The sequence below is a fragment of the Nelumbo lutea genome, chromosome 1, assembly GCF_056320005.1.
Source record: "Nelumbo lutea isolate HS-2025 chromosome 1, American lotus-T2T, whole genome shotgun sequence".
In the NCBI taxonomy this organism is placed as follows: domain Eukaryota; kingdom Viridiplantae; phylum Streptophyta; class Magnoliopsida; order Proteales; family Nelumbonaceae; genus Nelumbo; species Nelumbo lutea.
This window is the reverse complement of record NC_142684.1, coordinates 147,598,474-147,886,831: the sequence shown is the minus strand read 5'-3', so window position 1 is coordinate 147,886,831 and position 288,358 is coordinate 147,598,474. Positions and strand designations below refer to the sequence as shown.

The window sequence follows — 288,358 nt, the reverse complement described above, 5'->3', positions numbered from 1 at the left end:
TCTTCCTGAACTTATTTTTACCCTATTGACAGCGTTCACCATTTAACCTATTGATCTATCCAGATGATTTGCTTTTTTAAAGGATTGTTCAATGTTTGTGGATGTGATTCCAATGGCGAACTTTGTCAACTGCTGTGCGGTGTGGAGTCTGTGGACTCGGATCATAGTATAGCCTGCAGTAACTGTTGGCAGTTATCTTGGATTTATCCAAGAAAACTAGAGCCAGAGTCCAGAGACGTGAATTTCATTGCATCGTCACTCGTCAGATTATTATTGGATGAGAATCATGAGGCCATCGTTATGGGCCCATTGCCTATTCCTTAGGTGGTCTTACGAATATTTGTGAACCACGGCACGCGACTCAAGAAAATTCGGATGCCGATAAGAGAGAAATTGAATTAAGGTACATATTCTCGGACGGCCGGTCACGGCCTCACGGTTACGAGTAGACGACTCCAGATTCTTCCAGTCTTCTTTTGCGCGAAAGTGGGTCCCATTTTCGGTTCTACACTTCTACTTCAAATGAAAGCCATAGAAGGTGCGTGAAACTCACGTACTAATTATCTTAATCTAATACACTAATTGTCAATCATCGTGCGAAACCACTGGAGTAGATTATTCAATCAGAGCCGTCCAAACATTACGACCAGACTCAAGGAAACCAATTAACCGAAGTACCAACCGCCTCAGCTCTAATTCAACTGCGGGTTAGATTGTCTGGCCATGAGGACACGCTATAAATATGCCTGAACTCAGAGATCTGAAAATTATTCGTTCCATTGGCTGCCTTGCGTTCTCCTTCTGTTTTCTGCATCAGGTATGAACTTTCTCCGTACTCTCTTCCTTCCTTCCGCAGTCTCGTCCCGTTATTGGATTTCTGTTCTTTTTAGGTTTTTGAATTCTATCTTTGAGCTTTGACTTGTTGGCTCGTATGTGTTTGATCTCTGTTGTCGAAAACATATGTTTTATTTCGATTGAAATCTTTCTAAGAGTGTTATTAGGTTGCCTTTTCTCTTGTTGTCATTTGTAAAGATTATGTTTGCGAAGTTCTGATGATTGGTTTTTTTAATCTTTTCTATATGTGGGTTTGGATTTATTGTCTCTATACTCTATTGTTTTGTTGTTGTGATCTTTTTATTTGATGATGATGATGATGATTCCTCCGTTCGTTCTATTTGGTTGCAACTGTTGTACCTTTTCTTTATATTGGTTTTTTGTTCTATTAAATTGTGGACTCGTATGTTTAGTTGATTCTTGTGATTATTATTTTTTTTCTCTTGCAAAAGGGATTATATTCGAGTATTAGACTATTTTCAAGTGTATCCCTACTTCCCATATGTGGAATTTGATCAGGTGAAAGCAGACCGACTTTACGCAAGATTGTTTAATTTGGTGGAGTTATTCTTGTTTTTATCCTTTGCTCTGTTCTTCAATATGGAGGTCGGGGTAGTTGGGGCGTTTACGAGTAATTGTTTCTTGTTTTCTCCTTTTGTGATTTAGAAGGATTTAGATGAAATAAATTTTATGCTTCTGCGACTAAATTCCCAACCTTGCCTGTGCACGCTAAATAGAAATTGCTCAATTAGAGTACTACTATTGAATATTGATCTTTTACTCTTCCATGCATTCCTTCTGTCGAGATGTCATCCATGGTTTTCTCCATATGTTGCAGAAATTATATTCTCGCATATCACTATGATTTTTCCATGAAGGTTTACATGTTTTGTGCTGTTAAGTTTTTTAAGCTATAGATTTATTTTTACCTCTATTATTGCTCTATTTTTGCTGACGGATTCCCTCTTGGTCCTTCCTCAGCTTCTTTGTGTTGTGCGTAATATCAGTGACCAACTACTTTCTACTAATCAATCTTTCATCAGTCAAAGTACATGGTTGAATTAGACATCCAGATTCCTTCTGCTTTTGGTACGTTTCTTAAGCCACAACTTGTCTCTAGGATTACTTTTATTTGTTGTACTCATTTTTTTTATTGGTTTGCTTGTAGTATGCATTGAATTCTGAAAAATTAATGGCATTGAACGAGGAAATATTGCTATTAAATTATGAGACTGATTAATTGTTAGTTGAGGTCTATTAACAAGTTGGTGTCATGCGCATGAATGAAGTATGCTGTTATATACATTGGGCCATCTAGGGTGCTGACTATTGTTGTGGGTGCAGATCCTTTCGCTGAGGCTAAGGACTCAGGAGCCCCTGGGGCGAAGGAGTATGTACACATCCGCATACAGCAGAGAAATGGAAAGAAAAGCCTGACAACAGTGCAAGGGCTGAAGAAAGCGTTCAGCTACGAGAAGATCCTTAAAGACCTCAAAAAGGAATTTTGCTGCAATGGTACAGTTGTGCCAGACGAGGAATTGGGGGGCAAGGTACAATATACGTCAACGTCATGCCATTACAATGCTACTGCTTGAATCCTTGTTCCTTAGCTCAAGTAAAATGCTACACCCAAGGGGAAATGTGTGATTAATATGGTTTTGGTGTTGTTCTGCACAGGTTATTCAACTTCAGGGGGATCAACGAAAGAACGTGTTAAATTTCCTTGTTAAGGCTGGCATTGTGAAGAAGGAGCAGATCAAGATACATGGTTTCTGAGAGCTTTATTGAATACATATATTAGTGCTTGTAGTTGTGGGTATGTCATGGGAGATATTAGGTATATGGGATAACTGCGTTTGATGGTTTGATCCTCGTATGCTCAGAGTCCTAGTTGGGTCTTTTCTTGTGTTCTTTTTGAGTCAGGTTGGGGTGGGGGGTCTGAGGCCTTTTCTCTCCTTACATAAATATATGTTGTAGGCGAGTTACTGGTTACTATGGGATGCAATGAATCATTGATCTCTGTTGTTTTGAATAAACACCATTATTACTTAAAGCACGATCATTTTATTTTTCTGTTTCATCATTTTCTTTCCCAGTACAGAATTGGTTGCCTGTTTAATGACACGTAATTTTTATTTCTGGTTTGATGTCCCTCATCTTTGTCCACAAGGCTGTATTTGGTTTGGCTTTCATACAAAACAAGAGGTTAACTTGTTCACGAACCTCTAGCCTGCAGACCCTTCCATACAGCAGTACTGTTCCTCGTTGCAGAGGAAGTGAATGGCTGGAAGCTATTATTGTTAAAAATTCCTTACGTATGTAAGTTTAGTCATCCTATTTTGCCTGCGTAGCAAAAATTGAAGTTCACACTGTTATAGGCCTTGTTGACCTTTGGTTCCAAAAGCAGCAGCCCATGGCACCTTGTGAAGCTGACTGGGATCAGCCGTCAAACATATGCTTGATTTGTTGTGGGTGCTCCACTGCGTACATCAGATCCGAGCTTGTTTGCAGCTTCTCCTCTATGCTCTATTCAAACCTCAAAGCAGAAGAAGAGTCCACTTTCAAGACATCCAACTTGGAGTCTCATCTAAACCGCTACCAGAATCCACGATAAAGTTCTTAGCTTCTTATTTATTACAAGTTCTGTTTACAATATTATTTTAACTTGAACCAAAGGCTCGCAGAGGTCTAGTATTTCATTTATGGAGGATGAAGCTCTCAGTCTCAGCATACATCTGTTGACCCCAAAGCTTTGTTTGCTGCCTCTGAATCTGATATGGACACCTGCCGGCCCCACATGCAGAGATTTATGCTTGAAGCAGCACGTGATGTTCATGCAGTAGTATCACCGATTGGGTTGCATCCTATCACATTAAAATACAATAAAATATACCTTATTAAATAATTGTATGCGTGAGTTGAGATCGTTGTAACGACCAGTGTCAGCGGACACTATCAAAGGCTTGGCTCACCTCATTATGAACATGAACAGAAATATTCCCTTTTTCAATTGTCTTTCTTCCTCTTGAGCGGTGAACGTTCACCATAGCTCGGGGGCGCAAACCGAACTCTTCTCGCCGTCGGGAAGAGTTTGATATCAATCTGGTATCAGAGCGCCAGATTTTGGACGACGGAATGGACGGACTAGAACAAAGGGTGGTGGGCACTGAACGTCGGCTGGACACTATTGATCGGAGGCTAGAAGAAATTGTTGTTCAGCTGCAACGACTTTCTTCTCAGGAGGGATCCAGTCGACAGGTCCCAGCCAACACACCACCTGTAGATGAGGGCTCCCAAGGGATTGGGCAAGGTAGCTACCAAGGCCGATTAAAGGTGGATATCCCTCGTTTCTCAGGGAGCAACCTCGATGGGTGGCTTCTGTTGGTCCGCCAACATTTCGAGCTGCAAGGGATCCAGGAGGAGCAGTGGGTGCAGGTAGCCAGTGGACATAGGGGTGACCATTCGGTTTATTCGGTTGAAAATCGAATCGAATAAATCGAATTTTTTAAAACCGAAATATTAAAATGAAACTGAAACCGATTTTCAATAAAACCGAAATAACCGAACCAAAATGTTTGGTTTGGTTATTTCGGTTAAAAATCGAATTTAATTATTATATAATATTATATATTATGACCTATAATAATATATTATAAAATTTAATTTCATCATAATATATTAATATATAGATATTAAATTTTAATTAATTCGATTTTTTGTTTCATCGAATTTTAAAATCTGAAAACCTAAACCGAAAACCGGAATTATCAAAAACCGAATTAATCAAACTAAATTTCTCAAAAAAAAAAAAAAAAACAAACCGAACAAACCGAAATTAAAATTTTCGATTCGGTAATTCAGTTTTAACCGAATATACTCACCCTTAGTAGCCAGTATGGGTTTCGAAGACAAGGCGGTGGAATGGTATTGTTGGTGGTACCGTGACTACCAACCCCAGACCACTTGGAGGCAATTTCTAACCTTTCTGGTCGTCTATCGGAACTAACTCAGACCTCATCGGTTCAAGCCTACATTGAAGAATTTCAGAGGTTGTCAACCAGAGTTAAAGGTCTCCCAGAAGAATATTTGGTGGGTTGTTTTGTAGCAGGGCTTAAGCCCGAACTGAGAACTGGGGTGGAGAAATTCGAACCCGTAACCCTCACTCGAGCTATACGTCTAGCTGTTCTTGAAAAGGATGAATGGTTTGCTAGATGGAGAGAAACAGTCAGGTATGATGGATCCAAACCCAGGGCACTGCTTCCCTTTTCTAACAGTTTTCCTCTTGTAATTACCGATAATCAGAAAATACCTGAAATAAAAAAGCTTATGTTGGATTTTGATCTCATAAGACATTAAATCCAATGGGTTTGATTGATTAATTACATGAGAAATTGTACTTACACACTTGATTGAAAAATCAGTTTTCTCTTACAAAACTCAGTTTTGAACTTGTCCCATATTGGAAAATTATAAGTTTGGTTTTCAGTATTTCAATAAGAGTTGATTTACACTTTTTAGAATTAGTAGAGAAAAGTATGGAAATTCGATATTGCGCAATGCGTGCGCATGTGTGTGTGCAGCGCAATGAGGCACTTTAGAGGCGCATTTTGCTCGCGCGCACCCGCGTGGCTCGCGATTGGCGCCTTTGGTTTTGGTGCGTTGCTGACCGTTGATGACGGTCACGATTCGATCAGGTGTGATCAAGAGGCACAATTCAAAGTTAACAGTCACTAACTGTTAACTACTTTTTAAACAGTCACAATGTTTGAAATGGTGACTGTTCAAGGTGCCTTCTTTAAACCAGCACCTACATTTTCCTCATACCTCTTCACAAATTATTTAAAGATCAGACTCCAAATCACACAATTTTCGAAACGAATTTGCTTGTAACCCCAACAGCAAACTCAGTGCAACTGAGTGGGGGTAAATAACGTTCTAAAGACAGTGTCTTCAGATGCGCCTCAGAACTTTTCCAAAGTTATAGTGACCCCTTATTCTCCAACAATTTTAGAACGTTATTCTGCAATGAAGGCGGAAGCAAGCATGACTTCGATCAAGATGATGAACTAAGATCTTATTCGACTAGACCAGTTCGATGGAGCATATTTCAGCCAATGGCAAGACAAGATGATCTTCTTTCTGACCACACGGAAGCTATACTATCTACTGGACCCGAATCTGCAATCACTTCCTGAACCCACTAACAAAGACTCAAAGAAACTAAAGAAGGAAAGAGCAAAACGAGAAGATGACTCACTTCTGTGCCGAGGACACATACTGAATGCTTTATCAGACCGGCTCTACAACTTCTACAAGGAACTTACATCTCCAAAAGAAATCTGGAAGGCCCTGGAATTCAAATACAAGGTGCAAGAAGCAGGTACGAATAAGTATCTTATTGCAGAATACTTTGACTTCACCATGAACGACTATAAACCCATACTGGAGCAAGTTCATGAACTACAAATGATAGCCAATAAAATTCGATCCCTTAACATCATCATTCCTAAATCTTTCCAAGTGGGAGCAATCATTGCCAAACTTCCACCCTCTTGGAAGGACTACAGGAAGAAGCTTCTGCACAAGGCTGAAGAACTTGCCTTGGAGCAAATTCAGCAACACTTTCGTATTGAAGAAGAGTCTTGAATTAGAGACAATAGGGATAAGACACTGACCGGTATGCTGAACTCTAAGGTCAATTTTGTGGAAAACGGATCGAAGAAGACTAACCTTGCATTACAAATAAAGAAGAATGATTTGAACTTCAAGAAGAGCAACAATAAGAAAGGATCCTGCTATGTCTGTGGAAAGAAAGGGCATTATGCTCGAGTCTGTCGACATCGGAAAGGTGGAACCAAGTCTACAAACATGGCAGAAGACAATCTTGTGGCCATGATTACTGAAGTCAACTGGCATAATCGTCTTCTGGATGGTGGTTTGATTCAGGCGCCACAGTCCATGTTTGCAAGGACAAGTCCTTGTTCAAGACATATGAAGAAGTGACTGATGGCCAAGAGGTACAGATGAGAAACCAAACATGTGCCAAAGTTGCTGGAAGTGGCAGCGAAGAGTTGAACTTCACCTCCAGAAAGACACTAACTCTCCTGAATGTTTTCCATGTTCTTGACATTAGAAAGAACTTGATCTCAGTAAATCTTGTTTGTAAGAGGGGATTCAAAGTTGTCTTTGAATCCGACAAACTAATTCTATCCAAGAATGGGATGTTTGTTGGAAAGGGATATGGTTGTAATGGTATATTCAAATTAAGTATTAATGAAGGAAAATTTTCTGTTTATATTGTTTATTCTTTCTCTTTATGGCATGATAGATTAGCACACTTGAATTTTAAATTCATAAAGAACATGAGGAAACTAGGTATAATTACTTACAGTAATGAATCAACTGAAAAATATGAAATATGTGTAAAATTTAAAATGGCTAAGAAACATTTCCCTAGTGTTGAGAGAAATTCTCAACTTCTAGAACTAATCCATTTTGACATCTATGAACTCAATGGTGTATTAACTAGAGGAGGTAAAAGATACTTTGTAACATTTATAGATGACTTTTCTAGGTACACCTATGTCTATCTTATGAGAACTAAGAATGAAGCATTTGACATGTTTAAAATATATAAGACTAAAGTTGAAAATCAACTAGAAAAGAAAATTAAAATCCTTAGAAATGATAGGGGTGCTGAATACTTTAAAAATGAGTTTAATTCTTTCTGTGAAGAATTTGAAATAATACATTAGTGTTCTGCTCCCTATACCCCTCAGCAGAATAGCCTGACTGAAAGGAAAAATAGAACACTTATAGAAATGATAAACTACATGTTGTTAAAAACTAATGCACCCTTAAACCTATGGAGGGAAGCACTCCTAACAGCCCACCATTTACATAACAGAATTGTTTATAGAGTTAATAACAAATGCTCATATGAATTATGGATAGGAAGAAAGCCTAATTTAGCATATCTAAAAGTGTGGGGGTGCTTAGCATATTATAGAGTTCCAGATCCTAAAAGAGCCTAATTAGGACTCAGAGCTAAGAAAAATATGTTTGTTGGATATGCAGAACATAGGAAGGCCTATAGGCTTCTAGACTTAGAGTCCAACATAATAATTGAAAGTAGAGATGTTGAATTCTTTGAAAATAAATTGTGTTCTGAGTCTACAGAAAATGAATCCATAGAAAATGACAGAGAAACTCAGATCTCAATACCTGTTGATAATAATGAGACTGAAAGAAGAAATGACACAGCTGTAACACCTACATTAGGACTTAAAAAAAGTCAAAAACAAAGAATAGAGAAACACTTAGGTTTAGATTTTATCTCTACTCAGTCAATTGTATTTTTGGTTGAGGCTGATCGAGAGAAGATTTTAAATAAGATACCTATTGTCCTAAACATTGAAAATGATCCAAAAACCTATAGTGAGGCCATGACCTCTAGATATGCTGCCTTTTGGAAGAAAGCTATAAATAATGAAATTGATTCAATAATGTCAAATAACACATGGGTACTAGTAGATCTACCTCTAGGATCAAAACCAATAAAATGTAAATGGGTATTTAAAAGAAAATACAACACTGATGGAACTGTACAAACTTTTAAGGCTAGATTGGTAGCCAAAGGATTTAGTCAAAAGGAAGGGATTGATTACTTTGACACTTATGCACTAGTGGCTAGAACAACTTCTATTAGACCACTCGTAGCATTAGCATCCATTTATCACTTATCTGTTCGTTAAATGGATGTTAAAACCGTTTTCTTAAGTGGTGATTTAAATGAAGAGGTTTATATGGAACAACCAGAATGATTCGTTCTTCCTGGAAACGAGAAGAAAGTCTATAAACTGATTAAATCACTATATGGATTACAACAAACACCTAAACAGTGGCATGAAAAATTTGATTCTTGTATCATAGCTTTTGGTTTTAAACATAATAGTGCTGATAGATGTATCTACTCAAAATTCACTGAAATTTATGGAGTAATTGTGTGTCTTTATATTGATGATATGCTTATTGTGGATATAAATATGGTTGGCATAAATGAAACTAAATTCTACTTATCCTCTGTCTTCAAGATGAAAAATTTAGGAGAAGTAGATACTATCTTGGGAATAAAAGTTAAAAAGCATAGTAGGGGCTATGCATTAAGCCAATTGCATTATATTGAAAAAGTGCTTGAGAAATTTAAGCATTTAGGGTTTAAAGAATATAGCACGCCATATGATTCTAGTATAAAGCTAGTAGAAAATATTGGTAGAGCAATTGCACAACTTGAGTATGCCAGTGCAGTAGGGAGCTTGATGTATGCTATGCTTTGTACCAGACTTGATATTGCATTTGTAGTAAGTAAACTCAGTTTGTTTATAAATAATCCTGGTACAGAGCACTGGAAGGCAATTGAGAGAGTTTTTGGGTATCTCAAGAGAATCTTGGAACTTGGCTTGTTTTATTGTGATTATCTGACTGTACTAGAAGGGTACACTGATCCAAGTTGGATTACCGATAATGGAGATAACAAGTTCACACCTGGATGGATTTTTGTCATTGGTGGGGGTGCGATCTCTTGGGCATCCAAGAGACAAACTTGCTCGACCATGGAATCCGAATTCATAGCCTTAGCGGCTGCTGGAAAAGAGGCTGAATGGATTAGGAATTTATTATTGGATATAAAACTTTGGCCTAGTCCTATGCCTCAAATTTCCATTTACTGTGATAGTGAGGCAGCTCTGTCAAGGGCCTATAGTGGTACCTACGATGGTAAGTCCAGACATATAAGTCCGATATATGAATTTGTTAGGCAACTGATTCAAGATGGAGTCATCACTATAACCTATGTGAGGTCAAGTAAAATCTTAGTTGATCCTCTTACCAAGGGTTTAGCCAGAGAATTGGTAAGAACGGCAATCAAAGAGATGAGATTAAAACCCTTTACTTAGTCACCTGTAATGGTAACCCAACCTGAACTGAAAAACCATTGGTATTGGGTTTAATTGGTAACAACAAGTTACAGCAATGTGACTGTTAGCACTGACATTGAGAAATTTCCCATCACAACATAAACAGTGATGTCCGTTATGATGAGATGTTGAGATAAACTCTTAATAAAGTTCTGAAATGTGTCAAATAACGAAGCACATAGTGGAACTTCACCTATGTGAACATAGAAGTGGTGCCGCTTCTCATGAGAGTTTGGGTTTGCTCTTGGGATTGTTCATGAAACCAGGAAAGAAGCACATGGCCATAATAGTGCTGAGCAAAACTTGAAACTCTTGTAGAGACAGGACATTTTTGTGTGTATAGGTGTCTCCAGTCTGTCTTGAAAGTAATTGGTTTAAGGTCTTACCACCAATAACTTTGACAAGGCTCTGAGATAACTATACTAACAAGAGGTTTAAGTTGATAAACACCTTTTGTATGCATAATTGTGTCATAGTAGTTTGGATTGAGAGAGAACTATGTAATTGATCAATCAATGTGAGGGATTGTTCGATTTTGATATCATAAGAGATTAAATCCAATGGGTTTGATTGGTCAATTACATGAGAAATTGCACCTACACACTTGATTGAAAAATCAGTTTTCTCTTACAAAACCCAGTTTTGAACTTGTACCACATTGAAAAATTATAAATTTTATTTTCAGTATTTCAATAGGAGCTCATTTACACTTCTTAGAATTAGTAGAGGAGAGAGTATGGGGATTCGATGCGCTTTAGAGGTGCACTTTGCTTGCGCGCACCCGCATGGCTCACGATGGGCGGCTTTGGTTTTGGTGCGTTGCTGACCGTTGATCACCGTTGATGAGATCAACGGTCACGATTCGATCAGGTGTGATCAAGAGGCACAATTCAAAGTTAACAGTCACTAAGTGTTAACAACTTTTTAAACAGTCACAATGTTTGAAATAGTGACTGTTTAAGGTGCCTTCTCTAAACTAGCACCTACATTTTCCTCATACCTCTTCACAAATTATTTAAGGAGCATGAATCAGACTCCAAATCACACACTTTTCGAAATTCACTCTCTCTCTCTCTCTCAGTCCGGTCTGCTACAGTCTCACAGAAAGTTTATTTGGAGACTCTTCAACTTTGCTGGTTGCAGATTCTCGTCCAAGACTCTATTGTATCCTGGGAATGAATTTGCCTGTAACCCAACAGCAAACTCAGTGCAACTGAATAGGGGCAAATAATGTTCTAAAGACAGTGTCTTCAGACGCGCCTCAGAGCTTCTCCTCCAAAGTTACAGTGACCCCTTATTCTCCAACAACTTACACCATCGGAAGTCAGAGATAGGAGAGCCCGAGGACTTTGCTATAATTGTGATGAGGTGTGGCACTCTCAGCACAAATGCAAAGCTCAAAAACCTTTGTGGATTATGGGACCAGAGGAAGCCGATTCAGAGAAAACCCCCAACACGGAGGATACTGTGGATATTCCTGAAATTTCCTTGCGTACAATTACCGGGGGAAATTCTTCTCAATCCATGCGGCTATCGGGTACGTTGTTGCATCATCCTTTAGGGATTTTAGTAGACAGTGGGTCATCCCAGAATATTTTGGACCCGAAATGTGCTGAGAAGGCTAGACTCTCACCCTCTTCAGACCATTTTTTTTAGGTGATGGTGGCTAGTGGTGAAAAACTTATGGGATCTGGGAAATGTCTTGGGGTTCCCACTCAAGTCCAAGGAGTGAAAATACTGGCTGATTTCTTTCTGTTACCTCTACCGGGGTATGATGCCATACTGGGTATGCAGTGGCTCAAAACCTTGGGCCCAGTCTTATGGGACTTCAATGCTTTATGGCTCCGATTTATGGACCAGGAGGGGACCCATGAACTGAAGGGGTTGAAGTCTCCAAGTCCCAAATTAATAGAATCGGGCCCAGCTTCAAAGGTTATGGTTAAGGCCCATGAGGTATTTCTGGTGCAGTGGGTTTCTCCAGAGCAAGGTGAGCCTGAACCATAGAAGGTGCAGAGGTGTTTAAGGACCCTGTGGGCCTACCTCCTTAAGAGCCCATGATCATGCTATCAAATTGATAGAAGGTGCAAAGCCCGTTAATGTGCGACCATACAAATACCCCCATTACCAGAAAAAAGAAATTGAGGGGGGGTGGGGGGTAGGGGTGGGGTGGAGATTATGTGTTGATTACAGGGGATTAAATGCAATGACCGTTTGGGATCGGTTTCCCATGCCTGTGATCGATGAATTACTAGATGAGTTAATATGGGGCCAAGGTTTTTTTTAAATTGGACCTTAGGTCAGGGTATCACCAAATTAGGATAGACAGCATTCCGCACACACATCAGGGCCACTACGAATTTCTCGTAATGCCCTTTGGGCTCACAAAAACGACCCATCAACTTTTCAGCTTTAATGAATGACATTTTCAAGTAATACTTAAGGCAATTTGTTCTAGTATTGCCTTAAGTATTACTGATTGGCCTCAACCCAAATCCATTAAAGCTTTACGAGGGTTCTCAGAAAATTTATTAGAGGATATGGAATAACAACCCAACCTTTGACCCAACTCTTGAAGGGGGAGTGGAAGTGGAATGAAGAAGCACGCCAGGCATTTGAACAACTTAAGAATGCCATGGTGACAGCCCCAGTACTAGCTCTCCCAAATTTCTCAGAAAAGTTTACAGTGGAAAGTGACGCGAGTGTCTCTGGTATTGGTGCCGTTCTTACCCAACAGAATAGGCCCATAGCCCATTTTAGCAAGGCTTTACAAGGGAAGAATTTGGCCCTATCAATGTATGACAAGGAACTGCTAGCTGTTGTATCTACAGTCCTCAAATGGCGTCATTATCTCATGGGAGCCAAATTTCGAATCCTAACTAACCATCGAAGTTTGGGCTTCATTCTCCAGCAGAGACTGCATACACCAACTCAGCAGAGATTGATATCTAAACTGATGGGGTATCATTATGAAATTTGCACAAGAAAAGGAGAACTACTGGCTATATCTGTTCCAATTCCAAATTGGATAGAGGAAATTAAGAAAGGGACGGAGATTGACTTGTACTTACAGTCAATTATTGTGGGTTTGCAACCAGGAACTCCGACCCATTACCAATTTAAACAAAGATTACTGTGGAAGGATGGCAGAATAGTTTTGAGCCCAAACTCCCTTATCGGGCAAAAGATATTTGGAGAAGCTCACGCGTCTCCTGGAGGTCATTCTGGATTTCAAAACACGATGCACAGATTGAAACGGTTATGCTATTGGAAGGGCTATCGGAGAGATGTCAAGAAGTGGGTGCAACAATGTGACACTTGCCAACGGAATAAATCTGAGAATGTGAAAACTCCTGGGTTGCTGCAACCACTCCCAATACCCAACCGAATCTGGTCTGATATTCCCATGGACTTCATCAAGGGTCTACCACTATCCCTCAAGAAATCTGTTATTTTTGTGGTGGTCGACAGATTGTCCAAGTATGGAAATTTCTTCTCCATAGCTCATCCATATACAACACAAGACATTGCCAAGGTGATTTTTAAACTTCATGGCATGCCAACCTCGATAGTAAGTGATCGGGATGTAGTTTTCACCAGCCAGTTTTGGAAGGAGATTTGGAACTTACAAGGTACTCAACTTTGCATGAGCTCAGCATACCACCCCACAAACAGATGGCCGATCTGAGATAATAGAACCTTAGAAACTTATTTGCGTTGCTTTGCTAGGTCCTATCCACATAGCTGGGTCAAGTGGTTAGCCTTAGCTAAGTGGTGGTACAACACCACCCACCACTCGGCAGCCGGGTTTACCCCCTTCCAAATTGTTTACGGCATTCCCCCACCCACACCAGTTTCTTATATACCGGGAACTGCTAGAGTGCAAGCCTTTGAGGATGAACTTTTGGAACGAGATAAGATCTTCGCCCAACTTAAGGACAACCTGGCCCACGCTCAGAATAGAATGAAGGTAATGACAGATAAAAGGCGCTCAGAGAGGGTGTTTGAAGATGGAGATTGGGTTTATCTACGGCTACAGCCATACAGGCAGAGCAGCTTGGCTCTGCGCAAATCTCAAAAACTGGCAGCCCGTTATGATGGGCCATTCAAGGTGCTACAGAAGATAGGCTCGGCAGCCTATAAATTAGAGCTACCTGAAAATTGCAGATTGCATCCTGTGTTCCATGTCTCTTACCTTAAGAAGAAGTTGGGGGATGATCACCATGCTAGTCCTACTTTACCCCCCCTTCACAGTGACGGCACCCTCCAACCATTCCCAGTAGCCATTCTTGAGAGGCGGATGGTAAAGAAAGGGAACAGAGCTGGTGTTGAGATGCTTATCAATTGGGAAGGTACCCCCATTTCGTATGCCACATGGGAAGATTGGTGGGAAGAGTTACAAAAGAAATTTCCGGGAGTAAGCCTCGAGGACAAGGCTTTAGTTAAGCGGGGTGGAGTGATACGGACACCTGCCAGCCCATCAGCCCACCCCACATTCAAGCCACATGCAGAGATTTATGCTTGAAGCAGCACGTGATGTTCATGCAGTAGCATCACCGATTGGGTTGCATCCTATCATATTAATTTACAATAAAAATATACCTTAGTAATATGCGTGAGCTGTATGATAGCTGAGACTGTTGTAACGACCAGTGTCAGCGGGCAGTGTTAAAGGCCTGGCTCACCTCATTATGGACATGAACAGAAATATTCCCTTCTTCAATTGTCTTTCTTCCTCTTGAGCGGTGAACGTTCACCATAGCTCGGGGGCACAAACCGAACTCTTCACGCCGTCTGGAAGAGTTTGATATCAGAATCTTACTCGAAAACTAGTTTTTGAACTTGTCGAAAGCCCCATCCTGTCTCTATTAACCATGCTTCACGGTGGTGATGCCTCTTGCTGCAAGAAAACAACATTAGCCTGCATGTGCTATATATGTATATACACACTAGTGGGGAGTGATGTATGGGCTTTACTAAGTGAAAGTTAGTATAGAACTTAAATCGAATTAGATTTCAATCGGATTTGATTTAATAATTTTTTAAATCAAGTTTTGTTAATTTGTAAGCCGATTTGATCATAGATGTATATTAATATTTTATATTTTAAATATAAGTTTTTAAGACAAAAAGTAGGAAAATTCTCATATTTCTTAATCTAAAATATTTTATATCATAAATTTATTTTTTAATAATACCACAGTCATTTATTAAATTTCAATTTAATTTGTAAGTTTAAATCTTTTGAACAAACCATGGTTTTTAAAACCGACCCGGTGACCGAACCAATTAGGGGTTCGGTTACCGGGTCGAACGGTCTGATGTTTCGAGCTGAACGCTCAGCCTGTTCTGATAAAAAATTTTAAAAAATAAAAACGGTCAAAACGATTTGAACGGTTAACCACCCAGTTCAGCGTTTTTTTGACCAAAATCAACGATTTTGGGGGGAAATCCGGTTTTGGGGGAAAATGGAACCGGTCACTTGATCGGTTCTTGGTTTTTCTGGTCCGACCATCCGGTCCGGTCTGATTTTGGAAACCATGGAACAAACAAACCAAATCGAAAATAGACTTAAATTGATACAACCTGAATTGGCGGGTTTTCAATAACGATCAATCGATTTTGGGTGACAAATTCTCGACCTAACCAAGTCCATTTGGATGGCGAAATAGCTTGCAACCAAATTAAACCAATCTTTGAACACTTCTAATTTCAGCTAAATTAATAGTTTATTTTATAATAAATAACAATAGTTTAATTTTTAATAACTATTGAAAATTTATAGCAAAAATACATAATGTAGGAAGGGGGTGTAAGGTGCAATTAGGGGATAGTCTCTTTGAAAGATAGAGAGAGGTCTGTGAGTGGGGAATGGGTTTTCTGGATTAAGGCTGTGAAAATGGAAAAATTGGAGAGAGAGTACTCGGGGATGCTATGTGACAAATGCCAAGGATCAAATGATTTTCAATACGAAGGGAACCTCTATTTATGGGGGAGTTCCCGAGATCCTAAAAGATAGGAGATAAGAGTATTGCAATGTATCGAGAAAGGGAATATTGGATCCGCTGTCAATTATTAAGTGCGCTATTGGGGTTTTGCCATGTGTCTCATGAGGATTTCCTCGAGGATCAACTTTCTTTTTCCCTAAGATCCCTCCATTACTCACTTGTGCTACTTTCTTTTGTGCACTTTATTTTAACCGACGTGGTGTTTAATGATGTCACCGCTTGGCGGGTGGCATCACATTAACCCTACGTGGCATCATGCAACATCTTTTGATGGTATGCACTCCACGTGGCTACGGTTCCACACGTGCCTCGCCATGAGCTCGGCCCGGGTTTCTCTCAGTTTGGTCCGCGAGTGGGTTTATAAGTCATTGGTTTATCACAAACCTTGGTGGACGTTGGTTTATTGGATGCTCAAGTAGGCTTGAGGCCCTTGGACGGGTTCGATCGAGGTTTTTTTTTTGGTTCGGGTGTCAAATAGGCCCGGTGGACCGCGGGTTTATCACGATTTTGTGATACGCATTGTGAGTTCATCGCAAGGTTGATAGTGTGTTGCGAGTTCATCGCAACATGGGGATTGACTGTGGGTCATTTGCATGCAACTTTGCGGTGCTAATCTTGATGTTTAAACATTCTAAGGGTCTAAATGAGCACTATGTACCTACACATAATTATTGAAAATAAATTTATAAAAAAAATATAATAGATATCTAATAAAAATACAACAATTACAAAAATATAATAAATACTGAAAATATATTAAATTAGTCAATAAATAGTGTAATCTCAAATAATAGTTTAATCTCTAAGAAATATTAATCAATAAATTATAAAATATAATTACTAAAAATAAATTTATAACAAAAATACAATAAATTATGATAAATTAAATTTCAAAAGTTAAATAATAGTTGTTTAATCTTCAATAATTATTGACAATTTACTATTAATTAGTAAAACAAAAATAGATTTATAAATAATTATTGAAAGCATATTTATCAAAAAAAATATAAATAATTACTATAAATAAATAAATACTAATTTATGTATATAAATATAATGAATATACACTATTATTGTAAAATTATTACTAATAAATATTATTTTTTGAAAGTTATTTTCTATAATTATTAATTGATATAAGTGAAAGTAATTATTTATAATATTATTTTGTTATTTACATAATATTGTTATTTAAAATTTTAAAATATTAATTATTTATTGAATTGAATAACCCATAAAATTACAATTAGTACTATTATTACATAATTCGTCATTAATATTCAATAATATAGATATGGAGCTACACAATAAAACATGAAGTTTATTATGAATATTTATTAAAAAATGTTGAATAATATCAGTAATTATTGAAAATATAAAAAATTACAAATTAATTTTGATGAAGGAAGATTTGGCCCGACCTCTCTATTATGTGACGCGTGGCAGGAACAACAGCTCGGCAAAAGGGGCCAAGCATAGGCGGGAACAAGGGGACACACTTCGTTGAACTTACCCTTATAACAGCTCGAGATATACTTCGCCGAACTGACCCACCTTGCAACAGCTCGGGATACACTTCGCCGAACTGACCCACCTTGTAGCAGCTCGGGACACACTTCGCCGAACTGACCCTTGTAACAGCTCGGGATACACTTCGCCGAACTGACCCACCTTGTAACAGCTCGGGACACACTTCGCCGAACTGACCCTTGTAACAGCTCGGGATACACTTCGCCGAACTGACCCACCTTGTAACAGCTCGGGATACACTTCGCCGAACTGACCCACCTTGTAATAGTTCGGGATACACTTCGTCGAACTGACCCACCTTGTAACAGTTCGGGATACACCTCGCCGAACTGACCTGCCCTATAGATACCTCCGAGCTCAAGACCGCCTCGCTCAGCACTTCGCATCACCTTCTGGGCACCAAAACCAAACAAGTCGTACCATGCTTGACACTAGGGAAGTCCGTGCCCGAGGGCGCCACGTCTGACTGACTTCGGATCTGACGTTTGGCGGTAGCACTCTAAACGGCCACCTGCCACCGCCACTGACACCGCCATCTCCAGTTAGAAAGACGGTTAGGCAATGATGGTTCTGTCTCAGCAGAAAGGACGATGACCGAATTGACAAGCACAAGGGTAATCATACCCGACCTGACAAGGGCCTCGGGACGAGTGCACGAAGTGACTATAAGAGCCCCCTGCCCCCCGACAACGGAGGTATGCAAACTTTGCGTTATCAAGTATTACCTTGCTTTTGAAGGATTCTAACTTGAGCTTCGGAGCCTCTACACTGGGTTCCCACCGGAGCTTTCCCATCTCCTTCGTTTCAGGTTCCCTGCTACCCTGTTCGGAAGCAAGGCAGCGGACAGCTAAGACCGGCCGGATCGCGTTCCATCAATTGGCATCGTCTGTGGTAAAACACTTCAAAAAGCCTCCCTCCAAACTTCGATAACCCCTTTTCTTCAAAAAACCCAACACTCATGGCCTCCTCCAGCAACACCGGACGTGGCACGGAGACAAACACCACCTGGGAGCAACTTCAAGTCCACGTAGTGTGCGTTGGACAGTTCACCATCCCCCTTTCGGCGGATGGGATCCCTAGCTTGAACGCGCCACAAGCAATGGCACCCGTAAACCCTCCTACCACAAGCACCCCCTTTCCTCTCCCCATCGAGACAACCCTCACTGAACCAACTGCCGTCTCCCTGGCAGCTAGCCAAAACCGGTTAGAGGATCTGATGCAGTGCATGCGGGCAATGCAAGCCCAAATGCAACAGTTCCAGCAGCACCAGCTTCACTAGCACCAAGTGCTGCACAACATCTCCTAGTATCACTATCAACAGCAGTTCCCCCAACTGCCACCGAACCAACCACTACTTCCACCTCGCCACCCCGCTCCGAGGCCGGTCAAGGCCTCCCCGCAGGATGGACGCCCCCACCAGGCGAAGGCCTCCCGGCCCCAGAACTACCCTAATAGCCAGGCCTCGTCCCCAGGCCGAAGAGAGAAAAGTGTCATCCCCGCCTCGTAACCTGCGGGCGGGTCAGGAACCTCACCCGCGAGGTCGGCACCCCGGCGCTCCAAGCCCGAGCTCCCACTCACCGAAAACCGATTCAGCGCCCTGGCGGCGGACTACCATCATTCCGGGCCCATCGAGCTTGGTAACACGGAGGCCAGCAACGCCAGTACAAGGCCCGCTCAACGGCGAAGGCACTGGCGAAGTCGCCGAACCGGCACCCGTGCCTTGTCGGAATTCAGAGGCAAAGACATGAGCTCGGGCGAGGTAGGGGCTGCCCCGGCTCTCTCCGTTCCTTCCCCCCTCGCATCGGAACTCCTGGTGGTCCCCTTACCCAGAGACTTCAAGCTCCCACCTCTGGACAAGTACGACGAGTCCTTCGACCCCAACGACCACGTTGACGCCTTTCAGTCGCAAATGCACCTCGCCAGGGCCAACGAATCGTGCATGTGCGTGGCCTTTACAACCACCCTCAGGGGGGTGGCCCGCACTTGGTACAGGAACCTGGCCCCCGGGTCGATAAAGTGCTGGGCCCAGTTCGTGCAAGTCTTCACCACACACTTCATCACCAGCCGACGGTGCCCCAGAATAGAGGAAAGCATCTTCGAAGTGGTCCAAAGGGAAGGAGAATCTATTCGGGGCTACATCAAGCGGTTCAACGAAGCATGCTTGCAGATACCGCGGTTGGACCCCGTAGTGCAGCTCGCGGCGGCCAAAAGAGGGGTGACGCACAAAGAATTCAAATGGCACATGGTGGCCAACCAGCCCGCAACCGTGGCCGAATTCCTCAAACTCGCGGATAAGTTCAAGAGGACAGAGGAAGAAATCAACCAACGAACCGAAGGCGGGAACGAGAAAAGAAAGAGAGAAGGCGAGCTCTCCAACCCGGTGAATAGAAAAAACCCGACCCAGGAGATGAAGCCGAACCAGTCATTTCGGGCCCCCCTAGCAGTTCGGACGGACTACACACCGTTAAACACGAGGCGGACAGAGATCTTAATGACGATCAAAGACGCTCCGTATGTTAAGTGGCCACCTCGCCTAAAGGGAAATCCGAACGAGAGAAACAAGAATTTGTATTGTAGTTTCCATAGAGACCATGGTCATAGCACCGAACAGTGTAATAACCTCCGGGACGAGATAGAGGGGCTCATCCGTCGCGGATACTTGAGAAACTTTGTACAGCACAACAATAACAATAAAGCAGGTCGGCAAGGGGAGCACGAAAAGGATGCCCCCGAGTCTAGCAACAGACCTGTCGAACCGTTGCAGAAGTAGCCTCCGGAAGAGAGGCCAGTTCGGGGTACCATCCATGTAATAGTAGGAGGTTCGGTGGTAGTAGGGTGTACCTCAACAGCAGCCCGGACTTCAGTTCACGAAGCAGCCCTCGAAGAACGGAACCCCCCAAAGAGACCAAAGACCGAAGAGCCAATCTTTTTTACAGAGGACGACGCGCGAGGAGTCCACTACCCCTATGATGACGCGCTTGTCATTAAACTAAGGATCAACGACTTCGAGGTCAGGCGCGTACTCGTAGATTCGGGTAGCTCAGCGGACATCCTCTTCAAATCAGCATTCGACCAGCTGCAGTTATAGAGGAGCGAGCTGAAGCCCGCAAACACTCCCCTGGTGGGTTTCAACGGAGAGGAAGTCAGGCCCCTCGGAAAAGTAACTGTCCCTGTGGAAGTCGGCACATGGCCTTGTGCGGTCAGACTCAACCATGATTTCCTGGTAGTCGCGACCCCCTCCCCATACAATGCCATTATAGGGCGGCCGATCACGCATATCCTACGGGCGGCGGTCTCCACCTACTATTTGGCCATGAAGTTCCCTACGGACTTCGGTATAGGGGTAGCGCGGGGCGACGAGCTCGAGTCCTGCAAGTGCTACGTTGCCGCCCTGAAGGGAAAAACCAAGGCAGTCGACGACCTCGAACTGGAGCGGCCTGCGGAGCAAGGTGAGGAGCGAGTTTCGCCCACGGAGGAAACAGTCGCAATCCCGACTTCAGCTACGGACCCAGCTCACACACTAAGCATCGAAGCTTCCATCGAAGACCCCCTACGAGCCGAACTGGTGAGTTTTTTACTTCAAAATTTAGATATTTTTGCCTGGTCCGCGGCCGACATGCCTGGCATTAGCCCCGGACTGATAACCACAAACTTAATACTGACCCTGTAGTCAGACTCGTTAGACAAAAGAAACGCAACTTAGCCCCAGAGCGCTGGAGAGCGGTCGACGAGGAGGTCGAGAAGCTCCTCGCAGCAAACTTCATAAGGGAAGTCCATTACCCGAGCTGGGTGGCCAACCCGGTGCTGGTAAAAAAGGCAAGCGGCAAGTGGTGCATCTGCGTCAACTATACCGACCTGAACCGAGCTTGCCCGAAAGATTGCTTCCCCCTCCCTAGAATTGACTGCCTAGGGGATGCGACCTCGGGAAACGATTTGCTAAGCTTCCTGGACGCCTACTCGGGCTACAACCAAGTTAGGATGGACCCATCTGATGAAGAAAAAACCAGCTTCATAACCGAGTTCGGCCTGTATTGCTACAAAGTCATGCCCTTCAGACTAAAAAATGCCGGTGCGACTTTCCAAAGACTTGTAAATAGGCTATTTCGGCCCCTGATTGGTACGAAGATAGAGTGCTATGTAGACGACATGGTCGTTAAGACTCAGTTTTCACAAGAATTAATACAAGACTTAGATTCTGTTTTCCAAATCCTGCGTCAGTTTAGCATGAAGTTGAACCCCAACAAGTGTGTCTTCGGTGTCACCTCGGGCAAGTTCCTAGGCTACATTGTCAATCGGCGCGGTATTGAGGCCAACCCGGACAAGGTAAAAGCCATTCTAGATATGAAACCACCTTGAGAAGTAAAAGAGGTTCAGAGGCTAAACGGCCGCATAGCCGCTCTAAGCCGCTTCTTGTCTAAGTCGGCAGACCGCTACCTACCCTTCTTCAGGGCAGTCAAAGGCAAAGGGTTTGAGTGGACCCAGGACTGCCAGTTCGCGTTCGACGAACTAAAAGTTTACCTCGCTAGTGTGCCAACCTTAGCCCAGCCCGAGGTGGGCGAGGTCTTAGAACTGTACCTCTCGGCGAGCGACGAGGCGGTCAGTTCAGTACTGATAAAAGAAACAGACCGGGTCCAGCGACTCATCTATTATGTTAGTAAAATTTTGTAGGGAGCAGAGGCAAGGTACCCAGAGATAGAAAAACTAGCATACGCCCTAGTAATAGCAGCTCGGAAACTCCGCCCATACTTCCAGGCTCACACTGTCATCGTCCTAACTGACAAACCTCTTAGACAAGTTTTACTCAAACCCGAGGTCTCCGGTCGACTGACGAAATGGGCCATCGAACTCAGCGAGTACGACCTCCAGTACAAACCGAGAACCGCTATCAAGGCCCAAGCTTTGGCAGATTTTATCGCCGAGTGCACTTTCAGCCACGAAGCCCCACAGGTCGAGCCCGAGGTCCCCAGTTCGGGCGAACCCGGAGCTCCTGAGCCCATAGAGTCCGAACCCCGTGAAGTAGCAGCCAGTGTGGCATCTCTCTTGGTCAGGCGAAGTGCGAACTGGGATGAGGAGCCCTGGATCCTTCATGTGGACGGTTCCTCGAACCAGCAAGGCAGCGGAGCTAGAATAGTCTTGTGCGGCCCGGGCGGCACAAAATTAGAATACGCACTACGCTTTGAGTTTGCGACATCCAACAACGAGGCAGAGTACGAAGCACTGATCGCCGGGCTGGACCTAGCGCGAAAGGTAAAGGCAAAACACTTGGTCATCTGCAGCGATTCTCAGCTCGTGGTAAACCAAATTAACGGCGAATACGAAGCATGCGATCTCTCCATGATCGCATATTTGGCCCAAGTAAAAGAAGCCCTGCTCAACTTCCAGTCACACATCATCAGCCAAATACCGAGGTCAGAAAACACTGAGGCCGATGCCCTGTCCCGGTTAGCCAGTACGAGTCACAACAATATGAGAACTGTGTACATAGAGGACTTACCTTGGCCTAGTATTCTCGGGGGGGTAGAGGAGGTCGCTCCCGTCTCAGAAGCAGAGCTGAGCTGGATCGATCCACTCGCAAGCTTCCTGATAGACGGAACCCTCCCTGCAGAACGCAATGCGGCCAAGAGGGTGCAGCGCCAGGCGGCCAAATACGTCATAATAGACGAACGGTTATACCGACGGTCGTACACGCTCCCCTATTTGTGTTGCCTGCTTCCTATCGAAGCCGAGTTCGTACTCCGCGACACTCATAAAGGCCTGTGCGGCGGACACTTGGGGGGTAGAGCACTCGCCCAAAAGGCACTTCGACAAGGATACTACTGGCCAACGATGAAGGCAGAAGCTGTCGAGCTCGTCAGAAAATGCGACAAGTGTCAGAAACACGCTAACATCCACCATCAACCTGCCTCCGATCTCAAATACCTCGCCAGCCCGTGGCCCTTTGCACAATGGGGCATCGACCTCCTAGGGCCATTTCCACCAGCAACAGGCGGAAGAAAATTCTTAGTTGTGGCAGTAGATTATTTTACGAAGTGGATAGAAGCCAAACCTCTGGCGACAGTTACGGCTCAAAACATACAGAACTTCTTCTAGAAGAACATAGTATGTCGGTTCGGGTTACCTCGGGTACTAATCTCCGACAACGGCAAACAGTTCGAGGATATCAATTTCCAAGAGTGGTACCAGAACATGGGGATTCGGCAAAATTTCACGTCAGTCACGCACCCGCAGGCAAACGGTCAGACGAAAGTTATGAACAGAGCCATCTTGTGCGGACTGAAAGCACGTCTGGATCGAGCTAAGGGATTGTGGGCCGAAGAGCTACCAAGTGTCTTATGGGCTCACCGAACTACCGAAAGAGTAGCCACGGGAGAAACCCCCTTCAACCTCACCTACGGCACTGAAGTAGTAATCCCGGCCGAAGTCGAAATACCAACGTTGCGATTAGAAACATACGACGATCGGATGAACGGAGATGAGCTACGTACCAACCTCGATCTACTGGACGAGGTAAGGGACCTCGCGCACATCCGAACAGCGGCATACCAGCAACAGGTAGCTCGCTACTACAATAGCAGAGTTAAGCAACGAAGCTTCCGAGTCGGCGACCTGGTCCTTCGTAAGATTATGGTGCCCGAACCTGGCATGGGCAAGCTTGGACCTAATTGGGAAGGGCCCTATAAAGTAAAAAGAGCGCTCGGGGGCACATACGAACTCGAAACTTTGGAAGGCAAACGAGTACCTCGAACGTGGAACATCGTGAACTTAAGGCGATACTACTTATAAACCACCAAGCGAAGTGGACGAAATCAGGCGCTATGTGCCACAAGGCAAGCCAAGAGGAACTTCGGCGTAGACAAACAAAGAGCACATTATCAGCTCAGCAAAAAATCAGTTCGCAGCATAAAAGACCGCGGAAATTTAATAACCCGGCAAAGAAACAGTTCGGGGAAGATGAGCAAGGGGAAAAAGACACTCCATTGCAAGAAACAGTACATTGGCACAAAAAAAAAATTACATGTCCGGAGCCACTTCTTCGCCATCGGAAGGCACTTCAACAACACCCGAAGGCCCTGCCTCTCCTTCAGAGTCCGGCTCGCCATCGGCAGCATTGGCCATCTCCTGAGTTATACGCGAAGTGGTTATGGCACTTACATCGAGGTTGGCGTACGTATTCCGGATCATCCACCGGCTCAACTTGAACCCCCTCTTGTAAGAGTCCACCATCAGATCGTCAAAACGTGGAGAGGCAATGTAGTCTTCAACTGCCTTCTTCTTGGCGTTTTCAATGCCTTGGGAAAAAATCTGCATTCTCTCCCTGATGTCCTCCTGAAGATATTCGACTTGATTCTGCAAATCCAACTTCAAGTCCGCCATATGCTTGACAACTACCCCCATGGCCTCGGCGTCACACTGAGACCTCGCCTGTCTGGCCATCGCGACGCGAGCAGCCTCTTCAGCAGCATAAGCAGCCACCTCAGCAGCCCGGGTATTTGCCTCTGCAGCACGGAAGGCTTCTTCAGCAGCATGAGCGGCAGCCTCAGCAGCTCGCGCCTGTCGCGAGCTCCTCTCCACTTTGGCCGCCAAGGCATGAATTGAAGAATTCACCTACCAAAAGTAACAAGTGAGCAAATGACAACAGAAGCAACAGAATAAAAAAGGAAGACAGAGTCTAACTTACCACCATGGCATGTGTTACGGCGTGGCAAGCGACCTGATTCAAGGGAAGATCGGTCCACGTCGCGACCTCCTCAGGGAAAGTAGCGTCCCTACTCTTCTGAAGAGCGTAGTTCGGCGTCAACACACTTCTGAACTCCCCTTGAGCTCCCGAGCCTGAGGGCCCAGCCCGCGTATGAGCAGACCCGGAGTGAGCAGGAGCACTTGAGTATGCAGGAGCGCCCGTATGAGTGGTCTCAGCGTAAGGCGTCCCGGCAGTTTCGTGCACCGGTGGAGTCACTTCGGGCTCCCTGGGCAGATCCTCTGGCGTATGGTCTGGGGCTTGGGGCTCCTCATCCAGGGGCAGCTCGGTACGAGTTCGCTTGGCGACCCGCTTTCTCCTCTTCATACCTTGGAACAAACGCCCCCCACGAGTTCTCTCTGCGTCCATCACACCTGCAGAAACAAGTTCGACATAAAAAAAAAATGAAAAGAACAGAGAAAGCAAGAACCGCATAGCTAGAAACCTACCCAAACTCAGGCCGGATGCAATAAGCTTGGCCTCCGTTAAGTAGTGGTGGCACTTTAAGCCTTGCCGCGCCCATTGCTAGAGGCCCTTAACCGTCTCTTTATCGAGAGTCACGCCTAAATCAGGAGCGGCCTCACCCCACCCAGTCTGAAAAGGCCATCCTTGTGCACTTCGCACGCCAAAGTAGTCCCGCTTCCACGCCGGGACCTTGTTAGGAAGATCGTGCAGAAGCTTAAAACTCTGGCGAGGAGTAAGGTAATACGCCCTTCTCCCCCCAGGAAGAGGACCCGCCTGTCTCTTGAGCATCAAGATAGAGGAGAATATCTCTAGGTCAAAGGTGAAGTTCTACTCGCAAAAAAGGGAAACTGTCCCCACCAGGTTCCGAATAGAGTTCGGATGAATCTGGCCAATGGTGACACCGAAGTGGTTTTATGACTTCGACGAGAAGGGGATGGAAAGGAAGTCGCAACCCCGCAGTGAGCTGCTCTCGAAAAATCACGATCTCGACAAGACCGTGTTCCCAAGGAAAGCTACCCGAAGGAATAAAATATGTGTACCCCCCAGGAAGATTGTAAGACAGAAGTATGGATTGAAGCCCCTCAGGCGTCATGGTCGAAGGACCAAACCTGTCTAGCATCCGACCTCGGCGGGAGGTAGACGCCAAACTGCCCGAAGCGACTCGACCCACTAGTTCATAGTCAAACTCCACCTCAGGATCACTGAGGCAGTCTGGGGACACTGCTCGGTTGGTGGAGCCTACGTCGGCCCTACTCGAAGAATCATCTGAGCTATCAAAGCTAGACATTGGGGAAAAGATGGATTCAAGAAAGTACTCACCGGAAAATTTGAGAACAAGCCAAAGAACCGTGAAGACTGTATAACCAGCCTTGACGTGAGCTGGAAAAGACTTGGACGCGAGCTGAAAGGTCGGACGCGAGCTGAAAGGTTGGACGCGAACTCAGTAGACAAACCGCAAAAGTGACAAACCGACCAGGGTCCCCCACTATTTATAGCTACAGTAACCAAGAATCGACCATGCAGATCGAAGACGATCCGACGGCCCACGTTCCTACTGACCGCACGACCCCTAAGGTCGAGACGTGATTGGTGCACGTTTTTCCGAAAAAAGCAAAATGTCAGTGCACGTCTTTTTGAAACTGACATCGCTTCGACACGCGTCTTTTCGAAACTGACGCTCCGCACGTCTCCCTGACAGTCGCCCGTGCACGTACAGCAGTGGCGTGCCTTTTTGAAATGACCCGCTGTCACGTCCTAGCGGCGCGAATTGGTTTGAAATTTAAAACGCGCGCTGCCACAACCACCAGCATTCTTAAGCACGTTTCCAGCCTTCTCGGAAACCGAAAGAACCCTAGCAGAAGCGTCTCGTGCAGTGAAGGTTCGAAGGACGGGACAAATCCACCTGCTACCTCGCGAAAACTCTCCGCACCATGGCAAAACCCCCGGCGCAAGGAGTGGGGGGCAATTGATGAAGGAAGATTTGGCCCGACCTCTCTATTATGTGACGTGTGGCAGGAACAACAGCTCGGCAAAAGGGGCCAAGCATAGGCGGGAACAAGGTGACACACTTCGCCGAACTGACCCTTATAACAGCTCGGGATATACTTCTCCGAACTGACCCACTTTGCAACAGCTCGGGATACACTTCGCCGAACTGACCCACCTTGTAGCAGCTCGGGACACACTTCGCTGAACTGACCCTTGTAACAACTCGGGATACACTTCGCCGAACTGACCCACCTTGTAACAGCTCGGGACACACTTCGCCGAACTGACCCTTGTAACAGCTCGAGATACACTTCGCCGAACTGACCCACCTTGTAACAGCTCGGGATACACTTCGCCGAACTAACCCACCTTGTAACAGTTCGGGATACACTTCGCCGAATTGACCTGCCTTATAGATACCTCCGAGCTCAAGACCGCATCGCTTAGCACTTCGCATCACCTTCTGGGCACCAAAACCAAACAAGTCGTACCATGCCTGACACTAGGGAAGTCCGTGCCCAAGGGCGCCACGCCTGACTGACTTGGGATCTGACGTTTGGCGGCAGCACTCTAAACGGCCACCTGCCACCGCCACTGACACTGCCATCTCCAGTTAGAAAGACGGTTAGGCAGTGACGGTTCTGTCTCAGCAGAAAGGACGACGGCCGAATTGACAAGCACAAGGGTAATCATACCCGACCTCACAAGGGCCTCGGGACGAGTGCACGAAGTGACTATAAGAGCCCCCTGCCCCCCGACAACGAAGGTATGCAAACTTTGTGTTATCTGGTATTACTTTGCTTTTGAAGGATTCTAACTTGAGCTTCGGAGCCTCTACACCGGGTTCCCCCCGGAGCTTTCCCATCTCCTCCGTTTCAGGTTCCCTGCTACCCCGTTCGGAAGCAAGGCAGCGGACAGCTAAGACCGGCCGGATCGCGCTCCATCAAATTTAAATACCCAAATTAATTTACTCACGTTTTGGGAATGAAACTCTATTGAAGAAGAGAGGGTTGCATGTGGCAATAAGATTAAGATGTGTTTTAGGAAGAATTTTAGGTGGGAGAGATAGTTTAGGAGAAATTTTAGGGGGATTGGCTAAGCGATAATTAAACACGAGAAAGAGATTTGGAGTGGTACTCTATTGTAGAAAGGAGGGCTGTCACATGACTACATGGAAGGGGTAAGAAGGGGTAAGGGAGAAAGGAGAGGTTTAAGGAGAAGGGAGAAGGGGGAATGGGAGGAGAGGGTTGCTGACGTGGGACCTAATCGCTTAATAATCAATATTTTTATTACATTTAATTAATTATTAAATTGTCCTGCATTATGAATAACTGATTTTTATTAGATTTACTTAAATTATTTTTTATTATCTTTAAGTTTTATGAATAGTAAGCAGGACAAGAAAATTATTTTCTTTGACCAAATTGCTCCTTTTAGAGCAAAAGTCACTGTTCATCGTCTTCCTCCTCTCTCCTCTCTCTTCTCTCACTCTCTATTGAGAATATTCTAACTAATCCAACAATATTCAAAATGCAACTATAGCAACAAGTTACATTCATGTTCTATTCCCCATGTCTCGTCTAAAGTTCTACTTGGAATGAGGATTGGTTACACCCACAGACCCACTCGCCCTATTCCTGAAATCGAGAAATTTTCTCCGCCCAAACGAGCTCCAATAGGCTAGTTCCAGCTCTGAGCTCTCGCATAACTATCCACTCCACTTCTCTAGATCTCGGAAACTCTAAAATGGCCCAACAATCATGATATAGGCATTTGTGTAATTCTCGCCCTTAGCATTTAATAGCCAATCTACATCAGCCGCGGTTGTTAATTCCTTAGGCTGCATTTGGTTGTAGTACAATTTTATTTATATTAATTAATATAAATGCATGGAAGTGCAAAAAAAATTAATGTAAATTCTTATTTAATTTTGTTTTGATTTTTACTTTATTGTATTTTAATTTACTTCATTTATACTACAGTCAAACAAAAATAAACTAAAAACTGAAACAAAGATAGATTAAAATGTTCACTTAAATCATTTATACTCATGATTTTGCATTGACCCAAATTTATTTGCATTGCAACCAAACACAGCCTCCAGTTGTCGCCTTTCTGGCGCCAATTCACCGTTTTATGTCACGATACACAATCATATTGGGGTGCCGACTCAAGTTCAATATCGGTTCTATGGTGGTTTTGGAGACCAAGAAGTTGTCCAATCCCAAGTTCCTGTAGATCCGGATCCTACTCCTGTTATTTATAAACCAGACAAGACTATTTATTTGTTTTTCATTTTCGGTAAAAATATGGTTTAGTTCTACTTGTTTCCTGCTGAATTCTTGTCTGAGTGTTAGGACGAGGAAGACGATAAATAATAACTTCTATCCTCTCTTGTCCACTTGATTTACAGATTTATAAAAGGGGCAATGATAAAAAAAAAAAAAATGATTTTCTTGTCCTGTTTACTATTTTTCGTAATCTATTTCGAAACATATCCAAATTTGCAAATTCATAAAATTATATAATTTTTTGTAAAATACCCATTATTTTGTGATTTTTATTTGTATACATTTATTTAACATTCTTTTTGTATTATATACATAAAATCAGCCAAAATTTGCAGCTGATAATTTAGAGATTTTTTTCTTTTTCAATATGTATTGGTGAACACCCAATTGGTGTGTCAATTTAGGACAATCAATGTGAGTCTAATGTCTTGTCCATTGTTGAACATGGGATTTTCCTAAATATATCAAAATTTCTTTATTTTTTGGTGAATATGAGTCCTAGTGTCTTCTATATTGTTGAATATAATTTTTCCTTTATAATGCTTACTCAATTTGTATTAACCTATTTTGTGTGTACCTAGTATCTATATTTATCCTATCCACAACAATGCGTATTTGTTCAATGAATTTATAGATATCATGTATCTATAATTTCTCCAAGTAATGGAATTGATTTTGATTCAGACTGCTTCAACCTAAACTCTATCCATTAACACCCCTTAATTCCTAAATGGAGGAGCTTATCCGATGGAGAAGGATCCACAGGGAAGGTGGTAAAAATATCATTAATATCCATTCCAGTTTTACAGGAGAACGGATTATGAGGAAGCCATTTATTTTCTAATAAGCTGATGGATTCGTAGTATTCACAATTGGCAAAGGCTTCAGGCTTCATTCTGTAGAACTGGATGTGAAAGGAATCTTGAGGAGTCCCCACTCTCAATCTACCTCTACCAGAGACAAAAGAGAGACAGTTGGCCGTGCACGCCTCACTTTGATACCGAGAAATTGGAGATTTGCTGGGTTGGGATTGGCCACTGCAATTTTTATCTCTTTGCCTACGTTTGATATCCGCTGAAGTGGTTGACCTGAGTTATTTCATTGTTTTTGTAAGTTTTAATGGTTGAAGTAGAGTTGTAAATACGATCGTGGCACTATAGCCTGGCACGATAGCATGCGGTATTATTGGATATGACAAGATGGGGGATGGGCTGTGCCGGGTTTGGGTTTCGAGGCACATGGGCTGGCACAGTCTAACACATTAATATATAAAATTTTATTATATTATTTTATTTTATATATAAACAATTATATATATATATATATATATTCAAAATTTATATAAATAAAATTTTAAGATTTTTTTTCAAAATTTCGTCTATTTTGTTTTCTTATTTTACTAGCTCAAGGCTCAGGCCACAGACCAGTCCAGCCTGTAACATGGTACGATATGGCTTGGGCCTACTTGGGCCTGTTCTATGGGCCATATCGGGCCAGACCTTTGAAGCAATGCTTTAAAAATTAACCCAGAATCAGAACTGTTCTGCCCACCAGTTTTCAGGTTAGTGGTTTAATTGTTCAATTCGAACAATGATCCGTTTTAATAAAAAAATAATAATTAAAATTAAAAAACGATAAAAAACCATTGAATGAATTGACAGTTTGACCATCTAAACCAACAAATTATTGACCAATTCAATGGTTATGTTTGGGGTAAAACAAAACGATGATTCTCAAACCGAACGATTCAACCATCCAGATTAATAACGGTTCAAAAATATTAATCTAAAGTATAGCCTAGCCAGCCCACCAAAATATGAATGATCTGCAGGCCGATACGACCCAATTTACAGCTTAGGTTGAAGCTAATGTTAGATTCACTATAAAATAAAACTATTTGAATTTTCGATTCACATAAATTATAATAAAGATGTTTGACAAGGAATAGATAAAAATTGTATGCTCGGCATTTATTAAGGTGGAGTACACATTAAAGAGAGAAATTAATGAATGATGAGACTATGGGCCCCTGAATTTTTGGAAGAGTGTCGGCAACCAAACTGATATGGCTTGGCTTTTCTGCTTTTCCTGCATTAGGATTATGGGTTTGGCTTCGGGCAGTGCAAGCCTATACTCATGACGTTCGAATAGCCTGTCTCTCACCCTTGCTTCGGCAATATCTCTCTATAAAATAAAATATATCAGCATAAAGGCCTATAAAGAATGTTCGAACGGGCCTTGCAGCGACTGAAGCTGAACGATATAATACATCCACTTTTCATTTTCTTAATAAAAAGACAAACGAATCCTGGTGATATATGAATATATGATGATGAAATTCAATTTATCGGTAGGGATAAATACAAATTGAGCTTTTCACACATTATTTCTATTTGGTTCATGAAAAGCTAAAAGCTCAGTTCATTGAATTTTGAATCTCATATATAGGCTAATTGAGCCGAGCTTAAATTCAATGAAGTTTGCGACCTAATCGAACTTATATTTTATATTTTTATAATATAATAAAAACAATTATTTATATGCATAATTATATATACTCATTATCGAACTTTAGCTGAACTGAATTCAAACATATGAACTTTTGAATCCAGCCTGTCCGAATTCATGTTTCTACATCAAATTGAGCTCAAGCCTGAACTTAAATCCAACGCTTTCAAATTGCTGTTGATTTAGACGGTTGGACCGTATAGGTAATTGATTCCGTTTTACCCTAAATTTGGAATTTGGCAAAAAATTATTGAAAAAGTCAATAAATCGTTGACTCGGGCGATCAACCCGTCAATCCGTTGACCTGTTTAACAGTTTTTTACCTTTTTAAATTTTAAAATTTTGTTGTTAGAACGAGCCGTCCGTTTGAATCAGACAGTAGGATCGTCGACCCGAAAACCGGTGGCTAGTAAGGTTCCGTTTCTAGGTCGTTTTTTAAAACATTGCTTAAATCTCATATTTATTTGTTGAACCGTTCGAATAATTAGAGACTCGATTCATCTAGACTCAAACCCACCCAAAAAGAAAATAGTGTTGAATACTCTACATGTTTTCCTTAGGCTCAGTTTGGAAGGAGTATAAATACAAAATATGTAGAGTGCAAAACTGTATTGTACATATTTGCATTTGTACTCTTTTGGTCAAATACTCTTCCGGTATCATAACTGTCTAGTATAGGGTTTTTTTTTTGTTCAATCCACCCCAACAAATTTTAGCTCCACCATACAGTTGGGGTAGGTGTTAGCTTAGAATTGATGCCAATACACGAGCGGGTAGAGGTATTCACAGGTCGGGTTGAGTCATTTTCTTCAACCAACCCGGCCTAGTTGGATTACTTATTGACTAAACCGAAACTGACCGGCCCTGAAGCAAAACTGACCCAAACATGAAAGGTCAGTTTGGGTCGGTTTATTGGTTTAGTTGGTTTTTATATATATTTTAAACTAAAATATCTACTTATATTTAAGTTTATTTCTTTTTAGTTTTTATGCAAAATCAAAATACATATTTAAATCGATTAGTTTTTTATGCAAAACCGATTTTTTTGTCAATATATATTTAATTTTTTACATAACTGAATTAAATATTGTACCACTTGTTATATTTGTATTGGTTTTATGATTTTAGTTTTTATCATAAATAAACAACTTTTTTCAAAGTTCAAACAAAACACAAATAAAACATATCAACATTTAACATATAGTGTAGGGACTAATTAATAATAACTTAATGATATAGGATCGGTTTGGTTTGGTTTGATATTTCGGTTTTCATGTATGAAAACCGAAACTAAACTGAATTGTCGATTTATTTTCTCATACAAACCGAAACCGACCAATGGTTTTGAAAAACTGACCAACTCGGGTTGGGTTAGGCCGGTTTGGTCGGTTTGACATTTAATGTGCACACCCCTATGAGTGGGTATTGGTGCTATAGGTGGGGGTATTTGAAATTTTGAATTGTTATAGACCTGTAGTGGAATTTAGAATTCTAAGCTAGAGTGCAGTATAGTTTTTACTGCTAGTATTATAATTTTTTTATTAATAAAAGTAATAAAAAATGAAAATAATTTTTAAAATTTTTAATTTATTTTTTTATAAGATTGTCAATTTTTGGATGGATCCAAGCACGATGTTGTGTAAATTCTTGAAGTTGGGATACTCGACTTTTACCTAGAGGTGTAAATTGGGCCATGTTGGCTGGCATGGCACGACTTACATGAAGCCCGTGAAAAATTGTGCCAGCCCGTGGGCTGAGTTGGGCCATGCTTCCCTCCCCTAGGATATTTTGGGCAATCGGCCTGGCATGGCCTGCAGCTTGAGCCCACATGGGCCTGTGTCGTGCCGCGGGCTGGGCTGGTCTGTGGGTCGATTCTTGGGCAAGGTCGGGCTATAGATCGGGCCAAGCCACATTTTTTTAAATTTTTGAAAAAATAATAAAAATTTTAACATAAATTAAAAAATATATACAAAAATTTAGAAAAGATCTTAAAATTTTATTTTATATGAATTTTGATGTATACAATTATTTATATATACAATAATAAAATAAAATAAAATAATAAATTGAAAATAAAATTATATATTAATATATTATATAATTACTATATATAATATATAATATATATACGCTAGTGGGGACCCATGCAATGCATGAAAAAATCTGAAAGATTGAAAAATTTTATTTACTATTAATTAATTGATAAATTAATAATCAAAATTTATTGTTAATTAACTAAAAGTATTCAAAGTTATTGTTAATATTTAAAATTTTAATAATTGTATTTTCATTTAATGTTGATCTATAGAAAATAATTATTGTTAATTTAATATGAACAAATATTTTTTAATAAATTTAATTTTATTAATCATTTGTAGTAATTTTAATAACTGCTATTATTTTCATTATTTTTAAATGAAATTTTGATTGACTTTAAATAAATGAAAATGATTATAAGAGCTAACATTTTTATTAATTTCACTAATAATGAACAATTATATAGGAATGACAACGGGGTTGGTTTGAGGCGGGGCACCCCATCCTTGTCCTCGCCCCGTAGTCAAGACACTCTACCCCATCCCACCTCACCCCTAGTGTCAGGCGGATTCAAGGCAAGGCACCCACTCCTTGTTATGGATGAAAAATCCTCAAATTCTTTTTCTCATCCTCAATGTCAGGTGAGCTTAAGGCAAGGCACCCACTCCTCATCAAGGATAGGGAATCCTCGAATTTTCCCTGCCTCGTCCTCAATATCGGGTGAGCTCAAGGCAAGGCACCCACTCCCCATCAAGGATGGGGAATCCTCGAATTTTCCCCACCTCGTCCTCAATGTTGGGTGAGCTCAAAGGAAGGCACCCACTCCTCATCAATGATGGGGAATCCTTGAATTTTTCCTGCCCCGTCCCTAGTGTTGGGTGGGTTCAAGGCAAGGCATCCACTCCCCGTCAACCCAATATTCAATTTGATGACAAAAATGATTAAAATGATATATTGAGTATCAGCCGTACCACATGGTAAATTTCTAAAAGTACATTAAAGTGTCTTTAATTTTTAAATGTAATTTTATGAAAAAATTGGAAATTTCATTACATTTTGTGTAATTTTGAAAATTTATTCAACTTTTTAAATTGTTATTAAATAATTTATTTTCTCTTTAAATGGTTTACTTACAGAGTTACACTTATTTATCTTATATTTTCTAATATAAAGTAATCAATAATCTCCTTTTTACAATATTATACTAATTTATCTTAATAATTTATATAATTATTGGTTCAAATTAAATTTTTCCCTTTCTCATACTCATTTATCTTCAATAACTTACAATGAAAATAACATAATTTTTCAACAGTTTTTCTAAATCTATCAAATGTAATAAATTTTCCTAAAATTTTCAAAATATTCCAATAATTTTCAATAATTATTTAATACATTTTAAATTAACTTTCAAAAGTTTTATATCTTTTAATTTCCAAAATGCTATTTTACAAAAATGTAGTTTTGTGAAAAATTTTGAAAATTTTATTACATTTTTGTAATTAAAGAGATTTATTGAAAATTATTTTAAATTATTATTAAATATTTATTTGTATTAGGTAGTTTACTAACAAAATTAAACTAATTTATCTTTTATTTTTTAACATTAATTAATTAATAATTTCATTTATCAACATCATATTTTATTCCCCCATCTGCATTCGGTTATTAACTATAATAATAACACTAACTAAAATTTTATACTTTTTGATAATTGCTAAATATAATTCTCAATTTTATAGAAATTAGTTAAAGAGTTTTCAATTTCTATAAAATGTTAATTAACAATGAATATAATAGTATTTACCCAAAATACTTTAAAAAGTCATTATGAGTTAATTAATAACAACATTTATTAATTTTTGGCAATTTACTAACCATTGTAATAAGAATATTTAATTTTTAATAATTTACTAACTTTATTTATTAACTTTTGGTAATAATACTCTTAATATGTATATTTTAAATGAAAGAGAGTGGATATGAATTGGGGGGAAAGATTTTATGAATTGATTGAGGAGTGGGGTAAAGTTTAGAAGAGATATTTAGGAGAGAAATTCTAGGAATATTTTTAAGTAGTTGGGTTGGATCGTCCTATATATATGATGGTGCCATACTTGACACGGCCCATAATCCGTCGTGCTTTGCGGGCCAGTTCAAAATCGTATCCGGCCGGATTTACACCTCTACTTTCACCCTTATAGTCAACACTCAATCGGGAAAATCTATGATACCAAGAACAAGGCAAAATAACGTTCTCACCTACCTCTGCCATTTCCTTTTTAGTCGGCCCAACCCCAAAAAAGCGGGTAAGGGTTCCCTATATAGAAGGCGACGTGACCGGATACAACCTAAAATAATTTGAGTCGGGATAGCTCATATGTTTTCTGCACCTGCAATTTCAAACTTTGAACCATTTGAACTGGGCCTAAACCCCATATTTTTTTTGGCGACATGACTCAACACGACCTGAAAATAATTACAGCTCATATCTTTTCCTCCCAAGCCATCATCCAAATAGTTGAATTGTTCAAACCATTTGGACTAGTGGTGAATAAATGGATAGATTGTACCTGGAATCTAATTAACCTTGAACTGACCTTTTTCAATCTATTATAGGATGTTTCAAGTTATTGGAACTGATTCCCACCAAGTTGTTCTAGGGCCTAGGGAGTTTACCCTACCTGAATCGATCCAATGAATTGGCTTTAGTTAGCTTTAGTAGAATTGGCCTTAAAACCGAATTTGTCTTGAAATAAACCCCAAAATACTTTTGAAGATATATAGATTTGAACCAAAACACTCATATTTACAAAGGCCATGATATCACTTGACTATGGAATTATTTATGTGATTTGATCATTTGTTTACATTTTAATATTTGAATGTGTATAGTAATGTAAAAGGTAACATAGTTATTTACAAAATTTAAGTTAGAATGATAAGGTTTGAACCGTATATTAATGTAATATAGTAACCTACATATTAAATTACCTAATTTAATCAATAAAGATAGTGTAAGTTATAAATTATATATTATATTTATTAAAAATCAAGTTTTGAAGAATATATTTTATTTTTTTAAAGAGGAAGAGTAAAGAAAGAATAGGTTCTAAGGATAGACCCCGAAACCATCCAGGTCAAAACCAGCCTTAGAATTGACCTTCATAAGGTAAGTTTTGGTTCTAAGAACCTAAAACTAACCCTTATAAGATAGATTTCAGGTTCTACCATGGAATCAAGTCAAATAGACCCATGCTCATCCCTAATTTGAATTAGACTGTAATATATTTTTTAACAAAAAAATCATTAGCTTGATCAAAGTCCAGATGACCTACTCGATTGAACCATTTACTCATCTGACCCGTGAACCAACCCTAACTTAAACATTTAAAGTTATGATTTAATGTTTTTTAGTCCATATAAATAAGAATAAATCACAAATAGGTACGCTGTATTTCGGAAAATAATGATAGATAGATGCCTGAACTTTCAATTGCAACCCTAATTACCTGAACTCTCAAAAATACACATTTGAATCCATCCGTTAATATTTTGTGAGTTAAACATTACATAATATTAAAAATACCCTTCTGGTATATTTTCAAATCATTGTACGGAGTAAAATCGTCACGCTGTCGTCCAAAAATTTGAATTCATTATTTGATGCGCACGTGAGAACGTCATCGTTAGAATACGTTGGGTTAGCTGAGACGCTCGGTTACCAAATGACCATCTCGACAATGGGCAAAGTAGAAGACTATTATTATCTAAAACTTGCCACGTGTAGAAGACTAGAAGAGAACCGAGCATTCTGTACCGCTATCTACATTGCCTTCTTTTGTTTTTGGTAAATAAACGTTACACTGCCTTCACTGCAAATGGGCCTCACTTATTAATTTAGCGTTTATGAAAAGCATCTACGAGGCCCAGCTGATTATGTTTATTATTTGTCCTGCTTTCATTTACCAAGAATAATGGGTGAGTAATTTAAATAGCTAATTGGTGCTCCGATCTCAAGTATTCCAAACTTGGGTGGAATCCGAAGATAATTAGGTCCGAGTCTTGTACACGGGCTGTACAACCTGGTAAATGTGGGAAAGTGGTTGGATTGGAATATAAATTACATCTAATAACTCTTTCACTAAGAATTAAAGACGAAGATCATAAGCCCGTGATTAGTCTTGTGGGTCCACTAGTTTTTGACTTTCTCGGTTGGGCTCCTGAACGATAAGCTGGATGCTGGAAGCATGATTCAATGATCAACTGAGTTTATTTAGGCGTAAATGCTAAGAGCGGACAAGTGGAAGCAGTAAGTAATAAGAATCGGAATTAAAATACAAATCTTACCATCTGTTTCTTTTCCATTCATTACTCCCTCTTCTGCCTTATTTAAGAGCCTAAGTAGAAGTGGGGAAAGCAAGAATCTGATCTTTGGGAGGAGGAATTATGGATTCCAAAGCTCTCTTCTTCTTTTCTCTGGTATGCTTCTGTGCTGTGGCTCTCAGGCCTGTTTTTGCAGAGAATGAAGAGGACCCAGGCCTTGTAATGAATTTCTACAAGGACTCCTGTCCTCAAGCCGAAGACATTATCAAAGAACAAGTTAAACTTCTGTACAAGCGCCACAAGAACACTGCATTCTCATGGCTCAGGAACATCTTCCATGACTGTGCTGTCCAGGTACACAAATAACCAGAAGTTTTCTTGTTTCTAGTTTGAAACTCTGTTGATGGGTTCTTTTCTGACTCTTCTGTTTTTCCCCTGTGTGTGTAGTCATGCGATGCTTCACTTCTACTGGATTCTACAAGGAGAGACTTGTCGGAGAAGGAGACAGATAGGAGCTTTGGGCTTAGGAACTTCAGATACCTTGACACCATCAAGGAAGCTGTGGAAAGGGAGTGCCCTGGAGTGGTTTCCTGCGCAGATATCCTTGTCTTGTCTGCAAGAGATGGCATTGTTGCGGTACTTACTCAATTTCCATTTCTTGGTTGAACTTCTGCTCTACTTTTATGTGGGTTTCTGTTTCTTTCCCTTGTAAGGTGGTAGATTCTGTATCTGTGTGGATCTAATTTTTAAGTTTCTCCACTTAAATTCTTATCCTGGATGATCTTTATGTTTGTTCTTAACATACTCTTTTTCTGAACTGGTTAATTGCAGGATTTACTTATTTAGTAAAATAGCCATGATCATGGTTTTTTTTTGTCTTTCTTCACCCAAATGCCAACATATCCTCTTGAGTGTTTGTCTCCTGAGTTGAATTATTCTGTTTTGCTTTTAAATGGGTTTCCTCCTCTCGATCTGCTTTTCCTCCCCTCCTGAACATTATTTCTGAATATATCTTTTTTGCTTACTCAAGTTCAAGTAAAAGGTCTGTAAGGGTTCTTGTGGAAATATCTGCAAAAAGACTTTAGACTAATTTGATTTATGATTTTTATATTTATTTTTCTTGGTTCAGCTTGGGGGCCCTTACATCCGTCTCAAGACAGGGAGAAGAGATGGTAGGAGGAGCCGTGCAGATGTGATAGAGCAGTTCCTCCCTGACCACAATGAGAGCATCTCTGTGGTTCTTGACAGGTTTGCAGCCATGGGAATCGACACCCCTGGAGTAGTTGCCTTGCTGGGTATTTTCTTCATCTCTTACCACCCATGATCTCACACAGACATGGACACATAATGTTCATGCATATATACATGCATATATCACATGCATACACATATGCAGACACCATGTATAATGTATTTCACTACATACACATAGCAGACACCATGTATAATGTATTTCAGTTTATTGTGATGCCCATACATCAATTTTCCATCCAAATCCTCATCAGACACCACTAGATCCACCATTAAACTTTCTCCTGCATGCATGATTGTTCCATGAAAAAAAAACATCAAAGCTAAATGTATGGGTCGCCAAGCATCTTCCCATTCATGACTAGTTACATGCATCATCCAAATAAAATGCATAGAAGTGAAAGCAAGCTAAAAACACCTCTAACTGATCTCTACACAGGAGCCCACAGTGTTGGTCGAACCCATTGTGTGAAGCTGGTTCACCGTTTGTACCCGGAGGTAGACCCTGCACTGAATCCCGATCACGTCGAGCACATGTTCAAAAAATGTCCAGACCCAATCCCCGATCCAAAGGCCGTGCAGTACGTGAGGAACGACCGAGGCACACCCATGAAGCTGGACAACAACTACTACAGGAACATAATGGACAACAAGGGCTTACTCATAGTAGACCACCAGCTAGCCAATGACAAGAGGACTAAGCCCTATGTGAAGAAGATGGCCAAGAGCCAGGACTACTTCTTCAAGGAGTTTGCAAGGGCCATCACCATTCTCTCTGAGAACAACCCTCTTACTGGTACAAAGGGCGAGATCAGAAAGCAGTGCAATGTAGCCAACAAGCACCACTGAGATTTTACTTGCCGCAGTAGAGTGAAATACCTCCACCTTTCTCGTTAGCTTCTGTGAGAGATGAGATGAAAGAATGAAGAGTTGGTAGAATAACTAATAAAATGGTCTTAGTGGAGCTTTACTTTTCTTTATGCAAGTGAGTGGCATCTGTCTCGGCATTATGATGATGATGGGGTGGTGACCACACGCACCGTCTTTAGTTTTGTAGGATTCTCCCTTTTTTGTTTTTGGTGGTGTAGACGTGTAGTCGATGTAGTGATGGGTGCTGGGGAATGAAGGAATGATGTATGTATGGGTGGTGGGGATGGTGTATGATGAATGGATTGAGAGTTATATTATGGTGGTTTGTTCATGCTTCCTCAGTTCCTCCTCTCTCTCTAAAATTTGGAATTTATTCTTGGAATCCAAGAATAAAAAGATAAAAAAACAATTGGGGTCCACGAAATTGTAGTATCCATCGCAAAAACAAACGAGATAGCGTGAATTGAGCTAATAATTAAGCTCTGCACTTGTCAAGGAGACAAGGACTTGTGAGTTTATGGTAGGTGGTCACATTATGATCCTCTGTTTACTATTATTAATAAGACAAATACAATGCAGGGAGATGAATGACAATGAATGAGCAAAAGCCTTAATAAGGATTACTGATCACTCGTATAGCTGGTTCAAAAGATATAATCCTTTCTCTTTTCTTCTTCTCTTTCCCATTTTCGTTTCTGAAAATGACATAAGCTGGCTCGTGGAATTGCTATATTTGAGGTTTGAATTATTTACCATCGATTAGGTAACCTGTCAGACTGAAAGACGTGCATGTGCATGTGAGAGTATGAACGATGAATTGCCAGTGCTTATGCAAGCATTCAGGACAGAGCTTTCGTTGCAAACTTGGAATTTTCCACAGAAAGTTTGGGATTTTGGGTAAGAATTTGTTTAGCATTTTAGATCAATTTGCGTGGTCACTTACCGACTCGGCTCGCTCCTTGATCTAACCATAAACTGGAAATTTATCTCTCACAGTTAACTTCAATTCATACAAGTTGAATGGTTGCTTTTACTACTGATTTTTTTTTTTTTTAGGAAAGCTTTTAATATTGATCTCCGCCCTGTCAATTTAATGCACTAAGCATTTACGATTAAAGAAATTGTTAGGCTATAGCAACAACTGCAGGTGGTTTTGTCAGGTCTGTTTGAACTTTGAAGTGTAATCGTACTTCCATTGCTTATTTCAATATATTATTGGACTCTGGCACTTGCAATCAAGATTGGCATCTTGAGCAATGAATTATGAGATCTGGGCAGTGATTTTGGACACATACACTGCAATTCTTATCATTTCACTGACAGTAAAACGCCATGGAGGTTCTGATCTAACCATTTAAACTATTAATTCATGGGTCCCTTTCCAACCTTACGTTTAGCTCCCTCTGATAAACGAGACTAGTATTGGCTGTTAAACAGTGATTTTTTTTTTTTTTTTGTTCTTGTTGCAGAAGATTGACACATGTTGATATCATTCATTTTCAGGTTCACTTGAAAACTACCAATTTGTTCCCTGACATGGATGGAGAGGTTGATTATCCAATGGCTTATTTTCTTTGAGAAACATATACTTAATAGCACTAACTAAATTCTATTGCTACATGTTTAAACCATGAATAATAGCTTAGCTATGAACTGATCAGGATGGTGCTATACTGCTATATGAGGCATGTCACATCCACCATTCGGCAGAGGGAAGAAAAATGCTAGAGTTGCAGATTGTCTTCCTCAAAAAGATTTCATTGCTACATGCGTAATGTTCTACTTGACAGATTTACAGGAAAGGGTTGTTCATTACTTACAATTCGCTAATCCTTTTTCAGCTCTGTACCAACTGAACTGCTGTCAGAGTTACTATCAGCTTCTTGTGTGGCTGCATCTTTCTTCTGAGTTCCTTCAACCACATTGGGAATAAAAGGACTACCAGAAGGGTAATAAGGTTGTGGGTGAAGAGAGATGTAACTTGTTGGATGGAAAGAACGGTAACCATAAGAAGCTGGGTAAGGACATGAAGGAAATGCATTCGTCTGAGGCCAATATGTGATTGGCATAAATGTGTTTGATGGGTGTGGTGGAAACATGGGATATGGAGTTGGCGTCTGATTTGTGTGGTAGGACATATTTGTGTTAGAAGTGCCTATAGCAGGGTTTGGGATTGGTGGGGTTTCTGTTAGAGTATGAGATGGCACAGATTGAAATGCTGTCATCGCAGGACCATGGACAGAGGTATATCCTATAAGCCCAAACTGCATAGGAGGTAGAGAGCTCGAAGGAATGGATTGTAGGATTGAGGATCTAGTTAAATTTGGAGGCTTACTTGTGGAAGCTGTTTGCCTCTTGCCGCTTGATTTGCTTGAAATTGCCTTCCCTGCCACGTGCTGTGAATTTGGACTAGCCTGTTTAGGAGGGGATTACTTGTTAATCAATAAAATTTTCATGAATAGAAACCACAGCTATACAATGTTGAATCTGGCATCATAGTTAGCTGGACAGGTTGGATCCAAGCTTATCTACCCAATAAATGGTTTAATCTTTACTATTTTATTCTTTCAAAGGTTTGAAGATTGCCAGTTTTTTATTTTTGCTTTGGAAGGCTAATACCAGCACATATTTAATATAAATTATCCAATACCAGATTCATCTAGGACAATATATTGACATTCATCATTCCATTTCTCCCAGACAACAAATCTAGATGAAAATAATGCCACTTTTGTGAACCTATATTTTTAATACATCAAGATATTAGTAATATGCACTTGCATTGTTCAACCAAGGTTCTATATTGTCATCCCAGACCGTCCATCAGACAGAGGACCCTCTAGATTGTATAGTAGTTTTCACATGGTCAGATTCCATGTCAATTATATATCCCACCATGAATTGGATCTTTTCCCAAGTGATGATAATTGTTGAAAGTTTTAAACTTTTTTCTAACAAATAAATGTCCAGATATAGTTTTCTTTTGCCACAGGGTTGGGGTAACACTTTACTCCAAGAATGAAGTTTTGTGTGAGGAAACACACAGAAACTTATGGACTGCCACCTAAAATTCCATATAGAAGATTCCCAGGTTTCTAAGATTTATTTGTTAGGCTCACCTAGTAAACTCAAAGCCTTATAAAGTACTCTTCAAATTCTGTTTCATAATTGATGTGATTCTTTTTGATATATTTGGTGTTTTGGGTCATGATATTATTATTTGTTGTCTATCCTCTCTTTTCTGGACCCACGATTTCTTTGGGTGGATCCTTTATTTTGAGATTTTTCATAGTGCTTTAACTTTTAAATATTTTCAGTTGGACAACTTTCAGGATAAAATTAAGGAATTTTGGTTTCAGTTCCACTTGAAAGAAACCAATTAAACTCAAATTTTAACAAATACGAAGGCATTTTCAAGCTTAGCATTTGCACCAAAGAGTAAAAGTCTTACAGTGTCATAAAGCACTGGATGTTGATGGAACAAATCCTCCCCTTCAGCATCTCTATCCGTCCTGCAATGAGGCATCTTAGATGAAACCATGAAAAGAAACAAAGCCATTAACAGCTCCAAATCGATGCATGATTTTCCAAAGGAAATATGGGTTATGGACAATATAAGGGTAACCAAACTTTTAGTGAGAAGTTATGATGTAGTAGAAACAACAACAACAACAACAATGATAATGATAATAACAACGGTGCTAACATAAACAAAGAGCAGATGGGAAGGTGGAGGCATGAGTACCTATAATATTTTTGAAGCAGGTCCAGGTTCCGGTACTTCGTCTCCCTTCGAACAAGGTCATCAGGAAAACCAGCCATGAACAAAAGTGTAATACCTAAGGCCTTGAAGAAAAAGCTCCCACTACGAATATTGACTAGCATTGCTATCTGGCACATAAGGGGTCCAAATGATTTTAGCTTGTTCCTTCCCATCCGCTGCCTCACATATCTGGAGTAATCAATTCTAGATTAGGTTGAAAGTAAAAACATCCGATGCCATAAACCTATAAGCCCATAATGTTGGTGTTTAAGATGAATGATAATCCCCATGTCCTTGGACACCCCCCCCCCAAAAAAAAAAAAAATATATATATATATATATATATATATATATATATATATATATATTTTAATCTCAAATATCTACTCCCTTAAAGCTTTACCCCTCAAGGACTGAGGTAGTTGGGTGTTGTTAGAATCAGGGTGGAGAAAAGGAAATAAAAAAAAAAAAAAATCCTTGTATTTATTCCTAGTTGAAAATTAGCAATTGGTTAACTCCCTAAGGCCATGTTGAACTTACATATTCTTCATCTATATAAATTTATAAAGATAAACACTTTTTTCATGTTTTGAATAGTGCATATATATTTGTTCAGTGTTGGTTGATGCTTCATCAAGTTATTAAGAAGACATAATTCTCTTCTTTGTTTTACAAAATTTCAGAGCTCACCAACTCTGAGGAAAGCAAGGAGGTAATTTCTTTACTGTCAATACATACATGAATTACCTGACATGACTGCCAGTGAGAAGCCAAGAGATCCCATTTTACCATAAATACATCCTTTATTTCATAATTGAAAGGATATCTAGGTCAGCTAATTTTGGTCCATAAACACATCAGGGAAAAGTGACAGCTGAGTTAAAATTTTGGTAAAGCATCATACTTACTCATTTTGAGGAAGATTTCTTGTCCTCCCTCCATATTTGATGCACAAAAATAAGCAAGATGGGCAGCTCGGATCAGATGGGCGCATAGTCTTCTCCTCCTCAAGTATTTTAACAGGACAGAGTGTAGGATTCTGTCGGTTGGGATAGAATATTTTTCTCCGGACACCAGGATGCTCATATAGAACATGTTCCTGATTTTAAAAATAAAGGAACTTAGTTAATATCAATGAATGAAGATTGGGGTCAATATAAGGATGAATTAAACAGATCCTCACTCCATAATTCAAGTTATGAAAAGGCCGTTCCAAAGAAAAACTAATTCCAGCTATATATTTACAAAAGTAATATATAGCATTCAGGGAATCAGTCAAATAGGTAAATAGGTACAGAAAACTACAAGATGAAAACCTATCTTCAGCCTCCTGACAATGATAATTGCAAAACAGAGAAATAAGTTAATCTCATAGATGGCTATTAAAGAAAAACCAAGGGAAACACTGAAGTAGAGCATGATATCCACTGTGACTAGATATTGTCATGCTATTTGGTTGGCCAATATTGTTAATATTGGATGATAACAGCAATACCCACACCCATTTTAGAAGGAAGAAGACATTATGACATCTTGGCTGATAATTTCTTAGGTGATTATAACATTCATGGAGTCCATCGTGAAAACAAAAAAGAATAACATTCTAAGCAAATTGTTAACTAATTGGAATATGCTCAATGTCATGTAACTGACTTTCTTTTGTAACCACAGAATCATATTTTTCAATCCACACGTGAGGTATTTGTTCAAACCACTAGAACACAAAGAATAGAGGCATGTATGTTTAGATAAATGACTTCCTAGTGGTTGTATAAACCTCACAAGAAGTGGAAAAAATATTCTTTTATTTGTTTGGCAAAGAAATCTTAGTAAACAGAAGCAAAAATGACATCAAGGCAACCAACTTTATATTCATGAGCATGTCCCTCTAATTGACCATGTTAAAATCCATACAAGTAAAATTATCAAGAAACAAGAATGCTTACCCCAGGATTATTTGGGGATTCATAGGGCTCTCCCTTTCTCAGTATGCTAAAATGATTGAAATCTAATTCATACATATCTTCACACCCATGCCTTATGCCAAGAGATGCAAAGACAATGATTTTCCTTATGGTGTGAGATTGAGCATTTTTCAGCAAAAGCACTTCTGACTCTATTATTCTCTTGACTTCTTTTGGACAGAAGGCTACCTTTGGGGGCTTTTTATGCAAAGGTGTGTTTCCTAATGCTTTTTGCCCAGTCTCATGTCCAGAGCTATGGATTTCTGATGGCACTCTGTATCCTCCAATTTTTCTGTTTTCTTTTTTGTAATGCCTTTTCTGTTCTTTCTTGCTGTTAATAATTTGTGAATCAGTTACTAACAGGCCTTTGTTTTGATATCCATTTATGTCTTCACTTGCATTTGGTTCCTTTGGTTCACTCTGACCACCAGCTGGATTTCCTGAGCATGATTTATCTTTTTCCCCATCAATGCCTTCATGGGCATTTCTTTTCACTGTATCTGCAACTTGTGAAATGCCATCATTCTGCCTGTACTTATCATCAATATCAATATCATCCTCATCGCAGCACTCGTCATCTTCATCATCACTGTCATCAGTATCTTCACAATCTGCACCACAGTCACCATCTTTATATTTTTCAAAATTCAGAAGCTGGGTTTCATCCATGCTCATCCAGTTTACTAGACAGTCTTGTTGATTGATTTCTTCAACGGCCCGGCATGGAATGTCATGCTTTATCTGTTCAGACAAGATTGAACTTCCTGCAACTTCTGCATCTTCAACTTCATCATTTTCTATCTTTTGTCTCTTGAACTTCTTAAAGCTTCTCTCTGCTCCATTATGACAACTATCCTGGGAGAGAAAGAATACCAGAATAACTTTCATGAGTCAACTTGAGAAAAAATTGAAACAAAGAATATGTAAGAACTGTGTTAACTCAACTCTAATGGAGATATGTGGTTCTGTTTCAATTTGTGTGGACGATGGAGATATATAATAGAAGCTAATCATGTAGCACATTATTATTGATGAGATCTCTAAACCTTATGAAGTTCCAATTTTGAACAAAGAAAGCCATGTAAAGAGGACATTTCTCCATAGTCTATACAGATTAACATGAAACATGAGCTTATAGAATCCAAAGGTCTAAAACTACAGTAAGTAACTGATGTTGGTAAATGGTAACATTGGTGAACAACCTAATCTATGTTTTACAGCATAAATAGACCAATGGCTTCCAAATGGAAACACAGTGAAGAATTAACTTTTAGACATCTATAGATTTATCAAAAACGTTATAAAAATATATTTTTGTCATTTAAAAATACATTTTTCCAGTAACAGTCTATATCTTTTGGAATTCTCGAGGAATGCATTTGCTCTTTGGAAGTTTCCTATATTGCATCTAAATTGTCAGTTTGTCACATCTTTTGTTACAGGAAAGTAGCTTTATAATCCCTCCTAGTCTTGCATTCTGAGACCAAATTGAACCTAGACCCAGTCAGATATAGATATTCTGCTCATATCAGAATCTTGATAGTTTTCTCCAACATTTTTTTTTCTTTTCTATTCACATATCTAGCATGTTGGATACAATATTCTGTGATTAGGATGAAGAACTTTTGTACCCTTGCTTCCCAAGTTCATAATATTTGAAAGGAACGTTGGTCTAAAATTGACATTTGATTCCCATTATCTCTGCATGGATCTTCATTGACACCAAAACAAAACCCAAAATTCAGAGAACAATGGTGCAGCAAATTTTAAAACATAATATAGTGTTATGCATGGTTTCTGAATTTCTTTTAGACAGCTGCTCTCCCAAGTTAACAATTTACTTCATCTGTCATTTAAAACCACAATTTGGTTTTGCTCTAGTAAATACAGGAAGAAGTTAAAAGTTTATTTATCAAAAATAAATAAATAAACAAAGAGCCTACAGAAAATGTCCACAAGGATAACGAATCCATCCAATAGAAGAAAAAGGTGATTCAAAGGAAGATCATACAAAATAAAAGCAAAAAATAAAAAAAAAAAAACAAACTTTGGGTTTCAATTCACAGAAGAAGTAATTTATTGACTCGGATGCCTCCAGCTCTCTCTCTGTGTACTTACTTTTAGGCCTGTTATCTTTCTACTTTTAATGCACATATATATATGTATACAAAAAAGCATATCTCTCAAATCATTTCTTTGGTTGATCTGTCATTTCTACTCTTATCTTGGATTATGCCAACCTTTTTAGCCTTGGTCTTCATGCGAGTTCTATTCCTTGACTTGAATTTTTTTAACCAAATTGTCTGTTTTCTGTCATAACCAACCCATCATCTCTCTGAATATGCATAAGAGCTCCATGCGTATTGTGAATTTCATTCTCGTAAGGCCCCAGCCTTGTGGCCCATCAAAGCCTTATACCATCATGCAAGTCAGTGGAACTAAACCACATCCTCAAAGTTTACTAGCCATCTTTTTCCATTATTATACCATAAGATCTCGTACAGTGTTCACTTATACTTGAATAATCCTCTTATGAGCCCAGCTTGAAAACTCGGATATTGATTGCAATCAAGCATGCAGATTAGAAATAATATTTGAATGGTATCCACCAAAAACAAACGACAGTGGTAATGGTTGAATGATCCATCAACAGTTGAACACATACACATACAAACTGGTATATACTTATTGTAGAAATGAATTCTTATGTACGGCATTTTAGATGATATTCTATTAAGAAAACTTTGACAAAGAGAAAAAGAAGCATTAGTTCCAGTAAAGACAAAACAAATGCACCAGGAAAGATGCAACATAGCAGAAGAAATTCAGAAATGGATCTCTGATAATCAAATCGTACATGTCCAGGAATGAGGAGAGAGGCCTTTTCTCTCTCCTGTATTTGAGCTTCCAATAAGGATATCTTCTCCATAAGTTCTGCATTCTTCTTCCGCTCCCTCTGCAACTCGGCCAAAATCTCTGCGATATTGACACCCTCTCTTTTCACTTCTAGTTCTTCACAGCTCAGCGGAGCCGAAGGAACAGAAAATTCTAAAGAGCACCCTCGACTTCTACCACATAATGCAGAAGCATTAGCTAAGCTCGCACAGGATTGAAGCTCTCCCATTTGAGAATGCACAGGCTCTGCTTCAGAATCTAGAACTCTAGAGAGAAACCCACATCGAACGAGTGGTCTTAATGCAGAAAAATGGAGCAACAATGCCCATTAACCAAAACCTCGATGAACAGGTTGAAAGTTTAGAGATTTAGGGGGGAGGTGCAAGGGTTCAACAAGAAGAAGGGAAAACCATAAACCCATAAAGCAAAACCTCCAAACGGGTTCCCAAATTCAAAGCTTAAGAAAAGACCAATAGCAGAAGGTTAGTTCTCTTGGGTGCCGAAGTAGAGAAATTGGACGTTCATGATAGCATTGATAAGTTATAATTGAATAGAATGACCAAATGAAGGGAAAGAGAAGCAACCGTGCGCAGAATCTAGTAAAAAAAGGCTGAGACAAAGCATCAAAGCACTGCAAGGAGAGCGAGAACGAACAGGCGCAAGATACACTGTGCCGAGTATGAGTGCTGGCCAAGTTGCAGAGAAATAACAGAGAAGTAAACAAACAAAAAGAAAAAGGAAAAAAAAAATGTCTTAGAGGAGAATGAGGGAGAGACTTTTCTGCAATGAATAGATGTTCTCTTGTTTCGGAGATAGAAAGAGAGGAGGAAGAGAACCAGAGAGGTGTGAATGACGATGAGGAAGAAATGGAGTCTTTTCAGTTTGGTTTTTGCTTCAGTTTTATAAAAGAGAGCGGCGGGGACTGAGGCATGCAACACCACGTGCTTCTCAATGCTCTCTCTCTCTCTCTCTCTCTCTCTCTCTCTCTCTCTCTCTCTCTCTCTCTCTCTCTCTTCCTTCTTGCTTTGCACAAAAATTTGTCAGACAAGCACTAATAGAGATTAGCGCCCATTAACCCGCCTGAGCTGTTAAGATATAAGTTTATGTTGCTGGATTCATCCAATCCAACCAATCTGTTACTTTTTTTTTTGGATAGAAAACCAATCTGTTACTTCAAACAAAGATGCAGAGACCCAAAACCCCCTAAGCTGTGCCTCAATTTAATGCTGGGATTGCATGATTGATACTTGGCAACCCAGTTAGCTTCACTTATTATTGCAGCAGCTCCCCACAAGTTCGAACAGGTCAGCGGGTCGGGCCAGCTACTGATAGCCCGATCACACTACTTGTAGGTTGTGGCAAGATGGATAACACAAGCACAAGTAGTAACAGAAGTAGCAGTAGCCTGTCTGTAATAGTAGAATCCAAGGCATAAGAAAAGTTGAATGCTTGAATCTTATGGGGTTATGACAAATGACAATAGCTCAATCACAGTGACTGGAGTGGGTTAATGGCTGGATTCATTGGAACACCCCACACATAACTTACAGACCTAACTGGATATGCCAACTGTGTTTGGATTTTTCAATGGGTAGGAGTGATAGGCCCACTGGACGTGGACAAACCTGCTGCCTGTGATAGGTCATGAAGCATAAGGTCACAAGCTGTGATGTAACATTAAACATTGAATACCAGATGCATGGACAGAAGTTCTGGGCTTTTCAGTTTTCTTGCAACTCTTGTCTCTATGTGTAAACCGTACAGAGTTACAGTTTTATTCCTTATGGAACTTCTTGGTAAAGAACATAGGTTCCCCCCCACAGCTGTGAATTGCATAACTATTTCAAAAAAGAGAAAAAATATTGAAATTTGATGTGTGTAGTTGTGCATGTCTTGACTAGCTAGTGTAATATCCTTGGGTGAGTGAGGAGTGAGGAGTGAGAAGTGAGAAGTGAGGAGTGAGGACTCTCTTCCCCATGTATTAATGAAAAAACAAAGAAAGAGTACACACGTGCATTTTTGTGATAGTGGGATACACGATAGAAAACAAGCTCACGTGGAGTAGGAACTTGAATGGTTGTCTCAAATGAAAACTTTGTCAGGGGAATATGAGACTAACCTTGGATTCCATTCTTCTAATTAGTTTATTATTAGGGTTTCCATGGAAGATGTGCTTTTCTTCTAATAAAAAAATATGGGTGAAACCTTGGAACTCAAGGGTTGCCAGTGGAGTTGTAATATATATTTTGCTTTGTCTTGTAGTTTGTGTTTTAAAAGATTAATCTCTGTGAGACATCACTTTTTCTATTGATTAGCTTCACATGATGTGTCTATGTTAGCTTTGAAGGAGGAAGAAATGAAAAGGTGAAGCAAAAATATAAATGAAGTTATATTTTCTAATTTGGTTTGGTGCTCTGAGAGAGAGAGAGATTGAAATGTTTTTATTTTTTCTTTTTTGGGTAGGAAGATTGAAATGGGATCATATGTATTAAATACCACATTGATCTGAACAAAGTGGAATGATTGAACAAGATACATGTAGCTGACTCAATATGGTAGTCACAAGGCTTTGTTGAGCTCAAGGGAAACGATTGAAAGGTAAAAAATACAGGAAAAAACAAAGGTAAATGTTTACAGAATTTCCTGGGATTTGCTGAGGCTGGCTGAGAGATTGTCTTGTCGGATGAAGACCTAGCAAAAAGTTGACCTAATTTGCGAATCCGACCCAATCCAACCTGATAAAAAAAAAAGGGATTAGGGTCTCATATTTAATTATCTGAATTTGAGAATGACCCGATCCAACCCAACTCGAAAAATCAGCTTAGGTTGTGTTGGGTCATCGATCAACCCACTAACCTGATTGTTAGGTCTAATTACTATTTATGTATTGTTTGAAATTTCCACTTTTTAATCTCTACTATTTAGTGTTTCCTCTTTGAATTGTTAAATTTTCAAGTTTTTTATTTTATTTTTAAAATTTTAAGGTTAATTCCTTTAATTTTAATATTTTTCTTGTACTATTTTTTTATTTTTTTTTTAATTTCAGTTATCTTTGTAGATGACCCAAATTGACCTGTGGGTCAACCCTAACCCAAATACTTAGGATTAGGGTCTAACATTTCCCAACCCAACCTGAAATCAACCTTTTGACCCAACCCATCTAACCCAATTGCCAGGTTGAGGTGATAATATTCAGCCTGGCATGGACCTAGGTCCATATAAGTCCCACAAATTTCTGGGTTGTGCTCTGCCTGGCCCATATATGTAATTTTGTGTTATATTTTTTATTTATAAATAAACATTATTATATGACACTTATATATGTATTATACAATATATAAATAAATTTTATACATATATATCACATAGCATATAGTATAAAATACTTATATTTAACATTTTATAAGTAAAAGGCATAGGCCAGGAACTTGGACTAGCCCAACCTATGGTTTTAAAAAACGACCCGAAAACAGAACCCTTCTGGCCACCAGTTTTCAAGTCGACGGTTCAACTGTCTGGTTTGAAGGAACGATCCATTCTAACAACAAAAATTAAAAAAAAAACGTTAAAAATAGAAAACAGCAAAAAATATTGAACGGGTCAATGGTTCAATAGCTTGGATCAATAAATTATTGACTGATTCAATAGCTCTTGACCAAGAACCAAATTCAGGGTAAAATGAAATCAATTGCCTGAATGGTTCCTGGACCAAATGGTCTGACCGTCCGAATCAACAACAGTTCAAAAATCATAGTCACCTCTAATTATCTTACATATTTATGCAACAATTCGTTAATTGTAGAAAATTTAGCTAATGAGAGATAGCACAGTCCAAAATGAGAATGGGGATCAATAAACGGAAGACCAAATACTCATACACATGGTACACAAGCTGCCCAAGTGAAAAATACAGTCTAAATTTGCTTGATAAGGACACTGAAATCTCCCTAAAAAGTTCTGCACAAGGTCTGGGGAATATGAATAACCTGGCAGAAACCCATGCAAATACACAGGTTGTGTTATAAATTATAAGGGTACTTGATAATTGATACAGCTATCCAAAGATTATTATTTTCCCTGAGGTACTTAACCAGTGTACTATAAGAAAAATTAAAGGAGGAAAGAGAGACTCGAGGTAGTGTTTATCCAGTTCATATGCATTAATTTCTTTCTTTATCCATCTGGTGTAGAGAGAGAGAGATTCACTTCTTTTCTTTCTGTATAAAAAAAAAAAAAGAAGCGAGGGTTTGACTCCTTTTTTTGGTCGACTCCCAGACTTTTTACCTTCCACATGAATCTTTAGGCTTTCTCTTATTTATCTTCTCTGTCCAACCACTATTTTCTTCCCTCCTCGTCCTCCTGGCTCAGTGGCTCTCTATCAAATTGGGACCAGAGACCTCTCTCTCTGTTTTTATTTTTTTTATCTATTTGGTTAATTGCATAAAAATTAGCTAAAAAGAAAAATATTAGCTTAGCTAGAAGAGAACACTGTTATAATATGAAGAAATGAGGATCATTTAGAGAAACCCCTAAGCCAATTTGGTGGCTATTAACCTGTGTTAGAGGGATTAGACATATATACTGTTTTGAGTAATCTACTAACAAACGTGGTATAAATTATAACAGATGCCAAGTAAAAAATACACATAGATTTGATGGGTACATTGTTTCTCTAAGGCTACAAATATGTACTATATAAATACATACAAAATATAAGGTTTTACACTCTAGAAATATGTATTTATACTCCTTCCAAACTGATCAGCCTAAAGCTTAGGAGAAATCCATGCAAATGCACAGGACTGTAAATGGCTGATGCTACCCGGCCCGTCGAAAGAATATAATTTGTTTTGAGTGATCAAACTGTGTAGCTAAATCTCTATACACATAACATCCAATTGCATATTGAGAATATCTCCATCACGGATGCTGCAGGATTAGAATAATAATGGAATTAAGAGGGAAAGTTATTAGAGGGAGGAAAGGTGGGAGTGAGCAGGTGGATTCAAGTTACATGGATGAAGGAGGGTTACCGAGGCGTTGATGAATTGAGTGTGCACTTCAACATCATATGCTATGCCAAGTGATCGTTTCATTTTACCTCATAATGCTTAATTTGGAAAGAGTAGGGTTGTTCACGGGTTGGGTTGGGTCGGTTTATTGTAGTTTTTCCAACCGACCTGACCTGGTCGTGTTACCTAATATAGAAATCAAACTCGACCCAGTGTTAAGCAAAACTGACCTAGTCGGTTTGAATCGGTTTTGGTCGATTTCGGTTCTAAGTTCATCCCTGTGATAAAATCTTGCTAATTGTAAAAACAGTCATAAATTGAACATCATTTCAGTCATCTCCTATGATAAAATTTAAATGAAAAGTTAAATCACAAAAGTTATTCATTAATCACTATTCATTAATCCAAAGTTTCTTGTAACCATTCAAAAGCTAGGTGGCCTAATGGGCTTTAAAACTTCATGTTTGAACTAGGAACTAAGTCGGTTCGATTCGGGTCGATTTCGGTTTTCTTGTGTGAAAACCAAAACCAACCCAAGTTATCGGTTTAGGAATTTGCACAACCTGAAACCGACCCGTGTTGATGAAAACCCGGCCGACTCGAGTTGGGTCGGTCCACTTTGGTCAGTTTGGTTGGATTGGGCCTTATTATGAATAGCCCTAGGAAAGAGTACGAATAGAAATATGTTACAACTACGTACAAAATACAAGGTTTTGCATTCTACATATTTATACTTGTATTTCTTCCAAACTAAGCCTCCGGGTTTGAAGAAATAAGTGTATTTCTTTTTTTACTAAATAAAATCTTATGAAAGTGGCCCAAACAAGAAAATGAATGGCACCCATAATTACTTAGCTATGCTTTGTTGGAGTGCAAATGCTGAACCGTTGCAAAATTATACTCTGGTTTAAATTTGCATTCGTTTGATAAGGGTTAAAAAATACATTAATCTTAAATGCAAAAATGTGTATGGACTAGGATTTGCATCGAAAGTAAGTGACTTCAAAACCAAAGAAAATTTTGGTCTCGTTATCGGTCGAAGTAAATAGGCATACACATTGCATCGATTTCGATTGTTTCGAGAATTTGGGAGAGAAGAGAACGATTCTGAGCTACGATTGAGGTAACGATCTCTGCCTTCGATTTCTGTAAATGAGAGAGGTAACTCTATTCTTACTTTGATCTATTGAACTCTTATTTTGATTTTTTTTTTCATTTCCACGTCGCTTCTCTCGTCGGAACAGAGATCCAACCTTATTATCCAAATCCACCGATCTGCCTTTATTTTCAGAGTGAGAGAGGTAAGTCTGATCGTTGAACACCACTAAATCTCCTCTCCTTATAATTAGTTCAATGAGTTCTATCATTTGCTTTTGATTTCTTATCGTTGTTCTAGCTTTTTGATATGATTTCCTGTTCAAAATCCATTTATCTTTGTCGATAAATAGCGATAATCTATTTTGTGAAAATGAAAATGGCATCGATATTAAGTTTTCATCTCAGTATCTATTAATGTCTAGTAATTTCTCTATCTCTTTCGCTCCTGTTTAATATCCCTCTCATTATCCTCGGGACTACTCTCTAATGGGCTTTGTGCATTGGTTTTGCTCCAAAGTGTTTGTGTTATTAGGAAATAAATAAAATGAAATTAAAGGAAAGATGCCATGTTTCGCTCCAAGTGTATTGGTTTTGAAGTGTTAAGAGTCAATACACCTTTCACTATGCACCACAAATTGTGAGGCAGGCAGCTCAAGCCACTGTACTTTTCAAGGGAAATAGTTTCTTTAAAAAGGGGTAGAATCGATGAAATGAGTAAAAAAAAATCTATTAGAAGGTATTACGGTTTAGGGCTAATTCGAGCTTTGAATTGATCTAATGAAGTAGAGACAGAACAGGCAAGTTCTCTTTAGTCTCTAAAAGCTTGAAGTGGGCTCTGAAACTGTTGTTGCATGTTGCCTACAAAATCCATATCCTCAAGTGGTTAAAACCAAAGAACATGTAAGTGCTCAGGTTCAAACAGGAGATTTTTTCTTCAAATTGCTAGTTTTCTATGGTTGATTATCCATAGCCTTATAATGGTTGAATAGAATTAACATCAGCAGAACTGCTATTTTTGGAGCACTCACCATTGTGCTCTTACTAGAGTTCTTTTTCATTGTTAACATGCACTCTTATCTCCTTGGCCAAAATTATTTCACTTATTCATTTCTTTTCTTATTTTCATCCTTTATTTTTTTATTAGTACAATGTAGTGGATGATAAGTGATGTTGATCAGTGCGTATTTAATTTACTAGCCATTACTAGGATTACTATTTAATGGATTATTTTTATTTATTTAATTTGATGAACAACTATGCTTAAAAATTAAATATGAAAATAAAATTACATTGATATATAAAGAGAGGAAGAGAACCCTGCCAATGCTATACAAACAATAGGAGACATCTGTTTTTGGAACCTTCAAACTTGATTGTAAAACACTTTTTGGAACCTTCAATCACTTGCAAGTAAACTTGATTGTATCATCTTGTTTTCTAGTGTACTAGTGTTAAAACTCCCATTGGAGACATCTGTAGAAAAATTTGCTGCTCCACATGAGAAATTAACAAGTTTCTTTTGTAGCAATAAATATTCTTTGTGAATCTAAAGATATAGCATATGAATCTAAGTGGAATTTTGCTATTGGTTATATGTTCAATGATCATAAATTACAGGCTTCATTGACTGAAAACTCTTTGCTCTAAAGACAATGAAAGGTGTAATCTATGTTTTGATGATTTCCTTTCCCACAAATCATTCATTCTAATTTGGTAATTTAGACTAGTATTGGATGGTTCAGTTCAGATTGTTGAGTAACACCTTTCCTGTTAAGATTTCAATCAGGAATAGGAACTTTGGAACCTGGATTTTGGACAGTTTATGTTACATGCGACATCATAGCATAAGAGTCTCTCAGGTCAAAACCATACGATTCAGATTGGTGAGAGAATCCCAAAACTATCTTATGTAAGAGAACCCAAGTGGGCACATGGTGTTTCCATGGAGATGTATCTTCTTCCAATTACAGCAAATACATAGGTATTATGACAAAATCATTGTCATTGGAGGCCCAAAAGGCCATCAGCACAATTGCAAGGTTTATGATGTCTTAAACTGCTGCATCTGCAGAAGAGGAAACCTCCTTAGTAATATAAATATGATCTCCCACCTTAATAATCTTTCCCTTCCCTTGAGTGATTCCCTGCATACTAAATTCTAGCCAAAGAAAACCTGCAAACACCTTAACCATTTAATAACCTAAAAATGTATTAGCATTTAAATCAGATATACATCCTTGCACAATTCAAGTCAATTGCCTTACCTTGCTCTGACGTTTTCGGCCTAGAAGCAAGACTTTGTCTGACCGGAACTTCATAAGTGCTTCAGTTCGCTCCGGTCCCACAATGCCATTTTCTTAATTGATTGTGGGTACTTGATGAAAATAAGAATTTTATTTGTTTAGTTGTAATATTAGAAGCTTGTGATCCTCACCAAGCACAGAAATACATTGTATGTTCACTGTCAGTTCAAAACGATGTCGATCTTAAAAAAGGAATATATTAAATAAGTGGTAAGGATAACTTTCTACCTTGCAGCATGAGCATAGATTGGCACCATTAAATGTCAACTTGTTTATTTTGATTTCTGTCTGCAAATCTTATGAAAAAGGTTCACATCCATCAAGGATGCTGATAAATTCACAGAAAAACAAGTTATCAGCTCTCCAAGGCATGTTGATTAATCCAAGATCTGATGGTATCGATAATAAAGCATTCACTATCGACATAAAGACGTAATGGAATGTCCAACTATGCATGCCATTAATCAGATGGCTACTAACTTTACTTAAGAAAGACTGATCAGCTTGTTGTCATATTTGTATTGCACCTGTTATCCAACTTTGGACGGCAAGGCTTCCTTTAAAATGACTACAAATTTTACTTTACCTTGTCCCAAAAAAATGACTGTAAATTTTTTCATCAGTAAAATGATAGAAATCATTTTGTTGATTATTAAATAGAAATAAATAAACTAAAGAGAGAAAGAAAGAGAAAGTATTTACATACTTCTCAAGTTGTAAATGCTTCCATCTTGTTGGATACATGCTCTAAGGTTGAGCTTTGAATACTTGAAAAGTAATGGGCAGCTGATAAATATCTCTTTTTTGACCCACCTAAATATTTGGATTTTGGAATATGGTTACCATCATGCTGTATTGTCCTAGATGCATCATTTTTTTCATTTTCATGAATATGATGCATATATAGTATTCATAAATAGTCTTGATGAAAATAAAATGTCCTAGATTTTTCCTTTCCAAATGTTGCTCGTTAGTTGATTCAGTTGTTTGTGTATTTAGGTCCCTTTCAGAGTCCTAATTTCAAGCTCCTCAACTCGAGCAAAAAGCTGAAGTTTAAGGCAGCATTTTCTATCTCGGAACCTCAAGCTTCAGTTGGATATCAGAATCAGAAGCAGCCTCAAGTTTTGCAGCTTCAACTTGGCTGGAGCTCGACAACTTGGTTCTCAAGCTCAAATATCTAGATGCATCATTTGCATCTAATTCAAGACTACAAGGCAGAGATTCAAACCGTAGTGTTTGATTCCAGCATTTGCATTTTCATGCTAGGAAACAGTGCAGAAAAAGTTTTATTGCGTATTTCTTATTTTTCTGGAATTTCTATTAAAATTTCTTGATTTTTTTTTCTATAACTTATTAATTAATTTGTTATTTTTCATATTTCTTTAATGATGGGAGTAGTTGGAACACCATTGGGTAGCAAGACAGTTGTATTTGCATTGATGGAAGTGCCAAACATCCATAAAAATTGTATTGTTATTTGCATCGGTCAAAACAAATGAGCTCAGTGCAAAGTGGGCGTGTAAATCCTTGAACCACTTTGCACTCACATGAACTGGATATTTTTGTTTTGTACTCTATATTTATATTTGTACTCCTTCCAAACGCAGCCTTATTAATTAATGACCCCTACTTGTACTTGGTACAATTATATATCACCCATATGGGCTTCCTTGCTATGTGATAAGTCATTAACATGTATACTGAATTTTTTATTTGATTTGGAAGACTGAATTAGGTTCAGTGTGTGTGATCAAACAACACACTTCGTTCAAAAGATGGAATCCACATCAATACAACATCTTGAAAGCCTTTGTACTGGGTGTTTTTTTTTTATTCAAGTCAGGAAACTAAATTAGCTTTTTTTGTGATTTAATGGAAATGAATATGATTTTAGTTTTTTGAATTGGAAAAGAATATGAATTTAGAATTAGAGTGGAACCATTTTCTTTTTGAATTAAGATTTATTTAATCCCTTTAGAATTAGAGTGGGAGAATTTACACCTAATTTTTTATTTGATTAAGTTTTATTTGTAATCAAACATCACACATTATTTGAAAGAATAGTACCTACAACAATGGAAAGCCTTTGGGCTTGACTTTTTATTTGATTTCGAAAACTAAATTAAATTTTATTTGTGATTAAAAGTTAGAGATTCATTCAAATTATCAAGTGTCGGTTTTTAGGAGATTTACTTTACATTCTCCTTCTGTCGCCGACTGATAGTGCCCACGATATCGGGCTGTAACCTTCTCGTTAAATTCGGATTCTCTGATTCTGAGTGTTGCCCAGATCACCGCCCAACGTCTGTGGACAGATAAGTCGACTGATTATGGAATCTAGGTTCTGTGCGTCCGTGAGCTGTATTCATGTCCATCCATGGATTCTGTGGTTGTTCCAACTTCCAACCACGCACAGAAGAAGGCCCTTCACCCACTTCACTTTTTTGCAAGCTGGTTTTCATCAGCTTCCCAGTGCATTACTATTAACCCAATTGCAATTTGCAATGATGTTGCTGCTGTCCAAAACTGTGCTCTCTGCCACTTGGGTCCTCGTATATAGCGATTTAGCAGTCATCCATAGAAACCAGAGAAGAGATAGGCCATGGGAAGCGTGAAAGAAAAGGCGAAGAGGACATTACATTCAACAGATCAATTTAGTCTTTGGCTGACCTCCTGTCTCCCGAGTCTTTGTCTCGCCAGCTTAATCGTTGGCCTGCAATTCTCTATCAGAACTCCCAGGCCCCGTCCATTTTTTTTACCTTTCTCTTCAACCTGCAAACCATGATGTTCCTCGTTTGCATCTCCTGATTGCTTTTCATTGATTTCTCCAATCGGTTCAGGTGAACTCTTGATGTGTTTCATCAAGCGACCAAACAGATGGTGTACGTGAGATGAGCCAAAATGGCCTTCTCAAGTAAAATTATAGATATTTTGGCTGAGCTTCTTCTTTGTTGACCTTCCCCATTTTTAATTTCTTAAATATGTTTTTGACCTCCTTGTGGGTCTTGGAATCGTTATCTCATGCAAAATAAATAAATAAATAAAATTAAAAAGAAAAAAAAAAGCAAAATGAGATACCCATTTGACTAAGAAAATGAAATAACAACACATACCCTTCCCACCCACCCAGTAGCAACCGTTGGGCTTGAATGCAGTGGAGAGCTACCTACTTTTGCTTTGCTGATCTCTGCATGATGACATTTCTTATTTCATCTTACCTGCACTATGCAGTATGCACCATGTTTGATACATGCAAGAAATCACAACAGATGCCTCTTTGAATTTTGCTTTTGCAATCAATAATGCTTGCCTTGCCCCGACTCAAAACTATAATTACCACAGCAAACAGCAATAAATGCACAGAAGCTTATTTTTCCTACCTTACAAAATGCAAAATATTCAAAAGCAACATAATCAATCAGTATAACCCCCCCCCCCCTTCCCACTCAAATTCTAGAACAAAAACAGTTTTTTCTCATACAACTCTGCATGTATGTCACTCAATATAACTGAGTGTATTCAATAAGGCATAAGTACAAATTCCTCGAGAAAAAAGCAAATAAAAAACAAAAAGATTCAGAAACTAGATATGCACAAAGAGTACAACCTCCAAACAATCTAAAGCAACAGCTTACATGCAAAGTTCGCCTTGGCAGTTGAATCTGAGAATAGTGCAAAAGACCTTGTAGAAAAAGGAAAGTAGGAAACTGCACATACAACAGGGATCCAATGAGATCACCAGTTTTCTAGGCCCCTCCAAACTGGGTAACGTAGTTCACTTGCCAAAGGTCATTAAATATTGCTCATAATCTATCAGAGTTGAGTGCAGATATGAAGAATGGCCATCACTGGCATTAAATGAGTTTGACTGGCTGCTGCATTCCACTCCTCATCATTGTAGAGAACTCCTCATAGTTGATTCTCCCATCCTGTTGGTTCAATAGTCTTCAGTAACATTTATAATTCTATAGCACAAGACTTCCAGGTTTGAAATTTGAGAGAACTTACATTATCCGTGTCCACCTCCGAAATTATTTCCTTGATGCTGGCTTCATCACCCATTCCATACTCTTTCATAGCTGTTTCCAATTCATCTCTTGTAATAAACCTGTTCAGAATGCATTGTCCAAGAAAGTTTAATAACATAGGAATGCCTGTAGGACACTCAGAAACCTAACAAAAAATAAAGAAGTCTGTCGGCTAAAATTCAGGTATCAAGCCTAGCCAAGTGACTACTTTAGTCATAGAGAATAAATATTGACTTACTCAATGACTAGACTTGTTAACTTTCAACTATATTTATATCTATTTAATGGTGCTGATAAAATAAACATCTTTTTAATGGTGGACATGTCTTGGAGAGCAATGCCAAGAACTCCATCTACCAACCCCAAACACAACATAAGAAACAAGAACCAAAAAATCCAATAAAAGAAAATTTCATATTGTGACATTGAGAATACTATAAGAAACAGTAGTAATTCATAAAGAGCCCAGGCCGTTATAGGGTAATAACCCTTTTACAGGTAATTTGCAGCATTTTAATATATATAATCCCGGATTGCTTACCTAAACAACATGGTTTTGGATACTCTTTTTTTTATCAGTAACCGAAAACTTTTATTAAATAAGAGAAATATAAGTACAAGAAAGGGGGAGATAAAATGTCTTAGCTCCCCACCAATAGATTACAAGAAAAACTTAGAAATTAGCCCAAAATAAAGAATCCCTATACACCCCTTGTTTGGCTAGACCATCAGTAAGTGAGTTGGTACTCCTTTTCACCCAGCTGTACTTCACCTCAATACCCCTAGTAAGCCATTTGAATTTCTTCATTTCATTGCTAAACCTCCACATGCCGCTGTTATCTTCCTTTATCCATCTAATCGCCTTCAAGGATCAACCTCCTGAAGTTCAGATCCCGAACTCTTTAGATACCTTCCAGAGCCGCAAAGATCTCGGCTCTAAGTGAGTCTCCTTCTTCAATAGGGCCTGAGAACAAAGCTAAAATAATCCCCTCCTCATTCCTGAACACACCCCCAATTCCAGAAGGCCCTGGATTCCCCACACTACAACCATCAATATTCAGTTTTATGAATCCATAAGATGGGGACGTCCAAGAGGGGCTAGAAGACCTCTTAAATTGGGCAGTGTTAGCTATCTCTTTCCAGTTTCTCATCAAGTCAGCCAGTGAGACATCTGTAAATAGGTCCACAGATTTTAGCCGATGGACCACCCTTAACAGAATCAGTTCTGTTAAAACTCTCATAGGTTCTTTCCTTGTCAGAAAAGATACGTGAGTTCCTTCCTTCCCACAAAAACCGCCAAACTGCTGCCCTAATGCATCTTCACATCATTCTCCCTCTTTTCTTAGGCAAACTGAAGGAGGGTGAAAACAGGCTTTGCACATCCACAGCAGGAACCCAAATACACCCAAAAAGGGAAAAAGCCCACTCCCAAATAGTCTTAAAAAAATGGCAAGAAACCAAAAGGTAGTAGTCAGTTTCCCCATTAGCTTTGCAAAGGGAACACCTATTAAGGGATAAACAAAGATTAGGTCTCTTTCTTTGAAGCATATCAATTGTGTTGATTCTTTCCAGGAAAGTTTCCCAACAAAAAATACCAACCCGATGAGGAATGGGCTTGCTCCAAATCTCACTAACAAGGAAGGGCAATCCAAGAGGAGCAGAAGGCTGAGATAAGGTATCAAAGAACAAGGCACACCGAGGGAGAGGGGATCCAAAATCTAATGTATTCCTTAGAGGGATCTGAAAAACAATTTCAAGAGTATTTAACAAAGATACCAAAGAGTCCAAATCTGTATCCTTGATGGCCCTCCTCAATCCCAAGTTCCACCCAAACCCAGAAGAAGAGTCTGATGGAACAAGAAAAGAAGAGAGAGGTTCATTCTTGAAATCTGAAAGAGCATACAAAGAGGGGAACTGTTCCATTAGAGGGGAATTCCCAACCCAAGTTTGTTCCCAAAACTTTATTAGGTTACCTGAGTTCAAGCCATACCTGATATAAGGGGAGAAAGCTAGAAGGATGTCATGGATGGCTCTCCAAGGAGATGCACCTATAAACCTTGCTAGAATTCTAGGATTCCAGCCATTGCCCTCGAGCCCATGAATGCTAGCCACAATATTTGTCCATAATTTATCCTTTTCCAAAGGAAACCTCCACAACCATTTCCCTAACAAAGCCATATTTCTTTTCCTGACACCCCCTATCCCAAGACCTCCTAACTTCTTACTCCTAGTCAATACTTCCCAACCCACTCTATGGTCCCTTTTCTCATCGCCTGGTTCCCATAAGAAGTCCCTCATCAACTTTTGCAACCTATTGGAGCCATTAGTGGGGATCTTAAACACAAACAAGAAATAAATAGGTAGATTAGCTAGGGTAGACCTAATCAGAGTTATCCTCCCCCCCCCCCCCCCCAAAGAAAGACAATTTTTCCTCCAAGAAGCAAGTCTTTTTTCGAATCTTTCCACCACTGGGTTCCAAAAGCTTTCTTTCTTGGGGTTATCTCCTAAGGGGAGGCCTAAATAAGTCAAAGGCTAATCCGAAACTTCACAACCTAGCAAACTTGTGTATTTTCTTATCACCCTCTCCTCCATGTTTACCCCCACAATACAACTCTTATCGAAATTCACCTTGAGATTAGACATTTTCTCAAATAGTTGTATTGTCAATTTTAAACTTCTAATCCAATTGATGTCCCCACCTTCACAAAAAAGGATAGTATTATCTACAAATTGCAAGTGGGTGAGTGGAACTTCCTCCCTTCCTACTCTCCAGCCTCTCAATAAGTTCCTTGAGTCATCTCTCTGAATTAGTCTCCCAAGGACATCTGCAACTGGGGTGAACAAAAAAGGGGAGAAAGGGTCACCTTGTCTTATCCCTCTCAAAGCAGGGAAGAAGTCAACCATAGTTCCATTAACCAAAATAGAATAATGGCAACTTCTAACACAACCCATATCCATTTGCATCATTTGTTCACGAACCCAAAACATCTCAACACCTCTAGCAAAAAACACCAATCCACTAGGTCAAATGCTTTCTCTAGATCTAGTTTGCAAACCACTCCCTTCTTTTTTGATTTCCTAAAGCTCTTTAGACTCTCATTTGCAATCAAGATTTGATCAGTGATCTGTCTTCCTTCCACAAACGCACCTTGGCTGGGTGCAATAATAGAAGGGAGAACATTTTAATCCTAAGAGAAAGAACTTTTGCAATTATTTTATACAAACTGTTTACCAAGCTGGTTGGCCTAAAATCCCCGCGTCTGAAGCCACTTTCTTCTTTGGGACCAAAGTAATAAATGTGGAATTCAACCCCGGGTTAATTACCCCCCTTCTATGAAACTCATCAAAAACTAACAATAGATCCTGATTCAAAACTTCCCAACAATCTTGGTAGAAAGCCATTGCGAAGCCATCAGGGCTTGGAGCTTTTGATCTATCCATTGAAAAAACTGCTTCCTTTACTTCTTCCAATTCAAAACTCCTCTCTAACCACTCCCTTCTCTCTTCTCCCACATTCGGCCATTCCAGTCCATCTACCCAAACCCTTCCATTTAAAGGCCTTCCTTACAAATTAGTAGTTGAAGAAACATTTAGTTTTGCCAAACTGCTGTTAGGATTGCCAATGTTTAGTATCTTTATTAGAGAGGAGGGAAAAAACAAGTTGAGCAATATGACTGCCAGATTAAGCCTATGATAGACAACTGCTGGTCCCACTTAGAAGTAAATGATTTGTAGACAACATAGTCATAATGAACCAAAAAGGAAGTAGTAGGCTCACCCGCTATGATCTTTATCAAAATACTGAAAGGCTTTATATAGATGCTCATCTCTTTCTAGCCTGTGCCTATGCATCGTTGCAGTGATGAACTCGATATAATCAATTGTTCCATTTCCATCCACATCCGCCTGGAAAAAAAAAAAAGAAAAGAAAAAACAGATTAGTCCAAGAATTTCAGTCAAATAGAAGGGGATAAAGGAAAATTCAGGAAATTAAGCTCTTTTCCACTTGTGTCTTACAGCTTCCATGAGTTGCTTGACTTCAGCTTCTGAGAGCTTTGACCCAAGTCGAGCCAATCCTGTCTTCAATTCTTCATAGGTGATTGAACCACTCTTGTCAGTGTCCATGTTTGTGAACATTGCTTTTAACCCTTTAATTTCTTCTTCAGAAAGATTTTCTGCAATAACCTAGAAGAGTATCCAGAACCCAATAAGATTTTGTAAAGCAAAAGCAAATCATAGCCTGTTGAGATCTAACTTAGAGAATGATATATGATCATCCAAATCAGCTTGTGGAAATACAAAGAGAAGAAAAACTAATGGAGTCTCTAGCAATGCTCCTTGCCACTCCAGTGGATCAGACTGGTTTGTGTTTCACAAGGACCCCACCCAATCATATGAACTTAAATGTTCCAACTTCCCAATCACAAACCTCCAACCTGGTTAGATCATAGATGACAATTTAGTCCTAAACAATCTTGTGAATGAGCAACTCCATATACATTAAGTCCACCACATCATGTCTTGCCCTTTCTTTTATACCTCTCCAAACAATGTTCTCATTTTCAGAAAAATAGACTACCTTCAGGACAAGGGGTAAATAGGGAGCAAATGTTTTGGGGGGAAATGTGAAGGGGCTTACATTGTTCTAGCTACTGCTGGCAGCTAGTTTTAATCATCAGCTGTACACAGCAATTTTTTTTTCATAATTAATAAAAGTTTCTTGTTATCTATCAAAAAAAAAAACCTACCTTCAGAGCAAGCTTCTTAAGTTTATTCATCGCCCTGAATTGCTTCATCCTAAAGAGAACTGCACTGTCTATTGGCTTGTCTGATGCTTCTCCACCTTCTATAATCCATGGGTTCTCTGGACGATCAACCATGAAAGTTTAAAACCTTAGTCAGAAGCGCACATTTATAGTATAAGTTGTAGTACATTTGTCATCAATCATGCTGGACCAATTTGAATTTGTCATAATAATCTGATTTCTGAAGTTTACCCATAATACTGACAAACTATTTTATTGTGTAAAATTGGCTTGTTTTTAACAAAAACCATGAAAATTTGGATGTTTGCTCACATTATCTATTCCAGCCATATATCCATGACTTGACATATTCTGATTTATAGCAGTTTACATGCTCAAGTTCCAAACTCAGATGAAAAAGAGATGTCAATTCATGGGGCCGTATGAAATTTTAAATTACATGTGTGGTTTTAGCAACAACTAAATGCAGAAAAGAAATAGGATACAATAAAAACCATGCAGATAATATTTGAATAACCATATGCTACAGGTGTGGTAATAGGAAAGGAAAAAAAGGGGGTGGAGGAGAAAAAGAAAACAACATACCAAGAACTTGTGAAGAAGTAATTCGTTTTTTAGGGTCCTGGGTCAGCATCTTCCTAACCAGGTCTTTGGCACTGTCTGATATAGATGGCCAGGGTGCACTTTCAAAGTCAATATCTCCTTGTAGTATAGCATCAAATATTCCTTTCTCCGTTTCTGTTACACCCATTTATTAAAATATAAACCACATGCTTTCCGGTTAAAGTGGTGAAAAGAGAATATCTATATTAGATAATAAATCATAAAACATTTCTAGAACATATCATTTTCCTTTACCAGCCCAAAAAGGAGGCACACCACTGAGCAGAATATACAAGATCACTCCTGCACTCCAGATATCTATTTCCTTTCCATAGTTACGCCGCAAAACTTCAGGAGCAACATAGTAGGCACTTCCTACTATATCCCTGTACACCTTTCCTGCAGGAGTACAACACAAAGTCTGTCAATCGATATACTAATGGCATAAAATATGTCTCTCAGCGAACTACTAGCATAAAAAAAGGATATTTAGAAGTTGCACAAAAGAAAATAAAAGTTAGAAATGGAAGAAATTATCAGAGAAACAAGAGTAGATGGAAAAAAGTTGACAGACATGCTCCTAGTATTATCTTTTGTGTAGGTTGGGATAAATATTGAAAAAATTAAATGCTTACACTTGAAAGCACTAAAACATAGGAAACCAGGGAGCTCTACATGGTATTTCTATTTTTATGCATATAGCTATGGTTTGAAACGTTGATCATGTTGCCAGGGACAAGATCTCCCAATACATTATGCATTAACTTCAAGGTATGAGGTTTAAGTATCATTAGATCACATTATTTCAAATAAAAACACATGAATTAACATGAGAAAAGTGTATAATTAAGCAAAAGGGACTACAATTTGTATAAGCAAAATATGTAAATGAGTTAAACTTGATAGAAACAAGGTCTAAATGTATCCAGAGCTTCTTAAAAATCCTTCTGGACAATCGGAAAGCTCTTAATGTAAACCAAAACCTCAAATTGGTGTTGAAAATCTTAAATGTACAAAACAAAAATGCATACCCAAAAATCTTAGAATTTCGCTTTAACTCATTCATGTATTTCGTACTTCAATTAATGTATGATAAACATGTCTATCAGTTTATGACAAAATGCCTGAGAGTGTGATGCAGGTACATTAACACTTTTAGACATGAACCTCAAGTATGAGCCTCAGGTATACCTCACATCAAGGCAAACCTCAAGGTATAAGCCTCACATGCCTTTTAAAATGTTGGTCTATGGTAAAGTTTAGTAATCAAACTCTGTATTTTAATTGGTCAATTAGGACACACTGAGTTACCAAAACTGTATTGATTACTTGTTGGATCAACAAAGGACACAAATTGACATGCCCAGGTCCAGAACATGGTACAAATGGTGTATGGATAAGTTGAACCTAGGTGGAACATCTACTTCCATAAGGAGAGACATACGAATATAGCTACTTAAGACTAGCAGTGTTGGCCTCTCAACTGATCTAAGTTAAGCACTGCCTTGGATATGCTTGAAGAAAAGCAACTTTTTGAGCTTGGAGTGGATCTAAGAACAAATCCAATTAGCATTAATATGATGTTTTACATACAAAACAGCAACCTTTGTATCCAACATCAAGTGAATTCACTTGGTTGGCTATTGTTCTTGGGATAGCATTTAAAAGAGCTACAATGAATGGCATGATCCAGTAGCAAGAGTGCAAGACCCTTGGTACTGGCAATAGAATATCACATTTCTGGCCTTGCAATGATTTTTTTTTTTTTTTGATAAATGGCCTTGCAATGAATATCACCTACATATAACAGTTATGAGATACCATACCAATAGGAGTTCCTAGCTTTTTAACCTTAAAATGGATTATCAACTACATGGCCTTTCAATCATTCTATATGTATGAAGGTTCTCATTACCATTATTTTATACCAAAAAATTTCTGTTTTTATATCCACTTCATTCAACAACTCAAAAAGGCCATTGCCCAATGTTGGTTCCAATTATCTGGGGTCTTGGAAGAGGTGGACCGGGTACAGTCCTAACCTTTGGCATTTTTTTGAAAAAAAAAGTGGCTGCCCTCAGACCAAAATTATAAGGCCAACTATAATATCCAGAACTCCAGATGCTTCAACATGTCATTAATACCAATAATGGTACAATAAAATAAAAACAGCGGTATTCTATTCTACCTGAGTTCTTCAGTAAATAGTCTCATTTTCTAAGGTTCTAGCAGCTACTTTCTCAGATGTTCATGATTTCTTATTTTTAAAAAGTTTTCACTAGTATCTGCATGACCTAAAACTGAAGAGTGAAAATAAATATTATCTTAACAAGCTAAAGCAATTTATCAGCATACTGGATTGATTACTTGTCCAACTCCAATACCTCAACTTCAGATATAAAGAACCATTTCCCTCTTTCCCATAGCTTTTTTTTTATTGGAAGCCAATGCCATAAGACTACAGCAATTATCCACATTAAATGTGCATGGTAACTGTTTACATCTATTGTTTGTCTGGGCTTGGCAAATCTAGAGCATCCTGTGCCAGTTTATTTGGGGGCTACAAATATCAAGTCTTCTACTCTCCCGTTGAATGATATTGTGATTAATTACTGGAATGGGTATTGACTACACAGGGAAGTGTAGATTCAGTAAAATTTTGGATAGCGATGTAGCAGGATTTATAAGTTTGAAACCAGTGATTCAATTGAAAGGCTTTTGAGAGAATAAGCTAAAACACTACATAACAAACAAAAGATCTGGTTTCTACTGGGGCCACTCCTTGTTAGGATTGGCCGTGGAGTGGGAATAGTTGTTTTTTGATAAATGTGGGATTAGTTGTTTCAAGGCAATTCTTTCCGTTTTTCTCTTTTGAGCCCTTGTTAGAAGGCTTGGGTTTAGTTTTCCATTATGATGAGGACACTATCATGCTATACTTTGATCGCTATTAATAAATATAAATTCCTTTTAAAAAAAGAAATGAATATCTAACAAAACAGAAAGTTTGGAATATGCAGATCAACCATGTTTCTGCACAATTCAGTCCACCAGTCCAATTAGTTACTGAATGGTTGCCAATCGAATAACCAAAGCACAAGTAAAGAGGCCTAAAACTAAGTTGAAAACTCACCTTCCTCAATGAACACAGAAAGCCCAAAATCTGTTGCCTTCAACAGCGCTCCTTCTTCCTTGCTGGAGAGCAGGAAATTCTCCGGCTTGAGATCTCGATGCATCACGCCCATGAAATGGCATATGTGGACAACATTCACGATGGCCCTGCAGATGGTTGCAGCAGCCCTCTCAGAGTAATGCCCCTTGGCAATTATCCGATCGAATAGTTCCCCGCCAGCGCAGAGCTCCATCACAAGGTGGACCGACTGCTTATCCTCATAAGCTCCTTTGAATTCTACAATGTTAGCTTGCCCGGTCAAGTGCTGCATGATCTGAATCTCCCTCTTTATGTCATCCTTGTCGTTTTTACTGACAAGCTTCCTCTTTGATATCGACTTGCAGGCGTACGTGTGACCAATTGAATTCTCAGTGCAAAGGTAGGTAACACCAAACTGACCTCTACCCAGTTCCTTTCCGAGCGTGTAATGAGCTTTAATATCTTCGAAAGGCTTTCCCAAGATCGTATCTTGCTTTTGAACAAGGGAGTGAGGAGAAGGCTTTACTGGCGCAGCGGCCGGCGGCTGAGGCTGGCGCCTTTCGGGTAATAGGTGGGTCTGCTGGGCAGGAATTTTTAGCTGCGCTTGAACGACAGGCTCTTGTCTTCTCTGTTGATGCCTAACAACATTCGCTCCTGATCTATGCCCGTTAACATCTGGCTCCGGCACCTTCTCTTTGCTGATACAGAGACCCATATTCCTGCTGCTTCAAAATCCAAGTTCAAGAGAGAACACCCGGATGAGGAGCAGAGAACACCGTGTTGATTTTCAGAGAGATAGAACTAAACTTGGGATTTGATGGTTCTTAGGATGTCGTAGACGAAACCCAGATCAGATATTCAGCACAGAAGCTGGATTTTCACAGAAAAGTATTGAATAGCATTATCCAGGTGAGAATACAGAACCGAAAAAAAAATGATGTTGAGTACCCGGAAAAGAAAAGTGAAGTGATTTTCTGATTTAGGATGGTGGCTTGGTTCAAAAGACAAGTCAGATTTTCTAAGCCGTCTCTTCGGACTAGTGTGAAATTGTGAAGAGTAAAGCAGATAAACCCAACTAGACTCACTGCTTGCGGGAGAGTTGAATTTTTCAGGACTTGATGAAATAACAACAAAAGAGAAGAAATGCCAGCAGTACCACACCAGTAGTGACTGGCCAGCGAGCACGCAGAACAAGAAGAAAGCAAGGCAAAGATTTAGGGGAAGGTAATTGACGACGGCTATCTACTCCTAAACTCTAATCAGACAACGTTCTCTCATATTTATCTCTCAATAAATATTTGCAATTAATTCTCTCCTTGATACTTCACATTTATCTCTTCTCTCTCTCTCTCTCTCTCTCTCTCTCTCTCTCTCTCTCTATCTCTATCTCTATATGATCTATGTGAGTTTGTTCAGCCGTAAGGAGAAGCCGCCCTACTGTTGCCAGTTGCCACGTGAAAATGGTTGATGAATTGGACGGTGGGATTCCTTCTCCAGGGGTGATGGGTATTGATGTTCCAATCTGAATAAATCGGGGTGGTGGAGGTGGATCCACCGAGGAGTATCGAGTGCTGGGCCCAATCCCAAAGCATTACCGTCGTCCACCACGGTTTGATATGAAAGAGGGTTGACGCGTACAAAAACAAGGTTGACTCAATCAGATGACGCGGTTTTGATGAGCTGTTAGACGGGGAGAAGAATCCTCCTCCACTCCTCTTGACTCTAATCTCGTTAACAAACAAACGGCCTGTGTACACGTTATTCCTGCTGCCAGGAAAGGAAAGGATCACTGCATCACCAATTCACCATTCACCACCAAAACTATGAAAAAAAAAGGAAAGAAAAAGGCAGTCTTCGTTTCGTTTCGTCATTGGACGGTGAAAAGGTTATAAAAGGACAAATGTGGGGGAGTGAGTGGGGTTGCGACGGGATTCCTACAATCACAACTCTTTACACACGCAGAATCAGAAATCGTGGAACCGTTGGCAACCATCTTTCCATAATTTTAAGTTTTATCGTAAGGCTGTAAAAAGTAAGGAAATGTAAGGGAAATGTATAGGTTTCCTTCCTTTCCCTACTTTTCCCTTCAAACCAAATATGGCCTAAATGTATGGGCAAGGCTAATCAGGGCTAAATGATAATTTAAGAATGAATGGACTATTGGGGCTGGACGAGAAGTTCTCAGGAATAATACTTTCTGCGAAATAAATTCAGGTAGAAAAGTCAGAATTTGGAAAGATCCCTAGTTGGAACTTGAAGCAATAGGCCCTGAACCCAAGGTTTCGAGTCCTATTTTATATGATTGAGCTGGAACCAGGAAATAATTTCATTGAGGTGATGGCAAATCAAATGGTAAAAATTAATCTACCTTTGGGACCTTGGGAAGATAGACTAGTTTGGAAAGGGAATCAAGAATATGCAGGTAGTTCACCTCCCACGAAAATCAAAACTCCCAGATTCACAGGGTTTGGAAAGCTTTATGGAAACTAAAGTTAGACACAAAAATTTCACACTTGCTGTGGAAGTGTTATTGGAATGCAATAGCGGTTAAGGAGAACCTGTTTAAGAGAGGTATTTCTGATGCTCCAACCTGCCCTATATGTGGGAAAGATTCTAAAATTGTAATGCATGCTTTATTTTTCTATAATCATTTTGGGTCTATCTTTAGCTATGATGCCGATGAAGCTCTGTGTTTTTCAAGCTTTGCAGATTGATTAGTCCAGTGGATAGTAAGATGTTCTCAAGGAAGGAATACCTGTTCAACTTATCTGCTTTATTAATACAACTCTGTCAATCATAAATAGGTCTTGGAAGGAGACGATGACGACTTTGCAACTAAGATGGACAGGTTCTTTGCCACCTCGTGAAAGGGCAGTAAGGCAGTTCAAAACTTTTTTTGGCAACCCCCTCCAATCAACTTTTCGAAAATTAATATTGATGGCAACTATGGAAATTCAGGATCAGCAGTGTTTGGAGTAGTCTTAAGGAATCATTCTGGGGAGATTTTGGTTGTTTCCTATGGTCCCTGCTCGAGTTCTTCTGCTATCTATTCAGAAGCAATAGCCTATTTAAAAGGAGCTCAACTTTCTCAGCATCTATTCTCTGGTGACTTCATTTTGGAATGTGACAACTTGGTTTTAATTCAGGCTTTAAGTCAAAAAACCCAAGCTTGGTTAAGGATACTTATTTTGTTTGTAATGATATTCTGGCTCTTTGTGAGGGGGTAAACTTTTCTTTCTCCAGTATAAAGAGAGAAACAAATGGGATAACTTAGCCCGAAAAGGCCAGAAAGACTCTGGTTTATTCATAGAAGCCATGCCTCTGTGGTTGGCTTAATGGGCTGACAGATCCTCATTTTGTAATCTTTCCTCATTTCCTATTAATGATTTCTAACAAATGTATGGACGAAATTCTCAATGCACGTATGTGTACAAACTTTTTGTTTGCATGGCATCCGGGCTTGTTTAGGAACAGGATCTAATAGGTATAACATAAGTAAGCACGTTAAATGAGCATTTGATAAATATTTTGACAAGTGTTAAAAGTGGGTTTTAATAGGGGTGAGGGTATTTTAATGGATAGGTGTCAAAAAAAATTTTCAAACCTCTCATACTTTAATTGTTCTTGATATGTGGCTGGATGTCACATTATTAATGTGTTCATCCGCTTTTTGCTGTCACCAAACCCCATCTCACTTAATCTTAAAGGGTGCCTTCATATCTTGGAATTAGATCGGAACATCTCCCATACTTATGCGTTATTATTCATGGGAGATGTTCCCAATATATGGTAAGATGTGCCTGTGAGGTCAGTGTGATGTGTGTTTTGGGAGGAGCAGATCCCATTTCCAAAATGCCCTCATGTAATTTTCAACGACCATTTTGTCAGTATTTTTTTATTGAAGACATTAAGGTTCTATTTAGTTTATGATCGGAATTGTAATCACCCATTTCCCACCTATTTGGTTGAGGACCAGAATCAAATTCTACAAGATCAAGGTTTAAAGTATCGCCCGTATCAGTCTATACATATCGTATCAGGAGCACCCCGATACGCTCCTACAAAGAGTGTATCGGGGTTCTGACCGGTTCAGGGGTGGAGGAGCCTTAAACCGGCCCCCTAAACCGATTCTAAAAAAAATTAAAAAAAAAAAAGTAAAAAAAGGGACGATACTGCCCGATACACTCTATGTAGAACCTTGCACAAGATATATGGGCTGGCACCGGATTAAATGACTGTATGTTTGTTGAACCGAACAATATATTGCTTTGTCTATAGTAGATAAAATAAAATGATAAAAGTATTTAAGGGTATAATATAATATCCTATTCCATTTCAACTTCAGACATTTTAAAGAGCACAAAAAATTATTCACTAAAAGACAAAAGCAACAGGTTCATCCACTTCAGCTGTTATCAAACGGCCCCTTATGTTCTTCATGATTAGGTTGTTTCTGTTATCAGGATGAAGATAAAGGGTCAAGGGCAAAACCGACAAAAAAGACATGGTAGGGAGGAATAGAGCAGACGCTCACGTCCCCATCTCAGATTGAGCATTGAACAGGAGTCATTCTATCGGGGACAAAAGGATTGCAAGAGACCCATGCCCAAAAGGACTATTGGATGGAAATCCCATAGGCATAGGATGATAGGATCCACTACCATCTTAGATGAGATCCTTACTTCAATGTATTTTTATAGATTTCAATCTAATAATCACTTTTTGAACAGTTTAAGTCCATTTTTATTTATTTTTGGGGTGGTTGGTAGCATAGTGTATTGACACTGATATAAAATGTACATGTATTACCTAGATCCTTTTTTTTTAACTTTTGGGTCATAAATTGATTAATAACACTACTGCTTTAAAAAACATTACAGTAATAACCACTAGAAAAAACTTGAAGGTATACTTTTTTTGACGAATTTTCAGATTCCCCATTTCATCAATTTTTATCTATACCATGGTTTTTTAATCGCCATTGACCCGGACAGTTAGACTGTTTGGCCCCGAGACCATCCAGACAACCGGTTCCATTTTACACTAAATCTGGCTCCTGATCAAAAACCGTTGAATCGATCAACAATCCATTGACCCGGGTGGTCAACCATTGACCTGTTCAACCTGTTCAATAGTTTTGGCCATTTTTTATTTTAATTTTTTTGCCAAAATAGGCCATCCATTCAAACCGGATGGTCGAACCGTCAACCCAAAAATCAGTGACTAGACCAGGTGGTTCCAAGTCATTTTTTTAAACACTGGTTTATACCATGATTTTCAAAACCGGACTGAAAAACCAAGAACCGGTCAGGTGACCTGTTCCGTTTTACCCCAAAACCATTATTTCCCCCAAAACCGTCGATTTGGTCAACAAACCACTAATCCGGACAGTCGAACCATTCAACAATTTGGCCAGTTTTTTTTTTTTTGTTAGAACAGGCTGTCCATTCAATTTGAATGGTTAGACTGTTCAACCCGACAACCGAACCCCTGATCGGTTATTGTCTTTTGCTCGTATAAATAAAGTGCAAAACAGGGAGGCATGGTCATGAACTCATGATGAGATATGAGGATGAGGAATGAGAGTGATGGTCCTACGGTCATTTGACTCATTGTGAGCTTTCTGGGCCTGGACGGGACACCACTGAGACTGATAAGTACTGTGGTTGGCCCCTGTACCAGAACGTATTGATCATTTGATTCATGATGCCCTTAAGCGGCAACCACCCCTCCACCATATCCATACCCACTACTAGTTAGTGTAGAGAGTATTATAACATGTCCATGTGTATTCATTTGATTGTATGTTTAAACAACACTTACAAAGATAATGCTCCAAAGCTGGAGAGAATCTCTCGAGTCCATTGTGACCATCATCCAATACTTTCCAATACCAGCTCACATCACAGACTCTTTTACAGCCACAACATACATAAAAAAGCTATGAAATAATTAGGCAGCTTTGTCAACAAAAGAAACAAGTATATAATACAAAAAGAATGCTTACCTTATATCAGCCTCAGTCGGGAAAATAAAAGGATGATTCGTTATCCAAAATCCTTGGTTACACATGCTCATCAAATAAAAAAAACTGACCAGGGTTAAATGCTTCTGCTCTGTGCAATACACGATATAATGGTTCATTGATCAAAAATCAAGGGCTATTTCATCGGTAAACATGGACAGTAGAAGGTAAAGGAACAGGAGGGTCGTACAAGAACTGATGTTATATCTTTTGACCTCAATAGATAGTGAGTAAAACAATCTCTGTGGATGGTGCTGGAGGCTGGAGTTTGCCAATGTTGCAGGTCAACTCGCTTGAACTGACAACCTGGAGCCGAAACATTGGGGTCACAGTGTCACACGAAGGATCCTAAATGGGGGTTCAAATTTCAAGAAATCGTGATCTCAAGGGGAGAGATCAGAGAAGCTGAACCTCTGATTTTGACCATGAACTCAAGGTCCATTCAAGAGACCAGAAGAAAGGGGGGGAAACACTGCAACATCCCCGTGAACATTCAAGACGAATTTCTTCTAGACCACTGGATTGAACTCTTAGCTTGCTCACTTTCTCCGAAATAATCCTTAATAAAGTTTGATTTTTCTTACCTACGAAAAAGATACCCTATGGCCTATACAAACATGTGAATCATAGAACTTTGTCATGAATAAAGTATTGTATCATAACTTACACAAAGGAGAGCAATCAGACTTAACCGTAGTGTTCAAGGGGATAAAGCTTAAGGATAAATTCTCATAGCATCCTAACAAAGGCCATCAGATGGTATACTTTGAAGTCCTAAATTATCTGGTTAGCCCAAGCATATATAATATTTACCTTTTCTTGCTAAATAAACAATTGTAGCATAATTTAAAGATCATTACCTTCATTATAGTGCTAGTGATTCAATAACTTATGCTTGGTGTCGAAGGTCCGAAGCTTACACTAAACAAAGTTTATCAACCACTTGAGCAATGGACAGGACTCTTTTAAGAGAGGAGTACATAAAAAGAAGAGACATTACAGAGAAGTCAATGTCACAACCATAATGAACCTAGCTAAGGAAGAGAACACATCACGGTGATTGGTTTCAGAATTGTCTAACTTGAATGGAACATGTGCTTCATCACGTTCAGTTTTGAAATGGAAATATGACAATCATGTTTGTCTGCAAATGATCCATGTAGATAAGGCACTTGATCGAGAGCAAAGTTTGGATCATCATTTTTTATTTGCAATTATTGTCAAGAACATGTCATTCCATATGGCCGGGAGAAAGCTTTGTTGAGTCAAAGTCAAGAATACATCACGTAACCTGCACCATGAAAAAAAAAACAATCTCCAGGACAAAAATATATACAATCAGCTTAGAAGAAAGAAAGGAAAACTAGAATAACCATCATGAGTAGGACTACTTCACTATGCACTCGTCCACCCTGGTTGGGTGATATGGTATGGCAACTTGGGCCCAAGAACCAAGCAGAAAAGACTGAAAAGGAACATAAACTCCAGAACAACCACTCGAGTTTCAAGTCCAAAATGTATGGTATATGATGTGCCAAACTTATAGACATCATGTTCCCAATTTCTACTTAAGACTAGCTCATCACAATGCCTGCAGCATAAGAGAAAACTCTAGAAATGTATGAAGACAATTCACAAAAGACAAAAAGAAAAAGAAAGGAAAAATGCAAAGAGCATGGCTTCACCAATGTAATGTGACACGCCTTACATCATGACACCAGGCATTGACACAATGTACATGGACCATATGGTGATCAATTTGAATATGGCAAATTGTGCATGCATGTTCTAGTCCAAAGTTTCCAGGTACAATGTACTTTCAGCGCAAAATTCAGTCACTAAAGATAGTAGTGAACTTTCAAATCTAATCACTCGTGAAGCCTGAAAGAAAATTTTACACCAATGATTACCTTAAAGCAACTTACCAGACTTTCTTAGAGGTACTATCAGTCAATCATAAAAATTAAAAAGTGAAACAACAGAGAAGAATATAAAGTTAAACTTAAATAGGGGGAGCTTTTACTTTAGTAGTTCTTGAGCAAGTTGTAGCATTTAAAGCCACAGGTGCAAGTTAAACAGACCTTATTATATTTGAAAACGACAAACTGTAGTAATCCCATACTACCAAACAAAAAATAAAACTCATAATTATAGTGTCTTGAATGTTCTACAAGCTTCAGCGAGTTTTTGATTTCTCCACCATAACAATCCGACCATTCCATTCAGTCTGGTCCAGAGCTCGAATTGCTGCATCTGCATCTTCATCTCTTTCCAGGGATAAAAATCCAAAACCACGAGAATCCCCAGACCTTACATACAGGGGGAAAAAACTTCAACAGCATGAGTAGATAATACCTTATAACAAGTGTGCATGCACACAGGGGGGAGGGGACTGGGGATAGAGAATGGAAGTTCGTAACTTAAACAAGTATCCTTAGACTAACCAAGCAAATACAAGCCAATATCTATCAAGCATGATATAAACAACAAGAAACAAAGCCAATATTATCTATCACAATTAAAATAATTGCCTGATAAGACCAACATCTTAAAGTAATGAATATGATGTACTCAAGTTCTAGTGCAATGGATGAAGTACAAAATTATGGCACACCTTAGGATTAGTTTTAGGAACTTTTGAATTCAAGGAAACCAAAGAGTAATACAAATAAACAAAAATATGGGGAAAAGTTGCTCCTGCTAGTTTATCCAAGGCTGCAAGAATGATGGAGAAATCTAGAGCAAAATAAGTCTCTAATTCTAGAAAAAGATGAGGAGAAGAAGATAATGTGAAGAATGTAAAGACCTGAGCACTCCTGATCTAACAAAAGAAGAGACAACCAATGAAGGGAGCCAAAATCTACTGTGAATCCAGTAGATTTTACATCTTCATGTCTAGGGTGTCTGTACCCTTTCACGTGGGATTAATTGAGGGTGTTTCAGCAATTACATTACCTCACAAGAATACATGTAAAGTAAAAGCTCAAGGTACATTTCCTAGAATAGGATTAGTATTTCTCTTATGGGTAATGCACAAGACTAGCAAATAGAGATAGAAACAGGATAACTTACTGAACTTTTGGCCCTGAAAAGGACAACTAAGAGTAATGCAATTACTTTTTTGGTTTTTTTAATTAATATTAATGCTTTAACTTCACAAGAGCATTCTTAAAACTATAACAAATAAAAAAGGTGACCTATACTTGATTTGTGGATAAGGATGAACAATAATCAATCATGCCAAAGATTGAAATTGATATTTATAAATCATCATCATCCATGCCTTATCCCAACTATATGGAATCAACTACATGAATCCTGTTTTGCCAATCTGTTCTATTTAAAGCCATATCCACTGTTAAATTATTAGTGGTTAAATCATTTCTTACTACTTCTACACATGCCCTTTTTGGTACACCCCAAGCTCTTCTAGCCCCTTCATTGTGTAACAAATCACTTCTTCCAACTTCTCCTAAATTCTCAATCCTTCTACTAAACAGGCAATCTGTGGGGTTCTTCAAAAGTTCCAAGGGGCTAAGACAAGGGGACCCCCTCTCTCCCCTTTTGTTTATCTGTCTGATGGAAATCCATGCTAAATTTATTCTTCACGTAGGGGCAGAGGGGTTGTGGAAAGGTTTTGAGGTGGTTCCAGGAGGGGAAAGAGTGCAACTTCTGCAATTTGCCGATGATACTCAGTGTTTCGTCAAGGCTAAGGAAGATCAATTAGAATTATTGTTGGGGGTCCTAAGTTGGTTTGAAGTAGTGACAGGGTTGGAAGTCAAGTGGAAGAGTAGCTTGATCCCTGTGGGAAATGTGGAAAATATAGAAGCTTTGGTGGAATCTGTATAGAAGATGGAGGGTAGTTATGTAATTTTATCTTTCTTTCTTGTATTTTAGTAGGCGTGTATATTAGTGTACAGTTTCTTTAATTCTTTTTGTAAGGACAAACTTGTTCGTTCATATTTCTTTAATATAAATACTCTCTTTTTGGTTTGGTTCGATCATACTGATCAACCCTAACAAATCTGGACTATTGGCTTTCCTCTTGTCTCTTCACTTTCTCACGAACTAACATGGTATCAGAGCAGGCTGTTCTCTAATCCATTACTCCTTTTCTAATTTGTTTGAAGCTATCATCATCATTGATTGGTTCTGGACTGTTCTGATCATTCCAAGAACCAGTTTTCTGTGTTTTACGCATCCAGCAAGAGAGATTTCATTAGATCTCTCTCGGAAGACATCCGTTTGTAGTGAAAATTGAAAGGAAGTGTCGCCTAGCCCTCTTCATCATCCTCTAAAAGTTTCATCGAGATCAGAGAAGTATTGAGAGAAATCTATACATCTCTTCTGGGCGGCAGCAACCAATCTTTCCTTTTTTGGATTGTGTTCTCATATTTCAACTATTGTTGTATCTTGGACACTCTCTTTCAATTGTAAGAGAGGGAAGGGTATGTCGGGTTTTATTGATGGTTCCACATCCATACATGATGCCGATGATATCAAAGGGCTGAAATAGTGGAAAACTAAGAATGCACAGGTTGTTTCGTGGATTCTTGGTTGTCACTATGGATGTCAGTATTCTAATGAGAGGACTCAAATCTGCCCATGACATGTTCGAATACCTTGAAAAGGTGTATCAACAATCGAATATGTCCAGGCAATTTCATATTGAAGTTGATATTTTCTCTTATGTTCAAGGGGAGAAGCGGATTCAAGAATACTATGCTGGGTTTGTAAACCTTTGGACTGAATATGAATTGGTTCATTTTGGGGATCTTTCTACGGACTGTTGTGTGAAAACTATGAAGAAACATTTCAGTAAGAGAAGGACTATGCATTTTTTTATGCATCTCAGATCTGATTATGAGACTCTATGCTCTAGTATACTCAGTAGAGAACCTGTACCCGATCTTGATATAATACTTGGTGAGTTATTAAGAGAGGAAACCCATCTCCTCACTCAGTCTGCACTTGATCAAAAGAAGGAACATGGAATAGATACCGTCTTCTTGGCTACCAAAAAGAAGGGGAAGAAGGATTTCTCAAAAATGCAATGTTATGAATGCAAGGAATACGAACGCGTGGCATCCCATTGCAAGAAGAAAAATTTCTGCACCTACTGCAAACAAAGGGACATTATTGTGGAATGCCCAGTTAGGCCCACCAGGAAAGGACAAGGCTTATCAAGCCTTAGCTGAACCAACTCCAACTGATACTGCCGCCTCCTCATCAGCTAACAAAACTGATGCACAGGGAAATTTGACTGAAGATAAGATTCGTGAGCTCAAGTAATCAGCTATTTCCTCTGCTTTTTTCTGCTATTAGATTGGCTGGTAATTCTGCTTATTTGTATTCTTCTCCTTCACACATGTGGATCATTGACTCCGGGGCCTCCATTGGTCTGTCTTCTAAACCTTATACCTCTGTCAACCACATTATTACTGCTAATGGTGATTCTCTTCCTATATATGGGTGTGAAGATTTATTTCTATCCACTTCTAACTCTACACCCTTGCATCTTCCCCAACCTTCTTTGTGCCTAAGTTGACTACTAGCCTTATTTATGTTGGACAACTTGTTGATAATGGTAATAATGTTTTGTTTACTCGTGATGATTGTTTTATCCAGGACCAACAAACTAGGGAACTAAAGGGGAAGGGGCGTAGGCTTGGAAGACTGTTTGCTCAGGAATTTGAGAATAAGAAAGCTTCACCAAACTCTTGTTTGCTATCTACTACTTCTAGTTTTTCTCTTACCTCTTGTAATAATGTGTGGTACTTATGGCATAGACGTTTGGGTCACACTCGTGCTAAAAACTTGGATTATTTATTTTCCTCTGGTTGTTTGCCTATGGATGTTTTTTAAGAATGTTGATAAGTCTTGTTTAACTTACTGCTATAGTAAAAGCATGTGTTGCCTTTTCCATCTTCTATTGAACATGCTTCTACACATTTTTACCTTATTCACAATGATGTGTAGTCGTCTCCAGTTATTCCACATTTGGGTTATAAATATTTTGTATTGTTTATTGATGATTGTACTCAATATACATGGGCTTACTTCCTCTAAAAGAAATCAAAGGTCTTTCCCATTTTTAAGAACTTTTATGCTATGATTATGACCCAGTTTAAAAGCACTATAAACATTTTGAGGTCAAATTCAGGGGGAGAATACTTTGATGGTGAGAATGATGAGTTTCAAACCTACTTCAAACAACATGGCATTCAGTCTCAGAGATCTTGCCCAGGTACACCTCAACAGAATGGAGTATCTGAGCGCAAGAATTATCACATTGCTAGTATGGTGAGATCCTTGTTACAAGACTCCCATGTTCCCATTACCTTCTGGGTGTGGAAGCAACCCGCACTGTTGTTCATCTCATCAACATTCTTCCTACGGCTATCCTTGAAAATTCTTCTCCCCATCAATCCTTGTTTCATCGTCCACCTAATCTATCCATGCTTTGTGTCTTTGGTTGTGTTTGTTTTGTCCATCTTCCTCATGAATGCACTAAGCTAATAGCTCAATCAACTATGTGCGCATTCATGGGATATAGCATGAAACACAAAGGATTTCTCTGTTATGATCCCAAAGTCTGAAGATTGCGCATTTCTCGTAATGTCATTTTTCTTGAGAACCTTTCATTCTTTGAACATATTAGTAAACCGCCTGCACCATCCTTTTATATTCTGCAACATTTTGGCTCTATAGGTGATCCTCCTCCCACATCTCGGCCACTTCAGGTTTATTTGAGGAAGCATCTAGCTCACCCATTGCCTATGCCTCCACCTCCAACACTAGTGACCGGTCATTCCTCTCCATCCATCACTACTGTAAGTTCCTCTTCCCATAATGTTGATTTTCCTTCATTTGTTCCTTTGCATCAGTCATCTCGTGTTTCTCGTCCACCTAACCGCTATGCCTTCTTTTCTAGTCATAGCTCCTTCTCAGTTGTTCTGTCATCCACAAATATTCCTAAGTCTTACAACCAGGCTGTAGCAATTAAGCATTGGAAAGATGCTATGGATTCAGAGGTTCAGGCTTTATTGGAGAATGATACCTGGGAGCTTGTCACTCCTCCCCCAGATGCCTCCATCATTGGTAGCCAATGGGTTTACACAGTGAAACTTAAGTCAGATGGCACTCTAGACAAATATAAGGCTCGGTTGGTTGCTCAAGGCTACAAGCAAGAATATGAATTGACTATGATGAGACCTTTGCTCCAGTGGCTAAAATGACAACAGTCCGTTTACTTTTGGCCATTACTACTATTAGACAATGGACAGTTCATTAGATGGATGTCAAGAATGCCTTTCTCCATGCGCATTTATAAGAAACAGTTTACATGAAACCACCTCCCGGCTACTGTAATGATCATCTTATGGTGTGTAAACTAAAGCAATCTTTATATGATCTTAAACAAGCTCCACGAGCTTGATTTTACCACTTTCGTACATTGGTGTTGGAGGCTTGTTTTCAACAAAGTGCTTCAGATTACTCTCTTTTCACTCTCAAGCAAGCACAAGGGTTGACTTCTCTTGGAATATGTTGATGATATACTTATCACCGGAGATGATGTGGATGGCATTGACAAATTGAAGCTCCTTCTCAACAACTCCTTCAAAATGAAGGATCTTGGGCCTATCACCTATTTTCTTGGGCTTGAAATTCAGCAATGTCCTCAAGGTTATTTTGTCAACCAACAAAAATATGCCTCTGATTTGATGACACTTGCTCGCTTGACTGATTCTAAACAAGTAGATACACCTCTGGAGCTTAACTGTAAGCTAAGCAAGGATGAGGATGAGCTTCTCCCTGATGCTACTTTATATCAGTAGCTTGTAGGTAGTCTTATCTACTTAACTCTGACTAGATCGGACATTTCCTATGCGTCCATCTTGTGAGTCAGTTTGTATCTACTCCACATCAGCCCCACTCCTCTGCAATTCTTCGAATCATCCGTTATGTCAACACTCTATCTCATGGCTTGTTTTTCTCATCTTCATCCTCCACCAAGCTTCGAGCTTATGCAAATGCAGATTAGGCAGGTTGTCCTGACACTCGTCGTTCCACTACTGGTTGGTGTATATTTCTTGGTGATTCTCTGATTTCTTACAAATGCAAGAAACAACAAACCGTTTCCAAGTCATCTATAGAAGCAAAGTATAGAGCAATGTTTTTAGTATGTAGTGAAATAGCCTGGTTCAAGGCTCTACTTCATGACTTGGACATTGATCACTCATTTGCCATCCCCCTGTTTGTTGACAATATGAATGCAATCAAGATTGCATCCAACCCGGTATTTCATGAGTGCACTAAACATATTGAGGTGGATTGCCACTTCATTCGTGTTCTTCTCCTTGCAGGTCACATCTCTCTCCCACGTCTCCTCGGCCCTATAGCTTGCAAACCTCTTCACCAAAGCTATGACCAAAGCCCAACATAATTTTCTTATAAAAAACTGATGCTTACCCCCCAACATCAGTTTGAGGAGGAGTGTAGAGAAGATGGAGGGTAGTTATATAATTTTATCTTTCTTTCTTGTATTTTAGTAGGAGTATACATTAGTGTACAGCTTCTTTAATTCTTTTGTAAGGACAAACTTGTCCATTCATATTTCTTTAATATAAATACTCTTTTTTTGGGTTATGGCATAAAGTGATTGCTAGTATTCATGGGCTCTCTGTGAATGGGTGGGATGTTGAAACTTCTAGCAGGACCTCTTGCTTTTCACCCTAGAGAGCAATTCAGAAATGCCTTCCATCCTTTCTCAATCACATCAGATTCAATTTTAATTCAGGCAACAAGATCAAGTTCTGGGAGGATCTTTGGGTGGGTGAAGTCCCTTTAAAGGTTTCTTTCCCTTCTTTGTTCACCCTTTATGCTCTCCAAGGTAAGTCAATTTCTAAGTTTCTGCTCCCCTCTCCCTCGGCTAATGGGCTTGGGTGGAATCTAGGTTTTCGTAGAAATGTGAGGGACATTGAGTTGGGCCTTCTTTCAAATCTTCTACACATTCTTGAAGGGGTTTTCCTAGACCTAAGTAAACAAGATGATAGAATTTGGACTCTACATCCTTCTGGGGTCTTCAGTTGTGCTTCTTTTTTCAAATCGTTGCCTGTGCCTTTTCAACCAAATACTCCCTTTCCAGTCAAAGAGATCTAGTGTCATCCGATTCCCCCCAAAGTGAGTGCTTTTTGTTGGGAGGTCTTCCCTGGTGCAATCAACACTTGTGATATTTTACTGAGGAAGAGACCTGGATGGTGCCTCTCCCCTAATTGGTGCTACTTGTGTGAATCCAATGGTGAATCTGCTCTTCACTTGTTCATTTCCTGTCCTTTTGCTTGTGGTATTTGGGATCGATTATTTTCTCTTTTTGGGTGCAGGTGGAATACTCTGGACAGATTGGACAGGTTGTTCGATAGATCCACTTTCAGCTGGCCAAAAAGGAGGGGAAGACTGATGTGGAGGTGCACAAGAGCAACAATAATATGGACCATATGGGAGGAAAGAAATAAGTGTATATTTGAGGAAAAGAAAAGAAGCAAGGAAGCATTAATTGAAGGGATCATGGCAAAAGTGGCCTTATGGATAAAGACTTTGGAGTTGTTCTCAGATTTCTCTATTGATGATATATTAAGGAACTAGAGGACAATTGCAGCCTCAACTTCAGCTAAGCAAAGGACACTAAAGGAATGGGAACCCTCAGAGGTAGGTTTCCTAAAATTAAATTCCGATGGAAGTAGTTTTGGGAACCCAGGGCCCTCTAAAATTGGAGGGGTTCTAAGGAATGAAAGCGGAGTGATTTTGGGAATGTACTCAAGTCCCATTGGGGTGTGTGACTCTGTAACAGCAGAATTGAAGGCAGTACTTTATGGGATGCAGAAATCTTTGGAAATAGGGTTCCGGAAGCTAATAGTTGAAGGCGACTCCAAAATAGTAATAAGTTGGTTTAAGTAGAACACGAAGATTCCTTGGTTTTTCAGAAACAATTTCAAACAGTTCAAGAGGTTCTCAAGGGATATGCAGCTGATATTTCAATGGGCTCCTAGGTCGGAAAATGGCTTGGCTGGCCATCTAGCAAAGCAAGGGATAAACAGAGCAGAGTGCTTTTGGGCTCAATTGTGAGACTCATCATCAATTTTTCTATGTTTTCTATTGTTGGAAGTCGAGGCTGCCCATGTTTCTATATTATCTTTTTTCTCTAAGTAATGAAATATACTTTGATTACTGATAAAAAAAATACTCTCTTTTTGGTTGGTTTGATCAGATTGATCAACCCTAACAGATCTGGACTATTGGCTGTCCTCTTGTTTCTTCACTTTCTCACAAACTAACAAAGTTCTCCTACCAAGTGGGATTCTGCCAATAAAATATTTGGGTCTTCCTTTAGGGGCTAAATGGACATCAGCTCTGATTTGGGAACCAGTTTTGGAACGTTTAGAGAGAAAAAAAAAAACTTGCATCCTGGAAAGCTAAGTATTTGTCCTTGGGGGGTAGATGTCAGTTCGTGAGAAAGTGAAAGAGCAAGGAAAGAGACAGAGGTTCAGATCTGTTAGGGTTGATCAATCTGATCAAACCAACCTAGAAAAGAGATATTTATATTAATCTTACGTAAATGGACAAGATTGTCCTTAAAAAGAGAATAAAAGAACTGTACACTAAAGTACACGCCTATAACAATACAAGAAAGAAAAATAAAGTACAGCAGAATTACAAAACTACCCTCCAATAGTTCTACACTCCCCCTCAAACTGATGTTGGGGTATAAGCACCAGTTTGTCAACAAGGAAATTATGTCGGGCTTTGGTCATGCCTTTGGTGAAGAGATCCGCAAGCTGTAGACCCGATGAAACATGTGGGAGAGAGATCTGACCTGCATGGAGAAAGTCACGAATGAAGTGACAATCCACCTCAATATGTTTAGTGCGCTCATGAAATACAGGATTAGTTGCAATCTTGATCATGGTTCAAAGTATCGATACGATACACCCCGTATCGGGCGTATCGTATCGTATCTTTTACAAACGATACGGTCCGAAACGCTTGTTTCCAAGAGTTTCAAACCCCATTTTTTTAATAATAAAATACAGCCTATAATCTTTCCAAAAAAACCAAAGTTAAAAAAAAAAAACTAAAAAAATAAGTGTTTTGGTCCTTTCTAAGTACCGATACAATACGGCCGAAACTTGTATCGTATCGATACTTTGAACCTTGATCTTGATTGCACTCATTTTGTCAGCAAACAGAGGAATAGCATATGAGTGATCAATATTCATGTCATGAAGAAGTGCCTTAAGCCAGATTCTTTCACAACATACTAAAGACATGGCTCTGTACTCAGCTTCAGTAGATGACTTGGAACCGTTTGTTGTTTCTTGCATTTCCAAGAAATCAAAGAATCACGAAGGAACATACACCAACCAATAGTGGAGAAACAAGTGTCAGGACAACCTGCCCAGTCAGCATTTGCATAAGCTTAGAGCTGTGTGGATGAAGAGGTTGAGAAAAATATGCCATGTGATAGTGTACCCTGTACATAACGAATAATTCGGAAAACTGCAAAATAGTGAGGCTGACGTAGAGCAGAAACAAGCTGACTCACAATCTGAACCGCATATGAAATTTCAAGTCTAGGCATGGTCAGGTAGATAAGACTACCTACAAGTTGTCTATAAAGGGTAGCATTAGGAAGAAGATTACCCTCATCTTTACTCAACTTACAATTAAGCTCCAAGGGTGTATCAACATGTTTAGAGTCAGTCAAGCGAGCAAGAGACACCAAATCATAAGCATATTTCTGTTGGTTGACAAAGTGACCCCGATGACATTTTTGAATTTCGAGTCCAAGAAAGTATGTTACTGGCCCAAGATCTTTCATTTTGAAGGAGTTACTTAATACCATCCACATCATCTCCAGTAACAAGGATGTCATCAACATAGACCAAAAGAAGAGTCAATCCCTGAGTCTGCTTGAGAGTGAAGAGAGAGAGTAGTCTGAAGCACTCTGTTAACCCAGCCTCCAACACTACTGTACGAAAGCGATCAAACCAAGCTCACGGAGCTTGTTTAAGGCCATATAGAGATTTCTTCAGTTTACACACCAACTGAGGATTGTCACAATAGCCGGGAGGTGGTTTCATATAAATTGTCTCATGTAACTCTCCATGGAAGAAGGCACTCTTGACGTCCATTTGAAGAATTGTCCACTATTTAAGAGTAGTAATGGCTAGTAGCAAACGAACTGTTGTAATTTGAGTCACAAGTGCAAAAGTTTCATCATAGTCAATTCCATACTCTTGCTTGTAGCCTTGAGCAACCAAACGGGCCTTGTATCTGTCTAGAGTACCATCAGATTTGAGTTTTACAATGTAAACCCACCAACTACCAATTATGGAGGCATCTGCATGAGGAGAGACAAGATCCCATGTATCATTCTCCAATAAAGCCTAAACCTCTGAATCCATAGCTTCTTTCCAATGCTCAACTGCTACGGCCTGGCTATAAGACTTAGGAATATCTGTGGATGACAAAACAGCTGAGAAGGAGCTATGACTTAAAAAGAAGCCATAGCGATCAGGTGGACGAAAAATGCAAGATGACCGATGCAAAGGAATAGATGAAGGTAAAACCTCAGGAGGAGAATCTGCACTTATAGTAGTGGTGGGTGGAGAGGAATGACTAGTCACTGTTGCTTGAGGTGGAGGCGGCATAGGCAATGGGTGAACTAGATGCTTCCTGAAATATGTCTAAAGAGGCTGAAGAAAAGGAGAATCACCTGTAGATCCAAAGTCATGCAGAACAGAAATGGATGGTGTAGGTAATTTTCAAATATGTTCACAGAATGAGAAGTTCTCAAGAAAGATGACATTGCAAGAAATGCACAACCGACGGACTTTGGGTTCATAACAGAGAAACCCCTTGAGTTCCGTACTATAACCCATGAAATCACACATAGCTAATTGAGTTGTTAGCTTTGTGCTTTCATGGGGAGGGTGATGGACAAAGCAAGCACATCCGAAGACACGAAGTATGGATAAGTTTGGTGGATGATGAAATAAGGACTAATGGGGAGGAGAGTTTTTAAGAATAGGTGTAGGAAGACTATTGATGAGATGAACAACAGTGCGGGTTGCCTCCACCTAGAAGGTAAGAGGAGCATGAGAGTCTTGTATCAAAGATTTCACTATACTAGCAATGTGACGGTTCTTGCACTCCAATACTCCGTTCTGTTGAGGAGTACAAGGACAAGATCTCTGGGACTGAATGCCATGTTGTTTAAGATAGGTTTCAAACTCACTATCCTCACCACCATAATATTCTCCCCCTGAATCTGACCTCAAAATATTTATGGCACTTTTAAACTAGGTCATTACTATGACATGAAAATTCTTAAACATGGAGAAGACTTTTGATTTCTTTCGAAGAAAGTAAACCAATGTTAACGAGTACAGTCACCAATGAATAATACAAAGTACTTATAACCCAAGTGTGAGATAACTGGAGACAACCAAACATCACTATGAATGAGATAAGAAAGTGTAGATGCATGTTCAGTAGAAGATGGAAAAGGTAAAACATGACTTTTACTATAGCAACAAGTTAAACAAGATTTATCAATATCTTTGACTGAAGAACTATTCAAAGGCAAACAACCGAAGGAAAATAAATAATCCAAATTTTTAGCATGTGTGACCCAAACATCTATGCCGAAAATGCCACACATTATTACAGGAAGAAATAGAAGAACTAGGTGTAATGGATAACAAACAAGAATCCGGTGCAGATCTCTGAGTCTCGAATTCCAGAGCAAACAGCCTCCCAAGCCTACGCCCCTTCCCCTTCAGCTCTACAGTGTGCTGGTCCTCAACAAAACAACCATCACGAGTAAATAAGACATTATTACCATCATCAACAAGTTGCCCAACAGATATTAAACTAGTAGTCAATTTAGGTACAAAAAAAGTTTTGAGAAGATGAAAGGGTTTGGTCTTAGTGGTAGACAAGAACAAATCATTACAACCATATACAGGTAAAGAATCACCATTATCAGTAATAATATGGTTGTCAAAGGTTCTACGTTTAGGTGATTGACCAAAAGAGGCCCCAGTCATGTGATTTGAGGCCCCAGAATCAATAATCAACATGTGACAAGGAGATGAGCACAAAAAAGTAGACTTACCAGCCAATCCAAAAAAAGAAAAAGCAGAAGAAATAGCTAAAGACATGAGCTCACTGATCTTTTCTTCAATCAGGTTTCCCTGGGCATTTGGTTTATGGGCTGATGATGAGGTGGCATCATCAGTAGAAACAAATTCGGTTGAGGCCTGATAAGCCCTATGTTGTCCTTTCTTGGGAGGCCTAGTCGAACATTCCACTATAATGTGTCCTTGCTGTTTGTAGTAGGTACAAAAGTTTTTCTTCTTGCAGTGGAATGCCACGTGACCAAATTCTTTGCATTCATAACACTACAACTTCAAAAGTCTTTCTTACCCTTTTGTTTGGTGGCTAAAAACACAATATCAATCCCATGTTCCTTCTTTTGATCTAGTGCAGATAAGGTAAGAAGACGACTTTCCTCCCGTAACAACTCTCCAAGGGTTGCATCAAGTTCAGGCACTAGTTCTCTACTAAGAATGCTGGAGCTTAGAGTTTTATAATCAGGCCTGAGGTGCATCAAAAAGTGCAGTCTTTCTTTTAGTGAGATGCTTCTTCATAGTCTTCACACAAAAATCTGTAGACAGATCCCTGAAGTGAGCCAATTCGTACTCAGTCCAAAGATTTACAAATCCTGCATAGTATTCCTGAATTTGCTTCTCCCCTTGAACATAGGAGAAGATATCAATTTAGATCTAATATTGCCTAGACATATTCAATTGTTGATATACATTTTCTAGGTATTCGAACATGTCATGGGCAGATTTGAGACCTCTCATCGGAATACTGACATCCATTGAGATAGACCCAAGTATCCACTGTTTCAGCCCTTTGACATCATTGGCATCAGGCATTGAAGTGGAACCGTCGATGTAACCCAACATGCCTTTCCCTTCAACAAAGTACTGAAAATGAAATTTCCAAAGAGCATAGTTGCTCCCATCAAACTTAACAAAAATAAATTCATTCTTTTCCAGAGCCATAATGAGAAGGAAACAAGTAAAGACTGACCGAATCAAGCAATAAAGAAGTAATCAAGCTGTGAGAATCAAAGAAACTGATAATAGAAACCTCTTACAATCACCAGAAAATGTCCAAGTTCCAGCAAATAGAGAAAACTTGAAAAACAGTCCAGAAAAGGAAAGTCTGGGTGCAGCAGCCCGGAAGAGATGTATAGATCTCTCTCAAAACTTCTCAGATCTAGATGAAAGTTTCAGAATATGATGAGAGGACCTAGGCGACACTTCGTTGATGATAGAATCCTCTTACAGTCACCAAAAAATGTCCAAGTTCCAGCAAATAGAAAAAACTTGAAACACAGTCCAGAAAAGGAAAGTCTGGGTGCAACCACCCAGAAGAGATGTATAGATCTCTCTAAAAACTTCTCAGATCTCGATGAAAGTTCCAGAACATGATGAGAGGGCCTAGGCACACCTCCTTTCAATTCTTACCGCAAATTGATGTCGTACGAGAGAGGTCTAATGAAATCTCTCTCCTTGAATGCGCAAAACACAGAGAACAGGTCTCTAGACAGATCAAAACTGTTAAGATGTGCCGAATAGGGGTAGTTTAGTCTTCTTTTGTTTAGTAAGTAACTTGCTATCTTTGTTTCTAGTCAGTGTTATTATGTGGCAGTGTTATTGGAGTTACTCTGCCCCACACTTAAGGGCATTTCTATCTTTGTAAACATTATTAGAATCTAATATAGATTAAGGGGGTCGACTGGATGGGTTAACCATCAAATTTTCGATAGACCCTTCTTCTTCTTCTTCTTCTTCTTCGGACTACTGTAGCAGCAATCGAAACATGGTATCAGAGCCATGCTCCTGACCTAAGTCAGTTGGTAAAGCACCCCAGCATTGTTCGTGACTCTTCACCTTCGTTTCTAGTCAGTCGATGGAGAGAACTGGTTCGCCCTAGGTCAGAAACATTACAGCTTGTCTCTCTGCTGCGCATAACCTTCTTCAACAAGGAAAGTGACTTCAGCAGTGAATGGTTGATTGATATTCTCAAAGGAAGGTCGGTTCTCTCTTCTTCTAGTGTTACTTATATTTCTGGGTAGAAACCCTACAAGAAGCTGTTAGTACTGAGTAGAACCTAGAGAACTAGGTTCATTGTTGCCCTAGGAAGGGTTGTGTGTGTAGTAGCCGAATGGTGTAGGGCTGTTGTAAGTTGTTGAATGGTGTTAGGGATGCTGTAAGTGGCCGAGTGGTGTAAGGTAGAATGCAGTGACCTCGCCGAACTCCTTGCGGTTATGTAATGCCCTCTTAAGTGTGTTAAACAAGTCTGAACTGGGTGCAGCAGATTTGGTTGTGCTGTGGTGCTTGAGTTGTTGTAAGAGGGCCTCTACTTGTGATTAGTGAATGGTAAACTGATGCTTATGTGGGACGTAAGTGTGTGAAGTTAGCAGTAGTGTGAATAAGAACAAGAATGTGAAGTCAGCAGTGGTGTTTAGAGGCTGCAATAGGTGCTGAAATATCAAACTGTGAACAACATCAATCAGCTTGTAGCTGAGAAGTAAAGTTAGAGACAACTGTGAAAGAGTACAATGGCAGCAATAGGAGATGGCTACAATGATCAGAAACCTAGTGTAGTAATTTCCTCCGACTACCTAGGGGTACAAATGACCTCAATTAAGCTAAATGGGGAGAACTATGTTCCATGGGCTAAATCAGTGGAAGTTTTTGTCAAGGCAAAGAAGAAAGTAAAGCATGTTAGAGATGAGAAGCCACCGGTTGACTCTCCAGGGTTTGATGATTGGGAACAAGAAGATGCTCAAATCATGACATGGATGTGGAATAGTATGGAACCCAAAATCAGTGCCAACTTCATGTTCCTTGATACGGCTAAGGATATATGGGAGCATGCTAAGAAGCTATATTCTAGACAAGATAACACAACAAGAGTATATCAGCTGTATCAAGAGTACTTTGATTTACAACAAGGAACCAAAACACTAGAAGAGTACTATGCCTGCATGAAGAATATAAGGAATGAACTCAATGTCTATCATCCCCTTACTCTAGATATTCAAGTTCAGCAACAGCAAAGGGAGCAGCTAGATGTTACAAGATTTTTAGTGGGGCTGAAGTCGGAATATGAACAAGTTAGAGCTCAAATATTGGGGGGCTCTACTCTTCCTACACTTGAGGAAGTATTCTCAAGACTTTGTAGAATTTCTTTGAGCCAGACAGAGAACCCCACACAGTATGATAGATCAGCACTTGTGACAGCTAGAGGTGGTGGACATAGTACAAAAGGGGGAGGTCATTCCAGAGGGGGCCATGGCAATTCCATGATTGGTCGGGGTGGCCGTGACTCAGGGGGAGGCCGTGGCAGAGGAAAAAATAACTCTACAAGGAAGTGTACTCATTGTGGTAGGGATGGACACACAGTGAATTTCTGTTATGACCTACATGGCCCTCCCTCTAAATGGGTTAATCATGCTGTAGCAGGCGAGGTTGCTATTAGTGACAGTAAACTGGCAGACCTAACACCTCCCACATCTACATCTACTTCTGGGAGGGAGATGGTGAGTGTTCTGCGTGATGAGTATGAACGGTTCCTTCAAACTACTTCACAACATACCACTGCCACATATGCCCAATCAGGTATCGCTTGCATGTCATCTAAAACTCCTTCCTGGATTATTGACTCTGGAGCCTCAGATCATATGACTGGGACTCCAGGTGTGTTCTCTTCTCTTTTTGAAACCTCCACATCACAAACTGTTACACTTGCCAATGGGTCCTCATCTCCCATCTGTGGTGTTGGTAATGTTGACTTGGCTTCTGTCCACTTATCATCCGTTTTATACGTACCTAAGTTTCCATTCAATCTTATGTCTGTTAGTAAAATAACCAAAGCTCTTAACTGTTCTGTTACATTCTTTCCTTCCACTTGTGTTTTTCAGGATCTCAAGACAGGGAAGAAGATTGGTGGAGGGCATGAAGCTGGTGGATTGTATTACCTTGACGGCAGTGGATCTTCAATTGCACTTCAGACTTCCCTTACTCCTCTACAATGGCATTGCCGACTGGGACATCCATCTCTCAAGGTTCTCAAGATGTTGGTTCCATCATTGAGTCAGTTGTCAGTTTTACAATGTGAGTCATGTCAGTTTGGTAAACACCGTCGTGTGTCCTTCAGTCCAAGAGTTGAGAGTTGTATGTTGAGTCCTTTTTCTTTGGTTCATTCAGATGTTTGGGGTCTAATCAAAATAGAGTCTTATAAAGGGTACAAGTATTTTGTCTCCTTTATTGATGATTGTTCAAGAATGACATGGATTTACTTAATGAAAGAAAGAAGTGAATTATTTTCCATTTTTCAAAAATTTCATGCTGAAATACGCACACAATTTGGTGTTCCAATCAAAGTTCTCCGTTCAGATAATGGTCATGAATACTTTCTTACTGCATTTCAGCAGTATTTAGAACAGCATGGCATTATTCATCAGACCTCGTGTGCTTTCACCCCTCAACAAAATGGGGTGGATGAACGGAAGAATCGTCATCTTCATGAAATTGCTCAGTCTATGCTTCACCACATGCATGTTCCTAAACGGTTTTGGAATGATGTTGTACTCACTGCATGTTTTCTCATTAATTGAATGCCCTCTTTTATTCTTCATGGCCGGTCCCCTTCTCCATCTTGTTTCCCACTTTATCTCCGTTTCCATTAACTCCTCGTGTCTTTGGTTGTGTGTGCTTTGTTCATAATCTGAGTCCTGGAATAGTCAAGCTAGATGCACGCTCAATTAAATGTGTCTTCCTTGGCTACTCTCGGACTCAAAAATGGTACAAGTGTTATAATCCCATTGCCCGAAAGTGCTATGTCTACCCTGATGTCATCTTTTTTGAGTCTGCCCCCTTCTTCTCCAGTCATGAAGCACCCTTGTCCTCACCCTTACCTCCTCTTCCTCTTCCTGTCAGTGATTCAGTTCCAGAGGCTGTTGTTGGAGTAGACTCATCTCCTCATCCAGTGCAGGTCACCACTGAACGACCACCGATCCGACAAGTGTATACACGTCGAACAACACCGGCCCCTCCTCCTGCTTCTACCTCATCTGCGGATCCTCTCATGGCTCCTATTGCTGAACCTTCAGATCTTGACCTACCCATTGCCTTACGGAAAGGTAAACGTAGTTCTACACTCCATCCCATTTCCAATTTTGTTTCATTATCTTGTCTTTCTGCCTCACATCGCCAGTTTGTTTCACTTTTGTCTTCTATTTCCCTACCTAACAATGTTCAAGAAGCTCTTAGTTCACCTGGATGGCGGCGGGCAATGGAGGAAGAACTTTCTGCTCTTCAACATACTCAAACGTGGGAACTTACTACTCTCCCACCTGGGAAGCATGTTGTGGGCTGTAAATGGGTGTATACTGTGAAATACTTGCCAGATGGTAGTGTGAAGCGTCTGAAGGCCAGACTTGTTGCTAAAGGTTACTCACAGTTGTATGGTGTGGACTACATGGAGACATCCTCTCCAGTGGCTAAAATTGGTTCCGTTCGTGTCCTAATTTCCTTGGAAGTTATGTATGATTGGCCTCCCCTTCAACTTGACATAAAGAATGCCATCCTCCATGGTGATCTAGTGGAAGAGGTATATATGGAGCAACCACCTGGGTTTGTTGCTCAGGGGGAGGGTGGTAAGGTGTGCAGGCTGAAGAAAACAATTTATGGGTTGAAGCAATCTCCACATGCTTGGTTTGGGAAGTTCAGCGAAGTGGTGAAGAGTTTTGGAATGAAGCAATGCCAGGTTGATCACTCAGTATTCAGCTATGACTCAGAAGCTGGGAAGATTTTATTAGTGGTCTATGTGGACGATATTGTCATCACTGGTAGTGATAAATTGGGGATTGGCAAACTAAAGGTATTTCTGCAAAATCATTTTCAAACAAAGGACCTTGGAACATTAAAGTATTTCTTGGGAATAGAGGTTGCCAAGTCAAAACAAGGTGTGAATCTGTGCCAAAGGAAATATGTCCTTGATCTATTGGAAGAAACAGGACTGTTAGGTGCAAAACCGGCTAAGACCCCTATGGAACTAAATGTTAAGTTGAGCAGTGATACAGGAGAAGTATTTGAAGATCCTAAAAGGTATAGACGACTAGTGGGAAAGCTGAACTATCTGACTATCACGAGACCCGACATCTCCTTTGCAGTCAGTGTGGTGAGCCAATTCATGTAGAACCCTCGTATACCTCACTGGGATGTAGTCCTTAGAATTGTGAAGTATCTGAAAGGAGCTCCAGGCCATGGGCTATTGTATAAACCAGGAGGAAAACTTGAAGTAGTTGGGTATACAGATGCAGACTTGGTAGGCTCAGTGAGTGACAAAAGATCTACTACAGGCTATTGCACATTTCTAGGAGGAAATCTTGTGACATGGAAGAGTAAAAAGCAGACGGTTGTAGCCAGAAGCAGTGTTGAAGCCGAATATAGGGTCATGGCTCACACTACCTGTGAATTAGTGTGGCTGAGGAATCTCCTACAAGAAATTGGGTTTCACATGGATAAACCTATGAAATTGTACTGTGACAACCAAGCTGCACTACATATCTCATCCAATCCCATCTTTCATGAGAGAACAAAGCACATAGAGGTTGATTGCCACTTTGTGAGAGAGAAGGTTCTTGCCAGAGAGATAAATACAGAACATGTGGGCTCCAATGACCAGTGGGCAGATTTGTTTACAAAAGCTCTAAGCTCAGGGAAAGTGAACTATCTATGTAACAAGCTAGGATTATATGACATATATTCTCCAGCTTGAGGGGGAGTGTTAAGATGTGCCGAATAGGGGTAGTTTAGTCTTTTTCTGTTTATTAAGTAACTTGCTTATGTGGCAATGTTATTAGAGTTACTCTGCCCCACACTTAAGTAAGGGCATTTCTGTCTTTGTAAACATTATTAGAATCTAATATAAATTAAGGGGGTCGACTGGATGGGTTAACCATCAGATTTTCGACAGACCCTTCTTCTTCTTCTTCTTCTTCTTCTTCTTCTCATCTTCCTATTCGGACTACTGTAGCAGCAGTCGAAACAGAAACAATCCAGATTCAATCGGCAATGATTAAAGTTGTCACACTGATCAAAAGGAGGAGAAAAAGGATCAGAGAGCAGCCTGCTCTGATACCATGTCAGTTCGTGAGAAAGTGAAAGAGCAAGGAAAGAGACAAAGGTTCAGACCTGTTAAGGTTGATCAATTTGATCGAACCAACCCAGAAAAGAGATATTTATATTAATCTTACGTAAATGGACAAGATTGTCCTTACAAAGAGAATAAAAGAATTGTACACTAAAGTACATGCCTATTACAGTACAAGAAAGAAAAATAAAGTACAGCAGAATTACAAAACTACCCTTCAGTAGTTCTTCTACAGTAGAATCACCCTCTTAAAGAGCTCCTTGTCCATCCTACCTGCATTCTATCTTTCCCTATTTCCGATTCTGGTGAAAGTAGCCAAAAGAATTGAAAAGCTGCAGAGGGATTTTCTGTGGAAGGGATGGGAGGAAGATAAGAAGAAGATCCATGATGAACTGGGATCAAGTGTGTGCTCCAAAGGAAAGAGGAGGTTGGGGATTTGTAAGGAAGTGCGTCTAAAGATTTGTAGTGGAAAGAAATAGATGCTGGAGAGATTTAATTGCATCTCTACCCTCATTAGGCTGCTCATTATGAAGGAAAATTATGGACATTCTCCCAAGTTTTAGTAGAGGTTTAAGTCCTAAATTGGGGAAGGGAGATAGGCTGGCTTTTTGGAAAGATCCTTGTTGTGGAAATATTCCTCTCTCAGACCTATTCCCACAGCTATTTCAGCTAGCAGAAAACCAGGATGCAGTTGTAACAGACTGCTTTGAGTCAATCGGCAGCTCTGTTGTTTGGTGTTGTCCATCTTTTACAAGAAACTTTCAGGATTGGGAAATTGTTAATTTTACAGACTTGATTGAGCTGATCTCTCATCAATCTCTGGACCTGAACAAAGAAGGCAGTTGGAATTGGAATTGGAGTGCAGATGGTCAGTTTTCAGTCAAGTCCTTTGCCCTTTATCTGTCAGATAGGAACCTGGTAGATATGCCTGCAGCCAGAATCTGGAATCCGATCTCTCCTTCAAAAATTAATGCTCTGGTTTGGGCAGCAGCTTTAGACAGGTGTTTAACCAAACCCAACCTGTCTAAGAGAGGAATGAAGGTCCAGGATCAGGGGGGTGTGATGTGTGGTCAAGCATTAGAAGACAGCAATCATCTGTTCCTTCATTGTTCCATCTCCTCTTGTATTTGGGAGCATTATTTATCAGCTCTGTGCCTTGCATGGGTTATGCCTGGTTCAGATTCTATGGAGCTGGGATCTGCATACTCTTTCTAAGCTTGCTAGTGGTATGTGGATGTCTATTCCGGCTGCTGTGATCAGCACCATTTGGGCAGAAAGAAACAAAAGGTTATTTCAGAATATTTCCAAAGACCCAGAGGAACTAATTTCCTTCTCATTTGGAAAATTGGCCTCTTGGGTTTCGGCTGCAAAGGAGATGTCTATTCCGGCTGCTGTGATCAGCACCATTTGGGCAGAAAAAAACATAAGGTTATTTCAGAATATTTCCAAAGACCCAGAGGAACCAATTTCCTTCTCATTTGGAAAATTGGCCTCTTGGGTTTCGGCTGCAAAGGGGATTCAGGCTTCAAATTTAGAGGCCAGGTTGAGGTCTAGGAATTTCTGGCAGTTGGAAATTTGTAATGTTGTCATGGTTTGGCTGATCCCTTTCCAAGGTGTTTATCTTGGGGGGATCTGTTGTACTATTTCTATTTTAATAAAATCACTTTAACCTTTCTTAAAAAAATAACTTCTTCTAACTGGCACAGTTGGTCTTTTATGCACATGCCCAAACCAACTTAGTCTACCCTCTCTCATTTTATCACCAATTGAAGGTACTCCTAGGTTCCTACAGATAACCTCATTCCTAATCCTCACCTTTTTAGTTTTTCCACTCATCCACATTCATGTTTCTGTCACATTCATTTTTTGGACATGTTGTTTCTTGACTACTCAAAACTAGGGGTGAGCAATATTTGGTTAAAACCAAACCGAAAATTTCAGTTTCGGTTTTTCGGTTCGGTTTTAGGGTAATTCGGTTCAGTTGATTTGGTTTTTGTAAATTTTGGTTTTCAAAATTAGAATTTCAGTTAACCAAAAAAACTGAATTTCATTATATAACATGTGATATAATATATAATATATTATAATGAAATTCAGTTTTAACTGAAAACCAAACCAAAAATTTTGGTTTCTATTTTTTCAGTTTTCTTGTAATTCAGTTTTCATTTATTTCACTTTGATTTTTAAAACCCCTACCCAACACTACTCCATACAACATAGCTGGCCTTACAATTGTTTTATAGAATTTTCCTTTTAATCTAAGTGGTATTCACCTATCACATATAAGTCCAAATGCACCTCTCCATTTTGCCCATCCTGCTCTAATTCTTTGGGTAGCATCCTCCTCAATCTCTCCTCGATCTCTCCTCAATCTCTCCCTTGTTATGAATTATTGAACCAAGGTACCAAAAACGGTCACGTTGAGTTATTTCTTGGTCTCCAATTCTAAGTGTTCATATGGTGTTCATTTACACTCCTCTTGTTTCTAAGGCATTTGTCCATAAGCTGAATTTTGCATTTAATCCTTCATTTGTTTCATCAATTAAAATAATGCCATCCACTAACAACATGCACCATGGAACTTCCTCCTAAATAAAAGGGCAGCCTAGTGCACAAGGCTCCCGCCAATGTGAGGTTTGGGGAGGGACAGATGTACACAACCTTACCCTTACACGTATAGAGAGGTTGTTTCCAACATTTGAACCCTAGTAGCCCATGTCACGATGGAGCAATCCAACTGTTACGCCAAGGCCCATCCTCATGGAACTTCCTCCTGAATATGCTTAGTCAATTCATCTATGATCAGTGCAAATAGATAAGGGTTAAGTGTTGAACCTTGGTTAAGTGTAAAATCTAAAGTTTCTCCCACCAGTGTTCTAACAATGGTTATTGCCCCCTCATGCATATCCTTAATTAGATCTATATACCTATTTTGAACCCCTTTATTTTCCAAGACCGACTATATTATCTCTCTAAGAACTCTATCATATGCCTTTTCTAGATCGATGAACACCATATGAAGATCTTTCTTCTTCTCTTTAAAGTTTTCTATTAATCGTCTCAAAAGAAATATAGCTTCCAAGGTTGATCTCCCTGACATAAAGCCAAATTGGTTCTCTAATACACTTGTTTCAAGTTGTAATCTTTGTTCAATTATTCTCTCCCAAAGTTCCGTAGTGTTATTCATAAGTTAATCCCCTAATGGTTATTACAGCTTTGTATATCACCTTTGTTCTTAAATATAGGCACCATACCGATTTTTCTCCAATCATTAGACATTTTCTTTTCTTTCATTATCTTTTTAAATAGTTTGGTTAGCCATAACAAGCCTACCTCTCCCATACCTTTCCATACTTCTATTGGAATCCAATCAAGTCCTAACGCCTTTCCTTTCTTCATCTTATTTAGTGCCTCTTTTACTTCAATAAGTTTAACTCTACAAAGATACGTATTATTGTTAACACTACTAGTATTGCTAGATTCTCCTCCATTAGCACCCTCTCCATGTTGTTCATTTAATAATTTTTCAATATAGTTTTTCCATCTTTGTTTGATTTCCTCATCTTTTACCAAGACTCTTTGATCTTCATCTTTAATGCACCTAACATGGTTTAAATCTCTGCCTTTCTTTTCTCTCATCTTTGCTAGTTTATATATTCCTTTTTCTCCCTCTTTAATGCCTAATTTATGGTAAAGCCCATCATAATCCTTACATTAAACTTCATTCACTTTCTTTTTAACTTCAGTTCTTATGGTTTTATATTTTTTCCAGTTTTCTACATTTCTAGCTTTTTGTCATTCTTTGTAGCATGCTCGTTTTAGTCTAATTATATTTTGAACCCCTTCATTCCACCACCAAGTTTCTTTAGTACTTTACCACTTGCTTTTATATTCTCCCCTAAGACATCCTTTGCTACTTTCTTTATATCGTTTATCATTTCAAGCCAAATGTCATCAATCTTTCCATCTAAATTCCAATTCCCTACTATTATCAATATATTTCTAAATTGAGCTAGCTTTTCTCCTTTCAAGTTTTCCCACCTAATTCTTGGATGCCTATTTTCTTCCCTATTTCTCTTCCCTTTATTATTACACAAACCAAGGGGTGGCAATGTTTTACCCAACCCGCCCAACTCACCCAATTATTAATGGGTCGAACCCATTTATTTAATGGATTGGGTGGGTTGGGTGATCGAACCCATCAATAAGCATAGAATCACTCGATTATACAGAGAAGTGGAGACTGGAGAACGCCTGAACTAGAAGAGGAAATGATGAAATCTAGGGTTTAGCTGAGACCACTCGATCAATACAACGATTTAAGCTATCGGAAAACGAAGAGGGAACTCTAGGTTTTAGCAGAGATACGACAATTAAGGCTATCAGAGAACGCAGAGGGAAGGACGAAAATTAGGGTTTAACAGAGACCAATATGGCGATTTAGGCTTCCATCTCAGGTACTCTCTCTCTCTCTCTCTCTCTCTCTCTCTCTCTCTCTCTCTCTCTCTCTCTCTCTCTCTCTGTATCTTTAACCTTGTCTGCTCGCCAGTGGGTTGAAAAGCAGGGTTTACTTCCATCTACATCTAGCGAAGAACTTCCACTGACAAAGAGTTTTCCAGGCAATGGAAGCCTTCTTGCTGTGAGAACTGCAACTTAATCATTTAGTTTCTTTTATGGTTATCAAGTTAGAATATGAACTTCTGCCATGTGATGAAGAAAACTGTCACAAATTCAGATTATGGCTTTGTACAATAAATGACTACCCTGCTGGATACATTTTCATATTGTTGGAATAATGTTAAAATAACTTGGTTGCAGATGTTAGGGCCTGTTTGGCTAATTAAAGTGTTTTTTATTTCTTTTTTTATTTCTGTTATGTTTGTTATTGTACTCAGGGGCACAAGGGTCTTTTCCCTTGTTATTTCTGTCACCCTATATATAGTAAAATAAACACTGGCGCCACCAGGACTGTTACATTGCAAACCTTCTCTCTTCTCTTCTCTTCTTCTTCTCTTCTCTTCTCTCCTCTTCCACTTATCTCTGGCTGGCTACATTGTCAAGATGGTATCAGAGCGAGAATGCTGATTAAAAAAGAGAAGATCGATCAACCCAAAGAACAGGTCGAACAGACTAGCAGAAAAGAAATCTGATTCTGGACTACAAAATAGCTACAACTAGTACAGTTCTCCCTATTTTTTCTCTTCTTTACTCTCCTTGGTCATGTGCCGAGTGAAAACCCTATGAATCTGGGGCGGCCGAATGCTGTCGAACCTTTGTAACCCTAGTTTTCTTGGATTGTGTGATCCTGTTCATGTGTTAAGACAACTGTAGGTCAATGCTGACTTGTCTTCTCAATGGTTTGAGTTGACTATAAGTAAGAAGGATCTCTCCAGCTGATTAGTGGTTGTTAGACATTCTGGAATTCTAGTACGTGGGGACTGATAAAACTATACAGGTCTGAAATCTGCCGAATATTACCTCAGTTTTTGTTCGGAATTTGGTACTGTTTGTGCTCAATCTGGTTGGTAAACCTGAGTGTGTGGGTGTGATCTGAGTGGAGCATTGTTTTTCGGAGTAAGGAGGGGTCCTAAGTCTGGTGTTTGGGACTGGTTAACTGCTTGACCATGTCGACTAAGAATTCTGCTACTTCAGAGATCTCAGGGAGCCACAATGGAGTGAGTGGGGGAGTGGATATGAGCTTTCCCATGGCTATCATTCCCTTTGATGGTCTGAATTACCTTGAGTGGTCTAGGGGGACAAAACTCTACATCACTGCTAGGGGGCGAATAGGATACATCAATGGGAGAGTAAAGGAACCGAAGTATGGAAATGTTGAGCATGATAGGTGGAACCAAGAGAACAGTATGGTGATGTCTTGGCTCTTGGTTTCAATGCTGCCACGAGTAAGGAAGACTTTTATGTGGGCTGAAATTGCTTGTGAGATATGGGAACAAGCGAAGTCCACTTATTCAGAACAGAGACACTATACCAAGATATATCAACTACAAGTTGAATCTTCTACTTGCAAGTAGGGGGAGAGGAGTCTCTCGATGTACTATTCTGATTTGACATCAATATGGAAAGAACTTGATCACTATCAGAATGTGAATTGTAAGTGTGATGAAGATGCAAAGGCATATAAGTCACTTGTATCACAGCAACGCGTGTTTGCCTTCCTCCTAGGGCTGAATTCGTCATATGAGTCCATCAGGGTACAGATCTTGGGTAGTAAAGACTTGCCATCAATCCAGGAGGTGTATGCCTTGGTACAATCAGAAGAAAGCAGAAGAAGCATGATGAATGGTGTAGAAGGGGAGTCAGTTTCCCTAGCGGTCCGGGGAAATTCAGATACAAATGTCGGAGGTGGCTTTAAAAGGGGTGACACTCAAAAAAAATCAGAAGACAAAAGCAAGCTTTAGTGCACTCACTGCCAGAAGACACGACACACTAAAGATAAATGCTGGGATCTCCATGGAAAACCTAAATGGGCACAGGATTTAGGTAAGAAGTCAGCACCGGATCAGGAAAAGAAACCAGGCCAATAGAATCAAAAAAGGTATAACTCAGCTAATATGACATCGACAGAGACTAGTCCTTCCGTAACTCAGGAGAGACATCCCGGTTCTGACCCTAAGGAAGATATTATCAACTCCTTCCATGAATATTTGGAATTGTATGGTAGGACTCTCCGCCAGGTGGATTCTGGGCCTACTCCTACCTCATTTGCGTCTACATCAGGTAATGCCACAGCCTTCCATGTGTCATCTCATACTACTGATTCACCTTAGATTATTGACTCCGGAGCCTCAAATCACATGACCGGTAAGTCAAATTTGTTCCAGACATATAACCTTCTCTCTGGGAGAGAAAAGGTAAGACTGGCTGATGGTTCTTTTTCCACCATAGCTGGCCAAGGCACCATATCTCTCCCACTTGGCCTTACTCTTCCTAATGTCCTGCATGTTCCGAAATTACCTATTAATTTGTTGTCCATTAGTAGTATTACTCACTCTTTGAACTGCTCAGTCACCTTTTTTCCGTCTTCATGTGTGTTTCAGGATTTGACCTCAGGGAAGACGATTGGTAGAGGAAGCATGGTGGATGGTCTCTACGTGTTGGAGAATAATGTTGGTCTAGTGGTGACTGAGTCCACAAGTTCGTCGAGTGAGAGTCAGGCCTATTTATGTTCCCAAAGTTGTTTGAGTCCTTGCCAGTGAGTCAGTTACAGTGTCAAACTTGTCAGTTGAGTAAGCATTGTAGAAGTTCTTTACCTTTAAGAAATAAAATATCTGAATTTCCATTTCATATTGTTTATTCTGATGTTTGGGGCCCTGTTACTCTACCTACTACGGCTAGCTATAAGTATTTTGTTACTTTGATTGATGATTATTCTCGATACACTTGGGTTTACCCTATGCGATCTCGAGATGAAGTGCCACAAATTGTGAAAGATTTTCAACGCATGGCGTTCACTCGTTCCAAACGGAAATTCATATTTTCCAATTGGACAATGCAAAGGAATATTTCCATAATGATCTCACGAAGTTCTTTGCTTCGAGTGGGTCACTTCAGTGAAGCTCTTGTGCCAAGACACCCCAACAAAATGGTGTGGCTGAACAAAAAAACCGTCACCTTCTCGAAGTTGCTCGTGGCTTGTTGATTCATATGAATGTGCCAAAACAGTTCTGGATTGATGCAATATTGTATGCGACATATATCATCAATCGCATGCCCTCTCGGCTACTGGAGTATAAGGCCCCACATCAGCTCTTGTTCCCTACAGCCCCGTTGTCCACCATTCTGATGCGTGTTTTTGGGTGTCGTTGTTTTGCCCATAACATGTCACCTACTCGTGGTAAACTTGACCCTCGGGTTATTCCTTGTGTTTTTCTTGGTTACCCTTCATCTCAAAAGGAGTATCGTTGCTATGATCCCATTGCCCGCAAGTACTATGTTTCCATTGATGTCTCATTCTTTGAGAGTCAACCGTTCTTCTTGGTTTCTCCTCAGGGGGAGAGTAGGGTTGAGGAGAAACAGGCGACGACTCAGATTCAACTACCTCCTTTACCCGATCCTCCTCCGTTCTGGGTTTTTCATCGTCACCATAAGAGCCAGCAGAGTTCAAGAGTCGTGGAGTCAGACACTATGCAACCAATATCATCGGATTCACCCGAGGCAGATCCATCTCATCAGCCAAGTACACTTGCTCCCATTGCTCCTTTAAATGTTGATTCACCTGTCCCCATGATCTTGATATTCCTATTGCTAAGAGAAAGGGTGTTAGATCTTGTACCACTAATCATCCTATCTCTAACTTTGTGTCCTATGAGCATGTTTCACCTTCGTACCGTGCCTTTCTCTCTTCTGTGGATAGAGTGTCCCCATCCCTAAGACCGTGGCAGAAGTTTTGTCAAAACCCGAATGGACAGATGCAATGCAAGAAGAAATTGATGCCTTACATAAAAATGGTACGTGGGAGTTGGTAGATCTTCCTAAGGGGAAGGAACCAGTGGGGTGCAAGTGAGTGTTCACAGTGAAAGACAAAGTTGATGGAACTATTGAAAGGTACAAGGCTAGATTGGTAGCAAGAGGCTTCACATAGGTATATGGAGTGGACTATGCAGAGACTTTTGCTCTAGTAGCGAAGATGAACTCTATCCGGATTCTCCTTTCCTTGGCAGCAAATCTTGATTGGGATCTTCACCAATTGGACATCAAGAATGCCTTCTTGAATGGTGACTTGGAAGAGGAGGTTTACATGACCCAACCCCCAGGGTTCTATGCCTAAGGCAGTGAACAAAAGGTGTGCAGGTTAAAAAAGTCCCTATATGGGTTGAAACATTCACCTCGGGCTTGGTTTAGTAAGTTCCATTTAGTAGTCCAACAGATGGGATTCAAACAATGCCAGTCAGATCATACCCTGTTTGTAAAAAGAGGTGAAGGTAAAATTGCAGCTCTTATTGTGTATGTGGATGACATAGTGATCATAGGAGATTGGGAGGCTGAAATCCAGAGACTAAAAAAATTTTTAGCCACTAAATTTGAGGTGAAGGATCTAGGCCCCTTACGATACTTTCTTGGAATTGAAGTTGCCCGCTCTCACAAGGGCATCTTTATTTCCCAACGGAAGTATGTACTAGATCTACTAGAAGATACAGCAAGTTGGGGGTAAAACCATCTGATTCACCTATTGAACATAATCCCCATCTGGGAGATAGTTAGGGAGAGTTTTTGAAAGATGTAAAGATGTTCCAGAGACTCATGGGGAGACTTTTGTATTTGTCTATGACCAGGCCTGATATTGCCTATGCAGTGGGTGTCCATAGTCAATTCATGCACAGCTTGAGGACAACTCACTTTTAGGCTGCAGAGAGGATCTTGAGATATCTCAAGAAGTTTCCTGGAGCTGGCTTGTTGTTCCAGAAACACAGTCACTTAAAAGTGGAAGTATATAGTGATGCAGATTGGGCAGGAACAGTCAATGACCGAAAGTCTACCAGTGGTTATTGTGCCTTTGTAGGAGGAAACCTTGTCACATGGAGAAGCAAAAAACAAAGTGTGGTGGCTAGATCCAGTGCTGAAGCAGAGTATAGAGCGATGGCTCATGGGGTTGTGGAAATCATGTGGATAAGAAATCTGTTAGGTGAACTGGGTTTCGCAGTAAGCAATCCTACGTCACTCTACTATGACAATAAAGCTGCCATCAATATTGCTGCTAATCCAGTTCTGCATGATAGGGCGAAACACATTGAAGTGGACAAGCATTTTATCAGAGAGAAACTTGAAAGTGGAGAAGTGTGCACACCATATGTCAGCTCAGAATAGCAACTTGCAGATATCTTCACCAAAGGTCTTCATCATGTGCGGCACAAAGATTTATGTGACAAGTTGGGCATGATTGACATCTATGCTCCAACTTGAGGGGGAGTGTTGGAATAATGTTAAAATAACTTAGTTGCAGATGTTAGGGCCTGTTTAGCTAATTTAAGTGTTTTTTATTTCGTTTTCTTATTTATGTTATGTTTGTTATTGTACTCAGGGGCACAAGGGTCTTTTCCCTTGTTATTTCTGTCGCCCTATATATAGTAAATAAACACTGGCGCCGCCAGGACTGTTACATTGCAAACCTTCTCTCTTCTCTCCTCTCTTCTCTCCTCTCTTCTCTCCTCTCTTCTCTTCTCTCCTCTCTTCTCTTCTCTTCTCTCTTCTCTTCTTCTCTTCTCTTCTCTCCTCTCTTCTCTTCTCTTCTTCTTCTCTTCTCTTCTCTCCTCTTCCACTTATCTCTGGCCGGCTACACTGTCAAGACATATTAAATATTTAATCTCTTAAAATCTAAGACGTTGATAAGTAGGACTTTTTGAAAATATTTTGCAGAGTTTTCAGTTACCATTGTAATCAAAAAGAGCCAGCTAGCATGTAGATGGGACATTTGTAATTTCTGATGGTATTATAGATTCTAATTTCTTTAGAAACTGGCCGAAGCTTACCTACCTTGACTTGTCTATGAACCAACTTTCTGGTGTCCTACCTCTTTCTCTAGCTAACCTCACCCATATTTTACAACTCTATTTACACAGTAATGTACTAACAAGGGAATTGAATCCAAATTTGTTTGGGAAGTGGAAGAAACTAAACTAAGTAACCTTCAACTCCAATCCAATCAGTTCACTGGGAGTATTCCTCGTGAAATTGGTATCTTGACCAATCTAGTGTACCTAGATCTCTCGGATAACAAGTTAAGTGGATCAATCCCAGATTTATACTACAAACAAATTTGGAACATAACATGGTGACTTCTTTTTGGTTTCTGCCTTCTTTTACATCATTTCCACCAACTGTGTGAATGGCTTTCTGCCATTCTGTTTATAATATCAAATGGTTTTATTCAGAAGCATTAACAGAAGAAGAGTGTTAGTAGGCAAGTATTTGAACAACCCATAACACATAAATACAAATTGAAACAACGTGTAACACACACAGACACAAGAAGAGAAACATGCACCCATCCCCCACACATGCACATAAGAAAATAAATAACTTGTAATACCTTGGCATTCAAGCTCATAGAAACATCCGATTCGAGTTATCACAATATCTTGGGTCTTTGCAGAACTTGAACAAAAAAGCATTGTAATCCCTTTGTGTCCTGTTCACTGCTAATGCCACCAAAAGGGAATATATGGCTATCAAGCAACTCTCCTCTTGAATCAGTCCAGATGCTAATTAGCCAACGCCAGTCCTCAGTCCATCCATAACAGCAATGAAGGATTGGTGCCTTTGGATAGCTAGACCCAAGAACACCAGGATCTGATCCATCAAGCAGAGAGCCTGGTCCAATATCAACACTTCCCAATGAACTTGTGTTTTTGATAAAGCTACCACCACCATTATCATCAGAAGGCCTTGAGGATTCTAAGGCCATACTACCAGACATTGTTGGTAAAATTCCATGCTCTACAGAGCCAGGTTCTGCAAGGATAATAAAGGTTCAAACTACTGCATTTGGCTATGATTTCTATGATTTCTGGGTCAAACTATTGATTGGAAGAAGGGTTTTGGAGATTTTTCGGTCTGAGTTTCGAAGCCTAAAGAGAGATCTAGAGATTTCTGCCTAGAGCCCAAGAAGAATAGAGATTTCCTGATCTTGGATTCTGGATGTTGATTACTTGTTCTGAGTCTTGGAAGTATGCAACAAGAAATATCCAAATTCATATATCAGGACTCTTTTAGTTTTTCATCCCCTATAGTTGGGACAAGGCCTTTTTGAGTTAAATAGATGCCTGAGAATAGAAGCATCTGGTATACAATAGAAGCAGTAGCTGCCTGAGAATTGGTAGAAATAATCTCTGTTCACTTAATATGATAAAGCAAACCTACCAGTTCTTTCTCTAGTGGAATCAAAATTTAAAGACAATACATGCAAGGGAAGAGCTGAGAGTAATTGCCTCCAAAAATTTTTACAAAACTCTACATATTTTTTTTATCAGCATACAAAACTCAATATATATTCAGCTTATAACAAGCTAATCCCCTAATGGTTGCAGATGAGACCAAAGCTAGCATGTCTATCCTGAATCATCATTGTTCAGGCCTCACACAAACATGTCATTTAGAAGCTATAGGAGGAATAGGAATAGGATTAGGCGAATCCCAAGGGCAAGGAATAGCATGGTCAACATTAACATATAGATCAATTCATCAAAAAAAAACATTAACATATAGATCAATGGTGTAATTGGATAGGTAACAGGGGCTATCAGGGCTGTGATGGGTTAATCCTTTTTTTTTATCAAAAAAGAGTAACTTATTAATTGATTAAAAGGTTACAAGTACATCCAGAGCTGGGAGTGGATATCCAGCCACGTGTAGTGTCCAATTGGGACTGGATACCCAGCCCTAACTACATGGTTTTAACTTTTAAAGTCTACAGAACAACTGTATTACTTAAACTATTAACCTTAATTCCTTAGCCTCGTTTGATGGTTTGGAATAAGATAATAATCTACAGAGAATACCTCAGCTTCTTTTACCATCTTATAAAACATTATATTATTTCATAATGTTTCCACTAACTCAATTTTTGCCATATTTCCATATGACATTTCCAATGTGTTTCACTGTTTCCCATATTCAGAATTTCAGATGAACTGACATCTCTACTGCTACCAACAATTTAAAACCTTGCCTCCAAGTATGGAATACATTTATACTCCTTTAAATTATTTTCTTCTCAATAGCCAACGTGATAATTTCAATAAGGATTGTTGTTATTGATCAAAAAAAACAATTCAATAAGGATGTTGATATCCAGCTTTTTGTCACTATATATTCTTCATAATTTCTGTTAGAAATAAAAAAATCAGGTCAACCTATTGAGAATGAAAAATCCACTTATTTGCTTTTACAGAACATACAAGGTTTCATGCTGAACAGGACTTGAGTGCAGGCTTGGAAGGTGACGACTGTAGGTCACTCCTTATGGTGAAGTAGCATTCTTTTTAGGTTAGTGGAGCTGTTATTGCTTGGCCAGACCTCATGGAGTTATTGGGGACAGATTTGAAGAAAGTCTTGGATGCTGGAATGGTTTCAGGGGAATCGGTTGTTCAGACCTTGGTAAGTCTTGGATGCTGGAATGATTTGAAGAAAGTCTCATTCTTTTCAGTTGTTTGACAATGTGTAAGTCAGTCAATTCTTTGGGCAGTTTTTCCTTCCACTATTTGTTTGGCAGTATGGGAAGACAAACAGAAGCAATTTTCACAGTAATACTGTTTTTTCACATGTATAGAAAGGACAAAATTAAAGTTGCATTTCTGTTTTTTCAAATTTTTATGTAATTTTTATTGATTTTATGCATTTTTGTGTTTTTGTTTAATTTCTATTTTATTTCCTGCAACTTCTATTATTTTTGTATAATTTTCATTATTTTATCTAAATGGGTCGGGTTGGGTTCAGGCGGATTTGGATTCCCAACCCATTTAATTCTATCTAGTTGGGCCATTAATGGGTTGGGTTGAAACTCAACCCAAACCGAACCCAATCCAACCCGCCCAATTTCCACCTCTACACATATCAAAAAACACTTAGCAGTTATATTTTAATGCATTCTTACATAACTATCAAATTCACAGTACAAGGTGCTTGTTCAGTACTTAATTAAAAAAGAAAGGTGATATTATGTGATCTTTAAAAACCTACTAGATTATCATGTAAATTCCCTATTTAAATGTAGACAAATGCAGTATATATGCATGTGTATGTACATATACATATATGAGAGAGAGAGAGAGAGAGAGTAGACCATTCTAGGAGAAACATAAAATGCAACCAATGTCAGTTAAATTTCAAAGAAAATATAAGCTTAAGCAAAAGCATACATCAAATACTGAAAGACTAAAAAGAAATGCAGAAAGTGATACATATAGACATCATGGGTCAACCAGAATCACCAGAAAATTTTTTTAAAACTAAAATTCTAAAATCAACGAAGCGCAAGGTGTTGTCACCTCTTATCCCGAACAATGCGAACATCTCTCACACGACCAAACCTTGAAAACTTCCTTTCAAGATCTCTTTCTGTTGTCACAAAACTAAAACCTGCAACAAATAAATTATTTCCAGGTTTTCCCACTCCAGTGCTCCGGTTAGGAGGTGGTGACCAAGGTCTCCTTCTAGGAGATCGATGATGAGAATGACACCCTGAAGGAGGAGATCTGTGTCTAGGGGAATACATCCTACAACACAAGCATGTTGTTAATACTCAATACAAAAATAAAATTGCCATGTACAACAGAAGCAAAATAAACAACACAAATTATGTAACAGAAATGTGGGAGGAGCAATGACTAACTCTATCTGCCCTTTACAGCCCATCTGCTTTTAAAGATTGAACCTCTGGTTATGAAAATGAGATGAAATGGAGACAGTTACTGCCTAGACCAGGTCTAGGGACATTTAATGACCATGATACTATGAAGTGAAGGGAGAATCTGCTGATGAATAGAGAACTTCTTGAACTCATTATGTTCTAGCCCCATACCAAAATGTGACATTAGGATTAAATATAAAATGGACCATGAGATCGTAACAAGGCCCTACGCTGCTACGCAGACAGCAATTTGACACTAAGGTGACACCAAGATAGCAAAAGCAAAACCATAAATCATATGCTGTTTTATTCCAACAAGCTGCCCATGGTTCTCTTGCAGAAATAACAGATGTGCAAGAAACAGCAGTTACACCATTTCTGGGAATAGCAACCTGAGGGACATAATGAAAACTCTTGTAAATATTAAAATATCTCATGGAAAAAAAGTTAAACAATGGATGGTTGTCTTCTATTCAGAAGCTGATATTAAATGACCATAACTGAACAGTTCAAACAAAAATAAAAAGAAAAGAAAGCAACATAACCTTGGGGGTCTTCTCTGATGATCTCCTGTACGTGAGGACCTTGATCGAGATCGATCACAATCATCTCTTCTATATGCAGAAGAATATCTACATCTATTGGGTGATTGTGACTGTGACCTGCCTGGTTGTCTATCATCTGATGGTAAATGGTGACCTCTTGATGATCTAGATGGGCATTTCTCAGAACATCCATCCCTGCATTGGGAATCTTGTGAAGATTGCCTCCATGGAGAAGCGAAATTCCCTCTGGCTGGAGATAAATGCCCTTGGGAAGAAATCCTTTTACCATCTGCAGTAGACCTTTCAAGAGGAGGGGAGCATTTCTGCCTGGAAGGTCTGGTAGAATATAATGGGTCTTGAATATTCTGTGGTGGAGATATTGGTTTTTGAACCAGGGGTAGTTCCATATGCGTCGACCTATTGGGAGAGATAGACATTTGCCTCAGAGGTGATACTGATCTTTCTGATGTTCTCTGTGGAGAGTACAAATCTAAGTGATGCAGCTCCAATTTTCTGCTATCAGTAGATAATCTACTTGCATGAAAAACATCCTGCTCAGTTTCATCAGGGCTGTTTTGCATTTTTTCAGGGCACACGGACCTTTCCATGGGGTGATTGTTATTTCCCATTTCCATTTCCTCACAAACAGATTCATTTTTCTCACATTGTAAACTTCTGGAAATTTTTTCCTCCAACTTTTTATCATGGAGAAGAGAACTTTTTTTTTTATGGAGAGGAGAACTTCCCCTCCATAGATCAGAATTTTCCTGTTCAAGGATTCCTCCCTGATGATGCACATCAACTTCTAAAGGAGATTTACAAGATTCTTTGTTTCTCATTTCAACCCTGAAAGCTTCTATCTCAATTGGGGAGGAAGATCTATTAGAATAACTACCAGATACCACCTCCTTTTCCTCATAGTAATGTTTGTTTGTTGATGTAGGTGAAGGTGGTAACATTCCCTGATTATAGGCAATGTTTCTTGTACTCATCTCACCCTGATCTTGGTCAGTCTTCTGTGGTAAGCTAGATTCCATACAAGGAGATTCTAGTCCCTCGCACATAACATCAACATGCATTGAGAGGAAATCATGCTGCCCTTGGTGGTTCAAATCCACTTTAAGTTTATTACTCCATGCATCATTTTCATGACCATAACCCTCAATCCCTTCTTCCCTACTCACTGCAAGATTAAGGTCTAATTTTCCAATGACAGTTGAATTGGCCTCTTCCTGAGGAGCATTGATATCCTCCCATCTCCTATCAGGAGACTCCAGACCCATCCCTGCTTAAAAACCTCAATCAGGATAACCAAATTGAAGCAAAAGAAAAGCAAAGGTTTGAACATTCAAAATGAACACAATAACTTAAAAATATCAGTTAACTCTTTTTCCAAATTCATATAGAAACTATCTTCTTTAGACCACATTCCAACAATGGTTTAAAGTATCAATACACCAAAATGTATAAGCAGGGGTGTATCGATACCTTTTATCCCACACGTTCTATTTTTTTCAACATTTCATTTTTATACAAGTTTTTATATTGTTTAATAAATAAAAGAATTGATTTCCTGAAAACACCTTTAAGCAGGTGTATCGGAAACCCAGCGATACGAGTTACCCAGTTATCTTGTTAAAGTAAGAAAACCTGAAAACTTTTCAGTACAATAATTAACTTCACCAAAAAACAGTTGGTAAATTACCCTACTATATATGCATTCAAATCATAAAGTACAGATGTCCACTTTAAGAAATAGATGCATTCAAAACATAAAATAAAATTATCTCAAGTGATAGATAAAGAGTATTTTAGAGAATACAAGTTAGAGAAGGTGTTTTCTCTATCTAATCTTCTCATTCCTCTTGCTAACATTGCTCAGAACTCTCGACTGTGGGACTTAACGTTCTCGATTAAAATTGTTTAAAATGGATCTCCCTGACCACAATTTATAGGTGATCAAGAAACTGAGCTCTTCCTGTCAACATGACTGGTTTTGTGCACTGCGTATGTCTGACATATCACTAATGAACCTCTGAATCATCTCAAAGCAATCAATCGTTTCATCATGGCACTGACATCAAACTCATGGTCTTTAAGTAATAAATGTGTTTCATTAATGATGAGAAAAAGTATTACATTACAAACTATCAATCTTAGGAAAGGAAAGGAGATCAAAGAACACAAGAGGCACACCATCCCCTCCCAAACTATCATGTTCCATAGCCAAGCTCTCTACTAGTGAATTGACTGATCCATCCAAACCAGCTATTCATCCTCAATACCAAGCCTCCAGTCTCTCTAATGTGATGTCTCAACATCCAAGGACTCTCTACTGACCTAGCTGCCCTCAGCCATCTTTTTTTCAACATTTTTCCTTTTTTGTTCTTACTAATTTTAATAAATTACTATCAATTCATTATTGCTTAAAAAAGGATGTTTACTGAGCTCTGCTTCCATCCAATGATTTTGTGTGTGTATGTGTCTGTATGAGAGAGAGAGAGAAGATAACTCATTGTGTTAAAAAGAAAGCAAAGGAGATGTACATGAGGGAGGCATACAAGAGCTGCCGCTATACAATGGGACCCTTCCAACCCCAGATGAGGCAATTTGCTACTAAATTCTGTTCCCTTGAGATCCATCTTATCTGAGTTGATCTCAATGACAACCAGTAAATTGCCCTCCGTCTCAATTCTCTCAAGCGCTACAAAGAACCACTATCTTGCCTACATGCTTCTTGGCCTCAGAGATTTAGTTTCCTTGATATTCTTCCTTCATTCAATGATGATCAACAAATTTCCAGAATTTACTAGTTGTATATTCTTTCAATCCATTTTTTCTTCCAAAAACTAAATTCTTGACTTCGTAACATTCTTATAAAACACATAGGAATTGGACTTTTTCCAAACTTGCATTGAAATTGTTTTAGGACTTGCACATGATTGGATGACTTTCACATAGGATTTGCACATGATACATAGATAGATAGAGAGAGAGAGAGAGTTATGAAGATTTCCTGAATTTCTTAGGACCTGCCTTTTTATCAATAAACACCTGCCCTTATTAAGTTTCTAATTTCATGCAATACAACTAAAAACTTTAGGGAAAATTTTGTATTTTTAAAAGAGATTCCTTGTAACCTCTGTAAGTATGAGCTTTCTAAACCAAACCAGCAATCAAAGCGGGTCAAACCAGAACAGGTTACTCTACTGGTTCAGTTTGGCTACTGAACCAAACTGATGATAAAAAGCTGGACAAAACCAGATAATTTTGTCATAAAAGCACCGTGAAGGACCTGGAGATGTCCAGCTTCTCAAAAACCATTGTGTTGTATTTTTATAAACATATTCCAAGTTCACATATCCGGTTTTTGGCAGGTCTTGGACATGGTTGAACTAGGTTGTACCAAACCACCATATATTTGGTTCATCAGTAAATTTATAAACACCTGTTGTGATTATCCTGTAAAGGATAAAGATTTATTTCCTGTCTTTGTGTCACTGTGGTACTTTTCTATCTCTCATGAATGGTGAGTGAGACCAACTGAAAGTGGCTGGTTGATTTGGAAAATACTGTCTCATTCTCAAGGATTTAATCTCTGGTTTTCTGAGATTTTCTGACCTGGGTCAAAACCAAAATAAAAATCCAAAGTTTCAGCTGAATTTTGTGATAAGCCCAAGTGACTGATGGATTGGTGTTAAGGCTACGTTCTCATTCTCAAGGATTTAAATCTTGGTTTATTGTAATATTTTGACCTGGATAAAAATATTTTAAAAAAATCCAAAATTCAGCTCAATTTTATCATCATCATCCCCCAACCATATGAAGTTGGCTACAAGAATCCTATTTCAACATTCCCATCTGTTTAAAGCCATAGCCATTGTTAAATTATTAGCACTTAAATCATTTCTTACTACTATAACCAATGTCCTTTTTGGTCTTCTTATAGACCCTTCAAGTTGCAACAAATCACTTCTTCCTATGGGTACAGGTACTGTCAGCTATGCAAGTGACCAAACCATCTTAGTCTACTCGTCTTTTATCAAGACTCTCTTCTTCCTTTTGATGCACTTATTATGGTTTAAATCTCCACCTTTACTCTCTCTCATCTTTGCTAGTTTATAACTTCCTTTTTCTCCATCTTTAGTGTCTAATTTATAATAGAGCTCATCATATGCCTTAAATTTAACGTCTCTTACTTTTTCTTTAACTTCCTCTCTTATGATTTTCCAAGTTTTCTCCATTTTTAGTCTTTTGCCAAACTTTATAACATGCTCATTGTGATCTGGTTATATTTTGAACTTCTTCATTCCACCACCAAGTTCCTTTGGCACTTTTTCATTTCCCAATAGACTCTCCTAAAACGTCATTTGCTAATTTCTTTATGCAGTTTGTCATTCAGCTCAATTTTGTAATGAACTCAAAACTTCAGGAAATATATTAGTGTATTTGAATAAAGTTTTTTACCATGAATTCTTTATTTTCTGTCAAGTACGGATCAAAACTGAAGATTCATATAATTCTCCAAATATTTCACCCTGCTCAACCCAATTCTCCAAATATCAGTACATCCCCTAATTTTTGTGTTTCTCTAAGCAAGTTCACACCTTTAGAACGTTTCTTGCCTTCGCGTAACTAAAATAAATTTATGCAAAACAACCTAAACGTAAGAGCACCATAACAAGCGGAATTTTTCGCCAAAAAATGAGCTAATAAACAAAACATAAGAAGTATCCAAAAGTTCAATGGACTAAATTGGATAAATAACTCGAGAAATTCATGAAATTGAAATACAGATAATGAGGTGTCTGAAATTTCAATGGGCTAGATTACCTGCTTTGGGCGTTTTAGCTATGGCTCCAATGATGGTTAAACAGCGGCTTCTCGCTCTTGCTACAGACGTTTATTTGGGAGAAGGAAAAGAAAACGATCAAAATTTGAAGTGGGAGTTGCTTGTGACGACTGACGAGGCTTCATGAAGCAAATTTGCGGTTTTCGAGGAAGCTAACTCCCAACGTGTCGAGCATTGAGAAGAGTATGATCCACCATTACGTACATGGCCCCATCACCATCGTCCAAGCGAATGCCTGCAGCTTGAAAATTTGACTCGTAACCAACTGATTCTGTGTCGTCCTCATCGAGAAGTGCCCGTTTGGCAAGTTTTTCCTAGAAGATTTGTAAGAGGAAATGTGATGAAAATATATATGTATATATATGTAAGTTACCAAACTTTTTACTTAATACATGTGAGACCTATATATACGTTTAAATAGGCATTTCATGTTTGTGGGCCCCATGTGCAATCATAAAAAATGGGCCCCACATGTAAATCCACCAATGTATATCTTTTACTATAAAGTCTATAAATAATTTTTAAAATAGGCCTCACACATTTTAACATATGCATAATATGTAATATGAGTCCCAAATACATTTTTCAAGGTAGGCCCCACATATTATTAGTTGACATGTATGTGGGGCCCATATACTATAGGTGGGTTTCACATACCATTGGTAGACACATATGTAGGGCCCACATACATTTTTCCAATGTAGATCCCATATACCATTAGTGGATATGTATGTAGGGTCCATATGTGGACATGTATGTGGGCCTACATACATTCTCCAAAGTGGTCCACATATACCATTGGTGGACATGTATATGGGGTTCACATACATTTTTCAAAGTGGTCCCTACATACCATTGGTGGGTCTCACTTACACATTCAAATAGATTTTTGTCGAAAGATAACCCATTTTCTTCAAAGCATCATCCACATATTTGAAAAAAACGCGAAGTGCTAAATAATTGTAAAAGCTTCATTTAAAGCATTCTAAAAAACAAACAAGAGTTCCAACCCACTCTCTACCCGCCATGAATTGCAGTCGCACATATCTATAATGGATTAAGAGATATGTGGCTGCAATTCACGAGAATCACAACGGGTATAGAGTGAGTAGGAAAAGTGAGTAGAAAATCTAAGTTCCCTAAAAAAGCCCAAATTAAGGATGCTCCCATCTTTGACAGACTATAACTTTTTCCCAATAGATCCCTCCGTTGTCAAATGGGAAAAACCTAAAATTTGGGCTTCCGACCTTCTAAACAGCCCAAAAGCCCATGGGAAAAGATTTGCCAAAAGCCCGGGCTTCTGAATAAAGGTGGATCTCCTTCTATGAGTATGAAATTACCTATTTATAAATTGAATCTAGGGTTAAATAATTAAACTATCAAGAAAAGATTTTACCCTAAAGTTTGCATAATCACTTAAGGTACTAGCATGTGATGCCACATGACTTTTTTTTCAAAACGCCTAAATTATCCTTTTTATGGTCCAAAATATACTTCGGATCACTAAAGAGGAAGAGGAAAGAAAGAGAAGAAGAAAAAAACAGGATTTGGAGGAGCAAATATCTGGTTTTTTCTATGAATGTCTCCACTACTGTCATTGATTTCTCTCTTCAATCGCCATGGATTCTCAGATCTATGGTGTCTCCAAGCTAGTCTATGGGCTTCTCCTCCTCTCCATTGTTGGAGCTTCTACTACATTTAGGACAACCCCAATCTCAACTGTTTGTTCCAACATTGCCAAAAACACCCAGTCTCCTCAAATTTGAAGGCCCCTTTTTATTTTACTATTTTAGCTTTGTAATCTAGCAGTCGACATATGTGACCCAATTTCGATATTGAGCCTAGCTGCTTTGGCCAAATATATCAGTGTAAAAATTGTTCTCTATTTTTCTTAGTCTCAGTTTGGAAGGAGTACAAATGCAAATTTGTTTTGTGTAAAACCTTGTATTTTGTATTATTTTGTATGTATTTGCATTCTACAAATTTGCATTTGTATTCCTTCCAAACTGAGCCTTAGGGAAAATTCCCAATTAGTATCATGTACTTCGGGTATAGTGCAATTTTTTGTCTCCAAGCTTTAAAATGTGACATTTCAATACCCAAACTTTCAAAATATGTCAATCCAATACCTGTTGTTAATCAATTGTTAATCAACTTTTAAATGGCATTTAAAAGACACAAATGCCCTTAAAGTGTTATCTAATTTTCTTTATTAACCATCCAAACATTGACAAAAAATTAACGGTCCCAAATCCTTGTCTTTTCTATTCAAGTATGTTGACTAAAAATTAACATACCCCAATTTTCTTGAACAGAAGAGGCAAGGATTTGGGACTGTTAATTTTTTGTCAACTTTTGAATGATTGATCAAGAAAATTATATGACAAGCGAAGGGCATTTGTATCTTTTTCAAATTCCACTTAATGGCCGATTAACAGCTAAAAAGGTCTTCAATTTTAGTTCGATTTGTGGTTATGAAGTTGTGTTGTAGCTCTTTTGAACCCTATAATTTATTATTTTTTCTGAAATGGAACTTTATATATCTTTTTTTATTCCTCTCTCTATTTTCATGATGAATACCGGAGACTTGGGTTTCACCCACGTTGTCTTGGGCATGTATTTCTGTTTCGATTTACTCATGTGGACAATTACCTCATAAATTATGGATCACCCACTAATACATCAGTGGAAAATTGTCTTTGTGTTTGATATATTCAGTCCCCTATTCCTTTCAACCTCCAAAAACATTTTAGCCAACACCACTACTTCACCACCATTTCACCTTTGTATCATATAGCTTGAATCCTTGATGGGACCTCTAAGTACAACTTTCCAATCCAAAAGCAAAGAAGGCATTGGATTTGGCTAGATTTCTTCTCATTTGTCTAACAAAGCAACAATGTGAGCATGGGATGCTTCTCTATTTCAACTCAAGATTTCATCCTCCTCAACAATTTTCAAATACATAATGGTTCTCTGATGAAAGAGTTTTCTGTGAACATTACTTCAGACAGGCTCACCCTCACTTTGTTGGTCATGTGTGTGTGCCCTGTAACTTCTTTTTCTGTCCCATCTCATCGGAGATCTCGTCAGGATTTGCATCAGTCACCTTCTCTAGTGTGTTTTTTTCTCTCCGTTGTGTTTGATAATCTTTACCTCTTTACTTATTGGAAGGATAATATGGTCATTTTATCTTTTTCATCAATATTTAACGGCTTTGTCCATAATCATAAATTATAATGGTAATTTAAGTGATTATGCAAGCATTAGGGTAAGTTTTTGTCTATTTGCTAAACCATAGGGATGGTTTAAATATTTAACCCTTGAATTTATTAATTAAATAATAATTTCAAATTGTAATGTTAATTTGATAATAAAAATTTAATATATTTGATTACTATATTGTTCTTCTTGCAAATCCATTTATAATCCATAATATATAAAGCATATATTTGCCTTCCTTTTAGTGCGGTTGATAAAAGCTAGATTTGATTATAACAATACTATATAAAATTGATAATTGCCTTGATTTATGTATATCATAAAAGTGGAAAGAAAGTATAAAATTCATATTCTTCAATCTTATACACGGGCATTATAGATGCACATTTACTTAGAATTCTCACACGTGCCCACAGCACATCCCAACTCTATATTGAGAACATCTCCACATGATAAGTATAGGAGATGTTTCCAATACATGGTGAGATGTGCGTGCAGGGCACATATGGGGTGTGCTTTGTAGGGTGCCAATCTGAACTCCATTTACTAGTATTGACCATTGACTATAATATTCATTATGGTCTTCACCCAATTTTCTTAGATGTTGTATAACCAACCTAATCCTCTTCTTTTTATCTTTGTAGAGAAACACAAGCTAAATCATACACGTACTGGTTTTCTTTCCTTTCTATCAATGAGAACTAGACCTGTTCATGGGCCGGGTGGCCCGATGGGCCAGCCTGGCCTGGCCCGATCCCCGGATGGGCTTGAACGTGGTTATAGGCCCACGGGCTAAAATTCGGGCCAAAAAGCCCGGCCTGCAAAAAATTTGAGTCGGGCTTGGGTTTTGTCAAAAATAGTCCGGCCCGACCTAATATTAGACTTAAAGTGAGTAATGTGATTATGCCCATTTGAATAAATTTTTTTTATTTAAGAATGTAAAATTGTGATTTCAAATATAAAAGAAAGGGAAAAAAAACCATCTTGTAGACCCATTATTCATTTAAATGGGAAAAAAAAAACTATTTGAATTTTTAATTCTAATTTGAATAGAGAAAATTATTTTTTTATTAGGTTGGGCTTCGGGCTTTTTATCAGGGCTGGGCTCGAGCCCAAGTCATAGGCCCGTTGGTCGGGCCAGACTGGGCTCAGGCTCGGGCCTAGCATATTTCCTTTAATGACAAGTGAAAGCCCGACCCGGCCCAGCCCATGAACAGGTCTAATGAGAACAATACAAATCTACATGGGTGCAGGAAGGCATCGATCAGAAATCCGTCATCTATATGACCAATTGAGGTTAGTAAATAACATATATATTACTCACCCATTCACATGGTTAAAGACTCAAAAAGGATATCCCCCCCCCCCCCCCCCCAAAAAAAAAAAAAAAAAAAAAAAAAACAACTCAAAATGATACATTGTAGATGACAAATGTGTAATAAGTATCCTTGCTATTTATGCTTTTACAATAATAATTTAACATTGTCAATTATACGTTGAGATGGGGATAATGGAGGCATGGGATCAAATCCACGTAAATGTTGGCTCTCCATTGTAAAGTTAGTGGACCTTCACTTAGGATATATTGCAAATAATGTTCGGATAACTGAACTAAGGTATAGAACCGAAAAAGGGAGAGATTTATGGTTCAAAGTTTCAATCAGGGTCAAATTAATATAATGGCGTGACATATATGTATATATACTATAAATCGTATAAATACTATATATAATATATTTTGAAATTCTTATTATGCTTGAGAGTGGTGGGGGCAAGTTTCTCACTTTTTTTAAAACAAATGACTAAGTTCAAATGGTCAGAATATTGATCATATTGTTTTAGACGTTTTGGTCCTAAACCAAGCTATGGTAAGGTTAAATGGGTGAATGACCTGATTGACTCAAACCTTGAGGTAGACTAATCTAGTTCAGAATATTTTTGATAGCTTCCTAGGTTGGTGGGACGGGATAGGTTAATGTGGACTCCAAATGCTAAAGGCAGGTTTTCTGTTAAACCAGCCTATCACACTACTAAAAATTTGCTCACTTGTCAAGGATGAGAAGCCTAAGTTGTCCACAAAAAAGATGGAATCTTTTCTGTGCTCAATGATGAGATGCCTAAGTTGCTTTTGACAATTTTGTTTGCTAACAGGAGGATGGGGGAAGTGATGAATGCTTTCTAACAAGAATTAATTGTCGCTTCTCATAGTAAGTACCCAAGTCCAAGTGCTTTTGTGTGGCAGCCCCCTCTTTAGGTATGGTTAAAGCTAACACATATGAGAGTTTCTCTGTTGGAGCAGCTAGTGGTTTTGGTTTTTTGCTCAAAAATGAGCATGGCTCTTTTATTTTTGGTAAATGTGGATCTCGTAAGGTTATTTCTGCTATCTATGCTGAAGTTGTGGCAATTAGGAAGTGTTGTTTACCTGTTAGATAGTTGGGCTTATCAAAGTTGATCATTGAAAGTGATTATTTGTCTTTAATAAATTCTTTTTCTACTGGATCCTTTAATTGTTCTCCTCAGGTTTGGCTTATCTTAAATGACATTTTCTCTAATGTTGCTTTTGCGTACAAACAAGCAAATTGTTCCAGTTCATCTACTAGCTTCAAAAGTAGTAGTTGGTCCACCTCTTGCCTGGTTAGTCACTTCTCTTATGGCTAACTGCCATCAGGCTGTGGATGCTATGGTGTTGCATCCTCCTTAGTTTAGTGTCTCTTAGTCCTATGTGTTTTTTCTAGTCATTGTTTTTTCACATCTATTTATATGTTGTTGTTTTTGTTTTCATTCTTCTTATTGATTTTGCTTTTCTACCAAAAAAAAAAACTCTTAACTCATATATATATATATATATAAAGTAAAACAAGAAAATGAACAAATTTTCTCCTTTTTTAATTTTTTAATTCCATGTCGTTTTCCAAACTACCAATAAATGAAGAATGTCTCTAACTCTATTTCCCACTCTTGCCTATCCGGTGTAGAATGTTTTTAATCTTTAACTTTATCTCTTTTTTTTTTTTCATCTACATATGATAAAGAAATGAGGATACACACATCTCATCTGGTTTGGGGTTGGAGTTTTGTATTTTCATGCCACCGTCAACCCACTTCTTGAATCCTCTATTCTCAATTGGCAGAGGGAAAACTTTTTCAATTGTATTCTCCCATACTTGGTAGATGAAGAGCTTTCATGCCATTCTCTATTTTTTAGAGAAATAGGGGCAGAAAGACCAGGTAGACCAGGCGAAGAACACCCAATCTGTAAATCACTGAAGCCATCTCCTTTCTTTCTTTTCAAAGAACTTGGTACTTGGAAGAGGAAAACTTTCACGCCATTCTCTATTTTTGAGAGAAACAAGGGGGCGGAAATAGGGGCGAAAAGACCAGATAAACCAGGCGAGGAACACCAAATCGGTAAATCACTAAAGCCATATCCTTTCTTCCTTCTCTATTTTGAATCCGGTATAAGTTTTTTTTTTTTTTAAACTAAAAATAGAGGTGGAAATAAAAGACAAAAGCAGACCAGGGCGGAAATAAAAGACCAGGCGTGATCAGGCGAAAGATCAAGCAGACCAGTTTTTTTTTTATTGAATGTATGCTGCGAACAGAATAAACGTTATTAGTAAGAAAAATAGTAAAAAAAAAAAACACAAAACTTAATGCTGTTAAAAAACCCATTTTCCCTTAACCAGGTAAAGAAGATGAATATAAATGGATTGAAACCGACCTGTATTAACTACAATGTACTTAAATAGCTCAACTCGTTTGTCGTGTCATACACGGTTCATGTTATTCCTCTTTATCTTTAATTTAAATAACAAAAACTAACAAAATCAAATAAATAAATTATTTAAGTATTAAATACTAAACATAAAAAAACCAGCTATATTGTTATTTTGGCATGTTATTTCTCATCTAAAGTTAGTACGTTGAGTTCTTTTCACTCTTCATCGGAAGAATCCGTTCCGCTTTTACATGTGCATATGTCATCAGCACAGCCTTCTTTTTTAAAAGGTAGAAGATTCTCAGCTCACCTTCTCATTCTTCTAATTCATTTAGTTTTTTAAGGGTGGTTTTATTTTTCAAGCATTTATTAGCATAATGACCTGTTTTCCCGCATTTGAAACAGGTTGGGGCCGTTGGTTTTTTGACTTTATTGGGGCTCTTAGGAGGCTTCTTTTCCTTTTTTGTAAAAGTTTATTTTCTTTTTCTTTAGAACCATATGCAGAGCGGAAGGTTCAGGAGCAATTTCAAATTAGTAGCAAAAATCTCCTAATTCTCTTTTAGAATTCAGTTTTTCTCTTTTAAGTTGTCTTTTTAGTTTCATTTCATTGCATACTTCTAATTCTATTTGATTTACTACTTGGATCAAATATCCGTAAGAATAATTAGAATACAAGATTCTACCACCTTGTTCCGCAAAGACTGGCGGGAGTCCTGACACAAATTGTTCTTTCCAGGAATCTTGTCAGGATTGGTTAATCTATGAACTTTAGATAAAAATACATCTTTATCCCATCTAAAATCAGATAAAGTTTTACATCTAAGATTTATCAATTGCTCTCATATTCTTTTCCACATATCTGATGAATTTCCTATAAACTAAATTAGGATGTTTAGGTTAAGGTCATAACTACATCAAATATTGAGGATCCTTGAATGAGGATTCTTTCTCCATCTTCATCCCTCTTTACAACTAATTGCCATCAGGCTGTGGATGCTATGGTGTTGCATCCTCCTTGGTTCAGTGTCTCTTAGTCCTATGTGTTTTTTCTATCGTTGTTTTTTCACATCTATTTATATGTTGTTTTTGTTTTCATTCTTCTTATTGATTTTGCTTTTCTACCAGAACAGTCCAAGCCAGCTCGTTGGACCAAGTCAGCCCAAAAAGCCTAAAGGCAAAGAAGAAGCTAGCTCAGGAATCGCGAAGACCGCTCCCCTCCTCTCTATGCCATCTCCCTTGTCCTTCAAGCTCCTGGCCACCCCAATGCCGAAGGACTTCAAGGTACCTCTACTAGACAAGTACGATGGGTCATTCAACCCGAATGATCACATAGACTCCTTCTAGTCCCAGATGCACTTAGTTGGGACTAATGAATCTTGCATGTGTATTGCCTTCTCTACAACCTTCAAAGGAGTAGCTCGTACGTGGTATAGGAACCTCGCGCCCGGGACAATTAAGAGTTGGGCGCAGTTCGTGCAAATGTTCACCTTGCACTTCATCACCAGTAAGAAGTGTCTGAGGTCATAGGAAATCCTCCTCAGTATAGTCCAAAGGGAATGAGAGTCGATTCAAAGCTACATCAAACGCTTCAACAACACTTGCTTGTAGATTCCTGACCTAGATCCCGCTGTAAGACTCACAGCAGTGAAGAGAGGTATTACTCATAGAGAGTTCAAGTGGCATGTGGTAGCCAACAAGCCCAAGGATATCACTGAGTTTCTCAATCTCGCTGATCAATTCATCAAGACAGAAGAAGAGATGAACCAGAAAAGTGAGAACCCAACAGAGAAGAGAAAACGAGAAGGTGACACCTCGAACAACGGGGACAACAAGCGAAGAAAGGATGAACCAACCAGGGGAGGGAATAAGTCAAATCAGCATTCCCGAACTCCTTCGATTGAAAGGACAAACTACATGCCCCTTAATGCGAAGCGAGGAGAGATTCTCATGGCAATCAAAGACGCTTCTTATGTGAAGTGGCCACCTCGGTTGATGGGAGATCCTAACACAAGAAACAAGAATGTATACTGTCATTTCCATAAAGATCACGATCATAGTACCAAAAATTGTAGAAACCTCCACGACGAGATTGAAGAACTCATCCGTCGCGGATACTTGAAAAACTTTGTACAAAAAGATAATAAAAGTCAAACAGATCAGCAGGGGGAGCAAAGGAGAGATGCTCCTGAGTCCAACAACAGACAGAGTGAGTAGTCGCAGAGACAGCTACTCGAAGAGATACCCATCCGCGGGGTAATCCATATGATTACTGGCGGGTCTATTGTCGCGGGCTGCACCTCGGCAACGGCAAAGACCTCAGCTCGCGAACTAGAAAGAAAAGAACAGAATCCTTCGAAGCAGCCAAAGCTTGAAGATCCCATATTCTTTACGGAAGACGACGTGAGGGGAATTCAATACCCCCATGATGACGTGCTAGTCGAAAAGATGAGGATCAATGACTTCGAGGTGAAGTGCGTCCTGGTCGATTCAGGCAGTTCGGCAGACATCCTGTTCAAGGACGCCTTCGACAAACTCCAGCTCCAAGAAAGCGACATCAAGCCCACGAATACTCCTCTAGTAGGCTTCAGCGAAGAAGTCAGGCCCCTAAGGCGAATTTCGGTACCTGTAGAGGTCGAAATGTGGCCTAATATCGCATGATTCGAGCATACTTTCCTAGTAGTCACAACTCCCTCCCCATACAACGCCATTATAGGTCGGCCCATCACCCACGCACTTCAGGCAATGGTGTCCACCTACTATTTGACTATGAAGTTCCCCACAGACTTCGGAGTACGGGCAGCGCGAGATGACCAGCTCGAGTCTCGCAAATGCTACACCATCGCCCTCAAAGGGAAAGCCAAGGAAGCAGATGACCTCGAGCTAGAGCGACCTACGGAGTACACTGACAAAAGAGACGGTCCACGTACCTGTTTCAACAGAAGATCCAGCTAGGACTCTCCAGATCGATGCATCAGTCGAGGAACCTCTTCGTTTTCAACTGGTAAGTTTTTTAATTAAAAATTTAGATATATTCGCATGGTCCGCGGCAGAGATGCCTAGTATAGATGCAAAAATAATAACTCACAAGTTAAATACTAATCCTGTAGTCAAGCCCGTTAGATAGAAAAAACGCAATCTCACCCCAGAGCGCTGGAGGATAGTCGACGAGGACGTCGAATGCTCCTTGCAGTCAATTTCATCAAGGAAGTCCATCACCCGAGTTTGGTAGCTAACCCCGTTCTGGTAAAAAAGACCAACGGTAAATGGTGCATGTGCGTCGATTATACCAACCTGAATCGGTCTTGCCCGAAAGACTATTTCCCACTTCCTAAGATCGACTGCCTGCTGAGTTTCTTGGACGCATACTCAATATATAATCAGATCAAGATGGACCCTGCCGACGAGAAAAAAACGGCTTTCATAACTAAGCTAGGCTTGTACTATACAAAGTCATGCCCTTTGGATTAAAAAATAATGGGGCAACCTTCCAAAGGCTTGTAAATAGAATCTTTGAGCCGTTGATCAGCAACAAGGTTGAGTGTTATATAGACAACATGGTCGTCAAAACCCAATTTTTAAATTGTTTAATAAAAGATTTGCATTGTGTTCTTGAAGTTTTGCGCAAATATAACATGAAGTTAAGCCCTAACAAATGTGTCTTCGGTGTCACCTCGAGTAAATTCCTATGTTACATAATTAACCGACGTGGCATCAAAGCCAACCCTGAAAAAATAAAGGTCATCCTAGATATGAGGCCGCCTCGTAAATTGAATGAGGTTTAGAAGCTAAACGGTCGCATAGCCGCTCTGAGCCACTTCATGTCTAAGTCGGCAGATCGCTGACTATCTTTTTTCAAGGCGATTAAAAAAAGAAAGGACTTTGAGTGGACCAAAGAGTGTCATCTCGCATTCGATGAGCTCAAAAAAGACTTAATTAGTATCCCGATTCTGACCCAACCCGATGATAGAGATGTTTTGAAGTTGTACCTCTCCGCGAGTGATGAGGTAGTCATCTCGGTACTGATAAAGGAAGTAGATCGGGTTCAACGACCCATCTACTATGTCAGCAAAGTTTTGCAGGATGCAGAAACAAGGTACCCAGAGACCGAGAAACTGGCGTACGCACTGATCATCGCAACTCGAAAGCTTCATCCATACTTCCAAGCCCACATCGTCGTCATTCTCACCAACAAACCTCTAAGGCAGATCTTACTCAAGCCTGAGGTATCCGGCAAACTGACGAAGTGGGCCATCGAACTCAGTGAGTACGACATTCGGCACGAGCCTCGAACGGCAATTATGGCCCAAGCCTTAGCCGACTTCATTGCAGAATGCATCTTTAGCACCACAATCCTCGAATTGATTGAGGTCAAGCACAAAGAGGAAGCTTCAACTAGTGTGGCACCAGTCCCGGTTAGAGCAAGGCCAACCTGGGACGAGGTGCCCTAGATCCTCCATGTAGACGGCTCATCTAATCAGCAAGGAAGCGAAGTCGGCATCATTTTGTACGAGCCAAACAGGGTGAAACTAGAGTACGCACTTCGGTTCGAGTTCGTAGCATCTAATAACAAAGCGGTGTATGAAGCGATGATAGTCAGGCTCACTCTAGCAAACGAAGAACAAGCCAAACACGTCGTCATCTACAGGTCCGAGATGATAGCCGGGCTCACTCTAGCAGGGCTCACTGGCGATTACGAAGCTCACGACCCCACCATGGTTGCTTATCTAGCCAACGTCAGGGAAGTTCTACGCGGCTTCCAATCATACTTCATCAGGCAGATTCCAAGGTCCGAGAACACTAAGGCCGATGCCTTGTCTCGATTAGCCAGCACAAGCAACAACACCATGAGGACTGTGTATATAGAGAACCTGCCTCAACCCAACATTTTCGGGGGGGGAGAGAAGAGGTCGCTACTGTTGCACAAGCAGAGCCGATCCGGATTGACCCACTCGCGAGCTACCTGCTTCACAGGACTCTCCCTGCAGATCGCAACGCAGCTAGAAGGGTAGAGCGACAGGCAACCAAGTATGTCATAATAGACGAACGGCTGTACCGGAGATCCTACACACTCCCCTACTTGCGCTGCTTGCGACCCTTAGAGGTCGAGCTCGTTCTCCGCGACACTCATGAAGGTCAGTGTGGCGGACACTTGGGGGGCGGAGCCCTCGCCCAGAAAGCACTACGACAGAGGTACTACTAGCACATGATGAAGGCAGACGCGCTCGAGCCTGTCAAGAAGTGCAACAAATGCCAAAGGCACGCCAACATCCACCACCAACCTACTGTCGACCTGAAGTACCTCACTAGCCCATAGCCCTTCGCACAATGGGGAATCGACATTCTTGGACTATTACCGCCAGCGACAGGACAGAGGAGATTCTTGGTGGTAATAGTGGATTACTTCACGAAGTAAGTGGAAGCGGAACCCCTAGCAACAATCACAGCACGAAGTGCACAAAACTTTTTTTGAAGGAGTATAGTATGCCGCTTCGGACTACCCCGGGTGCTTAACTCTGACAACGGTAAGCAATTCGAAGATATCAAGTTTCAGAATTGGTGTGCCGAGATGGGGATACAACAGAATTTCACTTTGGTGGCACACCCTCAAACAAACAGGCAAGTGGAAGTCACGAACAAAGCAATACTCCGTGGACTAAAAGCCCGCTTAGCCCGAGCTAAAGGACTAGGGGTAGATGAGCTACCCAGTGTATTATGGGCCTACCGAACTACAATGAAGACTGCCACAGGTGAAACCCCCTTCAACCTCACCTATGGCACGAAAGCGGTAATCCCAGCCGAGACTGAGGTGCCTACATTACGCTTGAATGCATACGACGAAGAAACCAACAATGACAAGCTCCGTACCAACCTTGACCTGGTGGAAGTATGGGACCTCACATATATCCGGACCGCAGCTTACCAGCAAAGAATGGCTCAGTAGTATAACGACAGGGTCAAGAATTGTCACTTCTGTGTCGGAGACCTGGTCCTTCGAAAAGTTATGATGTTTGAGCCTGGTGTCGAAAAGCTCAGACCAAACTGGGAAGGTCCCTATCGAGTAAAGCGGGTACTCGGGGAAGGTACGTACGAGCTTGAAACCTTAGAAGGAAGACAGGTACCTCGAGCATAGAACGTCAACAATTTAAGGCGATACTACCTGTGATAATCAAATTGGAGAACGGATTACGAATCACTCCCAAAAGTCCAAAGACTAAAAGAGTCAAGTTGATAAAAGACCTCAGCATCATATAAATCCCAATCGCCTCTTCAACTTTGGCGAACTAGTCCCAGTAGCTCCTTCAACATGGGCGTATAAGTCTCAATCGCCTCCTCGGCATGGGCATATAAGTCCTAATCGCCTCTTCGGCATAGGCAAAGTACTTCTAATGCCTAAAGAGTAGACAGCTCGCGTTCGAACCCTACGATGTCTAACCCACTTCGGCATATATCAACAGGTTTGGCCCATTAGGGACAACCAACATTTAAATGAGTAGCCCGTGCGCGGACAGGTCGGTTATATACCCTACAATGTCGCTTACCTCGACGTTCATTGTGTAAAGTTGCCCCTACTAAGTGGATGCTTTCCTGCTTGGGTACATAAGTGCTCCCCAGTTCGTGAGGCCGAGCATCCTCCTCCTGGTCGTCATCCAGGTCCACCAAGGGGGGTTGAGGACGAACCTCCTCCTCAAGGAGCTCGACCAAGACTTCGGATGGGGTAGGGGCTGAAGGACCAGCCTCCTGGCAAAGCTTCTTCGAAACCTTCCTCTTCTTCCCTCTTTGAGAACTCTTGAGAAGGTTTTCGACATCAACCTTCGGCATTGTAACTACAAGAGCAAAAGGTTAACTGCAAACTAAAAGAAATTTAAAGTAAAAAACCAAGGTGGAAACCTACTAGGAGGGCTCAGGAGGGCTCAGACCAACTCGCACAAGCTTCTCCTCGACCAAGAAATCTTTCATCCCGAGGCCAAGGTCCCTCCACGAGTTTACAATAGCCCTAGTTTCTGCATCCAAGCTCACCCCAGGATCCTTGATAGCCACCCTCTAGTGAGTTAGAAAATACCACATTTAGGATTTCGGACAATAAAGTACCTCATCTTCCAGGCGGGAACCTTGTTCGGGTAGCCAAACAAGATTTTGAACCCAAGCCGAAGTGAGATGTAATAACTTTGTCTAACATCCCCACACAGACAAGCAAAATTCCGTTTGATCGCATAGATCGAACTAAAGGTATCTAAGGAAAGAGGCCGATTATACATGTGGAACAAGGAGATAGCACCAACTATATTTCGGATAGAGTTCGGATGTAATTGGTCAATGGTAATACTAAAAAACTTAACTACCTCTATGATGAAATGGTGAAGAGGGAAACGCAACCCGACCGCGAGCTCATGGTGATCATGAGCCCAAGGATATTGACCAAAGGAAAGACTAAAGACCAAGCTATCGGGAAAACAATAACAAGCTACTAAGTACATTAGCCTATCTGAGGTCATAGTAGAAGGACCGAAGTCATCGAGATCCCGAACCCGAGAAAAAGACGGGAACTCGATTCTAGAGGACAGACCCTCTTCCCGAACCTCGGTCTCCCCGGGCCGCGGATTGCACCATGACACCCTCAACCTCACTAGAACTACCTAAGACCTATCTATTCTAGAACTAGACATGATTAAAAAGCAAAGGAAAAAACAAACTCACCAAAGAGAATGACGACCCCGAGAAAGTGAGCTGAAAGACGCCGACGTAACCTCAAGAGAGATCAATCACAGAATTTGTGACGAGAAAAATGAGTCACAGACCCCCTATTTATAACCGCTATATCCGAGAACTAACGGTCAAGGTCGAAACAATCCAACGGCTCCTAGGAAAACCGATTGCGTGGCACCCGAGGATAAAATCAGTTTAGCGCGTTTTTTTACGTTCGTAGAGTTTATAGATCGTGTGACGTCTGCGCGTAGGCCAGACGCGACCTGGATTTTCCTGATTGAGCCGGATGGACGAACAAGTCCGACTCGTGATTCATCTGGCTAGCTGCCTAGACCTTGGACCAAATCCACTTAGTTCATCATGAACTCCCCGCGCCGGATCAGGACCCTTGGCTTGGGGATGGGGCAATTAATGAAGGGTGATTTGGCCCAACCTAATAATAGGGAGACACATGGACACAACCTAACTAGTAGGATAACAGCTTAGTTCGACGCACCAAGTCTGGAACGGATCGAGCTCGGATAACCGAACCACCTCGAGGCAAGTCCGCCTCGGGACAAGTTCACCTCATGGCATAATTGCATCAGGACTACCTCGGTTCCACGGCACTTCGGCATTCGTACCAAGTCGGATCCAAAGGGCACTAACTCGGGTAATATTGACAGACCACAGCATGGCAACCACGAAGATCTCGCCACCAGATTCCACGCCTTACGGGATCACGCCTCGGGCGGAAGTGATGAATCTTATCAGTTGGTAGCGTTATCCCCAATTAATGCAAAAACGAACATCATCGTAACGAGGATCCCGAAACTACTCTGCGAAACCTGCGAAGGTTCCACTATATAAATGCTTCACTCCACGAGGGTGAAAGGTTCGCATAATCTTTACTCTCAAGCCCTCTTGCATTCTAAACTACTATCAGCTCGCAACCAAGTATGACTTAAGCATCGAAGCGACCTCGCCAAGTAAGCAACCCCGAGTTCTTTGATTCGCCTCTTGCAGATCAATTAAGTCCGTCATCTACCGGGAGCCAGATCACCTCCAGTTGGGAGCAGCTGGATTGCACAACATCATTGCTCATCCAGTTAAGGTCCACACCCAAGCTCGATGTTCATTGATGATTAGTTGAATGGAGCTCTCTACAAGGGACAAAAGGCAACGTAGGCATAAGTGATTCTCAAATAAACATGTTGAGGTTTAAGTAGAAAATGAATAAACAAATAAAATGGAAAAATAAGTAGCAATAATAATAGCTACCAACCAATTTTTGTTAATGATAATGAACAATACCAATGAGTCTAGATCTGCTCCTCACACCAATCTCACAACATCCCAATACACGGTGGGATGTGGCTATGAAGTCGATGTAAGGAGTGCTATATGAAGGGCAGATACCAATTCAATACCAATAATGATAGGAATAAAATAATATCCTTGGAAACTACAACAATAAATCAACTATCAAAAAAATAAAATAATATCCTTAATTAGCAAACGGTTTAGCATATCTAGAACCATGGCCATTTATACCCAAGTCATCTCAAATTTCTATACCTCATTGATAAGCCATAGAAATATCCTTCCCATCATTTAATTTATGACTTGCATATGTAGAAAGCCAACCACTTCAAATGAATTTCAGCATGAAACAACAGGGGATCATGTAAGCTAATTCTTTACATCAAAATTCCAAGTCCAAACTCTTCAAATTTTTGAAAAAAAATGTTGCATGAGAAAACAAACAAATTCCCTTGTTGAATATAACACAGTAAATCAAAATAGAGCCCTAATTCACATAAATCTCTAGTTTATAACTTCAAAGGGATTATAATTAATAGAAAGTGCAAGGATTTTCAAGAGAAAAGTAATTACCTGCTTCAAGGAATTTGGGTCTTCGAGATTTCTTTTGATTAGCATTTAAAAAAAAAAAACTAAGACATCGCATTTTCATATTGAGGTAAGAAGTCAAAAGTCAATAGACACTAAGGTTTAATGCATTTGATCAACAGCAATGTTTAGTTTTGAAAATTAAAATTAAAGCTGAGAATGATTACCTGAAAATGGGTAACTCGAAAAATGGAAGGACCTAGATAAAATAATCATGAAATGAACCCATAGGTAAGTAATATGCTATAAAGTCAAAGAACGGGTAAAACTGTAGGGGAAGTCAAAACAGCTTACCCTTATAATAGAAAGGTGAAGTGATAAGAAACCTGTTGGCAATTGTCGAGCGTCCTTAGCCATGCCCAACAAATGGCTAGCGATCAAAACAAGTTGTAACATAAAGTTGCATCAAAATCCATTGGGAAAGAGCACAAACATACTTCGAGCATGAAAACAAACTCCCTTAGTAGAAGAAAAAAGGAGGAGGAGAACCCAATGGTAGAAACAAAACCCCAAGTGAAATAGAGGAAAGAGTTGCGAGGCAAGCAGGAAAACAGCCTAGAGCGACCTCAAATCCTATAAAACAAGAAAAATATAATCTAGGGAGCAAAGAGCAAAATAGAAATCAGAGTTTAGGGAGCATAAACCAGTGAGAAAATAAAAACTCAGCGAAAGCAAAACAGAAAGCCAACAATTAATAAACGTGTGAGAAAAAAAACAAAATAGAAGGGAACAAATAAAGGAAAACATAGTTTAGGGAGCATAAATCACCATAAAAGTAACATCCACTGTAAGAAGAAGGAATGGAGGGAACAAATGGAAACTCAACGAAAGCAAAATAGAAAGCCAACAATTAATAAACTTGTGAGAAAAAACAAAATAGAAGGGAACAAATAAAGGAAAGCAGAGTTTAGGGAGCATAAATCACCATAAAAATAACATCCATTGTGAGAAGAAGGAATGGAGGGAACAAATGTGAAACCCCCATTGTAGCCAAACCATTCAAGTATCCCGCTGGAGAGGGAGAGGCACGGACCCTTGCTGTCTAACTATCTAAGAAAAGAGACACCCCGTCGTCCATTCAGGCATCCCACTGGAGAGGGAGAGGTATGGAACCCATGCTATCTAAGAAGAAGATGGACTGAGAAAAGAGAAACACATGCAAAGATAGATTGGGGCTGCAACTTGCGAGGTTTGAATCGTTTGATTGACTTGGATGCTTCGAGAGAGGTGGGTATTACCCGAGGCAAAGCTTCTCCCAGAAGACACTAAGAGAGATAGAGAGAGTTCGAAACACACACAAAATGCTTGTATGTGAGGAGATTTCGAAAGATGGACTGAGACAATCGCACGAACGAAGTGCTTGTACATGACGCCATTGATCTACTCGCACGAGTAGATTGTATTTGACGCACTTATGACATTTTTAATTAAAATAAATTGTAGTATTTTTAACACTATTTAATAGTAACTAAGTTATTTATTATTAATTCTGCTATGTAATTACTTTAAATACTGTATGTATTTAATTTAATTATGGTATTAATTTAAATAACATCATTTATTTAATTACGATATTTTTATTTATTAAATTAATGTTTGTATTCTAATTTTGTTAAAAATGTAACTAAATATCCAAAAATCATTTAGTTTTTGAATTACTGTTACATTAACATTATAGTTTTTTTAATCCACATAACTAGCGTTATTTATTTAGTTTTTTAACAGTATACATTAACATTACTTCAAATATGGTATTTATTTAATTTAATTATGGTATTAAATTACTATTATTTATCATTAATTCCAATGTCTTTTATTTATTGAATTATTGTTATTTAATTGCGCTATTTTTATTAGATACAGTATTTATTATTAATTCTGGTATTTAATTAGTTTTTAATAACATTATTTATTAAAATATAGTATTTCTTTTAACTAATGGTATTTATTTAATTTGGTATTAAATTACTATTATTTAATTACAGTATGTTTTTATTAATTACAATATTTATTTAATTATGGTATTTTTATTTATTAAATTAGTGTTGTTTATTTGTGATAATTTTTATTAGTTACAATATTTATTTAATATTAATATTTATTAATTAATTAAATTCATTACAGTATTTAACTAATTTTAACATTATTAAATAATTAAAATACGATATTAAATTTCAAAAAAATTGTTTAATTGTGATATTTTATTGCAATACTTAATTTTAGTTACTGTATCTAACGCTATTTATTTACTTTTTTAACAGTATACATTAGCGTTATTTCAAATATGGCATATTTAATTACGGTTATTTAATTGTGGTGTATTTATATTAATTACAGCCTTATTTAATTACTGTTATAAATTCTGGTATTTATTTAGTTACTGTTATATTTTTTTTTATTTCACTTTTTTTAACAAACCCCATACAGGTCTTGCTAGTTTTCTTTAAAAATACATTTATAATAAATTAATATATACAATAAAGACTAATTAATTGACACAAATAAAGGAATTGATTAATGATAATTGAACAATGCACGTGAATAAGAGATCTTGAAATTTAGTCTCAATTAGTGACACGGGCATGATACCAGGACTGATTTGCTGATTCGGCGATTAAACCGGTTTTATAGCAAATCTAATCTGATTTCTAGGATAAGACCCCTGGATCATGGTTCAGCCGGTTCGACTAGCCAATCCGTAGGTTTTCTAAACATTCGTTAAAAATGATTGCTTGTTAAATAATCAATTACCGATGAACGTAAGCCAGTATTTTGTACACATGGGCCCACATGCACTTGTCCCCACCCCTTAATTCAACTTGGTTCGCGTGGAGACACTATAATTTAATCATGCTTGTTGATTTTGATTTTCTCAGCCAATGGTTAAAGCATAATCAAGTGTGATCAAGATACATGATTTTATTTTTTTAACAATGATTTAACTATTAACAAAGGTTAACTAATAATAGAGAACAATCAATTGGGCTAGCTGTGCTTGGGATGAAATAAAGAGTAGGGATAAGGGAAGCCTAGACAACCTGTGGCTATACCAAAATAACCTTAATTCAAATTTATGATAATACAAAAACCGCATGTTCACAAAACTTATAAACCTTTTCAAAATCATTATCTTTAATTTATATCTATATCTATACTATTTATAAAAGTGTGAATGAAGAGGTATTGGCTTTTGGAAATTTTCTTTATTAAAATACCTTTCCTATTTAATTTAGTTTATTTTCATTGAAAGGGTATAAAATATAATTAAAAAAAATACCATTAAGTACATTCAATTACCTCTCATTAAGTCCCACATTTAAGTCATTAAATAAATCACATTCTATCTCATCGAATCCAACATTTATAATTTTGTTTATCATCATTAAATTCCACTAATAAATCCATACATAGTAATTATTAATAAATTGAAATTTTATATTTTTAAAATAAACATAGAAATGAAATTGTATTTTTCATCTAGGTGGTGGGTAAGTAGTTCAACCATTTGACTCAAATGAATATTTTCATGATATTATAAATAAATAATACAAATTTATGAATAAAAAAATATTTTTGTTTATCATTATTAAATTCCATTAGTCTATACACAATAATTATTAATATAATGAAATTTTATATTTTTAAAATAAACCTATAAATAAAATCATGTTTTTCATCTAAGTCGTGGGTAAGTACTTAAACCATTTGGGTCAAATGGATAATTTTATTTTGTCATAAATAAACAATACAAATCTTGAAATATAAGAAGTACAAACAATATAGAAAAAAAAAATGGACACATTTCTATTATTATATATTTGTTATATTGAAAATAACTACAATAAAATATACATAATTTTATTAATGATATAGACATCAAATATACAACTTAAAACCAATGGGAAATTAAACCATCTTTCTATCTAAGGGGTGGGTTAGTGGTTCAACCTTTCAAGCCATATAGGTTAACCCATGATGTATAATTAAAAATGATTTTTTAAAATATAATAGTACAAAAAATATGAAATAATTTTGGGCACATCTATAATATTATATATTAATAATATAAACAAAAATTAGTATGATAAATAATAATTATTTTATCAATAATATAAATGAAATACAAAAATTTAAACCATATTGAAGATGAAACCATTTCCATACCTAGGTGGTAGGTAGGTCAATGATCTAGCATTACTGGTCAAATGGGTTAATCTATGATGTCATGACTAAGTAACTAATATTAATTAATTAAATACATACATACACACACACACACACACACACACACACACACACATATATATATAAGCTTTGTATAAAGCATTTTGATACAATTCTATTTTTATATATTCACTATATTAAACAAAAATAAATGTGAAAATAAGAATTACTTTTTTTAATAATGAGAATGGAATACATGATTTAAAATCAATCAAAAAGCAAAATTATTTTTTCGTCCAAGTGATGGGTTAGTGGTTAAACTATCTATGTCAAATGGATGTTATTATTAAATAATAAAATACATAAAATTCTATAAAATGTAGAAATTCAATGATAATTTTCATACATTCTATAATATTATATATTCATCATATAAAAAAGTGTGATTAATGATAATTATTTTCATTAATGATAGAAATGGGATAAAAATTATGATAAAAATAGCATTAATGTCTAACACAAGACCCGACTAACCATGTCAAATGGTTCAATAATTTAATTAGCTAGGTCATCGTAGGTAAGTGCTTTGGTAGGGATGCAAACAGATCATATCAGATTTGAATTAGGGTATATTCAAATATGATCTTATCCAAAGATCAACCGGATCTCATAAATATTAATTAAAATCTGAATCTGATCAAGATGTCAGATATTCGAATCAGATAAGGTCCTATTTAATTTTTTTAAAAGTAATAAATTATTAAAGGGAAAATAAAATATAATAGTTGAAATAAAGAAAAAAATATAAGTATTTTTTCAACTATTTCCATCATATAAAAAATTTACAAAAATGCAATATAAATAACATATTTGTAAATAAATAATAAATGACATATATATTATATATAAATGATTTATATATATAAATAATTGATTTGACAATAATATTAAAAACCAATACTCAAATAATATATTGGAATTGCATTTCCTTCTGGTAAATAAGTAATTTTTATTATGTCATAAATTACATAATAACAAATAAATATATAGATTTTTTTATAAATTTCATACAAAATTGAAACATATATTAATATTATACATTCTCCATACTAAACAAAACTATGTTTAAAAAATAATAATTATTGCTAGTAAATATAGAAATGGCTAAAATACAAAGAAAAAAAAGGATTAATGTATATATAAATATAATAAAAATTATAAATATATAATATTATATTTTTAAATAAAAAATTATATATCATATATTAGAAATATATATAATGCATATTTATTAATTTATAATATATAAAATATATTATATATATATAATATAATATACATAAATATATAGAAATATATGTATATCGGTCGGTTTGATTAACCGTTAGTTTTTTATGTTGGTTAACCAAAACTGAACTGAGCGGTTTGGTTAATCAATTTTTGGTTCAAATTTGGTTGATTTTTTTGATCGGTTCGATTTTTTATTGTTTTGCTCACCCCTATATAAAATCCAATTCCTTTCAATTAAATGCACTAGTGCAATTATTAACCACATATATAATATAAAGGTATTTGGATTTAATTTTTTATGACCTAAGATATATATTTGCTTAATTGAGTGGCGGCTCGGTTGGTATATAAATTAGGTAGTCCCATATAATAGATTGATCGGCTCTCACCACTGTTTGGAGAAGAATTATTAAATAACTACTGAAAAAAGTGTTGTACTACTCCAAGAAAAAAATAATTTACGGGCCCCTATGGGGAACAAGGCGTGAATTTCATTAAAAAAAAAAGATATGTATTTGCTTTATATAATAATCCTAGTGCAAGAATATATACTTTGGACATATACAAAAAGATAACATTTACATGTGGTATTTGAGTAATTTAACTTTTATGGCCTCCACAAAACCGACTTCAAGGACACATAGTAATGCACACGTGCAAGTAATGAATGATAATATAAGTCAACACCATATATATAGTTAAATTTTATATTCTATTTATTCTTAAAATTTTATATGGCATTTTTCATTCAACCGTTCAAGTTTTATAAATATTTACTTTCAACATATTTTTTTCATGATATACAAACTCAAAGACATTTTCACTAAATGTTATTAATTATATAATATTTAATTATTTATTATTTAATTCATTAATATTGTTTGGTTTAAACAAATTAATATTAGCGTAAATTATAAAGACTCCTGTACTACGAGATCTCTGACAAAGATCCCCTGTACTTTGTTTTGCAATAAAGACTCCTTGTACTTTGATTATGAGACAAAGACCCCCTTCCGTTAGCCTTCGTTAAAATCCACCATTACAATATTTTTTAATCCCCATAATACCCTTACAAGACCTATTCACATAAAAACACTATTCAACTTTCCCGACCTCAAAATATACAAACAGTAGCAACGGTAGCTGTTGCAGCGGTGACAAACTTCCGAAGCCCTCTTTCTCTCTCTCGGTCTCTCTTCTTCTTCTTCCCCTTCCCCTTCCCCTTTCTCTCCTATCCTTTCTTCTTCTTGATTTCCTCTATTTTCTATTCCTTGCAAATGGAGAGAGAGAGAGTAACTGTTTTTCGTTCCTCTCCTACACGCTATCTTTCTTCTTTGGTAGAGACAATGGTTGTGGAAGTTGTGTTGCTCCCCAGGTGCATTGGACTGGTACGCATTGAGGTCCTCGCTTAACCATTGGCTCCACCACCGCCTCCAAAGGCCATCATCATGGGAGGAATTGATCTCGGTGATGGACTGGTAGGTAACCCTAGTTGGAAATTTTGGTGTTGTTGAAGAGGTGGAGGAGGTAATTGGGGTTAGGGAGGTGAGATCCTACTTCTGCTGCCGTCATAGTTCTTGTTATGGTAGTAATAACAATTCGCCATCGATTGGGGCTCCCCCTTCATCTCTTTTCAGTGGAAGTTCTTGTGACAGTCGCATGCGGCGCATTTTAGGGCCTCTGAGGTCCCTTCCTCATCACTTGGCATGAATTCACCGATCTTTTGACCCTCCCCCTGACCCCTATTTACCCCCAACCCCATTCAACATGTACACTCCCCCTTCTCACCATAAATTGAAGCTGCCTAATAACTTTCCATTTCTAACTTGTTAAAACTGTAATCATAAATAATGCCTTCAACCGAAGCGCATAGAAATTGCTAAGATTTTGATAGCAAACACTGCAATGGACACTGACAAAGTAAAGATCTATGGGGCATGTGTTCGTGTTGATTCTATGTCACGGGTTGCACAAATTGAAGGGGCAGGAAAAAGAGAAAATGAAAGAGAAGGTGTAGAAGATTATAGCGCATGGGATCAATTGCTCTGTGAATAGACGATTGATTTACAATTTCCCTGAGGAGATATTTGCAGATGCGGGAATTTTGGTGATTAAGCATGCTGATTTTGATGGAATTGAGCATCTTGCTCTGGTAACTGGTGGTGAGATTGCATCGATCTTTGATAATATATATCGGTTAAGCTTGGGCATTGTAAGCTCATTGAGGAAATCTAGATTGGTGAGGACAAATTAATTCACTTCCTTGGGGTTGAAATGGGTCAAACTTGCACCATAGTATTAAGAGGTGCTAGTTTTCATGTGCTTGATGAGGCTGAAAGGTCTCTCTACATGATGCCCTGTATGTACTCTCTCAAACTGTTGTCGATAGTAGAGTAGAGTTTTACTTGGAGGAGGGTGGCACCTGAGATGGTGATGGCAAAGGAAGTTGATGAATCGGCCCACAGGACTCCATGAAAAAAGTCTCATGCAATTAAGGCATTCTCACGGGCCTTATAGGCCATCCCTACAACTATTGCAAATAATGCAGGTTTGGACAGTGCAGAATTGATTTATCACTTCGTGCAGAGCATCACAAGGATGAGTGTACTATTGGAATCGACATCCTCTCAAGGGTAGTAGGAGGCATGGAGAAACTTGGAATCTCAGAGTTATTCAAAGTCAAATAGGCTATGCTACTTTCTACAACTAGATCTGCAAAGATGATACTCAGAGTTGATGGAATCATCACTTGTGCCCCACCAAAAAGAGAAGACAGAATTTCAGAGAGTTGGGATTGAGAAAGAATGAGAGATGATGGGGAGGGAGGGGAAAAGAAAAGAAGAAAGGGAAAACAATAGGTTAAATAGGTTTTAAGAGAAAAAGAGCAAAAAAAAGAAAATAGAAACAATTTAGTAGGGTATTTTGATAATTTAATGCATTTCGTTATCTAACTTAACGGTCAAAGGGAGTCTTTGTCTTACGATCAAAATACAAAGGGTTTTTATCACAAAATAAAATACAGAGGAGTTTTGTCACAAACCCCATAATAAGGGGGGTCTTTGTAATTTGCCCTTAATATTATTTTGGGTTCGAGTATGATACAAAATGTTATGGCACGGAAAAGCAACTTATCAATAAACTTGAATCATAAACATGGTAGCCAAAAATGTATTATTTATCAAAATTTATAGGTGAATTTTAGTTGGTCAAAACTCTTTCCATACTTTCTGGCATCATAGATTTTTGGGAGAAGTACCAATCGGCCCAGATCAAAATTTACTAGGCCCGGAGGAATGCATACTAACGTGCTAAATTCACGGGCAGGATGTGGTTGTGGTTTATAAGGAGAGAGTGCTAGTTGCATAGGGGGCTGGAATTCAGAATTATGCATCGTGTGTTTCGCTACATTTCCCAAGATTTTTCCTATTTCAATATCATATTCAAATCCGAATCCGATATGCTCTGACAGTTACGATTTTGGCGTTAAAAAAAAACAAAAACAGTTGCGATTTTATTTAACCCGACAATCCGACATTTAAAGATTCGATCCAATATAAACGCATCAAATATGGATATACCTTATATTCGATCCGATCTGATCCATTTTTTCAGCCCCATCGAGGCTCGACTCTCGAGCCTTTATTTGCTGTTTTTGTTTGTCCATCCAGGGCTCCACTGTTCACTCCACTGAATCACGGCAAGGAGATTGCTTTCCATCCCAAACACAGACGACACTAAGAGATGGCCTGGTCCGTCGCAAAATCCCTCTGTACGCCGGTGATCGACATGAGCAGAGTGCGAGCAAGGTCTCCCCTCGCTGTCGGCATTGGCTGCGTGTCTCTCGCCGGCTCGAGTTTGTGGTTCTCTATATCGTCCCCATCACGTTTAAAGCCCTTTGCCAGCTTAAGCATTTCTGCTGACACTTGTGAGATTCACATCATATATTCTTTCTTTCCAAATAATCATCTGTTCTGTTTTAATTTATTTGATTTTTTCTCCAGTTAGGGTACGATTGAGCTTAAGCATTGCCTGCTTGATTGATAGATATTTTGTTAGGAAATGATGAAAAAATCTCAATAAAAGATGAGAAGATGATAAATGAATTAATTTCATTTGAATAGTAACATCCATTCCAGGGTTCGATTGAAAAGGAAATAAAAAAAAGCACACGTTTTGAATAGGAAGCAGCGAGTTACTGCGAATGTGGGACTTCGAACTCGGGGACTAAGTGTGTACTTACCGGGAGTATGAGTTATTCTCTTAAATATGCTTTGTTTATATGATGCCTACGATCATTTGATCATGTTGATTTTCGGTTCAAAGAAAGCTTCTTAACGCCCTGTTGATTTGTCTGCGATGACCAAGAGGGATGTGTTTCATAATCAGTAGTTCAGTCTATGTTTTTAAGTGACGATAATAGTTACTACGACGGTAAACTCTGGTGCCATAAACCGTTCTATTATTTATGTGGATGTTTGCCCGTTATTTTTATTACAATGGATTTGCGCTGTATTAGTTCTAGCTTACTGGTTCTTTGCTTTATAATTTAGTAGAGGAGCGGGATTCGTTTAGCCAACCCTAACTAGTTGGAATAAGGTTCCATTAAGTTGGAGTACTCTGTCGCAAGCAGTTTTTTGGTTAACAGTTTTTATTGCAGTTACGTGTTAATATAATAACTAATAAATATGAGCATGTCTGCCCTGATTTTAGGTAAAAAGGAAGCTGTTCAGACAGAAAAGGCACCTGCTGCACTGGGACCATATTCTCAGGCCATCAAAGCCAATAACATGGTCTTTGTATCTGGTGTTTTGGGTCTCATCCCTGAGGTTCTTTTTCTCTTCATTGCTGGAAACTCTATTTGTTTTTCTCTTTTTATCCTGGTTAAAACTTTTTTATTAGGTCTATGTCCATATATTTACTAATAATCATATTGTAACTCAAATGTAGACTGGGAAGTTCATTTCGGACAGTGTTGAGGAGCAGACAGAACAGGTATATAAATGTAACCTTTTAACCTGCATATAAGTGGTAATAGCATTCAATTACATGCTTGCTGAATTGGTAACATATTTGTACATTGATAGCACAGAACTGGGTCTACGCCCATCCATATTGTATTCTATGTGTCATTATTGTGCTATTTGGAGGTCGATTGCCAATCCTAACAATGGGAATGGTTTGCTTGGTGGAAACATTCAAACTTCTATGGTCTGACCTACTAAAATGGGAAGTCTACAGCTTTAAATTTTGTTTTTAACTCTGCATTTATGATGATGGATTGCAGATCAGGCTAAGATGACAGATTTGTTATGTACTAATCTTTTGCAGATCATGTGGCATGCAGTGATCATTCAAAATTAGTTGGGGTAAATGAGCATTGCTTGGAATGCTCCACATTTAAATTATTCACATTAAGAACAGGGAGGAGCCAAGGGTGGGGGAGGCCCTCCCCCCTTGCCTTAAAATTCTCCACAATCCCCATTTATATCCCACTTGTATCCCCCCCACCCTCTCTGTATTTATTTACTCCCCCCAATTCATGTTTATTGACTTTTGGCCCCCTCTTAAGAAAAAAATCCTGACTCCTTCCCTAATTAAGAAGTTTATGTTTTTTGAGAAACAAGAACCCCAGAATAAGGGGCTGAAAGGAGAAATAAACCACATAGAAAGAGCCCTCGATACAAATGAGGCCTTGGAACCACATCCTTAGCAATGACATGAGCAAAAATGTGTGCTTATTGCACTAGTTACTACAAGAACAATATGCCACAAATAACAAGATGCCCAGGCATGGCCCTATTATTAGGTATCCACCCTATAGGTTTCATGCATGTGGGTCCCTATAGATTCTTTCTCCTTCTGGCACTTTTCTGTTTCTTCTTATTCATTTCTTTTAGAAGATAATTTTATTTGTTTAAGAAAAATAGTAAAGGAATCTGGATTCAGTCTTCACAAGTCACAACGTCCTCACAACACTTGCATCCCTGCATTGGGAACATATCTCAATGAATGAAAAAAATACAAGTACAGAGATGCTCCAAATGCACGGCTGCAAGTGTTATGAGGACAAGTTTGTGAGGACTGAATCTGGTCTCCATTCAAAGATGTAAAAGGAAGGATATACAGTGCCATATATTATCTTGTAAAGCAGCTTGATTACAAATAGAGCTATCCTTTTATAAAAAAACCTTTATTTTTGGAGAAAAGGTAAGGTATAATTCTATAAAAGAACCTTATTCACACTCAATCCACATCCACAGTAGAATTAAGTTCTGCTGTGATGCATCTAATATGAACAGGAGTGGATGAAAGAATCACACTTATTTCAGTTAGATAGTGAAAAGCCTCTACAGTTTGATTTACCAATCCTTCTAATTCCCCAATTTCAGTTGGTCCTGGATTTTCAATGCCAAGCTTTACCTCTCTAGTCTCTACCTACTGAGGGTTGGATGGCCCCAAGAGAGATTTATTTTTCTTTCAATTGCTATCTGTTATAGGGAAATTTTCCGTTGGATTCCTTATTATAATGTTGCTGACTCTGCACTGCCTCAAAATTTGAAAATCAGATAAAAACTGTCTTCAACATTCAGTGGTGACAGAAATCTAAAAAAATTATAATAAAAAAAGTTAAGCGAAGGACCACAAACTGTCATTACTGTTTAATTTTTTTGCACAAACCCATTTATTATATGGTTCTTTGGTTCTTTTGTAAAAAAAAATTGGAACTTGGTAGGTCTTCTTCCTTTTTTATTTTTCATTTTTTAGTTTTAGGGAATAGTCTATTTTATTGCTGATACGTAATACTTTTTAGTTTTTAATTATATTGAATTGGTGTATCAAAAGGCTTTATAAAAGTATAGAAGAAATGGGCCGAGTATGTGTTTTTGACAATCCTCTAACCATGTAGAGGAGGTTCATAAACTTGTGCTTTTTTTTTACCCCCTCCTTCCAAGTATGTGTAATTAGTGGATGCAAAGATGAGGATAGGACCAGAAGATGGCCTCATGTCTCTCTACATGTCACCCTTTGAAGACACCAACTGGTTTCTAAAATAATTCTGTTAATACAATGATCAGAAGAAATTTTATTGGTGACAAACAAAACTCTCTCAACTTAAAATTTAAGTTGAGAGAGACAATTCCACAACATCAATTGACCATATATGAACAAGATAGTCTTATTTATCAGAGAGAGAGAGAGAGAGGCCGAATTCTGGTCCTGGTGGCCCTCCCATCTAAATGAACAGCATGTCTTAAAGGCCAAATTCTATTGATAGTGATAAATGGTCCAGGCCATTGGTTGATTTAGATTACTGTGCTGAACTGAAATTGTTCATGTTTGATACAATCTCATTTGTTATTTTTGGCTTTCAAAAAACGAATCACTTATTTATTGAGTCATAACCCATATTGTGCACCATGCTAAAAATCTTGTTAATGATATTTTTGTCCTACTCCATTTCCCAAGCATCTTCACTTGTTGCTGACTGACTTGGAGGATTTGGAAACCTGCAGGTTCTCAAGAATATGGGGGAAATATTGAAAGCTAGTGGTGCTAGCTATTCCTCAGTTGTTAAGACAACAATTATGTATGAACTTATTTTCTCCATTGTGTTATTCTTTAGATATCTGAGATGAGAAAAAACTGAAGAACTTTTTTCCTAACTTTTTCTTCAACAGGTTGGCTGACCTGCAAGACTTCAAGAAAGTCAATGAGATCTATGCTAAATGTGAGTTCTAGTTAAAGTCAAAGTGATGCTTGACATATATAGATATTAATCATGCTTGACAAAAAAATATGCACATGAGAAAAAATATTGCACTCTTTTTTTTGCCTAAATTGGCAAAGCAAAGTAGTACAATTTTAATGCTGAGTTCTGCTTCATCAATATATGGATCAGACATGTTGGGGCTTCAGCAATCAGCATTTGGGAACCCAGAAGAAGACTTAGCTTTGTGGAATAGGAAGTTGGAACTGAAGAATTTAACCCATAAAGATGATGCGGCATTTGAGGGTAGGATAGTGGGACAGTAGTTCCTGCATTATCAAGCTATGAATCAGACAGTAAAAGAATTCAATGACCTCTGCTCAAGTTTCCAAATAACCCCGTGTCTTGAATATAGTGGTAAAAGGTGCTATGGCTAAAGGGAACCACGCCCGAAATTGGAAAAGCAATATATGATTGTTTCAATAGAAGTTGCCTCTTAGTGGTTGTAGAAAACAAGGTGTCGTACCTTTACATGGCTACATGCATATGAATTTTGGGCTTATTGATAACATATTAAATGTTTGGTTGAGGTCAGTCATGAATTTCCTCATTTAATTACCATGACCATGCATTAACCTTGGTGTCTGATTTGATGTTGCAGACTTTCCATCACCTGCCCCAGCCCGTTCAACATACCAGGTGGCAGCTTTACCCTTGGGTGCCAGGATTGAGATTGAGTGCATTGCAGCACTGTAGCTCCCCTAATTTTATCTCAACTTGCTTTGTTCAACCGTTAGAGTCTAGTGAATAAGCATGAAGAAGGCATATGACTTGTATTCAACTGTTTCCAGAGCATCTACCAATATCGATGTCTTCATAGAGTTAGCTCTCTACTTCTAGGAGAAATCATTTTGGTTAGGTTTATATTTATAATGGGAATTGCATTTTTGTGTGCTCTTGGAATCCCTTCCAATTTAGAAAGTCAAGGCTGTAACTGTAATTGCAAATAGTGATTCCCTTAATAATTACACACTTTAACTGATTGAAGGCGAATGGAGCCCTTGGAACAATGTAATTCATGGTCATCTTCTCATGTGCATTCAGCAGAGGGCTGTAAATGTGGAGAACTGAGTGGAAGTTGATGCTCAGTTCAGGGCTTGGCCTGGCAAGTTATGCCCACCAAACTTGAGTGGGGCTCGTTAAAATGGCTCACTCAACTTGAAGCTTGCCACAAAAATAAACTCCTGCATCCTTTATAGTTGTTCGAAAAAGTACTGTTTGCTGAAGGAATTAATTATGAAAGATATTCCAATTTAATACGTTTTCATTCAACTTAGCACTGCATTCACTGAAGGGCTTGCTTTTCAAAGGGAGAAAAACACCCTATAGGTTTTTGGCTTGATAGAGAATAAGAGAGACACAAAGTTGAGGGAAATTTCTTTAGGTTCTTATCTTTTTTTACCAGAAAAAAAAAAAATGGTTCTCTTATCATTTGAACAAGGTTCAAAATATACTATTATAAAAGGGATGTTTGTGTTAGTTTTGGTGCAAGTCACAGAAATTAAATTTGATTTTATAATGTGAATTTATATCTTTATTCTTTGTTCTTTACTTTTTTTTTTTTTGCTTAGCATCTTTTTTTAACCCTATAATGTACTAAGAAATTGATACATATCAAATATCATGATATGCTTTGGATTTGCATGGACATGGTGGAAAGATATGTCTAGAAAATCTTAAGAAATGCCACATACATCAAATCAACTACACTAAATTTAAGACTGATTCTCTGAAAATACTATCAACAGGTTGCAAATACATACAAAAAGCACATGCTTTAATGGTTCATATGAAGAAACACATTACAATAAACATATAGTTATATGTGGATATCATTCAACAGCTTTACCATCAGCTAATGGTTCAAAATACAACCTGCATTGGTGGGAGCCTTGTGCTGGGGTCTACAAAATATGTTAGATTTATGAGAATTATAATACTATAAATCCAAAAGTGTAAGATGCAAATCATAAGCAATTATCATTTTTTAATTACTAAATTTATTACTTCATATTTTATTAATTTTACTTTTGTATATTATTAAAAAGATCAGTCTTAAATTCTTAAATGCTAGTTATAAATATAAATAAGTTAATGTTTTTATTTCCATAAATAATACATATGGGTGTTGGGGCAAATGACAAAAAATAAGCTTCTTGCATTTAAGGGCATTTCCACCTTGGTTGTTCTATAATGGTGCCACATGTTTGAACCTATTATAAACCATTGTGCAATGTATTTTGTGCCAAAACATCTCGCTTCCTGTTTAATTTCAAAACATTAAACTTAGAACACCATCCTAGTAACCCACAATGTTAGGTTGCAAATAGACTGGATTCAAATCTAATATATCCAAATCCAAATTTGATTTGATAATATTCTAAATGGAATAAAGCCTTATTGATCAAATTCAGATTAGACTCAATCTGCTATATTAAACTAAAAACTATTACAAAATGAACTAGAAATAATGTGTATCATGAATTTTACACATACATACACACTAATATAAGAGTGTGCTTGCAAGTAAATATTAACCACATATATGATATATATAACATTTGGCCTTAATTTTTATGACTAACATAGAACCCAATGCAAATATCTGCCTTGTGTGTGTATGCATGTGTGTGTACCAATATATATATATATATATATATATATAGATAGATAGATAGATAGATAGATAGATAGATAAAGAGAGAGAGAGAGAGAGATAGATAGATAGAGAGAGAGAGGGGGGGGGGCTTAAGCAAAAGTAAAAAGAAATTATTTTAAATACTCATAATTTAATAATGGATATCACATTAGAGGGAATTGAATGGTGAATTATGATTCATGTAGCTCAGTAACTGACCCCGTATTGTTAGAGGATAAGGCTTAGACAATGGTGGTGATATATAGTCGAAGGGGGTAGAGGAGTCATAATAACAAACAATTTAAGTGCCTAAAATTTAACAATGTATATGAAATTGAAGAGAATGGAATGATGAAATGGAAGTTATGTAACTGACCCGTATAATTGGGATAAAGCTTTGATGTTGATTATGATAGCTAGAAGAGTGAAACAAGAAGTAATAATTTAAGTGCCCATAACAATGGATATGACATTGAAGAGAATGAAATGATAAAAGAGGATTTATGCATCCAACTCCATATAATTGGATCCCAAGGCTTTGATGTTGATGATAATAGACACGTTTAAATAATATTGGATTAGATCATATGGATCAAAGTGGAGCCGATCCATATACAATCCAATAATATGGATTACCTTATACTGGTCATTTGTCTAATGCTGCACATGCTGGAGCATTGGCTTTCCTTGAGGGATTAAGGTTTGCTCACGAGTCTCAATTGTAGTTATGTCATCGAAGGTGACTCCAAAGTTGATCTTCTGTTAGTCGACCCTTTAATACCACTCTACTGTGTACAATTGATTATGGCTGATGCAGGAGTTTTTTCTCAAGCCTTCCCTCCTGCTCAATTCTCAGTTTAGGAAAATACAAACACAAATATGTAAAGTGAAAATACTTGTATATGGTACTTGCAATTTACATATTTGTATTATTCTCATTAGGTTCAGTTTGGAAAGGATACAAATACAAATATACACAGTAGAAATACATATAAAATAATACAAAGTATAAGGTTTTAAACTCTACAAATTTGCATTTATTCTTAGGGGTGTTAGTTGACCGCTTTTGGTTGGATCCGACTCGATCCAAACTTTATCAAACCGGATTTGGATGGTCCATTATAATTATTGGATTGTGTTGATCTAAAATAAATTGATCCATATTCTTATTAGTTTGAATTAGATCTAAACAAAATTTCCAATAATCTGATCATGAGGCCAAACCCTTGTCTAATTTGAAATCAATCAAAACTGAAAACAACATAGAATCACCTTTATGAAGATACTTTTACAAAAACACTTTTATAAAAGTAATTTTACAAAAAACACTTTTATAAAAGTAATTTTATGAAAAGCATTTTTACAAAAATACTTTTATAAAAGCACTTTTATAGAAGTAGTTTTATAAAAGCACTTTTACAAAGTCACTTTAATAAACACTTTTACATGAAAACACTTATGAAATCACTTTTACAAAAGATACTATTATGGAAGTACTTTTACGAAAGCACTTTTACAAAAGTACTTTTATAAAAACACTTATACGATAGTAATTTTACAAAAATACTTTTTCGAAAGCACTTTTACAAAAGCACTTTTATAAATGTCTATGGAAATACTTTTTGAAAAGTGCTTTTACAAGGGCACTTTTACGAAGTTCTTTCAATAAAGTGCTTTTGTAAAAGCACTTTTATGAAAACATTTTTATCAAAGTGCTTTTACAAGGGCACTTTTACGAAGTTCTTTCAATAAAGTGCTTTTGTAAAAGCACTTTTATGAAAACATTTTTATCAAAGTACTTTTACAAAAGTGCTTTTTCAATGCTAAAAGTGATTTTATATAATTTTTTATATTTCATTTGGTTTGGATTGGATTCATTTACATTTTAATGGATTGGATTGGATTGGGTCCAGTCCATTTATAAGTGGATTCACATTGGATTGGATTGGGTTTAACCAAATCCATCCAATTGACACCTCTATATACTCCTTCCCAACTGAGCTATAGGTTGTGTTTGGTTGAAATGTAAATAATTTGCACTGATGTAAAATCATGGCTGTGCAAATGGTCTGAATGTAAATTTTGACTCATTTTTGTTTCAAACTTTAGCTTATTTTGTTTGATTGCAGTACAAATGAAGTAAATTAAGACATGAAGTAGAATAAAGTAATAAACCAAAACAAGAATTTGCATTTTTTACATTTGTATTCTCATACATTTGTATTAGTGCAAATAAACTTGCACTTCAACCAAACACAACCTTAGGCTTAATTTGATAAAAATACAAATAAAAATATGTAGAATGCAAATACATACAGAATATAAAATTTTTTCTTTCAAAATTTCAAACTTAGTCTGTTTCTTTTCTCCCGGATTTTCCCAAAAACGGGTTTGACTATGATATCCGAAAAGCATCTTATCAATCACCAATCAATTAGAATTATAAAAATGGTAGTAAATTTGGTGTTATTTATCAAAATTTATGGATGAATTTTGATTGATGAAATTAGACGTATTTTTTCCTCATCATAGATTTTCCCAAAAATTGAAATTAGACGTATGGTATGGATACTTGTGGTCCCACCTACTGCCTCACCATGTTACAACGGACAAGGTCAGATGGGTGCTCGATCCACTCTTATTGTTGAATCAGACGGTTCAAAAGCAATCATTTATGTTCCTTATGATTAATCCAGTACAGGTGGCCCATCATCAATATTCCCTTAATAAATTCATCCTGTGAGGCTACTTATTCGAATCAGACGGTTTTGGGGAAAGCTGTTGTTTTCATGATGGGATCACGCTGTTACCCTGCTCCACCGAGAAGAAAAGAAAAATAAATAAAAATGGAATAATTCTAGGGGAGCAGCAACAGCATCTGAGAAGGAAGCAAAAAAGACAGGGCGGACACATGCGTCAAAGGCTCAAAGCTAAGGCGCCAAGTATTGTGTGGTAAGATAAACGCAAACAGAGCTAATGACCAACTCAGCTCATTTCCGTCTATTGCTACACACGCTCGATATTTATTTATTTATAACGATAAGTACTCTCTCACAGATTTTCAGGGGACAAGCATTTGGGCGTGTACTCTAACAATCCAAATTCTTTCCTTCTTTACGGCTATAACTTTGAGAAAGGTGCTTTTCTTCTTCAAATTGTCTTAGAATTTGGGTTCCTTTGAACAGGGGTTTTAATTGTTTTTTGATGGGTTTCTTTATTTTGATTGAAATTGAGTTTGTTTATAAGAGAGGTTGAGTTGTACTTGGTGCGTCTTCTGCCTTTTGTGTACATGTAGTTTCCGTTGCTTTTAGTCTGTCCATTGTGTCCTCTTTTTTTAATTTCTCTTTTGTTAATCTTTATGTATGTTTGTGGATGGATATTTCTCATTTTTATAAATTAAAATCCTATTCTTTTGCTCTCTATTGTATTTAGTCCAGTTTGATTTGATTGCTGAAGTTGGGCTGTCGTTGATGTTCGAATTCCCTTTTCTTTTATTTATTTTTTTCCTCTGAAGAAAAAATTAGGTGGGTTTTCTAATTCCATATTCACAGAGCTTCCATTGTGCTCCTTTTGAAATCTGAGCTACTTCCCCCACTACCTCTTTCTAATCGTAATGGGTAATGCTATTTCTTGTATTTGCATTTGTTTAGTTTTCTTCTCTCTTTGATGAAGACTGAATTTCACCCCTCATCCATTTCGGAGGTGGCATTGTGAGCAAGTATTCTTATATTGCTGGGCACTTGTTTCTTATTTGTTGTCACCTACTACATAGTTGATCTTCTGGTTTTATGTTCTGAAGTTCTTTTTCTTTTCATTTTTTCTTTTGTTGTAGTATTTAAGGATGTATGCTATTGGGTTATTCGACTTTCCTTTGCATTTGGTTAGTCTTTTGTAGGCAAAAACTTATAGTTATTACTACTATTTTCAGGTGTATATTTCTTGATAGCATGGAAGGAATTGTTGTCAGAAGGGTTATTCCCTCGGACAACAGTTGTCTTTTCAATGCAGTCGGGTAAGCTATCGAATGCTGTATCTGGTGTTTCCGTTCCTCGGAATCTTATTGATAAAGGTTGTAGATATATTCTCATCGTTTCTATGTTTCCCTATTTGCAGATATGTGATGGATCATGATAAACACAAGGCTCCTGAACTAAGACAGGTTATAATCTATAATCTGTTGTATTGCCGCCAATGCATATATACTTGTGGCTTAATTCTTGTGGATGCCAATAATTATGGGTTGGTACATGAAGAAATGAGGTTGGAAGTAAACTCAAATGATGGGTTTTATTAAATTCTCAAATAATGGACCAAATTCAAAGTTCCATAGACTTTGAAACTAGTATGGGAGCATATGGTTGTTTGGCATTTGTTATCACTGTATCTATGTTGACCTTTTATGGTAACATTTTATGTTTGTTTCGATAAATTTGCAGCATATATTACTGTACTGACATTATGTTAATATCAATGGACACACAAATATAACATGGAAACTTTTATTTGTTTATTTAAAATTTTCTTTTTATGCAGCAATTTTCCATCCTATCATATTGATTATTCATGATTTCATAAAGTCTTGTTGAGCATTGTTGTTCTTCTTTGTTGTGTCATAAAATTTTCTTTTTATGCTCCCATACTTTGAAATTAGTATGGGAGCATATGGTTGTTTGGCATTTGTTATCACTGTATCTATGTTGACTTTATATGGTAACATTTTATGTTGTTTATCTACTGAATTACTGATGTTGTTTCCATAAATTTGCAGCATATATTACTCTACTGACATTATATTAATATCAATTGACACAGAAATATAGCATGGAAACCTTTATTTATTTATTTAAAAATTTCTTTTTATGCAGCAAATTTCCATTCTATCATATTGATTATTCATGATTTTATAAAGTCTTAAGTATTGTTGTTCTTCTTTGTTGTGTCATAAAATTTTCTTTTTATGCTCCCATACTTTGAAATTAGTATGGGAGCATATGGTTGTTTGGCATTTGTTATCACTGTATCTATGTTGACTTTATATGGTAACATTTTATGTTGTTTATCTACCGAATCACTGGTGTTGTTTCCATAAATTTGCAGCATATATTACTCTACTGACATTATATTAATATCAATTGACACAGAAATATAGCATGGAAACCTTTATTTATTTATTTAAAATTTTCTTTTTATGCAGCAAATTTCCATTCTATCATATTGATTATTCATGATTTTATAAAGTCTTAAGTATTGTTATTCTTCTTCATTGTGTCATTGTTGTCATTATTACTTGTAGTCTCATTATCATCATTGTGTCATTGTTGTTATGGGAGTTGATTTGCTAGTTGGATCATTTAGCAAAGAACTCTAAATAATCCAGGAAACTTCTGTATGGCAAGCTAATTTGGGGCTTAAATGGAGTCCTCAGATTTTTCTCTTCTCTCTATATTCTTGGAATAAGTCTGGGCTCAAAACACCTTGCCATGTGCTGAAAAGCCATTTCTTTATTGAGATAGGAATTGGGGCCATTACTTGGTGTGTTGGTAAAATCTTATGCCGGCAAGCATGAGATTGTTGGTTTAAGTCTGAGGGTGGCCACTTTGTGTGAGAAAATGCCAAGGATTATGACTGTACCCGTTCTACCCCTCCCAAGACCCCAGATAGCTGGGACCAATGTTGGATAATGGCCTTTTTATAAACAAGGATAATAGGTGGTAATGGAGTCCTTGAATTTTTCTCTTCACTCTGTACTCATGGAATAAGTTTGGGCTCAGAACACCTTGACATGTGCTAAAGAATTCCTTTCTTTATTGAGAACTTCCAAATGTTTTAATACACAGAAGCATGGGATAGAGCACTAGGATCTAGGATCTTTTTGTTGGAGAAAACACTAGGATCTTCTAATGCGTGAGGCATAAACCTCATGAGATTTCATTGTTCCTTAATTAAAAAAGGAACTAAATTGATAATAAGTGTAGAACTATGCAATGAAGGACTATAGTTTAAGGAACTAAATTGATAATAGTAAGGTCTTACTTACGAATCCTTATTGACGATTAGAAGGCTCTTAGTGTTAAACCAAAACCTCAAATGGGTGCTGACTGCTGAAAATCCCAAATATTTATACAAATCAAATAGACACCCAAAAGCATAAGTCATAGTATGTGTGGCACAGACCTGAGTAAAGGTAGGGTAGTTGGTAGTTGTGATTGATCCTTGTCTTCTGGATCAATCGTGAGAAGAGAACAGACTAACAGAGTGGGTGTAGGTGCTTACCTGCTACCCACAATTAGGAGAAATCCATCCATATTCCAGATGAAAAGAGATAGGTAAAGGGGAATCAGAGTTCTAAGAGGCAGTCCTCTGCTGGTATTGACGGTTATTAGCTGGCAGAGAAAGGTACTTACCATAATGGATTGTCATCGAAGATGGTTGGTGGTGAGCTGGCTGGAAGCTGGAAGATTAATGGGAAAGACATGCAATGAAGTCATATACTGCATCATCTTTTACAAGTATGATTGCTGATGAGATTGTGGAGAATGGTAAGTCTGATAAGCGATCTGGTTCAATTCCAAGAAGAGATTCATGGGGAGGCAGATAAGGAGCAGGATTCTTACCTAGTAAGAGTAAAGTGAGGTGTGAGGGAGGCCCTCAAAATGATAGTACTGATATTCTTGTGCATCTTAGCAGTGGTGAATAGGTGGAGATGGAAATAGGGCTAGTAAGAATGCTGCTGGTACTGAAAGTCTTTGATCTCCTCTTAATGGTGTCCGCGAGGGAGGGTTGGAAAAGGACAGCATTGGTAATACCATGCAAATTTTTTCATTGCGCATTGGCTGATCAAGTACAATGTGCAGAGTAGGGGGACCTTAGAACCAAGGAAGGTGAAATATTGTCAAGCTCATATGTATGTTTGGAAATTTTTGTTGGAGAATTGGGGGTTGCTTTGCTGATCGGGGGGGGGGTGACTTAGTGATGCAGTACAGCCTTCTAAAACAAGAGAAGATGCAAATAACTTTTTGGAGAGGTTTGATCATGTCAAAGTTACTAAAACATGTGAGGAGGAATCAATGGACGCAGCTTGATTTGGAAGCTGGCAGCAGTTTCTGGTTTCTATTTTTATGTTTTCAAACCAACTAATATTTTCTTTGGGGAGTGTGATATTTTTAGAAGGTCTGCAATTAGTAGAATAGGAAAGTATTAGGGAATTACTATTTTGTAGAATTTCTATATTCTGGTTCCTATGTTAGAAGTTTCTATTTGTTGGAGATTTTAGGATTTAGGAGTCACATGCAGTTTTAGTTATAATCTTTGTGGAGTTTATCTCTAAATGTAAATATGTCCAGAACAGCAGAATCGAATGAGTTTGTTGGGTAGCTGCTCAAGCTCAACACAGATCCTCTTCAAGGGGAAGATGACCTCCTGAGTTAGAATTAGAAGAAGATAAAAGGAAGAATGACGGTAAGACTTTATTCAAAGTTCCCTTATGTAGATACAATGTCATTTTATATTGGTTCAGCTACCATCGTAACTGACTTCCAACCAAATTATAACAACTTGGCAACATGTTCAGCTAACCCCATCTGTCTTTGAAACTGACTTACTAGGCTGACATGGCCTCCTTACTTGTTCTAGAATATACCTGCAGCTTCTGCTAATTTGCTTCCCTAACATCTCCCCCCTCCTCAAAATGGCCATTGTTCTAGAGGTCAAGATGTGGGAAATGGTGGGCTAACTCAGTGCAAGGCTCTCATGGTGCTTCTTCAACTGGAAAGCCTTCCCAGTGCACTAGTGCCTCTTTGGGCTGTAAATTGGAACCATCCTTTGTGAAGTCTGGTAATGTAGAGCATACAGTAGTATTTGGGTTGACTGCCTTCTTTAGGAATGGGATATGAAAAACCAGGTGAAGCTTGGAGGTCATCGGCAGTTCTCACTTGTAGGCTAGTGATCCTATGTGCTGGATAACTTTCCATGGAACCAACGGGAGAGTTATTGCAGGCATGGGAAGCCACCGAAGTTTGTCTGTATTGCCGGAGCTCGAGGTAAATAAACTCCCTACTTGGAACTCCATGGGTTGGTGCTTTGCATCATAATGGCGCTTCATCTACTCCTGCACATGTGCCAGATGTGTCTTAAGCTCTTGAAGGATTTCATCATGTGAGGAAAGACACTCATCAACTGTTGCATTGGTGGAGGATCCCTTCTTGTAGGGGAGGATGGATGGTGGATCTCTGCCATATAATGCTTTGAATAGTGTTATACTGGCTGACACGTGGAAGGCAAAGTTGTACCAGAACTCCGCCCATGACAGCCATTGTACCCATTGCTTTGGTCTGTCCCCCACAACATCACAAATAGGTTTCGTTACATCTGCTAAGTGTTAAAAACCTCAGTTTGTCCATCAAACTGAGGATGATAGCTGGTAGAATTTTTGTGCTTGATGCCCTATAGCTTAAAATATTCTCTCCAAAAATTGCTAAGGAGGGGTCTCAATCTGATACAATTGCTTTTGGTGTCCCATGTAACCATGTAATGTCTCTGATAAACGTTTCTGCCACCATGGCAGCTATGTAAGGATGGGCTACAGGTATAAATGACTGTATTTTGAGAGGTAGTCAACAACAACAAATAGAACTGGCTTGCCCTTTGAGACTAGTAACCCCATGATGAAGTCCATTAGACCTTGTCTGTTGTCCCACATTTGGTCTGGGATCCGCAATTGCTATAAGAGGCCTGCTGGATGTTGGGCTTCATATATCTGCTGTTGACAGACATCATATGAAGTCACATAGTCCCTGATCATCTTCTTCCCCAGTAATAATGGGCTTCCAAGCACTTGTATGTTTTGAAGATGCCTGAATGGACTGAAGTGGCTGGAATAACCAATCAACCTTTGTAGAAAAGTGTTGAATCACAAACTGAATAACCTGGAGTAGTGGTTGGGCCTCAGACTTGAGTAGTTTCAACTTTCAACTTTCAATAGTGGGTAACTGGGCCTGGACACCATAAGTTGGGCCAATTCTGGGAGCCACTGCAGTGCATCAGCAACATGATTAGTTGTTCCTGGTTTATACTCGATGACATAATCATAGCCCATGAGTTTATGGGCCCAATGCTGCTGTTCAGGTGTATGAAATTTCTGATCAAGTAAGAACTTTAGGGTTTTGTGATCTGTTCTAATTATGTACCGGTGGCCTAATAGATAGGCCCGATGCTTCTGGACTGCAAGGATAACTGTCATGAGTTCCTTCTCATAGGCGGACTTAGCTTGAGGTTGCAGTGAGAGCACCTTGCTGAAATAAGCTAGTGGTTGCCCGTCTTGCATTAACAAAGCCCCTAGACTTGTCCCAGATGCATCACATTCAAGTGTAAATTGTTTAGAGAAATTAGGTAACAAGAGAATGGGCAGTGTAGAGATAACTTGCTTTAAAGTGGCAAAAGCTTGATGGGCCTGCTTGTTCCACTGGAATGCATCTTTGCGCAACAATTGAGTGAGTGAGACGATCAGCATTGCATAGTGTGGTATGAAATGCCTATTGTAGCTTGTGAGGCCCAAGAAGGCCTGCAGAGCCTTAACTGATGAGTGATGTCAGTGGGGCCCATCCCTGAATGCATGCAATTTTCTCAGGGTTGGCCATGACCGTCCCACCTTTGACTACATGGCCTAGATATTGGACCTGCGCATGTCCAATAATACACTTGGAGGCCTTCACAAACAATTGATTCTATCTCAAAAGATCCAAGGTAATAGTTAAATGGTGTAGATGGGAATCCTAATCAACACTATACACCAAAGTATCATCAAAGAAGTCTAAAATAAAATGATGCAAATAGGGATGGAATACCTCGTTCATGATGGCCTGAAATGTTGCTGGTGCGTTCGTCAATCCAAATGGCATGATGAGAAATTCATAATGGCCGTTGTGAGTATGGAATGTAGTTTTTGGTACATCAGCTGGGTGCATCCGTTTTTGGTGGTATCCCAACTTGAGGTCAAGCTTAAAGAATTTTGTGGCTGTGTGTAAGTCATCTAGTAACTCATCAATAAGTGGGATGGGAAACTGGTCTTCACTATAATTTGGTTTAAGGCCTGGTAATCTTTGCAAAACCTCTAAGTCCCATCTTTTTATTGACTAAAAGGATTGGTGCTAAATATGGGCTTGAATTGGGTTGTATACACTTCTTTTCTAATAATTCTTGTACAGATGTTGAAATAGTTGTGGAGAAGCTTCTGGAGGTCTTGCTGGTCTTCTGTTGAAATGAATGCCTCACTGGGGGCTGTCAAAACCGGGCTAGGGTCTAACCCAATTCTGAATAGGAGAGGTTGCCCCTCACTGTAGCATGTTTTGATGATGGCCCTCAGCTCCTCAGGTTGGGGTGAAACTGTAGTCAATCCTTCTAAGTGAAAAATTCTCCCATTAAAGGAGAAGTCCATTGTCAACCAAGACCAATCACAGACAACTAGCCCCAACTGTTGCAACTAGTGTTAAGAAAATCAGACTGGACCGGCAGGTCAGACCAGTTGAACCATGACCTGGACCCCTAACTAGTTCGGTAACACCCCAAAAATTGGAACTTACAAAAACTGGTCAAAATCGGATGACCGGCTGGTTTAACCGAAAAATCAGCGAATCGGTCCAGGTTTTATACAATTAACAAACAAACCATCTGTATATATATATATATATATATATATATGTATGTATATATATATATATATATATGTATATATATGTATATATATATGTATATATATGTATATATATGTATATATATATATGTTATGCCATCACAGTTCAAGGTTCGAAATTTCGATACGTATTGGGCCGTATCGGCCGATACATATCATATCAGGGGCTTCCCGATATGCCCCTACAGGGGGTGTTTTGGGGTTTAACCCGGTTCAGGGGGTAGACAGGCCTTAAACTGACCCCTCTGAACCAGGTTTAAAAAAAACTAAAAAAAGGAGAAATGAGCCTCGATACAGGCCGAGACGCCCTACCGGTGTATCGGTTGTGTTGATATTTTGAACCTTGAGTTCAACCTCTGGTTTGATTGCAGTTGAACCTATAACCCATGAACCTCTCCCTTTTCTGGTTCTATGCTTGGTCTGGTTCTCTGAACATTAGTTGCAACCACTGAACACCCAATACAATATCGGCCCCACTAAATTCCATTTGGTAGAAGTCCGCCCTGAATATGTTCCCTTGCAACTTGAGAGGAAGGTTTTTGCAAATACCAACACAGATGATATGGTTACCATAAGCCAAATGAATCTTAAATGGTGTCACTTGTTCAATGGTCAGGCCTAATTGTTTAGCAACCACATGAGTCACAAAGTTTAATGATGACCCACTGCCAATCAAGCCTGAAATAACCCGGCCTAATAGAGATTCAACCACCCTCATTGTCTAGGAAGATGTTAATCCTGCTAAAGCATGCAAGGAAATTTCCAGTTGGTCTAGCCCATATAGTAGAAATCACTGATTGCAGATTTAGTTGAATTTCTTATGAAGGGAAAGAGGAGGAAGACGAGGATTTCAGCAGTAGAGAAGAAAAGAGGAGAAAAGAGTAGGAGAAAAGAGTAGGAGAAAAGAGTAGGAAGTGAACCAGGATTCTTAGATAAACCCTAGCTGCCAACTCCTCATTATAATTTATACTTAAAGGATGAGATATTACAAGGATGCCCTTAGTAGGGCAGCTACTAATGTAGCTGAACAGTCACAATTTAAAAACATAAAGTAATGGGCCTAAAGCCCAACAACCTCCTAACTAAATAACGTAAAATAAGAATAAAAACAACTAGGCCCAACTCAACACATATTTAGGCCCATGCTCCCCCTCACCCATTATGCCATTTGACACATATGGACTTCACAATTAGAGTCCAATTCCTTTGTTTGTGGTAGAAATATTTGCTGGTTCTTGCATTTATGGATTGAATTGAATTTATCGTTGCAATTATAGCAGAGACCATGGCCACTCTGGGCTTGCATCTTGGCCCATGACAGCTTTCTTAGGGGTACTAGAGCTGGCACCATTGTGGTGGACTTGGATTGTGGGCCTTTTGTTTGTGGGTTGGGCTGGGTTCTTGTAGGCGCCTGGCCGGACCGAAGGGGTGGTCCAACTGGTTGCATTGGTGGTCTAGGGAGTAAGGTGGACCACTATGGCTAGGGCCGAACTGACTCGGCCAACTTCGTCTCATAAGGTGATTGAGTCTCTCTTCTTGCAGACGTGCCAGGATGATCTCTGTGAGCATTGAAGTGGGTTGAAGTGTTTTAGCTTCTATTCGTATTTCATCCTTCAAGCCGCCGATGAAGTGGGTTGAACAATGCCTTTTCAAGCAAATCTTGAACCCTAGTTGACAACTGATGGAGGGTGATTTGGCCTGACCTCATAATAAGGGGACACGTGGACGTGACTCGACATAAGTGACAACTCAGCATAATGAGCTCGCTACAACTTAGCGTAACGAGCTCGCTATAACCCAGCCTGACAGCTCGCTACAAGATAATACTCCGTTACCCCGGGCTAAGACTCTCCTATATAGGGAGCACCTCGAGCTAAGACCCTCCCAAGTAGGGAGCATCCCGAACTGAAGACACTTTGAGTTAAGCTCGTCAGCTCCCTAACTAGAATAAGCTCGCTCCTGTCCAAACCTAAGTAGGCTACCTCGAAGACTTGCCTCGGGTAGAAGCACCACGGCGCATCACCAGCAGCTCGGTGTAAGGTAGCTCGCTGCAGAGAAACTCGGCGTATCGCAGGGGGTTTTTTGCCTGACAACCGTACTTGCCAAACCTGGAGACTACGCCCACGTCTCTCGCCTGGCGGCGTTGTGCCTGCCAACCCTGGAGGTTGTTTCTTGTCTGGCAGGACCGTACTCTGCAACGATCACCTTTGCCCGCTAGCTCAGCTTTGACAAATAACGGCCAACCACTCCAAGCCGTTATTTGACAGCAGATCGCGGCAGTAGAGATTCGGAGGCGGTTGCACCTGCCATGTCAGGATACTAGTATATAAGGACCCCGACCCCCAGGGGCGAAGGTATTGCGTGATCATCACTCTAGCTCTTTAATTTCTCTGCAACTCTCTCTCTCTCTCTCTCCCATCTTTCAATCCGGTTACTAACTTAACCATCGGAGTGTTCCCGCCGGGTGAGCCCCCCGGGTTCCTTCATCTTCTTCCACACAGGTACCTCTCGTCCGTTGCTAGCTAGGAGCGAAACCACTTCCAGCTAGGAGTGACCAGATCGCGCACCATCAATTGGCGCCGTCTGTGGGAAACGCTTCAAAAAGCCTCTTTCTACCAAGCACTTTCAGTTAAGTTTTCATGGCTTTCTCCAGCAACGCCGGACGCAGCGCGGATATGAATACTTCCGGGGAGCTACCACAGATCCCGACGGTGTGCGTCGGTCAGTTCACCGTACCTCTCTCTGTTGATGGGGTCCCGACTCTGAATGTGCCTCAGATCACGACACCAGTGAGTTCTCCGCTCCCCTCCACGGTAGGTACAACCTTCGCCTAACCGTCTGTTCCCTCGGTAGCCGAACAGAACCAACTCGAAGATCTGGTGCACTGCATGCGAGCCATACAAGCTCAAATGCAGCAAGTTCAACAACTCCAACTGTATCAGCAACAAGCACTGCACCATGTTTATCAATAGCAGTTCCCACTATTGCCTCTGAACCAATAGTCTGTTCCACCTCGGCATCTGGCCACACAGCAAGCTAAGCCTTGCCGTCGGAACGAACACCCCTCTCATCGGGGAGAGACCTCCCAGACCTGGAATCCTCTTAGGAGCCAGGTCTCGTCCCGTAGCAGGAAGGAGAAACCAGTTACTCCCACCTCGCTACGCGTGGTCGGGTCAGGAGATTCTCAGCCTAACGGACCCGCATCACCTCGGCTTTCAGAGTTTGAGATCCTGCTCGTAGAAAGCCGGTTTGAGGGCCTGGCCGCAGACTCTAGACAAGGTCCCTCAATCCACAGTCATCGCCAGCAGTCCGAGCCACTCCTTGCGAGAGCTGTGCTTGACAACACAGAGGCCAGCGACACTCATGAGGGTTTGTGCGGCAGACACATTGGGGGCAGGGCTCTCGCCTAGAAGGAACTACGACAGGGATATTAATGGCCAACGATGAAGGCAGATGCGATTGAGTTCGTGAGAAGGTGTGACAAGTGTCAGAAGCATGCCATCATCCACCACCAGCCCGCTGCCGACCTAAAGTACCTTACCAGCCCATGGCTCTTTGCACAGTGGGGGATCGATATACTCGGACTGTTTCCACCAGCGACAGGACAGAGGATGTTCTTAGTGGTAGCAGTCGATTATTTCACTAAGTAGGTGGAGGCCGAACCTCTTGCAATGACCACGACGCGAAGTGTGTAGAATTTCTTTTGGAAGAATATAGTTTTCCGTTTCGGACTACCCCGTGCTCATCTCTGATAACGACAAACAATTCGAGGACATTAAGTTCCAGAACTGGTGCAAAGACATGGGATTACAACAAAATTTCACCTCAGTGGCGCACCCTCAAGCGAACGGTCAAGCGGAGGTCACAAACAGAGCCATTCTCCGCGGACTGAAGGCATGTCTAGCCCGAGCTAAGGGACTGTGGGTAGACGAGCTGCCCAACGTACTATGGGCTTATCGAACCACGGTGAAGATCGCAACCAGCGAGACCCCTTTCAACCTTAGTTACAGCACGGAGGCAGTGATCCCAGTCGAGATTGAGGTCCCTACGCTACGCTTGGAAGCATACGATGACGAAGCAAACAAGGATGAACTACACACCAACCTCGACCTACTTGATGAGGTACGGGACCTCGCATACATTAGGACCGTGGCCTACCAACTGAGAGTAGTTCGGTACTATAATGCCAGGGTCAAGAAGTGGAACCTCCGTGTCGAAGACTTGGTTCTTCGTAAAGTCATGGTACCTGAACCCGGTGTTGGTAAGCTCGAGCCAAATTGGGAAGGGCCCTACTGAGTAAAGCGGGTACTCGAGGAAGGAACGTATGAGCTCGAAACCCTAGAAGGGAAGCAGATACCTCGAGCATGGAATATTGTCAACTTAAGGCAATATTACCTGTAATTACCGAGCTGAGTGGACCACAAGTCGCTCTTCGAGCCTAAGGGACAAAGTGTCGAGCTAAACCTCGACACTATAAGACCCAGTCGCCTCCTCGGCATGGGTGAACTCCAAAAGAGGATGGACCACAAGTTGCTCCTCGAGCCTAAGGGCCAAAGCGCCGAGCTAATAAAAGAACCTCGACACCATATAAGACCTAGTCGCCTCTTTGGCATGAGCGAGCTCCAGAGGAGAGTGGACTATAAGTCACTCCCTCAACCTAAGGGCTAAAATACCGAGCTAACAAAAAGGACCTCGACACCATCAAAGACCTAGTCGCCTCTTTGGCATAGGCAAAGTGCTAAGGCACACCCAAGTCGGTTATGAATACCTATACTGGTTGTTACGACATGTAGCCTGTGTGTAGACAGGTCGGGCGTATACCCTACAATGTCCCTCACTTCGGCAAATTACTCCAAGTACGGGGTAGCAGTTCGGGGTAACAGCTAAGAAACCCCTACCTTGGTCACCTAGCTCGATGACTCAACAGTTCGGAGAAACTTACATAATTATGATAAAAAATGAGGTAATTGCTCGACACTTTGCAAAAAGAGTATTTCATAAATTTTGTAGTTCATTACAAGGGCAGAAAATTAACAAAAAACGTCGAGCTCGTAGGCTCAAAATACAAAAGACCACTCGGACTACTTAGGGGACTCGTTACTCTTGCCCGAAGCCTCCGCGGAAGTACCAGCCTGATCGGTGGCATTGGCCTCTCCAATGTTATCATCACCCTCCTCGGAGTCCGGGTCCTCAGCAGCTAGAAGGGCTACCTCCTTGGTGATTCGCGAAGTTGTGATGGTGCTTACGTCGAGTTGCGGGAACTCGCACTTGATCAACCACCTGATGAGCTTGAAGCCTTTGCGGTAGGCCTCCACCAACACCCCATCGAACTCTTCCGAGCTCTTGTAGTCCTTAACGGCCTTCACCTTGGCCTCGTCCATAGCCTTGAGGAGGATCTCGGTCCACTCCTTGACATCGGCCTCGAGGATCTCCACCCGGCGCAACAAATCCTCCTTCTCCGACGTCAATACCTTGATATACTCTTTCTGAGCTATCGTGTCGTTCTCTAGCCGGTGGATCTGACCGTGAGCTAACTTCAGTTCGGTGTGAGCCTTGCGGGACGAGCTCTCGGCAGCCAGGGCCCGCTTCAGGCGCATCTCGAACTGGAGAGTCAGGGCATGCACGACGGAGTTCACCTGCCAAGAGAATACTAGTTAGTATCGACAAGGCTACAAAACCAAAAATCAAGGCAGAACAAGACTTACCACCATGCAATGAGTAGCGGCTCGAGCTCCGAGCTGGGCGGTCGATAGCTCAGACCAGATCGTGACTTCATCAGCATATACCGCCCCCTTTCTTTTGTGGAGGCTGTTTTCCGGAGTCAAAATACTCCGAACTGCCCCTTTGCTGCCCGAAGATACTGCAGCTGTAGAAGGAGCGGGCTCCGAGGGCACCTCGGGTGCATGAGGGCTCCTCTCCGGCTCCTCGACCAGGTCGATTGTTAGACAGTCTTGTATGCCCTTAACTTCAATCAGATTTGATGTACTTTTGTTATTTAGTGGAAATAAATTAAAGTGCATGTTTGATTCATATTGTTTGGTATAATTTTGTGTAAGATCCTAAAACTGGACACTTATAGAAACTTGTGTTAGTTTTAAATGTTCATAACCATTGGATAAGTCTGGGGAGATTTATCCTACCAAGGCTGATACTGATGTGCCACCAAGTGTTGGGATGGTTTGTTTCGGCCATCAGGGTAAGACCCAAGGCACATGCAGTATGGGATTGCTTGAACCCTTGAACCGGACCAGATTTCCAGTATTTCCCTAGACCTTAGAGACAAATGGGCAAAACTGGAAAGTTACACCTGACCCCTAGACTCGATTATGACACATCACTAGGTGTCGGATTGGGCTGTCTTTGATGTGTCAATCAGTGAGATCCTTAGTGGGGGTCAAAACCTGGACATGTTGGGGCAGTCTGAGGATTCATCTGAGTGAGTGGTCATAGTGACAGGATCAACCCCTTTGTCGGACAATGGTAATGATCGGTAATGCACTCTCTCTGATGGAAACCAAACTGCCGGTAGTTGATTTTAATCGTTGGAATTCTGTTTTGCAAAAATAAGATATATATATATATATATATATATATCTGTATATGTACGGTTTCAAAAGATTTGCAAAAGGTTTTAATTCCCGGGATCCATGTGAGTAGAGAGTGCGGCACTGTTCCTTGCAGTCGAGAGAGAGGTCTTCTCTTGTTGGGTAGTGCTTGATCATTAAGGGCTGAGAGGTTAAGTATAAGAGCATTTAGGATAATACCTGATGGGCTAATCTTGCACCTGCCCACAATCCCTGGGTTTTTATAAGATGGCTTGGCCCAGGGACCACTTAATGCAAGTGTTGGGCCCATAGGGTCCATGTGATGGGCTCAAGGGGGTCACTGAGTCTTTTAGTGAATTTGGCAGGGCCTTGTAATAAAGGCTGGGCCGAACCCATGTGGCTGGTGTGTAGATCAATGCTTGGGTCCCACGCCATACAAAGAAGCCCAATTGGGCAGCAGATTGGAAATTGGTTAAACACTGAACACTTAATGGGCCAAAAGCCCATTTCGAACTGGGCTGATATGATCACCAGTTCATGGGGCGAATCTGAGATTAATGTTAGTAAAAGGATTGGGTCTTTGACCTTATCCATTCCAAGAGACCAAATTCAAATTAGATTTGAATCTGGTAACCTCCTGATGAGATCATGAGTTAACTAACTTAATCTGCAGATAGGATTAAGATTAAGCCCTATCCAAATATTGATTTGGATTGGGATAACTCCCAAAATATTGGGAGGTTTTTTAATCAAGAAGAAAGAGGAGAAAACCCTAGCAAAAATATCATATTTCGAACTAAGGGGTTTGAGGAAGCAAGAAACACATCCTGCAATCTGAGATCAGATCTCTCACAGACTCCAGAGAGAAGAGACAGTTCTGCCCTCTTCGTCCCTGGACTTCTCCTCCTCCAGCCGCCGCCACTCCCTGTTGGAAGATTGGATCTTTGCAGCAATAGGAAGTCAAGAAATCAGTTCTTGACAATAGTCTTGCAAGAAAGACAAAAGGATTCGGTGTTCAAGGTTTCCAGAGGGTTTTTGTGAAGAATCCAGTGTGTAGGACGCACCTGTTGGTTCCGTTCCATCCATAGCTGTGTCATCTTCAGCAGGAGCGAATCTTGGTTACTTCTTTGGGCGTGAACACCAACTTTGGGAGGTATTATTTCTCCGGATCAGGTATAATCTTTCCTGTTTTCTTTTGGTTCAGATCTAGTTTGTTTATGCTTCAAGTAGGATCATTGAATAATGTATTCTAAATATAGGGAACATGATTCCCAGTTGGAAGAAGGTAGGAAATTTTTTCTTGAAATTCGCCCTCGATTCCGCACCCTTCTTGGCGTCCATTAGATGGATCCTACCATTCTTTCATCGATCACTTGAGGAGCGCTTGGAGGTTGTTTGGGCTCGGGAGTAGGGGGCCGTGGGGATTCGACGCGAGCTCTTTTAGTAGCCTGCTTCTTCCTTCCCTTCATCTTTCCGAAGAGCCTGTCCACGCTGAGCTGCTACATGGGGCCTACAATAAAGCTCGACATTAGCGATACTACCAAGAAGAAATACCAACTACTGAGGTAAAATACTAACTCTAAACCAAGGCGACCTACCAGGATTCAGGCTGGCCTGTACGAGCTTGTCCTCGGTGATGTAATCCTTGTAGTCGAGGCTGACCTCCATCCAAGATTGGATTGTCTCCCTTGTTTTTAGGTCCAACCTAATGTTGGAGTCCTGAATGGCCGCCCTCCAATGAGTTGGAAGGGCCACCCCGCGGGATTGCTGACTACAAAATAATCCCGCTTCCAGGCCGGGATTTTACTAGGGAGGCCGTGTAACAGTTTGTAGCCCGGGCGAGGGGACAGGTAATAGGTCCGCCTATACTCGAGAAGGACACAAGAAGCATTCTTCTTTATTGACAAAATAGATGAGAAAATGTCGAGGTCGAGGGGCAGGGTGTAGTCAAAGCAAAGGGAAATTGTCCCGACCACATTTTGGATGTAGTTCGGGTGAAGTTGGTCTATGGTGACATCAAAGTGCTCCAAGACTTCTATGATTAGGGGGTGTAGAGGAAGACGGAGTCCAGCCGCGAGCTGTTCTCCGAAGATCACAATCTCATCATGATCGTGTTCCCAAGGGAAGTTGCCCGCGTGAAGGCTATAGGTATACTCCCTCGGGAGGTTGTACTTATCAGGGCCCTAAGTCTATCTACGGTCATGGTTGAGGGACCGAACTTGTCCGGCACCCGACCTCGAGAAGAGGTGGATGCCGGGTTATCTGAGGCCTCCCGCGCCTCATAAGAGGATTGCACCTCGGAAAGGCCCACTTGAGCCGAGGTACCCACCTCAGGCTCATCTAGAAGGCTATCGAAACTACGGTCTGACATAGCTATTGAACTGAAGCGAACTGAAAAGAGAAGCTAGGGAGATTCACCAAGAGACCAAACTAAAAGACTGACGAACTAGAAAACCCGAGCTGAGAACTTCAACCGCGACCTCAAGGCGAATACTAGTGAACTTATGGCGGAGAAAATGACTCAGGTCCCCCCCTATTTATAGCCGCAAGGTTAGGGGATCAACGGTCGAGATCAAGGAGATCTGACGGTTCCTGAGAAAACCGGTTGCACAACCCTCGAGGTTGAAATCAGTTTAACGCGTTTTTTGGCATCCACAGCGTCTATAGATTGCGTGATGTCCGCACGTAAACTGCATGCGACCTAGGTTATACTTGGTTGAGCCGAGCAACTGAACTGGTCCAACCGACGAACTGTCTGACTGGACGGCCTGAACCTCGAGCCAAATCCACCCGTCACGCCGTGAACTCCTCGTACTAGGTCAAGACTCTTGGCCCAGGGAGTGGGGGCAATTGATAGAGGGTGATTTGGCCCGACCTCATAATAAGGGGACACGTGGACGTGACTCAACATAAGTGACAACTCAGCATAATGAGCTTGCCACAACTCAGTGTAATGAGCTCGCTATAACCCAGCCTGACAGCTCACCGCAAATGGCAGCTCTCTACAAGATAATACTCCGTTACCCCGGGCTAAGACTCTCCTAAATAGGGAGCACCCCGAGCTAAGACCCTCCCAAGTAGGGAGCATCCCGAATTGGACACTTCGGGTTAAGCTCGTCAGCTCCCTAACTAGAATAAGCTTGCTCCTGTCCAAACCTAAGTAGGCTACCTTGGAGACCTGCCTCGGGTAGAAGCACCTCAGTGTAAGGTAGCTCGCTGCAGAGCAGCTCAGCATATCGCAGGGGGTTTTCTGCCTGACAACCGTACCTGCCAAACCTGGAGACTGCGCCCACGTCTCTCGCCTGGCGGCGTTTTGCTTACTTACCCTGGAGGTTGTTTCTTGTCTGGCAGGACCATACTCTGCAGCGATCACCTTTGCCTGCCAGCTCAGCTTTGACAAATAATGGCCAGCCATTCCAAGCCGTTATTTGACAGCAGATCGTCGCAGCAGAGATTCGGAGGCGGTTGCACTTGCCATGTCAGGATACTAGTATATAAGGACCCCGACCCCCAAGGGCGAAGGTATTGCGTGATCATCACTCTTTCTCTTTAATTTCTCTACAACTCTCTCTCTCTCTGTCTCCCAGCTTTCAATCCGGTTACTAACTTAACCATCGGAGTGTTCCCGCCGGGTGAGCCCCCCGGGTTCCTTCATCTTCTTCCTCACAGGTACCTCTCGTCTGTCGCCAACTAGGAGCGCAACCACTTTTAGCTAGGAGTACCATCAATAACCTTTCAAATTCAGACTAATAATCCCTTATAGACCCTGTTTGTTTAAGTTTACACAAGGCTTCATCATAATCGTCAAACCTTGTTGGTTTGAATTGGATACATAGAGCTTCTGTGAAATCCGCCCAAGAAACATGGGGATGGGTGTGGTGGAACCATTGGAACCACAAAATTGCTTCTTCTTCCAGATGGAATGAAGTGATGGGAGCCCTCTAGTGGTTAGGCGTATCATGGTATTCAAAGTATCTTTCTTCCCTAAATGTCCAAGGTATGGGGTCCTCACCTAAATACTTTGGAAAGCCCAACTTAACTGATATTTTCGCTGCCTAGCTGTGCTTTCCTCCTTCTTGATCGCAACTGTTCCCTTCTTGATTGTTGTCATGGCTTCTGCCAGCAGAGTTTCTCTCCAACTGGGTTACCACGGTTTCCAGTCGTGTACTTGGCATTTGGATTCAATTGCAGGCTTTGATACCAAGATGTTGGGTAGCTGCACAACATAGATCCTCTTCGAGGGAGGATGACCTCCCGAGTTAGAATTAGAAGAAGAAAAGAGGGAAGAATGAATGTAAGACTTTTTTTTTTAGAGTTCCTTTATGTAGATACAATGTCATTTATATATTGGTTCAGATACCATCATAACTGACTTACAACCATATTATAACAACTTGGCAGCTTGTTCAATTAACCCCAACTGTCTTTGGAACTGACTCACTAGGCTGATGTGGCACCTGCAGCTTCTGCCCGTTTGGTTCCTTAACAGTTAGTTTTTGTTTTTTGTAGGTGTTCAAGACTGCTATCAGTCTTGATCACTAAGAAATTTTAGGTTCAATGAGAAGAGAAAGTGAAGAAGTAGAAGAAAGAGTGGTGAGAGAGCAGTAGAACATAGGTTTTGAGGAGAAGAACAGAATCTCAATATTCTGCCGCCACCACTTTAATTTAATATTTATATGTTATGCGACATATCTGCCCTTGGTGTTTACATCATAACTGCTAACACATAACAACATAAAACTGAAAAATTAAATAACAACTAGGAATAACAGAATAACAAATTGACCACAGCTGTGACTAGATACATTCTACCCTAGGGACAGAGTGGGACCACAGCTGTGGGGCCCACATCAATGTTCTCTACACTCCCCCTCAAGTTGGGAGTATATGTTCATCATTCCCAACTTGGATAGATCTGCTTCTAGCTTCTTTCTTGATACAATTTTAGTGAGGATGTCTACTAGTTGCATACTGGATGTGATGTAAGGGAGGCATACTTCTTGAGATTAGACCCTCTCTCGTACAAAGTGGCGGTTAACTTCAATGCGTTTGGTTCTGTCATGCTGTACTGGATTATGTGCTATATTAATGGCGGCTTGATTATCACAATACAACATCAAGGGCTTCTCATACTCAATACCCAACTCCTCGAGTAGAGATCTTAGCCATAGGATTTCAGCCACTCCATTGGCCATGGACCTATATTCTGCTTCAGCACTTGACCGGGATACAACACTTTGTTTCTTACTTCTTCAGGAGACAAGGTTTCCTCCCACAAAGGCTCAATATCCTGAGGTAGACCTTCTCCCAACTCAATCAACATCTGTATAGACCTTCATGTGATTGTTGTTATTGAATAGTATACCCCTGCCTGGGCATCTCTTCAAGTAGGCTAAGATTCTTTTTGTCGCAAGAAGATGTGTGGTTCTAGGGGAATGCATGTACTAGCTGACAACAATAACATCATAAGTAATATCCGATTGAGTGAGGTAGAGATATAGGAGCTTTCCTACCAATTACTGGAACATAATTTTGTCTTTGTAGAGAACACTGATGTGGGCCCCACTGCAGTGGTCCCAACCGTGTTCGTAGGACAATAGTATTTGTTTCAGTTATAGTAGTGTCAGTTTGCTAATTCAGTTGTTATTTATTTCAGTTTTATTTACTTTCTTTATTATGTAAGTACCAAGGGCAGATGTGTCCTTTCATCATGTACTAAACATAAACCTATAAATATTAAGAGAGTGGCGGCGGCAAATCTGTTAGAATCTGTCCCTCATTTCATCAACTTGTGTTCTCTTGCTTCTCTTCTATTCTCTCCCTTTTCTCTCATCTTCCTTTTTGTCTTACAAACGTAAAACCTTTTAGGATTCAAGACTGATTACAGTCTTGATCTTCTACTTGGTATCAGAGCCTATCTAGGGCTTCTCATGTGTATCTAGTCCAGCTGATCACATGAGAACTAGCTAGTGTTGGAAGCCTTGAAGGAGTTTTTCGGCGGCTGAATCTTGGAGATTACTAGGAGAGGTTCGCAGCAGTTGAAGACTTGTCGCATCCTGCTGAGAGTTGGTAATCAGGAAGAGGCAACGAAGGTTAGGGTTCAGGTAACCCTAGAAGACAGTACACCGAAGGTAGGTAATCAGTAAGTAAGTTTGTTTCTTTACTGATTTTTAGAGATTGCAATCAGCCGAGATAGGTTGGACCTATCTAGAAAGAGAGGCCGAACTGTGTTCAAGTTTGCTCTAGGGTTTGGCTTGCCGAACTGTGATTAAGTTTGTGTCTAGGGTTTGATTGTTGGGCCGAACCCTCCTCTTCAAAGTGGATTAGTTTTTAGGGTTTCATAGTGTCCTACGACAAGTCCCACTGGTGCGGACTGCTTGGAGAGTGCAGCTGAGCACTTTAATGATTTCAGATCACTAATTTTCTTCAAACCTACAGTTGAAACCCTATTTTTGCTCTCACAGTAGTGGGCCCCACAGTAGTGGTTTCAGAGAACAGCATCTCAGATGGATAGGCGATTGATTTCAGATCAGTTTTGTGTTGGTATTCCTGATCGGATCAGACCAGTTTCAGATCACATCGGTTTTGTGTTGGTATTTCTGATCGGATCATATCAGTTTCAGATCAGATCAGTTTCGGATCAGCTTTCATACTTACTTCCTTGACTTTGTTTTCTGGTATAATTGCTCTAACAGTTTGTAGCCACTGAATCTTGATCAAAGATGGAGTTCAAGGGTCAGGGAGATAGTAGTTTTGGAAACCACAATTATGGTAATGTATCTGAAACCGGGTTTCAGATTACAACTATGAGATTTGATGGGTCAAATTATTTGGAGTGGGCACAATCAGCCATGATGGCTATTGGAGGAAGGGGAAAACTGGGTTACCTCTTGGGAGATGTGAAAGAACCTTCCAAGGAGGACCCAATATGCACCAAGTGGGTTCAAGAGAACTATTTAGTTATGGCATAGCTGTGTAATTCCATGCAGCCACATATCAGCCGAAATTACTTGTGGGCAAAGACAACCAAAGAAATATGGGATGTTGTGAAAGAAACCTATTCCCAACCTCTTAATGTTGCCAGAGCCTATGAACTGAAGTGTGAGGTGAACAACCATAAATAAGGAGAGAAGCCAGTTTCTGTCTACTTCTCTACCTTGAAATCCTTGTGGCATGAGATTGACCATCTGGAGACCCTTGAGTGGGAGAGTCCCAAAGATGCACAGATTCACAGAAAACAAGTTGAGACGAATAGGGTATTTGAGTTTCTGGCTGGTTTGAATTCAGAATATGACATTGTGCGACAACAGATATTGACAAGAGATAGTGTGACCCTTTCTGAAGCATACTCCTTGGTGCATAGTGAAGAGACCAGGAGGAAAGTTATGATGCAGCCTCAGCCTTCTTTCCCAGCCTTGACAGCTATTAAACCCAAGCCAGGGGGTGACTCAGAAAGGGACCGGAAGAAGGAAGATAAACGGGATTTGGTATGTGAACATTGCAAGAAACCCAAGCACACAAAAGATACTTGTTTGAAGCTACATCCTTATTTTGTCCCAGCAAAACTGAGAAATAAGAAGGGTAATGCTCATATGGCAGTGAACACTGATTCAACATCCTCATCAGGTACATTCCTGGAGACTTTAGCTGCTGTTCGGGCTGCCCTCATACAATTGGAAAAGGAAGTTGGAAGTTCAGCTCAGCCATCCCAGTCCCCATCAGCTCCTGCTGCATCTGCATTTGCACATTCAGGTACTCGGGCCTCAGCTTACCATGCTTCAGCTCCAGGTAATATTGATCACTGCTGGGTAATAGATTCAGGTGCATCTGACCATATGACTAGCTTGCCATCTTTGTTTACTTCTTATCACTTGTCCTCTGGCCGAGATAGAGTATCCATTGCTGATGGCTCTCTTGTTCCCATTTCGGGCAAGGGGGACATCAAGTTATCGGACACTATCTCTTTATCTTCTGTTTTGCATGTTCCTAAGCTTGATACCAACCTCCTTTCAGTTAGTAGTATTACCAAACACATGAACTGTTCAGTAACCTTTTTCCTTGACCGATGTGTTTTTCAGTATTTGGAGATGAGGAAGGTGATTGGAATTGGCCGTGAGACGAATGGGATCTATCTGCTTGGAGAGAGTACCCGACGGGAAGAGTCAATAGATAAGAAGTCTTTTGTTTCCCAGTTTGTGAGTTCGGTTATGCCAAAGCATAACCGATTAGGTCATTTGTCTTTTAAGTCTTTGAAGAGTCTGTTTCCTGCTTTATTTGAGTCTGTTGAGCTATCAGAGTTGAGGTGTGAGAGTTGTGAGCTTGCCAAACATTGTAGAACCTCTTATTCTTTAAGTAATAAAAGGAGTAATTTCCCTTTTGATATTGTGCATACTGATGTTTGGGGGCCATATCGTATCTCTTCTATGGGTGGGTACAGATATTTTCTACTGTTTGTTGATGACCATACCCAGTTTTCTTGGGTATATCTTATGCGTTCTCGGGATGAGGTTCCTGCTCTGACCCAAAACTTCCATCAGATGATTCTCACTCAGTTTGGAACTAAAATCAAAGTCCTCAGATCTGATAATGCAAAGGAATACTTTGCTCAACCATTGACCTCCTACCTTCGTAGCCATGGAGTTATTCACCAGAGCACTTGCCCTTATACACCACAGCAGAACGGCGTTGCCGAAAGGAAGAATAGACATATCTTGGAGGTGGCTTGAAGCATTATGTTTACCTCCAATGTACCTATTCGCTTCTGGGGTGATGCTATCCTCACGGCAGTTTATCTCATTAATCGAGTTCCTTCCCGGGTCCTTGATGTGAGAACCCCCTTTTCCCTTCTTTACCCAGACAAGGAGTTGTTCATTGTTCCCTTTAAAGCCTTTGGTTGTACCTGTTTCGTCCAGCTTCTTGGGCCTCATCATTCCAAGTTTGACCCTAAGGCCTCCAAATGCATTTTCCTTGGTTATGCACAAACTCAAAAGGGTTATTGCTGCTATGATCCGGTTTCAGGGAAACGGTTTGTCTCTATGGATGTCACCTTCTTTGAGGAGACACCCTATTATCCTAGGGTTTCTCCTAAAGGGGGAGAGCAGTAAAAGTGGGGTTGTTAGGGCTGTTTTGAGTTTCTTTCCTCAGGGGGAGAGTAGTGAGAGTGGAAGTGGGCTGCTTTGAGTTTCTTTCCTCAGGGGGAGAGCAGTGAGAGTTGAAGTGGGGCTGTTTTGAGCAGTGAGAGTGGAAGTGGGGCTGTTCCTTTACCTATTCCACTAGGTAATGAAAGTTGTAGTGGTGAGGGTGGTCAGAGGGAGCCGGAGTTGAGAGTCTATCACAGGTGATGCAGGCAGGTTGATCCTAGTCTTCGGCAGTCCCGGCCAGATCCAGTTCCTTCTGCGGCTCCAGATCCAGAGCCTACTGAGATACCTCTTGCTGTTGCCACTTCCCCTCCTGTGGATGACCTTGATCTCCCTATTGCCATTCGCAAAGGAAAACGACATTGCACCACTTCTACAGCTCACAACATCTCACAGTTCCTATCCTATGATCGTCTATCACCATCTTACCGGTCCTATCTCACTTCCATTGCCGATGTCCCTATTCCAAGAACAGTGCAAGAAGCCTTATCGGTTCCAGAATGGAAAGATGCAATGCAAGTCGAAATGGATGCCCTGTTGAAGAATAATACCTGGACACTGGTTGACCCACCAAAAGGAAAGAAACCGGTGGGATGCAGATGAGTATTCACTGTGAAGCATAATTCCGATGGCTCTATTGAAAGGTACAAAGCCCGACTGGTTGCAAAGGGATTCACTTAGACTTATGGTATAGACTACTTGGAGACCTTTGCCTCAGTAGCCAAGATGACCACCATTCGAGTTTTGTTATCCCTTGCAGCAAATCATTCTTGGCCCCTGTTTCAGATGGATGTTAAAAACGCCTTTCTGAATGGAGGTTTACAAGAAGAGGTTTACATGCAGTTGCCTCCTGGATTCTATGACACAGAGACATGTAAGAAGGTTTGCCGACTGACAAGGCATTGTATGGTTTGAAGCAGTCACCTAGAGCTTGGTTTGATAGGTTTAGATTAGCCCTTCGAAGGTTTGGTTATGTACAGGCCCAGTCAGATCATACACTATTCATCAAAAGGATGGAGTCTTCTCTGACACTGCTAGCAGTATATGTAGATGATATTGTGGTGACAGGAAATGACAGTCATGAGATTGAGTCTCTCAAGCAGCTCCTTCATCAAGAGTTTGAGGTAAAAGATCTTGGTGCACTATGGTATTTTTTGGGTATTGAGGTTGTTAGATCCAAGCAGGGGATTTTTATCTCTCAGAGAAAATATGTTCTAGATTTGTTGGTGGAAACTGGAAAGCTGGGTGTTAAGCCGGCCGATACACCCATCGAACAAAATCACAAGATTAGTGCAGAGGGTGGGGACCCTCTTGAGGACAAAGTTATGTTCCAACGGTTGGTTGGAAAGCTTCTATATCTCTGTCTCACTTGGCCGGATATCAGCTATGTAGTTAGTGTTGTCAGCCAGTACATGCACTCCCCTAGAACTTCTCATCTTCTTGTGGCAGAACGAATATTAGCATATTTGAAGAGATGCCCGGGTAGAGGTATTTTACTCAAGAACAATAATCACATGAGGGTGGAAGTCTATAGAGATGCCGATTGGGCTGGAGGTGTTGATGACAGAAGGTCTACCTCTGGATATTGTGCCCTTGTGGGAGGTAACCTTGTCTCTTGGAGGAGTAAGAAGCAGAGTGTTGTTTCCCGCTCCAGTGCTGAAGCGGAATATAAGTCAATGGCTAATGGAGTGGCTGAAATCTTATGGCTGAGGTCACTACTTGAAGAGTTGGGTATTGACTATGAAAAGCCTTTAATGTTGTATTGTGATAATCAGACAACTATTAATATAGCCCACAACCTAGTGCAACATGGCAGAACTAAACATATCGAAGTTGATCGACATTTTGTGCGAGAAAGAGTTATATCACAAGAAGTGTCTTCCGTACATCACATCCAATATGCAGCTCGCGGATATCCTCACCAAGGTTGTACCAAGGAAGAAGTTAGAGACAGACCTATCCAAGTTGGGCATGATAGATATCTACTCCCAACTTGAGGGGGAGTGTAGAGAACACTGATGTGGGCCCCACTACAGTGGTCCCCACTGTGTTCGTAGGACAGCAGTATTTGTTTCAGTTATAGTAGTGTTAGTTTGCTAATTTAGTTGTTATTTATTTCAGTTTTATTTACTTTCTTTATTATGTAAGTACCAAGTGCAGATGTGTCCTTTCATCATGTACTAAACATAAACCTATAAATATTAAGAGAGTGGCGGCGGTATCTGTTAGAATCTGTCCCTCCTTTCAGCAACTTGTGTTCTCTTGCTTCTCTTCTATTCTCTCCCTTTTCTCTCATCTTCTTTTCTGTCTTACAAACCTAAAACCTTTTAGGATTCAAGACTGATTACAGTCTTGATCTTCTACCGTCTTTAAGAAGCTCCCCATTCTTGGCACTAATCTTGTGGTTCTGTTCAGTTGGTGTATCTACAGGCTTGACACCTAACTTTCCAGTTTCTGCCAATAGGTCTAGGACATATTTCCTCTGAGAGATAAAGATCCCCTATTTGGATCTAGCAACCTCAATACCCAAAAAATACCGAAGTACACCAAGGTCTTTCACCTCAAATTCTTGATGAAGAAACTGTTTAAGGGACCCAATCTCATGGCTATCATTCCCTGTGACCACAATATCATCAACATATATTGCCAGTAGTGTCAAGGAGGACTCTACCCTCTTGATGAATAGGGTATGATCTGATTGGGCTTGTACATAACCAGACTTCACAAGGGGTAGTCTGAATCTATCGAACCAAGCCCTAGGTGACTGTTTCAAGCCATACAAAGCCTTATTGAGCTATCAAACCTTCTTACCTATTTCTGCATCATAGAATCCAGGAGGCAAACACATATAAACTTCTTCCTGCAGGTCTCCATTCAGAAAGGCATTTTTCACGTCCATTTGGTATAAAGGCCAAGTGTGACTCGCTGCAAGGGACAATAGGACTCGAATAGTGGTCATCTTTGGCTACCGGTGCAAAGGTCTCCAAGTAATCTCTGCCATAAGTTTGTGTAAACCCTCTTGCAACTAGTCGAGCTTTATACCTCTCAATAGATCCATTTGCATTATGCTTAACTGTAAATACCCATCTGCATCCAACTGGTTTCTTTCCTTTGGGCAGATCAACTACCTCCCAGGTGTTGTTTTTCAACAGGGCATCCATCTCAACTTGCATTGCATCTTTTCATTCCAGGATGGATAGGGCTTCTTGCACTGTTCTTGGAATAGGGGCATTGGAAATGAAACTAAGGTAGGACCTGTAGGTGGGAGATAGGCGATCATAGGATAAAAAATGGAAAATACAGTGGGCTGTAGATGTGGTACAATGTCGTTTCCCTTTACAGACTGCAATCGGAAGGTCAAGATCATCTGTAGGAGGTGAAATAGCAATGATAGGGGAAGTCTCTGTGGGCCCTGGGACTGTAGTACTTGGACCTGGAGCTGTAGATGAGATTGGAGCTGGCCTGGACTGCTAATGATTAGGATCAACCTGCCTGCACTGCCTGTGATAGACCCTCAACTCCTGATCCCTCTAACCACCCTCACCATTGCAGGTCTCCCTCAACTCCTGATTGCTGCTCTCATCACCCAATGGAATAGGTAAAGGAACTGCTCCACTCTCACTGCTCTCCCCCTGAAGACAAGGACTCAAACCCCCACTCTCATTGCTCTCCCCCTGAGGGGAAACCCGAGGATAATAGGGGGTACCCTCAAAGAAAGTGACATCCATGGAGACAAACTTCCTCCCTGAGACAGGATCATAGCAGCAATAACCCTTTTGTGTGTGTGCATAACCAAGGAAGATGCATTTGGAGGCTTTGGGTTCGAACTTGGAGCGATGGGGACCAAGAAGTTGAACAAAGCAAGTACAACCGAATGTCTTACAGGGAATAGAAAACAAGTCCTCACATGGGTGTAGAAGGGAAAAAGGAGATCACATATCAAGGACCCTGGAAGGAACCCGATTAATAAGGTATACAGCCGTGAGGATAGCATCACCCCAAAAGCGAATAGGAACATTGGAAGTAAACATGAGACTTCTAACCACTTCCAAAATGTGCCTATTCTTCCTTTCGGCAACTTCGTTCTGCTGAGGTGTATGAGGGCAAGAGCTCTGATGGATAACCCCATGATGAAGAAGATAAGATGTCAATGATTTAGCAAAGTATTCCTTTGTGTTATTAGATCTGAGAACTTTGATCTTGGCATCAAACTGGGTTAGGATCATTTGGTGAAAATTTTGGGTCAGGGAAGGTACCTCATCTTGTGAACGCATGAGATAAACCCAAGAGAAACGGGTATGGTCATCAACAAATAACAAGAAATATCTGTACCCACCCATGGAAGGGATATGATAAGGCCCCCAAACGTCAGTATGCACAATATCAAAAGAATTATCACTCCTTTTATTACTCAATAAATAAGGCTTTCGACAATGCTTAGCAAACTCACAACTTTCGCACTATAACTGAGACAACTCAATAGACTCAAATAAAGTAGGAAACAGACTCTGTAAAGACCGAAAAGACAAATGACCTAATCGGTTATGCCAAAGCATAACTGGACTCACACTCTGAGAAACAAAAGACATTTTCTCAACTGACTCTCCCTGACGGAACCGCTCATCGAGTAGATAGATCCCATTCGTCTCACGGTCAGTCCCAATCACCTTCTTCGTCTCCAAGTCCTGAAAAACACATCGGTCAGGGAAGAAGGTTACTGAGTAGTTCATATGCTTGGTAATACTACTAACTGAAAGAAGGTTAGTATCAAGCTTAGGAACATGCAAGACAGATGACAGGGAGATAGTATCTGATAACTTGATGTCACCCTTCCCAGAAATAGGAACCAGGGAGCCATCGACAATAGATACCTAATCCCTACCAAAAGACAAATGGTAAGTAGTAAACAATGAAGACAAGCTAGTCATGTGATCAGATGCACCTGAGTCGATTACCCAACAAGGTTTAGTAGTACCTGGAGCTGGGGCATGATAGGCTGAAGCTTGAGTACCTGAATGTGCAAAGGCAGATGTAGCAGGGGCTGATGAAGACTGTGGTGGCTGAGCTGAACTTCCAACTTCCTTTTCTAGCTGTATTAGGGCAGCTCGAATTGCAACTAAGGTCTCTAAAGATGTTCCTTTTGTGCCAGATGAGGATGTTGAACCAGTGTTCACGGCTACACGAGCAGTGCCCTTCTTGTTTCTCAACTTTGCAGGAACCAAGTGAGGGTGCAGTTTCCAACATGTTTCTTTTGTATGTTTGGGCTTCTTACAATGTTCACATACCACATCCTTCTTGTCTTCCTTCCTCCTGTCCTTCTCTGAATCACCCCCTGATTTGGGTGTGACTGTTACATGAGCAGTGCCCTTCTTGTCTCTTCACTATGTACAAATGAGTATGCCTAAGAGAGAGTCACACTATCTCTAGTCAAAATCTGTTGCCGGACAATATCATACTTTGAATTTAGGCCTGCCAGAAACTCAAATACCCGGTTTGTCTCAACTTGCTTTCTATATATCTGTGCATCTCTGGGACTCTCCCACTCAAGAGTCTCTAAGTGATTAATCTCACGCCACATGGACTACAAGGTAGAGAAATATACTAAAACCGATCTCTCTCCTTGTTTAAGATTTTTCACTTCACATTTCAATTCATATGCTCTGGCAACATTAAGGGGTTGGGAATACGTTTCTTTCATAACATCCCATATCTCCTTAGCTGTCTTTGCCCACAAATAATTCCGAGTAATATGAGGTTGCATAGAATTACACAACCATGTCATAACCAAGTAGTTTTCTTGAATCCACTTGGTATATGTCAGGTCTCCCTTGGGAGGTTCTTTCATATCTCCCAAGAGGTACCCTAATTTACCTCTTCCACCAATAGCCATCATGGCTGATTGGGCCCATTCCAAATAGTTTGATCCATCAAACTTTACGATCGTAATCTGACCACCCATCTCAGAAACACTACCATAACTGATGTTCCCAAGGCTGCCTTCTGCCTGATTTTTAAACTCCATTTCTGTCAAGTCTCAAAACAGCACTTGAACTACCAATCACAATCAAAAACAGTATGGGCCTGATCTGTATTCACAGTGTATGTGCACAAAACTGGGATAATTCTGATCTGAAACCAATTAGCCAACACAACAGTAGCTGTCCGTAGAGCTCTAACCCCTTAGGACTCTGAAAACAGCTTAAAAAAATCTGATATGCTTGGGAAGGTTAGGGTTTTAATCAGTCCTTAAAGTGAACAATTCAGTTGCACAATCCAAACAGTACTGTATAGTAGGGTTAATAAGAAACCCTAGAATCTGATCAAACCTACCCGTAAACTTAAGGGCAGCTCTAGGTAGATCACAAGATTTAGTCACACCCTAGGGCTTGTCGCAAGACCACTTTCAAACCCTAGAGTAGAGAGAAACACAGTTGAGACAGTTCGGCCTAGGGTTTGCTGTAAAGCCCTAGTGAATCAAAGAGAGAAAACCCTAGAATGGTTCGGCCTTCCCCTCCAGATAGGTCCAACCTATCTTCTCTGATAGAACTTCTCTTAGAAAGTAAACAACTTACAAGGAAAAATGGTTCGCTGCCTTTTAGGGTTACCCGAACTCTAGTCTTCTCTGATCCTTCCTGACCACCAACACTCTACAACCGTAGCAAGTCTCCAATAGCTGCTAGCACTTCTGGCGATCTCCAAGAATCAGTCTGCGAACTCCTTTTCAGCTTCCAGTCCTAGGAGATTCTCATGTGGTCGATTGGTATTAGGCTCACATGAGAAACCCTAACTTGGCTCTGATACCATGTAGGTGTTCAAGACTGCTATCAGTCTTGATCACTAAGAAACTTTAGGTTCGATGAGAAGAGAAAGTGAAGAAGAGGTAGAAGAAAGAGTGGTGAGAGAGCAGTAGAACACAGGTTTTGAGGAGAAGAACAGAATCTCAATATTCTGCCTCCGCCACTTTAATTTAATATTTATATGTTATGCTAGTTACATGAAAGGACATATCTGCCTTTGGTGTTTACATCATAACTGCTAACACATAACAACATAAAACTGAAAAATTAAATAACAACTAGGAATAACAGAATAACAAATTGGCCACAGCTGTGACTAGATGCATTCTACCCTGCGGACAGAGTGGGACCACAGCTGTGGGGCCCACATCAATGTTCTCTACATTTTTTTCTAAAATTGTCCTTGAAATAGGTGTTGGAGAAACATGCTATTTCTTCCTTTCTCTTTCTTATTTTTCTAGTGGTTCTCTGCTACTAGAAGGAAATCAGCAACTATTCTCTGGATTTTCTCCTAGATTCAGAGTATACTTTCTCGGATTTTGAAGCAAGGCTACCCCTCGACCATGCCTTCTATCTATCAGTCCCTATGTTACTTAAGTTGCAAGAGAAGCTTTATTCAAAATGATACCTCAGAGATTGCAATTCTAGGGCCTCATAGTTCTGCTCTTGATGGTTCTTTTGGGAAGGACAACATCTAGGTGTTTGGGAAGTTTCAGAGAGTCTAGAGGGGGAAACATATGGGGTTTGGAATCTCATAAAAGGTGGGAATGCTTGTGGAAATGAACAAAATAAAGCTCTACAAGCATTGTCTATCATGGCAAAAAATCTTGAAGGTAATTATAAAGGTCTGATGGTAGGTCGCAAATTGGCAATCTTCAAAAATTGAAATATAGAACTAGGCCTGTTTTTGATATCACTAACAATTAGATCAAAGTAAGTGTAGAAGATGTGGATGTTAGAATGTTGAAGGAGATGGGGAAAGAGGCAGATGAAGATTGGATCTTGTATCATTAGTGATTCACTGATTTGAGCAATTATTGCCACTTTAGGAATTTGTTCTGAAATAATTGTTGGTTCTTAGATTAATTAATTGGAGACTGAAAGAGATAGGGTACTTTGACTGGAAAGGTCAAATCACATCTAGGATATTTTATTTTTTGTTTGGGTGTAGTTAGTCCTTGTAAGGTAGGTGTATTTGCTGGCAAGTGCAGGTGTGTTTGTAAAGCAGGTGAATCCTCACATTGTGATTACTTGGTTCCTAGACAATCAAGTGGTGGAACCTAGCTATGTCTTATTGGTGTTTAATACTTTCAGTTTTCTCATTAATTTTATCTGTTCGAAGTATTTTCTAAACTTACAAGGCATTTCCTTGCTGTGAATTATGTATATTGTCATGCCAATCTGGCACAGAATCCAATTCTTTTGTGTTTTCAAAAGATCAGCTGTCATTTATAATCAGTACTATTATTCTTTCGTGCTTCTTTCTCCATCTCTAAGTTTTGTTGAGGGGATATATGCATTTAATTGGAAAACACCAACTTTTATTATTTCATGTTTCTTTTGAAGGTTATTGCCGCAACGGTGGCAAGTGATCCTACAAAATACTCTGAGGCCTTTCTTGGAAAACCAAATGAAGAGTACTGTGCTTGGATTCTCAACTCTGACAAGTGGGGAGGTATGATCAGTATATCATTCTCTTTATTAGTGTTATTGGCTGGTAAGTATACTTGCACCAAGTCTGCAATTTAAGTTCAATGTACTGTTTAAGAGTAGCATGACATTTCGATAAATCATAGAGAAATCTGAGCATATGTGACTAAAAAATTATATTAGAAAACCAAGATTTTATTTTACTGTTAAACCAACCAATGGCCCCTGATTAGAAAATAGCAATGCATAAGGTTATTTTATTAAACTTATAATGACATAGACAAGAAGTACATTTATATAAGTTCAACTACATTATTAGGCTTGATTACTGGGTAAGTTGATGTTTACATTTCTTGATGAGCTAAATGTCACATCAAATATTCAAATATATTTTATATAATGCCATCCATTTTTTATCACCAATTGTTATTGTTGTTTTTTATTTGCTCTAGGAAGGTTCGCTGATCTGGTATCACATTTCTTATCAATAATTGTGAACATAACAGTATTGTCAATTGTCATCACTCTTTTCAATCAATAAGTACAATTTACAGTTTTTGATAAAAAATATCACCATCAAGTCTTGTCTCAACTATTTGGGGTCATCTACACATGGATCCTGTTCTGCCATTGCTCTAGAAAGGTTTGCTGATCTGGTATCACATTTCTTATCAATAATTGTGAAGAGTTCCAATGGGAGAGTTCGTGGAGATAGGCCGCTGGAGGAAAACTCTGAAGATTGAAGCTAAGGAGCTTCTATTCGAGGAACAAAAATTAAAAGGTCAGCTGGGATTGAAAATCAGGGAAGCAAAGAAAGGGATGGTGCTACTAGAAGGATTGGGGGTGATTGAAGGGTTCAAGGAGTTTGTGGGAGGTGCAAGTAAAAAGGGTAAACAAAATGGCTGGAAAAAGTTTCTCTCTGAAACTGGAAGAAGATTTGTAGTAGGAATGTAAGAGAAATTATAAAGGTTCTTTCATATCCTTGACAGAATTTTTTGGCAGGGGTAGGAAGCAGATGGTATGTTTCCCAGAGGGAAGGAAAAGTCAGGGCTGGAAGGAAGTTTATGGGGCATTATGTGAACTGCTGCAATGGTGGAGTGCTAAAAGAGAAGGAGACTTAACAGAGAAAAAGAAGTTAAATAGCTCTACTAGCCAGGAGAGCAAGAATAAGCTAGAGCCTCTTTTAGTGACAGCTGGAGCAGGTAAACACAGAATGGGAACAAATCTAGAGAGACAAGACTGGGAAAGTAAACTGGTAGTTAAAGCATCTACTTGGATTGTAGATTGGAAGAAAGTTGCAGATGTGTTAACAGCAAGCGAAGTTGAAGAGTACGTTTATCTTAACCCCCTTTGAGAAGAGGCTCTGCTGGACTTGATTGAGAATAGAGTAGAAATTGAGGCCTTAAATCTCCAAACTGATTTTGGAAATTTCATAATATCAAGGTGGTGTCCAGGGTCAAACTCCAAAGACGTTTCTGTTGAAGATGGGATGGTGGTGCGACTTTTAGGTCTATCTTTTCACTTGTGGAAGCAAGAAACTGCTGAAGCCATTGCTTTGATGTGTGGAGGATCACTAGGAGGTGCTTTTTGGGGAGACCTCTACTCAGCTACCATCTTAATAAATGGAGTAGAGCCTGAGGAGATACCTCGAAAGGTAGAGGTGCGAGTTGAAGAACAGTTTTTTTCAGTTTGGCTGGCTTCATCCATTGAAGCTGGGCTCTGGAAAGAGGCTCGTAGGGAGGAAAACGAGAAGGTTGAAGAAGAAGAGTTGTGTGGCAATAAAGGATTGGTTGGTGGCAGCAATGGACTGGGGTATCTGCAAGGAAATGAAAGTTACACAAAAAAGGGCAAACATTATGTGAGAAGTTCAAAAGATTTGCAGGAGAAAAGTTTGAAACGTGCTCTACAAGGTAGCTGCTGGGCTCTGACAAATCTTATGCCCATGCAGTTACAAGAGGCGTCAGTCCTAAACCTTCAAATCTTCAATCACCCCTGCTATTCTGCGAGAAGACCAGAAAGGGTTAGTAAAACATGCTGAAGTTGGAAAGGCTAAACATGTGGGTCGGGATAAAATTCAAATCCGGAGTTGGGGGGCCCAGAACTCAAAAATCTGGGCCGTCTAAGTTGGGAGTGGGGAGTTATGGGCTTTATAGAGGAGGCCCTTATAAAAGAAAAGGGGCTGAAGTTTTCAATGGGCTGCAAACTTCAAGCCCATATAAGGTGGTTCAGGCGGATATAAGGAGCCCACTTCAGGGGCCCAACTTAAAGCGGCACGTGACTAAGGGTGCGCCTCTAATAGATGGTAATAACCATCTATTTTCTTCCTCTTCGAGCTCAGCAGACTGATTATCAGGGATTGCGACTTCTGCGCATGCTGGAGGTTCGAAGCAGTAGACTGCGACGACAAGGTTAAGGAAATCGTCGCCTGAAAAGCGCAACCCAAGGTGTGTGAGACGAAGTGATCCAGAGGTGAGAAGGAAGGACTTCCCTTAGTTTGAAGATCCTAGTGATTCAGAATCGGACGATTCAGTGAGTTTGGGTAGCATCGACCTAAGCAGATCGAAGGACATCTCTGAGGAAGATAGCTTCGGAACGGAAGTCTTATTTTTGGAGGAAGAGGGAGATGGTTCTCAATGCTTTGAGGGAGAACCGAAGTTTCTGAAGGATCGGCAGAAGGCTACTACGGAAGGGTCCCAGGTTCTGTCTTTACCCGCAAGGGAGGCCAGTCCGCTAGCCCAGGACGTACAGGTTTTTGGTTTGGAAGGGAAAGACTCCGAAATAGCCTGTAATGTATCGCCTGAAGCCAGACAGCAGTGGAAGCCCAACTCAATTGCGGAAGGTGGCAAGGTGCTGATTTCCTATGAAAATTCTTCTATGCAGTTCAGACCATGGGAAACGGGGTTATACTTGCTTTCCTATGCCAGTCTCACTCTCTTGGAAGAAGCTCATCTGGTCCCTAACAATGCAGGTATTTTTGTTCTTTCAGATTTAGTTGTTGAAACAGATACTCCAGCATCCCGAGAGGATTTATTAGGCAGAAAGGAAAGCAGAGAGATGATTATCGGTGAAGGTGAGAGGAGTGAGGGAGTGTTGGAGGTTAAGAGAAAGCGGGAGGAAGAGTTAGAAAGAATATGGGAGCAGATCTGTGCATTATTGGAAGATTATAAAGCAAAGGAGGAGGGGTTAGAAGGCGGGGAACATGAAGCAAACCCTCAGATTATGGAGTGCTACAGAAGCCCTAGGTTGGGGGGGAGGTGGCCCAAGTGGATGGAATAAGTGGGCCAGCTAAAAAGATAGAAGGGACTGTCCAAAGGAAAAAGAAAAAGAGATCAGAAGTGGGGAGATTAATCTCGGATATTGAGGGTGATATCGAGTTTAGTGGAAGGGGAGAGAGAAGGAAGGGCTCTGTGTAAGACAGAACCAGTTTAGATAGGGGTGTCAGAAAGGAGTTTTATAATGAAAATCTTTAGTTGGAATATGAGAGGGTTGGGGAGTGCAAGAAAAAGAAGGGCAATTAAAGACCTGCTTAGTAGAGAGAAACCTGACATTGTCATGTTATAAGAAACCAAGTTGGCAGATTTGGATAGAAGATGGGTCAGAAGTGTGTGGAAATCAAGAGGAGTCTGCTGGACTTTAGCTCCTTCTTGGGGAGCCTCGGGAGGGATAGCTACATTGTGGAGGGAGGATGTTGTAGAATCAGTGGAAGAACTTATAGGCAGATTCTCCATGTCTTTAAAATTAAAAAATGTGGAAGATGGATTCACTTGGGTGTTAACTAATGTTTATGGGCCAAATAGTTATAGAGAAAGGAAAGAAATGTGGGAGGAGTTGTATGGAATACAAGGCTTGTGGGACAGTCTGTGGTGCCGGGGGGGGGATTTCAATGTAATCAGGTTTTGTAAAGAATCAAATAATCCCCAAAGAACGATTACTACAAGCATGAGAAATTTTAATGAGTTAATTAACACATGTGGTTTAAAGGTATTACCCCTCCTACAAGCTAATTTTACATGGTCTAATTTCCAAGAAAACCCCTTGTGCTTCAAACTTGATAGGTTCCTTTTTTAATGTAGAGTGGGAGGTTCATTGGGGGAATTTGGTGGCTAGATCTCTTCCTAGAGTTACGTGTGATCACTGCCCTATCCTATTAGGTCAAGAAACTCTAGGCTTTGGACCTTGACCCTTTAGATTCGAGAATATGTGGCTGACTCATCCGGATTTTGTACTACTGGTAGGTGAATGGTGGAATGAAGAGTTGGGAGGGGTAAAGTGAAAGGTGTAAGGTTCCACAAAAAGTTGAAGAGATTGAGAGCCATGATTAAAGAGTGGAATCGGGAGCAGTTTGGAAGGATAGAGGATCAAAAGAATAATCTGTTGTCCAGGATTGAGGATCTAGACTCCAAAGAATCTCAACGAATCATGAATGAGCAAGAAAGGAATTTGAGAAGAAGCTTAGAAAAGGAATTGGAAGAAGTTCTTAGGGAGGAGATTTCCTGGAGGCAAAAGCAGGCGTAAATGGATCAAAGAAGGGGATGGCAATACAAAATTTTTCCATGCATTGGCTAATGGGAGGAGAAGAAAAAACTATGTGACCAAATTAGAAGTGGATGGAGAGGAAGTAACAAACGAAGATGAGATAGCCAAAGTGTTGGTGGATCACTTTAAATCAATTGTAGGGAAGCCATTGAATAATAGACCTAGGCTGGAAGGACTAGATTGGCCTAGATTGTTTGAAGATCAAGCAATCTGGTTGGAGAGGAGCTTTGAAGAGGAGGAAATTAGGCAAGCAATTTTTTCTATGGACAGATCCAAAGCTCCTGGGCCAGATGGATTCACCATGGCTTCTTATCAAGACTGTTGGAATGCGGTAAGAGAAGATCTTTGTGCTGTGCTTAAGGAATTTGAGGACAACAACAAAGTAAGACCGGGAGTCAATGCTACTTTCATAGCTCTAATCCCAAAGAAGAAAGAAGCAAAAAATCCTAAAGATTTTAGGCTGATCAACTTGTGGACTAGCATTTACAAAATCCTAGCTAAAGTGTTATCTTTGAGGATTAAAGTAGTGCTACCCTCCATCGTCAGTCAAGTCCAAGGAGAATTCGTGCAAGGAAGACAAATAACAGATCAGATCCTAATAGCTAATGAGTGTGGAGGATATGAGAAAGTCTGTAAGTCAAGGTTTTGTTTGCAAGTTGGATTTAGAAAAGGCCTATGATTTGGTAGAATGGAGTTTTTTATTAGAGGTCCTAGGGTGTTGTGGGTTTGGAGCTAGATGGTGTAATTGGATAAAGGGTTGCATAAGTTCTTGCCATTTTTCGGTCTTGGTTAATGGGGTAGTGAAGGATTTCTTCCCAGCTGTTAGAGGGTTAAGGCAAGGTGACCCCCTTTCCCCTTTCCTTTTCACCCTAGTTGTAGATGTGTTCAGCAGGTTGATTTCTAAGGCAGACTTGGAAGGAGTAGTGAGAGGTTGGAAGATAGGAAGAAATGGAATCAAGGTGACCCACTTACAATTTGCTGATGACCTAATAATTTTTTGTGAAGGGGGCGATAGGGGAACAACCAGGAATCTTAAGTCTCTGATAAAACACTTTGAGAGAGTTTCAAATCTGAAAATAAACTTGGATAAGAGTTGTGTGGTGGGTGTGAATTTGGATGAGAGGGCTATTGAGTTTGTGGCTGAGTGTCTAGGTTGTCCCATATCCTCTTGGCCCTTACAGTATTTAGGTCTCCTGCTAGAAGCAAACCCTAAGGAGAGTAGCTTTTGGGCCCCGGTTCTAGAAAAGTTTGAGAAAAGGTTAGCTCGTGGAAAAGGAACTATATTTCATTAGGGGGTAGAGTAACATTGTTGAAAGCTTCCTTGGCAAACCTGTCGGTATACTACTTCTCTGTGTTTAGGATTCCCGTTAGGGAGGCCAAGAAGTTGGAGAGATTAATGAGAAATTTTCTTTGGGAGCCAAGGGAGGATAAAAATGATCATTTAATAAACTGGGGAATAGTATGTAGGAGGAAAGAGGAGGGTGGGCTGGGTTTAGGAAATTTAATTTTGAAGAATAAAGCTCTTTTAGGTAAATGGTTGTGGAGGTGGCCCTTAGAACATGAGGGATTGTGGCATGAGGTGATAGAGAGTATGCATGGCAGTTCGGGAAATGGATGGGATGTTGGTGTATCGCGTTGAGCCATGTTGGCAACTCCTTGGAAAGCAATTTAGAGTATCCTTTCTTTTTTCCTGAACTTTATCAGGTATGATGTCAATTCTGGTTCTTCTGTTTTATTTTGGGAAGACATTTGGCTGGGCAATTCTGCCCTTAAGGACAGTTTCCCTTCTCTTTATTCCCTGTCTTGTCACAAGAATAAAGCAATTTCACACTTTCTTCAAACTTCTGCTTCTCCATCCTCTCTGAATTGGGACTTTGGGTTTCGTTGGGGCCTGAGGGATCATGAGCTTGCTTGTGTTTCAGACCTCTTGTCACTACTTGGAAGTGTCTGTATGGACCCTCTTAGATCTGATGTAAGAATTTGGTCCCCTAATCCAAAAGGTTACTTCACCTGTGCCTCCTTTTTTAAGTCTCTTTGCTCTTCCTTGGGACAGTTGGATTTTCCAGCTAAGGAGATTTGGTCTAGACCTGTACCTCCTAAAATAATAATTTTCTGTTGGGAGGTATTCTATAGGAAAATCAACACTTCAGACCTACTGCAGAAGAGAAGGCCTTCCACGTGCTTGTCTCCTAACTGGTGTGTACTTTGCAGGGCTAATGGTGAGGATTGCTCTCACTTACTTTTAACCTGTTCCTTTTCTGTTGCTATTTGGAGCTGGATTTTTGCCTTGTTTGGGTGCAGGTGGAACTTGGCTACATCTGTAGGTCAGCTTTTTGACCCCTCCTTTGTGTGGCCCACAAAGATTGGTAAACAATGTGGAGATGCATTAGAGCTGCAGCTCTACAGACAATTTGGGAAGAAAGAAATGCGAGGATTTTCCAAGAGAATGAGAGAAATATTCAGAATGTAAAGGACTGCATTTTGACCAGGACAATCCATTGGCTCAGATCCTTGGAATCCTTTAAAATATTCTCATTTGATGACATATGGAGGAATTGGAGAGTTGTGGCTAGTAGTAGTACAAGGAAGAGCAGGATACCAGCAGTATGGGTGCTGAGAGATAAAGACAGAAATATCTTAGCTTTATTCTCTGGCTCTGTGGGTATAGGAGACTCTATTAGAGCTGAGCTTCTAGCGGCGGTACAAGGTATTCAGATTGCAGATCAGTTAGGAGTTCAGAATTTGCTTACTGAAGGAGATTCCAAAGTTGTTGTGGGTCGGTTAAAGAATTCAGATTCAGTTATTTGGTGCTACAGTGACATTATGAGAAAAGTTAAGTGATATTCAAGGAACATGATTGTCAATTCTCAGTGGGTTGGTAGAACAGCTAATGCCATAGCGGATGGGTTAGCTAAGCAAGGGGTATCAAGGGAACGTCTATTCTGGACAGCTCTGTAATCTTTTTTTCTGAGCTCAATGTAATACTTTGTTGTTGGTAAGGAGAGGCACCAGCTCGTGCCTCTTGTATCATCATCTTAATATGTCTGAATAGATTGCCATTCATTTATCAAAAAAAAATTGTGAACATAACAGTATTGTCAATTGTCATCACTCTTTTCAATCAATAAGTACAATTTACAGTTTTTTGATAAAAAATCATCACCATCAAGTCTTTCCCAACTATTTAGGGTCATCTACATATCGATCCTGTTCTGCCATTATATTCTATACAGAGCTATATCCATTGTTAGACTATGGGCCCTTAAATCATTTCTCACTACTTTCACTCCCTATCCCTTTTGGTCTACCCCTATCTCTTCTAGCCCCTTCAACTTGTAAGAAATCACTTCTTATTGGCGCTGTAGATGGTCTTCTTTGCATGTGTCCAAACCATCTTGGGGGCTGTTTGATAACAGCTGAAGTTGCTGAACTGAAAGACTTATTGCTTTGTCTTTTAGTTGTTAAATTAATTAAATAATAAAATTCTCAAGGATATAGTGATCTACCCAACTTCAGCTTCAGCTATTAAAGAGACCACGACCTCCTTAAAATCTAATTTGCTAAAAGACAAAGCAATAAGCTTTTCAGTTCAGCATATTCAGCTGTTATCAAATGGCCCCTTAGTCTACTTTCCTTCATTTTATCACCTATCTACTTCTAGGTTGCTTCAAATAAGTTCATTTCTAATTCTATCTTTTAGTTTTCCCATTCACTTCTGGGCTGCCCAACAATTTACTCCATACAACATTGCTGGCCTTGTAACCATTTTATAAAATTTTCCTTTTAGCTAGAGCAGTATTCTCCTATCACATAAGGCTTTGGATTTACCCCTTTATTTTTCCCATCCTGCTTTAATTCTATGTGCAATGTCCTCCTTAATCCTTCCCTTGTTGTGAATTATCAAGCCAAGGTAGCAAGAGGTTACATTGAGATATCTCTTGGTCTCCAATCCTAAGTTTGCCCTATTTTAATTCCTATTATTGTTAATTTTATATTGCCTTCTCATAGATATCCTTAATTTAGTTGATATACCTATTTGCCACTCCTTTATTTACCAAAACTAACTATAATAGTCTAGGGCTTTACATATGCTTTCTCTAGATCAATGAATACCATATGGATGTCTCTTTTGTTCTTCTTTTTTTGGTAATGGTACTTTAATGATTATAGAAAAGAATGGGCAATATTTGCAAAGATGCCAAGCATCCCCATCATAGGCCACCTAAAGTCACCTGCCCCCTTTTCTTGATATCTGTGTTATTGTGTACAAGGTTTTTAAAACCGAACCAGACAACACACCGTTCAGGGGTCCGGTTCTCGGGTCGAATGGTCGGCCTGTTCTGACAAAAAAACAAAAAAAATAAAAAAAGGCCAAAAATTGTTTTCTGGGTTGATAAATTGAATGGTTTGATCGCCTAGGTCAGTGGTTTGTTGACCAAATCAATTGTTTTTGGCCAAAATACGGTTTTGGGGTGAAACGGAACCGGTTCTCGGTTTTTCCAGTCTGGTCTGGTCCAGTTTTGAAAACATTGATTGTGTATCCAATTATAGATGATAACTAGGTCCCTTGATAGCATTCTTAATTCTCTCATAATGCTTCTATACTACCATGGAACTACTCCCTTGTTTGTGGGCCATGTAATTGCCACTTTGGAATCATCTTCCCAAATCAAATTACTATAGTTAGAAGATCTTGTTAGTTGCAAACCTTTCTATAAATCATCTTAATAAAAAAATTGCTTCCCTGGTTGGTCTCTATGGCATAAAACTAAATTGGTTTTCTGATATGCCTGTTTCATGTTGTAACCTTTGCTCAATTAGTCTCTCCCAAATATTCATAGTATAACTCAGTGATTTAAAAGGTGTACAAGTAGAGCACATTTTAAGGCATGTGCCTTAACGGGTGCTTGTATGGGCTTCCCTCAATTGGTACAAAGGTGGTTCATAGAATTAACAATGCAAGATGTTTAACATCACATTAGCTATTGGAAAAGAAATAGAGATTGAAAGTTTCACATACTTAAACTGTTGAGTGAATGAATGCTTGAATACGTTTTACATGTTATGTTTGTTTTTCTTTTTACATCTTCACTTTGAATATGTTTTATGTCATGCTTGTGCATCTTAATTTGATCTAATAGTCTTTTTAAAACATTTAGTTTAAAATTAAGTATGAATTTTTAATTAATAATATTTTTTATATTTTTTGATTTATTTGAAAATTTTGCAATTTATTGTATTATTTTGCACATTTTTTGAAAATTTTAAAAAATTTGCTCCTTGCTTCAAAAAGGTGTGCACCTTGCCTTATGCCTTGTACCTTGGGTGAAAAAGGCCTTTTTTTTGCGCCTTGTGCTTTTAAACACTGGTATAGCTCATGAGATTAATCCCATGGCAACTATTGCAACTTTGTATATTATCATTGTTTTTATATATAAGAACCACAGTACTCTTTTTTTTTTTTTTAAATAACAGTATTTCGTTAAATAAAACCAAGCTACCCTCAAATGGGTAATGGAATTCATAGTCCTCTTTCTCCATTCATTTGGCATATTCTTGTTTTTATTCTGTTATCAAATAGTTAGCTATAATAAGTCCTCTTCTATACCTTTCCAAACTTTTGTTGGGATATGTGAGGTCCTCATGTTTTTCCTTCGTTTATCATTTATAAATCCTCATTCACTTTAGAAATTCTAACTTTATGATGGTACATTTTAACTTAAGTAATATAAGAATTATTGCTCCCTTCCCTGCTCTATATATTCTTTGTCTAGTAATTTCTCAAAATAGCTTTCCATCTTTCTTTGATTTTCTCATCTTTTATCAAGACTCATTGATCTTCCTCTTCAATGCATGTAACATGATTTACATATTTTCTTTTTTATCTCATATTTGTGAGTTTATAAATTTCATTTCCTCCCTCTTTAGTGTCTACTTTATGATAGAGTTCTTGTATGCCTTAATTTAGCTTTAGTCAATTTTGTTTTAACTTACCTTTTTGTGTTTTTATATTTTCCAGGTTTTATACATTGTTATCCTTTTGCTAATCTTTATGAACATGTTTGTTTGCTTTGACTATGTTTTCAATTTCTTCATTCCACCACCAAGGTGGTTTGGTACTTTGCCATGATCCTTTAGACTCTTCTAAAACGCTTTTGCTACTTTTTTATACCATTAACCATTTCAAGTCGCATAGCAATATTTCCAAATAAAAAGAAATTTTTGGAATATGCTGTATTAGTATTATGTATGTATCATGTAGATGGTGTGCCAATATACACTATAACCCACCTTGTTTTAGTGTTTTCCCATAATAATATTGACAATTAAATTTATAGTGCTTTAAATGTAAAATTTATTTAAAAAGAAGTAGCTATTTTGAACATGTGCAAGGGCTTTTATTAATGTTATAAAAGTATACAATATATATTTAAAAATCTATAGCAGCTTCATATACTTCACAAATACTTACCTTGGAGCAACCTGGTGTTGCTCCTCCAATCCCAAGATACCGGAAAGACTAGTCTAAGGGATATCCACCACATTCTGGGTACTGCCTGTTTATTCCATGAGGTGCAGAGTTCCATAGTATTGGCAGATTGAGGCAACCAAGAAAAACTGCTCCCAATCTGTGAGCTAGCTGTCTTGCCTCTCAAATCTGCTACCTGAATGACCATGGTTCAACCATTTTGCCTTTTAGCCAAGCAATTGTAGTCTTTGAGTCCCCCTCTACCACCAAATTACTAAAGGCAGAAGTTGCTAGCTTCAGGCCTTGCAGAGCAGCATGCAGTTATGCTCTTATTGAATTTCCGTCACTTACCAATCCTGAAAAAAACCAGCAGATAGTCTCCTTCCTACCCTCTGAAACACCACCTATACCTGAAGCCCTGGGATTCCCAAGACTGCATCCACCAAAGTTGTTAGTCTCAGGCCTTATGGAGCAGCATGCATTTCCTAAAGCCAGAAGTGAAACATGAAAATGCCAGATAGTTAGGTCCATATCCAGTCCACCCCTCCCAAGGATCCCAGATAGCCAGGACCAACATTGAGTAGGTCCTTTATCTTTATATAGGGTTTATGTGTGTTTGAAAAAGCTTTTTTAATCAGGCAAAGTAGGGGACTTACCTACATGGCCCCACCTAATTCTGTCACATTGAGATAAAAGAAAAAAGCAGTATTTTTCTTGGGTTTATAGAACAACTTGGTAGTAAGACAGAACTCAGCTGTGTTCAATCTGGTCAGAACTCAGCAGATCTTTCTCCGCTTTTATGGTGATCATTAAAAGAGTTTACCATTATTAATTTGAATGATTCAATAGAATCTTTTCAAAGTATACTACTAATTTATTCTGTTTTTTCTTGTGAAGGTGCTATTGAGCTTTCAATATTAGCAGAATATTATGGAAGAGAAATTGCAGCATTTGACATCCAAACCACCCGATGTGATTTGTATGGTCAGGTCAGAATTAGCTACTTGCTTCAGTCTATGTTTCTAGTTCTCATAAGCTGTATCCTTATCATCTTTTGTGCATATTGGAACAGGAACTGAAGTATGCGGAGAGGGTTATGCTGATTTATGATGGGCTCCATTATGATGCCTTGGCTGTATGTTGCTTCTTTAGTTTCATATTCTGCTAATTATCTCTTAGAGGAACTCTAGTAAGAATAGGAAGAATCTTCTCTGCTTGTGCCTTGGACATGGCAAACTTGCATCAGTATTAGGGATTCACCATTTGATGGTTTCCATCTGGGATATTTCTTTAAACTCAAGAATTAATCTAATTGGCTGATTTTATTGATTGGTTTTTCTATAATAAAAATTAGCAAGCAAATTTCAAAAGATTTGATATGTCAAGTAGATTGTTACTTACATCTGATTTGGCCCATCTGTTACATAGTTCTCCTCTAGGGCCTATTTGGGAGGACTTAACTTTGCTTTAGCTGCTTTGGCTCAGCCATTTTGAAGAAGCTACTGGAAGAGGCTTGTGTGGAAAGCTGTCTAAATGACTGCATGATGACCAAATTTAGCACTCTGGATTTTTTAGCAAACACTTTTTTTCTGGGTAAGCCCTACCTCAAAATGCCATTAGCCAGTGTGAAAGCCATTCCGAACAGGCTCTTGGTGGGAATCATCACATGGTGATTCTCAGCCACATATGATGTTTGGTTGTTTACAGAAGGACCTGGAGTTAAAATTTTTCCCTGCTTTTATTCCTTATTCTACACCAATAATCTCTTCATTATATCCTGCATGTGGCTATTTCAAACTTCTCTTTCTCTGTCTTTCTTTAAAGAATGCAAATATTTGTTGTGGTAATAAGTGAAAGAAACTTTTATCTAAGATGAAAAAGAGATATGGCTGGTTAAAGGTGATGAGATGACATCTCACAATAAGCTACTAGCAAATCCCCTAAGAGAACCGAAATGAAATACATCCACAACTGCACAAGGAAGAACAGGCATCACCTAAAAACATAGCTAAAATATTGCAAGAACAGACTATCCAGATCAAGGGTAGACTAGAAATTAAATCTTAAATGCTCTTTAGAAGCCTCTGCAAATTCTAGCAAAACTAAAATCTAGTCCACAGTTACACTACCAATGTCAGTACAAATCCTTTTATCCTCTTTTCTCTTTGCATTAAATGAACTTTTTTCTATCTTTTCAAATTTCTCAACAAATAGCAAAAGAAATATTACTCCAAAAAATTTTTGCTTCTTACTTCCATTAAAATTGGCCTATTAAAAAAATCCCTTAGGGCTGTTCGGTTGAATTAGTTGAACCTTGAATAATAAGAAGATATCCCAAATGAAGGCTTCCATATGGATGAACAAGTTCCTAACATCCTCTTCATAACATGTAGCATAAACCGGTTATCTTGCAGCTTCTCTTCTTCAATTAAGAATATTATCAATGCTACCGCTGGCCATGCAAATTCTTCCTCCCTTGGGGGAGTAGGATTTCTCTAAAATTCTTAAGTCTTTAACATCCAAATATATTTAGATACCTTATACCTTAAAAGGTGGTGGGATGAAGCAATTAATTATATTCTGGTTTCTTGAGAACAGTTTTTCCATTCCATTTCCCTCCTAAACTTTGTATACAATTTTATCCTTAATGAAGAAAGTACATTAAATTCTTTTTCCGTTTGTTTTTAGCTGAACTGTAATTGAATGTCCCAAAGTTTTGTATTGCATTATTCCATTCCATTTCCCTCCTAAACTTTGTATACAATTTTGTCCTTGATGAAGAGAGTACATTAAATTCTTTTTCCATTTGCTTTTAGTTGAACTGTAATTGATTTTCCTAATGTTTTGTATTACAATTTACCATAATGTTCTTAAATTCTATTATTTTGTGACATCTATCTCTCCTCACTCTCTTCTGTTTTTTGTAACCTTTTTGTTTACTTTCTATTAGTGGACATTTTTGACTTAATGGATCATTTTCAAGAAAAAAGGTTATAGGCTCTTTTAGTGACACCTAGCCTGCATATTATGTATTAACAGATGTCTCCTTTTAATGGAGCTCCAGAGGAGTTCGACCAAACAATATTTACTGTACAGAGGGATAGGACCATTGGTCCAATTGAGGAGCTTGCACTTGATTTTGTTAAGGATCAGCAAAGGTAACCTCCTGTTCTTTGACGTCTCATTTGTTTATTGGAGTGGATCTTCATAGTTCATACAACCCATCATTGAAGTTTTATGGGAATCTTCATAGTTCATAGTTCATACTTCATACAGTCCATCATTGAAGTTGCACCACTAGGTGGAGCTGTTTTTAGTGACAAGAGTAGGCTTGTTTATTTAGCTCATCCAGTCCATCATTGAAGATCTCTGTATATATTAAAAAGGGAAGCATCTCAGTAAGGACCGGTCACCAGTTAAGAGAAGGAAATGAAGTTGCAAATCTTATAGCAAATAGATACAGAGAAGTGAGAAGAGACCTTGAGATCAATTAAGCAAAGCTGCCCAGGCCTTAATCAATGTATTTTAGATCCTAGAGGACCTATGGGGTTATGCTACTTTTTTGCTTAATTTATGCCTTTTCCTTGTATTGCCCAAAAAAGCCCATTTAAGTTTTTTAGTTGGGCTACTTAAGCGTGGTCTGATTCTTGATTTGAATTAAGCACAATTGTTTAGCACAAGATAGATACATCAATACTTACAGTAGTGGTGTGGTGTTCCAATCTGTAGTATACTCGCAAGATCACCAAGGTCTTATATGCCCAATGTTGGTCCCACTATCTGTCTTGGGAGGGGTAGACTGAATACTGTCCTAACCATTTGGAAATTTTTTTTTGGTATAAAATAGCTGCTCTCAGTTAGTTTTACAGGAAAAATGCCAAAGTGTTCTTTATATGATAAATAATTAGCTACTTTCCTAGTTAGTTTTGCAGGAAAAAAATAACTACCATTCAGAAGAGAGCTTTTGGAATCAAGAACATCAACTTTTATCAATTGAAAGTTACTTTTTCCAATAAAAAAATCCTGTTAAGTAAGTCCAAACCAATTTGTTAAGCAACCAAGGCCTTTAGGATTTTTCTTGAGAAAAATTTAAAAATTTCTCTCATTCTTTCGCACTTTAAGGACAACAAAATATAAACATAAGGTGTTGGGCACCATGAGATCATATCATATGGCAACGTAAGATTTGAAGAATGTTGTGAACCAATTGATCGCCTTATAATCGGAACAAGGATTGGATGATGCTGATGGTAATGATGATGTGTGCCAATCGATAATCAACTTCGATTACCTTATGAATAATGTTGATTTGACTTCATATTTGCTCATCAGGAAGAGGAGTTACACAGACACAGCCAACTTCACATTACGTTGTGGGGTGTGTCAAATTGGTGTCATTGGCCAGAAGGTTGTCTCTCTCTCTCTCTCACACACACACACACACACAAGCACACACTCCCCTCCCCCCCGAATTTCTTCTCTGATCTTGTCATCGAATGTTTATACTTCCATATTGAAATATGTAGGAAGCTATTGAACATGCAAAGGCAACTGGACATGCTAACTTTCAAGAGTATAGATAGAAGGGAGCTGAGAGGGAAGAAGAAAAGGAAAATGGAAAATCAATCTTAGTGAGCTTCTCTACACATTTATTTGATTGATTTTTGTGAGGCTCATTCTAACACATCTCATTGGGTTGTTGGGTTGGAAATAATAAGGTAGTTTAATTTATGTGGGAACTGTTGTAGAATGATTTGTATGCTTTATATTGTTAAGCAAATAGAAGAATTTTCTGGTTATGTTTAAGGATTTATTTTGGGGTAAAAGTTTACAATAGAGATAGGTAAATATGTAAGTTTACTAGCAACGATTTTCTGATATACTGTCACTGATGGTTGATCTCAGCAAATGGTTAGGTTTCTGACTTTCTGTTCTTCCTCTGCCCTCTTTGAGGAGCCATTTCTTCAGGCCAATTGCATGTCTAGTACATATGTTACTACTTTTACCTGTCTGTTTGGTCTTCTCTCACTTCTAGAGCATTCCATTTGCACCACTGGATCATTCATTATGTAGTCATTGATTTTCTTTGCCAGAACATTGCTGTATGATGGGTCTGGGCTTTCTTTCCCCCATTTCTGCTTCAGCAAGAGCTTCAAGGATATTCTGGTTCATATTTTTCGTAAATAAATAAGAATTACAAAGAGTAGGCGTCTTGGATTTGGAGGCCAAACAATATTCAAAAGTTTGCCTACCTTAGAAATGAGCATGTTCAGATGATTTAATCACATCATATAACATGCTTATCCTTACAAGGCTTCAGGCTGATTGCTTATGGTACCTGTTTGATGGTGGTCCTGCCCTTAAATTTATGTGGAGGCAATTATTGAATTCCCAAGTCTCAGAAGTCAGAACCAAGATATTTCTATCATGAATGGAGAAAAAGTTGGATTAATCTGATTTAGAAAACTAGTGTTTATAAGATTTAAGAGTGAAATGCATTCGTGATTCGTCTGGCCAGCACTTGCTTTAATGGATTAGGTTCTCAAGTACCAAAAAAAATGGATTAGGTTCTCAAGTACCCAAAAAAAAAAATGGATTAGGTTCTGCCGATTAGACTAAGATTGATGTCTTCCGTAAAGGATGGGATTTGGCTAGGTAGGTGCTCTCACCAACTTCCTCCCCAAGAAATTAAAAAAAGGCCAGTAGATGCTCTCACCAACTTCCTGTAAAGATCATCAAGAAAAGTGATTACTGATTACCGACTTCATGGTTTCGAGTCGTAACAAAAAGCGAGATGGAACACAGAAGGCTTGACAACAACCACCTGAAAGATTCTTCATATATAACCCGGATCTCCTCCCAATGTTCCACCAGCATCGGTAATCAGGATTAGTTTGGGACCTACCAATAGAAAATATTGAGCTTCAATCGAAATTCTGCTCATGCAATTGCATGAAAATGTAAAGCCTCCCAAAGTCCCACCCCCTCTGCTGTAGTACTGCAGGTTATTTACAGAGATGACATCATCGTTCCCACAATAAATTATTAAGGGTCAAGTATCTTCAATAAGTTACTCAAAACTTACCAAAACCCAGGCTGGAGGAGAATCACAAGGGCAATTTATACTCACAAGAGAAGAGAAGGTGGTCCAGCTCCAGAAACAGAAAACAGTATTCCGAATCAAACAGTTTCCAATTTGGGCTACTGGGGTCAGTTTTTTCCTTTACAGATTCCAGTAATTAGCTATCACGTGGAGAACCAAGCTTTTCTAGAATAGTTGTGACTTGTGAAGTAACATCACATTTCAGTAAGGTGATAGAATTATCATCGGTCTAACTGTTAGTTGTTAGAACGCGCCACTTTTGTGGGTCCAATCCAACGGGAAAAATAAATAACAATGGAATGGGTATTTGATCTCTCTCTCTCTCTCTGTAGATGGCCATGGCCGACTTGCTATGAATTTGGTCTGGTTACCCTATCAATTTTTGAATTGGGTTTTGTCGGTTTCTTGACCCTTCTGGGTTTGTTTTTTCACATTGTCCTTGTGAGTTTGAAAGAAATGACAGGGTGAAGGTTAGACATTATTGTAGGCAGATAGAGGGCTCTCTCGTTGGTGGTGGGCTTTTAACGGGTTGAAACTTGAGAGAGGTGTTAGTCTTTTCCTTTCATGGATATGCATTTCTTGGGCCATTGAAATAAATAACTTGTTGGTTAGGGTTTTGCATTTTGGCAACCAGATTATAGAAGTGGGCTATCGGGGCCATTTCATTTATCTGAACAAATGAGTTTGAAACTCATCTGTCTCTTTTTGTCTTCCTTAACAACAACTAGAAATGACGACTCTATATTAAATATTATGGGTTCGAATGGCTAAAAGAAAAATCCAGAAAATGCTTCCATTTTCACGTGGCATCCAAACAATGAGCAAAGAGCAATGGATTTAGATGATGATTTTATTCCATTAGGTAAGCTTCAACTTGGTACTTGATAGAATGAGTCCTACTCCACAAGTAAGCATGAAAGATTACAGATAATATTCATCATGCATATGCTCTGTAGACTACTTTTGAAAGCTGTGGTAGAATCTTTCTTGCGGTCTGAATGAATGGATGCATGAAAGGCCCACCATTTAATCATCTGATCAAGCTTGTGTAAGCAGTCTCTTGACTGAGACTGGTCTTGATGGTGGGTCCTGATAGTCTGATACTATGTACATGAGAAAAGCTGTTGCCACTTGCCAAGGGGACTTCATTATAACTATTACAAAATTTACAATGTGGGTCCTTTGATCAGGACCTTGTTCTCAATTTTCTTTTTCTCCCAAGCTGCTTTTTGTTTCAAAAAAAAAGAAAAAAAAAACAGATGATAATATTTCTCAGGTTAAAATAAAACATTTGAGTCATGTTTTCTTCATTTTTTACAATGAAAATTTTCTTTGCATCAAAAGAAATTAAAAGGGAAGGAAAACAAACTTTCAACCAATTAGCCTAAATGGATTTTGAGGAGACTTCTCAAGTTGGGTTTTGTTTCAATCACATGCTTTTCTTGAAAGGAGACTAGGTTTAGGTTTTCACTGTTTACAGTAATTTTTGTTTGTCAATTGGTTGAACTAAAGGCCCCAGGTATATGTCAAGAGTAAAATAAAAAGTTAAACTCATGACCCTGTTTTATTAGATTCCATGATTTGAATTCATAAATTTAATGAAAAGAAGGGAAGAAGCATATGAACAAGTGGATGAATGATCATAGTGGGGGTGGCAAGGATGGAAGTGGGGCCATCTAAATATCCAACGCATTTATTAAGTAATAAAAGAAAACAAAAAAAAAAGCAATGCTTCATGTGTCGACCTCTTAGTGGGACAAAAAGCCACATCCCTTTACCGAAAAAGGAAAACAAGAAACCAAGAGGCATCCCCTCCACCATCCATACCTCTCCACCCTTGTCCATGTTGTTTCCATCTATCACCTTCTTTGAAAAGCAAAGTCCATCCCTCTCTCGTGGGGGGGTGGGACCCCTTCTTCCTTTGTCCACTACCTTTATTCCCATCTCCACTCAGTTTTTTTTTTTTCCTCCCACCAATTCACTGAATGAATGCACCAAACTCTCAGTACCTTTGGATTGATAGCAACTAGAAATAGATAGGTGGAGGAGAAGGCAGTGGAGGTGGTGGTGGAATCGCTTATTTATTTGCTCAATCAAGAAAGACATATCAGAAACGTAAGAAAGAGACTGGTCTTTGCTAATGTTTCATTGGGACTACAATTACTAAAATAGCACTGACTGATCGAGATTAACTGATTAACTACAATTTCCAATAGTGACAGGAGGAGGAGGAGAGTCCCAAAGTGTGAACTGCAACGAAGAACAACAGACCCATCAAATTGAAATTTTGATTAGGCTCAATCGCTGTAGAGCAACTCTTTCATCGCCCAACAAAAAAAAAAAAAATGTATCTAAATATTATAGCCTCTTAACATGGGAAAAATTTTCCATTTTCAACGGAACGGACTCAAGAAGAAGAAGAAGAACTAGAACTAGTTTTAACCATCAAACCCGGTCTGACTCCACACCGCGTCCCTAACCCGGCTCATGTCCCGTCCCTTGAGCGTTCGACCCACTCCCTCGAAAACCGAAGTGGCCGTCATCTTCCGGGTCCGAGCATACTCCCGTGCCAAATACTCGTGCGGTGGTATCCACTCCGCGTCGTGATCCTCGATCCCGTCATCGGAGTCCTGTAGCGATTCCACCGAGTCGACGCGTAGGATCTTCGGCCAGTCTGGAACGTTCACCGGTGCTGACGCAGCCATGTGGTGCCCACGAGGGGCTGCCACGTTGTCCTGGGGACGGAATTGGTGCACGATCCTGGACGATGGGGCTGTCTTTCCCGCATCATTGAACGCCAATGATAAGCCACCGACGTGGCGGTCTTCCCTGGCGACCCACCGCCGTGATCGAATCCCACGGTCTCCGTTACTCTCCGGCGCCATGGAGGCCCACTCACTGGGTGCTACGTTCCTGGTGTGATCGTCTCGATCCACCATGTCGTCAACCATCGACCACACATCTTCTTCGCCGAGTTCCGATGCATCCGTGCCGTTCTGTTGGCCTGCACCGTAACTCAAGGTCCCCAGCAGATGTTCGTGATGGCTGGAGCCGAGTTTCCGGCCCTTTGCCATTCTCTTCTGCTTCCCGGTCGCCTCCTACAGCATCGTTAGATTCTGCGGCGACTTCCAATTGATGTTCTCCGACCACCAACGTCGGAATTACATATATATGTCAGAAAACAAGTATCCTATAAATGCTATATACAGAGTACAAGCTTTAAACATCCCACATGTATATATAGTATTCAGCATCACAGTTCACATGACCCTCGGCCTCATTTCATTTTAATTTCGGTTTCATTTCGTCTACATTTCATGAGAGCACCAATGCAATCAGGATGGAGGAGAGGAGAGAGTGAGAGGGAACTGTAAAAAATCGAAAACCAAGAAAAAAATAAGTTTCAACGTATAGTAAATTGCCACGTCACCAATCCCAAGCCACGTGGGCCCCCAACAGAAATCGCCACTTCTTTGACCCATCAAATACATCCAAAATGCGGTCCAGTGTCCACGTGGGTACTTGAGGCTAGAGCTCCCACCTACTCAGGAGCATCGGTCCCACCAGCTTAGCCCTTATTGGTGCCACGTGGGAGTACAGTGACCGGTCGTTGTAGACATAAAGTCCAGGACGTTGTGACTAACAAACAATAGTGACACTAATTAAGCTTTTGATGAGAAAAAGTCTAAAAGATGGTCAGAGGAGTATGGTATAAATATAATGAATAAAGTATGTTAGCTGGTATAAATATAATTGGGTGGAGACGTGGAGGGAGGGATGAGGGGAGAGACGTTTAGAAATTATTATTATTATTATTATTTTAGAATTAGAAAAGCTGGGTGGAGACTGGAGAGGGTTGTGGACTTGTGGTGGTGATGAGTGATTGGGGGAGGGGGGGCACATTTGACGGTGGAGGAAGCGTGGTGGGACCCTCAAGGGGTTGTCGACTTGTCGTTTGTGAACCCAAAAACCTTATATCATCATCCTTCTGCTTCAAAGTTCAAAGGATCGAAATCGAACTTCTCTCTATCAGGCGTAAGCGTAAGGCGCTGCTGAATGCTGATGCCCTTTTGCCCAAAAAAGTGAAAAACAACGCGACTGTTGCTGCAGTTGCTTCCGCTGATGTTGGTTACTACTTACTAATATTGTTTAGTCCTGATTGATGACACTGGGGTGCCAATTTTGGTGGTGGACTGAGCCCCCCCTACTCGGCCCATAGAATTGGACGGATGGGCCCCAGTCCGACTGTTACCAGACTTGGTCCGGCCAGTGCCGCACAAGGTGGGTTTGACAGATGTGGACCCCGGCTTGTTTCGACCTTATTATTCCATGATTCGATCCAATCAAAGACCCGAAGAAATTTGGAAATTTTCCCCTATACAATTTCGCTATGACTGTTTACTTTTCCGGGTTTACAGTAGAAACCAAACTATTGCAGTCGTAGTCTCTCTACGAGAGAGAGAGAGAACAACAGAGCAAAGCGTACCCGCTTACCCAGTGGCACCCAGCCAGCACAAGTCGGGTTGGATCCATCCATCCTAAGAGATCTGTTGTCATTGAACCCGAATAACGACGAATGGTCTACGGAACCGAGGGTGAGATCTGAGATGGTATAGTACCATTGTGTTTGGACTTTGGAACACCTTTCTCTCTTTCTCTGAACTTTTGTCTCATAAAATGATGATCATCGGGATCTATGGTAATAATTAGTTTTTTTTTTTTTTTTATAAGAAATACGGAGGTAGAGTAATAAAACCTTCAGAAAGGGGGCCCACGGGCGGTTTTGTCTTTCTCCTGCATTTCGGGCCTCCGCTGCTGTAGTACAGCATGAAGTTGCGTTGTTATAGAATTAGAATCTCAACTACCAACTTGCCACGAGCTGCCCACAACCAAAGGCCTGCCTTCATTCAGCAGTTCCAGTTTCATTGCTTAAAAAGTGCTTTCCATGTTATTTCATCATCTCCGGTGATTGCATTCTGAATGATATTGTCTTTGTTCAATTGTTTCGGTACTATTGATATTGTAGCTTAAGCTGCGTTTGTTTGGGATACAAACGTCAAATACTGGAGTATTAATGAACCCGGTTTGAGTTTGTGAGTGTTCATTTATTATACAAAAGTGAATCGATTAAGTGGAGGAATTTTTTTTTCTGTCCTGAGGTGAATACATTAGTATATCCATTAGACTTGTACTCTTTTGATCTTGATGCACATAGAACCAAAAGGAAGGTATTTATGTAAAATACATATTTGTATATGTACCACAAACATACGTAAATAAATGGTCTTCAACTTTAAGAACATTTGGCAAATCTTTCTGCATGCTACAAAGTTGGGAGCATCAGAAATTATAAAACCCATGCTCTAGAAAGTTCTTATAAGCTCAAAATGGTCAAAGATCAAATGAAAATTTTGGATTAACAATGTGATACACTAGAATAATTACCAAATGGTATTCAACTTTAAAAGATAAAACCCTAAAAGCTTAACAAGTCTTTTAATCATATAGACCGTGAGAATATTTTCATAAGAAAACGTGCCAAATGATACCTTAGTTAATTAATAATACTGACAAAGATCAGGTTTTGGGGCGGCCAATGAGTTGGGAAAACTTGCACGTGCGTCAAGAGAATGCGAGCTTTAAGAATATAGAATTAGATGAATGTAAAACCAGAGCCAGAAGGTATTGTCAATGTCTCCAATGTTGCTAGTTGCTAACTTGCGCATCTGGATGATCCCCCGAAGTTGTGAGCGAATCCAAAGAGAGCTTAGTTGTCATGGATTCCCTGAAGATGCAGTGTCAAAGACATGGTAGTCCCACTGCGGTATGTCGGTTGTTAGGTCCCACCACCTAGAAGGACAAATCATAATCCAACGGTTGTTGTGGGTGGTGGAAACTGGACAGTGGTGTACGTACCACTTTAGTTCTGTGATGTACACTGCACAGAGAAAGAGAGATCACCATCAGAAGGCGACTCAAACTCAGGTGGGAGTCCCAGTAGTCCACCCATGGCAAAGATCAACCGATCAAGATTACTAGATTAGGTGATGAGCGTCGAACATCCTCCTGCTCTCTCGATAAATTGAGAAACTACGACCATCGGGTGGGTCCCAGCCATGTGTTTGCAGCAAAGTGCCCATCACATCTACTGAATTGATATGATGGTGTTTGATGTTTGAATCCATAGAGTAGATAGAGTGCCTATATTTGGGAAAGGGGTAGTGAAGTGGTGAGGACAAGCATCACCCTCCACACAACTTACTACTTGGTTCAAAGCCCATTCGAACAACCATTATTGTTTTACATTGAGAATATTTTCCTATGAAATAAAGCATGCAAGTATGGAGATGTTTTTAATGAAAGGCTGTAATGACTGTTTTTCACACATCACTGCCGCTCCATAACTACGGGTGGCAAATTTCTCCATCCTTGATGAGTACCCGAACTCCTCGACCCCAATGGGAAGTACCTTGGCGGGGTCGGGGTCAGGGTCGAGGATGGAGCTACTCATGAATCCCCGATCGGGGATGGGGACAAGGACAGGAAAGGCAATCCCCGCCCCCACCCGTCTTTGATTAATATTATATATATAATATTCTATTATATATATAAGTATAATAATTATTAATTTATTTATAAAACAATAAAAACTAAAAGTCTAAAACATAATTCGAAGAAATCAAGAAAACTTGAAAAGTTGGAAAACCCTTAACACTCGACTAAACCAGTTACCAGACTTCATTCTTCTGTTTTCGACAAAGAAGATTCAAGAGAGGAGACTGAACCACAAAACCAATAAACCCTACTTTTGGGTAATGGACAACTATTCCCCTAAAGTTTAAACTTTCATTTTGTGACAAATATCCTTAGGCTGTTAAATTATATGATAGAATGCACTAAAATTATTAAAATACATGTTCGCATTTTTCTTATTTTCTTTTCTTAACTTTCTCTCTTAAACCCTAGTTGATAAAAAAAAAATACATTCATTTTCTCCAAATGAAACCAGCTAAACTAATAAGAATCATTTAATTGATATAGAAAAACAAGTTTTTTTTTTTTTTTAATTAATGTTTCATTTCAATGACATGAGTGTCTCTTCATCTTAAAATATAAAATTATCCACTCCTTCCTTTAATAAAAAGCTAGAAAAAACTTTAAATTTATATATATCAAAAAGAAACTTGTACCATTTCATCTCAATATTGGATATGTCTAGAAAATTACAAGGATCCATTAGAAATTTAGAACAACCAAAAGAATTTCAATATTATATTTAAAAGAACTAATCAATCATAAATCATCACCCCTACCTGAGTGCCTACCCGATTGGCTTAATTTATAGACATGCTGCATTTGGGTTGTTTCTGGTTCTTTCCCAACCAACAGCACACTGAACTTGCTGCTGTTTTTGCTCTTTGATACGCACAAGGTTTTCTTGGAACCTATATAATCTTTGTTGTCCGGGTTTGGATAAAACTGATGAATGAGGCAGTACAATTAGGACGGTATCCTTGGCTCCTTGCTAATTCATCCCGTATGCTTGTTGATGAAGGAAAATTTGGCCCGACGTCTTTATTATGAGACACGTGGCAGGAACGACAGCTCGGCAAATGGGGTCAAGCCTAGGCGGCAACAAGGGCACATCGCCGAATTAACCCATCTTGTAACAGCTCGGGGTAGACTTCGCCGAACTGCCACCTTGTAACAGCTCGGGGTAGACTTCGCCGAACTGACTGCCTTGTAACAGCTCGGGATAGACTTTGCCGAACTACCACCTTGTAACAGCTCGGGGTAGACTTCGCCGAACTGCCACCTTGTAACAGCTCGGGGTAGACTTCGCCGAACTGCCAACTTGTAACAGCTCGAGGTAGACTTCGCCGAACTGACCCACCTTGTTACTGTTCGGGATACCTCCGAGCTCAAGACCGCCTCGCTCAGCACTTCGCATCATCTTCTAGGCACCAAAGCCAAACAAGTCGTACCATGCCTGGCACTAGGGAATTTCGTGCCCGAGGGCGCCACGCCTGACTGACTTGGGATCTGACGTTTTGGCAGCAGCACTCTAAAACGGCCACCTGCCACTGCCACTGACGCCGCCATTTCCAGTTAGACGGTTAGGCAGTGACGGTTCTGTCTCAGCAGAAGGGACGACGGCCGAGTTGACAAGCACCAGAGTAATCATACCCGACCTGACAAGGGCCTCGGGACGAGTACGCGAAGCGACTATAAGAGCCCCCTGCCCCCCGATAAGAGAGGTATGCAAAAACTTTGCGCTATCTGGTATTACCTTGCTTTTGAAAGATTCTAACTTGAGCTTCGGAGCCTCTACACCGGGTTCCCCCCGGAGCTTTTCCATCTCTCCCGTCTCAGGATCCCTGCTAGCTCGTTCGAAAGCAAGGCAGCGGACAGCTAAGACCAGCCGGATCGCGCTCCATCAATTGGCGCCGTCTGTGGGAACACGCTTTGAAAAGCCTCCCTCCAAACTTCGATATCCCCTTTCTTCTATAAAAATCCCAATACTCATGGCCTCCTCCAGCAACACCGGACGCGGCACGGAGACAAACGCCACCGGGGAGCAACTTCAGGTCCCCGTAGTGTGCATTGGACAGTTCACCATCCCCCTTTCGGCAGATGGGATCCCCATCCTGAACACGCCACAAGTAGTGGCACCCGTAAACCCTCCTACCACAAACGTCCCCTTTCATCTCCCCATTGAGACAACTTTCACTGAACCAACTGCCGTCCCCCTGGCAGCTAGCCAAGACCGGTTGGAGGACCTGGTGCAGTGCATGTGGGCAATGCAAGCCCAAATGCAACAGTTCCAGCAACACCAGCTTCACCAGCACCAAGTGCTGCACAACATCTCCCAGTATCACTACCAACAGCAGTTCCCCCAACTACCACTGAACCAACCACTACTTCCACCTCGCCACCCCGCTCCGAGGCCGGTCAAGGCCTCCCCGCAGGATGGGCGCCCCCGCCAGGCGAAGGCCTCCCGGCCCCTAAACCACCCCAACAGCCAGGCCTCGTCCCCAGGCCGAAGAGAGAGAAATGTCATCCCCGCCTCGCAACCCGCGAGTGGGTCGGGAACCTCGCCCGCAAGGTCGGCACCCCGGCGCTCCAAGCCCGAGCTCCCGCTCACCGAAAATCGATTCAGCGCTCTGGCGGCGGACTACCAGCACTCCGGGCCCATCGAGGTCGGTAACACGGAGGCCAGCAGCGCCAGCACAAGGCCCGCTCAACGGCGAAGGCGCCGGCGAAGCCGCCAGACCGCCACCCGCGCCTTGTCGGAAGTCAGAGGCAAAGCCACGAGCTCGGACGAGGTAGGGGCTACCCCGGATCTTTCCGTTTCTTCCCCCCTCGCATCAGAACTCCTGGCGGTCCCCTTACCCAGAGACTTCAAACTCCCACCTCTAGACAAGTACGATGGGTCCTTCGACCCCAACGACCACGTTGACGCCTTTCAGTCGCAAATGCACCTCGCCAGGGCTAGCGAATCATGCATGTGCGTGGCCTTTACCACCACCCTCAGGGGGGTAGCCCGCACTTGGTACAGGAACCTGGCCCCCGGGTCGATAAAGTGCTGGGCCCAGTTCGTGCAAGTCTTCACCACGCACTTCGTCACCAGCCGACGGTGCCCCAGAACGGAGGAAAGCATCTTCGGAGTGGTCCAAAGAGAAGGAGAGTCTATTCGGGGCTACATCAAGCGGTTCAACGAGGCATGCTTGCAAATACCACGGTTGGACCCCGCAGTGCAGCTCGCGGCGGCCAAAAGAGGGGTGACGCACAAAGAGTTCAAATGGCACATGGTGGCCAACCAGCCCGCGACCGTGGCCGAATTCTTCAAACTCGCGGATAAGTTCATGAGGACTGAGGAAGAGATCAACCAACGAACCGAAGGCGGGAACGAGAAAAGAAAGAGAGAAGGCGAGCTCCCCAACCCGGTGAGTAGAAAAAACCCGATCCGGGAGCCGAAGCCGAACTAGTCCTTCCGGGCCCCCTTAGCAGTTCGGACGGGCTACACGCCGTTGAACACGAGGCGGACAGAGATCTTAATGACGATCAAAGACGCTCCGTACGTTAGGTGGCCACCTCGCCTGAAGGGAAATCCGAACGATAGAAACAAGAATTTGTATTGTAGTTTCCATAGAGACCATGGTCATAGCACCGAACAGTGTAATAACCTCCGCGACGAGATAGAGGGACTCATCCGTCGTGGATACTTGAGAAATTTTGTACAGCACAACAATAACAATAAAGTAGGTCGGCAAGGGGAGCAAGAAAAGGATGCACCCGAGTCTAGCAACAGACCTGCCGAATCGTTGCAGAAGCAGCCTCCGGAAGAGAGGCCAGTTCGGGGAACCATCCATGTAATAGTGGGAGGATCCGTAGTAGCGGGGTGTACCTCGGCAGCAGCCTGGACATCAGTTCGCGAAGTGGCCCTCGAAGAAAGGAACCCCCCAAAGAGGCCAAAGACCGAAGAGCCAATCTTTTTCATGGAGGACGACGCGCGAGGAGTCCACTACCCCCATGATGACGCGCTTGTCATTAAGCTAAGGATTAGCGATTTCGAGGTCAGGCGCGTGCTCGTAGATTCGGGCAGCTCAGCGGACATCCTCTTCAAATCGGCATTTGACCAGCTGCAGTTAAAGAAGAGCGAGATGAAGCCCGCGAACACTCCCCTGGTAGGTTTCAGCGGAGAGGAAGTTAGGCCCCTCGGGAAAATAACTGTCCCTGTGGAAGTCGGCACATGGCCTTGTGCGGTCAGACTCAACCATGATTTCCTGGTAGTCGCGACCCCCTTCCCATACAATGCCATAATAGGGCGGCCGATCACGCATGTCCTACGGGCGGCGGTCTCCACCTACTATTTGGCCATGAAGTTCCCTACGGACTTCGGTATAGGGGTAGCGCGGGGCGACTAGCTCGAGTCCCGCAAGTGCTACGTTGCCGCCCTAAAGGGAAAAACCAAGACGGTCGACGACCTCGAGGTGGAGCGGCCGGTGGAGCAAGGTGAGGAGCAAGCTTCGCCCACGGAGGAAACAGTCGCAGTCCAAGCTTCAGCGACGGACCCAGCTCGCACACTAAGCATCGGAGCTTCCATCGAAGATCCCCTACGGGCCGAACTGGTAAGTTTTTTACTCCAAAATTTAGATATTTTTGCCTGGTCCGCGGCCGTCATGCCCGGCATTAGCCCCAGACTGATAACTCACAAGCTTAATACTGACCCTGTAGTCAGACCCGTTAGACAGAAGAAACGCAACTTAGCCCCAGAACGCTGGAGAGCGGTCGACGAGGAGGTTGAGAAGCTCCTCGCAGCAAACTTCATAAGGGAAGTCCACTACCCGAGCTGGGTGGCCAACCTGGTGTTGGTAAAAAAGGCAAACGGAAAGTGGCGCATGTGCGTCGACTATACCGACCTGAACCGAGCTTGCCTGAAAGACTGCTTCCCCCTCCCCAGAATTGACCGCCTAGTGGACGCGACCTCGGGAAACGAGTTGCTAAGCTTCCTGGACGCCTACTCGGGCTACAACCAAGTTAGGATGGACCCATCCGATGAGGAAAAAACCAGCTTCATTACTGAGTTCGGCCTGTATTGCTACAAAGTCATGCCCTTCGGACTAAAAAACGCCAGGGCAACTTTCCAAAGACTTGTAAATAAGTTGTTTCGGCCCCTGATTGGTACGAAGATAGAGTGCTATGTAGACAACATGGTCGTCAAAACTCAGTTTTCACAAGAGTTAATACAAGACTTAGATTATGTTTTCCAAATCCTGCGACACTTTAGCATGAAGTTGAATCCCAACAAGTGTGTCTTCGCCGTCACCTTGGGCAAGTTCCTAGGCTACATTGTCAATCGGCGCGGTATTGAGGCCAACCCGGACAAAGTAAAAGCCGTTCTAGATATGAAACCACCTCGAAAAGTAAAAGAGGTCCAGAGGCTAAACGGCCGCATAGCCGCTCTAAGCCGCTTCTTATCTAAGTCAGCAGACCGCTGCCTACCCTTCTTCAAGGCAGTCAAAGGCAAAGGGTTCGAATGGACCCAGGACTGCCAGTTCGCGTTCGACGAACTAAAATGTTACCTCGCTAGTATACCAACCTTAGCCCGGCCCGAGGTGGGCGAGGTCTTACAACTATACCTCTCGGTGAGCGACGAGGCGGTCAGTTCGGTACTAATAAAGGAAACAGACCGGGTCCAACGACCCATATATTATGTTAGTAAAATTTTGCAGGGAGCAGAGGCAAGGTACCCAGAGATAGAAAAACTAGCATACGCCCTAGTAATAGCAGCTCGGAAACTCCGCCCGTACTTCCAGGCTCATACAGATATCGTCCTAACTAACAAACCTCTCAGACAAGTTTTACTCAAACCCGAAGTCTCTGGTCGACTGACGAAATGGGCCATCGAACTCAGCGAGTACAATCTCCAGTACAAACTCAGAACCGCTATCAAGGCCCAAGCTTTGGCAGATTTTATCACCGAGTGCACTTTTAGCCACGAAGCCCCACAGGTCAATTTCGAGGTCCCCATTTGCGGCGAACCTGGAGCTCCTGAGCCCATAGAGTTCGAACCCTGTGAAGTAGCATCCAGTGTGGCATCTCTCCTGATCAGGCGAAGAGCGAATTGGGATGAGGAGCCCTGGATCCTTCACGTGGATGGTTCCTCGAACCGGCAGGGCAGCGGAGCTGGAATAGTCTTGTGCGGCCCGAGCGGCACAAAAGTAGAGTACACGCTACGCTTTGAGTTCGCGGCATCCAACAACGAGGCAGAGTACGAAGCGCTAATCGCCAGGCTGGACATAGCACGAAAGTTGAAGGTAAAACACTTGGTCATCTGCAGCGATTCTCAGCTCGTGGTAAACCAAGTTACCGGCGAGTACGAAGCACGCGATCTCTCCATGATCGCATATTTGGCCAAAGTAAAAGAAGCCCTGCTCAACTTCTGGTCACACATCATCAGGCAAATCCCGAGGTCCGAAAACACTGAGGCCGATGCCCTGTCCCGGTTAGCCAGCACGAGTCACAACAATATGAGAACTGTGTACATATAGGACTTACATCGGCCTAGTATTCTCGGGGGGACAGAGGAGGTCGCTCCCATCTTAGAAGCAGAGCCGAGCTGGATCGACCCACTCGCGAGCTTCCTGATAGACGAAACCCTCCCTGTAGAACGCAATGCCGCCAAAAGGGTGCAGCGCCAGGCGGCCAAATATGTCATAATAGACGAACGGTTATACCGACGGTCGTACACGCTCCCCTATTTGCGGTGCCTGCGACCTACCGAAGCCGAGTTTGTACTCCGCGACACTCATGAAGGCCTGTGCGGCGGACACTTGGGGGGCAGAGCACTCGCCCAAAAGGCACTTCGACAAGGATACTACTGGCCAACGATGAAGGCAGAAGCTGTCGAGCTCGTTAGGAAATGCGACAAGTGTCAGAAGCACGCTAACATCCACCATCAACCTGCCTCCGACCTCAAATACCTCGCCAGCCCGTGGCCCTTTGCACAATGGGGCATCGACCTCCTCGGGCCATTCCCACCAGCAGCAGGTGGGCGAAAATTCTTAGTTGTTGCGGTAGATTATTTTACGAAGTGGATAGAAGCCGAACCTCTGGCAACTGTTATGGCCCGAAACATACATAACTTCTTTTGGAAGAACATAGTATGTCGCTTCGGATTACCTCGGGTTCTAATTTCCGACAACGGCAAACAGTTCGAGGACATCAAGTTCCATGAGTGGTGCCAGGACATGGGGATTCGGCAAAATTTCACGTCAGTCGTGCACCCACAGGCAAACGGTCAGACGGAAGTAATGAACAGAGCCATCCTGCGTGGACTGAAAGCACGTCTGGATCGAGCTAAGGGATTGTGGGCCGAAGAGCTACCAAGTGTATTATGGGCTCACCGAACGACCGAAAAAGCAGCCACGGGAGAAACCCCCTTCAACCTCACCTATGGCACTGAAGCGGTGATCCCGGCGGAAATCGAAATACCAACGTTGCGATTAGAAACATACGACGATCGGACGAACGAAGACAAATTACGCACCAACCTCGACCTACTGGACGAGGTAAGGGACCTCGCGCACATCCGAACAGCGGCATACCAGCAGCAGGTAGCCCGCTACTACAATAGCAGAGTAAAGCGACGAAGCTTCCGAGTCGGCGACCTGGTCCTCCGAAAAATTATGGTGCCCGAACCCGGCATCGGCAAGCTTGGACCTAATTGGGAAGGTTCCTATAAAGTAAAAACAGCGCTCGGGGGCGCATATGAACTCGAAACCTTGGAAGGCAAACGAGTACCCCGAACGTGGAACATCGTGAACTTGAGGCGATACTACCTATAAACCACCTAGCGAAGTGGACGAAATCAGGCCGTGCCACAAGGCAAGCCGAGGAACTTCAGCACATTATCAGCTCGGCAAAAAAAAAAAAAATTTACCTGCCCGAAGCTACTTCTTCGCCATCGGAAGGCACTTCAACAACACCCGAAGGCCCTGCCTCTCCTTCAGAGTCCGACTCACCATCGGCAACATTGGCCATCTCCTGAGTTATGCGCGAAGTGGTTATGGCACTTACATCGAGGTCGGGGTATGTATTCCGGATCATTCACCGGCTCAACTTGAACCTTCTCCTGTAAGAGTCCACCATCAGATCGTCAAAACGCGGGGAGGCAATATAGTCTTCAACTGCCTTCTTCTTGGCATCTTCAATGCCTTGGGAGAAAATCTGTGTTCTCTCCCTAATGTCCTCCTGAAGATACTCGAATTGATGCTGCAAATCCAACTTCAAGTCCGCCATGTGCTTGACAACTACCCCCATGGCCTCGGCGTCACGCTGAGACCTCGCCTGTCTGGCCATCGCGACGCGAGCAGCCTTCTCAGCAGCGTAAGCAGCCGCCTCAGCAGCCCGGGTATTTGCCTCTGCAGCACGGAAGGCTTCCTCAGCCGCATGAGCAGCAGGCTCAGTAGCTCGCGCCTGTCGCGAGCTCCTCTCCACTTGGGCAGCCAAGGCATGAATTGAAGAATTCACCTACCAAAAGAAACAAGTGGGCAAATAACAGCAAAAGCAACAAAATAAAAAAGGAAGACGGAATCTCACTTACCACCATGGCATGTGTTACGGCGCGGCAAGCGACCTGGTTCAAGGGAAGATCGGTCCACGCCGCGACCTCCTCGGGGAAAGCAGCATCCCTACTCTTTTGAAGAGCGTAGTTCGGCATCAACACGCTCCTAAACTCCCCTTGAGCTCCCGAGCCTGAGGGCCCAGCCCGCGTATGAGCAGACCCGGAGTGAGGAGCACTTGAGTACGCAGGAGCGCCCGTATGAGTGGTTTCAACGAAAGGCGCCCCGACAGTCTCGTGCACCGGTGGAGTCACTTCGGGCTCCCTGGGCAGATCCTCTGTCGTATGATCTGGGGCTTGGGGCTCCTCATCCAGGGGCAGCTCGGTACGAGTTCGCTTGGCGACCTGCTTCCTCCTCTTCATACCTTGGAACAAACGCCCGCCGCGAGTTCTCTCCGCATCCATCACACTTGCAGAACGAGTTCGACATCAGAAAAAAACGAAGGAACAGAGCAAGCAAGAAACCGCATAGCCAGAAATCTACCCAAACTCAGGCCGGCTGCAAAAAGCTTAGCCTCCGTTAAGTAGTGGTGGCACTTTAAGCCTTGCCGTGCCCACTGCCGAAGACCCTTCACCGTCTCTTTATCAAGAGTTACGCCCGAGTCGGGAGCGGCCTCACCCCATCCGGTCTGAAAGGGCCATCATTGTGCACTTCGCACGCCGAAATAGTCCCGCTTCCACGCCAGGACCTTGTTAGGGAGATCGTGCAGAAGCTTAAAACCCTGGCGAGGAGTAAGGTAATACGCCCGTCTCCCCCCAGGAAGAGGACCCGCCTGTCTTTTGAGCATCAAGATAGAGGAGAATATCTCTAAGTCCAAGGGGAAATTCTGCTCGCAAAAAAGGGATATCGTCCCCACCAGGTTCCGAATAGAGTTCGGATGAAGCTGACCAATGGTGACACCGAAGTGGTTTATGACTTCGACGAGGTGGGGATGTAAAGGAAGTCGCATCCCTGCGGCGAGCTGCTTTCGAAAAATCACGATCTCGTCGGGACCGTGTTCCCAAGGAAAGCTACCCGAAGGAATGAAATATGTGTACCCCCCAGGAAGATTGTAGGACAGAAGTATGGATTGAAGCCCCTCAGGCGTCATGGTCGAAGGACCAAACCTGTCTAGCATCCGACCTCGGCGGGAGGTTGACGCCAAACTGCCCGAAGCAACTCGGCCCATTAGTTCATAGTCTTCAAGCTCCACCTCGGGGTCACTGAGGCAGTCTGGGGACACGGCTTGGTTGGTGGAACCTACGTCGGCCCTACTCGAAGAATCGTCTGAGCTATCAAAGCTAGACATTGGGGAAAAGATAGATTCAAGAAAGTACTCACCGGAAAGTTTGAAGAACAAGCTAAAGAACCGTGAAGACTGTATAACCAGCCTTGACGCGAGCTGGAAGAGAGACACGAGTTGGAAGGTTGGACGCGAACTCGATAGACAACCGCAGAAGTGACAAACCAACCTGGGTCCCCCACTATTTATAGCTACAGTAACCAAGAATCGACCGTGCAGACTGAAGACGATCCGACGACCCACGTTCTTACCAACCGCGCAACCCTTAAAGTCGAGACGTGATTGGCGCACGTCTTTCTGAAAAAAGTGAAACGTCAGCACGTCTTTTTGAAACCGACGTCGCTTCGACACGCGTTTCTTCGAATCTGACGCACCGCACGTCTCCCTGACAGTCGACGGCGTACGTACAGCAGTGGCGTGCCTCTTTGAAATGACCCGCTGTCACGTCCCAGCGGCGCGAGTTGGTTTGAAATTTAAAACGCACGGTCACAACCACCAGCGTTTTTGAGTAAGGCACGTTTCCAGCCTTCTCAAAAACCGAAAAAACCTAGCAAAAAGCGTCTCGTACAGTGACGGTTTGAAGGACGGGACAAATCTACAACCACCTCGTGAAAACTCCCCGCACCATGGCAAGGCCCTCGGCGCAAGGAGTGGGGGGCAATTGATGAAGGAAAATTTGGCCCGACCTCTTTATTATGAGACACGTGGCAGGAACGACAGCTCGGCAAATGGGGTCAAGCCTAGGCGGCAACAAGGGCACACCGCCGAATTAACCCATCTTGTAACAGCTCGGGGTAGACTTCGCCGAACTGCCACCTTGTAACAGCTCGGGGTAGACTTCGCCGAACTGACCGCCTTGTAACAGCTCGGGATAGACTTCGCCGAACTACCACCTTGTAACAGCTTGGGGTAGATTTCGCCGAACTGCCACCTTGTAACAGATCGGGGTAGACTTTGCCGAACTGCCACCTTGTAACAGCTCAAGGTAGACTTCGCTGAGTTGACCCACCTTGTTACAGTTCGGGATACCTCCGAGCTCAAGACCGCCTCGCTCAGCATTTCGCATCATCTTCTAGGCACCAAAGCCAAACAAGTCGTACCATGCCTGGCACCAGGGAATTCCGTGCTCGAGGGCGCCACGCCTGACTGACTTGGGATCTGACGTTTTGGCAGCAGCACTCTAAAACGGCCACTTGCCACCGCCACTGACGCCGCCATTTCCAGTTAGACGGTTAGGCAGAGACAGTTCTGTCTCAGCAGAAGGGACGACGGCCGAGTTGACAAGCGCCAGAGTAATCATACCTGATCTGACAAGGGCCTCGGGACAAGTACGCAAAGCGACTATAAGAGCCCCCTGCCCCCTGATAAGAGAGGTATGCAAAAACTTTGTGCTATCTGGTAGTACCTTGCTTTTGAAAGATTCTAACTTGAGCTTCGGAGCCTCTACACCGGGTTCCCCCCGGAGCTTTCCCATCTCTCCCGTCTCAGGATCCCTGCTACCTCGTTCGAAAGAAAGGCAGCGGACAGCTAAGACCAGCCGGATCGCGCTCCATCACTTGTCTCAACTCTCAACTCTGAACTGAAAGCCAAACGTTTCAGCTCGAAACGCCCGATGGCGATTGGTGAGTGGCGACACGGTTCCCACCTCCCAATCACACCATGTTTTGTTGACATTTACAGGTATATACGTCGTCGTTTATGGATTGGACCTTTTCGTTTTTTTTTTTTTTATTTATCTCTGGTGGTCCAAATTATGTATGCATTATCTCAACTAAATAGTGGAAAGGCGCACACCGTTGGATGTTGTTCTAGAGATTCAAATGACGAATGCAAGCTCCATCCAACGGCTAAGAAGGCTTTGGGTGATGAAATCATCCTTTTATTAGTTTTATATTTATATGACTCGTCCTTGTCTTTTGTTTGCTCAGGTTGTTAATATGATAATCTCCCTTACAATAATTATTTGGTGGTGTTTCTCTTTCAATCCAGTTTTTCGTGTACGTAGAAGAAACCGCTAGCTAGGGTACTTTCTTCAAACTTAAAGCAATGAATTTTCATATTGGAGTCGTATTGTTGATCCAGATAGCTAAATTTTTCAAAAAAATAGCTCTTCTTATGAAACATCACAATCCATTCTTGAGATCTTGTGGGAATGGAGAAATGGGTTAGCAAGAATTGGAACTCAAGCTGTTTTTGGTATCATGGGCTGATTCTCCTCTTTTGTTTGAGACCTTGTTCGTTCTGGGTAAATTGTTTACCCAAGTAAATGCATTTAGTACCCACTTCTCCAAGTAAGTGCATGTATTTGTGTTCATTTCTGTTTAGACAATTTCTCCGTGTCAACATTTTCATCTTTGTATCTTTTTGTTCTCAAACTCTGGACAAATTTGTCTCAACTGTTATTAGCATTTTCCTTCCATGTGGGAAATAAATTACTGTGGAACCCTATTTATCAAAACACAAACACGACAAAGTTGACCAACTCTCCCCACTTATGGAAATAATCAATGCCCCTGAAAGTAAAATAATTAGCGAAAATGATTTTCCTCGAAAATAATGGGTTATCTTCCATTAAATGTAGGGGTGCAACTCAGGCTGGTTGGGTTGAAGGTCAACCCAGGCCCAACCCCAAATGTGCAAATCTTAGGCTTGGGCCTGGCCCAATCCGAACTTAACCTAACACCATTCGGGTTGGGTTCAGGAGTCAGGTTAGTCGGGTTTGGGTAGGTTGATCCGGTTTAAAATAATTCAAGTATATATTTTTATGTAGTAATATTTTATTGGACTTTAGGCCCAATTTAAGAATATAATTAACTGAATATATATGTTATTAGAAAGAAAAGATATTTTTATATAAATACAATACACATATCTATGCATTTTTTTTGGGCAGGCTTAGACTGCAACTACTTGAGAGTTGAGGCCTCAACCTAAACTCAACCCAAATTTAAGTCAGACCCGACTTTTCAGGCACAGGCCCAGGCCCAGGCCCAGCCATCAGCCCGAAATCTCAATCACAACCCATGCAAAATTTTGGATTGGATGTGGTCGATCTTGGATTCTTGTGTTGGATCCGCCCAAATTGCACCCCTATGTATTTTTCCAAATAGTGATGTAATGATAATGATGCTACGGAAATATGGTTTTAAAATCTAATAAACCAGTTAAACTCTTGAAAGTCCATTTCACTTGATGGTTGACTCACAAAATTGAGTTGAGTCCACTAAACTCAAATCGATTTATTTAATTCATTATTTATCTTTTCTGGATCTGGTCCGGTGTGCATTTGATCGATTAATAAGCATGTGGAAATATAATAGTAATGATGAACGGGAGATGGAGGATCTTTCTACAGTAATTCCTCCCAAAAGATGGAGTGTCCAAACAAGAGAGAATTTCTCAGAGTGGCAGCTTTTGTTGGTTTCAAGGCTGCATTGCATGAATTTGGATTAGCTATCAATACATTGTCCCAACAACATGATAAGGGAGATACTCCCAACAACATGGTAGCAGATCCGGGGCACTGCACTACCCATAACATCCTTATTAATTTATTATTCTATCTATTTATGCATCACATTTTCCAATACTTACAAATTACAACCATTGCCATACAAGCAAACAGTTCACCACTTCTGGACACCTTTTCAACTGATAATTTTGATTCCAAATCTCCAATCTCAAGTCTAAATGCTATGCCTGCACGAAGATTAGGGCTCATTTGGGAGGGTTTAGTTTTATAAGTAGCAGTAGTTTCTTTGGTTTGGTTTTTTTTTGAAGTAGTTAGTAATTATGAGAAGAGACTTGTTCGGAGAGCTGTCTATGCGATTATGGGCATGTTTCGTAGTGTGGATGAGAAATTGGTAAGTGTGGACCGATCCACACCATACCCTATAGCAGGAACAATCTACACCACACCATAGTCCAGAATTGTTCTAAATTGTGGATAGATTGTGTGGACAAGACCAATCCACACTCATAGTGGCATTCTATAGGTGTGGTGTGGTGTGGATTGGTACATACCACACTTTTTGATTCCATGTATCTCATATACATTTATGAATGATCTATACAATCGATCATAAATATTTAGTTTTTGTATTTTATATGATAAATAAATTGAAAAAAGGCATCGATAAATTAATATTAACCAATAAACATTAATTTTAATAAAAAATAGTAAAATAATTAAAAAATATTATTTTATAAAAATTAATATTTAAATAAATGAAAAAGAGTGGAGAATGAGAACTACCGGATTTGTTCTAGAATTAACATTAAAAATTATTATTTTATTAATAAAGTATTAAAAATTAAAAATTTAGAAATTATTATTTCAAAATTTATAATTTAAAAAGAAAGAAAAGCATGTAAAAGAGATATATTATAGGGATAATAGCATAAAAGGGCAACTTTGGGATTTAATATCAATACAAGTAATGTATTTAAAAAAATTTCAAAAATAGGCTAACTTTTTTAAAATAAAATCAATAAAAGGGCAAAAACACTATTTATCTTATTCTTCTTACCATTTGTTCACCAGAGTCACCACCCGCTGCTACCTGCCACCGCCGTCCGCTACCACCAGCCGCTACCCGCCACCACTGTCTGTTGCAACTCGCCCGTCGCCTCCGCCCACCTCCAGCAACGTTGTTGGAGGTAGCTGGAGGCAAAGGTGGCGGTAGCGACGCTGGTGGTTTCTCTGTCCAACTCTGCCACCTCCGCCTTTGGCAATGCTGCCGAAGATGGGTGGAGACAAAGGTGGCAGTGGCGGCGAGCAAAGGAATGACCACTAGTGCTGTCGCCGCCACCTCTGCCTCTGGCCTGCGGCGGGCGGCAGCGGACGACGATGGTGGGTGGTGGCGGGCAGCGATGGTGGCTCAAGTGAACAAATGGCAAGAAGAAGAAGATGAACAATGTTTTTGCCCTTTATTGATATTATTTTTGAAAATTTTTTAAATATATTACTTTTATTGATATTAAACTCTAAAAGTTTCCCTTATATGCTAGAAACCCTATATTGTATCAATAGATAATGTAAAAATATTGTGGATCGGCCACATCCACAAAATATATGTATGGCTGAGATTTTGGGCTATGGACGAAAATGATCCATGATATATATTATGGACCGTCCCATCCACAGCCAATTAAACACCATGGTCATTCTATGACGTGAACCAAAACAGGCCATCCACGAGATGGCCATGGAACCGAACAGGCAAACACCACCTCCTAAAGAGCAGCCTAGTAGCTTTCATATTTGGCATAGAGTTTGGGATTGTAGTAATAGAAGAAGAATGCTATGTTTAGCATGCAGCTCAGATTCTGAATAAGAATAAAGCTCTGATAATAAACTATACGAAAATGAACAAAGTAACGAATGGTAGGTGGGTGTGTGCGGGGGGAGAAATAAATGAAAATGGAATTGAAGGTACTAATTGCACAAAGTTTCTCCTTGCTGTAGGATTTCACAGAATTCTGAAACTAAATTATTACCTCATTTTTCATAAATAATTAGGGCGGAAGTGGAACCCATTTCCGCATAATATTGTAAATGAAGCTTTATAACTTACTAGTTACATATTTATATTTATTCATGCAAGAGTCAGTCATTTAGATAAACTTAAAACTGAAAACCTTGATTCATCTAAGACTAGAGTATTTTGGGGCCCATCAAATTATGGGCTCAACAGACCAAATGGGCCCATACAGCAGAGATGGGATTCCAAATGCCCAAGCCTGTAAAGGTGATATTTTCGAACCACAACCACTAAGGCCTGGATGGATTAAGATTCATTCCGCTCTGGCTAGATCTGTGGTCGTCCCCATTTCCATCCCCATCCATCCATCCATCCATCCATCAAGCTCTACCCGTGCAGGAAACAACTAAGCGAAAATCAAAGAAATATCTATCAAACAGATCACATGAAGCTCAATCTTCAATTTGTACTGGGAAAGATAATCAAAATATGAGAGGATGCACGCAGACAACAAAGTTAAACAAGGCATATGCGAAGAGAGAACGATTATTAATGTGATGGACCAGACCACTTTATTGGACCATAGTGGGAACAAAGAACAAACATGCACGAGTCTTCCACTGAACGTCATCATCTATTCATCACACCCCACCTAGGAATTAACCTTGCTCACTCACTAGGTCCCTCCACCTCTCTACCTTCCATTCCACGAGCATCGTCGTTGTTATATGAGGGATGAGTTGGAACGATTTATTGGGGGAATATCAATTCACCAATGGGTTTCACCCATGACTGATCCCTTAACCATTCAGGCTAGACCCATTTGAGAAGGCTATGTTTGGTTTGAAGGAAAAGGTAAGGAAAGGATGATTTTACGTGGGGAAGGCAGGGAAAAGTAGAGAAGCATACGGCCTTCCCTTCTCAAATGGGTGATTTTATTTCTCATGAATGAAAAGAAACAAACCTCCTTTTTATTTCTCATGTAATCTGATGAATTAATTTTTATTGATGTATTGATTTTTTGGCTAAGTACCTCTACATTTGGTCTGCTTTCAAGTGGCTGATGATTCAGGCCGAAGTGAAATTGGGTTGCCGAGCTAAGTCGGGCTGGGTAGGCTAGGTGGCGAGCTGACTATAGTGCCGAGCTGACTATAAGGTGCCGAGCTGACCAGGTGGTGAGCTGCCTGTGAGGTGCCAAGCTGACCAGGTGCCGAGCTGACCAGGTGCCAAGCTGCCTGTGAGGTGTTGGGCTGATCAGGTGGTGAGCGGCCTGTGAGGTGCTGGGCTGCCTATGAGGTGCTGGGCTGACCATGTGGCGAGCTGAATTGATGAGCTTTGTTGCTCTTAGAGACCTGCAAGGAACCAAATGTCAGAGGATCAGGGGTGGCTAACCTGCCAAGGTCGTTCCGATGCTTAAGTCAGTACTCTCATAGTAGACTACGAGCTAAAAATCACAAAGTCTGAGAGCTAGAACTTGCTTACTTGCTCCTCCCTTTGCTTCTGGGTTGGTGCCTTTATATAGGCATTGTTTGGCGTGGGCTTCACACACCATATCTGAGATTTCTGCAAGGTCGTCTAAGTGGGTCGAGATTCCTGGAGGTAACTGCCATGCACGTTGACCACCCTCTAGATCATTTGGCATGTGGGCCAACTTCCATGGATCGTGGGAGTGTTTGGATATGCATGTTGAATTCGTCGGCGAGCACGTCTTGCAAGTCGCCAGGTCGCGCCTGGCCCAGGCTGCCAGGTCGGTGCCTGTGCCAGGCTGCTAGGTCACGCCTGGGCCAGGCACCCAAGTCAGTGACTGTGCCAGGCTTTCAGCTCGCACTTGTGCCACTCCGCACTTGGGCTGCCAGGTGGGACACCATCAACTTGGCTAAAGTGGTTCCGGGTGTCACCTATTTGTTTCGAGGTGCCATGTGTCACAATATCATTGGAGGGCCAAATCCGCCCTCATCATTTTCCCCCCCACTCCCGAGCTGAAAGTAACTCGGCGAAGGGAGTAAATTTATCCTCTTGGCACGGAATGAATAATTCGATGAGCTCGTAAGCGTCGATTCAATTCCTTAGGCTCTGGGAGCGACTCGCAGTTCGCTCCTTGATTTTACCCATCCGAAGAGGCGACTGGGTCTTATATGGTGAGGAGGTCTTCGCTAGTTCGGTATTTTGGCCCTTAGGCTCTGGGGGTGACTCGTAGTCCACTCTCCTTGATCTTGCCATTGCTGACGAAGTGACTGGGTCTTATGTGATATTTTATCCCTTAGGCTCTGGGAGTGACTTGTAGTGCTGAGGCCGAGGTCTTTTATCAGTTCGTCAGTTCGCGCCTGGGCTAGGCTGCCAGGTCGTTGGGCTCCGCCAGTGCCAGGCCGCACCAGGGCCAGGCCGTCGGGCCGCGCCTATGCCAGGCCGTCTGCTCGCGCCTAGACCGTCAGGTGGGCAACATAGTGCTATGACTGCGCTGCATCAGCCTCGTGATGGCAGTCACCCACTCCTACAAGAAGCTACTAGGAGCTCGACCTACAGGGGTAGCACTACTAACTTTAGGTCGCCAGCTCGCACGGGAACTTTGGAAGGCTCAACCAGCAAGGGCGCTCATGCAGCCCATTAGCTGCCAATTCCCGCGGAAGCCACGGTGAGCTCATCTTTCTAGGGGGGACCTCGCGAAGAGGTCTGATGAGGCTTTATCTGAATTGAAAGTAAAGTTGATAGAGCTGCTTAGTCTGTTAGCACTTCATGCATAATCTTTGAGTAAAAAATGGAAACTATAAAGCGAGAGTTCTAGTTTCTAAAAAATGAGGACTCAACTTTCTAGAAGAAGAGGGCTTAGCCTTTCAGAGGATGAGAACTTGACTTTTTGTAGCGTTTTCCACAGACGACGCCAATTGATGAATGAATTTTTATTCATGTATCGATTTTTTGGCTAAGTACCTCTACATTTGGTTTGCTTTCAAGTGGCCGATGACTCAGGCCGAAGTGAACTTTGGCTGCTGAGCTGAGTCGAGCTGGGCAGGCTAGGTGGTGAGCTAACTATAGTGCCGAGTTGCCTATGGGGTGCCGAGCTCCCCAGGTGGCGAGCTGCCTGTGAGGTGCCGGGCTGACCAGGTGCTGAGTTGCCTGTGAGGTATTGGGCTGACCAGGTGGCGAGCGGCCTATGGGGTGTCGGACTGCTTGTGAGGTGCCGGGCTGCCTGTGAGGTGTTGGGCTGACTAGGTAGCAAGCTGCCTGGTGGTGAGCTGAATTGATGAGCTTCATTGCTCTTTAGAGACCTGCAATGAACCAAATGTCAGAGGACCAGGGGTGGCTAACTCGACGAGGTCACTTCGATGCTTAAGTCAGTACTCTCATAGTAGACTGCGAGCTAAAAATCACAAAGTTTGAGAGCTAGAACTTGCTTACTTGCTTGCTTGCTCCTCCCTTTGCTTCTGGGTTGGTGCCTATATATAGGCATTGTTTGGCATGGGCTTCACGCACCATATCCGAGATTTCTGCGAGGTCGTCTAAGTGGGTCGAGATTCCTGGAGGTAACCGCCATGCACGTTGACCACCCTCCAGATCGTTCGGCACGTGGGCCAACTTCTATGGATCGTGGGAGTGTTTGGATATGCACGCCGAATTCGTCGGTGAGCACGTCTTGCAAGTCGCCAAGTCGGCGCATGTGCCAGGTCGCCAGGTTGCGCCAGTGCCAGGCTGCCAAGTCGCGCCTGGGCTAGGCTGCCAGGTCGGTGCCTGTGCCAGGCTACCAGGTCGTGCTTGGGCTAGGCTGCCAGGTCGGTGCCTGTGCCAGGCTTTCAGCTCGCGCCAGGGCCAGGCGGCCAGGCCGCGCCTGTGCCAGGCCATGCCTATACTAGGCCACGCCTGGGCCGCCAGGTGGGACACCATCAACTTGGCTAAGGTAAGTTATTGCCAAAGTGGTTCCGGGTATCACCTATTTGTTCTGAGGTGCCATGTATCACAATATCATTGGAGGGCTAAATTCGCCCTCATCATAATCCATTTGGAACGATGTACTGTTGCCTAGCTAGTTTGAATGAAAATCATCCATTTTGGGTTAAAAAAATGGATAGGACTATGATATCAAAAAACGTACGGCCAATCAACGGGTATCATAAAAGAGGTGACCAATCCGGTGATTGATATTCATTATGATTCATCGGATGCTTTGATTGGTCAAAGCTCTTCCGATTTCAGTATTATAGATTTTCCGATTTCAGTATTATAAATAGGAAAGATAATATATCCGATACCATGAGCTACCGGCTACATAATGATATATAGTTTGTTCCCCATGCCAACACCTTACTAATTCAGCCACTTGTTTGTTTAACCAATTGCTTATGATGTGCGTAGGGCTGTCAATTGGACTGGATTTGATCCAATCCGGTCCAGTCTAACATTGGTGCATTTACAGGATTGGACCAAATCCGGTCCAAATCTCATACAGTAAAGGGATCGAATTGGACGTCCAAATTAAATGTTTTCCTCAGAAAATGTTTTTCCTATTCACAGTCCGTAAGAGTCCACGACAGTCATTAAGACGGCAGCCGCTCAACATGTACGTGTCGTCTTTTCATTCGTTGAGAGTTTTGGTAAAACAACATTCCTTCCAAATTGCGTACAAACCCTAAAGGCTGGAAACTTTGCCCCCTCCCCTGATAATATCCTGCCGTCCATCCCTACAAACTTGGAAAAATCTCAGCGGTAGACTGCGGCATCGCTTGTCCCTCTCCACGTAGCATGCTGACAGCTGATGTTTTCTATATAAAGCAAAGCCCTCCAGACCTCTAGCTCCAGCTCCGCACCTTAAAAAATGACCTTAAATCCAACAACAACCACAACTAAAAGCTCCCAATCTCACAAACAAACCAATCACCTTTTCTCTGTTTGTCTGTTTGTCTGTTTGTCTGTCTCTCCTCTTCTCTCTCTGGTTTCTCGGGTTTTCGCAGAAATGGCGATGATAATCACACATAAAATCGGTGCCTTGTCTGTGACGCCCGTAGCTTCATCAGAAACCATGAAAGAGTCAGGTGATCAGCCTGCTGCGGTAGTAAGTGCATTGGCTCTCTGGAAGACACCCTCACAGCCTATGAACCTAAGGCCTAGAATTCAGAAACAAGGGCCGGTGGACGGAAGAGAGATGGAGGCCAGCCTGTCAGTGGTGTGTCAGGTGCTTGTGGCGGAGACGACAATGGTGGAGTGCAGAGATGGAGAGGTGGGAGGTGCGCAGGTTAAGGGCGAGAGGAAAATCGTTGAAGAGAGGGAAATACCGCCGGTGAAACTTGGAGATGGAGCGATGGAGGCGCCAAACTCAGGCCTTCGAAAGTTTCCACTTTTCAAGCCTTCAACGTTCAAACTTCGAACGAAAATGAACGGACCAGTGGGCTTGTTCGAACTTTTGGCCTTGTCCACTTTTGGTCCATTCTATGAAAAGACGATTCGTGTTTGGACCGGGCTGAGTTCATATCAATTTTAGGACTGTCCATAACACTTTCAATCAGACGGAATCCAACCTGAAACCGGTCCATTAACACCTCTAGTTGTGCGGAAATTAACCAAACATGATTGAAACCCAAACTCATCATGTGAGATATTTGAATAAGGCACTGAAACATGATTCGGCTCGGGCTTTCTGGCTGGCCCATTCAATTTTGACAAATTCCCAATTCAAGCCCGCCCAATTCGCATCACTAGCCAAAATAAAAAAAAGGCAAGACGAATGATGCTTCTACTGTGGTGACTTTGATGAAGTGACGTGGTGGGTCCACAGTAGCACATCAAAGGCCAAGATTCACCATTTTAATCCTGTACTAAAACCATGTCGTAACAAAAAGTGAATTCATTTGGCCATTATTCAGGGCAGGTCCTGTGCATACCTAACGGTGTAAATCGGATCGTAACATAATGACCACATCGGGAACATCTCCCATATTTACAAGTTTTCATTCATGGGAGATGTTCCAAATGCATGGCCGTAAATGCTGTGAGATGGGCATGAAGAACATTCTGTGTGGAAGAAATTCGGATTCCCTTTCAGAATATGCAATCGTAATCACAATGATGACCATGGCAAAGACATAAGCTTCTTTTAGAAAGGAGGAAATCCTGCATACATAGTAACAAGCCATATTTCAGAAAATATTTAGAATTTTCAATTTTCTGACACTGGTAACGTGGTTTTAGTATCCACCGTGAAAGGATTTCCTTATTTTTAAAAGGAGAAAAAACATAACCAATAAAGTTACTTTCCCCGGAAAGCTACATTTATAAAGCTATTATTTCACTATTCCTGTTATCATAAAATTTCATTCAAGGTCTTTAAGCTCTCCATGTTCAAGCTAAAGAGAACAATAAAACCAGTAAATAAAATACCTTGATGTCCTCCGAATTCACATAAATATGATTGACTCGGAGATAAATATTTGTGGCTGAGTTTGCTCTCACACGCCAATCATTTTTGGACCCAAAAGCCTGTTGCTCATATGGACTTGTGGTGGTGACAATAAGTTCATCACCATGCACATTTGTTGTACTTGTTGTGATAGCTGTAAGCTGGCTTGCTTCTTTTGCCTGCAAATGAAATTCCAGAAGCAACAAATCAGCAAAGCGACGAGCATAGACAATTCTATTCAACCATAGGAGCTAAATATTACCTGCTTCTCAATCTCTGCTGTCTGTTGCCTCTGTTGTGAAGGTGGAGTAATCTCAGCTTCTAGTATTATGTCACGAATCTCAGATTGGGTAAGAGCTGAAGTATTCACATTATTCTTTTTGGCATAATCTGATAGTATAAGATCTCTCAATGCAACCTCAATCTGCATGATAGAAGATCTTTGCAACAAATAAGTAAACATGAACAGAGGCACATTTTTACAATACTAGGATACGGGCAGGTACAGATTTAATTAGGTCTCTCTCAAATATTTTGAAGTTACCTTCATCCATTGATAATAGTTTTGTCGGGCTTCAGTAACATGTTTGCCTTCTCATTGTTTACATGTAGTGCACGCAGAATTAAGATGAGACGAGAGAATGCGGTATATGAGATGCTTTTAAGTTCTTATTTGTTTTCTCGTGTTTTGCAGGTGGTGGAGGCGGTGGCGACGCCAGGCTTCGATTGGGTTCTTGAGAGCTCTACTCCCACACTCCCTCTTTCTGTCCCTTGTGTGTTCTAACTTCTGAGTCTTCTGACCACCCCATTTAAATCAAAGAATCCCACACCTCTTCAATTGATCTTTATCGCTTAATTATCGGCTTCCTTCCTTTTTTTTTTTTTATCTTCCCTTTCTCTCCTCTTTTGGTTTACACTTGTGGTGGTGGAAGCTGCCCTTCGTTCTTTTTCAAAAATTCAGTTGGGTTCTTCTATCTCCGTTTCATCTCAACTACGCGCTCTCTTTGTTGTATGCTTTTCTTTTGTTGAATTGACGCGTCATTTTTTTTTTTATCCAGGTCTGTAAATTTCGTTTCTGGGTTGCAAATTTTCTGAGTTCTGAATCGAGAAAATGGCACAAGGCTATGGAGTTGAGCTCTACTTCGACCCTGCATTGGAAAATCAGGCTTGGAACGTCCTTGCTCGTCGCCAGATCAGTACCCAGCTTATTGAGATGGAACCTCGACCACACATTACTCTTTCCTCTAGCCCTACCCTTGAGCCTCCAAAACTGGAAAATGTCATGAAGAACTCGCTTCGAAGCAATAACCGTTGCCTTTGTCATTTTCTATTATAGTAAGTGCTCCCTTGAGGATAGTTTCATATGTTGAAGACATTATTCTACAGAACTTGTTGGTTCACAAGATGAATAGGATGCTTGATGACTTTGTTTTGTATGTAAGATGGTTCCATTATTATGATACATATAAAATTTGTATTTCTTTTGGGAATTATGTGTTTAATAACTTTGTAAGATCGTTTGTGTACTCATGCATATAAAAATTTGTATTTATTCTCTTTGTTATGTAATATATATTTTTCATAGATTAATTGATTCATTACATTATAGACCCGGATTCGGATCCCACAACTATAGCTTCTATTGTTCTTTTTTTATTTCTCCCACTTCGCTAGTATGTATAATGTAGAGTGCAAAGTCTTATATTTTGTATGTATTTGCTCCGTACATAACTACATATTTGTATTTGTAGTCTCTCCAAAATTGAGCCATATTTGCTGATGATGTACGAAGATTCTAATCCAATTCTTTTTCTGCAACGGCGCTACTCTTCAGACTCTTTGCGGTTTATAACTATTTCTGATAAAAGATTCAAATCAAATGCCTCTTTAGTTTTTGCACAGCCTTTATAGCTCCGGTTCGGGTGCCCAGCTATTTTTTTAACTCGCTTTTATTATTATTTGTTGCTTTGAATACAACAACTTAGAATAAGGCATAAAAAAGAAGACAAAAAAGCGCCTCGACCTTGATCTTATGATGTCTGGGCCCTGGGGGTGTAAATCTATTGCCTTTTCACTTTCAGCCCGGAAAACCTGACCCGGATTATTGGATGGCTTAGATCCACGCTGGTCACTGGGTCTAGGTGCCAACCCAATTTTCAAATCATTTTCCATTCATTTAATTAAAACTAGCAAAAGTATATATGTGTTGCACGTGGCAATATCAAATGATGATGATGATAATAGTTACCAATTAAATGACCTTAATGGTTGAATCATTAATCTATTTAATCAGAAAAATAGATTATGATTAAGACATTAATTCGTTTTTTTTGTATTTTAGCCATTTCTATCTTTATTAACAATAATTCTTATTTTTTAAGCATATTTTTTTTTAATATGAAGAATATATAATATTAATGCATGTTCAAGTTTTTTTATAAAATTTATAAAAAATTATATATTTTTATTTTTTACTATTTAATTTATGAGATAATAAAATTTACTTATTTAGCTAGGGGAAATGCAATTCCAATATATTGTTTGAATATTGGTTTTTAATATTGCGGTCAAATCAATTATATATAATATATATGTTATTTATATTACATTTTTGTAAACTTCTTATACGATGAAAATAGTTGAAAAATACTTACATTTTTTATTTTTCTTTGTTTCAATTATTATATTTTCTTTTCCTTCTAATAATTTATTATTTTTTTAAATTAAATCGAGTGGTATCAGATTTGAATATCCAACATATTGATCGGATTCAAATTTAAATCAATATTTATGAGATTCAATCATATCTTTGGATTAAATTGAATTCAAATACACCTTGGTTCAAATCCGATCCAATCTACTTGCATCCTACCAAATCACTTGCCTACAATGACTTAGCTAATTAAATCACTGAATCATTTGACATGGTCAATGGGACCATGTGTTAGACATTAATGTTTTTTATTTTTATCCTAAATTTTATCCCATTTCTATCATTATAGAATGTACATAAAATTATCTACAAATTTTTATATTTTCTATAATTTTATGTATTTTATTATTTAATAATAACATCATGTGTTGATCCATTTGATATGGATAGTTGAACCACTAACCCACCACTTAAATGGTAAAACCATTTTTTTCTTTTTCGATTGATTTTAAATCATGTATTACATTTTCATCATCAATAAAGTAATTCTTATTTCTGTTAGACAGTTTTGTATGCCCTTAGCTCCAATAAGTTTTGATGTACTTTTGACATTTAGTGTAAATGAATAAAGTGCATGTTTGATTCATGTTGTGTGGTATGTTTCTGTGTAAGACCCTTAAGCTAGACACTTAATGAGACTCGTGTTAGTTTAGAATGTTCACAGCCGTTGGATAAGTCTGAGGAGATTTATCTTGCCAAGGCTAACATTGGTGTGCTGCCAAGTGTTGGGGTGGCCTGTCTCATCTGCTAGGGTGAGACCCAAAGCACATGCGGTGTAGGATTACTTGAATCTTTGACCGGACTAGATTTCCAGTATTGCCCTGGAACTTGGTGATTGATGGGCAAAACTAGAAAGTTACACCTGACCCCTAGACTCGATTATGATACTGCACTGGGTGTTGGATTGGGTTGTCTTTGATATGCTAATCAGTGAGATCCTTAGCGGGGGTCAAAACCTGGGTATGTTGGGATAGTCTGAGAATTCATCTGAGGGGGTGATCATAGTGACAAGATCAGCCCCTTTGTCGGACAAAGGTAATGATCGGGGATGCACTATCTCTGATGGAAACAAAAAAACTGTCGGCAACTGATTTCAATCGTTGGAATTTTGTTTTGCAAAATTTATATATAAGATATATAGATATACACGATTTTAAAATGTTTGCAAATTGTTTTAATTCCTGGAATCCATGTGAGCAAAGGGTGTAGCACTGTTCTTTGCAGCCGAGGGAGAGGTCCTCTCTTGTTGGGCAGCCTTTGGTCATTATGGGCTGAGAGGTTAAGTGTAATGCCATTTAGGGTTATACCTGATGGGCTAATCTTGCATCTGCCCACAGTCCCTGGGTTTTTATAAGATGGCTTGACCCAATGACCAGTTAGTGTAAGTGTTGGGCCCATAGAGTCCATGTGATGGGCTCAAGGGGTTCACTGGGCTTTCCAGTGAATTCGGGTAGGCCTTGTAACAAGGGCTGGGCTGAACCCATGTGGCTGATATGTAGATCAATGCTTGGGTCCCATGCCATACAAAGAAGCCCAACTGGGCAACAGTTTGGAAGCCTATTGAGCACTTAATACATATTGGGCCTAAAGTCCATTTCGAACTGGGTGATTTAATTATCCACTTAAAGGGACGGATCTGAGATTCAAATAAATATTTGAATTTGGTGATCTTCTGATAAGATCAGGAGTGGGCTGACCTAATCTGTAGATAGGGTTAAGATAATTTTCCTATCCAAATACAAATTAGGATTAGAATAACTCCTAATAGGATTAGGAGGTTTCTTAATCACTAAGAAAGAGGAGAAACCCTAGTCTTGAATTACTAGAATTCGAACCAAGGGTTTTGCAGACACTCCTCTAGCAATTTGAGATTGGATCTCAGAAGCCCTAGAGAGAAGGAAAGGAAATACGCCGACTTCAGCGCTAGAGTTCTCCTCCAGCCACCACCATTCACTGCCTTGTTCGATCTCTCTGAGAGGAAAAGATCAAGAAGGTGTTCTTGATATCGTCTTAGCTGAAAGGCTGATTGTGTACGATTCTCTTCACTTCCATCAAATTCTTGTGAAGAATTTGGTTCGTAGGACGAACACTACTGGTTCTGTTCTAGTATCACTGTGTCATTTTTAGTGGGAGCAGATCTTGGGAGTATTAGTTGGGTGTGAACACTGACGTTGGGAGATACCGATTCTCCGTATCAGGTATAACACTTCCCTTTCTCTTTGGTTCAGATCTGCATCGGTTTTGGTTCGATTAGATCCTTTAATATTGTATTCTAAAATCAGGGAATATGATTCCAATTGGAAGGGAGGAGAGAAATTTTTGAAATTCGCCCACCCTATTCCACTGCATTTTTGGTGTCCATACGGTGGATCTCTCCCTCCTTTCAATTTCCACATTTATTTTTGCACGTGGAAATTCCAAATGATGATGATGATGATAATCATTAACCAAAGGACCTTATTGGTTGAACCACTAACATATTTAATTAGGAAAATAGAATATGATTAAGATATTAATTCATTTTTTCTTTGTATTTTAGCTATTTCTATCTTTACTAACATTAATTTTCATTTTTTTCAAACATATTTTTGCTTAAAACGAAGAATATATAATATTAATATATGTTCAATTTTTTTTTTATAAAATTTATAAAAAGTTCCATATTTTTATTTTTTATTATTTAATTTATGTGGTAATAAGAAATACTTATTTACCTATAGGAAATGCAATTCCAATATATTGTTTGAACATTGGTGTTTAATATTATGATCAAATCAATTATTTATATATAGTATATATATTATTTATATATAGCATATATGTTATTTATTGTTTATTTATAATTATATTATTTATATTGCATTTTTGTAAACTTTTTATATGATTGAAATAGTTGAAAAATACTTATATTTTTTTTTTGTTTTTTTATTTCAACTGTTATATTTTTTTCTTTTAATAATTTATTACTTTTTTGAAAAATTAAATCGGATCGTATTAGATTCGAATATGTGACATCTTAATCAAATTCAGATTCGAATCAATATTTATGAGATCTGGTCGAATCTTTGGATCAGATCAGATTTGAATATACCCTAATTCAAATATGATCTAATATGTTTGCATCCCTACCAAACCACTTGCCTACGATAACTTATAATTAAATTATTGAAACATTTGACATAGTTAGTCGGGTCATGTGTTAGACATTAATGCTCTTTATTTTTTATCCTAATTTTTATCCCATTTCTATCATTAATGAAAACAATTATCATTAATCATACTTTTTATATGATGAATATATAATATTATAGAATGTATCCAAAATTATCAATAAATTTGTACATTTTCTAAAATTTTACGTATTCTATTATTTAATATTAACATCCATTAGACATGGATAGTTTAACCAATAACCCATCACTTGGATGGAAAAACCATTTTTCTTTTTCAGTTGATTTTAAATCATGTATTCCATTTTCATCATTGATAAAAGTAATCCATATTTTCACATTTATTTTTGTTTAATATGGTGAATATATAACAATAGAATTGTATCAAAATGCTTTATACAAAGCTTATATTTTTATTTGAGTTTATGTATGTATGTAAAATTGGACACATCACCGATTGACCCATTTGACTTAGAATGTTAGATCATTGACCTACCTAACATCTAGATATGGAAATGGTTTCATTTTCAAATTGGTTTTAAAATTTATATTTCATTTATGTCATTGATAAAATAATTATTATTTATCATACTTATTTTTATTTTTATTATTAGTATATAATATTATGGATATGCCCAAAATCGTTTCATATTTTTTGTACTATTCTATTTTAAAAAAAAATTATTTTTAATTATACATTATGGGCTAACCTATTTGACTTGAAAGGTTGAACCACTGACCCACCTCTAGATAGAAAGATGGTTTAAAATTTCCCATCAGTTTTAAGTTGTATATTTGATGTCCATCATTAATAAAATTATGTCTGTTTTATCATAGTTATTTTTTAATATGATAAATATATAATAATAGAAATGTGTCCATTTTTTTTTCAAAATTTCTTTTTCTTTTCTATATTTTTTGTATTTCTTATATTTCTAAATTTGTATTATTTATTTATGATATCATGAAATTATACATTTGACCCAAATTGTTGAAGTACTTCCCATGACGCAGGTGAAAAATATGATTTCATTTCTAGATTTATTTTAAAAATATAAAATTTTGTTCTATTAATAATTATTGTGTATGGATTTATTAGTGGTATTTAATGATGATAAACAAATGTATTTCTTATATTTTTAAATTTGTATTATTTATTTATGACACCATGAAGTTATCCATTTCACCCAAATGGTTGAACTACTTACCCACCACGTAGATGAAAAATATGATTTCATTTCTATGTTTATTTTAAAAATATAAAATTTTATTCTATTAATAATTATTGTGTATAGATTTATTAGTAGAATTTAATGATGATAAACAAAAATATAATTGTTGGATTCAATGAGAGAGAATGTGATTTATTTAATGACTTAAATGTGAGACTTAATGAGAGGTAATTGAAAGTAATTAATACTATTCAAAAGAAAGGGTATTTCAGTAAAGAAAAATTTTAAAAGTCAATACCTCTTCATTCACACTTTTATAACTAGTGCATCTATCTATCTATCCATCTCTATATATAATATTTTAATATTTTTAGTTTAATTTATTGATTCATCCGATTCGAATCTGATACGAATCCCATCCTACGGATAATCTCCAACTCGAATTCGAATATAAACAACTCCAATTTCCAATTTGGATCTTAGTTTGTTGCTTTATGTTTGGTTTCCTGATTTGTTTGGTGCGTAATCTATTTGTTTGTTTGTTTGTTTTTTTTTTGTTTTTTTATTGTTTTTTTTTTCTGGAATGAATCTAATCTTTTCACCGCCCCAAAAGAAATAGAAAGAACAATAAACAAATTAATAATAGATAATTGAAAAAAAGCGAAACAGTAAGAGCAGTAGGACCGATCACCTTTAATTATCCATCCAGGTCACACAAATTTAAGAAATGATCAGAACTAAATGGGAATTTCTATACAATTACAAGAGCTGTAATCAGCCAGAAGTGAGAAGATATCTCACACAGAGAAATGATCCTCTGGGATGCTTTCTAAACTTGGCCTCCAAGCACTGTTATCGTCGTCTCTGACTCTGACAAGGGCAACCCTCCTTCTGCTTCTCAGCTTCAACAAATTTAGCAACTGTTCCGCCGAGAAGTGTTTGCATTCTTTCTTGTAGCTCAGAAGTTGATTCAACTCTTGTTGGGTCACCACAAGTTTAAACCTCACTACCCCACTGGATCTGGACTTGGCGGCGTCACCTCTGCTCTCTTCATCGACGACCACCGTCTTGTTGGCGCTCTTGAACCTCGCACCGACGGCACCGTCCGGACCTTCCTTCGGCCTCACGGACTGCGATGACTCTGCCGGTGTAGGCGTCTGGATCTCTCCGCCTGCTACAACTTTGTTGGGTTTCAAGCAGTTCCACATTGTTCCTTGATACGAGAACAATTGAAAGGCTTATTAGTTATTATAAATAATTAGAAGGGTTGGGACGTGAGAGAGCACATGACATGCCGGCTCTGATGCAGACCACTGGGCCTTACAAGAATAGGTACATGACATTCTTTTTGAAGCTTACTTGAACGTGGGCCAATTTGCCAGCCCATCAAAAATGAATGCATTGATTTTCAACGTAAGCGTACTATATATGATAAATTTGTTTACAATCCTTTTACTATTTACAGGGCCCACTCCACTCCACCCCAGCCCATCACATTCACCTTAGACATCATCTGCGTTACTAGTCAATTCCATACAGATGCAATTCTTTAGACCACTCATTCGGCGCCCCCATGCTTATCTTGATGATCTAGGCTTTCGATGGTCATGATGTTGCTGTTAACCTGCAGGTGGGTCCCACCATAGTTTTTTTTTTTTTTTTTTTTTTTTCTTTTCTTTTTAGCTTAGACTAGATGGTCCCATGATAGTTACTATATAGATCATTAATCAACAACCCAAATTTGCTTCAAAGTTGAAATAGTTAGCTTGCTTGGTGTATATTATAAAAATGTTAGGATTTGGAGTTAGGTTTGACATGATGATCTATCATCTATTTGAAAATTGAGAGGAATTAACCATGAGTAACAATTATAACACCTAACTTGTGATTGTGGGCTATTAATGCAGCTGAGTTTTCCTGGACCATCTGATCATCAATTGGAGCTAATTATTCAGCTATGAACTAAAGCTTCCAGTGGTCAGCAACTTTCAATAAACATTTCATTCTAATGGATGACTAATTAAGAGAGAGAGAGACTTTTGATTATTGCTGCATATATATGCGTAAGACTGAAACGAAGTTAATTGGATCTATCTGGGTTTTTCACATTTTCAGTCAGAGAAATAAGCTAATGGAGTGGAGAAAAGGTTTACGTTTCCCCATGTGACATGTGATGTGGCTGGAATTCATGCATCGTCGTTTGGGGTTGGAGTTAGGTCTCTGTCCCTTGCATTACTCAAAAGGGTGAGTCGTTGAAAATGGAGGAGGGGGATGAGTTACATATTGGGAGCCTCTGCCACATGGTATTAGGTTATCTTCATTGTTTCTTACCAAATCGTGTACGTGCTCTGTTTGCATGTGGAGGGTCCATTAAGTCTTGCCCCCTCCAAATTTTATTTGTCTAGTCCCTACTGTTATATAGACTCTTAACATATTTGGGCTTCTCTTTGGATTGATCTTGCGTTCACTTTTTTCTTCCAAAACCAGCTGTAGACATGTGGATTACTTTTTCTTCACTCAACTATCAAATACGTTGATCAATTACAGAAAAGAAATAAAAAGGGAAATATATAGATCTAGTAATTAAATTATCCTGTGTGCTAAGTGTTGAGTTCTCTTCTTGTAACAAGTCTGTAGGTGTGTCTGTCGGTGCCTAGTATGTTTTGTGTTGTTAGTGTGTTGTATGTTAGGTTCTGTGGTTGTTCACACTTTGTTGTTGGTTTTGTGTCTCTTCTATGTTTGTTGGTCTGGTCTGTCTGTGTTGTTTCTTCTTTTCTCCAGCCCGGCCGGTTTAATTCAAGGGGACCCATGTAAGATTATACACCTCACCACCCATGTATCAGATTGGATCGATCATCATCACCATCCCTTAAATAGATTGTCTGTCCTCCTTGCTCTTCTGTGCCACACCCACACGGCAAATCAAGATTTAAGAGGCTAGAGTAAAGGTGGTGAGCTGACCTTTTCAGAACCTTGCTTTCTTCTTTTTCTATCTTTCTGTACTCTCATCTTTTTTTTTTTCTCAGTCGCAACGGTTTGAAATATTGATTTCTGGAGGCGGGTCATCCAAACTTGCTGTCCTTGTGAGTTTTTTTTAGTCCATGGTGGTTGGACCTTTGTGATTAATGCAATTAATTATTAGGCGTGAATCCATCCATGCATGTGCATGGTGAAGCCACAGTTTCTCTGATTGTTTAAGATAAGTTATTAACGGCAGAGTGAAAGTCTAGTATCAAAAAGCCCATATAAACATTAAAAAAAAAAAACAAAGTTCTCTAATTCCATGTTTGGGAGTGTTTATGTTACAAATAAGTGTTTAAAAACAACTGTTTATTGGAATAAGTATTTATTTGCATTTGACATTCAACTTTTTTAAATTTGTGACTGTTTTGTCCTTCATTTTTTTTTTTAAATTTTATGAAAGTACTTTTATAATAAAGTATTTTTTATGAAAGCACTATTACAAAAGTACTTTTACGAAAGTATTTTTATAAAAATATTTTTATTAAAGCACTTTTATGAAAGCATTTTAACAAAAATACTTTTATGAAAATACTTTCTGATGAAGGGTGATTTGGCCCGACCTAATAAAAAGGGGACACGTGGATACGACCTAACCAAGATATGACAACTCAGCCTGACAAGTTCAGTTTGCAACAATTGAGCTCGCGTATTCAGTCACCTCGGCACAAAGGCCACCTCAGCTTAAGCTCACCTCGGAGCAGGACCACCTCGGTGCAAGTCTCACCTCGGAATCGAGGCACCTCAGTATTCAAGCCAGTTCGGAACTAAAAGACCGAGGTACCAGTTTGGAACCAACAACTCGAATCGCCACTGACTCCCGTGCAACCAACTCCAAAGGTTTCTCCAACGAATCCTGAATCCCTCGAGATCATGATAAGTTAACAGACCCCGACTTTTCCGGGATCACGATAAGGACTTATCCTGACTCCGCCGGAATCGGAAGTGGAACGAGATATGCCTTACCTGTATACTGCTCCTTCGAAAGCGGAGCGAACTCTATCTCCACATCCCGGATATCCCAGAACTCTTTCGTGTGCCCCACAACTACTCAACTATATAAAGGCTCCAACCCCGATGGCACGAGGTACGCGTGATTTTTCTGCTCTCTTGCTCTCTAGCTCTCTACACTCTCAAAGCTCTTCAGCTCGCTTCAGATTACTAACTTAAGCATCAGAGCGATCTCATCGGGTTAGCCACCCCGGGTTCTCTGATCTTGTCTTGTTGATTCACCTATCTCGTCGTCCGATTGGAAGCTAGATCACCCTCTAGTAGGGAGTAGTCAGATTGAGCTACATCACTTTTATAAAATTATTTTTATAAAATTCTACTAGGAGTATTTTTATAAGTGGTATTTTAAAATTCAACTAAGGATAACTTTGGAAGAAAAAAATTGAATAAATGCTTATTGTATAAGCACTTAAAAAGAGCTGGATTTTTTAAGCACTCTCAAACATGCCCTAAATATTTTTAAAATAAGCACTACTTAGAGGAAAACGCGTAAGAAGAATGGAAACTTTCCCCAAAGTGGAAAAGTTTATTATTCAGTTAGATCTGAGGTAGAGAGGGCATAAGTAGAGTATTTTGCCATGTGTCACTATAGAAATCCTGGATTTTGGGTTCTTGCCCTTCATGAGATTTGCACATGAACATGAATTTAACTACAACCCACTTCTAGAAGCCTCTCTTACCTTAGGTATATGTTTGGCATCAATGCTGCAGATACGTTGCTGATATGTAGGATGGAAGCACCATTTTCTGACATTTTTTTTTGTTTGGAAACGTTGTTGCTAGATAGGACTTTTCCTGGAGCAACAATAACATTTTCTATTTGGTACCAGTGCTTCGTATCTGTTTTCAGTACTGGTACCCATTATAGAAAGTCCACGTCACTACCATTGTCCTCGTTGACATCAAAGAGCTCCAATTTGAGAAAACGTCAAATTTGACATTGCTCCAAACCACGCCTTCTCAATTTCTAAGGCATGGCTTAAAATACCATTTTTTATGGAAAAGCGGTTTCAAACACCATTTTTTTTTGACATGGCACTAGTGTATCACCATTTTTTGGAGCAATGGCATCCATGCCAAACAGACACTAAGTGTTTCGTTGAGGTGTTTATATGCTACTTTGTCGTCGAAGGCTTCTTGTGGATATGTTGTGCTATACTGCAATGCAGCACTTAGGAAGGGCATCGTTGCAGCGTGGAAAACTTATGCTAAGATGTATTGAATCCCAAAATAGTGGTGCGATTCATTAACCAGAATTGGTTGTGCTAGCTAAATGCTGTGATATGATTGTTGAATTTATGGGTTATTATGGAACTGCTTTGTGAAGGTTTTATGTTGTCTTGTGGCACAAGTGTGATGTGGACACGTGTTTGAATGTTTTTAGCACAATTTTTGTACAGGTGGGGGATTTAGGCTGCGTTTGGCATTCCTTATTTTAAGGATTTATTTTCTTTTTATGGTTGAAATGCCTCTATAAACATTAAGGGTCCATTTAGCAAGTTTTTTTAGGAAGATCTTTTGGTAGTTTTGATAGTTAAAAGATGTATTGAGCTTTTGCATGAAGATTTGAGCATTTCGAAGCTATTTTGGCTATCGCACATCTTTTTGTGCATCTTTTCTTGTCTTTCCGCACAAGAATAAAGCGAGAAAGACATGAAAAGCTCCATTTGGAACTTCCTGAAATCAGTTCAAAATGGGCTTCTTGTGTCTTTTCGATGCACCAACTTTTGGCGGCTAAATACGTTATGAGCCAAATGGAAAAAGGCCACGACACGATCTACCTGGTTTGTAAACAGCCGAAAGACCGCATAGAAAGACATGCCAAACGGAGCTTAAATTAGTTTTTAACTGTAAAAGGCATGGTTTTTAAAATTGGACTAGACCAGACGGTTGGACCAGAAAAACCAATAACCGTTCAGCCCCTCGGGTCCGGTTATACTTTAAACCGTTAAGGTCTAGATAACCATTGAAAAGGTAAAAAAACCGCTGACTGGTGTGTCCGAAAGTGTGTCGTTAAACACTCTGGAGCACCAATTTAAACATTTATAATTATATTCTGATTCTCAAACAACTACTAACGTAGTAAATGGGTGAGAATGGGTTGTATCCACAGGGGAGTGAGGGAAAAATTAACATTTTCTTATATCCGGACAAGATAACACAAAGGGGAGTTGCAGAAATATAAAATTAATTAAAAGAAAAAAATGGAATTCATTAAAACCAAATTCGAACAGTACTAAGAATAGCAAGTGCATAAAAATAAATAGCAGAAACAAAATAAAAATGTTTGAGAATTCGATTAGAGGTAGTAGTTTCTGGATCTCTCCTTCCACCCTCGAACTTCTCGAGCTAGGCCTTCCGTCTTACCTGGCTGAATTTCAGATTTGTAGAAGAGAATTAAAGCATAAATTAAATCTAATAAAAGTAAATTTTCTTGAAGGAAAAATAAACTGAAATTAAAGAACAAAAAGTAATTCTAAAACTGAAGAAAATATGGTTGGGATTCAAATCCAGAGGTGGCAGTAATGGTATTGGCGAACTGTAAGTAGGAACCCCTCCTCTTGCCTGGGCGTCCTCCTCTTCCTCTACCCTTGAACTTCTCAAAATCAACTTTCCTTCTTACTTGGGTGAGTTGACCAACCCCTTCTACAGGGCCCCTGTGACCCTTTTTATAGAGAAGGGTGGACACAATTGAAAATAGGGAGAAAGATGGGGGCGGCAACTGAAATTTAGCAAAGTTAGGGATGCCCTAGGGTTTTTAATGGATGGCTAAGATGGTTTTGGGGTGATCCTATAGCTAAAAATGGAAGGAGATGGCACCCAATATTATGTAGGGCTGAGATTTGGGTGCTTAGAAATGGAGGGTGTAGATTAGAACATCTAGGGTTGAAGGGTTAAGATTAAAAGAATATGTGGTGCCCTAGATTGAATGGTTGGGAAATAGGATGGAGGGAGTGGCTGAGATTTAATGGTGAGGAGCTGAATGGGGAGGTTCAGTAGAATAAGTGGCACCCTAGGGTTTAGAAGCTACAAAGGAGAGCCCAAAAATGGATGGTGGAGATTAGAACGAGTGGATGATGAAGATTTCACATCTAGGGTGGTTAGGGTTAGATAAGGAGGAAAATATTAGGTTAAAAAGGCTCCATAGGGTTTGCTAATGAGAGGGGAGCATGATAATACAATAGGATGGGCGCCAATTGGGTTTAGCAGATAGAAGGCGCTTTCCTGTTCTCAGTTCTTTACAAAAACACCCCCTCTCTTAGTTGGATTTCGCACCAGCTTCCCAAAAACTCCATTTCATCCATGAAAACTTCCCAGTTTTCTACATAATTTGCACAAAGACCCTCAGAGGTCACATAACATATTTTAATTGGGAAAATGGTGCACTTTGACTACTCTAAGGCCGAAAATACCCATGAATTGATGCCCTTAAGGCATCAAAATGCAGGATTATCACACCCCCCCAACTTAAACATTGCTAGTCCCTTAGAAATGTAGCCTTAAAATTATACTGAGTATATAGATATTTTCCATTATAATGTCATCCATAACAGAATTAATCAAGCATCCTGATTCCATCATTATCAAATTCTGTATAGATCGGTGTTGGGCTTTAGGGGTAAAACTATCTTATTTTGAATATTACCAAAACATGGCTTAAAAATCTTATTTACCCTTCCATTTGCAAATTGTCTTGATAAGATTAGATTAATTTTAAAATCTAACATGTATTATTCTTATTATTTCTAATAGTGGATTTCTACCATTGAACTTATTTTTATTGTTACCTTTCACCATTTTACGCAAATCTCGGCACTTGACTTAGGTGAAGAGACCTGGTTACTAAGTGTTACGTAAGTTTCTTTGGCATTCTCTTTTCTGTTTGACGCGAACCGCGAGATTTGACTTAGGTGAAGAGACCCGGTTACTAAGTCTAGGGTGTCCATTGACCTTTTATTTTTATTTTTTTTTGCAACACTGTTCAAGGTAGTTCACTATCTCTTAACAATTTGAAGAATTTTGTCTAATTTCCCAATCTTTTTCTTCCTATCTTGATAGGGGCAAACTTGAGAGTATTTTTTAATTTCTAAACAGTTTCGACAATATTAAAAAAAACCAATTTTTGACTCCTATCACTTGCTACCAATTTCTATAGAATTCAATATTCTTTTATCAATTTCCTTAACTTTTTCTGTTTGGGAATCTCTTTTAATGGAAAATTTTAAAAATTTCAGTGAAATTTTAATTTTTCATGTTTAAAGGCTTAGTTTCACAATTTTTTTTTTCTCTCTTTCCTCACCCCCCAACTTAAATGCCATTGTCCCTAATGGTATGACTAGAATGATGCAAAGAAGATTTGGGCCAAAGGGAACAACTAGTCGGGTTTTCCTGAAGGGTTCAAGGTATGCCACTTGGTCTTGAATTAAGAAAAAAAAACTCTAATCCTAAAATTAATTGAAAAAAATTACGATGGGTTGCCTCCCAACCAACGCTAAGTTTAACGTCTTCAGCCGGACACATTCACACATTGTTCCCATCTATACTCCCCAACTCACTTTCATCTTCCAATAGACAGGGTTCAGATTGGGCTAACAACAGGGTAGACAGGGCTTTTAAAAGATCATCAACTATATCCACCTTGCACTCATCTTCCCCTAGGTTTGAATGTTAGACAGTCTTGTATGCCCTTAGCTTCAATCGGATTCGATGTACTTTTGTTATTTAGTGGAAATAAATTAAAGTGCATGTTTGATTCATGTTGTTTGGTATAATTCTATGTAAGACCCTAAAATTGGACACTTATAGAAACTTGTGTTAGTTTTAAATGTTCACAGCCATTGGATAAGTCTGGGGAGATTTATCTTGCCAAGGCTGATACTGGTGTGCCACCAAGTGTTGGGATGCTTGTTTCGGCCATCAGGGTAAGACCCAAGGCACATGCAGTATGGGATTGCTTGAACCCTTGAACTAGACCAGATTTCCAGTATTGCTCTAGACCTTGGAGACAGATGGGCAAAACTGGAAAGTTACACCTGACCCCTAGATTCTATTATGACACATCACTAGGTGTCAGATTGGGCTGTCTTTGATGTGTCAATCAGTGAGATCCTTAGTGGGGGTCAAAACCTGGACATGTTGGGGAAGTCTGAGAATTCATCTGAGTGAGTGGTCATAGTGACAGGATCAGCCCCTTTTTCGGACAATGGTAATGATCGGTAATGCACTCTCTCTGATGGAAACCAAATTGCCGACAGTTGATTTCAATCGTTGGAATTTTGTTTTGCAAAATAAGATATATATATATATATATATATATATATATATATATATATATGTATATGTACGCTTTCAAAAGATTTGCAAAAGGTTTTAATTCCCAGGATCCATGTGAGTAGAGAGTGCGGCACTGTTCCTTGCAGCCGAGAGAGGGGTCTTCTCTTGTCGGGCAGTGCTTGATTATTAAGGGCTGAGAGGTTAAGTGTAAGAGCATTTAGGATAATACCTGATGGGCTAATCTTGCACCTGCCCACAGTCCCTGGGTTTTTATAAGATGGCTTGGCCCAGGGACCACTTAATGTAAGTGTTGGGCCCATAGGGTCCATGTGATGGGCTCAAGGGGGTCACTGAGTCTTTCAGTGAATTCGGCTGGGCCTTGTAATAAAGGCTGGGCTGAACGCATGTGGCTGGTGTGTAGATCAATGCTTGGGTCCCACGTCATAAAAAGAAGCCCAACTGGGCAGCATGTTGGAAACTAGTTAAACACTGAACACTTAATGGGCCAAAAGCCCATTTCGAACTGGGCTGATATGATCACCAGTTCATAGGGCGAATCTGAGATTAGTGTTAGTAAAAGGATTGAGCCTTTGACCTTATCCACTCTAAGAGACCAAATTCAAATTAGATTTGAATCTGGTAACCTCCTGATAAGATCAAGAGTTAACTAACTTAATCTGCAGATAGGATTGAGATTAACCTCTATCCAAATACTGATTTGGATTGGGATAACTCCAAAATTATTGGGAGGTTTCTTAATCAAGAAGAAAGAGGAGAAAACCCTAGCAGAAATATCATATTTCGAACTAGGGGGTTTTGAGTAAGCAAGAAACACATCCTGCAATCTGACATTTGATCTCTCACAGACTCCAGAGAGAAGAGACAATTCTGCCCTCTTCGTCCCTGGACTTCTCCTCCTTCAGCCGCCGCCACTACTCGTTGGAAGATTGGATCTTTGCAGCAACAGGAAGTCAAGAAAGCAGTTCTTGACAATAGTCTTGCAAGAAAGACACTAGGATTTGGTGTTCAAGGTTTCCAGAGGGTTATTGTGAAGAATCCAGTGTGTAGGACACATTCTGCTGGTTCCGTTCCATCCACAACTGTGTCATCTTCAGCAGGAGCGGATCTTGGTTACTTCTTTGGGTGTGAACACCAACTTTGGGAGATATTATTTCTCCGGATTAGGTATAATCCTTCTTGTTTCCTTTTGGTTCAGATCTGGTTTGTTTATGGTTCAAGTAGGATCCTTGAATAATGTATTCTAAATTTAGGGAATATGATTACCAATTGGAAGAAGGTAGGAATTTTTTTTTGAAATTCGCCCCCCATTCCGCACCTTTCTTGGCGTCCATTAGATGGATCCTACCATTCTTTCAGTGGTATCAGAGCCACAGGTTCGAATCTTGAACCAAAAGAAAATTTGATTTGACCCTGCGCAGATGAACAGAAAATGTTCTGCCATGATCTGCGCAGATTGCTTTCCTTTTTTTTTCAAGAAATGGTTTCTTGTTAAGGGCGTTTGATCTGAAATTAATTTTGTTAAATCCAAAAATTTATTTAAAATTGTTCTTTATTTATTTTTGATTTAATGGACTGTTCGAACCTGGAGATCGCAGTGCAGATTTGGCGTAGATAGTCTGTGCATCCTTTTTTCTTCCTTTTATTATTATTCGGTCTGTAAATAATTTTTTTTTTATTTTTCTAGACTGAATGTATAGGATTTGATCAAGAATGTAATTAATTATTAGAAATAGGATTTTTATTTTTTATTTATTTTTTTGATTAAAGAAGAAGGAAGAAGATGGCGGCGCTAGAGATTTGCAGATGGAGAAATCACATACTGCGATTTACAGTTTATGAAACTGTAACTTTTGTGATTAACCTCTGTTTTGCAGATAGTACGAACAATCCATATTTTTGATTTGTGATTGTCTAAAATAAAAAAATTATTAATTTCAGATCTCTCTTGAATTGGACCAAAATTGTTTGGATCGAATATGAGATTCGAAGGGGGCTGTTTTTCAGTCCATATTTCTCACACTGATTATTCCAAATCTGATGTTCAATTACAGGGATTAATTCGGCCCACCTGTAAAGCCCAGTTTTAAAGGGTTAAAACTGCAAAAGCCCAATGTTGTGAGAAAAGTTGTATGGGCCGAACTACTAACTGCAATTCAGCCCATACACCTAGTAAACAATAATTGTTAATGCTTTAAGTTTTAAATGGGCTATTCGATGGGCTTTATAGCAGTTAATTGATTGGATCAATTCTTCCTTTACATGTGATGTTTGGATGCTTTATGTGCTGCGACCATGGGCCATAAGCACTTGGCCCATGTTAATTCGTTAGTGGCTCTTGCGCACACCATGGCTGAATGCGCATCATTGCCATGGTGTCCCTTAAGGTCATTGGATGACCCCTCTCTACTTGGTGGGCCCCACAACCCTGAAAAGGGATGTGTACGGAACCCCTAGCCGATTGAGGCCCACCAGAAATCTAGCTTTATGAAAGCCAGTGGGAGCCACTTTGGTTTGACCTAAATTAGAACTAGGGCGTAATTTTGTTCCCTCCAAGCAAATATGAGTGCGTGTGATAGGGAGATCCATTTGATGGACTCTCTAAAGGCCTTCCGTCATTAACACAATGATGGGTCCATCAGTAATGAGGAAACACACCATAAAATTGGGCTATCCATTTGCTGTTGGATCTATTAGAGTGTTTCATTAGATGATAGGGGCGTCATAGACCGATGTGGGAGGGGCTTCACCAGAAAATGGGAACTCTCTCACGGTACCTTGGCGTCACCTGAATATGATGGGTGTGCACTCACTGGACAGAAAGGTTTACCTGAAAACGGCTCTGAACCTTGTCTGACAGAGGCAAAAGGGAAACTCATCTGATGAGTGGATATGATCCGTCACAGAAAGGTGGTGGGGTTATGCAGCTGAAACAGTTGGCTTCACGCACCCTATGTGATTTCCCACATTTTCAGAGACATTCTGTCATCTCCGTCACTGAGAAGGGAGGGAAAATCTCAGAGATGAATAAATGGGAATGGAACATAGATTAAAAGCCATATCTATGTAGGTAACATGAACCAAACTAAGGTTGTGGACTAACGTTTTTGCTGTTTTATCAGAAAATGGCAAACGGTCAATTTGCAAAGCTTCTAGATGATAACAAGCTTAAGGGCCCAAACTATGCCGACTGGTACAAAAATCTTATGCTGGTCCTAACTTCTGAAAAGTTAGATAAGGTGGTGAAAAATCCTGTGCCGGAACGTCCGGGTGATAGGGCTTCTGAGGCCCGTAGGAGGGACTACCAAGATTGGGAGGATAAGAACTCCCTAGCCCGCTGCTTCATCATTGCCTCATTAGACAATTCAATACAGAGGCAGTTCGATCAGATCGAACTAGCCAAGGACATATTGGACAGTCTAAGAATAGTGTATGAAGAGCAGAACCGTTTACTCGACAGAAGGTCCTGAAATTGTTCATGACCGCGCAGATGTCCAAGGGGCAGAAAGTTTATGACTATTGTCTTCGGATGGTGGGATACATTAATGAACTTGAAGCTCTTGGATCCGGGCTAGATCTTGGCACGCAAGTGGATGCCATCCTGAATTCTTTGCCCTCTTCCTTCAATGCGTTATTATGAACTACAATATGAATAAGCTGAATGTCAGCGTCCAGGAACTCAGCAATATGTTGCAGAGGGCCGAGGTGAAAGGATGAGAGATCCATCCCATGGACGCCCAAAGATTGCGGAATAAGGGGGTGAATTTAAAAAATTTTTCTCTCCCTTCAACTGGGAATCACATTCCCTATTTAGAAAATCATATTTTCAAGGATCATTCTTGAACTTTAAACTGAACCAGATTTGAACCAAAAGGAATATGAGAGAATTATACCTGATATGGAGAAGTAATATCTCCCAACGAAGGTGTTCACGCCCAAGGAAGGATCCAAAGACTGCTCCCACTGAAGATGGCGCAGTGCAGGATGGAGCAGAATCATCAGTGCTCTTCCCCAAGAACCCTGTCCTTCGCAAGAATCAGTAGAATGGTACGTGAGCTCAATTTCCTTTTCAATCCTTTCTCAAAGAACTGATGTCAAGATCCGATCTTGACTTCTCCCACAAATGGAGATCGAACTGGCAAACAGGGCGGCAAGAACAGGGAGGCGGCAAGAGAGTATTCGCAGGGTGCAGAATTCTCTTTTATTGATTTCAGCACTAAAGAGGATCTGATGTATGTATGTTAAAGGCTGCCGCCCCGTCCTTCATTTTGTTAACTTAAAAGATCAGCTCCTAATCCCATTAGGAGCTGCTTATCCAAATCATATTTTGATCAGCCTTCTCTTCTAGTGATAAGGATAAACCCTTATCTTATCTGCAGATTAGATTAACTTTCTCCTAATCCTATTCGGAGGTTTCTAGATCTGAATAACATTCAGATCTGGACTCTCTGAGTGGATAGGATTAAGACCCTATCCTATCTGCTAATCCATCTCAGAATTCGCCCCTTTAATTAACTAAATAAATAGCCCAGTTCGAAATGGGCTTTTGGCCCATTAAGCTTATGTGCTCACTTAACCTTCCTAACTGCTGCCAGTTGGGCTTCCTTGTTTGGCGTAGGACCCAAGCATTGATCTACACATCAGCCACATGGGTTCGGCCCAGCCTTTGTTACAAGGCCTGGTCGAATACACTGTTAAAGACAGTGCACCCCCTGAAACCCATCGAATGGGCTCTATGGGCCCAACACTTACCTTAAGTGGTCCCTGGGCCAAGCCATCTTGTAACACCCAGGGACTGTGGGCAGATGCAAGATTAGCCCATCATGTATTATCCTCAATGGTCTTACACTTAACCTCTCAGCCCTTAATGATCATACACTGCCCGACAAGAGAGGACCTCTCCCTTGGCTGCAAGGAACAGTGTTGCACTCTCTACTTATATGGATCCCGGGAATTAAATCTTTTTGCAAACATTTTAGAAACCATAATATATATATACTTTTATATCTCATATAAAGTATACTTTGCAAAACAAATCTCAACGATTGAAATCGGTTGTCAGCAGTCTTGGTTTCCAACAGTGAGAGTGCATCCCTGATCATTACCTTTGCCCGACAAAGGGGCTGATCCTGTCACTATGATCACCCACTCAGATGAATTCTCGGATTGTCCCAACATACCCAGGTTTTGACCCCCGCTAAGGATCTCACTGATTGGTACATCAAAGACAGCCCGATCCGACACCTAGTGCAGTATCATAATCGAGTCTAGGGGTCGGGTGTAACTTTCCAGTTTTGCCCATCAATCTCCAACGTCCAGGGTAATACTAGAAATCTGGTCCAGTTCAAAGATTCAATTGATCCCACACTGTATGTGCCTAGGGTCTCACCCCGGTAGCTGAGACAAGCCACCCCAACTGACTTGGTGGCACCACAGTGTCAGCCTTGTTAGGATAGGTCTCCCCAGACCGACCCACTAGCTGTGAACATTCTAAACTAACACGAGTCTCAATAAGTGTCCAGTTTAAGGGTATTACACAGAAACATACCAAGGGAACATGAATCAAATATGTACTTTTATTCATTTACAATTAACTCATAAAGTACATCAATTTGTTTGAAGCTAAGGGCATACAAAACTGTCTAACAACTCCCACTTGCACTTAGGTCCAATCAGGTACTAGCCAGAGTCCCATACTTTCCACGTGTTTCATAAACACTTTCTGTGTCAGTGGCTTAGTAAATGGGTCTACCACATTCTCCGCTGATGCTACCTCTTACTATCATCCTCTCGTAGGTCCAGTGTTGTCATACAACAATGGAATGGGTGATGTGCTGAATTCCAAATTCATGAATGAACACCTTCATTCATAAGGCAGCCTCACTTACGGCAATGCACTCGGCTTGCGTTGTAGACTATTAATTTGCAACTTAGGACCCCTGTTTGCTGACACTCAGGAAACAACACACGATCCTATCGTGAAAACATATCCAGATGTAGACTTTATATCATCTGGGTCTGACTGGAAATCGGCATCTGTATACCCTTGGATCTGTAGTGAGCTACCGTCGAATACTAGACAAAACTCTTTTGTCCTTCGAAGGTACTTAAGTATGTTTTTCACAGCAGTCCAATGCTCCTGCCCTGGGTTGGCCTGAAATCTGCTTATTACACTCACTGCCTGAGCTATGTCAGGACGAGTGCACAGCATGGCATACATGATGCTCCCTACGGCAAAGGCATAGGGAACGTCTTTCATGCCATCAATCTCCTCAGAAGTCTTAGGAGACATCTTCTTGGAGAGAGTGACTCCGTGCCTGAAAGGAACATTTCCTTTCTTGGAGTTTTTCATGCTGTATCTTTTGACTATTTTGTCAATGTAGGCAGATTGGGATAATCCTATTATCCGCTTCGATGTATCTCTATAGAGTCGAAGACCCAATATATAGGAGGCTTCTCCAAGATCTTTCATGGAGAATTACTGTGATAGCCATACTTTCACCGTAGTTAACATACCTACATCATTCCCAATGAGTAGAATGTCATCTACATACAGAACCAAGAAGGTACCCTTATCTCCACTGTACTTCCTGTAGACACAAGGTTCATCCGGATTCTGCTCGAAGTCAAATGATTTGACGGCAGAGTCAAAATGGATGTTCCAACTTCTAGAAACTTGCTTAAGTCCATAAATGGATCTATTAAGTTTACATACCATGTTTTCCTGACCTGCAGCAATGAAGCCTTGCGGCTGCTGCATATAGATATCTTCAGTAAGATCTCCATTCAGGAATGCAGTTTTGACATCCATTTGCCAAATCTCATAATCATGGTATGCTGCTACAGTTAGCAGGATCCTAATGGATTTAAGCATGGCAACAGGCGAAAAGGTTTCCTCATAATCGATGCCTTCTTTCTGAGTGTACCCTTTTGCCACCAGACGAGCCTTAAAGGTCTCTACCTTACCATCGGGGCCCTTCTTCCTCTTGTAAATCCATTTGCAACCGATTGCTTTTACCTCGGAGGGCGGATCTACTAGAGTCCAGACTCCATTGGTCTCCATTAAGTCCATCTCTGCTCTCATGGCCTCCACCCACTTCTGGGAATCTATGTCCAACATAGCTTCCGTGTAAGTCACGGAATCCTCCTCACTAGTCAAGGTTTCCACCAAGTAACTATCCTGGTTATAACCATAACGGACTGGTGGCCTGGATACCCGAGTGGATCTTCTAGGTTGGTCAACACATGGAACTTGTGGGACATCTCCCACTGCTCTTGAGCTCTCCTCATCAAGAACAACTTCCTGACGATGGGTGTCCAGGATATAGTCGGTTTCCAAGAATTGCGCATTACGACTGCAGAACACTTTCTGCTCACTTGGGTCATAGAATAGGTAACCTACAGAGCCTTTTGGGTAGCCTACAAATAGGCAACGATTTGTCTTGGATTCCAACTTGTCTGCACTCGTTCTTTTAACGTATGCTGGACAATCCCAAATCTTCAAGTGTCTGACACTTGGTTTCTTTCCGGTCCAAAGTTCATATGGAGTATTCGGAACCGATTTGGTTGGAACCCGATTCAGCACATAAATCGCAATCTCTAATGCGTAACCCCAAAAGGATATGGGTAACTTTGAGTGTGTGAGAGGAGCACTAAGGTCTTTCATGTTCCGGGGGAGTTGATTTAGGAGAGCTGCACTAACATTTGCTGAGAGCATCATTTTTTGTGGGGCTGATTGTGGCTCCATCATTTGAATACACAACTCTTTTAAGAACTTGGGATAGGTTGGGATATGTTGGATCGCGTCGAGGAGAGGGAAGTTAATATGGACTTCTAGGCTGTGAGTGCAGATGGAAAAGGGACCACAGGTTGGTTCACTATGGGCTCTTCTTCTAATGTTTCCTTTCCTTCTTCTTCTCCCCCCAACTCAAGGTCTGTTTGCTCCTTTTCACTAACTCTCTTTTTCTCACACGGGTTCTCTAAATTCTTCCCACTCCTTAAGGTTGTAATAGTCTTTGTATTTTCAGGTTGAGGATTCTTAGGAAGTGGTTGAACTTGTTGTGGAGGAAAACACGATGGTTGATTTCTAGGATTCACAATCGGTTGACTTGGTAATTGCCCTACTCCTCTCCTCTTCTTGGCTTTGGCTAGCTGTCCTATTCAGCTTTTTAATTTATCGATGGACTGTTGTTGATTTATGATCAACTACTGAAGCTTCATGAATTGGTCATTGACGGTACGAGTTTGAGGAAGTTGAGGGTAAGCCTGATACGGTTGGACCAGTCGGTTCCTAGGGCACACCTACTGGAATGAACTCCGTACTTGTGGCCTCTAAATTTTCTGGACCATGGAGTTAGATGGATGATGATATTGCTGGGACTGTGTATGTGCTTGACATGGTTGAGTCGGTTGAGTCCCAATGTAATCTTTATACCCCCAATGGGTCTGGGCTTTAGAGCATTGAGAGTGCATATCTGGCAGGGGGGTTTCTTGGGCTTGGTTCCTGTAAGTGAAGTTGAGCTGATTTTCCCACCCAGGGTTGTATGGGCTAAAGAATGGGTTAGCATTGGGTTGGAAAGATCTATTGGCCGCTTGTACTTGGTTTGGAATGACTGGTTGACATGGGCCCGCCGTAGGGCACTAGCTAACATGATGGGCTGGGCTTGCATAGGTGGAACATGATGGATAGGATGACAAGGTTGGGTATGGGCCACTTTGTTGACGATATGCAAGGACTTGGTCAATTCTGTGGGCCATCCCATTAATCTTGTCTAGTTGTCGAGACACATGGTTCCAGTTTGTCTGTGGCTCAAGTTGGAAGTAGTTTCTCATTCCACAAACTCCAGCCATTGAATTCATTTTGTTTTAACCCCCCGTTTTTTTTTTTTGAAAATTAAAATTGAAATTTTGAATTTTAATTTCAAATTTAAAATTTGAAATTTAAATTCTACAATTTAAACTCAAATTTGAATTTGATTTTTTTAATTATTTTATTTGAAGTTTGAAATTTAAATTCAAATTTATATTTTGAAATTTAAATTCAGATTTGAATTTTTTATTTTTTATTTGTTTTTATGCTTTTTTTTAAATTCGAAATTTAAAATTGAATTTTTAATTTTTTTTAATTTTTTTGAAATTTGAAATTTAAATTCAAATTCATATTTTGACATTTAAATTCCTGAAATTTAAATTTAAATTTGAATTAAAAAAATGCAAGCAAATCAACCACACGACCTAGGGTTTCCTAAACTAGTGGTTTAACCAATGTGAATCCCCTTAGGTTCACTTGGAACTACACCACTTCCTTTGGTTAGCCAAGTAAGAGGTGGGGATGTGGGAGGCTCCCCTTGCTTTCGCAAGGACCTAATTAAGTAACAACAAAACCCGCTTTGTTATAGTCGTTTAACATCTTTCCTTAGACACCAACCACTAGTTATGGAAAGTAATTACAAGTTTTCCTAAAATTCAGCACACTTTTGAACCAAATGTGAGGCTTCCTTAAAGGATCTTGCTATCCAAATTTAAAATTAGGGTTAGGGTGAAACGCACGTGAAGGGTGGTGATTTTTTGGGCCATGGAAGGGTGATGAAATCCCCACCTTATCTTATTTAGGTTTGATGCCCTTAAATGCATTAACGGAAAAACAAATTAAACAAAGCAAATGCAACTAACTACAATGCATGAACAATTATCTCTACAATGCAATTCAACAAATATAACATAAAAGAATAAAATAAACTAAGCAAGAGAAGCAATTAAAATAATAAAAAGAAGGAAAACCTAACACATTCACAACTAGCTATGATAATCAATTAAATAAACCTATATGACACATGCTCTAGAATATGAAACCCTAAATGTTGGAATACAAAAATTATTTATTATTTATTATTTATTATTTATATTTTATATTTTTAATTTATATTTTATATATTTTTTGAAATTCAAAATTTTAAATTTAAATTTCGAAATTTGAAATTCAAATTAAAATTCAGATTTGAATTTAAACTTAAATTCAAAATTTGAAAATTTGGACAATTTCCTTTTTAGAAATTAATTATTCAATTAAACAACTAAAAGAAAAGAAATTAAATAAAGCGGCAAATAATAATTGCAAATAGAAAATAAAACAAAAATTAATTGTGCTAAACAGAATTAACAACTACCAAAAATAAAATCTAACAAACTAATTGCTAATCTAAAAATTAAACTGAAAATAAAATGATGAAAAAGAAAATTATGCAAGAAATAGATAAAATAAAAGAAAAAAATACAAATATAAAAATAACCGAAAATAAAATAAACATAAGAAAAAAATTATGCTGAATTTTTTTTAGTTATATTTTTATTTTCTTTTTTTTTCATAAAAGAAAAACATAAATCTAAAAATTAATATGAAAATAAAATTAATGAAAGAAAAATATGTTGCAAAAATAAATAAAATAAAATAAACGATTTTTTTTTCTTTTTTATTGTTTTTTATCTAAAATAAAAGAAAGGAAAAAAAAGAATCTTAAATTTAAACCTAAAACAAAATAAAATGAAATTAACAACAAAAGAAAATTAAGAATTGCATACAAAAGAAAATTATGTTGCGACAAATAAAATAAAATAAAATAAACGATTTTTTTTTGTTTTTTTTTAAATCTGAAATAAAAGAAAAACACAAACCTAATATAAGAAAAAAAAATTAAAGTCGATTTCAGTTTTTTACAAAAACAGCCCTCTCTCTGTTGGACTTCACACCAGTTTTCAAAAATCTGCATTTCAGCCATAAAAACTTCATAGTTTTCTACATAATTTGTTCAGAGACCCTTAGATGTCACATAATTGATTTTAACCGGGAAAATGGTGCACTTTGACTAGTGTAAGGCTGAAAATACACCTGAATTGATGCCCTTAAAGCTTCAAAATGTAGGGTTATCACTGACCCAGGCAGTCGAAGACGCTAAACCATTCGACTTGGGCAGCAGTTCGAGGTTACTAAATTTATTTTCCTTAGATTAAAAAAAATGACACTCATGTCCCCCGATTCCCAGGTCTTACGAGTTAGGGTTAGAAGTTTAGAACGAAGGTGATCGACGGTGAGCGACAATCGGCAGCGATCGGTGATGACGGTTGTGAACTTCATCTACGACGAGTTTCTTTTTGTAATCAGCAGGAGCGACAAGGAGTGGCGGCAGCAGGAACAATAGACGATTTTGCAGCGGCGGCCGGGGGTTTCTAATATGCTATGCAGTAGTAGTTGGCAGTTGGCAGTTGGCAGTTGGCAGCAGCAACAACGAGACAAGGACTACGGCGGCCGGTGGTGAGTTTGGTCGCATACCCTGTATTGTTTTGGATTCTTTTTATTTCTCCCAATTAACTACCACTCCGCAGATCCTTTTTATTTGAAAACTCAATATGATACTATGGCTGTTCATTCACAAATTTTAAATTTTGTTATGTTTTAATATTTTATTTCTTCACAATAATACAATCAACTAAATCAAGGAATATTGGCTTGAGTAGGGTAACCTATTTCCATATTAAGTTCTTGTGCTGGTTGAATTTCACCCATAGACCAACACCATCTACCTAGCATCCTCAACATGCACCATAGCTGTAGAGTTTTTCTGTTTTTATTTTTTGTGTTTTTTCTGTATTTTTTTATATTTTCTATGTGTTTTGTACTGTATTCTTTTTGTATTTAGATAGTTTTATTTTCTATATTTGTCTATATTTTATTTAATTTTATGTTATTTTTTATATTTATAAATATATTTTTTATTTTTAATTTATTTATATCGTCACGGGTCAAATCATTCAACCCAGACAGTTGAACTGCTTAACTTGAAACTAGTCCCTTGACCGGTTCTATTTCCGGGTTGTTTTTAAAAACCTTTTAAAAAGGTTAAATGCTGCTTTAGCTTTGCGAGATGCAATATGTAGATACGCTGTAGTTATTTATTTGAGTTTGCACCACCCACTCTCCATGAAGCGCCTAAATCTGTATACTTACCAGTCTACAGTCTAGGTAGAATCAATTAAAATATCAAGAACTTAAAGCAAACATTTTACTTGTGGGCTTCAAACTATAGAGGCTATTGAAATCAAGTGTTTTGGTGGCCGTGCATATGTTGCCTTGTATCAAGTATCCATACGTAGAAAATAACAAGACGATAAACGGATTGAATTCGAATCAGATCAGATAATATCTGAATTAGAATTCGATTAAAAAATTTGATATCTGACAGATATTAAAAATTACCTCAACTCACTAACTCACTTGACAATTCATATCACATTCCCTCCACGCTCCTCACTTGGCAAAGGAATTAATTCCCTCAATTAAAAGTTATGAAACCCTAATAGGTTCCACTAATGGTAGTTAATTATCAAGAGACGAGTATCCCGGCCACCTTTACTTAGGGCACCAATAAGAATGAGGCCAGTGCAGAGATGCCAAAGTGTGTGGTAGTTATCATGCAGCATAAGCATGAGCAGTCCATACGTGGTTATTTACTTACTCCCTTGGAGAATACGCCACAAAACAGAAAGAAACATGTAGGGATGATTTTGACATGCATTGATTGGATAACCATTTCTAATGTCATTGTTTTAGTTTAGGCCGCAATTTAAAACCTATACATCACATACCCAATCGACCCCGCGGGTTTCTTCTACTATTCTAAAGTATAAATCCAAAACAATACTCATAGCCACCTGTATTTAAAGGGTGGTAATTAACATGATAACAAATTAATTCTCATGTTATTGTTTTGGGTAACTAGCTTACAGATGTATAGTTTCACCCCATATTTTGTTTTGTAACTGATGTAGGGATACTTAGCGGGTAGACTTGTTCATGGGCCGGGTGGTTCGATGGTCCGGCCCGGTTCGTACCCCAGTCGGATTTGGTCATGTGATTAGGCCTGCGGGCTTGACTTCGAGCCTAACACAGTAAGTCCGATTGTGTTTCATGCCCGGCTTAGGATTTGTCAAAAAAGTCTGGCCCGATTCAGCATTATATATTTTATAAAATATATAAATAATATAATATTTATTAAAATAATATATTTATAATTTAATATGTACATTTTTATTCTTTTCTTTATAATTAATCTCTCTATTCAGCCACTACAGTAGTAGTAACATTATGGGCTAAATTTTGGGCTTGGGTCCAAGTTCGGGCTTTGGGCTTTTTATGAGGGCCGGGCTCGGGCTCGGGCCTTAGAAAAATCTGTTAATACAGAGTGAAAGCCCGGCCCAGCCCGTGCCATGAACATGTCTATTAGCAGGTCTCGGATTGCATCATGTGGCATTGGCCAGATTAAATCATGTCCATACATTATTAATTGATTTCAATCACTCCAAGGCAATGACAATTATAAAAGGGGGTGTTTATCTCAAGGTAAAGACACTTACTCTCTTGGATTTAGAATCCCAAGAGAATCATTCTTAATTCTTAAGGACTAAACTTTGAGTCCTCGTCTCTAACTTGGCTCGACTCCTCTTAAACACTCAACTAACTTGACTTCCGATGTCTTCGCCCCTCAGATAACATATAGGGCCTCCAACATGTACTCTTCTCCTATTTATAGGTCAGACTCATCGGCCTTGAACACCAACAAAATCCCCTTTTTGTCTTCGGCTTCATATTTGGCAGCAACAGTAACAAAGACACCCCCTCTCCCCAAATGTCTAGATTCCAGCATTTTGACCCCAACCCACCAATGGGGTTGATGATGAGAGTAAAATTATTTAATTGCCCATTCAAAATTCTATGAATTGACAGCAACAACCATTCTAGGGCACAATTTGTTCTCAAGGTGTTCTCAATATAACTTTGTTTAAAGAAATTTGAGAAAAACATATAAAAACTTAGGAATTTAGAAAAAGAAGTTAAAATGACATGATGGTCTCATAAAATAACATAAGGTTACGTTTGTTTGGGGTGGAAAATCGAACTGGTAAATATCAGTTAGGAAAGGAGAAGAAAACCCTTGTGGGTAGCAAAACTTCAACATAATTTGCTGGGTGGTGTGATTGTTGGAAGAAGTTCGACGATTGGCTTTGGTTGACAGACAACAAATAAAGTTTTGGACTTTTATCTTCTAGGTTGGGTTTTCTCCATCATCAAAATCTCCCATTTTCATGTCCAACAACCAGAAAAATAAAAAAAAGAAAAAAGAAAAAAAAAACAACAAAAAAAAAGAACAAAGAGGACTCTCATCTTCTCAGCTGGGTACCTCCCGGTCGGTCTCAGTCCACGACAAAGGTGGAGCGACACTTGGTGCAATGTATTCAATCAACAACATAAAGAAGGGAAAGCTAAAGAGGACCTGTTATTAATCTCCTTTTTCCTTCTTTCAGTTTGCATTTTTCTCTACCAAATAATAAGGGTTTCTCCCAAAAAGCAGCCTTGGCAAATCGGTGGTGGGTCAGAAATGTGGAGTTGGGGGAGGGGTCGACCCGGTGCTGTCGACCCCGTCCCTTCAACTCAGAAACACAGGCGATGACCATGGTGGATTGGGGCGACTCGGTCCTAGGAGAGAGCAAGAGCTTATGGACCCCGCTACTACCACTAGCGGCGGTAGCAACGGTACTGCCAATCCTAACGCTTCCAACCATAAACGCTGAAGACAATGACAGTAGGGACAACGACCGAGACGCCGAAGATCAGAGCGTGATTCGGTTCCTCCTCAGCTCCATCAGTCTCTTCTCATCCATTGGCGCTGTCCATTGATATCATCAGCACTGAAGTCCTGGCCACCAGATACCACGACCTGGTCTATTCTTCTGTGGACTTGATCTCGAGTTCCCTATCGGAAAAAAATGAAAGGAAAGATGACAATACGTCGATAGGCATATTTTAATAAAAAATAGATGCAAATTAATTTACAAAAGGGTAAAATAGGTATTTGGAAAGATTTGATCATTGGTTTACTGTTTTTTGTCATGATTATTGACGGAATAGAGGTTTTTGTCAAATTTTTAAAAATAGCAGGGGGTTTTTGTTAAAATAAAACTATAAGGGAGATTTTTATAATTGTCAGAAAATTCAGGGGAGATTTTTGCATTTTACCCTTGTTTTTTTAAAGGCAAAGATGGTTCTAGTTGGAAAGTATTTCTCCATTATTGTTTGAGGCCCAGCCCTCCTGCTGATTTTGGGCTGCATAATTTTATCCAAGCGTCTGTGTTTATTGTTCTGATCTCCATTCCACCAGTGGTCCCTTGACATTTTATCAAAATTTTCATGGATTTTCTTTGGGAATATTGTGGTCATCATTGAGTAAATTGGTTTTGCTTGGGCTACTGACTGTATTAGTGTGGACCTTCCTGCCTATGAGAGAAGCTTCGAGCTCCAAGAATTTATTTTGAATTGTATTTTCTCTAGAGCATCTTTTGGTGATGGATAATTGGAGTTCTTTATATGGATTCTTGCCCCCAAATACTTAGAGCCAATCATGGCTTCTTTAACCTTGAGGATGTGGGAAATAATCTTTTGATGCTGTCTAGGTACTATGCGGCTGAACCAAACACTAGATTTTGAACAATTTATCTGTTATCCGAACAGCTCTTCGAATGTGATGATTAACAACTCTTTGAGAGTTTTTATTTGTGACATTTCCGCCTTGTAGAATTTGATACAATCATTTGCAAATATCAGATGAGTTATGGGTGTTCCATTTTTGCAAATCTCAACTCCTTCAAAGCTGCCATCATGCGATGATTCCATCAAGAGACTGATGAAAACTTTCATACCTATGATGAACAACAAGTATGGTGAAAGTGGGTCCCCTTGACGGTGTCCTCTTTTGAGTTTGAAATGTTCGTAGACTTTTCCTCCAAGTTTAATAGAATAAGTGGGGGTGGATATGCATTGATGAATCATATTGCATCATTTTTCTGGGAAGCTCGTTTTCTTAATTACCTCCTTTACGAAAGCGCAATCCATTCTATCAAAAACCTTTGACATGTCAAGTTTTAGCGCTATGTACCCTCTCCCTTTCTTATTAGTATTCATTGTGTGATTGATTTCTCTCACTAGTAAAATGTTGTCTGTGATTTGCCTGTTCTCGAAAAAACCCGACTGATGAGGAGAGATGAGTTCCTATAAGATGGGCTGCATCCTGGATACCATCCATTTTGACAATATTTTATATATTACATTGGTTAAACTAATGGGTCAAAAGTCTACTGGCCCTTCAACTGCTTTGCTCTTGTGGATGAATACTATATTTGTGTTGTTCATTTCTTTGGGAGATACTCTGTGCTGATGAATTGGTACAAGAGCTGTAGGATGTCCAGTCCAATTGTACTCCAATACTTTTGATAGAAAAGGGTTGTAAAGCCATCCGGACCTGGTGCTTTATGAGGGTGCATTGTTTACACCAGTTGTTGGAGTTCTTCCAAATCAGGTGGCTATAGGAGGTTTTTTACTTGTTCCCTTGAAATTTGAGGGAGCTTGATGTTTGTAAGTGTAACCTTTTCATAATCTTCCTCTACCCCCCGTATATCGTTCATATGATCTTTTAGAAGTGAAGCAATCTCCTCTCTTTGTGAGATCCAATGCCCATACTTGCCTTTTAACCATGTATATTGTCATTTCTAATGTTCCTCCTTTTAGCCACTTGATGAAAGAATTTTGTATTTTTGTCTCCCTCTCTCAACCATAATTCTCTCCACTTTAATCTTCACAACTGTTCTTCTTTTAGGAGCCAATAACTATATTGTTTTTGCAGATCTTGAAGAAGGGCTGAGTCTTCTCTTTCTGTATAAGACTATGGGATGTGTGAGGTTTTTACTGACATGGACCTCAAGTGATTTTGTATGAGCCCATATGTTTTATTGTTCCAACCTCTGAGTACTTCTTTACATATTTGAAGTTTTTTTTTTCTTTACTTGATGGAAGGGAGATTCTTGGATCTGTGAATTCCATGATGCTTGTATGATGTTTTTACAATCTTCATGATCTGCCCATATGGGAAGAAAATGAAATTGTACTTCTCTTCTTGTGGTGTTTTTCTGAAGGTTAATCTTAATGGGTCCATGATCAGAAGGAAGAATAGGAAAATTATGTTCAAAAGAATTAAAGGTCAAGCCATGAAGTTGTGACTAGGACTCGATCCAATCTTTACAGAACTTTTGAAGAACCATGTTGTCCATTTATCGAAGTGTATTGTGGTCCTGTATAATCTAGATCCAGTAGTTGAAAGTGGTTAATGAACTTTCTCATATGCTTTGAGAGTTTTGGCTTTGAGTTTCTGAAGTTTAACTGTTGGTCATAAATATCATTCATGTCCTCCACTAGAATCCAAAGTTGTGTAACTGAGATCAAAAGGCTTGTTAAGGACTCCCACGTGTCTTTTCTATATTGTCTATGAGGATGGCCATAGAAGATGACTTGCCACAGATAATCTTCTTACGTATTCTTGCTTCCTTTAGTTTTATTGCTCTCCTCTCATCTTGCACCTCATCTCTCCGTGACCTTCATTGATTTAATTGTCGGAGCCAAGGTTTTTAAAATCGACCTGGACAACGAACCGATCAGGGGTCTAGTTCTTGGGTCGAACGGTTGGCCTGTTCTGATAAAAAAAAAAGGTCAAAACTGTCGAATGGTTCAACCGCTCGAGTCAGCAATTTGTTGATCAAATCAATGTTTTTTGATAAAAATTTGGTTTTGGGGAAAAATAGAACCAGTCACCTGACCGGTTTCTGGTTTTTTCGATTTGACCGTCCGGTCCGATTCAGTTTTAAAAACCATGGTTGGAGCCCTCACCCTTGAGACCACACCCCCAAAGTCTCTGGTGCCATTTTGTGTTGACATCGCTACCTCAGAAATTTCAAGACTACCCTTGCTGCAATCTTTGGCACCATCAATGTCCAAAAGTAGAAAATCAACTAGAAGTAGCAAAACTGAAACACAATGAAAACGATTAAATACGAAAAAAAAAACAATGAAAGGGAATATTACCGAAACCTCCCCTGTACTTTTTGATAGTTGTGATTCAGGTGCTGTTTGATTGCACTTTTTAGAGGTCTAAATCTGAAGATGCTACTTTTCAGACCTCACCCCTTGTTTGGTTGTACTTCTTAAATTGGGTCTGAAACTGATTTTCGGATCTAAAAATTATAGACCTTGGGCTAGCTCTCAACGCGTTTAGACGCATTTTAGAGCCAGCCCAATGTCCAAAATATCCTTACAATTTTTTGTAAATTACTCGAGTTACCCCTAATACCCCAAACCTCTCTCTCTCTCTCTCTCTCTCTCTCTCTTCGCCCTATATTCCCGCCACAACTGTTGCAACTTGCAGCGACGACTCTCTCCCTCCCCCTGTCTTCTCTCTCTCTCTCTCTCCCCCTATCTTCACTCTCCCTCTATCTCTTTCCCTCCCTTGTCTTCCCACCACCGCCACCGCCGCTGCAACAAGCAACAGTGGTGGTTCGGTGAATAATGATAATGCATTTATTAATTATTAATTATTAATTATTTTAATATTTTTATTAAACATTAACTATTTTTATTAAATTTAGTTGTGTTATTTATTATTTATTAATTATTTTTATTTACTAGTAATTTTTAATTATTTCATTAAATTTTAAAAATTATTATAAATTTTATTTGTGCAAATTATTAATTATTTTAATATTTTAATAATCATTAATTATTTTTTAATTTTAATCATTTCATTTATTAATTAGTAATTATTAATTATTAATTTTTTATTTTTTATTTGTATTATTTTAATATTATTTTGAGGTTGAAAATTATTTTTATGAGATAATGTAAATTGAATTCAAAATTTCCAAATTGTATGTTTTAGGGGTAAAATAGTGAAATCAGTAAATTTCAGATGGTAATGGTTGATCCAACACAAACAAACTAATGGATTTAGATCCTTTAACAAGTAGAAAAGCAACTATGCCTCTTTTCAAATTTCATACACATTTAATATCTTTTTAACTTTTCAGATCTGAATTTTCAAATTTATCAAACGCCACCTCAGTACCCTACTTTGTGCTAATAGCATTGTTCTCCTCTGAACTTTTGACATTGTTTCATGACTTTCATCTACACCCCTCCATTATCTTGAACTGGCATAAGTAGACAAAATTACCAAAATACCCAACTTTGACTGTTTGAATGGAAAATTGGCTTCTAAATTTGCCCTTCCCTGTTATATCGACATAAAGTTCATAAAATTTATGTTTTTCCTATAATTTATGTATAGTTTGTTAAATTATTATAGATAAAAATAATTAATAATTACACAAACTTTATTAGAAATTGTATTAAAAATTAAAAAATAGCAACAACTACTTTAAAATGTCTCAAAAAATATAGTGGACTATAAGTCTATAACAATAGACAACTTTTATCCAAGAATTTAATAGTTGCATTGAATGTTATTAAAGATAAAAAATTAATTGATGAAGGGCGATTTGGTCCGACCACGTAGTCTGGGGACACGTGTGTGTGACCTGGCCCAATGAACAGCTCAGCTTGACAGCACGACCAGGACTCGACGGGAGAGACACACCGAGTCCAACGCTGGCCACTCGACGAGTTAAGCAACTCGCTGGGGACTGACACCTGCCCAATTTTGACTCCTACCAAGTGTGGAAGTTCCTGAGCTCCCCCTGGGGCCCGGGCTCTCCCTTCCCAAGGAGGGAGCACCCCGATTTTTGGTTAAGTGTCCCGAGGGAGGAGCACCTCGGGGTAGCACCGCCCCCAGCACAGGCACCTCGGCACCTCGGTACCGGGACAAACCTGCCCTAGGCAGTTCGGCGCACGATAGCTCGGTAGGCTGTGGGGAGGCCTGTCTGACATCTGTACCCGTCGGACCTGGTGGCAGGGCTCTGATCCCTTGCCAGATGGCGTTCCGCCTGCTAGGCGGAGTTCTGTTTGTCGTCTCTGGAAAGCATGACACGTCTATCGAGCCCATACCTGGCGATGGTAGTTTGTAGCAGCAACCTACGCCTGCCACACCTGCCCTGGCAGTAACGGCTAGGGCGGTGGTGGTTATGCCAGGTATGACCGGGCTTGACATAAAAGAACTCTAACTCTCACAAGGAAAAGGTATTGAAGCTTAAGCACTTTTAGCACTATTACTCTCTACTCTCTCTTGGAGATTTTCTCCAGTTCTAAGTTAGCTATCAGAGTGTTCCCACCGGGATAACTCCCCGGGAACCCTTCACCTTCTCCTTCCTCTCAGGTGCCGTTCGTTCTAATCAGAAGCCAGGTCACAACCAGCTAGGAGTGCCCAGATTGTGCAACATCATTAATAATTACTTAAAATGATTAAATATAGTACTAATAAAGTAAAAAAGAAAAAAATTACTTTAAATGTTTGAAAAAAATATGGTTTCTTTTTTATTTATTATAGATAAATAAAAAGTAAAAATAAATACTTGGAGAGTATAAAATAGTTTTAAAATCCAAAAAAAATTGGCAAAAGTTACATTAAAATGTGTCCAAATATAAAGAAATTGGAATAGATCTTATAACAATGAAATAATGTTAAAAATGAAAGAAAAGTCTATAAAATTTTGCTAATACTAAGAAAAATAAGGAAAATTGTGATGAAAATTGTATGCATATATAAAAATGCAGATAACAATAACCAACTATTGCTTAGTACATTCTAGAAATGTAATTGCACTATATATGCAACTGGGTTACATAAGGCACAACAATGAGAAGGAAAGTTACAAGGATGAAATGAACGGAATAAGAAAAAATGAGGAAGAGTAGTGAAAGATAATTGTTCCCAGATGGGGCGATGAATCTAGGTCTCCAAACTGTATGGTTTGCGCAAAAACTAAAATAAGAAAGATGAACATGGTAAATGGTATGGTAAAATGTATAGAATAAATGAAGAATGAAAAAATGATGAACTCCAAAATGACGACGAAAGTTGACAAAAATGAAATTACGATGAAAAGAGATTGCGATGAAGTGGCGGAGACTCTATCACAGGATTGAGAACACAGAGCTTCCAATGTGACATTATTGCAATCTCGGGAACGCAGAGATCCTAATATGACTCAATGTCAGAGACAAAAGAAACCTTTATTTATATCTCATGTATACATGAGATATTTATAATTACAGTTGATGCTTTCCGAGCAAATGGCATGATCAAGATCAAGAAAGTGCCAGCTGGGGAAACTAACTAGCACATGTTCTTGAAGCAGCATGTGTTTTGACGTCGTAATACTCCCCTTCAAGTTGGAGCAGGAGGTTGAACGCCCAACTTGGATAAGGGATACATAAACTGATCACGCCCCAAGACTTTGGTGAATAAATAAGCTGATTGCGACATAGAGGGAATGTGGTTAGTCGCAATGGTGTGAGCTTGAAGATGAGAGCGGACAAATGTGAGAATGTGCGAAAATGATCATAGGTAGGTGACCTTTGAAGTAGTATTTCATACGGGGATTTACCAGATAGGTTGGGAGTGGGCAAATAGTTGATTAGATATGCAGCTGTGATAACACATTCTCCCCAAAACTGAATCGGAAAACATGCTTGGAACCATAGAGCTCTAGCCATCTCAAGAATATGACAATGTTTTCACTCCACCACTCTATTTTGTTGTGGAGTTTCAACACACGAATGTTGGTGGAGTATGCCATTCTCAATAAAGTATGTCTGCATAAGACCAGATAGAAATTCCAATCCATTATTGGATTAGACACACTTTACCCGTGTGCTAAATTGAGTTTGAACCATAGCAAAGAACATAAGCAAGTAACAATATGCATCAAATTTGCATTGCATTAGGAAAACCCATGTAGCTCGTAAATAATCATCTACAATGGGAAGGAAGTACTTGGCCCCTGTAAGTGAGGGTGTGCGGTATCCACCCCAGATATCTATGTGTATCAAATCAAAGTATTTTGTAGCATGGGTCTTACTAATGGGAAAACAATGTTGAGCCTGTTTTGCCTTCATACAAGTGTCACAACAAGTATTATTAGGTACATTAATATGTAAAATAGAAATCAAAGCAATGTCCAAATAAGAGTCATTTCCAAGTCTTGAATTCCACAATCATGAGTCAGCACCATGAGTAGCATGGAGGGCCATGAGTGGTAGACTGAGCAGAAGGTAATATAGGCCATCATGTATCAGACCGAGTCCCATCACCTTCTTGGAGCTCAGGTCCTTTATCACACAGAAGTTTGGGAAAAATAGGACAGCACAATTATGTTGTGAGGTCAACTTGTAGATGGATAATAACTTGCATTTGAACTTTGGTACGAATAGGACATCCCATAGGAACAAATCCAGGGATAGTGCCAAATCGGCCTGTGATTGAATTGGCATTATAGATTTGTTTGGCAAGTGGATTGGCTTGTTGGGTGCGGGAATGATGCGATCATTTGGACTCATGGTTGATGGTGTCCTGTGGTCAGATGCGCCACTGTCCAACAACCAAGGTCCATACTAGCAAAATTTGATAAGACCACAGGTTTATCAGACTTGAGGAGATTCAGAAGTTGCTAGTATTGCTCCATAATCAAGCTTACTATTGGTGAGTTTGTAGCATTTGAGTCATGTGAATTTGGCCTCGGAGGGTTGGCATTATTCTTTTCTTGATAATGAGTTTTCTTCATCCTAGATTTTCCTTTTGCATCCCAGCCAGGAGGGTAACCAACGAGCTCATAGTAGTGATCTTTGCTGTGTCCTGTCTTCTTGTAGTGATCACAGTGAACCCTTGGTCAATCTTTGGTGTTCTTGGAACCTCATTTGGTTTGATTAGTTACATGATATGTTGCTACCTCAATCGTAGGGCCCCGTTGTCTAGCTATTGATTGATGTTTCTCTTCCTGTGTAATTAAGGCATGTGTCTTGCTCACAGATGGGAGTGGCTCCATTCCAAGAGTGTTAGATCGAATAGTACTGAATTGGTCATTTCATCACACCACATGTTCAAGTACAGACCGGGGTTGAGACATAAGATGAGAGTTCATCCCAAAATCCTTTCATTTTCGTGTAATACATTGAAACAAAGAGATTGTCTTGCCTAAGCAGAGATAATTCTTGTTTTAAGTGAAAGACACGGGGAGCATTTACCTATGAGTCATCCATGTATGCAACACTGTCATTCAATTCCTTGGTTAAAGCATTGTAGATACAGGATATGGCCATCGAATTGCATTTTTTCCCTCTGCTGGTCTTGTCTGATCCGGCTTCAAGATTGTTCCGTCAACAAAACCAATCTTGTTCTTTCCCCAAAGAGCATTTGTCATTGCTCTTCTCCAAGTGTGATAGTTGTGACCATTCAGTAACGTGGTGACTAGCATCATGCCGGGATTGTCCGAGATGCCAAGATAGTATGGAGATGCGAGATCAAAGTAGTCTGCATCTCTGAGGTCCGTGTCTCTGTGCCTATTGCCTCTAGAAGTCATTTTGTGATCTGATGAAGAACAGAGTTGTGGTGGAGACCAAGAAATAGAGGATGATCAAGAGATGCAACGGTTGATGGAACTTGGCTCTGATACCATGACAAAAATGAAATTACGATGAAAAGAGATTGCAATGAACTCAGCGTAACCTGCGATGAAGTGGCGAAGACTCTATCACAGGCTTGAGAACGCAGAGCTTCCAATGACACAGAGATCCTAATATGACTCGAAGTCAAAGACAAAAGAAACCTTCATTTATATCTCATGTATACATGGGGTATTTATAATTATAGTTGATGCTTGCCGAGCAAGTGGCAAGATCAAGATCAAGAAAGTGGCAGCTGGGGAAACTAACTAGCACATGTTCTTGAAGCAGCATGTGTTTTGATGTTGTAATACTCCCCTTCAAGTTGGAGTAGAAGGTTGAACACCCAACTTGGATAAGGGATACATAAATTGATCACGCCCCAAGGCTTTGGTGAATAAATCAGCTGGTTGCGACATAGAGGGAATGTGGTTAGTCGCAATGGTGTGAGCTTGAAGATGAGAGCGGACAAATGTGCGAATGTGCGAAAATGATCATAGGTAGGTAACTTTTGAAGTAGTATTTCATATGGGGATTTACCAGATAGGTTGGGAGTGGGCAAATAGTTGATTAGATATGAAGTTGTGAGGACACATTCTCCCCAAAACTGAATCGACAAACTTGCTTGGAACCGTAGAGCTCTATTCATCTCAAGAATATGACAGTGTTTTCGCTTCACCACTCCGTTTTGTTGTGGAGTTTCAATATACGAACGTTGGTGGAGTATGTCTGCATAGGACCAGATAGAAATTCCAATCCATTATCGGATTAGACACACTTTACCCGTGTGCTAAATTGAGTTTGAACCATGGCAAAGAACATAAGCAAGTAACAATAAACATCAGATTTGCATTGCATTAGGAAAACCCATGTAGCTCGTAAATAATCATCTACAATGGGAAGGAAGTATCTGACCCCTGTAAGTGAGGGTGTACGGTATCCACCCCAGATATCTATGTGTATCAAATCAAAGCAGTTTGCAGCACGGGTCTTACTAATGGGGAAACAATGTTGAGCCTATTTTTCCTTCATACAAGTGTCACAACAAGTATTATTAGGTACATTAATATGTAAATTAGAAATGAAAGCAATGTTCAAATAAGAGGCATGTCCAAGTCTTGAATGCCACAATCATGAGTAAGCATCATGAGTAGCATGGAGGGCCACGGGTGGCGGACTGAGCAGAAGGTAATATAGGCTATCATGTATTAGACCGAGTTCAATCACCTTCTTGGAGCTCAGGTCCTGTATCACACAAAAATTTGGGAAAAACAGGACAGCACAATTAAACTGTGAGGTCAACTTGCTGATGGATAAAAACTTGCATTTGAACTTTGATACGAATAGGACATCCCGTAGGAACAAATCCGGTGATAGTGCCAAACCGGCCTGTGATTGAATTGGCATTATAGATCCGTTTGGCAAGTGGATTGGCTTGTTGGGTGCAGGAATGATGCGATCATTTGGACTCATGGTTGATGGTGCCGTGTGGTCAGATGCGCCACTATCCACCAACCAAGTTCCATATTCAAATAGCCAATGTAAACTAGAAGCCTTACTAGCAAAATTTGACAATACCACTAGGTTATCAGACTTGAGGAGATTCAAAAGTTGCTAGTATTGCTCCATAAGTAGGCTTACTATTGGTGAGTTTGCAGCATTTGAGGCATGTGAATTTGGCCTCAGAGGGTCGGCATTATTCTTTTCTTGATAATGGGTTTTCTTTATCCCTGATTTTCCTTTTGCATCCTAGCCAGGAGGGTAACCAACGAGCTCGTAGCAGCGATCCTTGTTGTGTCTTGTCTTCTTGCAGTGATCACAGTGAAGCCTTGGTTGATCTTTCTTGTTCTTGGAACCTCATTTGGTTTGATCAGTTACATGGTATGTTGCTGCCTCAATTGTAGGGCTCCGTTGTCTAGCTACTGATTGATGTTTCTCTTCCTGTGTAATTAAGGCATATGTCTTGCTCACAAATGGGAGTGGATCCATTCCAAGAGTGTTAGATCGAACAGTACTGAATTGGTCATTTCATCACACCACATGTACAACAAGTACTGACCGGGGTTGAGACATAAGATGAGAGTTCATCCCAAATTCCTTTCATTTTCGTGTAATACATTGAAACAGAGAGATTGTCTTGCCTAAGCAGAGCTAATTCCTGTTTTAAGTGAAAGACACAGGGAGCATTTCCCTGCGAGTCATCCATGTATGCAACACTGTCATGCAATTCCTTGGTCAAAGCATTGTAGATACAGGATATGACCATCGAATTGCATTTTTTCCCTCTGTTGGTCTTGTCTGATCCGGCTTCAAGATTGTTTCGTCAACAAAACCAATCTTTTTCTTTGCCCAAAGAGCATTTGTCATTGCTCTTCTCCAAGTGGGATAGTTGTGACCGTTCAGTAACATGGTGACTAGCATTATGCCGGGATTGTCCGAGATGCCAAGATAGTATGGAGATGCGGGATTAGAGTAGTCTGCATCTCTGAGGTTCGCGTCTCTGTGCCCGTTGCCTGTAGAAGTCATTTTGTGATCTGATGAAGAACAGAATTGTGGTGGAGACCAAGAAAGAGGATGATCAAGAGATGCAGCGATTGATGGAACATGGCTCTAATACCATGACAAAAATGAAATTACGATGAAAAGAGATTGCGATGAACTCAGCGCAACCTGCGATGAAGTGGTGGAGACTCTATCACAGGCTTGAGAGCGTAGAGCTTCCAAGGACGCAGAGATCCTAATATAACTCGAAGTCAAAGACAAAAGAAACCTTCATTTATATCTCATGTATACATGCGGTATTTATAATTACAGTTGATGCTTGGCAAGTGGCAAGATAAAGATCAAGAAAGCGTCAACTAGATTGCCTGGGGAAACTAACTAGCACGTGTTTTGATGTCGTAATAAAAATATTACCTGTTTATATATGGTTGGCATTTGGCAATGATAAACAGCGGTGGGCACAAGTTTGAAAATAAAGGAGGAAGAAATTAAATGGGATTCCTTCTCAAGTTAAATGAGGGGTACCTGATGGAATTTGTTAAAAGTTGGGAGAGCAAATTAGTAAATGGCCATGTTTGAAATGTGTCTGGTTGCGTTTTGTAATGTGCCACCAACTTAATTAATAAGATAAAACATATAATTTTCGATTCAAATCAAATCTTATTTTAAGGTGGCATTTGAAAAGAGACCCCAAAATCTGAAATGCAAAATTTTCAGACTTCATATCTCGATTCAACATTATCAAATGCCACCTTAATTTAAGCCCTTTTCCTCTTTCCTTTGATTGTGGACGAATCAATGACACACACTACCCGACAGTCCTGCATATGTTGAAAGGTGAAAGGTGGTGAATGGTGACCAACGGTGATTGGTGACCCCCCAAAAAAAAGAGTCGCTTCGCCTCACCTCGCCTCGCCTTTCGCCTCTGTCGTCAAAAGTACGTACTTCTTCAACCTTTTAGATAAACGTCTAAACGATAGTGAATGAGTTAAGAGAGAGAGAGAGAGAGAGAGAGAGAGAGAGAGTGGAATTGAGTTGAGGCCACCCATCTCTCTTTATCCTCGGTGTAACATCTTTCTCCACCACAGTAACGAAACAAATTTCCTTATATCACAAAGTAATAATGGAAGAATATACGAACTGCTATTGAAAACTGTGTAGAGGGTAAATTATGGGCGTTTTGGTTTTTGGCCCACCCTACAGACTCCCATTTGTTTGTCGCTTTGTCTTCCAGCCTGCCTCTCACTTGGTAGTGGGACAGTATCTGTTTCAGTCCTGGACCAACTCTCAGTATATATGCTCTGTTCTTGGCCCGACCGACTGCCGACTGCTAATCTCATTAATTCCACGGTGAATGAAATTTTCTTCTCACTTCTCGCCAAAGTGAATTGGCAGAGTGGCCAAGTGGGATTCTTGTGACCATTAACAGCTTTTCGTTTCCCCCTGTAGATTCCAAAACTGGGTCATAACGCAACGCTTGAGTGTCCATTTTAGAACAAGGGCTTTCCGGTGGCTGCTTCTGGCTTTGTGGGGTGGGCCTCATACAGACAAACCGTCTATAAGTTTTATAAGTTTGATATAAAAGCAAAAAAGTCCAATTATGCCATCATTCAATAAAAAAAAAGGTTGGCTTTCCAATGAAGCTTATTTTAGCAGCTTCTTCAAAAGGGGATCAGTAAAAGTAAAAGTAGCTCCTCAACCAAAGCTTCAGACGTTCCAAATGTGGGACCAGACCATGCAGATTGCTCCATCATAGTATAGTTGTATATCATACAAAGGCTTGAAAGGGAAAGCGACAGATGTTTTAATTTGTTGTGGGGGAGTTTTTAGCCCATACTTAATCAACTTGTCCACCAACTTTCACGTTTCAAATTGTTTTGATGCTTTGGGACTTGGGAGAGCCCACTTTGGCTCACAGTCACTGGTCCCCGGCCCGAGGAGGAGTACCATGCATCTTCAGTTTTCTCTGGGGCGTGGCCTCTCCTCACTCCTGTGTTGGTTGTTGGACGACTCCCACAAGAGCAGGACAACCCTTTCGAGAGCCCACTTCTGAGATTCTCGACTGAACATAATTAGAATAGTAATCAGTTGAACTCCTCTTTTACCATATGGTCTTCTGTGGAATTCTATTTGCAATATGTACAAAAGAATAGTCAGTTGAGTTGGATTTTCATCCTTATCCGTATGCATTTCAAATCTCTGTTTGTGTATATATATTTATCCGGGCGCGACTTAGAAAGTGAAGGTTCCAGTGAGGCAAAAATTTCGAGAATGGATCCTAGAAATCAGAGGGCCCAGTTAGGTGGAACCCACCAAAACATACCCTGGCAGAAGAACAGAGGTCTTGGGTCAAATGAATTCCAACAACGCGGAATTTGGAATCCCAAGTTGCAACCAGGGGTGTGGGGGTCCTATTCATTTCTGCTTATGCTTGGAATTTCATGAAAAGTTTTTTATTTAATTTTAAGCAAATTATCATTTTTTGTCTGATCCAAAATGCTGAAAAGCATTTTCATCTCAAAAGTTTAGAACAAATGGAGCCTTAAAAGTAATGGTAAAAGGGATTTCTAATCACTTGTATGGTTCTGGTCCAAATTAACAGGACCACCCTTACCAATTGTTAGTTACTAAGTGGTAAAAATATTGAGATGTAATTAAGAACAATAAACAAGTGATGATGGGTTGATGAAAAAGATAGGCATAGGTCATAGATGGAAAAGATATCATCATTCAAGTTGCGCTATTTTCTCCATAAGAAGGACATAAAATTTCTCTCAAGTTGAAATATTTTCAGCTATTATTTATTTCCATCCCTTTTACAATGCAAATTGCAAACGAAACCGTCGTCACCTGAAAATCTTTCCATCAATCTCACGTTCAAACAAACATGGTACCAACTGGCTCAATTTATAAGGTCTCCGACTGGTTGTGGCGGAGAGTTGGGATCACCAGGGATGGTAGCTTATGAGTAGGTAGGGGAACAGACTACCCCCGGTATCTCCGCATCAAAACAAACAAGCATAGCCCAAGAGAAAGGGAGAAAAAGATAAGGAGGTGATGTTTGATAATGGCTTCACGGGAAGTGGGGAGCTTTTCTGGTGTTTCCGTGAACCCTAAAAAGTAATGATAATTGTTTCACTGTACAGGGACACCAGAAGCGTTAAAGTTCAGCCAAGGTTACAGCTCCAACCTCCAACTCAAATTCAATTCTATGAAGACATGTTATGTGTCAGATTACGGAATCTTGAATCTACAGTGCTAGATGATGCCCTTAGGCTTGCTCGTATCCAAAACCATTGATCAGTGGATTTTCTTGGGTAAGTAGCTAGCTAATTGCCAAAACATGGTCTCTATTTCATTGATTCATTCTGCCAATAGGGATAGGGGATATAGACATAGACGATGGCAGCAAAGGCTATTCCATGTACAATGAACGGACCTCTAGGCTCTAGCCGAGTCATGTTTGTCCCCTGAAGAACATGTCAATCACGACGACAAGGAGCATACTCGTAGCATTCAAGTAAAGCAAGTACCATTATAAGACGACTCCTCCATTCCACAAAACACATTGTAAACAAGGAGATGTAGTGTTTGGCTCTTTGGGTAGACAATGCTCCCCTTCCAACTATGCATGTCATAGATAGAAGAACTTGGTATCATGACATATCAACCTGGGCATCCATTCCCTTCTGCACAATTAGGGATTTTATTTTTATTCTCTTTCAATAAGCAAGATGATGTTACTCTAAAAAGCCTAATGCATATACACAGAGTTTCCACAAAAAAATAAAATAAAAAAATGCCATACACACGAGGGAGAGAGTGAACAAGTACCCTTCTTATGATGATCCCAGAAAATTTCCCAGTCAAATTCATTCCGACATATCCAAATTATACAGTAGAGTTTCTTATAACATACAGAGAAGAGAATGGTGTCAAATTGTATTTCTTAGTTGCTTTATCAATGTGCACAAGTAATACAATACGGATTGCATAGCTTGCTCCTGAATTGCTTGCCCCACTCAAACCTATGGCTTGCTCATGATGGGGAAAATTACCGATCTTGCCAGGTTTAAGGTAATATGCAGGCAGACAAAAAACCATGAGAAGAAATTCTTTTCATGCAGTTGACCAAATGAGACCAAAAGATGGATAACCAGCTACAGCATCAGGTCCGTGATCTTTGCAGCTTCCCCAACAATCCTCTATGGTACTTACAACTCCATCAGAAACTTTGTTGCTTATCTCCATCTGGTTTTATTTGTAAGCCACGTTGAGCAAGCTTTCTCGAACCAGAATTATGAATACTTCCTCCTGCAACTTGGTTCATTTAAATCTTCTGTTTAAGAACATGGCGCAATTGGACTTTCTGGCTTTCCATTCTTGCCTCCAAAAGCTTTGCCTTCAAACTATTTTTCTGGATGCCCCGTGGCCATTCAATGCACCCCTTCATCCCTCGTGTTATGTGTGGATTCCCAGAGTCAGGTGAGCTCCATTGCCCCATCAAACTTGGAGGGCTGAGCCCACCTTCACCTAACCCTACTTCTGGTGAAACGATCCCCCCATTAGAAATTCTTCCATTTGAAATCCTTCCTTTCATCCCTTCAACTGAGATTATCCTGTAGTTTTCTCCATTACTGGGGCATGATTTCCAAAGTCTGGTTATGGATGATGCCTTCTTCGTGGGCCTTGCTGATACAGAACAAACTTCACTTATTTCAGTATTCGGGGTATCATGACCTGCATTATCTTCCCATTCTGTTCCACTCTCAGATACATTACTGTCTCTGTGCATCCTGTTAACAGAAGGATCACTCCCTTCCGGGGAATAACTTGAGCCCTGATCCTCAGCATGACTCACTGTCTCCCAGCCACTCCCATCTTCTTCTATCTCTCCATTTTGTTCAATGAACCCATTTGAATGCTTCTGCATGGAACTTTTATTCAACCCATTGACCTCAGGGCTCACAGTATGGATTTTGGAGGCCCGACTAGCAGGGCTATAACCTACGCATGGTTCAATCTCCCTTTCATTAGCTTCTCCCGGTTGGAGATCTTCAAAAACAGAAAAGATGTCCTCTGAGTTTGGGGGCTCATAAGTAAACTCTTTAATATCTTGAATCTTTACTGAGCCAGCTGCCTCTCGAAGCATCTCTGCTTCTCTCATCTCCACCACATCTGGAGTTGCACTTCTTGATCTCAGAAAAGCCTCCAGGTTTGCTATAAGCTTGCTCATCTGTGAATACTTCGCTTCTAGTGTTAATTTTGCATCAACCAGCTTCATCTGAACCCTTTCTTCACGCCAGACCTCAGCCATCTGTAACATCTTTCTCTCCTCATCCACTTCCTCACGAATTTTCATCGATTCCCTCTTCAATGCTTCAACTTCAGCCTTGTCTTCTCCAATTTCCTTTGCAAGCTCATCACAGACTTCCTCCATTAGCTCTCTGGCTTTTCTCTCCTTCTCATAATCTTGCATAAACCGCTTTGCAGATAGCTTGGCCTCTGCTAGCTCGTTGACCAATTTTGAGTTAACAATTTCCATCCTTTGACGGTTTTTCCTTTCCCTGTTCAAGTCATCCTTCATATCATCAATTATAGTGCGGATCTTCTCATGTTCTCTACTCCTCCATGTAGCCTTTTCCTCTGCAAGTTTCCTTAAGAAGTGCTCCAATTTCTTCTTTGAGGACCGGCGCTCAGACTCAAGCTCCTGAATCCGATTCCGAGCCTGCTCAAGTTCTGCTTGCAGAGTAGATATGACAGATACAGTGGTAGCCTGTTGGTCTTCAAGAAGCCCCATTCGGCCATAAAACTGGTAAACCTCATCTGATGTTTTAGAGCACCCAGGATCCCATTTTGTTGCTCCCTCCATTGCAGAATTAGGAAATTGTAAGGAAGGTTGGAGCTAGACAAGAGGGGGAAAACAAAATGGTCTAAGATCAGATAACGTAAATAATCAAAACAGGAAAAAATAAAGAGATAATAAAAAAGCTATTAGTCTATTACTATTAGCTACTGAGTGGTATTCATTTTGGATGCCTCAAAATACTGTTTGATCAAAAACATATAATGGGCATTTGATGGGCCAGAAATAAGAATGCCTTATTCTCCAACTGGCCAAGAGAATATGTTAGACGCGAGAGGATCAACCGCAGGATCAATCCTTGATATCAATATCTTCTATGTGGGACCCTACTGAATTGTGGGTCCCACGTAGTGCCTTGATCGTTTAATACACGTAGGGCACACGATGGGAAGTTGGAAAACATTTCCTAGTCCTCCCATCCATACCTCAGTAAGTCAGTATTGTTCCCATCTCAACTGATCAGGATCAATTGATCAGTAAAATGAAAAATCAAATAAAAAGATGTTAAGCTTTCGAAAAAAAAATAAAAATAAAAAGATGTTGATACCTTATACAGAATTCCATTCTTTGGACCATCGACAGAAACGGGGCTCTGCAACAGATCCTTTGCTTCTGCACCATACTCTTTGTTACTGCGATGACAGAGAAAAGGGACTCCTACATGCCCATTGCCGGGCTGCAGCAGAAAAGGAAACGATGAGAACAGATACTCAAGTTTCAAAGAAAGGCACGTCGTTCAGATCCCTTTAACCATTGAATCATTGGGAAATGCATTACACAAGTAAATTCGCGAAGTCGTGAGATGTGAACAAATCAAGAATTATATCGACGAAAACAAAGCGAAGAACAAAAGATAAAGAAACGAAACGGAAAATTTTTAATCCCAGCAACTGAATCCATTGCAATCTATAGAAATGTAATCGACAACCTAAACAGAAATTTCTGTTCACCGAGAGAATACAAAAGTACTGTAAACAGATTTGGAATCCTAAACCCTAGAAAATTCTGATATTGGGAGGATATTTCATTAAAATAGTATATTTGAAATCTGCTGCATACACGCCTGAAAGATGTTAAACGACACCATTTTAACAAGCCGAACACAGATATTACAAGCTAATCTTGTTACGGTGTTCGGACTATCCTTGAAAACCCTATAAAACGAGGATCAAAAGGAACACAGAATAGAATATGCAGTAAACCGCACTGGGGAAAGTCGAACCGTCACTTTTAAATAAGGAACGTTTACTAAAATTCTCTTCACGGAACCTAAAGAAGGACGGATCATGAATAAACAACATCGATATCGAAATACCTCAAGCCCAACTTTATTGGATGGCCTCTTCTGCAGAGCACGGCATTCTCCTGTACCTCCGGCTCCGGAAACCTCAGGCGGCTGCAAATGCCACAGCCCGGCAGCGAGCTTCCTGGCCGAAAGAGAAACCTCTACACTGCTCTTCACTTTCCGTCGACCTTTCCGACTAGACTCAGGCCCCTTATCGTTTTCAACAGTGAAATCACCGTCGTCAAACTTCCACCGTAAGAGGGGAGTAGCAGGTCCACTCCTCTTCCCACCTGGAGTTCCGTCTTTCTTCAGCCGGAATCCAGCAGCAGAAAATCCAGGGTTTCTGGTTTTCCTCCGCTGGGGCTTCCGATCGCTACATTTCTCTTGAAGATCCGAATCCGGTGATGGATTTAGGGTTTTTGAATAGAGTATTGCCGGTATTTTCGCCGGAAACTGACTTCTGTTGGATGTCTTCATCTCCTCCAACAAGACTCTGCCGCGATTGCAGCTCCGGAAGAGCTCCCGAGTGCGGTAGAGACTAAAGATAGAGCTTACGATCTGCTCCAAAATGCAGAGAGCAGAAAAAACACAGGTTTCGAGTTTCAGGGATTCTGTCGAGACAACTACGAGTATATTTTGTATATGTGTACGGGCATCGTATCCCTTTCGTATATACGGTCATTGGATTTTGTGGCATGCAACATACACAGCAATATATATTGTCGGAAAATACCAGGTAGCAATTAATAAAGTCTAACTTAAATTACTAAACTATCCTTCTAATTAATGAGAACTACGGGACTGTCAACTGAGCCGTTGGTTACCTAAAATGGGGTGTCGAGTGTCGTCAGGTCAGTAGGGGTAGTTCCGTAACTTGCTTTCGATGTCCTTGTATTTTTCATTTGATAAGAAAAGAATCCGAGGAAGCCTCCACGTGGAACCGACATAATGAGTTACACGTGGCAAACTCTACCTCGACAGCTGCTCGTGTGCGCGGGGCAACGCGACGAAAGTGGCACGCGATGGGGGGGACGGGCGTGGGGCCTACCTTGATTATCGAGCAATAGAAAATTAAAGCTTTAGATCTGATTTGGATAGTTTAATCTCATTTTACCATATTGATAGGATTGGAACTTTGACTAGTTTATATAAGCGCCGTTCTGGACGTAGTAGTCCGTCCATGAAGCCCGTTCGTAGGATCGTTAGAGCTACTCTTAGATGTTTGACATGTTTCTTTCATCAGAAGTGGGTCACCCTCACCCTCCGACGACAGGTAATGGTCACCCTCAAGGATGAGGAGGTTGATCTTGATGGATGCTTATGGTATAGGCTTAGGTTTACGTAAGGGACCAATCATTATCATTACCTTTACTAAAAATATAAACAATGCCCATACTTGTAATTGCATCACGCCAAACCACCATGTGAAGAACCTAATCTACGCACCTTATTCATTCTAGTGTGGGACCGACCGGCGGATTAAGACTCGGAATTCGGAAATGACTTACGGTGTTATTAGATAGTTTTGTATCTATAATAAAACATAATCAACGGCAGATTAGACTCGGGAAGCAAGTGTTTAGGTGCAAACATGATGTGAACCGTGAGATTTAGATGTGGGACCCAGACGTGATTCTTGCAAATAGATGATCAATATGGTTCGAAGGCGTACGTAGTTTCCGGTCCGACGGCTGACAGCTTGTACTTTCTCTGTATCATTTATTTCCAATAATCGATCGATCGATCGATCGGTGTAGCCATCGCATTGAAATCGGGATCAATCTGGATCACAGTTGCGTCTATATGGAGATACCACGATGGTCAAGTTCAACTTAAACGGTGTTGATGAAATCGATGTGAAAGGAACCCATTCGTGGGGACCACGTTGATGTAGATGTAGAAATTTTTTATGGAAAAGTACGGATACATACGATGTAGAGTTCTAAATTCCAGCCCCCCTACTACTAACCCTCTTCCTCTTATAAATCACATCCTGTTCATAAATTTGATATCAATTCACAGTCAGATGCATTCCCCCTGTACTTTACGGTTATAAAATTCTAATCTGGGCCGATTGATCATTTTCCCTTAAGAAGGATCACCGTCCACACTCAACAGTTCAACCAGAAACTGTTGGCCTTACTACCAATAAGAAGAGAGAGAGAAAAAAAAAAAAAGTCTGGTGACGGTTCGAAAATTTTGATCCGATTAAGAACAATTCAATATATTTGACGGGTTACTTGATCCAATTATTTCAATCGGATATGGATTTGGAACACCAAATAGGAGTTTACAATGGCTCCCATCACCGTAGGGGTGGGTAGGGGTGCTTATACTTTGAACAAAAATAAAATCCAGTTAACTGAAATGGTCGGTTCAACCAATATGAAAATATGACGATTAATTGAATCAATCGATAAATATATAAAATATAATATAATATATTATACATATTTTTAGTACTTATATTATAAAATTATATATTTATTGACAATAAATTATTAATTCAAAAAACTGATAAACCAAAGAATCAAATTGGCAATTGGTTAATCCAAACTATGAACACTCCTAAAGATGGGTTCCAAATTCCAAATTCCAACCACTCCACAGCCCTTCCTAAACCATTTGGGAGGGCTTATCCCGTGATTGAGCTGCTATGATAGTATCACTTCGGAAAAACTATCTTCACTGGAAAAGTTGATTTTTAGGTTCATATAAGCCTTAGTTTTGGCTTTTCAAACTTTTACTAATAGGGCTTCATAGCTTTGGGGGTTCCTTGCTCATATAATCTGGATCTGGTTTAGAGATAAAAGATTTTTGAAATTGAGAAAACAGAGGAAAGATAGTTTGATATCACCCACCCAACAAACTCATCCATCAGAAATCTGAGCCACACTAGGAAAGAAACATTCCTAGTGAAGCACCGACTGAGCTTTACTTACATGGACAAATGTCTACAGAATATTCTCCAATTTCCAACCTCCAAATCACATCCAAGACTGGAGATCATTAACGAATTTTATGGCCCACCTTCTACATCAACCTGATGAACAGTTTGATGGGTTCCACAGTACTGCATATTGAATGGACAAGAGGTTTGTTGGTTAGAGACCTTATTTCCCAACTAATATAAGCTCAGCCTCAGACAATTGTTTATAACCAAGATTTGGATCTTAGATGGAACCTCTTAACAAATTATGCTTTCATACACATTTGGGTTACACTAAGGCCCACTTGGTTGGGAGCCCAACTTGTCCATAAAATAATCTATTCAGCTATCATGCAGGCTAGTTAGGTTCAGAGAGACCAACGAGCTAATTAAACATTTCATAGAAAAAGATCCAGGTTAATTAATTAACTAATCCAGCTTAAACTTAAAGCTATCTTAATTAGTTGGGACAAGGTTTCTTTAGGTACACCATTTAAGAATTTCAGTCTTCTGACTACTAACTGCTAAATTAGTCATGTATCATGATTTTTGACTGAAACAAAATTTTCCAACAATTAATATTTTTTAAGCCAAAAAGGCAATAGTTTTACTTCAACTCAAAGTATCATTACACAGTTGATTAGCAATAATAAAATGACTTAGGAAGGAAAGAAGAATTATGTGGAGGAATCCGACTTCAGTAAGAGCAAAATTTGTTTCAACAGCCTTTATAGCCTTGCATTAGGAATATCACCGTAGTCATAAAAGATATTCCCAATGCAAAGTTATAAGGGACTAATCAAACGGTGCGAGCACTGACTTGTCCTGATAGAAGCCGGATTCTATGTGAAGTCGACGATATTGTTGTACTTAAACACAGCGAGGTATGAAGTTGCACTGTCATGGGGCCGGCATGCTGTACCAAGCAGGAATTGAAAGTTGGTAAGACAATCCAGCACTCTGGCCACAATCCATCGTAGTCTCCACAGAAAATTCACGAATAGGAAATTGACGACCTCCTCAATGGGGTGATCACTTTCTATGCAGATGAGATGCTCATCACCGAGCGAAGTTCTTTTCCAAGCATTATAATATGATATATGAGAGCTCCTCTGGCTCTTAGCCAATTCAGATTTTAGATTTTAGAGGCAACTTCACCACATAGAGTTCGGCTTTTACAATTTATATTCACGAGTGGCTTCAAATAAGCCATATAAGATAGTTTTATATTAAAGTCATATTTATATATGGAGAATGGCTTAATGGATATCCAGATTTAGTTTGGGTGGAGCCAATTAAAATGGCTGTGCTGATCCGGCATTGAAAAAAAAAAAAGAAAAAAAAAATCTCTTGATAAGATAAATAAGATTTTCTACTCTCACTATGACGTGTTTGAAGCACCAACTGGTTTATGATCACTTAATTATGAGGTTATACACTAGTAATTTGAAAATGGATATAGGGTGGAAATCAGTCGAGCTTTTCACAAGCCTTCAAGTCGAGTTTGAGCTTCATATATAGACTAATTTGTCAGCTTGACAGGCTCACGAGCCTAATGCATACATATATATATATATAATAAATCATTTTTATAATTCTTATTTTTTGTATATAAAATAAAAATAATTTTTATATGTATATTTTTTATTTTTTATATGTATGATAATAAATAATTTTTATTTTTTATAGGAAGCTTGGCTTGTGGTTGAATTCAAGTCGAGTCAAGCTGAATTTGAGCAAAAGTCTCAAGCCTGAGCCTAATAGAGCTTGAGCCTAACACTATTTTGGCGAGCTGAGCTCAAATAGCTAGGTATTCGACTTGGATCAACTCGAATCCACCCCTATGGATATTCCATCTTGGGGAAAAAGTAAGTGATGAGGGTAGATTCAGCCCTCCACTAACATCATGACACATGGCATCTAGGAACAACTAGGTGACACCCAGAACCACCTAAGCGACAACTTTCCTTAGCCAAAACGATTGAGTCCCAGCTAGCGACCTGGCACTGTCGTTGACTTAGAAACATGCCTCTAGCGCCGACCTGGCGACCTACCTGGCGACTTGCCTCTGGTGCCAACCTGGCAGCCTGCCTCTAGCGCCGACCTGGCGACTTACGAGACGTGCTCGTTGTCGATTAATACATGCATCCCATCACTCCTGGGTGTCTCAAAAGTTAGCCCTCACACCGAATGTTTTGGGAGAAACCGATTAAGGCGCAAAGATTGGCTTACGTGCACTACTACCTCCGAGCAGTTAGGCACATCCTCCTAGAGATCTCAGACGTGTTGCGTGATGCTCATGCCAAACAATGCCTATATAAAGGCCTTACCTCCAACCCCCCCGGGGGAGGGGGGGAGAGGCGCAATTTAGTTCTCGCAGCTCTCCAACTCTCTCACATTTAGCTGTCTTAAAATCTCTGGTTCGCTAACTTAAACATCGGAGTGCCCACCCCAGGTAAAGCAACCCGGGCACTCTGACATTGTGTCCTTGCAGGTCGCATCAGAGCCACCACTCCAACTCGTCACCACTTAGCTAGATATCAGAGCCACCTCTCCAGCTCGTCACCACCCAGGTAGACATTAGAGCCACCTCTCCAACTCGTCATCATTCAGTTAGGCTTCAGAGCCACCTTCCAAATAGGAACCATTCAGCCAAGCATCCAAGCCACATTCCAGGTAGGGAATATTCAGCCAAGCATTCGAGTCACCTGCCAACCGGGAGCTGTCGAAATGCGCATCATCAATTGGCACCGTCTATGGGAAACGCTACAAGAAGCTAATTCTCACATTCTAAAAGGCTTAGTCCTCTTCTTCTAGAAAGCTAAGATCTCACCTTTTAGAAACTAAAGTTCTCACATCCTAATTTCCATTTTTTATGATCTCAAAGGCACTTTTGAGCAACATCAACACCCAGAATGAATACCAGTTACTAGGGGGCAAAAACATCTATGATGAACTTGGAGAACTCCCCTTTGACATGCAGACAAGTTCAAGCCAAAGTTAGCATCCTTAGTGCCCTAGATAAATACACTGCTACTGTATGTGAACGCCCCTCTCCCTGTGGTAGAGCCATCAGTGGTTCCAGTTAGGATTGAAGCGTAGCAGTTCTATGACACTGTGTCCTTGTAGGTCGGAGTGCCCACCCTAGGATTGAATCCATCGCTAACTTAAGCATCGTGCCCACCCCAGGTAAAGCAACATGGGCACTCTGACACTGTATCCTTGTAGGTCACATCAAAGCCATCTCTCTAGCTCGTCACCACTCAGCTAGATATCAAAGCCACATTTCCAGCTCGTCACCACTTAGCCAGACACCAGAGCCACCTCTCCAGCTCGTCACCATTCAGTTAGGCGTCAGAGCCACCTCTCCAGCTTGTCACCTTTTAGTTAGGCATCCAAGCCACCTTCCAGGTAGGAACCATTTAGTCAGGAATCCAAGACACATTCCAGGTAGGGGTTATTCAGCCAGGCATCCGAGTCACCTACCAACCGGAAGCTACCGAAATGTGCATCATCAGTAAGGATTTTTTTTTTCTTATGGGGTCAAAACTAGTAAACATGGGTAGGGAACCAAAATATAGATGAGATTTGAATGAATATTGTGATCATTGGATATCTCCACTCCACAAAATAAAATACATTTCCATGCCCAATCATTTTTCCTATATTGATTCTTGAAAGACTTGATTTTTTTTTCTAAATAGACTTGATTTTGTTTGTGCATGGTAAATGAAACATACTTATTTTGTTGGAAACTTTATACATGGTTCTATTATTTTTTGCTTGGATTGATTGGATGAATGTTTTACAGATTGATCAAAACATGGAGTCACTTTTACATTCAAGTGGCAGGCCAGTGGTTCAACAATTCAGGTCAAATGGATCAAGTTGTAATATCATATTCATTAGACAATAATATAAAAAATAGAAAAATAAAAAATACCAAAACTTGCAAAAAAATTACCATAGGACTAATATTACATATTCATCATATTAAGTAAAAATCTAAAAATAAATATGATAAATTAATTGGGAACTTCTATTATTAATTATAGAGATGACTAAAAGTATAAAAACTCCAAAGAAAGGAATAAATGTATATGACTCATGCCTCACTAACCAAGTCAAGCAGCTATATTGTCTACATCACTACATCATTGTCCAAGGCGATGTTTGGAACCAATGTTGTTTCCTAAGAGGCGTTTTCTCATAAAACAATGCTACATAAGCATGTTGTTTTCCTGAAAAACGTTTGCTTATATTTTTTATTTGGTACCATTGGTGTTCCTATCATATACGCGCTTTTTAATGTCATATTAGCATATTGTTGCTAGTAATAGTAGAAAAATGAAAAACACCAAAAAGGGTGTTTTCTCATACCACACCTTTCAGAAAAGAAAAAAAAAAAACAGCTCACTAAACAACAACCATTTTCCCAAAAAGGAAATTTCTGATATGGCACTGATGCGACTAGGGGCTGATTCGAGCCGAGCTGAGCCGAATAGTACCAGTATCAAGCTCAGCTCGAGACTATTCTACAAGGTTCAAGCTCGGCTTGAGTCAAAAGTTCATAAGCTCAAGCTCAGCTCAGCTTGGCTCGGCTCGGCTCGGCTCATTTTATATTTTATAAAAATATTTATTATATATTTTATAAATATTTTTTATAAAAATAAAAAATATATATATAAAATATTTTATATTTAAAAATTAAGAATTATAATAATTAATAATTATAATATTTTATTATATATATTATTTTCTATAATTTTATTATATATATTATATATATTTGAGCCGGCTCACGAGCCGAGCTCTAGTAGTTTCGAGCTTAGATGAAACTAAGCCGAGCTGAGCTCGTTGCCACCCCTAGATGTGACAGTTTTTTTGAGAAAACAGAATTGATGCCAAACACCTACCAAATTTAGCAGTTTTTATAGATGAACATGTTTGGGGGTGAGACCCGAAAATATGGCAGGGAATGGGATAGCTAACTGGTCTTAGTGGCTGGTTCATCCGGTGGTTGAAAATACTTGAAAGGATTTTGATACCACCGAAAATTTCATGATATATTGATATGTAGTTTTAGGCAAATTTGAGTATTAATTTATTAGACAAAATGCTTCAATACTGCAACAAAATGGACTGAATAATAAGACATCAAGCTTATTTTAACTATGGAGTAATGACTTGTGAATACACTATCAAACAAAACGCAAGTGAAGTACAATTAGGGGTGAACATAATTCGGTTAAAATCGAAAACTGAACTGAAATTTTGGTTTTGGTTTAATTGGTTTGGTCTAGTCGATTTTTTGATTGGGTTTGATTTTCTTTTACGCTTTTTTTGTATCTGATTTAATATTGTAATTTATAATTTAATTTTATATTAATATTTAATAAATTAAGAATCATATTTGGCTATTTGCCAAATTTCCAAAATAAGAAAACTGCAAAACATGTTAACAATAAAGTGAAAAACTGCTGCGCGGGCGTCTAAGAGTCGAGACTATGGCTCTAAGAGTCTTGCCATCTCGGGACTCTCGTATCTTGTCTCATCTTCCAGTTCCAGACTAGAGTCTAGAATCTCCAGAGTCCAATTTGTCTCTTCAACTGTGGCAGCTGTTGGACGGTGGTTTAGTTCGTTTCTTTGACTGCTGCTACTGTCGAACGTTACAGGGTCACCTATTGATGAGGGCAGATTTGGCCCTCCAATGGAATTATGACACCTGGCACCTCATGGCAGCCAAGGAACTTGCCAAGGAGCTCGGAAGCTCTCCAAGGAGCTCGCCACCAAGGAGCTCGGCAGCTCACTAAGGAACTCGCCAAGGAGCTCGACAGCTCACCAAGGAGCTCGGCAGCTCTCCAAGGAGCTCACCACCAAGGAGCTAAGCAGCTCTCCAAGGAGCTTGCCAAGGAGCTCGCCACCAGGCAACTCGGAGCTCATCACCAAGGAGTTCGCCACCAGGCAGCTCGAAGCTCATCACCAAGGAGCTCGTCTGGGGTCTCACGAGAAGCATTTTGTCTAACAGTCGTACTGGAAGACTGTACCCACGCCTCTCGCCTGACGGCACTGTACCTGCCAGCTCTGGTGGTTGTTTACTGCCTGACAGGACCATACCCTGCAACGGTTACCTGCGCCCACCAGCTCAACCCTGGCAAATAACGGTTGTGGTAGAGAATCAAAGGTGGTTACATGTCAGATCACCAATATATAAAGACCTCACCCCCCTAGGGAAAGGGAGATGGAAAAATGGAGGTAACCCCTACTCTCTAGCTCTCTCATTTCTCTGATATCATGTTTGAGCTCTCTACAATCAAAGTGCTAACTTAAG

The 288,358-nt window shown here is 39.9% G+C and overlaps 10 protein-coding genes, 5 long non-coding RNA genes and 1 pseudogene across 26 annotated transcripts in view; 10 read left to right on the top strand and 6 right to left on the bottom strand.

Annotated features, from left to right (window-relative positions):
* LOC148878253 (AUGMIN subunit 4-like) overlaps positions 1-317 on the top strand; it is a 12,386-nt gene extending 12,069 nt beyond the window's left edge. For both annotated transcript variants that reach the window (XM_088951426.1, XM_088951424.1), the window contains exon 13: positions 83-317. In XM_088951426.1, coding sequence (XP_088807552.1) covers positions 83-172 — 90 coding nt within the window. In that variant the 3' untranslated portion in view covers positions 173-317. The remainder of the gene's footprint in view (positions 1-82) is intronic.
* A 98-nt stretch (positions 318-415) lies between these two features.
* On the top strand, positions 416-2,914 carry LOC148878252 (protein translation factor SUI1 homolog). The gene is made up of 4 exons (XM_088951429.1): positions 416-817; positions 1,816-1,923; positions 2,179-2,384; positions 2,512-2,914. Exons 2-4 carry the CDS (start codon positions 1,887-1,889, stop codon positions 2,608-2,610), a joined length of 342 nt encoding a protein of 113 aa, XP_088807555.1. The 5' UTR covers positions 416-817; positions 1,816-1,886; the 3' UTR covers positions 2,611-2,914.
* Positions 2,915-38,289: 35,375 nt separating this feature from the next.
* LOC148878251 (peroxidase 42-like) lies at positions 38,290-40,656 on the top strand. The gene is made up of 4 exons (XM_088951532.1): positions 38,290-38,548; positions 38,642-38,830; positions 39,324-39,489; positions 39,885-40,656. The coding sequence occupies exons 1-4, from the start codon at positions 38,318-38,320 to the stop codon at positions 40,292-40,294; spliced, it is 996 nt and encodes a 331-aa protein (XP_088807658.1). The 5' UTR covers positions 38,290-38,317; the 3' UTR covers positions 40,295-40,656.
* A 1,375-nt stretch (positions 40,657-42,031) lies between these two features.
* Positions 42,032-49,848, bottom strand: LOC148878250 (uncharacterized). The gene is made up of 6 exons (XM_088951520.1): positions 48,900-49,848; positions 46,025-46,897; positions 44,987-45,177; positions 44,061-44,267; positions 43,767-43,827; positions 42,032-42,729 (listed from the first exon to the last, which is right to left on the bottom strand). The coding sequence occupies exons 1-6, from the start codon at positions 49,164-49,166 to the stop codon at positions 42,142-42,144; spliced, it is 2,187 nt and encodes a 728-aa protein (XP_088807646.1). The 5' UTR covers positions 49,167-49,848; the 3' UTR covers positions 42,032-42,141.
* A 4,931-nt stretch (positions 49,849-54,779) lies between these two features.
* On the top strand, positions 54,780-59,046 carry LOC148878249 (uncharacterized). The gene is made up of 3 exons (XR_016101118.1): positions 54,780-55,072; positions 55,194-55,250; positions 58,350-59,046. It is a non-coding gene; the product is annotated as an uncharacterized LOC148878249 (long non-coding RNA).
* A 1,758-nt stretch (positions 59,047-60,804) lies between these two features.
* LOC148878248 (calcium-dependent protein kinase 2-like) lies at positions 60,805-72,409 on the bottom strand. Its single transcript, XM_088951505.1, has 8 exons — positions 69,878-72,409; positions 67,003-67,146; positions 66,730-66,882; positions 66,127-66,242; positions 65,396-65,563; positions 65,157-65,284; positions 61,359-61,458; positions 60,805-61,279 (listed from the first exon to the last, which is right to left on the bottom strand). Exons 1-8 carry the CDS (start codon positions 70,608-70,610, stop codon positions 61,205-61,207), a joined length of 1,617 nt encoding a protein of 538 aa, XP_088807631.1. The 5' UTR covers positions 70,611-72,409; the 3' UTR covers positions 60,805-61,204.
* A 4,353-nt stretch (positions 72,410-76,762) lies between these two features.
* LOC148878247 (uncharacterized) lies at positions 76,763-117,364 on the bottom strand. 8 transcript variants are annotated; one of them, XR_016101103.1, is made up of 5 exons: positions 116,967-117,317; positions 112,134-113,418; positions 111,227-111,454; positions 77,606-77,801; positions 76,763-77,511 (listed from the first exon to the last, which is right to left on the bottom strand). XR_016101103.1 is itself a non-coding variant. In XM_088951444.1 (4 exons), the coding sequence occupies exons 2-4, from the start codon at positions 113,414-113,416 to the stop codon at positions 78,097-78,099; spliced, it is 1,644 nt and encodes a 547-aa protein (XP_088807570.1). In that variant the 5' UTR covers positions 113,417-113,418; positions 116,967-117,364; the 3' UTR covers positions 77,912-78,096. The 8 variants fall into 8 exon arrangements, 5 of the variants coding, with proteins under 5 accessions (XP_088807570.1, XP_088807579.1, XP_088807619.1 ...); XR_016101104.1 differs by having other exon boundaries at positions 77,629-77,801; XR_016101102.1 differs by lacking the exons at positions 76,763-77,511; positions 77,606-77,801 and adding exons at positions 77,912-78,229; positions 108,271-108,551.
* A 15,079-nt stretch (positions 117,365-132,443) lies between these two features.
* Positions 132,444-134,801, bottom strand: LOC148878246 (uncharacterized). Its single transcript, XR_016101095.1, has 4 exons — positions 134,445-134,801; positions 133,814-133,889; positions 133,687-133,718; positions 132,444-132,771 (listed from the first exon to the last, which is right to left on the bottom strand). It is a non-coding gene; the product is annotated as an uncharacterized LOC148878246 (long non-coding RNA).
* A 5,449-nt stretch (positions 134,802-140,250) lies between these two features.
* LOC148878245 (T-complex protein 1 subunit beta pseudogene) lies at positions 140,251-141,771 on the top strand (annotated as a pseudogene).
* Positions 141,772-142,338: 567 nt separating this feature from the next.
* LOC148878243 (endoribonuclease L-PSP family protein) lies at positions 142,339-147,734 on the top strand. Its single transcript, XM_088951416.1, has 6 exons — positions 142,339-142,898; positions 143,684-143,799; positions 143,921-143,965; positions 146,488-146,561; positions 146,653-146,702; positions 147,343-147,734. Exons 1-6 carry the CDS (start codon positions 142,715-142,717, stop codon positions 147,435-147,437), a joined length of 564 nt encoding a protein of 187 aa, XP_088807542.1. The 5' UTR covers positions 142,339-142,714; the 3' UTR covers positions 147,438-147,734.
* Positions 146,874-147,252, top strand: LOC148878244 (uncharacterized). Its single transcript, XR_016101094.1, has 2 exons — positions 146,874-146,987; positions 147,097-147,252. It is a non-coding gene; the product is annotated as an uncharacterized LOC148878244 (long non-coding RNA).
* Positions 147,735-152,149: 4,415 nt separating the features above from the next.
* On the top strand, positions 152,150-200,134 carry LOC148878242 (OTU-like cysteine protease family protein). Of its 3 annotated transcripts, XM_088951410.1 has the most exons (10): positions 152,150-152,331; positions 152,437-152,516; positions 153,308-153,391; positions 153,493-153,538; positions 184,112-184,220; positions 196,098-196,189; positions 196,273-196,335; positions 198,240-198,358; positions 199,533-199,608; positions 199,727-200,134. In XM_088951410.1, exons 3-10 carry the CDS (start codon positions 153,327-153,329, stop codon positions 199,781-199,783), a joined length of 627 nt encoding a protein of 208 aa, XP_088807536.1. In that variant the 5' UTR covers positions 152,150-152,331; positions 152,437-152,516; positions 153,308-153,326; the 3' UTR covers positions 199,784-200,134. The 3 variants fall into 3 exon arrangements, with proteins under 3 accessions (XP_088807536.1, XP_088807537.1, XP_088807538.1); XM_088951411.1 differs by lacking the exon at positions 152,150-152,331 and having other exon boundaries at positions 152,334-152,516; XM_088951412.1 differs by lacking the exon at positions 152,150-152,331 and having other exon boundaries at positions 152,510-152,644.
* Positions 200,135-203,741: 3,607 nt separating this feature from the next.
* Positions 203,742-204,377, bottom strand: LOC148878241 (protein S40-5-like). The gene has a single exon (XM_088972091.1). The coding sequence runs from the start codon at positions 204,375-204,377 to the stop codon at positions 203,742-203,744; it is 636 nt and encodes a 211-aa protein (XP_088828217.1).
* A 25,142-nt stretch (positions 204,378-229,519) lies between these two features.
* Positions 229,520-231,208, top strand: LOC148878240 (uncharacterized). Its single transcript, XR_016105076.1, has 3 exons — positions 229,520-229,931; positions 230,276-230,541; positions 230,640-231,208. It is a non-coding gene; the product is annotated as an uncharacterized LOC148878240 (long non-coding RNA).
* Positions 231,209-237,203: 5,995 nt separating this feature from the next.
* LOC148878239 (uncharacterized) lies at positions 237,204-242,067 on the top strand. 2 transcript variants are annotated; one of them, XR_016101093.1, is made up of 5 exons: positions 237,204-237,968; positions 238,102-238,266; positions 238,544-239,584; positions 239,663-239,719; positions 240,205-242,067. It is a non-coding gene; the product is annotated as an uncharacterized LOC148878239 (long non-coding RNA). The 2 variants fall into 2 exon arrangements; XR_016101092.1 differs by lacking the exon at positions 240,205-242,067 and having other exon boundaries at positions 238,544-239,785.
* Positions 242,068-275,792: 33,725 nt separating this feature from the next.
* On the bottom strand, positions 275,793-279,708 carry LOC148878238 (actin cytoskeleton-regulatory complex pan-like protein). Its single transcript, XM_088951403.1, has 3 exons — positions 279,129-279,708; positions 278,361-278,489; positions 275,793-277,852 (listed from the first exon to the last, which is right to left on the bottom strand). Exons 1-3 carry the CDS (start codon positions 279,573-279,575, stop codon positions 276,278-276,280), a joined length of 2,151 nt encoding a protein of 716 aa, XP_088807529.1. The 5' UTR covers positions 279,576-279,708; the 3' UTR covers positions 275,793-276,277.
* Between the last annotated feature and the right edge of the window lie 8,650 nt (positions 279,709-288,358).

Bases quoted from the DNA above. Each gene is read 5' to 3' on its own strand.
- LOC148878248 (XM_088951505.1), bottom strand. From the start codon at position 70,610: ATGGGTCTCTGTATCAGCAAAGAGAAGGTGCCGGAGCCAGATGTTAAC. The intron at 61,459-65,156 runs GTGAGCCTACTA...CATTCTGAACAG, and splicing joins TTTGATAAAGATCATAGCGG to GTTTATTACAAGAGATGAAT. The intron at 61,280-61,358 runs GTAAGTTCTCTC...TTGAACCAACAG, and splicing joins CGGAGGTGGACACGGATAAT to GATGGGAGAATCAACTATGA.
- LOC148878251 (XM_088951532.1), top strand. From the start codon at position 38,318: ATGGATTCCAAAGCTCTCTTCTTCTTTTCTCTGGTATGCTTCTGTGCT. The intron at 38,549-38,641 runs GTACACAAATAA...CTGTGTGTGTAG, and splicing joins TCCATGACTGTGCTGTCCAG to TCATGCGATGCTTCACTTCT. The intron at 39,490-39,884 runs GTATTTTCTTCA...ATCTCTACACAG, and splicing joins TGGAGTAGTTGCCTTGCTGG to GAGCCCACAGTGTTGGTCGA.
- LOC148878243 (XM_088951416.1), top strand. From the start codon at position 142,715: ATGGCCTGGTCCGTCGCAAAATCCCTCTGTACGCCGGTGATCGACATG. The intron at 143,966-146,487 runs GTATATAAATGT...GGAAACCTGCAG, and splicing joins TTGAGGAGCAGACAGAACAG to GTTCTCAAGAATATGGGGGA. The intron at 146,703-147,342 runs GTGAGTTCTAGT...TTGATGTTGCAG, and splicing joins CAATGAGATCTATGCTAAAT to ACTTTCCATCACCTGCCCCA.
- LOC148878252 (XM_088951429.1), top strand. From the start codon at position 1,887: ATGGTTGAATTAGACATCCAGATTCCTTCTGCTTTTG. The intron at 1,924-2,178 runs GTACGTTTCTTA...TTGTGGGTGCAG, and splicing joins CCAGATTCCTTCTGCTTTTG to ATCCTTTCGCTGAGGCTAAG. The intron at 2,385-2,511 runs GTACAATATACG...TGTTCTGCACAG, and splicing joins ACGAGGAATTGGGGGGCAAG to GTTATTCAACTTCAGGGGGA.
- LOC148878238 (XM_088951403.1), bottom strand. From the start codon at position 279,575: ATGAAGACATCCAACAGAAGTCAGTTTCCGGCGAAAATACCGGCAATA. The intron at 278,490-279,128 runs GTATTTCGATAT...TTTCTGCTGCAG, and splicing joins CCAATAAAGTTGGGCTTGAG to CCCGGCAATGGGCATGTAGG. The intron at 277,853-278,360 runs GTATCAACATCT...CCTCTTGTCTAG, and splicing joins AGAATGGAATTCTGTATAAG to CTCCAACCTTCCTTACAATT.
- LOC148878250 (XM_088951520.1), bottom strand. From the start codon at position 49,166: ATGGGAGAGCTTCAATCCTGTGCGAGCTTAGCTAATGCTTCTGCATTA. The intron at 44,268-44,986 runs GTAAGTATGATG...TGATTACTCCAG, and splicing joins AGAAATCTTCCTCAAAATGA to ATATGTGAGGCAGCGGATGG. The intron at 43,828-44,060 runs GTACTCATGCCT...GCCTCATTGCAG, and splicing joins CTGCTTCAAAAATATTATAG to GACGGATAGAGATGCTGAAG.
- LOC148878241 (XM_088972091.1), bottom strand. From the start codon at position 204,377: ATGGCAAAGGGCCGGAAACTCGGCTCCAGCCATCACGAACATCTGCTG.
- LOC148878247 (XM_088951444.1), bottom strand. From the start codon at position 113,416: ATGGGTCTGGAGTCTCCTGATAGGAGATGGGAGGATATCAATGCTCCT. The intron at 111,455-112,133 runs GTTATGTTGCTT...CTTGTGTTGTAG, and splicing joins CATCAGAGAAGACCCCCAAG to GATGTATTCCCCTAGACACA. The intron at 78,230-111,226 runs GTGACAACACCT...CCTGTATGTAAG, and splicing joins CGCATTGTTCGGGATAAGAG to GTCTGGGGATTCTCGTGGTT.
- LOC148878242 (XM_088951410.1), top strand. From the start codon at position 153,327: ATGGAAGGAATTGTTGTCAGAAGGGTTATTCCCTCGGACAACAGTTGT. The intron at 153,539-184,111 runs GTTATAATCTAT...TTTCTTTTGAAG, and splicing joins AGGCTCCTGAACTAAGACAG to GTTATTGCCGCAACGGTGGC. The intron at 196,190-196,272 runs GTCAGAATTAGC...ATATTGGAACAG, and splicing joins GATGTGATTTGTATGGTCAG to GAACTGAAGTATGCGGAGAG.